Below are 272,418 nucleotides of genomic sequence, written 5' to 3' on the forward strand. Positions count from 1 at the left end.
TGCATCTTTTGCTATTGTTCTATTCTCAAGTAAGACAGACAGACACACACACTTTGAGACAGTGTCTCAATATATAGCCTAGTTTGACCTTGGGCTGATGATCCCCTGGCCTCAGCTTTCTTTAGGACTGGGATTACAATTGTGAACCACCACACTGTTAAGCTGATGAATTCTTCTTTACTCGTCTCTAATAGATATAATAACATCTTGCCTCTTTGAAATATGGCTTCCTACTTTCTACTGAGTGGAGAGTCTAAGACCAAGGTCTCTGGGACTGTGGACATGTCTTTGGAATCCTGGTAGTCAACGTTTAGAAGACAGTAGCACACATCTTATAGAAGGATATTTAACACTGAAATCAGAAGGGAAGAGGAGCCAGATTGTCCTCAAAACCACAGTTTTGCAATACCAAGATTAGAAATAGTGGCTTATTCTATAAGCTTTTCTTACTTAGGACGCCTTTTCAGACAAGTAAAATATTTTAATCTCAGAAAACCCATTATAATACTGTTTGCTCAGCAAAACTACTACAGTTTATATAGTATTAGCGGGCTTCTGGCAAAGGCAGCTCTTGGGAAGTTGGTGATTTGGAACGCCAGCCCGTATGGATACTCTTAGATCAGATGAAAACACAGGTGTGTTTTAAGGCGTGGCTTAGCCAACCTTAAAAATAGGATCTCGTCTGAAATCCGCACACTGTGTGCCTCGGTTTACACCTGAACCTGCCCACAGCTGACTCCGGCTTCCATCCTGGATGCAGAGGCAGGCACATTCCCTTCTTAAAGACTCATCTTCCTGTCCATCACCACAGACTCACTGGGAGTCTGTCAGCACAGTTTCCTCCTCATTCAAGGAGCCCCGGGCGCTCCTTTTCAATAAAGGCCGTTGGTCCTCCCCACACGTGCACTGGGCACAGAGTATTATTCTGAAAAGGCGCAGCAGGAACAACACAATAGATTCACAGATGGGTCAGGGGCTCGACTGAGCCAGAAGTTGGGCTGCACATTGGTCTTTGCCATCTTCTTAACTTACATTTCATTAATAACGATTGTTGTGTTTTATAAAAAAAGAAAAAGAAGCCAGGGATATGTTTGGTCGAGTATGGTGTTGGGGAAGGGGGTGCCTCTGGCAGGCCCGTGTTGAGGCATCCCTTTTTCCCCCCTCCCCCAGCCACACGGTAGAGAGTGTGTGTTAAAACACAGCATTGGCAAGTGGAGTAATGTCTCAGTTATCAGTGTGCTCCACCTTTTCACAGGCGTCACCTGAGACCATCAGCAAACACAGATACTTACATTATGATTCATAACAGTAGCACAATTATAGTTATGAAGAAGCAACAAAAATAATCTTATGGTGGGGGAAACAACATGAAGACCTGCATTAAACAGTCTCAGCACTGAAAAGACTGAGAACCACTAAGAGCTCTTCCAGTAGGTCCGGGTTCAGCACATACACACACACACACACACACACACACACACACACAGCTCACAATCACATGTAACCTCAGTTCCGGAACATCGGATGTCCTTTTCTGGCCTCCAGGCATACTTCATGAACGTGGTGCCGAGACATGCATACAGGATGCCGGCAAGCACCGTGCACAGTAGGGTAAAGAATCGGAAGGAAGTGTAGTCATCACTGATCAGTGTCCTAAGTTTACACAGGGCACAGTTGATTCTCCAGAAACAAACCAAACCAAACCAAGATCCTGGATGTTCGGTGCAGTGCCCAGGACCCCTCTTCACCAAAGCTCCGTGTTATTAACTTGCTCTTTACGAAGTTCAGATTTTTGCACAGCACTTTCTCTAGTATGTCCAATGCAAACACATCACTTTTAGGTGAGGAACTGGAGGCCTCTTAGGGGTGGTGGCTTGCTGAATGTCACAGGAGCCCTCAGTTGTAAAGCTGAGAGCAGAACTCCAGCCTTAACTTCTTAGGTCTTATTTTCTTAATTTCTGGGATACAGTCTCTGTACTTAAGTAAGGCAACTTTTGCCCATTCATAAGTTACCATGCAGTTTCCTTTTTTTGTTTTTTTTTTTTTTTTTTTTTTTTTTTGATGCAAAATAGAAAACAGGAAGATGAAAGTTTTACTGTTTTGCACTTGCAGAATTGCCCCAGTGGATTTGAGTTCCAGCTAGACATTGGCTAGCTTTCGTGAGGCAATGAGATTTGGTCATTTCCTCAGTGTGGGAGAGAAGCCAGATGCTCAGCTGACGGACGACTCAGTTATTTGGGTCTCCTGTTTGTAGAGAAGCAGCCCAGCAGGGCCTTGCACTGATGTCTGGTTAACAGCTCTGTTCAGACAGAAAAACACACTCCCCTGCCCCCCCCAAGATTCACAAGCTGTATCTCCTTCCACCAAAATAAATTGTCTCAGCATTTTTTAGGGGGTGGGGAAGAATGAGGATGGTTCTCAAAGCAGCTAATGTTTATACGGTGCATAGTCGGAGATAATTACACAATTATCAGAGGACCCGTCTTGCCTGCAAATCGTGTACTCACATGCACTCACACACGCAAGGGGCAGTAAGGGGTTTCAGGAAAGCAGGGGACTGATCTGAATCTCAAAAAGACCATGGTGCAGGCAGAGAGCGACGCTGGAGAATTCCCTGGCCTCCTTTCGGTGGTAAAGCAGCAGTACCAAGAACTTTAGCTGGTCCTGCAGTTCCCTGCCTCCCACTCAGGAAACCCTTCTAATAAGGGCAATACTCCCACTGCTTAATTAAATAAATGCCTTCTCGGAGCAGCTTCAGACCTGACAGATTGCTCCTTCCTCTGCTGGCTGTAGGGAACCTGGCTGCCTCCAGCTGACAAAAACTGGCTCTGAAACAGCAATGGGACCCTGAGGGGCTTTGGATACTGGGTAAGACTTGTTCAGGATGCCCAAGTACGGAACTGAGCACGAGGTGTGAGCTCAGAGCATGCCACCCTTGTGCTGGGTAATGTGTGTTGGGTAGTCTGTGTTAGGAGACAGACACATGGATCCAGTGCTCAAGTGTGTGCAATGCTTTCTAGTCTCTTCCAGGATTCACTATGTCTCCATTAGCAGCTCAGGAAGAAAAAGTGAGCCTGGGGTGGGGGTGTGTGGCAGGTTGGGGCTGAGACTTGTGTGCTCACACAACCGGCCTCCATGACTGGTTATCTTTGCAGGATGAAAACTGGGTCTCTTGTTGTCTTATCTGCAAAAGAGATGGTGGGAAAGAAAGATAAGATTTTGAAAGCACTTTTCCAGCCCTAACATTGGCTTGTTTTCCCGCTAAATTCTATTCCCCATTAACTGGATCATTTAAGTTGCCCCTCGCCCCAGCCAAATCCAGTGCATTTTAGAAGAATAAGGTGTCTGTGGTCCCATATCCTGCAGTAAGGAGTAGGATGTCCTGGCTTCTATAGGGATGTCGATTCAGGGAAGGCTAAACTGGACTGCAAGAAGCAGAGGTCTAAGTGCTACAACTCAGGCAATGCATTTCTTCTTTATGTGAAAGAGCATCCATTGCAGGAAATACAGAGCTGGCCCTGTGACATTATAAAACATTGTTCTGCACAGTAAGCCTCAAGCATACCTCCTAATTTAATATGGCTGCTGGGGTGCCAACCATTACATCTCTATTTTAGGAACAAGACACAAAACACCTCTTTTGACTGGAAAACATTCTTTCTCTGGGCACACTCCAGCTGCTAAGACAAAAGAGAAGCAGGGGAAGCCAGGCAGCTTAGCAGCTCAGTCACAGGGTGTGTAGGCTAGATTCCTTTGTTGAAGGTCACATCCCAGCCCTGTGCATCCTTCTTTGAGATGAAGATAGATGTCTGTTTCCCACACTGAGCCGAGGAGGGAAACTGAGGACCCCACAGACCACCTTCCCATGTGGAATTCACCAAAAATTTTACTGCAGATGCTGCTATGCAAAAGGCGGTATTTAAAAAAAAATTTATAAGTATTTTTCAATTTTTGTCTAGGAAATAAACTAATTGCTGTCTTCCCTAAAACATTCCCTAACTGTTTGTAATGGCTTTCTAGCTATAAATAAGTTGCAGTGCTTAGCAACCAGGAACAGAGGGGAGACATATAAAGCTCTTTGTTTTTAAAATAACAACCCTACCCAGGGCTTGCATTAGGTAAATGACCTCACTTCCTGGCACTGTATTTTTCTGTTGTTAAGAAATGCTGTATTTCTCATTGGTCTTTGTTTTTAAATCCTCTTAGTTTGTCTGCATAATCTAAATGGACTTTTAAAAAGCATGGATTTTAAGAAATTAGTTCATAGGAGAAATCCTATGTTGGTTAGGGTTCCTATGGCTGCAATGAAACACCATGACCAAAAAGCAAGTTGGGGAGGAAAGAGTTTATCCATACCCTTCCACATTGCTGTTCATCACCAAAGGAAGTCAGGACAGAAACTCAAGCAGGGCAGGAACCTGGAGGCAGGAGCTCTTGCAGAGGCCATGGAGGGACGCTGCTTACTGGGTTGTTCCCCATGACTCTCTTACAGAACTCAGGACCACCAGCCCAGGGATGGCACCACCCACAATGATCTGGGTCCTTCACCATTGATCACTGATTGAGAAAATGCTTTAGAGCTAGATCTTATGGAAACATTTCCTCAATTGATGCTCTTTCCTTTCTGATGACTCTAGCTTGTGCCAATTTGACACAAAGCCAGCCAGGACACCGTTTCTAAGCAGTTTAAAGCTAAAGTCAAAGATAGGGCTTTGGCTCAAACATTCAGAGTCGGGGTCATATTTACACAGATGCATACTTCCTACCCATAATGGTTCATTTTTGACTATGAACTTGATGAGGCTCCAATACCCAGATATTTGATCATATGAAAATCTAGTTGTGAGCAGAAGCAAACCTGAGTCGAAATCTCCAGCACCCATGTAAAAGCCAGATATAGCTGTAAGCCTAGCATTGGAGAACAGAGATCCTGAGAACTTTCTAGTCAGCCAACCTCATTGAAACAGTGAGCTTCCAGGTCAGGGGAAAAACCTGTCTTGAGGTGACTCTCTCTCTCTCTCTCTCTCTCTCTCTCTCTCTCTCTCTCTCACACACACACACACACACACACACACAGACACACACACACAGACACACACACAGACACACACGTGTGCACTAGTGCTGGGGAGTGCAGCTTCTCAGATGCTAGGTAAGTGTTCTTCTGCAAAGTTGAATACCAGTCTTTGGTTGTTTATCTATCTATCTATCTATCTATCTATCTATCTATCTATCTATCTATCTATCTGAATTTGACCTTTTAAAATTTGAATATGTATGTCTGTGTGGAGGTATGTCACGTGATTGCAGGTGTGCCAAGAGGCTCGAAGAGGGTATTAGATCCACTGTGGGAAGAGCTACAGGAGATTGGGAGCTGCTTGATGTGGCTGCCAAGGACTAGACTGAGCCGCTCTGCAAAGCAATACATGTGCCTAACCTCTGAGGCAGCAGTGCCCAATGTGTGTGTCAAACGACCCTTTCACAGGGGTGACCCAAAACCAGCAGAAAACATGGATATTTATATTGTGATTCACAATAGAAGTAAAATTATAGTTACGAAGTAGCAATAAAAATAATTTTATGGTGGGGGGCCACTACAACATGAGGTACTGTATTAAAGGGTTGTGCCATTTAGGGAGGTCGAGAACGGCTGCTCTAAGCCATCTTTTCCTAGCCCCAGTGTGGTCTTTTTAATAGAAGAGAGTAACATTTAAATTATTAATAAAGCAGAATTAGGCCGGTGGCCCATCTGTCACATCAGAGGGCCTTATCCCTTACAAGAAAAATACGTGTTAGCCGAAGATCAAAGAATTCCAACTTCAGGCTGTAATCAGATTCACCACAATATCAACTCTTAAGCAGGTATCTGGCCTACATCTCCACTCTGGAGAGTCTGAATCCATGGCTTCCTACAGTTAGCTGATTAATTGTAATATGTCATTCTTGTACACACACACACACACACACAAGTGTGCTCTTCAATCTTACAGATGCTTTGTTGAAAATGCATACTTATTGGGCTTCCTCAATATATTCTTCATATAGGCATATATCTGTATGCACATGTATATTATACTATATGCACAGGCCATATGCACATGTATATTATACCATGTACAGATTATGCACAGGCCATATCATAGTCCAATGTACTGAACCTCTCATTTCTGTACTCCATATGTCTACGAGTGACTGTCAATGGCTGTATGGCCAGGAGTGGTCAAAATGAGAGACTAAAATGGGATCATAGTCCCTAAGTTCTGTCCTCTCACAACCCTCATGGCTGCCATGTAATGTAAAACAGACCATGCTATGACTCTGTTTTAGGGACTAATGGTCTGGATAGTCATGACAAAAGCTGAAGGAACCCACTGTCAGAGGATTCCCACACTGTCAGAAAAGAGGAAACTGAGGCACACACACTGAGGAACATGCTGAAGGTCTCAGGTCGTGAGGAAGATGCAGAACCATAGAGGACTCCTTTATAGTTGACCCGGCACACACTATAATCATTACTGGGCTTTGATCCATTTGGGAAATTTAAAGCTCTCAGCTTTTAAAATGTAAAACAGGTTTTAAGAGTAACATTGCAAACTTTAGAACTTAAATATTTTCATAGTCTGAGGTAAATAGCAACACTTGTTACTTTGTGACAAGTCTGTGCTAGTAGTTACTTGCTTTGTTGCTGGGCCAAGATACCCTGAAAAAGACAATTTAAAGGAAGGAGGATACAGAGAAAGCATGGCAGCGGGTGTTGGGATTCTGTAAACCCCACCCCTCAGTTACCTAGCAACAGTCAGGTATACCCCACCCCTCAATTACCCAGCAGTAGCCAAGCTGCTCCACCCCAGTGACCTGACACTATAAAAGGAGCTGCTTGACCCTCCTCTGTCTCTTGGCCTCTCTTGCTCTTGTGCTCTTGCAGCCTTGCTCTCCCACCCTACCCCTCCTCTTCCCCCTCCACGTGCTCATGGCCGGCCTCTACTTGTCTATTCCTCTCTCTCTCCCTGACTCTACTACCCTCTTAACTCTCCCATGACCTGAATAAACTCTTTTCTCTACTATACTGTTGTGTGGCTGATCCCTCAGGGGGAAGGGATTCCCAACATGGGCCCCCCAGAGGCATCTCCCTTGCCCCCAGGCCTCGCCACACCTCCATGGGCCATATGCCCCCCACTCTCTTCATCCTTCCCCTAACATTGGATGTCATCTTCTAACAACAATGGTGCCCCGTGACTTTTCCTTTCAGTGACTTTTCCTCTCATTGGTGGCCCATCATCTTTTCCTTTCAGCAGGAGCTGGAGAAACCTGGTCAAGTCAGATCCACAGTCAGGAAGCAGAAAGACAGCAGGAAATAAGGACAAGCTATAAAAGCACAAAACCCACCCAACAGGACCCACTTCCTCCAATGACGATGTTCCACATCCTGAAATCACCACCTTACCTCATCACCAGACTTTAGGAATACAGTGTTCAAGCCTATGAGTCTTTAGGGGGGTATTTCACATTCAAGCCTTCATTACATTATATCTACAAACATAATGTACACACAGGTACACAGTTACAGACCACATCTCCTCCCAGCATCCTGTAGCTGGCATCTTCCCCATCAGTGCTGATCTCTCCTCTGGTCCATGAAAATACTCTTTTTCATGCTATCTCCTTGGTTTACAATGATCTTCTTTTTCTTTGTTCTTCTAGTCCTACAGTTCACATATTTGACACCTAGATCAAATGTTGCCTCCTATAGGACACATCTCTCTCCGTCTCGTGCTTTCCAGATTGGCCTCGAATTCACTTTATGGCTGCAGGTGACCTTGAATTTCTGAGATTCCTGCCTTGACCTCCTGTAGTGGGTTGAGTAAAAGTGGGCCCCACAGGGAGTGGCACTGTTAGGAGGTGTGGTCTTGTTGGAGGAAGTGCATCACTGTGGGGTGGGCTTTGAGGTCTCAGATGCTCAAGCCTAGGCCTAGTTTGGCATTTTCTTTCTGCTGCCGGCTGATCTGAATGTAGAACTCTCAGCTCCTTCTGCACCATGTCTGCTTGCACACTGCCATGATGATAAAGAACTAAGCCTCTGAACCTGTAAGCCAGCCCCAATGAAATGCTTTCCTTTATAAGAGTTGTTATGGTGTCTCTTCACAGCAATAGAAACCCTAACTAAGATACCTCCCAAGAGCTAGGATTACAGATGTGCCCACCATATTAGGTTTATGCAGTCCTGGAGATCTTTGCATGTTAAGTAAGCATCCTATGAACGTAGTTGCTTCCTTAGTCACAAGAAGCCTCTCTTGATTTCCTAACACTACTCCTTGGAGTCCTCCTATCTCTCTCCCCTCATTCCCTACCTCCAGAATCTCCCTCCATAGCACAAGCTGGCCTTGGGTTTGTAGCAATTCTCCTGCCTCTGAGCTTAGAGGTGTGAGCTACCTAACTCTCATAAATTCCCCAGAGCAAACAGTTCCAAACAAATCCAGCTCCAAATGATATACCTCAATCCCAGAAAGCACACAGAGGCATCAAGGAACTCAAGTAGAGCAGAAACCTGGAGGCAGGAGTTGGGGCAAACGACTGGGAAGGGTGCTGCTTACTTGCTTGCTCCCCATGGCTTGCTCAGCCTGCTTTCTTATAGAACCCAGGAGGACCAGCCCAGAGATGGCACCGCCCACAATGGGCTGGGCCCTCCCCCATCAATCACTAATTAAGCAAATGACCTAATGTCTTACCTGTAGCCACATCTCATAGAGACACTTTCTCAGTTGAGGTTCCTACCTCTCCAATGACTCTGGTTGTGTCAGGGTGACATAAAACTAGCCAGCACACCCGGAGATCACTTTCTTGGAGAATGATGGCATCCCGTTCCCCCAAATGACTCATATAGGAACTATGTGATAAAAGACATTAATACGCAGCCCTGCTTCCGCAAGCCAAATACTTCAAGTGGAAAGGGGCTTCACAGTTCCCCCAGAAAGAATAAGCTGAGTTCAAAGATTGGCCTTCTGCAAGGAAGTATGTCTCTACAGAGCTTGCCTAACTGTGTCAGGAACGGGACAATGGAGTGGTCCCAGGAATCTGGCACAGGTAACAAGTGGGACCAAAGTGTCTGCACCTTCCCATGTGCATAAAATACATTTTCTCCACTGCTCACCCTCCTAACTTAGTCTGACTCTTGTAAGCACGTGTGAGGAAGTAGGAGTAGGAGGGAGAGTGAGGAAAACACTCAGTGGGGTGGGCGGGGCGGGTATGAGAGAAACAGCAGGGGTGGGGGTGAAGGGTGGGGGTGGGGGTGGTATGGTATGAGAGAAACAAGAGGAGGTGGGGGATGGGTGTAAGGGAAACAAAAGGTGAGGGAAGAAAGAGAAATAGCAGAAGTGCTGAGGACAAACAGGAACATTCTGCAAGTGAGAGACAGCTTTGGGCCTCGCACAGCAAGAATCCCAGCACTTGGGAGGCAGAGGCTCGCTGCTCTCTGTGCTCTCTCGGAGCCACACTGTTCTACAAGTCAAGTTCTGGGCCAGCCAGGACTATCTACAAAACCCTGTCTCATAAAACAGAACAAAACAAAATAGGCCTAGCAGTTAAATAAGGTTTAAATGTACTGATTAATTAAACATAAGTAACTTAAGATATAAAGGTCTAGTTTTTAAAAATTAGATTTGAAAGGGAGTGTAGAAAAAATTAAAACCAGCAAAAACGAAAACAACTTATGAGTAGATATTTCAAGTTAAAATTAGCAGACGATATAAGCAGAATGAAATAAGTATTCAGATTTTTTTTTTTTTAAAACTGGGGGCTAGTAAAAGGAGAGCTGAAAACTTTGGAAGGGAAAGCTGTTAGATTAAAATGGAGCCGAAACCAAAGTGATAGAAAGTCGGAAAAAAGTAAGGTAAATGCAGTTTAAAAAGTGGAAGGAAGAAAAAAAACAAAACCAAAAACACCAACCCATGCGTGCATTTGTGGGTGTGTGCGTGGTAGGAGGAGGTTAATAAAAACAAAAACTTAAAACCAGAACCTCACCATCCTGGTCAGGCAAAGACGACTAAAAATGAGGAAGTTCTTTGGGCACCTACGATTTTCTCATTTAAAAGGGGGAAAAATAGTCTTTTGAGGTACTTGGCCAGGGTAGGAGTCTTATTCCCGAATGCACATGTGAACATTCAGTGGGGGTAAGTCAGAAAGAGGACTTCGCCTCTGAAGTTCATGGCCGCGGCGGACGGAAACAGACATCGGACAAACAACCACAAAAGCAAATCACTAACTGCAAGTTGTAGTAAGTTATCAAGAAAAAACCCTGGGGAGTGACTGTATTACTGGCTCTGAGGCCCCGAGTGAGTCAGGGATGCTCAAAGGCTGTGGGGGTAGGTGAGCATCAGGGAATCTTCTCTGCTAACAAATGGGTTCTGAGATCACAGCCCAGGAACCAAAGGAGACCAAGCAGAGACAGCCAGTGTGATCAAGCCTTAAAACAGGAAGGCTTTGGGCTGATATGAGGAACTAAAAGGTGACCAGATAGTGCTCAGGAGGGAGAAGTGAGATAAATGGTTGAAGAAAAGGGCGTGGGCGTGGCTTATCTCCCAAAGGCTCATGGGTTAGAAACTTGATCTCCAGGGAGATGGAGGTGGTGGGATTTACAGAAGCTGGGGACTAGCAGAAGGTAATCAAGTGACGGGTGTGTCTCTGTTCTCCCCGGTGACTGAAGACTAGTTGGCGCTCGTAGGAGTGAATTGGACGAATAAATTAGATATTAGCGTTCCATCATTGCGAGTCGAGGCCGCCTCATGTGTTTGGTCTCCTCTGTATGTGATCATTTACCTTTCTGCTTCTCTACTGTGCTGTGATTTAGTCAAAGTGGTCCTCACTATGTTCTAGCTGACTAGTCTTCCTGCTGGAAAAGTCGTAAGTCAAATAAACCTCTTTACTTATAAAGTAGCCAGCCACGGGTACTTTATTATAGCAACACAAAACTGACTAGAACGTCCAATGAAGAGGATTTTTGGTTTTTGTTTTGTTTCATTTTCATTTTTGTTTTTTTTTTTGTTTTTTTTTTTTTTTTTTTTTTTTGTCTTAACTCTAGAAATAATGGGAAACTATGTATGTGTTTACGTCATGACAACTATAAAGTGCTTAACCTACTCTCTGTTTACTTCAAGTTGGGAAAGGTAACATCTTCCTTGGACCATGTCTGTCTTGAGCATCATGACACAGTGAAGAATAACACGTTTTTTAAAGTTTTATTTTTAATTACGTATATGCATGTGTGTCTGCCTGTTGGGATGTGCCCATAACTGCTGGTGTCCACAGAGGCCAATAGAGAAGTTTGAGTCCCTTGGGACAGGCAATATAGGTTGTAAACCACACGATGTGGGTACTGGGGACCCAAGTTGGGTCCTTTGCAAATTACTGAGTCATCTTTCTAGCCCCAAGAATAACTGTTCAAATGGCTTAGTATCAAGTCACTTTGGTAGGATGTTAACTGAAGTGCACATATTCTGTGCTTCGCCGGGAAGCTATATTACTGCCTCAGTAGACTCTGCATTCTGTCCCGACTTCTCACGAGTAGGTATTGGATGCTCCCTTCAGGGCTTCTGCTTCCCCAGCCATATCAATTTGCCCCGTCAAGCATAGGTTACTCCTGGAAATTTTGGGAATCGCTGGTGAGAATCTAATGGATCCCATGGTACCAGCTGGATGTTTTGGCTAGTTATCTGTGATAACCAGCCGGTGGATGAGGAAAGAGACTTTAGTGTTTGCTTTTCTGTTTTACTGTATATACATAGGCCTTGGCCTTATTTCCTAAAGAACAAATATGCACAAAATGACAACTGCTTTTCCACCTATAATCTTTACAAGTCTGAGTTTAAAAAAAAAAATCTTACTGACACTTGGAGAGCTTCGTTCCAAGCAGCGGTGTGTGCCGTCTTCAGAACCTGGGGTAGACAGCTTCTTAGCTCCCCCAGGTTGTGTAGGACAAGGATTTCTTTAGCATTAACCACATAATCATTGGACTAAGAATCCTTCCCTCGGGTGTTTTTCTCTTCCCCCTTTAGTTTTAAAACTCAAAATGTGAAATGAAGACTTCCAGTTTTAAAAATATTTTTCAATTTTTTTTTCTTTAAGCGGTTTCACCCACAACTAAAATTTACCTGCGCTCAACAGAATTATCGCACTGTGCCTCTTGCGTTCTTCATCGATGCTTTCAAATTTAAATACAAGCAAAACGGGACTCAACGGATGTCAGAAAGGAAGGCAGTCTGATCTGGCTTCCTTATTTTCAAGTCACTATGCTGCGACCAATTCTTTTCGGCCTACCTTTTTCTAGCAGTTGGCTACTTTGCATACTTGGTGTTCTGAGGCACCAGAAATCCAACCTGCAATCCCACTCACGCTAGGCAAACACACTGCCCCTGAACTACACTCTCAGCTCACACTCCAGGTGTGTAAGTGTAGGACACACAGTGCTGCAGGGCTTGGGGACAAAGCACAGCTAAGACACACTCAAATAATTCCAAGCTCCCAGAGTCTGCCCCAACCGGGTACTTGACTGTGATTGCACATGGAGCTGTGGGAAGGAGGTGCAGATGGGAGGGCAGAGGGCAGGCAGCGTCTGGGCAACTGCGCTCCTCTAACCCTACAGGAAGTACAGTGCTTGCTAAATTGAAGCATTTGCACAATTACTTAAACAGTCTAAAACAGCCATCTTCAACCTGTGGGTTTCAACCCCTTTGGGACTGAGACGGTCTCACAGGAATCACTTAGGACTGTCATCACAGGTATTTACATTATGATTCTTAACAGTAACAAAATTACAAAATAGCAAAGGAGGTCATTTTTTGGTTGGGGAGTCAGGACGACATGAGGAACCGTATTAAAGGGTTGCAGCATTCGGAAGGTTGAGAACCACTGCTCTAAAACTTCAACCAACTAAATGTATGGGTGTGTGTAGGAAAAACAAACAAACAAACAAACAAACAAAACCCCGAAGATTATATTGCCAGCCCGGGGAGCTTGTGGTTTGAAAGTCTTTTCATACCTTTGCTCTGTTTCAAACCTGCTGACCTGAACTATGAACATTAATTATTGCTTCTTCTTGAAAATGCTCCCACTGTAGCCATAGAAACTGGTTTTCTTTGTTTTTATACCCCACCCCTTCTGTTTCTCTTATGACAAAAGGTCTCACTCACTCTTCATCCTAGACTAGCCTGTGCTGGAACTCCCTATGTAGCCCAGGCTGGCCTCTGACCTCCATCAATCCTCTCTCTTCATCCCCGGTGTGGAGACTATGATCAGAGCCACCATATCCAGTTTGATTTTTTTAATTTAATGACTGAATTGAGAGTTTCTGGGTTTTGAAATAGGAAAACATTTGTGATCAGCAGAACAGATTCAGGGAAGGCAGAGCTCTTGGTAACAACCAGAGTAAGCCTACTCCATTGGATGCTATAGGATGCTAGACCCAGATAAGAATAATGTCACCCGTCCCCCAGCTGATAATAGCATCTGTCCTCCTGCTTATATTTACAAAGTCCTTTACAAAGAGATTCTATTCTTCCAAATGGCTGCCTGAAATTTCTACAATAACCAGGGTGATATTCCTACAGTTGGGGTTTTAGTCATATTTTAAAAAAAGGCCAGACAAAGCTGGGAGTGTTTGTGCTGGGGTAAGGTTCCAAGGTAGAGCACCTGCCCAGTATTTATGAGGCCCTGAGTCTAATTCCTAGAACTGTGAACATACACACATACATACATACATACATACATACATACATGCAATGTGTGTAACAGGGCCCCAGACCTTAGCACAACTGACTCCATAATGGAAGAACCATTCAGGCTGTAAAACTCAGCATGTAGACAGTACCACCTGCCAAAATGAAAACAAAGACCTAATCCATCCAAGTCCATAGTTCTAGGAACGTCTCTAAATATGCTACCCTTTTTTTTTGGCTTCTGCAGTTACGCTTCTGGCTGATGGTTCTTGCTAAATGAGGTATGCCAAGTCAGAACATGGTTTGTGTGCTTAAAAACTCACCCTGAGAAAAGCTTCGGGCTATACCGGGATCCTGAACTGTGTAGTTACGGGCCAGCTAATAAAGACTTTCTGTTGGCTTAAAGCTGCGTCTACACAGCCTTCTCTGGTGGATATTCCACAATGATGTGCACTTTCATTAGGACACAGGAATGCAGTGGACACTGAAGATTACGGGATGAGGGGGACTAGGGACACAGAACATAACGAGAGTGTCAAAAGGGAAGCTGCCCAGGGGAAAGTGTTTCTTTCCTTCTTACTCTCCTTTTACTGAGGATCTCAAACTCACTAGTACACTAATTTTACAATGTCATGGGTCCAATGTGCTTTCATAGGAATCTCAGGTTACGTGTGTAACTGCGATGCTTTGATAACATTGTTTTTGGTCAATGGTGGGTTATACACACAGTGAGGGTACCCTCTGACGGCCTAAGCAGAACATGGTGGCACAGGTATGCCCAGCTCCTTGAGTTTTATTTAATTCCAGATACAGTCCAGTTAACAACCATGAATAGCCCTCACAGACCATCTGCAGAGATCAGAGGACAATGTGTAGGAGTTGTTTCTCCTTGTCTACCACGATGACCCCAGGCATTGAACTTAGGTCATCATCAGCCTTGAAAGAATGCACTTTTACCTAAAGTAAGGTATTCGAAGACATCAGATGGTGAACTAAAAATACTTCTATGTACTCTGTAGATTAAACACCTCTAGATTATTAACAAGATATTACATGCATGGTCTGAAGAGACGGTTTAGATCTCTGGATAATCTTCTAGAGGACCCATGTTCAATTCCTAGCGCCCATGCTCAAGCCTCACAACCACCTGTAACTCTAGCTTCAAGGGGCCCAGCATCCCTTCCTGGACTGTGTGGATTGTTGCACTCACGTGTGCATATGCCCACGCATAGACACACACCTATCTGTAATTTTAAAAAGAATAAAAACAAATCTTAACGTTTTAAAGTATACGACGGGGGAAGGAGAGGAGAACCCAGTGAGGCTGAGCTCAGCTTCCATGGACTTGCAGAATGTCACTCTCTTCCTGTCATGTTAGAGCAGGGATCAAAATTGAAGAAGCTTCCAACCAAGTGACATTGTCGAAGAATCTGCTCTGTGCATTGATATAAAAGCATGGCAAGGATTTCCTATTCGGGTGGATGGTAACTGTCACTAACTAATTTTACCAGCTCGTGAGAAATAGAAATTCTCTAGAATTTCCCAAAGAACCTTACGGTACTCACTCACTGAGAACTAACAGCCACGGCACGATAATCAATTTTGGGAGATAATTCTTATTAGCAGCACAAAAGAATGTGAAGTACTTCTACCTTCCCCCAAACCCTCTGAAGCCAGAGACTTTGAGCCATTACAGCCCCAGAAGACATTAGATGCAGTATAAGTGTGCAAACAAAACAGACTGTGGCTGTGACGGCCAATGAGGAAGCTGGGTCACAGTTTTAAGAGTCTTTACTCTAATCCTCCGGGAACTCCGTGCTTTGACTCATGAAAGGAACCAAAGCCAGTTAGCAACTGTGTGCTCTGAAGAAGCTAAAACACAGAGACATTAATGACTAATGGAGACAGAGGCCCATTTCCAACAAGGCAAAAACTCTTGGCCCAAGCCATGTGCTAGAATCCAGGGAAAGCACATGGAAGACCAGAAGAGGTTCTTCGTAAGAAGTTGTAGGAACAAAACAAACAAACAAAAAAAAAAAAGCTCACATTTAAATCATGAGAACGTAAACCACCGTGGGAAAAAGTGGAAAGAAAACGGTCTCTCCATTCCCACTTTAAAGCTTACAGTGAACTGTTCATAGATCCCTGGGTTTCCTGAAATTACAAGAGCAGTCCTTGCTGTCTGATGCTGTACAGAGCCAGGGTCCTAGTGTGCATTGCTAAACACCAGAGCCCAAAGCGACTTGAGGGTGGCAGGGTAGGGGTGGGGCAGACGGGTATCAACCCAGGAGGGAAGCCAAGGCAGGAACTTGGAAAAGAAGCCATGGAGAATCTCTGCTTATGGGCTTGTTCAGCTACCTCTTTTATACAACTCAGGCCCACCTGCCTAGGGACGGCACAGCCCAGAGCTGGCTAGGCCCTCTGACGTCACTTGACAATTAAGAAAATGCCCCCCCCCCCCATAGACTCAGCCACCAGCCAGTCCGATCTGGGTGATTCTTTAGTTGATTCTTTAGTCACTTTTCCAGGTGACTCTAGGTCTGTGTCAGCTATGTAACTGCCACAGCTAACAGAAGAAGGGGTGGAGAGATGGCACTTAGACAAAAGGCTCTATGAGACAGGTGAGGACACAAGTTCAGGCCCTGGGTACCCTTGTTAGCCAGCTAGTCCTGCTGATCCACGCAGATCCAGGCCCATGAAGAGCTCCTGTCTCAAAAGAGAGGGCAGAGAACATTAGAAGAAGATACCTGACACCCTCTGGCCTCCACACACAGGCAGACACAATGTGAACATATGCCCACAAATACACACACACACACACACACACACACACACACACACACACACACACGTACACACACACATATACACTCACACATACTCACATACATAGGTACACACAAACATACACTGGCATACACAAATATACATACTGACACACATACACACACTCACACACACACATACATATTCACACCCACACACTCACGTACACATACACTGTTACACACAAATACATACAGACAATCACATATTCACACTGATACAGATACACACAAACTTACACTGACACACTCACACAAACTCACACTGACACATTCAAACACATATACAGGTACACACGCTTACACTCATACGCACTCACATACACATACACTGGCACACAAAGATACACACACTGACACACATATATTCACACTGACACACACCAACACCTACATACTCACACATTTATACACCCTTACACAGGTATACACACACAGGTACACACACTCAAACTTCACACACACTCACATACACATACATTGGCACACAGATGCACACTCACACAAACTCACACCGTATACACCATATGTGTAATAAACACAAAGAGCTGGTGAATGATCTAAAACTTGTTCCCTTTTCTAGTACAGAGGGTCTCAACCTTCCTGATTCTGTGACCCTACAATACAGTTCCTCATGTTGCGACCCCACCATAAATTTTCCATTGCTACTTTATATTTGCAATTTTGTGACTGTTATGAATTGGAACGGAAATATCTGATATGAAGGATACCTGGGGGAGTCACTACCTACTGGAGAAGTTGTTAGTATTCAGGAAAGCTGGACAGAAACACTTTGTAGGTACATTATTGGGATATTTCCCTATGTTCACAGGAAGGGTAATAAATCAATTTTATCTCCATTCTTGTCAACAACACTAAGAAAAATGTTATGAGGCTCAATGAAGGCTTTTAGCTTAGTGTAATCTCAGCAAAAGTCTTTTAGCTTTAGGGAGAAGTATATTATCAATTAAAGATGCTACCTAAAAGCATATTCCAACCACTCACACCAACAGTTACATCCACAGACCATCCTGTCCCTCTCGAACCAGTCACAGATACTTTACATTGGGGCCATCTTTAGAGTCCATCTTTTTAGGACATTGGCCTCAAAAGGGGGAGAGAGTTATGAACACAGAAAAAAAAGCTGTTTCACATTCGTGGTGTATAGTTCTTTTTATTTTTTCCATTCATTTCTTTTAAATCTGGAACTTAATTCCCTGTGTGGAATTTTATTTCTAACGCAGAGAAAATAATCTAACAAGCTCAACCCTTGGTTCTCAGGCTCCATTTGGGCTTTGCTGTTGCTTTGAGACAGAGTTCAGGATGCAGATTTGTCTGGTCTAGACCTCACTATGTAGATCAGGCCAGCTTTGAACGAACAGAGATCTGCCTGCCCCTCCCTCCCAAATTCTGGAATTAAAGATATACAGTACTACCGCCAGCGCTAATTATATTCTTCGGATTTGCAGAGAAAGAAAGTGGAACTAGTTGCAGCTGCTATGAAAAGTGTAGCGGATGGTGGTGGGGTGGAAGGCTGGGCTGTGGGTTGAGCTGAAGCTGGAGGCTCTTGTTGTTCTTAGGCTACAGTTACTGCTGTCTCACCAACAGTCGCTCCTACCTGCCTCTCTGCCTTTTACCCCAAAGCAGTCAGTGGTAGCATTCACACAGGAAGCAGCTATTCAAAGATGTCACTGTTGCGAGGTCTCCCTTGAGCACGTTTTAGTCGTGTTTGAGGCAGTGTTCATCTCTAGAGATGTGCATCTGGGACAGATGTGCAGCCGGGACAGCCCTGATGTTCTGTCCTCAGCGCTAGTGTCCAGGCAACATCTGCTGTTCCCTTCAGTGATGCCACGGTGAAACTTGTTTTTAAATCAATAAATGATCGAAACAGATATATAACCAGGTAAGTGTCAGTAGGCATGCAGGTCTTAAAATAATACTTAGCATGTAGAACATCTACTAAATAGCTCATACTCTGCAGGACTGCAGTTCCCTTTGATGTGAACACGGGTACAGGACCGGCACCAGCAGTGGACGGGTTCAGCCATCCTGGTAGTTCAGAATTCTTTACTATTGTGACCCTGAACGATTTGTTAATGAGGATGGGGCAAACAGGTATGGCTCTCAACTTGCAATATCCCCATCCCCAGGTCTTGAGCCAATGGAGGAGACTCAGATACTGTGCCAGGCATGACTCTTAGCCAGACTCTCCAGTGGCCTCTACCTGGATAACTTTTCTTTACCAAGCCTTGGTTTTCTTCCATGCAGATAGAGTAAGGACAGTGCGTAGCTTCAGTGGCCCTTGTAAAATCAGATATGATATAAGCAGTGCTTTGGTGCACAGCCTTTAGCAGGGGGCTGGAAAGCATTTGCAGTCATTATGTACTTATATCTCACACAGAGTAACCGGCTCACCTCTCTCATGATTCAACACAAACGACCATGCTCTAGAACCTGGCAAGTTACAAGTCATGGTGACACATGATTCTTTAAGAAGATTACCTCTAAAGATGTCTCCATGGAAGTTGGATCTGTAGGTGCAGACACAAGTCCTTTGCTATCTGTCCCTATAGCTGTCACTTCTGTTCCCCCTTTTGTTTCACCAGGCTTTCTCGTCAACCTTGGTACCCACTGAATGCCACAGGTTCCACAGTTGCCTCTTGAGATACTTGATAGCATCGTGTGCTCGTTTTTTCACCTGCTGCCAAGCCGAAGAATAATCATCATCACCTCTCTGCTCTGTCCCGGCTTTGGCATTTATAATTATGAGGAAAGGCCTAGAGAAGCTTTGGGGTAAAGTCGTGATTTTAGAATATGTGAAGGTCAAGCTTGCTTGCGGGTGACAGAAAAACCTCTTCAGGTGGGTAGGATGGCCTGGCTAACAAAGCCTGGGCGAGGAACACAATCAGAGGCACAGTAACGGAGCTTGAGAAGCACCCTGTCCATAAGCTCTTGAAGGTATCCAACACTCCCAGCCACCCCACTGCCTCCTCCGCACAAGCTCCAGAACCTAGGTGAGGAGGAATTTTCAGAACCCAGATGATTCTGAGACAAACCATCACCTCCTACATCAGCTCTGACTTCAGGTCCCAAGAATAGCAAAATGATAGAGTCCTAGTATAATTTTGGACTTTAGAACTGCTGGCTGAACTTTCCTCCCAAAACTAAGTACTGTGTTGCTCTAAACAGTGCCCAGCTATCCAAGTTAGGACCAAAGTCCTCTTGATTGCTAGTTATGTGGCTCCAACTGGGGGAGAAGCAAAAGACATCAGTCCAAAGGGAAAAGGGACAAGGGACATATCACACTAAGGTTGTTTGAGAAAGACTCAAGGAATCGCATTATTTTATATTTACCTGAAACATACGTAATACATAAACACATTATATATAATGCATTATTATATCATCTATATTTACATATATGGAAGTTAAGCCACTTGGGCAGACTATGCTTCCCTCAAGAATCACAGACTAATAAAAAACTCAAGTACCAGGTATCTCCTTTTGAATGGTTGGCCAAGGTAGTTCAAGTGACTCCCTCCCAAATAATATTATATTATTATGTATTTACTTAATTTAGATTTTGATTGTCTCTCAGGGGTTGAGGGTGGGTCCCTATTGTTGAAGACACGGTACACTTGGGACATAGGACCCAGATCTGACCTGAAAGTCTCCTACCTGTAGTCTAGATTCCCTGGCTCCAAAAATTCTGAGCAAGCTGCCAAGTGAAGGAAGGAAACAGTCCTATTCAGCTACAACACATATAGACCATGACAATTACCAGCATGGCAAGAGATGCAGAAAGTCGTGAGAAGTGTCACTCACACGTCGATGGCAGCCAGCAGCTGTCTAATTGGACTTAAGGTCCACTCAACAGGGAGAAATCATTTCTGGGACTGGAAAACTACCCAGCTTCCTGGGGCCAGTGAGGTCATGGACTGTAGAAAATAACCGACTGGCATCACTTTGCTAGACTAGCATAAGCACTAACTACCTTCTACATCTCCTACTGACAGATAGGACATGGTTGCCATCTTATCAAAGAAGCCTTTCTTTCCAGCAAACAAAAACAGTCTCAGCGTTATGATTGCTGTGATGAAAGACCACACACCAAAGCAATTTGGGGGAGAAAAGGGTTTATCTGGCTTCCACACTGTGGTTATCACTAAGGGAAGTCAGGTCAGGAACACAAGCAGGGCTGGAACCTGAAGGCCGAAACTGATGCAGAGGCCATGGAGGAATGCTGCTTACTGGACTGCTCCCCATGGCTTGCTCAGCCTGCTTACTTTCTCCCTTCCTTTCTCCCTCTCTCCTTTCTTTCTTTATATTTAAATGTATTCTTCTCCCATACAATACATCTGCAGTTTCCTCTTCCTCCGTTCCTTCCAGCATCACATGCAACCCCATCTTTTCTCTCCCCCAGATGCACTTTTCCAATTCCCTTCAGAAAAGGGCAGGGTTATTTCCCAGGGATGTCAAGTACACATGGCATAACACATTACAATAAGACTCGACAAGGCTAGCTGAGGCAACCCAGTAGGAGGGAAAGGGCCCTAAGAGTAGTCATCCTGCTTTCTTGTAGAACCCAGGACCACCATCCCAGACATGGCACCATCCATCAATTAAGAAAAAGCCCTACAGGCTTGCCTACAGCCTGATCTTACGGATTTAGTTGATTTGAATGGAGCATTTAAATGATTTTAATTGAGACTTCCTCCTCTCAGATGACTTTAGCTTGTGTCAAGTTGACATAAAACTACCCAGCAGAGACTGTCTCAGAAATCTACTGCTGTAGGCAATGCAGGGATCAACAGGTCACCCAAGCCCAACAGCTATGTCTATGTTACAGCTTCTGCAACTATGGCAACTAAGAACCAGAATACTAGAAAATCTTCTGTGAAACAGTCTTTCAAATGGTTGCATAAACAAGACTTGGGCGATGTGGTCTCAATGAACACGTAAGGTGAAAGGGGAAATTTTCGTGGCCCCCAATCCTTAGACAACGAACTACGGCAATTAGTGACCGTTGGAAGATGAAGAATTAGCCTCTCCCTGGGATGAGTACCCTTATGGGTTGTCCAATGAAGGGTCCATAAACTTACGAACAACAAAAATGGGCTCAGTAGGCTATATATGTGGGCGCGCACACTAGAGACTTTCCACGGAGATCCCTGGCCCTGGCAGGTGCGCGGGTTCAGGCAAAGGGGAGAGAACTCAGGCGGCAGGGAGAGAACTCAGGCGGCAGGGAGAGAACTCAGGCGGCAGGGAGAGAACTCAGGCGGCAGGGAGAGCTCTCTCCGTCGCCTCCACTACTGGTGCTGCTCCACCGCTGCAGCTTCCGGCCAGGCTGAGCCAGCAGGAGGCTGACTAGTTGGCGAGGGGTGCAGGAGAGCTTCGGGAGAGCAGGTCTCTTCCACAAATGGCAGTGTTACAGCTCTTGCGACAGAAGGTCTCAGATGATGGAGTGATTCTTGCACACATTTTATTCCTTCTGAATAGGATTCTTCAGGGTCTGACAGCAGGCACTCCCTAGTGGCTTGGCTTGAGAGTTAGGGAATACCTCATCTCCGTGTGGGTGGGCATGGCCCTGTTTCTATGTGACTGATGGCTACAAACCTCTCTACAGGGGGCTGTGTAAGTGAGAGGACCCTGGCATCCTGGGAGTCAATGGGGTTTCAAACTTGATCTGGAGCCAGGATACCTTTTACAACCTGCTGCTCCCCATATGTGTGTGTGTGTGTGTGTGTGTGTGTGTGCGCGCACACACACACATCTATACAATAATAATTTAGAAAAAGAGGGATCGACTTGAGGGTGGGGTTGCTTATGGGAGAGTTGTTGTTAAATGACTGGGGCAAGGGAGGGGAAAGTAATGTTTTAGTTTAATTAAAAATGTGTTTTAAAACCGGCTGGATATGGGACACAGAAAACTAGATTTTTCTCCTCATTCAACCTAGACAGTGAATGTCATATGCCTCCCAGCTCCTTGTCTTCAGTTTTTAAAAAGAAGCTAGAAAACCAGCCTGGGGAAAGATGTTGATCTCTCCTTCTTCGGATAAATATAACATTTCTCATTTAAAGGACTTTTATATTTGCAATGAAATTTTTATTACTAAAGGTATCTAGCCCAGAAATATAGCTAGCTACTCCTAGGAACTTTTTGACAGCTGAAAGACTTTTATGTGTACAACCTTATAAATGAAGGCAAACGTTATTGATAACACATTTTACTTCCCCCCTTTCCACAATTCATCTCTGCCTCAGAACCCCAAATCTCTCGTCCTTTTTTTACCTAGGAACGATGTATAAACCGCACTACTCTGGCTTCTTCCGTGTATACTATACATTTGTGTGACTTGGTATGCAGAACTCTTGGTGGGAATGACATATACTTATGTCCTTCCCTTCAGCTCTCGGACTATCAAGACGATAACCCAAAGAAATTGGTACTTTCCCAGAAGTCTCATTCTGGGACAAAGAAAAACCTGGAGCTCTTGGGTCAGCCAGAGGAGAGGATTTGACTCTCAGGAAGAAATTTCAAAAGTTCAGATAACTTGTCCCTTCTTGCCCCCTATTTAAACCTAAATCTCAGGATGGACTGTGTATATGGGGTCACATGACCCCATAGTTCCTCATTTCAATGTGATGGTATCAAATGACCTCCTCCTCTCTCTTTTCTTACCATTGTTTATCTGTCTGATTGGCTCCGTAAGGGTGGGTGAAGATGGGTGTCCATGTTAGGCTGTGAGCACCTAGGTTCTGGCCCTAACAACCCCAGTACCTTGTACTTAATTAAAATTGCTTTTCTCCTATTGATCTGTCTTCTGCAAACACCAGTTCTTAGGCCAACCATAAAACCTAGAAGGGCAGAAGAAACCATTGTCTTCCCTTGCAGAACCATTCATCCCAGATCAAGAGACGAGCAGGGACAAGGTCCCAGTCTTTAAGTTTGGATTTTCGATTCTTATGTGAGACTGAGTATGTTAGGTTTCTAAAAATAAGACTGCCTCACAGCTAAGAGTAATTGACACTGAGAGCAGCTCTTTTTTTTTTTTTTTTTTTTTTTTTTTTTTTTTTTTTTTTTAAGTTTGGCTCCACTGGATAGAGTTTAAAGTGATGGAAAGAAACAAAAATAATGTTGGGATGGTGTTCTGCGGGCCCGTTTGCAGGGCTGTATGGTTACATAAGTGCAGAGCAGTGAGCGGCACCTTCCCTGAGAGAAGCCCTGAGCTAATTCTGTCTGCTGCATCCTCGGTCCCAGCTCCCAGGATAAAAATGTCTACCAGGAGAGGGTCTGAGACAGCCAGGGCCTGGAACTTGTCAGCTGGCAGGGTGCCAGGTGACTCAGAGCTGTGTAATGCTCTTGTGTCATCTCTGCGTGTGCTGTGGGAATGTGTGGTCTTGAAACTGGTGACCACCCTTCTCCAAAAAACAGCCCTCTGCCCCAAGCACTTATGGAGCCCCGTTGGTCAAAAAGGCTCGAAGCTCAGACACCAACGGTACCATTTGCTGGGCTCCTCTCAGGCAGGGGAAGGGATGAGTCTAAGAGAGGGGAAGGCCCACTGGAGTTTCTGACCAGGGAAGCACAGGGACTTCTCAGCCTTCCCCTCATCCCTCCATGATGTACTTGAAATCTCTTGAGGAACCCCAAAGCCACCATGCTCCATTTCTGAGAGAATCTAGTTTATTTCCTGGGTTCCTGCCTGCGTATTTTTTTTTTTTAGGCAAACACACACACACACACACACACACACACACACACACACACAAATCACACAAACATACCATATACCTGCACACACTACACACCATGCACACACATCATACACATCATACACATACCACACAAACATACCACATGTGTATAGAGAGAGCACACACACTACAATGCCACCAGTGGCCACCACGTTAAGGTCTCTTTGGGGGCTTTGTTTTGTTGCTGTTTGCTGACTCCACTAGTTAAATTTACAAGTAGGATTAGGATGACAGATTTCTTTTCTTCTTGTGACATTATGCAACCCCCCCACACACCCTCAAAGGAGCCTTTCCTCTTTTGATATGTTTTGTTCCCTAGCCCTGCTTCCGCTTAACCAAACGGAATTCTCAGGTATCAGACGCCTGTCTGCCCACTCGGTCCACCCAGTCTTCCTTCAACCCTCTATCTGTGATCTGATGGTTCATCCTAGTAGAGCTGACTGTGAAAATGCTGTGTGATGTCAGAAGTTTGAAAAGAAAGAACATGTTGATTTCTTTATGGATAGGTTGAGTAGCCTGCTTCATGCTCCAACTTCTTTGAGCAAAGTTTAGTTAGTCATCAACATGTTGGCATCTAACAAAAACTGAAGATAGCACCTCAGCCAGTCCCTCTTCATACCCTCCTGAAACGCCTCATGCTGTGCTCCACCATTCCCTTCTGTCAGGTGTCACTTGACTTCATGGAGAGGCCAGGGGAGAGCGTAGTTCACCCTTGTAATTTTAAGTTCTGTCCTCTTCATCTCCTGTTCCCCATTTTTTTTTCTTTCTCTTTCTCTTTTTACTCCTTACTTTCATGGTCGCCTCTCTCCCGGGTCTACCTATGTGCAAAGCCAAGAGGCACCGCATCCTGTTCCTCACAGGTCACCCCAGTGCCTCTGAGAAGGGCAAAGCTGACCTCAGAACAGTGACGAACTGGTCAATGAGAGAGGTAAGCCCTAAAAGGAACATGGCCATGTGACAGCTGTGCTGAGTTTCTGTGGCTGTGTTAGGACACCTGTGTGGCAGCTGGGCCACCTCTCCAGCCCCATAGCTCCCTTTTGACCTTAGGCTTAGGCAAGCCTAGAAAATGGAGGTCACGTTGCTGGGTTCAAGAAACTGCACGGTGGGTATGGACCTTAGAAAATACACGATGTTTATTAGAGATTCCAGGCCCTGAAGCTTGTCCCAGATTTAGGAAGATAGAAGTTCGTACTGGAAAGCACACCTGAGGTGTTGCAAACAGAAAGACGTGGGCACAGAGCACTCACCCGGCCGCCTCCTCTAGTAGCTCCAGGCTTCCCTGACATCCTCAAAGCAATGCCAACCCCAGAAAGCATCAGAGTTCTCAAGCTCCTGACTCCGTGTCCAGTTTAGATTTTCTGTCAATCAAAGACAATCCCTGAGGGGAAACTGTCACTTCCACTCAGACGAGTCCCCGCAAGAGTGCCAGCGTGACTGCTGGCACAGGGTCTTCCCCTCAGCCCTTGTGAAGTCTGAGAGCCCGGAGTTGGTACAGGAACCCGGATGCTGAGCTTGTTCCCGTTCTCCTCAGGCTTCCTCCTGCACAGTGTTAGTCTAAAATCTGCTAAGGAGCCTGAAGCAAACAAGATGAACTGGGGTGCAGCTGTGCTCTCTGCTCCCGAGTCTCAGACAAAAACACGCGGTAACCACAGGGAACCTCATTCGCCCTCTCAGGGAGGTTGCAGAAACCAAAACTTCCTGGTTCTGAGAGTCTCTTTAATGTCAGGGTGTTTTTTTGTTTGTTTGTTTTGTTTTTTGTTTTTTTTTCCTGTTTGTCTATTGTAGTTCTTTTAGGTCCTCAATATCCTGAATCTCCTACAGTTTTTATTTGCAAACCATGATGCTGTGAGTGATGCTGAAAGACGGGGTAAAGGTTAAAAAATGCGAGTTTATGATTTTTTTCCAGGGTTATTTGTGGCTTTAACATATTCTTTGAGGTATCGGAGTATAGCTCCCATAGTAGAGCACTTGCCTAGTGCACACAAGGCCCTGGGTACCACCCCACAAAAATGTGTATGCGCACACCACACACTTCTTTAATGTAAAACAAGATAGAAAAATAAATCAGGACCCGGTAGCACCTAGCTGTGATCCTAGTAATCAAAAGGCTGAAGAGACTGGCTGGTTTTGTGTCAACTTGACACAAGCTGGAGTTATCACAGAGAAAGGAGCCTCAGTTGAGGAAATGCCTCCATGAGATCCAGCTGGAAGGCATTTTCTCAACTAGTATCAAGGGGACAGGGCCCAGGCCATTGTGGGTGGTGCCATCCCTGGGCTGGTAGACCTGGGTTCTATAAGAAAGCAGGCTGAGCAAGCCAGTAAACAACATCCCTCCATGGCCTCTGCATCAGCTCCTGCTTCCTGACCTGCTTGAGTTCCAGTCCTGACTTCCTCTGGTGATGAGCAGCAATGTGGAAGTGTAAGCTGAATAAACCCTTTCCTCCCCAACTTGCTTCTTGGTCATGATATTTTGTGCAGGAATAGAAACCCTGACTAAGACAGAAGAAGACTGAGAGTCTGAGGTCTGCCCTAAGCTCCAAGGTGAGATGCTACCGAAAATCAACAAGACCATATAAAACTGGTGTATCATGGGTGTGTGATCACTGTCTCCCAGGGTGGGTAGGTGACATTTGTAACAGTATCTCTCCAAACTCCCTAAATAGTCCGATTTTCTCCAGGGAGAAGATAGTTTTCATAATACCAAGACATTTGTCAACTCTCTGGGCACCAGGTGCACACATTGCAATGTATTCGTGATGCTAGTGACCCAGAGGTCATTCAAGCCCCACAGGCTAACTGCTCAGTCCCATGGAGTTGTCTCACACTTGTACTTTTACAGATCAGCACATGCACCTCTGAGCAGTGTGCTATAAACTGGAGAGACCCCCCTCCCTCCTATTAAATAATTTTCCATAATTATTTGTGGAATCGATTATTAGGTCTACTGGCATATTATAAGAAACATAATAGCCAGCCAAGGTAGCACATGACTTTAATCCCAGCACTCAGGAGGCGGAAGTAGGAGGATCTCCGTGAGTTTAAGGCCAGCCTTGTCTACCAGGCAGGGCTGTGTAGTGAGACCCCATTTCAAAAACACAAACAAACCAAAGGACATAATAAAGGGTGCAGATGAATAACTATATCAAGAAGTTCACTGAAGGAAGGTTTAGAAAGAATCTGAGAATAGTGGCTTCTGTTCTTTTGGAGTTAGGGTTCCTTCCCCTCTTGGCAGGTGCCTGTGACCAGCAACCTAGCCATCTGGACCCACTTTTCCCATAGTTTTTATGACATCATCACCACACAGGCTTTGTTATTCTCCAGTCTCTATCATCTCCCCAAAGGGCAGGGCAGGCACCTGACTGAAGATTCCAAGCCGCTCCAAATCCTTCTGGTAGACCTCTGGCATCCTGAAGCTATTAAAGAATCCACCAAGAGTCACTTCATCAGAACAAAAGATGCTCCTACCACCCCAGGGAGTCCCAAGGAATCCAGGAGCTTTGAAATCAGGAATCGGAGGTAGAAACCAAATATTAGAACACAGGATGATCCCCGCATCTTCATCACTCAGGAAATAAAAGCATTTTAAGGGGTGCTTTTTTAGAGACTGAGACCAAACATATATACATAAAACACATGTACGTGCAATAGCTATATTATAATCAGTTGTACAGTATCATGTATCTACATATACTGATATCAAGCCCTTGTGTTATGAATCTAAATGGGGTTCTGTTGTCCATTCTTCGCAGTTCTCCTGGTTTTCCCTAATGCCACATCACCCTGAAGCAGCAAGAGGAAATTATGTAAAAGAATTTCACAGAGTTTTCCTGACAGAGTTGCTTTGAGTTTCTGTTGTCTGCGCTGATTATCTTAAATGCAATACCTGACCTACTTTATTTTTTATGTCTTGGTTTTTAAAGATTCCAGTCACGAAACAGCCTCCTCCCCCACCTCCTTCCTACTCGGTCATTTTCGTAATGGATTTGTGGAAGTCACCATGGAAGCTTTTGTAAGAGACTTGGGGTTGGGCTGAGCTGTCAGAGAGAGCTTTAGGGTGTGGAGGTGGCTTCAAACACCTGGGCCAGCAGCTTCCACAGCCACTGTACTCAGAAAAGGAAGCCACCAGTGTGGAAGAGAGAGGCTGCTTACTGTGGGCAACTCCTAAGATCAAATGCAAGCAGTGAGGAAAGGGATTGATGCACAGGAAGATGGAGTCTTCCAGAAACAGCCAACGATTACTCAGAAGCACGGAACAGAAACAGAAGAGTATAAAACACAGATGACACAGGAGCAAGGAAAGCAGAACTCTGGATTAGCAAGTCACAATCTGACCCTAGGGTGGCAGATCTCTCAAGAGTCAAGGGGACAGAAGATTCAAGAATAGCTGTTTGGAGCTGAACAGAAACAAAACTGAATCTCCATAATAAACAAGCTGGCTTGATTCTTACCTACTTTAGTCCCAATACTTATTTCCTAACAATTATCTATAGACTTGGTATTTTGTTTTATGATATTTTATTTTATAGTTTTGGTAACAGGGTTTCACACTATAGCCTAGGTTGGCCAAGAATTCATTATGTAACTCCGGTTGGCCTTAGATTCAAGGCATCCTCCTGCATCAGAGTTCCAGATGCTAAGATGACAGGAATTTAGCCCCACCCCTTGTGTAAAACTGCTGAGTTAAAACAGCAGGAATTGGTAGGTTGGGTGGTGCAAATTTGTAATCTGAGTACACAGGAGACAAGGAGAACTCAAGTTCTAGGTCAGTTTAGACTACAGCAAGATCCTCTTCAACAAAGCCAAAAAAATAAAATCAAACAGCCTTAAATTTATTCCTTCACAGTTACAGAATCCAGGACTCCAAAATGAATTTTACTAAAAATCATCTCCAGGCAGAACTGTCTCTGCAGACTCTAGGGAGACTGTTCTTCCCTGCCCTTGCTTTGATGACACTTGGCATCTGTGTCTTGTGGTCACATCACCCCAACTTCTACCTTCTTAGCCGCATCATTTCTCTTCTGTGTCCTCTCTCATGTGTGTTAAGTCTCCTTCTGTACCCCTCATAAAATATACACAAATGCCTTTAGGGTTCATATGTATAATCCAATGTAATGTACTTATCTCAAAATCCTTAATATTACCACAGTATCAAAGTGGCTTTGTTACAGTATTGGTTGCTGTTGTGGCTTGGATGTGCTCCCTTCCCAGGTTGTGGGTTAATGGAGGAAGGAGCTCTCACAAAGCATCTGGGATGGCCCAGGGTGTGTCCTCTGAATATTCACTTGCCTTCTGACTTTTCCCCATGGCATGATAACATGTGACCCTGGGGCTGCCATCATACTGGTGGATTCTATGGCCTCTAGAACTTAGCACATAAACATCTTTCCTCTTAATAATTTTTGAGACAGGGTCTTACTGTGTAGTCCCTGGTAGCCTGGAACTTACTATGTAGACAAGGCTGGCCTCAAACTCAGAGAGATCTGCCTGCCTTGGCCTCCTGAGTTCTGAGATTAAAGGTACATACAACCACCCCCAGCTCCATAAATTATTTACCTTTATAAATACTCAGCCTTTTCTGTGATGGCTGGGACAACAATATAACACAGCACACATAAGTGTTAGAGATTAAGATGTGGAGGAGGCCATTTTTTATTCTCCCTGAACTTTATACAACATGGAGAGCCGCAGACTCAACCTTCCCAGTGGTTCTTGAGCAAGCCACTGTAGCAGCGGAGCAGTAGAGGAAGTGAAGGCCCTGTTGTCCTTTGTCGTATCTTTCTCTTTTCTGTTCCCTTCCATTTCTCCTTCTCTCCTCAAACCTTCCTTCTCTTCCTTTCTTCTTTCTCACCTCTCCTCCTCTTCCTTTTTCTCCTCTCTTTTCCCCTTCCCTCTTTCCCTCCTTCCTCTTTCCCTTCCCCTCCAACCCCTTTTTCTCTTTCCTTCTCTTTTCTTAAAACAAGGTATTGCTGAGTTGTAAGAGTAACTTGTATTCACCAGATGTAATAGTCAGCTCAGAGACTTACTGCTGAATAAACTCACTCTTTCTAGATCTTTCTCAACTCTGGCTAGCAAGTTCAACTCAGTCATTCTGACTCAAACTCCTCTCCAAACTGACTGACACAACCTGGTTTCTCTTAGCTTCTGACTGAATTGCTCTGCTTGGTCTCAAACTAATTCTGGCTATCTGTTCTAATCTCCTGGCTCTCTTTCATTCTCTGGCTCCTTCTGTCTTCATCTGTGCTTAGCTTGTTTTCTTTGCAACCTATTTCTGTAAAACTCTCCCAGTAAAATAAAACTTACACACACACACACACACACACACACACACACACACACACACATTCTTGCTTGCTTGCTGCCTTAGCCTCTTTTTTCTGTATTGTTCTCATGAGAGTTGGGTGTATCTTATTCGTGACTGTCAAATCTTTATCTGATTCATCACTTTGTCTACTCCTCAATAAGATGTTATTTTCAAACACAGCTGCTTCCTTTAGGATTGAAGGTGTATACTAAGGGCATTTCTGCATCCCAGCTGGATCATATAGACCTAGAAGGTCTTTGGATATGATCTCTGTGCATTCCAGCATGAGTTTGTACTTTCTGCCTTAGTTTTCAAGGACTATAACAGGTGAGAGATACCATTGCTAGTTTTTGGTTTTGTTTGTTTGTTTGTTGAGTATGGAAACCAAAGGCCAATATTTGATGACTTCCTTAGTCACTTTCTACCTTCTGTTATTTTCCTTGTGAGACAGGGTCTTCATTGGATCTGGAGTACTGATTTTGCTAGACTGGTTTTCCAGCAAGCTCCTGTCTCCACCTCCTCAGTGATGAAATGACACACATTGTTTTTACATGGGTAATAGCGATCAAACTAGGGTCCTCACAGTGATCAAGCTGAGCCACATCTCCAAATGTTCTCCTCCTCTTTCTCCTCCTCCTTCTTTCTTCTGTGTTTTTGAGTGAGGGTCTTGCTTTGTAGTCAGGTTGGTACCAAATTCATGACAATCCCCTTGCTAAGTCCTCCTAAGAGCTGAGATTATGGGCATGTACATTCCTGGTTGTAGTGCTTCATCTCATGCTTCAGACTGGCTTCCTAGACTGAATTGGGCTAATCTGTTCTTTAATGTGTGTTGTCTTAGAGTCTTACTGCTGTGAACAGACACCATGACCAAGTCAAGTCTTATAAAAGCCAACATTTAATTAGTGCTGGCTTACAGGTTCAGATGTCCAGTCCAGTATCATCAAGGCAATAACATGGAAGCATCCAGGCAGGCATGGTACAGGAGGGGCTGAGAATTCTTCATCTTCATCTGAAGGCTACTAGTAGAAGATTGACTTCCAGGCAACTAGGGTAAGTCCACACTCACAGTGACATACCTACTCTAACAGGACCATACTGCTGAATACTGCCCCGCCCTGGGCCAAGCATATACAAACCATCACATGTATCTTAGTTGTTTTTTTTTTTTTTATTATGATATAACACCATAACCAAAAAGTTGGAGAAGAAAAAGTTTATTTCATATTATAGCTTGTAGTCCATCATGGAAGGAAGGAAAAGTAGAAACTCAAGGCCGGAATCTGGAGGCAGGAATTATGCAAAGGCTCTTCCTCAACTGAGGAAATACCTCCATGAGATTCAGCTATAAGACATTTTCTCAATTAGTGATCAATGCGGCAGGGCCCAGATTAATGTGGGTGGTTTCATCCCTCCACTGGTGGGCCTGAGTTCTGTAAGAAAGCAGACTGAGCAAGTCATGAGGAGCAAACCAGTAAGCAGCACCCCTCTGTGGCCTCTGCATCAGCTCCTGCCTTCAGGTTCCTGCCCTGATTGAGGTCCCATCCTGACTTCTTCCAATAATAGAGTATGATCTGCATGTGGAAGCTAAATAAATCCTTTCCTCTCCACCTTGTTTGTTTTTTAGTCATGATGCTTTGTCCCAGTAATAAAAATCCTAACTAAGATAAGCATATCAAAGCAAGACAAAACAAAACAAACAAAAAAAGCAAACAAACACCCTAGTTCTTTGAGGGTGGTAAACTCCTGGATCATAGCATTTCAGAAGCTAAAGCAGGAAATCATGGATTAGAGGTCAGCCTGGTCTATCTAGAAGGTTTCAGACCTTCAGGGATATCAATCAATCAATGAATCAACCAATCACTCAATCAATCCTTAGACACAGAAGTGCTTACTACAGTCTTTGTCCTTTTTGGGTGTTTTGGGAGACATAGGAACACAGTTTTTTGGGTTTTTTTTTGTTTGTTTGTTTTGTTTTGTTTTGTTTTGTTTTTTTTTTTTTTTTGTTTTTTTGTTTCGTTTGGTTTTTAATTCCTGAACCTTCATTTTTCATTTGGAACAGTAGATGATGACAGATTTGTGTGTGTGTATGTGTGTGTATGTGTGTGTGTGTGTGTTTGTGTGTGTGTGTGTGTGTAATTCACTGAACCCTAAACTCCAACTGGGCATATTGCATATTTTTGGTTAAATATTTATGATATCAGTATGCTTGTATGTGTGTGTGAGAGAGAGAGACAGAGATAGTGTGTATGATGTATGTGCATGTTTGCATACACATCTACGACAGTGTGTAGATGTCGGAGGACATCTCCCTTGATGGAGGAGATTTTCTGTTGTTTCTTCTGGGACCACAGGCATTCAAACAACACACCCAGTTTTTGGGCTCCGGGGATGAACCCAGGGCTTCATATGCTGCTAGGTAAACACTCTTCCAACTCTCCATACCCAGCCAAGAAAAATGCACTAAAGATACGTATGTGCATGAGTCTCACACACACACACACACACACACACACACACACACACACACACACACGCCAGCAAGAATGACACCAGGAACAAGAGACTGTCAAGGCATGTAAGCATGGCTCTCTCCTGATAACCTCAGAACCTGAAGCCACCCATTGTCTTTTCCTCCCAAAGGCACGGCTTTTCTTGACTCGGATTCCTCTGGAACTATTCCTGCAGCTTAAGCCAAGACGCTGGCTGTATCTAAATAGAAGTCTCTGGACTCCTCAGGCTGTCCTTGGCTGTTGAGGGGCCTGTGTCATGCACCGTATGGTAGACAGATAGTTAGCTGTATCCGTGGCCTTTTCCTATTTGCTTCTCTGAATACCACCCTCTTTATGTTGTGACGATTGAATGTCTCCACCTAGTATCACCCAGTAGGAGGATGGGGGTTGGCAAAAGTACTCCCTGTCTGAACACACCCCTACTCAATGGAAGACACCCCATCACCCCCTCCTCTCTGTTGAGGCAGGATCTTGTTTTGAAGACCAGGCTGGTTTCCCTCTTGCCTCAGCCTCCCAGAGAGCCTGGGATGACACACTGCGCCACCATGCCTGGAAGAAGAGCTATTTCTAAATCTGGGACAAGAGTCCCCTGGCAGGATGAGGAGCAGGAAAGCCAGCTCCCAGCCAAATGCCCTAAAAATCGTTTCATCAGAGGCTGTCCACCCCTAAGGATTCCCACACAGTCTGCGGTCGTGAATCTCTGCTTCAGAGAAGCCCTTGATTTTGATGGTTTTGCTCTCTTTATTTTAGGTATTTCTTACTTCTTTACTAGAAACACTTGAAAAGCTCTTACTGTATTGATGTAGAGAGAAGAGCATTAATAGATGTATTGTTGGAATTCAGCAGGACCATTAACCGAGGTGGAGGCAGATGGGAACCCAAGGGAAGATCACAGAATAGGGCCCTGAGCACTCCATACTCAGACCAGCAGCTGGAGTCCAGCTAGAAAGTGCTTAGCAATGCGTCTAAATTTTCTGTTTGCTCATATATGGGTTCTTTAAGACAAAGCATGTATTTAGTGTGTGTGCATGCATGCATGCATGCACATGTATGTGCATGTGTCCACATGTCACAATGTACATGCGGTATCAGGGAACTCGTGGAAACAGTTCTCTCCCTCTCCCTTCATTTCTGGGTTTTTAATTCAAGTTGTCAGAGGGGTTTAGGAGGAATCATTGGATATTTTTATAAACTTAATTATATTTGCTTCTGCCTTGCAGGAGCTCCAGAATTCTCCATAGGAAGCCCATTCCTTTCACTTTCCCCCTTTGAGAAACGTGTGAGGAAACCAAACAATAGCTTAGCAACTAAATATAAGCTTAAAAAATCTGCAAAGCATGGAACTGTCTCTTTCTCAATAAAGCACGTGTACCTCGTGAACTCCCGCAGCAGCCAACTTGAGGGGAGAGAAGAAAATTGTTCTTTTATAATCGATGCTTAAAATATTTGGATGAAAGCACTTTGTGTTCGCTAACCATTCACATTTGACTACCTAGTAGAGCTGGGTTTCTCCTCCTCCCGTCTCTTCCCAGGATGGGGGTCTAGGGAAGGGGCAGCTTGTTCCTTAGTGGTACTGGAAGAAAGGTGGGGCTGAGGTGCTGCTAAGCTGGTGTGCTGTGTGTGTGTCCTGTGCTCCTGTGACACAGTCCACCCCATCCTTTTGGTGTGGCAGGTTGGTACCCACTGGGATGTGAGAGGATGTTGAATCTGCTCATCCGTGCATCCTGCTCGCAGTGGCCGTAAAGCCTATAGTTGCATTCTTTTAGCTTGGTCAACATGGCCTTCCTGACCCCGTGACCTGGCTCAGGCTCACCTCCTTTGCTGGTTGTGACACATTCAATGAGAAATTTGGCCACTAATTCCATCTTTTCTCCATCTTACCTTGAGGCCCCCCCATAGAATCTTCTCCATCTTACCTTGAGCCCTCCCCACTGACAGAATCTTCTCCATCTTACCTTGAGCCCTCCCCACTGATAGAATCTTCTCCATCTTACCTTGAGCCCCCCCCATAGAATCTTCTCCATCTTACCTTGAGCCCTCCCCACTGATAGAATCTTCTCCATCTTACCTTGACCCCCCCATAGAATCTTCTCCATCTTACCTTAAGCCCCTCCCCCATGATAGAATCTTCTCCATCTTACCTTGAGCCCCTCCCCCATGATAGAATCTTCTCCATCTTACCTTGAGCCCCTCCCCCATGATAGAATCTTCTCCATCTTACCTTGGGCCCCCCCATTCAATCTTCTCCTTCTTACCTTGACCCCCACATAGAATCTTCTCCATCTTACCTTGAGCCACCCCCCCCATAGAATCTTCTCCATCTTACCTTGAACCCCTCCCCCTGATAGAATCTCTTTGCCTCCTACCCTACAGTGACATCACACAGGAAGGTTTCAATCTCAGCGTATTCCATTTCCGTATCCCCTAGGGACATTTTGGGATTGTTAGACTCATCAGAGGATTTAAGTCCCCAGAAGGATAAGAGGCACTTTCTGATTTTCTTTGGATTATTTTGAGTTGATTATTCTATGGCCACTATACTTCTTGAATAATAAATAATAAAGAATATAATTCTTTACTAGTAAGGCTGAAGCATTGAATCGCCCCTTGTTCTGCGGGCTGCAAAGTGGATCTTACATTTCCAGATACAGAGACAAGCTCTCCATTCAGCTCCGCTCTTCTAAGTGACCAGGGAAATTATCAATGAGCAGTATATATTTTGAAAATAATCCCCCATCCCGATTTTCAAATATCAAAAAGGGGGGGCCTGATATATCCAATAACCCACGCTGTATCCAGACAGGCTGTCTCCGTACCTGGTCGTTCTATTCGGAAATCACAGGCAGGACAAGTGTAACACGTTCTTAAGGGTTCCAGAACTTTCATAATAGCACTTATCCAGGAACATTGGCTTCAGCTTCAGGTTACCAGCAGCATTAGCCCCGAGCAAGAAGGGACAGCCCTGGAGTTTTGAAGGCCAGGCGTTGCCTTCTCTTATCTAACCCCCACAGTGTAATAGAAGGCTGTTTTCCAGATAGGCAAGACCATCCCTGTTGACTGGATCTTCTGGAGAGCATGTGGCAGCTTTTACCCAACCTTTCACCTCCATGATTTTTGCTTTGTTACTTGCTCACTGAAGGAATACTTTTTTTTTTTCTCCTTGACTATACCCAGTGACACCTAGCTTTCCGTCTTTCTCACTTTCTCCGTTTGTCTTTCTCACTAAGTATCATCATTTCTAGCTGTTAGTTTAAAGTGAGAAATGTGTGATCACTCCTCTTAGCTGGAACACTTCAGAACCGCGTGTCTCTGAGAATAGAGAGGCCTAAGGGCAGGGGAGAGAGAGGTGGGAGGGTCAGGGTGGAACAGTCGGAACACACATAGCATTTAGTTTAGTGATTAAGTTGCATCCTGTATGGCTTGAGTGTGTGCCCTTCTGAAATTCAAGTGGTCAATGCTGAGTCCTTTAAGGGGTGATGAGGTCTTGAAGGTTCCTCCCCTCGTTAACAAGGCTGGACCCTTTAAAGGAGGATCTTTCCTAAGACTGTGGAAACAGCTGCCATGTTGGAAGGGGAAGTGGAGCCTGCCCCAGACACTGAACCTGCTGCTACCTTGATCTTAAATGTTCTTGCCTCCAGACCTCTGAGAAAATTAATTCTCCATGCATTAACTAGTCTAGTATTTTGTAATGATGCTGACAGACTCAAACAAAGGTCTAACAACATTCCCCACCCACAAGAGATCCATGGAAGACCTCATCACTAAGTCCCCTTAGTACATAGAAACACAAGAGAGTGGCCATGTTAGCCACTAAATGTTAGTTACACACCCTTAACAACCGGAGGATGGATAGGGGCAAGGTTATTGTTCTTGGGTTAAGGAAGAAGAACCTGGAGGAGAAAAACAGGACCAGTTTTTGCATGCCTATAAAGGAAAACAAAAATCAAAGCAAAAAAAAAAAAAAAAAAAAAAAAAAAAAAAAAAAAAAAAACAAACTGGTAGAAACTACCTTCTATTTTGAATTAGCCAAAGCAAGTTGCATGGTCATACTTAACTTCCAGATGGGACAGGATGACCACATGTGATGTCTACAACCCCCCTCTCTAGCAGGGAGGCTGGGGGGAAAGCAGGTTTATATGGTTTGATGTGTCTGATCATAGTGCATTGCTTAGGGCTGGGCACGAGGCAGCCTGGGACACAAGCAGGATTCTGCATTGGCAACAGAGTCAAAAAAGACACTAGGTTTGTCTTGAGTGTGCATAGAGAAGTAGGTGACAGATGGCTCGGCCTGGTCTTCCACTTTCGGTGGAATGCGTGTGGGATGAGTGTGCAAGAAGGAAAGAGAAAATCAAGAAGAGAAAGGGGGGTGGAGACAGAGATCAAGGGAGATCAAGGGAGAAGGGAAGAACTCTGAGTCTGACTTTGAGCCCTCCCAGAGCTTCTCAGAGAAGGCAGACTTAGTGTTTACATGGAGGTGTCAGAGACAAAAGGGAAAGAATGTTTTAAGGAGGTGTGAAAAGCACCGCATTCTGGGTGGTCTGATTAGGGCAGAACTGACAATGATCTTGTCAAGTTGTTCTTGGGGTTGGGTTGGGGAATTCTTCAAGCTTGGACTAGAACATTCTGATCCAGCCTCCACACCCTGAGCGCAGGAGAGTCATCTCTGTTCTCCTCTGCTTTCTTCTGACTTTGCCAGAGCGGTTCAAAGGTTCTCCTCCCCTTTCAGTTAAAGTTAAATCCAAAATAAATCCTTTGTCACTTGTAGCGAGGTGGAGGATTAAGTTCTAGAAAAAGTCTCAGTCATTTCAATAGGCTTCTTCCGGGGTGGGGGTGCGGCTCAGCTGAGAAAGCACTTAGCGGGTGAAGAGAGCGCCTAGCTTCACGTGAGTCAGCGAGGCGGTGCATCACATGATCTCATCATTCCAGGAAGACTGGGGAGTTTGAGTCATCCTCAGCTATGCAGTGAATTCAAGGCCAGCCTGGGCTACATAAGAACAGAGAGGGGGAAGGGAAAGAGGGGGAAAATGAGGGAGGGGGATGGAGAAGAGAGAGAGAGAGCACGCGCGAATGCTCTTAGCTATGTCTGGTTCAGGAGCAACTTCTGTTTGCCTTCAGTCCCTTCCCTCTAAGATCATTTTTGTTTCTGTGCTCATGTGCAAACGGCCTCCTCTGTGCTCCCGCCTAACAGCTACGGGTTTTCACACCTAAGGAGATGCTCTTGACGTATGTAATTAATCTCCTCCATTCTAGTGTGTTTCTTTTGCGACGTCATGCTCACCTACGGCCCAGCCAACTCCGACTGAACCCATTTGCTCAGCTCCGCGATTCCTACCATGTCCATTTTTCTCCTTCACACAGAAGTCTCAGATTCACCTTTTACCTCTTCCCTGATGTCCCTTCCATCCCAGTACCTCCAAGTGAATCAGATGATGACTCACCACGATTCTTAGGTCTTGAGTAAACCTTGGTGCCTGACCCTACTTCCTCTCTAACCATCCTTGGGACTCAGTCTAGTTCCTATTCTTCCTTCCTATGGATGACTCAGTCTTACCTATTTCTACACTGATCCAAGAGTCTGGAGATTATGAGAATGACCGTGGTCCTGGGTCAACTGTGTGTGAGACTCTGCACTAAGTGCTCTCTGTAGAAGATTGCATTTACTCTTTCCAAGAAATCCGTACTGAAGGTATAAAGCCAGGGACAACACTGGGGCACTTCCTTTATGCTTTGGGAAGTCTCTAACTATGCCAGGCTCCACACCTTGTATCTTGTATCGTCACAACATTCCTACAAAAACTATCTGGATGCTCTCATCACTACCTTGGAGAGGAGGTGACTGGGGACGAAGGGAGTTAGGCAGTTTATGAAGCAGTCATCTTGTCTTCAGCCTGCTTGCTCTCCTACTTTGAGATCTTCGTTCTGTTTACGTCCATTATCCAAACACATAACCACAAAATGCCTAAATATTAGCTTCTTCTGGGTTACAAGTGTAGCCCCGCTCACCTTTCATCTCTGCCCCTTGCCTGCCCTACTTGTCTCTACCATGCATTCCAGTAGCTGACAGGCCCTCTGTCTTACTTAGTGGGATGGACGCTTATTTTCTTGTTATTTTGCAGAACTGGAGCTTGACCCCAGGGCCTCCTTCATTCTAAGTGATTGTGTTACCTCTGAGCTACACTGAGAATGTACATGTGGATCTACCAGGATCTACTTATTAGATTGGTATACTAGGGAGTGTACAGTCTCTGGAAAAAGAAAGACAACAAAAGCCTGTTCCCTAGTCACCACAAATGCTCCCATAATTGATGACGTATCTCTCCCTTGTATCTGGGAAATCCATTCATTCAGGGTTAGCGAGGGGAAGCAGAATCAAACGGAACTTATGCTGACAGCATAGGTGTTTGCTATAGCCAAGCACGCCCTGCTGTGTGTGACTCTCTACTCTGTGTTGTGCAGAGATGTTTACAGCCAATGCCATTCCCCTGCCCCAACCAAGGGACCCAGAATGGGTGCAGAGGACCAAATGGGATGCATACTCTGCAGGTAACACAAACCCAAAGCTTGGGTAGTCAAGAACTAGTATTTCAGGACAACAGAGAGAGAGAGAGAGAGAGAGAGAGAGAGAGAGAGAGAGACAGAGACAGAGAGACAGAGACAGAGAGACAGAGAGACAGAGAGACACAGAGAGAAACACAACAGTTTCATTACTAGAATTAAATTTGCGAAAATGTTTCAGAGAGAACCTTTCCATCCCAAATATTTCCGCACCACCAGGAAGCAGTTTATCCTGTCCATAGTCAGACCTATCTGCTTTCAAAACATTTGACTGATAAAACTATAATAACGTAGAGTAACTTAACTAAAAAACTACCAGAAGCCCAGAACCCCGGCTGTCAGCCTGACTGCCTCTGCATGATGGGATTATCTGACTGAGCACTCCCCTTGACACCCCAGTAACTGTAGAAGATAAATATGTAGAGGGAGTGGGGAAATGATGGAGTGCTTACTGTGGCATGCTCAAAGCCCTGGGTCCCCTCCCAGGGCCACCGGAATCAGCCATCCTTGGTACACAGCTGTGATCCCAGCGCTCAGGGTGCAGGAGCAGGAGTTTCATAAATCCAAGCTCATTTTTGGATACCTAGCAAGTTGAAAGCTAGCCTGGGCTACATAAGACAAACAAACAAGCAAAAAAGCCACACCTATTGAAAACATTCTTTGAATTAGATGTATTTGAGCTAATTCTTTATGTAGCATTAGATAACTATTTACCTTTCACTCATAATTCTGCCCCCTCGGGGACACATGACGAAGGCCAATTTCAACATTCTTGAAAATTACACAATTGTTTTTGATAACTTATCTGATTTTTTTTTTTAAAGGGACTGGTGCTAGTGCCAGCACTTGCTTACAAACCTGTTTTTTTTTTTTTTTAAATCAGTTGCATACACACTCAAGTACACCCATATACATACATGAACACACACAAACACACACACATACACACAAATTAGAGACTTGAGGGATGACTCAGCACTTAAGAACACGTGCTACTCTTCCTGAGAACCTGGGTTCAATTCCCAGCACCCAAATAACAGCTCACAACCATCTGCAACTCCAGTAGCAGGGGAATCTGACACCCTCACACCAATGCACATAAAATAAATTAAATAAATACTTAAAAAACATAAATGACACAAGCTGGTGCTGTGTCTCAGTTGGTAGAGTTCTGGCAGGAAGCTTTAGGTTGGATTCCTCATATCATATAATCCAAGTATGGTGGTTCGAACTTGTAACACCAGGCAGAGGCAGGAAGATAGAGATCAAGGTCATGTTCAGGCATATGGCCACTCTAAAGCCTGGAGACCCTGTCTTTAAAACAAACAAATAAACAAACCTATGTCCACGCTATAGTGCTCTTCCTATGAATCCCATCTGTCTCAGCTGTGTCTTGCTTTAGTTAACAGTCTCAGTGGATGGACACCAACAAGCCACAGGACTGGCTTCTCTTCCAGTAGGTCACACCTTTTCTCTTAGCTGTAGGACACTATGACTTCTGAAGACCTTCAAGTTACTAAACCTTTATTTTAATTCAAAAGTTAAAACAGAATTCATGGGTTTTAGGAAGTAATGTTGATGGAGCTCTTGCAATGCTTCCTAACAGTTAAGTGTCCAATAAATCATTATTTATACAAGCATACAGACCGACCTCCTATTAAGCATATAAATAAATACCTGATAAGATATAGCCACAATACATTTAGATTCATGGCAAATTTCAAATTCATGATAACTACAATAACTTCTAAGGACTCTCTTACAGCATTTCTTTCCAAATAGAGCAGAATTAGAAACAGAGTCTAGCCTGAGCTACTTTAGACCTTGTCTCAAAAAAACATTCATAAACTTAATCTCGTTTAAAAGCTTTTCTGAAACCTGGTTCTTGCTGTGCACGCCTGTGGTCTTCCCAGCTACTCAAGAGCCTGAGGCAGACAAATTGTGGAATTCAGGGCCAGGCTGAGCAGCTTGGAGACCTTGTCTCTTAAAGACCTGCTTCCTGATGCATCAGAGAAAAGTCATCACATAGTAAGAAGTGACTTAAAACCCCAGGAGGACAGAGGTGTATTTTGCTGTGTCACTGTGCTGTTGGGCAAACACATCGGATTGAAACTTACAACTGCCCAACTGCTCCTGCAGAACACCAGGAACACACGTCTGTAAAGGGACTGGCCTCAGAGAAAATGGCTGACCAGTTCCCAGGTGTCAAGGTGTCTCGAACTTTCTGTCGAGTCTTCAGCTCCCTTTCCAGGAGAGGGTTACTCTTTCAGGGGGGAAGAGCTTAGGCAAAACCAGACTCCCTTTCTGGAATTCCCCAGCCTCTGGCTACGTCAGAACCAGAGACATTTTAGTTTAAACACTTCTGGCAACTGGCCTCCAGAGAGGATGAGTGTACTGACAGACTGACAGACTCACAGACATTTTTCAACTTTTAACTAAGAAGGAAACAGGGAGGAAAGGGAAGTACGAAGTCGAGAGGCTTTTCTCAAATGTTAGCTGCTGGAGAACATCTGTTTTCTTCAACGGAGAATATCACCGATCTCCAGGGCAGACCTCATACTCAGGAGAGGCTGGACAAAATGAAATTCACTCCAAGGCTTTTAAGAGAAGAAAGAACATAAAGTTGTGTGGGTATGGATGTCGGGAAGGATCTGGGAGGAGTTGGGGAAGGAAAACGAAAATATAGTTATTCCCATCCCCAAAATCATTCACAATCTCATCTCTCAGGGCTTCTCATCTCTCAGGTCTTACCTGCTCTGTAGAGTCCGCTTCTGATGAAGACCTCCGACCCCACACTGAACTGGGACCCTGTTTATGACAGGGAAACCCCACTTCTCCCATTGTCTCACAACTGAGTGGGGCTCAGCTGAGCAGTTCTTGGAGGCTTTCTTGGGCTCACTACTAAGTTAGTTCCCATTTTGGCTAAGAGGTGCCTCATGAGGGAGTAGACTTGTATAAATATTTTCCCCTGGGAGATGTCATGGTGGCTTCGTTTTGTCACATTATCTTGAACAGCTTACCTACCTGCTCTGGACCTCTACTAGGTTTTCCATAATTCTTTCTCTCACTCATACCCAAGAAGTCCACACGTACCCCCAGTGATAACTCTACCACTCCACTGACCTTTACAGAAAATGTCTTTTTATACATTTTGTAAATGTACTCATTCCTTCCTTTCTTTTTTCATCCTTTCTAAGATATCTACTATCCAAACTTTAAATCCCCCCTCCCCGCCAACATACACAAACTGTCCTGGTCAAGATTACCAATTGCTTTTGCATTGTTAAGTCCACAAACCAATTCCTAGTCCTTGCCTTCCCTAACCTCTGAACATGTGATACAGGTCACTCTCTCCTTCTTAAACCCGCTCCATTACCTGGCTTCCCCCATTCCATCCCATTAGATTCTCCCTCTAGTTCTCTACAGGCATCTCTGGTCTTTCTTAAGGTCAAAGTCTTCCAGAATTGTCCTGTTCTTTCTTTTCTGTCTTCTCCCCTCCCTGGCTCTCCTACCTTTTTGTTGGCTGTCTTGGTCTAAGACTCAAAGTGAGTCTTAACTACCGGGAGACCCACCCAAGTGAGACACAAGAACAGAGTGCGATGCAAACGCAAGGGGTTTATTTTTCCAGCAGGTCAGGGTTGACCCTCAATCAGCCCCTCATGGCAAGAGACTAGAAGGTGACCCCAAATGGCTATAACAAGAAGTTTTTATACAACAGTTTAAACATTTTTGAATAAGCATATTAACCTTTGAGTCTATTGGCTAGCAAGCATGGGAAAATTATGACATGCATACACATGCATACAAACTCTGTCTGGGACCAGAGGGTCATGTGACTATCAGTCAGTACATTTTGCAGTTTTTCAAGAATGTTTCTGAAACTGTGTGTGAAGAATGGAACTTGGCCTAGTCTTGACCTGAGGCGGTGGGTATAAGGCTGGTGAAAGCTCCTAGGGTCCTTTATTGGCAATGTCATCAGGCATTTGGTTTTAAGTAGTACTGTATACTAACAATTCACAAGTTCACCCCTAGTCTGAACCTCTATCCCAGACCTAGACCCACTTCATTTGCAGCCTATCAGATATTTTTTATGGCTCTTGGATCTGTATAAAGCTGATGCACCAAATTGTTGCAAAAAATTGCTTTAAAATGACCTAAAAGAAGACAAATTTATTATCTTGTAACTCTAGAGCTCAAAAGTTCAAATGATATCACTGGGATGATTCAAGAGGTATGAGCAGAACTGTACTCCTTTCCTGAAGGTCTAGGAGAAAATTTTATTTTCCCTTGTCCAGCTTGTGGAGGCAGCCTGCATTTGTCCAAATGTGGTTCCTTCCATCCTCAAAGCCAGCAATAGCTGGTTGAGTCTTTCTTGAATCACCAGCTCCTCTATAGCTTTATCCTCCACTTTAAAAGCTTGTGACTAGACAGGTAAATATCTGAATTTTAAGTTAAGTTACTACCTTGTTTTCCTTTTGCCATGGAATGGGCCTTGGGAAAGCTCCTATGAGGAGCTACCAATCTAACAGATACGTTCATGTCAAACACACCGTATCAGAACCAGATCCCTGAGCTAACTAAGCCCACCACTCCTCCCCAAGTCTACCCTAACCTTCGTACTGCTGACCTCTGTGGGGCGCTGCCTGCACATTCTCCATTACAAGATGGCGCTGACATCCTGCTGGAATTAGCAGTAAACAAGTCATGTGCGCACGCGCTGGGTAACTTTCCACTCCTTGAGCTCTGCCTCTCCCGTGGCGTCATAGGGCCTGATGAGTTTCAACCAATCAGGGGGCTCCACATCCAAGGCGAGGACTGATCCCTTTATAAGGGGATGGGCTAGATAGTTGGGGTCTTCGTCTTCACGTGTTGCAAGCTTATGCTCTGCCTCTCGAGACCATTAAAGCTTTACCGCAGAAGAATCCTATTTCGTGTGCCGCGTCGTTCTTGCTGGCGAGACGGTTGCGCGGGACAGACCTCGCCCTTCTGTCTACTTAGTCCACCAGCCTTACCACCCCCACTTCCCATCTCACATCTAATTGACCTTTCAGGATGCCATTAAACTCCGGTTGCTACCATAGTCCTATCTTCCCTACCACTCTCTCAGGTTGTTAACAGCCTCTTAGGTTGTAATCCTTCCCTACCCCTCTCTGGTTTCTGCCAGAGCCCAACAGAAATGAGAGGAATGAGTAGAGAGAGTCTGGAGGACTTGCAGGGAAGGAGGCTGCTCCCTGTATGTTCTGTACTGTTGGTTGTGTGACTTTATTAATCGAGGCTCAGTGCTTTGGCAAGATTATTTTTATTTTTTGTTTTACTTATTTATTTTGAGACAGGGCTTCTCCATGTAGTCCTGGCTGGCCTGGAACTCACTCAGTAGACCAGAATAGTCTTAAACTCGAAGCGATCCTCCTACCTCTGCCTTCCAAGTGCTGGACTGAAGGCATGTGCCACCCCTACCCCGAATTACTTCAGTATAATAAGCAGACATATGATTCGGAAAGAGAATCTCTTGAACCTTGCCTTGGCTTTCCCACATTCTAAGAGGAGATCTCTCTCTCAGGTTCCCTTTTCTGACTAAAGAAACTTCTTGCAAAAGAGTTTCCTTAAAGCTCCTTTCTAGGAATTTATCGAATAACTAAAAAAAGAAAAGAAAGAAGAAAAAATCAGCCATCGAAATCATCACCATATCCCAACCATATCCCAACAGACTTTATATCTGTTCATCCGAGGGCAGCTTAGAGAAATTGCCCAAACAGCATAAGACAAGCTTTGTGTACGGTGACATTCATGCCACCACTGTATGCCTTTGAGCTTATGGGAAGTTCTAAAACTAATTTCCTGCCTCTCAAATTTCTCTACATTAAGTGACTGTGTATCAAAACGCCCTCAGTCCTTTTATTCCATCTCTGTAAAGGGTACTGGATCATCAGTCTTCTCTGACAATACCTACCATGCACATCAAAGAGTTTATATGCTTTTCTCTCCTCTCTGTCTGTCTCTCGTCATTTCAGTGACCTTTTGTAGGGTGAAGGGCAAGATCTGCTGCCTCTTAATTTCCTGTTTGTCCAAATTCACAGGATAAAAGTAGGACAGCAAAAGTGAACCCTGATATAAAGTTTAGGCTTCAGGCAGCAAGGATGGCTTAGAGTAGGCTCTCTGACCATAACAAATATCTCAACCGAGGAGAGAGTATTGATTGTTGGGGTAGAGGGAGCTATGCCTGTGTGTAAACATTTATGGGAACTGTCTGCACCTTTCTTTCTAATGCGCTCTAAAGAAAGATTATTGTTGCGCTCAAGACATGGCTCAGTGGTTAAGAGCACCGACTGCTCTTCCAGAGGTCCTGAGTTCAATTCCCAGCAACCACATGGTGGCTCACAACCATCTGTAATGAGATCTAGCGCTCTCTTCTGACCATACATAATAAATAAATAAGTCTTTAAAAAGGAAAAGAAAGATAATTGTGTTGTTATTGTATTGTTTTGTGATATTCTCCCACTATAGCCCAATATGCCCTAGAAGTCACTGTGCAGTCCAGGCTGGCTTCAGAGTCATGGCAACTGTCTTGCCTCAACTTCTGGGGTGCTGGGATTACAGATGTGAGTGAAAAATATAACAACACTCCCTTCCTGAGACGCCTCAGCTCCATAAGAGTAGCTTTTGCCAAGTCCACCGTCTCTACCCATCCTCCCTCACTTCTGATTTTTCCTGTGTCACCTTCTACACTAGCCTTACTCTACCCGCATGGCCTTTCTGCTTTCTCTAGAGCATACCAGAATCCCCCCAAACCAAGACTCTTGGCTGTGTACTTTCTTTTGTAGGCATGTTTTGTTGTTGTTGTTGTTTTATTTGTTTGGGTTTTTTTTTTGTTTGTTTTTGCCAGATATTTGCTTGGGTTTGCGGCTTTCCCTGTCAATCATCCTTCTACCTAGATACAAGAACTCCCTTGGAGCCACCCACTCTCCCCCCTCACTCCACTTCATCATTCTAAAATTCTGTCATTTACATATTTTGATTGTTTATTTTTCTGTCTCCGGGAAATCAGAATATGCTATGCCAAAATATTCCCCTTTGGCATATGGATTATTTTGAGAACCAAAGGCACAGGAGTCTGAAAACAGAGCAGACTTTTTCATTTCATGTGGGAGATTTACATCTAGGAAGGAAACCTCCATTTATGAAGTTGTCTTTGCAGCAAGAGGGGGAAAAATGCCTGTCAGTCACAAAAGCTCCTTGTCAACGGGGAAATCATGTCAACAGAGATTACAGCTGGGTTATTTATAAAGCAAAATGGAGCTTTTGTTCCCGGTTTTGGAGGCTGGGAAGTTAGTAGGAACACAGTAGGATCAGGGGCACCTAATACGTGGCCAAGGGCATCAGCTAAGGTGATGTTTCCTCCAGCTTGAAGACGGTCCATCCTGGAGAAGGTTCCCAACACTCAGAAAGTTTTCAGAACTTAGAAGACTGGAGAAGGTCACAAAAGATTTGAGATCTGTGGAGCTCTCTCCCCAGGGTTAAATAAGCAGTGAAGAGTTGCTGAAAGGACAAGAACTTGTCGGTAAGCTGAATGCAAGATGCAGAGAACTCCAGGGACAGCCTTGTTGAGTCCTCAGCTATGCTGGGGGGAGGGAGTTAGGGGATGTTTTCCAATAATGCTACTGCCGGACTCTCTCAAGCTTCTGCAAGTAATTCTTAGCCATATTGCTGTAACCTCAATAACCCTCAATAATGGTTCCTGTCTTAATTGCTGTGATAAATCACTATGACCAAAAACCAACTTGGGGAGGAAAGGGTTTATTTGGCTTGTACTTCCAGATCATAATCCATCACTAGAGGAAGTCAGGACAGGAGGTCAAACGTGGATTGAACCTGCTTGAGGCAGGAGCTGATGCAGAGGCCATAGAAGGATGCTGCTTACTGCTTGTTCCCCATGGCTTGCTCAGCCTGCTTTCTTATGGAACCCAGGACCACCAGCCCAGGGGTGGTACCACCCACAAAGGGCTGGGCCCTCCCTCACTGATCACTGATTGAGGAAATGCCTTACAGCTGGATCTCATGGAGGCATTTCCCCAACTGAGGCTTCCTTCTTCTCTGATGACTCTTGTGATATTGTTGTGTGACTTTTCCTAGGGAGACATGAACAAATGTTTTTTTCACTCCAAATGGGTCATTGACAACAAGACAAATAAACAATCCGCAAGTCTAGCTTAGTGAACTGCACTGGCTGGTTTTGTGTCACTTGACAACAATATCACAAGAGAAGACAGCAAGCATGTGAGCTCTAGTGGCTCGGCCTATGTTTATAATGCCACTAATATGCCCACTGGGGCTCCACCCTCATGACCCATCTGGGTAGGCTTTCTAACTCACTCTTTTTAACTCTCCCACCAATGGGGTTATAGCTCCTGTGGTGCTTATTGTGATAAGGAAGGTGCTGTTGAATTGCTATGAGCTAAGTTGTGTCCCCTTGAAATTTATGTGCTTAAATCTTCGTCACGTCACCATCACCGGCAGCTCAGAATGGGACTGTCTTTGAAGAAAGGATCTTTAACCCCTGCAAAGCACTAAATGCATGTTTACTATTCTCTCAAGTCACATTGCTTGTTCTTCCTGTAAGGTCAATGAGAGGACAGACGGAAAGACAGACAAGGGAGTGAGCATCATTAACAGCACAGGCTTTATTTGGTGTCCTGGCTGGTTTAATATTAATTTGACACAAGCAGAGTCATCAGAGAGAAAGGAGCCTCAATTGAGAATAATGCCTCCATGACACCTGGCTGTGAGCAAGCCTGTAGGGCATTTTTAAAATTTGTTATTGAAAGGGGGAGGGCCCAGCCCATTGTGGTCCTGGGTTCTATAAGAAAGCAGGCGGAGCAAGCCATGGGGAGCAAGCCAGTAAGTAACACCCTTCCATGGCTTCTGCATCAGCTCCTGTCTCCAGTTTCTTAACCCTGTTGAGTTTTTGTCCTAACTTGCTTTGATGAGCAAAGTGTATGATGAAGTATAAGGTGAATAAACCCTTTTCTCCTCAGGTTGCTTTTGATCACTGTGTTTCATACAGTAATAGTAACCCTACAATATTTGGGAAAGACCTGGAGAGGAGGGGCAGTTCTAGTGTAAGAGCTCAGAGTTCTCTTGCAGGAAGACTCAGAGTGTTCCTCCTGGGAATGTATTACTGTTCTACTGTTACTCCTTAAAGCTTATAGCAAACAGAATCCCAGAAATCCCAGGAAACGTAGGTTCATTTTCACCATCAAGGACAAAAGAGAATAAGAATTAGCCTCAGTGGGAGCAAATGTCTGACATACATTGTAGAAATGGCAGCTTCTTCTCCAAAGACAGGAGAAATGCACCTCTCTGTGGCTGTGGGGTCAGCCTTGCTTTCTCTCTAAGGCATGGGGAGCCTCCAGGAAGTTTTGTAATGAATAGGGTCAAAGGGGACTGCTGGCTATTGATTAAAAATCCAGTCACTTCAGAAATCATTCTAGCACACCCGACTCTTCCCAGGAATAGGGGGAAGGGAGTAGGAGCTGAAAACGTCTTTTTATTCTGGCCTACGGTGGGCTGTCGCTAGGGGTAGCTATGGAAATAGCTGGTGAATTAAAGGAAGTCAGCCTGTCCCATGGCCAGCCATTACTGAGGATTGATAGGTGGGGGTAAGAATCTGCAAAGCACAGTTGCTTTACTTCTGGGAACTGTTCAGCCAAAATGAAGGGGCTGCCCATGGAGTGCCCGTGGCTAACATTTCCTGTCACTGGGAATAGTGTGTTAGGAAACCCAAAACAAAAAGTCTCGAATGAGATTGAGAAGTACAAGGACATGCATTGAGGATAGGAAATGAAAGCATGCAGATGTTTGCATTTTTATACCGGATTAAAATCAAACACTGTTTTCTACTGAGCTCCAGAAATATGCTGAAGTCCAGAATATACTAGAATGTTTCCTTTCGGTATACTTGTATGCAGTTTCTTTTCCCCTTCTCTTTTTCTCTCTATGGTGCTGAAGATTGAACCCCGGGTCTCATGCAAGCACACTACCCCTGAGTAATGTTCTTAACCCTCCCACCCCCCCACCCCCTCCGATGCACAGATCTTATCCTGGAGGCTGCAACCCAGCAGGCTCTGGTCTGCTCGGAACTAACACAAAGGGCAGAAGAGATTAGCTAAATCCTCCTGGCTGCCTTGTTTCCACATAGCTTTGTCAATTAGTTCCTGGGATTGGAGCAGGGACTGCTGAGTCCAGAGATGCTCTATTCTTTACCAGTTCAAACACTGGCACAGGCAGACCTCACTGATCCTATTTCCAAATGTCAAGCTCCAATGTTCAGAATATTTGAAGCTGTACAAACATCCTGCCTAAGCAGAGGAAAAACTCAGGCTTTTCCTCCTGGGGATGTATTAGTCTTATGCTATCTTTCTTTAAAGCCTATAGCAAACAGAATCCCAGAAATTCCGTAGGTCCATTTTCACCAGTGAGGACAGAAGAGAATAAAGAATTGTTATCTGGAAGTTTAGCATCAATGGGAACAAACTTCTAACTTGCACATTAGAAATGGCAGCGTCGGGCTGGAGAGATGGCTCAGTGGTTAAGAGCACTGACTGCTCTTCCAGAGGTCCTGAGTTCAATTCCCAGCAACCACATGGTGGCTCACAACCATCTGTAATGGGATTTGATACCCTCTTCCGGTGTGTCTGAAGGTGACAGTGTACTCACATAAAATAAATAAATCTAAGAAAAAAGAAAAAGTAAAAGAAGAAAGAAAGAAAGAAAGAAAGAAAGAAAGAAAGAAAGAAAGAAAGAAAGAAAGAAAGAAATGGCAGTGTCTTCTCCCAAGACAAACGCACCTAACTCTCTGTGGCTGTGGGGTCAGCCTTGCTTCCTCTTTAAGACATGGGGAGCCTCCAGGAAGTTTTGTAATGAACAGGGTTAAAGGGGACTGCTGGATACTGATTAAAAACCTAGTCACTTCAGAGATCATTTAGCACACCTGACTCTAAGTACACACTTTCTCACCCGTTTCTGAAGGTTGCTTTGTTTGCCAAGTTATACAGATAATTTGCAAAGACATAGGTTTTAGCCAGTGGGATAAATGAGGCTGGAAGAGTAGCTACTTCTCTGTTGAAACTGTCTTTATCTCAAGCTGGCCTTGAGCTCAGGACTGGGAAGTCCCCTGGTTTGTTTACTTACCTATTGTTCCTTTTCTTTCTCGTTTTGTTTTGTTTTTTCAAGACAGGGTTTCTTTAGTCTTGGCAGTCCTGGAACTTGCTCTATAGACCAGGCTGACCTTGAACTCAGAGATCTTCCTGCCTCTGCTTCCCCAGTGCTGGGATTCAAGGTGAGCACCACTTCAATCTGGTCATCTTTTGCTTTTTTTTTTTAGACAAGGTCTCACTATGTAGTTCTGGGTAGCCTGGAACTTACCACATAGACCAGGCTGGCCTCAGTCTTATAGAGATCTGAACTTCCTCCGCCTACGTAGTTCTGGGTAGCCTGGAACTTACCACATAGACCAGGCTGGCCTCAGTCTTATAGAGATCTGAACTTCCTCCGCCTCCCATGTAAACTGGAAAGAATACAAATGTTACCACAGAGGAGAAAAGTAGACAAAAGTATATCAGACATCATCTAAGCCTTGGCCACCCAGAAGACTCTTCCAAAAATTCAGTTGTGGTCTTGAGAGGGGGAAAGGAAGAAGATCTGGAAAAGAAAACTCAGAATTTGGAAATTAAAGAAAAGGCGTTTTAGAATGACCAAGTTGCAGACAATATGACTAAATATACATGTAATTAAGAGAAACTGAAGTTTCAGATTTCAACCCATTTCTTAACTCATCTTCCTTGTCTTCTTCCTCCTGCTGCTGTTGAGACAGGGTCTTATTATATAGTCCAGGCTGGCCAGCTAATTCACAATCCCTCTGCCTCAGCTTCATTTATCTTAAGATTATTGGTGTGTATCACCACACACAGATCTTAAGCATCTGGGGACAATGACTATACACACAGTTAACACAAGTTCTGGGTCTATAAACCAGCTACTGGCGCAACCAGGCTTGCCTGACATGGTAGGTGCTATGCTGGGAGCCTACCACATTTTCTCACAGAGATATTCCAGAGGAATAAGGAGCTAGAGGAGACTGGTTAAATGTTTTATTTACTTCTTTATTTGTGTTCTTATCCACTCTGGTTTGTGCCAAAGTCTGTTAACTGCTAAGAACCATATCAACTGCCCCGCTTCTTGTTGGGTTTGCTGAGTGGGTGGGTTGTTGGGGACTGGGGCTGAACAGCATGTTTTCCTGAGGCCCCCTGACAGTGCCTGTCTCAGAGTATCGCTCTTTCTTTTTTTTTACTAGTTTCCCCAAAACTTCTGCAAATAATGTCTTTCCAGCTACTTAATTGAAACGTACCATTTCCTTCTATGACACCATGATACATAAGTTCAGAAGCAAAATAGAATAACAACTTCTCATAGCCAGATATGGTGACATATGACTGTAATCCTAGCACCCCGGGGACAGACAGGTGGATCTCTGGGACTGAGACTCACCTGGTCTACAGAGGTCTTTCTGTTCCTTATTATTATCTTCTTAATATCTATTATTAGTGAGACCCTTTGTCTCAAAAAACTAATGCCCTTCCCACCCCCGAAAAAGGATAACAATGTCTCAGAGGCGCTTTTGCCTTTGATCTCACATTAACATCTGTCAGACAGAGAGTTCTCTGTGTAGTTTGTGCTCACACTAAGCTAGACCTTCATTATGTCTTGATTCAATCTCATTTGTAATGGTGATGTGGGTTTTGGTTTGTTTGTTTGTTTGCTTGTTTGTTTGTTTTGAAGATTTCACTGTGATGCACCCAGTGGCAGGTGGGCGCTGTGTCTGAAGACTATGTGGCACTCTATTGAGCAAAACCTGTTTGCTTATCTTGCCCGAGTTTGCTATCTTGTGGTTGCTGTGATTTAAAAGAAATAGGAAGGGAGAGGGAGCAGTTGACAGTACGTCGACAGAGCAGGGGACAGAAACCTTGGCTCTGCAGAGAACATGAGGCCTCTTTGCCTGCAAAGGCCAGTCCTCTAATCAGAGATGGGGTCAGCCCCTGGCTGAGCTGCTCAGCGGGATGAGAAAGGATGTCTACCAGCAAGCTCAGCTAGCCAATGTGTGTACAGCTTTGATCTTCCAACCGCACCGAGATTTTTAAAACGTGGTTTCCATGTGTTAGTGGGACGGGGTGTGCAACACAGTGAGAAAAAAATGAGGAGGAGCACCCATGCTTAGTTCAAACACGTCACCAGCCTTTTCCACTGGTGCACACGTCTACTCCGAGTTGCTCTTAGCAACATCAGTGGATGTCACCCACAGAGGGCTTCTTGAGTTCTGGAAGGAAGAATTGAGCAGAGAAAACGACCTGAACAAGATGTAGTTCCCAGGGAGAGTGGTCCGCCAAAGTAGAGGGAACGCTCAGTGTCCTGTGTGCACAGGTTTTATCCTATGCACTGTAGGTTCTCTGGGTCATTTACATAGTGTAGGCTTGTCTACGCATGCTCTGTCTGTCACAAGTAATCCTACACATGGTTTCATGCATGGGCAGATGTTAGCATCTCACTATTTTCTTGAAAATCCACAAAGCGATTTTTAGTATTACCTACATTTTGAAGTTCCTCTGGGCCTGGACCAGTGGCCAGATTCAGTTGGCCTGAGGATGAAGGTGGGACCTAACCTTCATCTGTGCCAGCTTGTTCTTTTTGTAGGATGCTTTCCAGATTTTACACTCGGACTCATAGCCTCTTGCCTTATTAAGAATAGTGATCATATCCGTGTGCTTGATATTGATTGTTAAATAATAATTTATTATATAGTTGATTATCTTCTCTAAGCAGAGAGTTATATAGGTACTGTGGAAATACAAGAACAGGATTTTCTGTAGTAATATAAATATTATATTTGTATTCCAGGAAGATAGCACCTAGCACATTGAGACCTAACTAAGGCAACCAAGAAACTAATTTTTAAAGTGTTACTTGATGCTAATATATTACTATTCAGTGTTAATTAACATGCCAGCATTCATATTTAAATTGCTGATAGCTACTGGACCTACTCTTACACAGAGTTCTAGAAGAACAGGTCCTCTTCTTCTACAAGAATACAACCACCAGAGTGATGGCATCATACAAAAGGGGTCCCAGCCCCCATTGGGAGAGCAATCACAAACTGTGACATACAGCTTAAGTCACACCAATCACATCTATATGTTGCTGTCATCCTATAGACAACCTGAATGATAAGGGGTCATTGAAAGGAACATGTCATAGTTGGAGCTGGTTGACAGCTCAGAGAGGTTTAGTCTATTGTCATCATTGTGGGAAACATGGTGGCATGCAGGCAGATGTGATGCTGGACAGGTAGCTCAGAGTTCTACCTCTGGGTTGGCAGCCAGAAGAAAAAGACTGTTTCTGGGCCTGGCTTGAGCATCTGAAACTCAAAGCCCACCCCCAGTGACACACTTCCTCTAGTGAGGCCACACCTACTCCAACAAGGCCACATCTAATAGTGCCACTATCTATGGGCCTATCAGGTCAGATACAGATTCATGGGAGCAGTTGGTAAGAGAGGCAGCTGGTTTGTGCTCCACCTGGTAAAAGGGTGGGACACAAGGGAAGCAAATATGGATTCTTAGCCCTGATTGGTAGCATGAAATGTCACTCATGACTAATGTGAGTACTGGGTGGAATAGTGAGCTAATGGGAAGAAAATAGACCAAGGGGAGAAGGAGGGCCTTCTGTAACTTTATTCATTTCCTTAAATATGCTTCTACATAATTGGGGTCAGCCAACGAGTTTGTTGGTTTGTGGGCCTGTTCGCATCATGGGTAAATAGTTAGGCCAATAGTTAAAATGCATACTGCCATTTAATATTTAAAGTAGCTCGACCTATCTGTACACACACACACACACACACACACACACACACACACACACACACACACACACACACCATTGCTGCCAAGCTGCCAAACACCATTTTTAGGATACTGCCTTTGAAACTACCTGAGGTAAAAAAAAACTTCTTCTAATCTGTCATGAACACATGTTTTGTAAAATTCAACCAAAGTGTGATTCTAGAGAAATGAAAAGAAATGAAAGATTTAGGCCAGGTTCTCTATTCTTAGATTCAATACAAAACAGTAGTGTCATGCTGCTTTGAGACGTTCTGCAGCTCAGACTCCAGCTTTATTTCCCTGTATACTGGTAATGAGTAGGTGCCTGTCTGTCTGTCTGTCTGTCTGTTTCTCTCTTTCTGTGTATATGTCTGTGTCTGTTTCTCTCTCTCTCTCTCTCTCTCTCTCTCTCTCTCTCTCTCTCTCTGTCTGTGTGTGTGTGTGTGTGTGTGTCTGTCTGTATTTTTCTCTCTGTGTCTCTCCTCTTCTCCCCTCCACTTCCATCTCCTCCCTTCTTGTCCTCTCCTAAGGGTTGAACCCTAGGCCTCAGCAGGCACGCTGGGCAGGTGTACCACCAGCGAGCACCACACAGCATTATCTGTTGGACGGTAAGTAGCACTGCTTAGATACATAAAGCATGCATCAACTGGAGTATTATATGTCTTATTTGACCTTCATCTGTCCACTCACTTATAGCTTGAAAATAAAGGTAGTCATTTTGCATTAATGATCTTTAAGGAAATAGAATTTTGTTTGGGAAGGCATTAAATTTTCTTATGTAATATTCATGTGTAAAGGAGAGCCCCCACCGCCATGAAGACATAACAGTATTAATCTCTCATACCTAACACACACCTAAAGGGTCCCAGCCAGGGAAGGGCAGCGTCAGGAACAGTCACACACTGTGGCATACAGCTTAAATCACACCAAACACAGCTACATGTTGCTATCACCCAGTTAGCCATCTGAATAGTAAGAGGTCGTTGTATGGAAGACTTGCTGAGAAAACGTTTTTGGGATGGTTTCCAGAGGCAGGAGCAGAGCAGGCGAAATGAAGGGGAAGCAGGCTTTTGATGGGTTTCCTCATGAAGAACATTCAGTTTGCTCCTGAATGGGATCTTGTAAGACAGGTGCAACCTAGGCTTGCAGTACAGCTTGTTGTCCTGTCAAATGCTGAGCGGTCAATAGGTGGCCAGTCTTTCACAAACACTCCTGTTCACACTGAAAATCCAAGCTGGCTGAGAGGCAAGGAAATCCACCTTTAAAACCGCGAGGCTCTATAAATGTGTAAAAGTTTAGATTGTTTTCATTAAAGGCTCATAAACGAGACCTCCTTAAAGTTTTATTTACTTCAAACTTTAGCTCATTTGAATTTCCCCTTCTTGCGGTAAGTTTTAGGAGAGAGGTAAAACCCGCAGCAGATGCTTACAGGAGGAAAGGCAGATGCCATGTGGGAACAGCTTAGGAAAACGCTGTGAGCCAAAGCTGGAGAGCTGGTAGCATTAACTCTCCCCTTCTCCCTGGGACTCAGAGGAAATTACACTTTACGTGGTGGGATGCTTCTATGCTTTAACATTTTCTTCTTCTACCACAGTCAGATTTGACCTTCAAAATATCTGAGACAACCACTTTCTTTTCCCCTTTTCTTTTTCTTTTATTCCTTTTCTTAAACTTTGTATTGGTCCTTTGTGAACTCCACATTGTACATCCCAATCCTTCTCACCTCTTTCCTCTCGTACCCACCCTCCACCCTTGCAACCTCCCTACCAATAGGGGGAAAATATCATTGTGGAGGTTGTTGTGTGTCACAGCGTGTCCCACACACAGCACACGCCTTTGTCCACACTTCTTTGCTTGCAAATGTTCATTGCAGTGACTCTGGTCTGTTTCTGACCTCTGGCTTCTGCTACACCGTCAGCACTGGAACCTCACTGGGACTCCCCACAGATAGCCTGTTGTTGCCCTGTGTCATGGGGACCCTGTAGTTTTGGATCTGTATCCAGCAGTTCATGGGTGGATGTTGGGGTGAGCAAAGCCAAAGCCCTGGATCTGGGCTTGACAAGCATCTGAGCTGATCAGCCCCTGTTTCTCCTGCTCTCCTGTCCTTGAAGTCACCTCACCAGTGACCCCCTCAACCAGGGCCAGCTCTACCCTGCTGCCCAGGTGAGGTGCAGAACATGAGAGGTGTGGCCAGTCCTCCCACTCTCAGAACCCCAAGGCCAGCTCTCCTGCCTGCCATGGATGTCAAGGGATGGGGACAGGGAGGAAGGCGTTTCTCCCTGTCTGTACCAGGACAACACGGTACAACAGGCAAACTCTCCCACACTCATGCCCTTGGGGCTGGCTTACCAGCCACCTCCTAGGTCTGGCTTTTCTAAGGCAATGGGGAAACTTGAAACCTAAACTATATGTTAGATTACTTTATTGTGTCACATGAGACTCCTTTGGGGGTGAAGATGGTTTTAACACAGGATGTCCTTGTTTTTAGGAAATGCTTCATATGGTACTTGTCAGGGGGAAGTCACATTGCAACATATGTTAAAAAGGGTTCAGCCTTAAAAAGGTACACATCGACAGAAAGTCACTGTGAAGGATGTTGACAATTGGTGTAACTAAGAACAGGTTACATGTGCAGGCGGAGGTACATAGACTATAACCTGATATTTTACGTTACAAGACCTTGCTATTTATTGATGATTGATTTATTTGTAGTTCTGGAGTATCCATTTCTACTGCAGTCGATATCGGACCTCCAAAGGCACACTGGGCACGGACCAGGTGTTGGTATCAGGAACTGCTTTCGCCTCCAGCAGGGATGTCACCTGCATCTGTTGCCATGGCAATGGCCATACATTCTCTGCATACATTTGGTTCAGCTCCCACCTTCACCTGGGAGCAGCTACATCACAATTTAAATAAAAGGCAGACCCTCCTGTCCCCCACCTCCTCTTTCTCTCTTGTCTCCCTCTTGTCTCCGCCATCCCCAATAAACCTCTTCCTTGTGGAACCGTATTGGCCGGCTGAGGTTTGTCCAGATGCAAGCCTCGATTTATCACGGCACTGGGGATTGGAGCCTAACCCTTGGCTTTCTGAGTTGGTTGCACTGGCTCCTACACACACTGTATCTCCCTTGCCCAAACTCCCCAGTTCATGTGCTGTTGATGCTGGAATGTCACTGGCTATTTGCATGTCCCTGACTCATGTTATCTCCTTGCTAGCGTAGATAGCGACTGAACGGGGTGGTTCTGAGACCATCAGGCTCCTGCTATGACATCTAGCTGCAGCAGGGATGACATATAATGGGAGCAAGGACATTCCTAGTAAAAATGTAATTTAGTATGCCCATATGGAAAACAGTACAGAGGGCTCTCAAAATTTTAAAGTAGATTTGCCATATGATCTAGCAATTCCACTATTGCTATATACTATATATGTATATATACTACATATATATATACACCATATGTGTATACACACATACACACACACATACACACACACACACACACATACTCATTGAACATCCTATGGCACACTGTTCATATTGACAATGCATCAGTTAAAAATAGAGTTTTAAAAGGTGGCACTGGATCCCAAACTGAGAGTACCCCAGAGCAGTGGAAACTTTCTGCGAGGTCCCTCATCTGTCTCAAAGTGTCTGTGGAACACACTCCATCAAGAAGGATGTCTTTGGGTATCAATAGAAAACACAGTGGAAAGATTAGGATTGATTGACACCAGCACCCAGGCAAACTGGGTTGGGGGCCGTTGCTTTCCCCCATCCTTCTCTCGGGTAATGAGTGAACTTAAACTTCTAAGTCTCACAGGTTGTTGAACCAACCCTCACTTACCATCCTTGTAATGTTTTCCCTGCTGGTACAGATTCGTTTTTTTCCTACTAATCTGTCTGCCTGACAGATCCTTTCATTAGGTTAGGTCACCAAACCTTCAGTAGATTAAAGGGGAATCCCTTTTACTCCTTTCCCACCAATCTAAACGAAGAGGGGAAGACGTTATCCTGTAGACAGTCCAGAGCTTTCTATTCTTGGTCATGCATTTGCCTTTCAGCCTTCAGGGGAAATGGGGAAGCTCCAATTTTGCCGAGAGAACATCTGAAGAGGCCATTGAATATGAGCCGATTAAGATAGCCCTCTTGTCGGCCTTTGGTCCAGGGAGGGCACGTTTTCCCAATGTAGGGAATGCCAAGGCACTGAGGTGGAGAGGGTGATTGGGAGCTAGTGCACCTTTGTGAAGACAAGTACAGAGGGAGGAGGGTGGGAGTGGGGTGGGCGAAGGGGATAACATTTCAAATGTAAATACAGAGAGTATCTAATAAAAAAATTAATAAAAAGATAGCTCTCTTACCATCTCAGACAGGGATTGAGTTCATTGTGGTTCTAAATGCTTGCTGGGAGCTGGATGCTGTATTCTGTCATGCTATGGTTAGTCAACTCTGGTTCCTGAAGCTACAGGAAATGATCATCTTAGTCTCAGATGCCAGACAACTGCAGAAAGGACGGCACAGATTGGCTCCCTGTTTAAGAATTACAATTGGTAAAGTGCTTGCCTAGCATGCACAAGTCCTGGTTTGATTCTCGTACCACATAAACATGGTGTGGTGGTGCATTCCTGAAGTCCCAGCACTTGAAGGATGCCGCCAAAGGATCCAGAGTTCCAGGCCATTCCAGTTACATGGTGAGCTTAGGGTTTGCCTTGGCTACTTGAGACCCAGTATAAACTATGGGAGGTAAAAAATGGCTTTGAGAATTTTTTTAATTTTAAAATCTTTTCTCTGAAGGTAAGCTCATCTTAGAGTGTATTGAGAAGAGAGAGAGAGAGAGAGAGAGAGAGAGAGAGAGAGAGAGAGAGAGAGAGAGAGAGAGAGACTGAGAGACTGAGAGAGTTTGAGATTTTTAGTGGAAGAGAGAGAGAGAGAGAAAGAGACAGAGAGAGACAGAGAGACAGAGAGAAACAGAGACAACAGAGATTTAATGCAAGCACCCTAAATTACATGACATGAATTTAGTGTCATGTGGAAGGCAGAGGACAACTGTTGGGACTGGTTCTTGTCTTCTGCCATATTTCGTTCTTCTGCCGTTGCCTTCTCCAATCTCCTCATTAGAGTTTCTGCATTACAGATTCACACCAGCTCATCCTGGTTTTTATGTGGTATGATGGTTTATATATGTTCAGTCCAGGGAGTGGCACTCTTAGATGTGGCCCTGTTGGAGTAGGTGTGTCACTGTGGGTGTGGGCTTTAAGACCCCCATCCTAGCTTCCCAAAATTCAGTAGCCTTCAGATGAAGATGTAGAACTCTCAGCTCCTCCTGCACCATGCCTGCCTGGATGCTGCCATGCTTCTGCCTTGATGATAATAGACTGAACCTCTGCACCTGTAAGCCAGGCCCAGTTAAATGTTGACCCTTATAAGAGTTGCCTTGATCATGGTGTCTGTTCACAGCTGTAAAACCCTAACAAAGACATGTGGGTTAAAGGGGGTGGAACTCAGGTTATGAGACTTCCACAACACAAGCTTTTTATCTGCTTGAACCATCTCCCTGCCCCTCATTTTGAAATCTTCTGTTTCTGACAATTTCCTTGCTATTAGAGACTTGTGATTCTTCTGCTTCTGTATGCCAAGTGCTGGGATTGTGGGCATGAGCCCATCCTTACATGTCTGTGGATAATCTGCCAATGAAATGTGGAGGCACAGAGAGTAGAGACTGGGAAGATATTCCTCTGGCACCAGAACCTGGGGACCGAGCTCAAAGGTTTTCTCTGCCCTCATTTGGCCTTCACTGAACAGAGCAAGGAAGGCCAACTTCAGTTTGTAAGAGCAACAGGACAGCTCAATGCTGCTTTCGGGAGGATAACTTACTTCAGGAGGGCATTCCCACAAGGGTTTGGAATAAGGGGATTTTCAGTATTTATACAACCCTCAGCTCCACTTTAAGGAAGGAGAGGAGGGAGGTCTCTGTTTCACTTCGTCTGCTCATCCATATCAAATACCCCAGGAAAGACACACAAAGACTCCAAGCTTGATCGCTCTGTAGAGCAATGCCAGGCAAAAGAACTCCTTGGAGCTGCAGGCAACACCAAACCAGGCCAGGTACCACAGCCACAAACCATGTCCAAGGCTGTTTTCCACAGCGTCTGCCTGCACGGCCCCGGCCCCGGGGACTCCTAGTTGCTGTACTTGGCACATGGCTGGAGCAACATCTCACAGAGCAATGCCAGCCATGGAGACAGGGTGGATGTATCATCGTTCCTTGTTCTGCATTTCTGCCCCGATAGCTCGTGAAATGTAAATTTCGTGAAATTTAGAATTCAAGGTCACAGATGAGCCCGATCCTGGTTAGTTCATTTTGACTGTCTTATATGGGTAAAGTACTCAAAGCTTTTTATATAAAGTGAAAAGTTACCCCAGCCCAGAACCTTTATGTCGGATTTAAGGTTTCAAGCGTTGAGACTTTATTATGAATAAGGCTTATACACATAAAGTGAAATCGATCCTTAACCACCTTGAAACAAAAATATGAATGAATAACAAGAAACACTCGCAGTGAGGTGTGACTGTGTCCCCCTCAAATTGCCCCGGGATCCTATGCCCTGTTTAGTACTATATCTGATAGGAATTTTAAATTACCGCTTTCTTCAATCTGTCATTTCTCAAACAGGATTTAACTTAACAAAATAGTATGTGCTCCCATACTATATACTGCGAAATGAAACGGTGTGGCTGGTCTTTCCCTGGCTGGCTGACCTGTGCATCCTTGTTACAGAGAAGAAGCAGCATTTATAAATGGACCCACAGCATTTATAATTTTTTTTCAAGGCATTATTTTTGGTAAGCATTTTATTATGTCTGTGTTTCCACAATCAATAGAGAGTCTTCATTTAATATTTCTTATGTTTTATGGACCAGATATCTCCAGTCTACCTCTCTCTCTCTCTCTCTCTCTCTCTCTCTCTCTCTCTCTCTCTCTCAAGATTGTTTTTATAACCTGAACAAAGTGTTGCCTGTGAATCCGTCTACTAATTTAATGGCCTGCTATATGTGACGGCATTATGAATTATTGACTGGTCCCCATATCAGGAAGCATGATCTTTCTTTGAAAAAAGCTGGAGGTTTACAAAAGCATGTCAGCAGACAGAGTGTGCCTGGCAGAATGTGTGTAGCTGTTAGGAAGAGTGGGGGAGGCACACTCTCTTGGGAAGACGCACAGGATAAAGCACAAAGAACATCAAAGAACCTTGATTTTGTTTAGATTGTCTAGGTATGGACACACACATGCATATACTAGCTGTGCACGGGAGACCCCAGGCACATAACAAGCACAGAGAGGAAATCCAACCGAAAGCCAATAAACCAAATGCTAATTGACCTGGCAGGGTTACCATATAGGATCGGAAAGCTGCAGAATTTTAGTTTAATGCTTCTGTGGGGTTTGATTGAGACTTGCCATTCTAACATAAAATGATGAAACATTAAACTGAAAAAAGATGACACACCTTTCTTGCTTCAGACTTGCCTTTCTTGGTGCTAAGTGTTAAAATAACACCTTCCAAACACCCCTTCTCTCTCCTCTCCCTCGGTATGCCCTGGAGCCTCAAGTGCCAAGCTAATGCCTCACTCTTGTGACAAATGATGAACCAATTCACACATCCATGTGAATAATTTGTGTTATCCCAGCCTTTACTCCTCCCAGAGAGCTTAGAGCATCCTGAAGGGCTATGGACTAGATGTTGGCTCTAGGAGCTTCTGCTACCTTTCTGATTAGACACTGCCGGTGACCCAGGAGCAACCCTGGGGACAGAGGACTCCCTGAAGGCCATCACTCCCAGACACTTTGTCTTAGTGTCCTATACAAGGGCATATGTACAGGGTAAGGCACTGAAACATCCCATAACCCATTCACCCACGCACCCACTCTCCCCCACCCCAAGCTCTTACAAGGTCACACTGGTCCTTTTACTCTCCGTGAAGGACTAGATGAGCGGCTGGAAAAAGGATATCCTGGAGTTCAGAGGTCAGGCAGTTCACATCTGCCCAGTTAACTCCAGCTGCAAAAAAGCTGACTCCCACTTATGGCTTCCTCGGGCACCAGTACATTCATACACGTCACATACTTAAAAATAAAACCAAACTAAAAGCATTTTTTCCCTGTTTCTCCCTGCCTGCTATACTAACTTGCTGGATATGCCTAAATACCCATGGTTACTAACAAATCTTTCTCCATGTGAGCTGGATTAGCCAACCATAAGTACATGCTTCCTCTCTATTAATGAATATCTCTCTTGGGGCAGGATACCTGATTAGGCATTTAAGAGGGCTTGCTATTCTTCTGGAAACCCTGGGTTTGATTCCCAGCACACATATCAGGTGATTAACAGATACCTGTGCCTCTAGCTCCAGAGAATCTGTTGTCCTCTTCTGGTGTATGTGGGCATCCCTCCAACACACACACACACACACACACACACACACACACACGCACACAGTATCTACATACACTCACACATACATGTATGCATACATACATACATGCACATTGTCTGAGGAATCAAAACTTACCCACTGACTGTACTGGCTAGTTTTGTGTCAACTTGACACGAGCTGAAATTATCACAGAGAAAGAAGTCTCTATTGAGGAAATGCCTCCATGAGATCCAACTGTAAGGCATTTTCTCAACTAGTGATCAAGGGGGGAGGGTCCAGCCCATTGTGGCTGGTGCCATCCCTGGGCTGGTAGACCTGGGTTCTATAAGAAAGCAAGCTGAGCAAGCCAGGGGGAGCAAGCCAGTAAGTAACATCCCTCCATGGCCTCTGCATCAGCTCCTGCTTCCTCACCTGCTTGAGTTTCAGTCCTGACTTCCTTTGGTGATGAACAGCGATATAGAAGTGTAAACTGAATAAACCCTTTGCTCCCCAACTTACTTTTTGGTCATAATGTTTGTGCAGGAATAGAAACGCTGACTAAGACACCCACCCCTGCTGAAAGCCCCTCAGCTTCCTGACCCAAGCACTCCTACCTTCCCAGAGGACAGAGGCAGCTATTACAATGTGACTTGTTTTCTTCCTTGTTATCAGTGTGTAAGAACCAGTTTTTCACTTCCCCACCATTTGGCACAGACACTGCAGGGACTGCCTCCTTTCTTGGCAATTCCTTTATTTTCTCTAGTTCTCAAAATACTGGATTTTTTCCTCCAGTAGAAAAACAAAAGATGTTTCCAAAGAGAGAAATAAAGGCCTACGAGAAAGATGTAGGTTGTTGGTAATGCCCTCCCTCCAATTTAAATATTTTAAAATCATATTTATGTGCTTTATCTAAAAAGTAACTAGTATTCTTTAAGGCCACTCTGTCCAGAAAAAATGTAGAATGATCCACTTATAGCTTAATAATAATTATTATAGAGGCCTGCCTGCTTCTACCTTTAGTGCTGAGACAAAAGGCTTGGACCACCATGCTCTGCCCTAGCAATCTTTCAGTAGTCACTGGGCATGTTGATGTGTGAGACTGTAACAGCTCAGGGCTACAGAGAAAGGGCCCAGAGAGTTTTAACCCAGATTCCTCAAACATGAGGGCAGGAGAAAGGAGTTGGCTACCTCTCCTCTCCTTACCTAGCACCATGAAACCAGTTCCCATAAGAATTTATTGCCCTGACAATGATCAGGTTTCACTCCTTGTTTGACCTTCTATAAGGTCACCCCCACTCCCACCTTGCAGTCCCTGAGTATGAAGACTCTGGCCACCTCCCCAGGGCATGAATACCATCCCCCTACCACACCAAATAAAACAGTTCTCTGAAGCTGCTCCTGGGTGTGTTTATTGCCCAGAGCACTGAGACCCCACGCTGTACTCACCCAGTCTAGCTCAGAGCACAAAGGGTCTGGCTCTCCCAAGTGGGAAGCAGACACGGGCTGGCAATTGATTCCAATAATCTCAGAACTCAAGAGAATGAGGCAGGAAGACTGTGAAGATGACTGCCCTCAACAGAGCAAGACTCCCTACCTCAAAAACTCAAAAATTAACAACAAAAATATGGTAAAAAGTAAATAATAACTAACATTTAATTGTATCGAATTATGCTGTCTCTTTTAATGACTCTAGTGTGAAACTCCATGTCCTCTTCACAATGGAGTATGAAAGACATAAGCAGGAAAGTTGTAACGTCACAGCCAGTCATCGAAGTTGAGGTAGATATTGACACACTGTGGTGAGGTAGCAACCGCAACGGCCCCAGGGACTTCACCATTGTCCCTCTGACATCTTCTATAACACAGAATGGAGGCTAGTCGTACTGTGTGTCGCCTTAACTCTTACACATCCAGGCAGAAAGAAGCAATAAGAGACACCCAGAGTTCTGGGCATGTCATAGATGATGATTCTTTATTTCCACCCTAAGAAAAGATGCTCTCACAGCGTTCATCCTTAGCTGTCATGGAAACACAATGAAAACTGAACTGGAACCAGGCATGGTGGTACAAGCCTGTAAGCCAAGCCTTGGAGGCTGAGGCAGGAAGGTCTTGAGTTCAAGTCCAGCTGGCGATGTGACTCAGTAGCAGAATGCTTGTCTGGGAGTCGAATGCTTGTGTGATCAACATACACAAGGCACCGGGCTCAACCCCAGGAACACAAGGAGTAAGAGCTGCCCTGAGAGCCCACCATGCAGTCAGAAAGGTCATCATCGAGTAAACAAAGTCTGCAAATGCTGATGGGTACATTCAGAACAGAGAACCACCAACTAAACAGAGGACCACAATACTGATAAGGACCTGTGGAAAGAGGAACCCAAATTGACTTCGGGGTGGGGGATATTAACCCAGTCCAGCCACTGTGGAAATCAGTGTGAAGGTTGGGGGGGGGGCTAAAAAACTAAAAGTACAACTACCTTATGGTCTAGCTCCACCACTCCTGTGCGTGTGCCTAGAGGAGAGGATCTGACCCGCCCAGCCATGGTTACTGCTGTGCTATTCACAGCAGCCAAGACACGGAACCTTTGTCAACAGATGGAAAAGCGAAGACAATGTGACATCTATATAATTTGTATATTATATATGCATGCATTTCAATAGAGTCTCATTCTATTCAATTATTATTATTATTATTATTATTATTATTCAGGCACAAGAAAAATTAATTACACTGTTTATAGAAAATGAGTGGAATCACGTGAAACTAAAGAAGGCAAACAGCACATTTTATCTTCTGTAGAGGGTGGGGAACCAGAGGTGGTATTGGGAAATAAAGTCAAAATATTTGCACATTCTCCCTCACATGCAGGGTACACCCTCACTCCATCCACCCACACACTGTGCATGTAATATACAGGCAGAAGGAAGGGATCCAGGGGGTAGAGGAGGAGTAGGGAAAAGTGAGGCAGGGCTGAAAATGACGGCAGTTACAATGATATACATGTATGAGGACAGTTACAGTGATATACATGTATGAGGACAGTTACAATGATATACATGTATGAGGACAGTTACAATGATATACGTGTATGAGGACAGTTACAATGATATGCATGTATGAGGACAGTTACAATGATATACATGTATGATGACAGTTACAATGATATACATGTATGATGACAGCTACAGTGATATACATGTATGAGGACAGCTACAGTGATACACATGTATGAGGACAGTTACAATGATATACGTGTATGAGGACAGTTACAATGATATACATGTATGAGGACAGTTACAATGATATACCAGTATGATGACAGTTACAATGATATACATGTATGAGGACAGTTACAATGATATACGTGTATGAGGACAGCTACAGTGATACACATGTATGAGGACAGTTACAATGATATACGTGTATGAGGACAGTTACAATGATATACGTGTATGAGGACAGTTACAATGATATACGTGTATGAGGACAGTTACAATGATATACGTGTATGAGGACAGTTACAATGATACACATGTATGAGGACAGTTACAATGATATATGTGTATGAGGACAGCTACAGTGATACACATGTATGAGGACAGTTACAATGATATACGTGTATGAGGACAGTTACAATGATATACGTGTATGAGGACAGTTACAATGATATACATGTATGAGGACAGTTATAATGATATACATGTATGACGGCAGTTACAGTGACATACATGTATGATGACAGCTACAATGATATACATGTATGAGGACAGTTACAATGACATACATGCATGATGACAGCTACAATGATATACATGTATGAGGACAGTTACAATGATATACGTGTATGAGGACAGTTACAATGATATACATGTATGAGGACAGTTACAATGATATACATGTATGAGGAAAGTTACAATGATATACAAGTATGAGGACAGTTACAATGATATACATGTATGATGACAGTTACAGTGATATACATGTATGAGGACAGTTACAATGATATACATGTATGAGGACAGTTACAATGATATACATGTATGAGGACAGTTACAATGATATACATGTATGATGACAGTTACAATGATATACATGTATGACGACAGCTACAGTGATATACATGTATGATGACAGCTACAATGATATACGTGTATGAGGACAGTTACAATGATATACGTGTATGAGGACAGTTACAATGATATACGTGTATGAGGACAGTTACAATGATATACATGTATGAGGACAGTTACAATGATATACGTGTATGAGGACAGTTACAATGATATACGTGTATGAGGACAGTTACAATGATATACATGTATGAGGACAGTTACAATGATATACGTGTATGAGGACAGTTACAATGATATACGTGTATGAGGACAGTTACAATGATATACGTGTATGAGGACAGTTACAATGATATACGTGTATGAGGACAGTTACAATGATATACATGTATGAGGACAGTTACAATGATATACATGTATGATGACAGTTACAATGATATACATGTATGAGGACAGTTACAATGATATACATGTATGAGGACAGTTACAATGATATAGGTGTATGAGCACAGTTATAATGATATACATGTATGATGACAGCTACAATGACATACATGTATGAGGACAGTTACAATGATATACATGTATGACGGCGGTGTAGTGAGGTCCATCATTGTGTAGGCTGTCTCAGTAGGTCAGCAGAAAAGGACAGACACCCTGGATGGAGGAAGGTGAGTGAGATGCCGCTGTAATTTTTCTGGACCTTGGGAAGTGACAGTTTTCGAGAGTGCTCACAGAAAATAACTTTGTACACAAATCAGGTGTCTTAGCAGCATTCAAGAAACTCATACCTTTAATCCCAGAGTGCTCGAGGCAGAGGCAGGCAGATCTCTGGATTCCAGACTAGCCTGGTCTAAAAATCGAGCTGTAGAGAAATCCCTTCTTAAAAAAAAAAAAAAAAAAAAAAAAAAACAGACAAAGAAAGAAGGCAGGGAGGGAGGGATGAAGGAAGAGAAGAAAGGAAGGAAGGGGAAAGAAAGAAAGGAAGGAGGGGAGGGAGGAATAAAGGACGGGAAGAAAGGAAGAAAGAAAGGGAGAAAGGAAGGAAAGAAAGAAAGGAAGGGAAAAGGATTGTGTGGTACCAGAGAGGAGAGCACATTTTCTGTCTCCCAAGCGGAGGCCGCATAGTCACAATCACACAGTCACAGGACTTTGGGGGCTTATGCAGCTCATTTAGATTTAGAAAAATAATAAAGGGGCACGGGAAAAGTTGGGTGTCTAGGAACGCGTGTTGGGGTAGATGCTGTAGACTAAAGTCATAATGAACTGTGTGGGAAGATCTGGTTGGCTGCAGTAGGTGACTGACTTGTGTAAGCCCACATAGCAGAGCAGCGCTCCTCCCTCCACTGTAGGATGGTTGGTTTCTGTGAGTTGCTTGAGCAAAAACAAGGACACTGCCGTGTAAAACAAGGAATAGACCGCATTGGGATGCTTCAGGTTACCTTCTTGTACAAACTGAAGCAAAAGGCATCTCCTTGTGCTGGCTCAGACTGACTGGGACTCTCTTAGGGTTGACTGCTAGGCATCTTCTGCTTGTGGGAAAACTGGTTGTGAGGATTCACCTCGATTGTTAGTTGGACAGAATCTGGAGTCACCAAGGAGATAAATCTCCAGGAATCTAGTGAGGGATGAAGAAAGATCCAACCTAAACGTCGGTGGTACCATGGGATCCCAGGCAGCATACAAGGAGAATGGGCGCTGAACACCAGCAACAATCTGACTGTTGATGCAATGTGACCAGCAGCCAGCCAGCTCATGGCCCCATAACTTCCCACCGTGATCTAATGTACCTTCAGACTTTTAGATAAAGTAAACCCTTTCTTCCTTAAGTTGCCGTTCAATTATGGCGCTTGCTGCTGTGAAAAAATGCCAGGCGAAAGCAGCTTGGGGAGAGAATCGTTCATTTGGTTTACACCGCAGGTCCCAATCCATCCCAGAGGGAAGTGGGCGGGAGTTCCGGCGAGGACCGAAACAGCCATCCAATCATGAAAGTGTGTTGCAGGAAGAATTCCTTTCTGATTCTGCTCAGCTAGCTTCCTTATACAACCCAAGGCCACCAACCCAAGGACAGCACGACATCCTTGTCCTCCATCCTCGTCTCTGTCTGTGAAGATGCAAAAAGAAAGTAACCATCTATAAGTCTAGAGGAATCTTCTCCAGAAACGGTCCGTGACCCTCCTGACCTGGTACATAAGAGCCTTGGGGCCTTTTTTTTTTTTTTTAAACCACCTGGTCCGTGGCCTTTTGCTATGGCATCCCGAGCCCACAGACTCACAAGTCAAATGTATTACTACTTTTGCAGTAAAATTATGTTTAGACTAAGTACGCTAAAGACAACAAATGCTATTCTTATGTATAATAGGTCGCTTAAAATGTAGTTAAGTATAGATTTTAAAATACCCTAGTGTGTTTTATTCTATGTACTATGATTGAATTAAAGTTGAAGGGTCTTTCTCCTCAGCTGTTGTGCATGCAAATACACTAAACAAATTTCCTTGCATAGCAGAACTTGTCTGTTACGTCAGCTCTCAGTCACAGATGGCCAGCCAGTTATGCACCAGGGGAAGAGACACTGACGTCCCCGACAAATGGTCTCTTATCCTCAAAGCGGGTAACTGGGAATCTACCTAACATGTCAAATCTCCCTCCCTAGACAGACAACTTCCTTTCCATGTACTCATGACAATATCAGGAGAGCAGACCTGATCTCTCTTTCTTAGAGAGGTCTGCACCACAGGCTGTATCCTAACTCCAGGAGTGCTTGGCCCATTGTAGTCACAATTGATGCTTCAGTGAGGGAGTGAACAGAGACCTACACCAGGAATATCAATAGACGCTTTGCCATTGACGTTATAAATAGTTCCACAATGAATGCTTACCTAAGACAACACCAAACAAACGTATCAAAACCTGAGTTGCTTCACCGTTAGCAGGGATGCTTTGATTACAGGATGTACTTCATGATGACTAATTCAGTGGGTAGATGTTATAGGTTGAATGTTATATGATTTGTCATGTAGTGGCTACTTGCTTGGCCCAACATGTTGTGCAATGATTATGTATATACACATCAAAGGTATTTGATTGGTTTTGTTTTTATGAGAAAAATCCAACCTAGCAAGTTGTGCTGACTGGTCTTTAGTCCATCTGACACACAAACTTGAGTCGTCTGAAAGGAGGGACTCTCACTTGACAAGATGCCTCCATGAGATCCAGCTCTAAGGCATTTCTCCAATTAGTGATCAATGGGAGAGGCACCCAGCCCATGGTGGGTGGTGCCTTCTCTGAGCTGGTGGTCTGAGATTCTACAAGAAAGCAGGCTGAGCAAGCCAGGGGTAGAAATCCAGTAAGTAGCATTCCTCTACAGCCTCGGCATCAGCTCCTGCCTCCGAGTTCCTACCCTGCCTGAGTTCCTGTCCTGACTTCCGTCAGTGTTGAACGGCAGCATGGAAGTGTACACTGAATGAACCTTCTCCTCCCCGGCTTGCTTTTTGATCCTGGCGTTTCATCACAGCAATAGAAACCCTGACTAAGACACACACACTAACTGCTCTCACTTTCTGGTCTTTATTGTATTTTATAATTTGCTTCAGATCAATAATCGGTGGCATTTGCTCACCTGCATTTAATTAACACGTGGTTAGGATGTGTATTATTTGCTCTTGACAATGTTTTCCATACGTTCTTGATCTTCGTTGCACTGAACATCTCCCATGACTCACCGCTCACTTTTGAAGTCACACATCCTGTTTGGACTCTGATGTTCTACTCTGCATTACGACAGATGTCACAACCCATGACCTGTGTTCTATGATAATGTCACCCAAATGCATGGTTGATCGAAACAGACACTCCCCCTTCACTGTTCTGTGCAGGTTCAGCATGAATACATTTTAGGATATATTTGACTCCAGATTTTAAAATAATAAACACACGGACACAAAGTGGGCACATGGCAGGCATGATAGCAATGGGCAGCAACACTGAGTCAGGACAGCAGGGACAGCAGGGACAACAGGGACAGCAGGGACAGCAGGGACAGCAGGGACAGCAGGGACAGCAGGGACAGCAGTTGAGACTGCTTTTACCACACGAGAGCTCTGTCCTCACCATAAGAAAAGGCTCCTGATTTTGGTGCCTTGGGGATTTTGTAATTCCTGGGAATGGATTATGGACCTGTACCTGCCTCCTGATGAAATGTCACATGTTTTGAAATGTGCTTGTTCTTGTTTGAATAACTATTAAGACACAGTGTTCTCTGCAGGGAGAGCTCTTCCTGCCCCCCACTTTTGTTGCATGTGGGACATTAATAAGATGACAATGATCTCATCCTCCTGGCTTGACTTCCTTGGCTGAGGCTCCAGAGAAGTGGTAGTGAGAGGCTCCAGATGCACTAGGCAGAGCTGGCTGGCGGGCTTGCCCAGGCCCTCAGAGCTCTCAGTCCTCTTCCGAGACCTACACACTCGGAAGGAATCTGCCTCTACTAATTTCACGCTCTACAAAGCTTTCTTCTCCCTTTTCCCTCCAGGTTCTCCCTTTCACTTCTGTGAATTACCTTTCTCATTTGAGCAAAGACCCAGCATAAATACATAAAGTAAGAAAGGCTTATTTGGTCTCATGGTTCCAGAGTTTTTTAGTTCTCCACAGTCCATTGGTGCTGAGCCTGTTGTGAAGGGGAATGAAATAGCAGCAGGGGTGCTCAGCAGAGGAGGGTGCTCACCACAAGCCTGCCCGGTCAGAAACAAGACAGCAGCAGAAAGGGTCTGGGGTAAGACACAAACCCAGGGTTCATTTTCACTGATTTATTTCTTCCATCCAGTACCCACTGCCTAAAGTAGTTCTACTGGCTTGGAGCAAGCATTCAGCTTACAGGAAGGCAATGCCATGACAAATATTCTTTCTTAGTCTATTGAATCTATTTCATCTTTCAGGAAGACAGGAAGATGGACAGACTGATGGCCAAGAGACTCCAAATACCCAAGTTCTGTTTTGAAACAAAACATGTACAGAAAACCATTTGGGGCGAAGAAGTATTTTCTCTTTAGATGGGTTTTGAAATAACCGGCAGTGGGCCATATAAACTTGAATGTATTTGTCCAGACTAGACTTGGCTCATAGGCCTTCATCCATAGCTCAGCATCCAGAAGCCTGCAGCCCAGCCATAGGAGGTGGAGAAGGAAGAAGCTGGGTCTGTCTCCTTGCCAACAGCATCTTTTAAGTTTTGTCCTATTTATTATCAGCCCTATTATGCGGCGGGTTTCATATCCATCCTCATCTAATCTGACTTGGGGGGGCATGAAAAGTACCCAAAGAGTCAGCCTCAGCAGAACATCTCCCCACAAACTATTAATCATGCGGAGCCTTCCAAAAGAGCAGGATCTCCAGAAACCTGCCTGAGGGGGTCATTCTGCTTTTGACAGAAAAGCAAACCATACAGGAGAGTCAAACTCTGTGTCCCTCATGGTGACCCGTGGATGTTGTATGAAGCACTGTATGAAGATGTATGAAGATGGAGTATAGGACTGTACTGGCTGGTTTTGTGTCAACTTGACACAAGCTGAAGTATCACAGAGAAAGGAGCCTCCCTTGAGGAAATGCCTCCATGAGATTCAGCTGGAAGGCATTTTCTCAACTAGTGATCAAGGGGGGAGTGGTGGCAGCCCATTGTGGGTGGTGCCATCCCTGGGCTGGTAGATCTGGGTTATAAGAAAGGAAGCAATCCAGGGGAAGCAAGCCAGTAAGTAACACCCCTCCGTGGCCTCTGCATCAGCTCCTGCTTCCTGACCTGCTTGAGTCCCAGTCCTGACTTCCTTTGGTGATGAACAGCAATGTGGAAGTGTAAGCTGAATAAACCCTTTCCTCCCCAACTTGCTTTTCCGTCATGATGTTTTTTTTGTACAAGAATAGAAACCCTGACTAAGACAAGGACCCATCTTCTAATCGGGAGCATCCCCTCTCATAGAATATAGGACAAAGAACAGTGCTCAAAAGACTGGGGACAGAGCTTCCTGGTAGAATTCTTGCTTGGGAATACAAAGCCCTGGCTTCAATCCCCAGCGCTGTAAGAACCATGCCTAGGCAGAATCAGCTGCAAACATGGTTGCTCAAACCTCTTTGACCTTCTGTGTCAGGGAAGGTAAATCTCCTCAGCTTGGGAAGCAAATTAAAGAGGGCAACGACATAGGAATCCGAAGAGCTCAGCAGGCCCTCTGTGGTAGAGGTCACCCCTAAAGTACTTTCCTCATCCTGTTCTCCCAATTAGAATCTTGGCCCGATGCACTGGCCTGTTTGAGCTTCTTCCGGAAGCATCTAGACCTGAGATCTGATTGCCCTGCGTGTTAGCTCATCCGCACTGATGGCAGTCCACCAGGCCCTGTCACCGCTGTCAAGCAGCATCCTTTGGCCCAGATTTGTCCCAGCCATTTCACTTGTGCCTGGATCTGTCTGGGGGAAAGGTCATTGATATCTGGCAAAATCCAGGCTTACTCTCAAGTCTTACCGGAAACTCCACTTCTAACATAAAAAAAAAAAAAAACTCATTTCTTAATTAACTGGACTTCTACCTCTGGTGAGCTAGTGGCACTCTCTTATTAATTATCATATGCTAAGTAGTCTGAAGCAGCACCCCACTGTAGTTAATACAGACGCTACTTTGGGCATAGTGTAAGTAAAGGCTTAATACTCCCATAAATTACAAGTTCAAGGGAGGAACAATTTAATTTAGTCTCTACCTAGAAGCCAAGGGACTGCTAAGATCTTGTCCAAGCCTGGTTTGATGTCATTAATTTGAGGAAACAGTCATAAAGAGGTGTGTGATAAAATGCTCCAGCTTACATAACTAATAAAGCTAGCCTTTGAACTTCAGACACCTTATACAACAGCGCCTCACCACAGCCCCACTTTACCAAGGCCATAAGGACTTCTGGGACCAAGCTGCACACCCCTTGCAGGGATCATTCTTGGTCAGGATTGTTTTACTCTAGCCAAACAAGCCCCCTTGTTAATCCTTGACGAATCTCAGCATACCCTTCCTTCAGGGCACCTGAAACCCTCGTCCACACAAGCCTCTGCCTCTAAATAGCCTCAAGTTCCCCCTTGAAATCTAATCAAATATCACCTCAATGAAGCATCCTTTTCCTTTCTCTACGCATCATGGTCCTCTCCACCTTCAGTCTTTCCTTCTGGATTATATCTTCTCATGGAACTTACTAAATGTTCCGTTGTTAACGATCTTTGTGTTTCCTACAGATAAGCTGGACTCCCATGTTTGCCGCTCTTACCAGCTCCCAGAATAGGCCAAACGCATAGTAAGCACTTAATAAACTCCCGCAGAAAGCCAGGAAGCAAGGCAAGAGGTTGATTAAGTCACTAAGATTGTGATGTTGGTTGTCTGGTCAGCAAACCACCACCCTGTGGGATTTTCACAACATTCTTACCTGTAACTCCCAAGATTTGCTGTGTCATTTCTGGAATTAGCTAGGAATCCTAGCTCTAGCATTCTAATTGCCTGACAGTTGCTTATGTATCTATTACAGCATTTATTGCCAGCATACAGGACACACACACACACATAAACGCACACATACACACATATAAACACACACACACATAAACGCACACATACACACATATAAACACACACACATAAACACACACATACACACATATAAACACACACACATAAACACACACATACACACATATAAACACACACACACATAAACACACACATACACACATATAAACACACACATAAACACACACATACACACATATAAACACACACACACATAAACACACACATACACACACTTTAACACACACATAAATACACACACATACATACACATGCACACACACAGGGGTGGGGTAGGGCAAGAGAAAATAAATAAATGTAAAAAAAAATTAGGAACAAAAACAACCAACAAAACAAGCAATTGGCCAGACTCTAAGCTATATGCTTCCCCTGGTTATCTCATTAGAGTGCTACAGTGATTCTTAAGAGAAGGTATATGCTGTGTTTACATGTTGTGAGCCTTGGGGGATTAGTAAGCCACAATTAAATATTTTCCTTTATAAGAGTTATAATGTTCATGGTGTCTGTGATGGTTTGCATATGCTCAGCCAAGGGAGTGGCTCTGTTAGAAGGTGTGGCCTTGTTGAAGGAAGTGTGTCACTCTGGGGGTGAGCTTGGAGATCTTCCTAGCTGCCTGAGGATGTCCAGTCTGTTCCTGGCTTCTTTTGGATGAAGATGTAGAACTCTCAGCTCCTCCTGCACCATGCCTGCCTGGATGCTGCCATGCTCCTGCTTTGATGACAATGGAATGAATCTCTGAACCTGTAATCCAGCCCCAATTAAATGTTGTCCTTTATAAGACTTGCCTTGGTCATGGTGTTTGTTCACAGCAGTAACATCCAAACTAAGACAGTGTCTCTTCATAGCAACAAAACTCTAAGATATTCCCAGTACTTGGAAACATGTTCTACCTGGGACCTCCAGTGACCACATGTGGCAGAGACTCAAAAGCACTACCCACCACGAACCCACAGCCACCACACACTCCCAAGAATCCCATCCAGCAGAGACAAAACCAGAGAACAACACCTAAACTCACAACCACCCCAGACCTAGATGCCTAGACAGCAGTGCAAAGTCACAATCACTAACACTGAAGATAATATACCTCCACCAGAATCCAGTAATAACATTCTGCTATACTCATAGTTCAGTGCCTTGACCAGCCATCAGTGGACAAGCTTCTTCCTGCAGGAGATGGGAACAAATACAGAAATCCTCAACTGGACAATGGGCAGAAAATGAGAGTCCTTGGAACACTCAGCCCTAAATCTTCACCAAATCTCTTCCCATGGGGCCCACAGAACTGTGGAAGAGGAGACAGAAAGATTGTAAAAGTCACTGAGAATGAAGACATCAAGGAAAGTACCTGCCAAGAGAAAACAGGACTGATGTGTGTCTGAACTCAGACAGAGGCAGCGTGTGCATGACCTGCCCATGCTCAAGATGGGCCCAGTCCTGACAGGGGACAGGCTCCCACCAGCTTCTACCCCTCACCAAGAAGCTATTTCCAACTGACAACCACTTGCAAAGAACAAAGGTAATTTCTCCAGGGGAGTCCCACTGAGCATACACACCACAGTTAAGGTCAGTCCCCATGCCCAACAGTAGACGCCCAGCACAAAATGAACCCAGTGGTGTTTTTGGAGGGTTCTGTCTGATAATGCTTTATCTGGGCTTCCTACCACCACCCCAGCAGGTTTTGTCCCCCTTAGATATATTATGCTTTCTAATTTTGTGGGTTATTTTATTTTTTTGCAGTTCACGTGTGTGCGAGTGTGTGTGGGTCTGCATCAATATGTGCACCTTGCACTTTTTTTTTTTACTTTTTTTTTTTTTTTTTTTTTTTTTTTTTTTTGCTGTTTGTTTTCTCCAACTCTGTTAGTTGTTGTTGCTGTTTTTTGTGTTGTTGTCGGCACGTTTTCTAATGAGAAAGAAGAAGGTTGTGAATTTCGGTGAGTAGGGAAGTAGGGAGGATCCAGAAAAAGCTGAGAGACGGAAACGGTGATCAGAATATACTGTACCAAAAAAAAGCTATTTTCAACGAAAATTAAAATTGTTAAAACAAGAAAAGTCAACAGAAGACACAGACACGAATTTCACAAGAGGTCGCCAAAATGGTGAAATTTGCATATGTATTTAAATCCGGAAAGTGCGAAGAGCTCTCAATTAACATCCCAAGGTTTAAAAGTTCAGAAGAGTCGTGGCATCTGGATGAAGGGTATATGACAGAAATCATCAAGAACCATCCTGCTCAAGTACCCAGAAGTCAAGTTCCAGTTCAGATGTGGAGCTAAGGTTTGAAGCGTGCAGTGCTAACAGTCTGAGCGCACGTAAAGGAACAGGAAGGCTTGCAAGAGGTTGTGGGGGACCTGTGTCCCGGGGATGCACACGCTTAGGTTCAGGCTTCTTCTTAGTGACTGGGCTGGTGGCATTCTTGATGGTAGGCGGAACAGAGATCAATAGGAAGAAGTCTCTGCAAGTCTCCCAAAGTGACTCCTTCTTAACGACAAATAAGGCATTGGCAGTGAAAAAAGCTCAAGGTCGTACTGTGAGCGTTCAAAGAAAATCGATCAAAAGGAAACGCCTCTGTGTGCCATCGCTCCACTCCTCCCCCCACCCGCGTGGAGCAGCAGCTCCTGCCCTGGGCTTATACACTGCCAATCACTCGACTTCCAGACAGCCCTTCTCGTTCAGGCCCCTAAAATCGAGGCTTCTCTCCAGCCCGGATTGCCCCCCATTTTCCTCTTGTGCGTTTCCTTTGGTCTTCTGTGAGCTCACTCCTAGGGGTCTTTCATCTGCAGACACTCCTGAGCAGGTGTTTCTGCTCATTTATGCGAGACCCGGAGCTGCCCCTTCAAACGGCTTCAGCGCTGGGCTTCACAAAAGAACAAAAGCCCTGTCTGGGTTAGTTCTACCGTCATTGTCCACATACTGAAGAGGCGGAGACTCTGGGAGCTGTTCGGTCCACAGGCTACAGGTCTTGGCAGTCTAATCCGGTGCTAAAAGCCTGAAGGATTCTTTGAGTTGCTGGTGTTCACTCCACATTGGAAGACCAACCACACGGCTCCAGTGTCCTTGAATGAGGAGAAAGGCGGCAGCCGCAACAGAGTAGATGTATGCACCAGCCAGGGGTTAAAGAGGGCAGGCAATAGCAGTATGGCTTCTGCCTTGGGCCTCTTTATGTGTGAGCTTCTTGAGGACAAGGTGCTGTCCGCTTTGGGGCAGGGTCTTCATCACCTCAGTTAAGTCTTCCAGGAAACACCCTCTCAGACCTGCCAGAGGCATGCCTCTTAAACTGTACCAACTAAGCTGACCATCTGGCATGGCAGCTTCCTTCCCTAACATTCTGCTAAGGCAAGGGATTGGTTCCCAACCTTCCTAATGCTGCGACCCTATAACACAGCACCTCGTCTTGTGACTTCCCCAAGCACAAAATAATTTTTTTGGCTACTTCACAACTGTAATTTTGCTACTGTTAGGAATTGTACGTAAATCTCTGTTATGCAGAGATCATCTGAGACTGGCTGTCTTTACCGAGCTGTAACACATGGAAAAAGAGTTTTCTCTCCTGACCCACTTACCCCTGGATCTTGGACTCGCTTGCTGTCTAGGCTCATGCCACCACTTCTGCTGCTAATGTTGACACTGCCACTGTAGGTGATGGGAGACCCAGGACCCCAGCTGCCTGTCCCTCACAGGCTGCCTAAACTTCTTTGCTTCTCTTCTAAGATCTATAATACTCCTAGTATTCCCAGACTGACTGGAGCCCCATGGAACCTGTTTTGCCCTCCTCAGTCTAGTTTGGCATACAGAGGTGTCTTAGTTGGGGTTTTACTGCTGTGAACAGACACCATGACCAAGGCAAGTCTTATAAATGACAACATTTAATTGGGGCTGGCTTACAGGTTCAGTGACTCAGTCCATTATCATCAGGGTGGGAACATGGCAGCATCTAGGCAGGCATGGTGCAGGAGGAGCTGAGAGTTCTACATCTTCCAAAGGAAGCCAGGAACAAACTGAGCATCCTCAGGCTGCTAGAAGGAGGGTCTCCAAGTCCACCCCCAGAGTGACAGACACACTTCCTCCAACAAGGCTACACCTTCTAATAGTGCCACTGCCTGGGCCAAGCATATGAAAACCATCACAAGAGGCTTCTGATGTTCCAGAGGGAAGCAGGCAGACTCGAGAAGACAATCAAGATGCAAATCTGATAGAATTTTTTTCTTCTTAAAGATCCTTCAGTATGTAGGAAAGCAAATACAAATTCCTTGGCTTGGTATATAATTTATAATCTGGAGCTCTCTTGCTTATTTTAATCTCCCCCTTCACAATACCAAACTCTGTGTTGAAACCACACGATTACAAATTCCAACATCCTCAGTGCTCCCAGTACTCCTCCCACTCTTGCTGTGTCAGTCAGCTTTCTGTGACATTAAAAAATAACTTACAAATGAAAGTCACCCTGTCCCCTCCCTTTCTCCCTTTGCTAGTCCCTTGCGTTGTCCCGGGTCTCTTGTATGTCACCTATGATTCATGTGGACTTATGCATCTATGTAGAATCTATGATCCCATAAATGATGAAAGCACATACCTGTCTCTTTCTCTTTAAAACCGCTATAAATCACAATGTATTTGTCAGAGTTCAAAACTGGTGGAGGTTTAAATCCAGGACAAGTTGGCTTTATTGTTCTGGGCAACATCCTAGCTGTAGTGTGCGGGATAATAAAACAGGTCCTCCCATGGCCTAGGTGGTAAGAGAAAAGATTGTGGGCGGGGGGCAGACAGACACAGACAGGGGTTCACGCTTCCCTGCAAGTCCACAGCCTAAATAATATGAAAACCCTCAACTCTGCCCACCTCCCAAAGGCTTTACACCTTCCAGAGTCACCATACTGTCCTGTGGGGGGGGGTCACTGAAATTCCCTTTTTCAGTGACTATAATCATGACAAGTATATCATCTTCCACCCTAACCTAACACCCAGCCTCTTGTTCCCTGAGATAACGAGTCTGAGACTGAATTATTATGAATAATTGCCTAGGCCATAAGCTAGGGCTTGTTCTCTGACTTTTGAGTAACTCAGTTAACCTGTTTATTCTATTCTATGAGTGCCACATGGCCAGTCATCTTGGTTTTATGTGACCATGTTCCTCAGAGTTCCAGGGCCAATCTCCCTCCCAGAATCCTCTTCTATACTGGAACTTCTGTCCCCCTATTTCCTGCCTAAGCTCATAGGCCAACAGCCCTTTATTGACAGGTGAAGCTTCCACACATTGCACAAGAGATTCTCTCTGCAAGTGACCCTGCATGTCTATCAAGGCTTACTCACCGCCCTACCACAGCATCCACATCTGCTCCACTCTTCCAGAGAGAGGCAAAGGAAGAAGGCCCAGTAGAGCTTGAAAGCAGGGGTGGGGTAATAGTTGAGGCCAGATGATATTGGGAACCTAGAAGGCCTCAGGATGTTTTGTTCCAAAAGCATTAGGAAGTCACTAGATGAAACTTCCATCAGTTATGGTCCCCAATCCCCAAGCTGTCTGTCTACACGGCAGTGTTCCGGATCTGTGTCACTCTGAACACTCCCAGGTAACTTATAGGATATTCAGCTACCCTGTGGAAGAGGCCATGGGAGGGGGGTCAGTTGGAGAGAGACAATCCACAAGACCATATGGTCATAGGAAGAGACATGTCAACAGAAGCTTCTGTCTGTCCTTGGCATGGGGCCAGGCATGCAGTAGAACTATTTTGGTCCCATAACATCCATAGCTGCATGGTAGTTCTATGAGATTCCTACCCAGTGGATTGGGCCAAGCCAGCTCAGTCAGCCAACGCGTTCTCCAACAGCAAAGCTTGGATTAAAACGAAAGAGACAGACAATACTGTAGCATGATCCCCATCCATTTCTGAGGCTGAAAGGGTGGGTTTAATTCCTCTAGTCTGCTTTTATACCATTTTAGTTACATGCAAGTAATAATTAGGTCAGTTCTAGGTCAAGGGAACAAGCAAGAAAATGAACAAAGTCCGTGATCACTGTTTCTAAGGGCTTATCAATATCTGAGCCTACTTCTCTGTCCTAACACAAAGTCATGCTATTGCCTGAAGCCTACTTCTTTGCTCTAGCCTAAAATCAGATTCTTGCTTGAGCTCACTTCCCTGTCCTAGCCCAAAGTCAAATTTCTGCCTGTAGTAGCCCTCTTTCTTATCCTGGCCCAAAGTCAAATTCTTGGCAAGTGACCCCAAAAGCTCTCTACACTAAAATGCATACTGCTCTTACAGGGGCTCTGTAAGTTCTCAGCACCACATCAGATGGACCACAACCCTCTGTAATTCCAGCTCCAAGAGGATCTGAAACTTCTGCCCTCCGAGGGCACCTGCACTTATGAGCACATAAGTAGACACAGATGCATAATTTAAAAAAAAGAGAGAAGAAGAAGAGAAAGAATCTACCTGAGCCCAGTAAACCCATGGAATCATAAGAAAGGATGTTTGTGCCAAGCTAGTAAGTGAACTGGTAAGCAAACCCGGAGCCTGCGGCTGAGAGTGAGCCTTAGCATCAGGTTTCTTTCTATCAGAGTGCGTCAGGATGGATCAATGAATGTGCAGCAACTATCAGTGAGATTCATGTCCGGTGTGATAAAGCAGGATTCAGTGAAGACGGGTGGGCAGAGGGTGAAAAAAGATCACATCCAGCAAGGTGTCACGTGCACACTTGATCTAGACAAGCCTTCTTCCCTCTCATCCAATCAAGAATAGTAAAGGTGCACAACTTCAGTGTGACCTCTATCCAAAGCTGAGGGTGGGAAGAGAAGGCAGACGTCCAGCTGGCTAGAAAAGGGGAGGCCAGGAAGCCAATCTGATTAGATGCTGCAGCAGAAATGGCTGCAGCTGATTACCAGCGAGCCCTCTGAACTTCTGGTCAAGGACACAGATTCATCCCAGCTCATTTGGCCCTACGCCACAGCCACGGATCAAACCTTTAACCGTAGCCAGCTGTCCAAATTGGATGTCCTCCACTAGCCTTGACAAAGCTAGAACAAGACACAATGTCCAATTCACGGCTTTTTTCATTTCCTTCTTCAGAAAAATGCTCTTCGGAGTGAGCCCATCTGTAGCTGCAGCAGCATCTGAACAACAGCAGGACTCCAATAGTCATGACTGTCTCCGTGCTTCCTCTCTCACAGCATCCTTAGTTTGGTCCTCTACGTAAACTCCCTATTTTTGTTAATAAGACCGGTTGTTTCTCCCCATCCCCTGGGTTTAAGACGGCGGCATTATTTCACCTTTTCAACTGTGTTTCTTAGACCCATCTTAAAGACTTCTTTAAGCCTTGGTTTTATTGAGTGTGTGTGTGTGTGTGTGTGTGTGTGTGTGTGCGCGCGCGCGCGCGCGTGTATGTGTGACAGAATCCCACAATGTAAGTCAGGCTGCTATCAGACCCACAACCCTCCTGTGTCAGCCTCCTTAGTGTTAGGAGTATAGGTATGTACTTCACCTCCTCTTTTAAATTGCTATTCATGTTTTTAGTTAGCATACAAAGTACTTGTTTGCATCATGAAGACTCCAAACGTACGTATCACACGCAAACCTCGCTCCTATCCACCCCTAATCTTCACTACTGGAACACTTCTCAGTGTGGCCCCGAATTCCCATTTCCAAAGCCCAGGCTTGGATAGGCATAACTTTCTTATACAGAGCTCCAGTGCTTCTTAATGGCTAGGGCAGCTTCCAGGTTGTTTGTTCATTTTGGTTTTCTCCAGCCTGAGCTTCATCTCCCTGCAATGATAATTTTTGAGAAAAAAAAAAGTCCTAATAATGTTATTTTCCAGCTCACAACCTACTCTAATTTCTCTTCTGCAAGAGGCTTGCAGTCAGTCTCAAGACTGCAACGTGAGAAAACTGGGGTGTTTCGTGGCTCCTCTGGTAAACTAAGAGCACGAATCCCGCTGGAGGCATTTCCTACTGTCCTAGCCGCTTCATTAACTCCACAAATCTAGGGCCAGTCTTTCAAAGCTTTCTATGCTTTCCATGACGAAGTCTCAACCTGGAGCTTCCGGTGTCACCGTGTAGCCAGCATGACGTGCGATGGCACTGGCGCGGTGACTCTCCTGCCGGAAGTCAGGGAGACCGTCATCAAGATTCACAGCCGCCTTTTCCTGCCAGGCTCAGCACACCCTAGGGACCATCCTCATCACAGCCCTGCAGAGAGCGACTAGAGACTGTGTAATTTAACATATTCATTAACACCAGTTTGTCCCTGTGAGCGGGCTTATAGCCCGAGGAAGTCGGCACTGTACCAGCATGCCATGCGGACCAAAGTCCTCCCTCCGGCTTTCTAAACAAACCCCCAGGTCATGCCCTCCTCTGGCACTCAGTCAGCCACCCCACAAGCTACAGGGTCAGGCATGTCTGGTGAGCAGTTCTTTCTCTAGAATCAGTGGATTCTCATCCTGGTAGGTCGTTCAAGAGATACCTAGATAAGAGTCCATCTCAGTTAAAACGCAATTCGTGGACAATCCCCACGGTGGTTTGACTGAGAACTCTCTCCCACAGGTCAGGTATTCTAACCGTGGCTCCCTGGTCCGTGGTGCTCTTTGGGTAGGTTTGTTTAGGTAGTGCGGTCTTGCTGGAGGAAGTGCATCGCTGTGGGTAGGCTTTGAGATTGTGTAACCTTGCTTCAGCTCATCCTCTCTGCCCTGCGCTTTTATCTTTTATCTTCCCCACTCCAGCCACCATGCCTCCCTGCCAGAATGGTCTTTTATCCCTCTGGGATCTTAAGGCAGAACAAACTCTTGCTCCCATAAGTCACTTTTGGTTGTGGTGCCTCACACATGCCGTTTCTAGCAACAGAACGGAACTAAGGTAACTAATACATCCCCTCTCCCCACACAGGAGAGCAAAGTCAAATGCTGGTCCTTCCAGCACACCTTCCCTTACTCCTCCAGCTTTAGGTTAACTCATGTGTAGCCTCACTAGTTCCCAGCATCCTGGGTTTTGTGGGTCATTTGCCAGTATCTAGTAACCAGCTCAGGTCCCCAGAAGCATCCAGTTGGCTCAGCAGTGTGAGAAGTGTGTGGGAGATGTGGCTGTGTCATATGATATAACAGGCACGGTAGGTGGTAAGATTCCTCAGAGACACCTCATTCCACTTTGGAGACGCTGCTTCCGTGACTTGGGATCAACTTCATTTTTTTTCTCACTGAATCAGAGTCGGAGGCAGCGGTTTTCCTCGTTGTTTGGCAAGACTTTTATTCTCTTCTTTAAAAAAAAAAAATCAAACGTATATATTTTTTTATCCTTACAGGAGAAAGTTAGACGGCTGTTAACAGTATTTCAGGCACTAACTCAGAACCTCAGGGGTAAGGATGAGGAAAGAGCCACTTATTTGATGAACTGCTCAATGAAGTCAGCTGGTCCTCCTTTCTGATCCTTTGAGGGGTCCTCAGCCTGGTGCCTTCAGCAGTGGTCATCATGCCTGTTTGGTGTGGGCATGATGTCCTAGTGGAGACCTGACTGTAACAACATTGAATATGACAGAGGAGGGCTGCTTGGTACATTATTCTAAACGCTTCCCTGGTTTTAAATTCAAGTTAACATGCTTCGTGCAAACCTGTGGGGTGATGGGGTTACTAGGCAACCATAGCTAGAGATGCAACAGGTATGAGACACACAGCATGCTATTCAGCATTGATGTGCTAGAGCTGGGAGCCCAGACCTCACAGATACCCACAGTCTTCAACCACTGAGCATCATTTTCCAGGTAATAATTCCTGGTATTCGGGCCCAGTGAGGAGTAAAGGCACTTGCTGCCTAAGTCTGACCTCACAGGCGCCCATTTTATTCCCAGTAGTAATGATAGTAAATAAATCTAAAAGAATCCATCTTATTTGTTTTGCTATATGTATTTGGTTTTGTTCAGAAGTAAACTCTGCTAACGACTACATATATGTGTCCCTCTCATCTATCATGAATTGGTATATCAGGCACACAAACTCACAAAGAATTAGCTACACGTTAAGACATGGAATGAGATGAGGTTCATGCCAAGAACCATTCCCAAAGGCTCTTTTCTGGGGGGATGCGGCTAATGTCATCTACACAAAAGGCCAAGGGAACAACTCACTCATAAAAGTACCTCCCAACAAAAAAGAGGGAATCTGTGTCTGCTTCTGTCTTTACTAACATCAGAGATACTGAAATGAATGTTGGCAACTGTGGTGGCTTTGCGCACTTCTAGAACCATCTATAATTCAATGTGCATGTTCATCATTGAGAATTCTCAGCTGTGACTGTAGCTTTGCCCTCCCCTTGGCTCAAGGCCTGTACACACCCTCCCAACCTCACAATGTCTTAGATTGGCTATCTAAGAGATACACCACAAACCTGCTGAGCGATATCCTTCTAAACCTCAAGGACGACCAAGCACATGGAGCTGTCATTGATGAGAACTCATGAAGAATTTTTTTAAACAATAATTTTAGTTTTTAACGGTCATCTTCTTTCAGTTTAATTGAAAAGGTCCCTTTCAGAGAAGACTATTTCATGTCAGTTTCCACCATGATACAACCATAATAAGTCTTTGTCTCGTTAGCCATTTGGCAACTCTGTTCATGAAAAATCCATCCGGATGAGCCATGCCTGAAAGTAACTGCCCAGCTGAGAATCTGTAGGCTATGGTGAAAGCAAATGTCTGGGTAAGAGTAACAGAGACATATGATATTTAAAGTCTGCAAATGGTGACCTCAACACTGGTTCTCAACCTGTGGGTCGCTACCCCCCCAAAAGTGTTGGGAAACCCAGATATTTACATTATGATTTATAACAGTAGCAGTTATGAAGTAGCAATGAAAATAATCTATGGTTGGGGGTCACTGCTGTATTAAAGGGTCCCAGTATTAGGGAAGGTGAGAATCACTGCTCTAGGAGATATGTTGGAAAACTGACAAAATTATATCTCTTCTAATGATTGTAGGGATTTTAACTTCTGTGTTGTTAAGACGTCATGAAAATGGGGTGATATTGGAGGAGTTGAGAGAGAGGAAAGATTGGGATCAAAATATGTTGTATGAAAAATCACACACACACACACACACACACACAAAACCCACACCAAACCAAACTCCCAAAGATCAGATCATATTAAGAAATACAAATAACCAGTAAAAGCTTTTTTTTTTAATCACAAGATACCATAAAGAAATCATTAGAAAAAAAAAAAATCCTAGGAAGTGGTCACCTTTGCCATCAAGGTGTTTGTTGCAAGGCATCAGTAGTCAATCTCTACACAATCATGGGGTCTCTTTGCAAGGCATTAGTAGTCGATCTCTTGCTACCTCTAATTTTTAAAACTTTTTATCGGATATTTTATGTATTTACATTTCAAATGTTATCCCCTTCCCCCTCTCCCACTCTCCTTCCCCTCCCCCTGCTTTTGTGAAGATGTTCTCACTCCCACCCACCCACTCCCACCTCAACATTCTGCTACATTCTGGCATTCTGCTACACTGGGGAATAAGCCTCCACAGGACCAAGGGCTTCTCCTACTATTGATGCCAGACAATACCATCCTTCTGCTACATATGCAGCTGAAGGCATGAGTACTCTTTGATTAGTGGTTTAGTCCCTTGGAACTCTCGTTGGTTGATATTGTTCTTCTTATGGGGTTACAAACCTTTTCAGCTCCTTCAGTCTTTTTTCTAACTTCCCCATTAGGATCCCTGTGCTCAGTCCAATGGTTAGCTGCAAGCATTCTCATCTGAATCAGTAAGGCTTTGGCACAGCCTCTCAGGAGGCATCCATATCAGGCTCCTACCAGTAAGCACTTCTTGGCATCAGTAATAGTGACTGGGTTTGGTGGCTGCATGTGGGATGGATGCCCAGGTGGAGCAGTCTCTGACCTTTACTTCAGTCCCTACTCCTCCATTTGTCCCTGTATTTCCTCCCATGAGTATTTTGTTCCTCCTTCTAAGAAGGACTGAGGCATCCTCATTTTGGTCTTCCTTCATAAGATCTGTGAATTGTTTCTTGGGTATTCCAAGCTTTTGGGCTAATATCTACTTATCAGTGAGTGTATACCATGTGTGTTCTTTTAACTGGGTTACCTCACATAGGATGATATTTTCTAGTTCCATCCATTTGCCTAAAAATTTCATGAAGTCCTTGTTTTTAATAGCTGAGTAGTACTCTATTATGTAAGTGTGCCACATTTTCTGTATTCATTCATCTGTGGAAGGACATCTGGGTTCTTTACAGCTTCTGGCTATTATAAATAAGGCTGCTATAAACATAGTGGAGCATGTGTCCTTGTTGTATGTTGGAGAATCTTTTGGGTGTATGCTCAGGAATGGTATAGCTGGGTCCTCGGGTAGTACTATGTCCAATTTTCTGAGGAACCTCCAGACTGATTTCCAGAGTTGTTTTACCAGCTTGCAATTCCATCAACAATGGAGGACTGTTCCTATTTCTCCACATCCTTGCCAGCATCTGCTATTACCTGAGTTTTTATCTTAGCCATTCTGACTTGTGTGAGCTGAACTCTCAGGGTTGTTTGGATTTGCATTTCCCTGATGACTAAGGATGTTGAACATTTCTTTAGGTGCTTCTCAGCAATTTGATATTTCTCAGTTGAGAATTCCTTGTTTAGCTCTGTACCTCATTTTTAATAGGATTATTTGGTTCTCTGGAGTCTAACTTCTTGAGTTCTTTGTATATATTAGATATTAGCCCTCTATCGGATGTAGGATTGGTAAAGATCTTTTCCAAATCTGTTGGTTGCTATTTTGTCCTATTGACAGTGTCCTTTGTCTTACAGAAGCTTTGCAATTTCATGAGGTCCCATTTGTCGATTCTTGATCTTAGAGCATAGGCCATTGGTGTTCTGTTCAGGAAAAATTTCCCTGTGCCTATGTGTTTGAAACTCTTCCCTACTTTCTGTTCTATTAGTTTCAGTGTATTTGATTTTATGTGGAGATCTTTGATTCACTTGGACTTGAGCTTTGTACAAGGAGATAAGAATGGGTCGATTTACATTCTTCTACATGCTGACTGCCAGTTGAACCAGCACCATTTGTTGAAAATGCTGTCTTTTATCCAGTGGATAGTTTTAGCTCCTTTGTCAAAGATCAAGTGACTATAGGTGTGTGTGTTCATTTCTGGGTCTTGAATTCTATTCAGTTGATCTACCTGCCTGTCTCTGTACCAATACCATTCAGTTTTTATCACCATTGATCTGTAATACAGCTTGAGGTCAGGGATGGTGATTCCCCAAGTTCTTTTTTTGTTGAGAATAGTTTTCCCTATCTTGGCTTTTTCTGTTATTCCAAATGAATTTTACCTCTAATTTTCTTAAAGTCACCCTTTATGTTCCTCTTCATTCAGTTTATTCCTCAGCAGATACTTAGGTTTCTTCTTTCCTGATGAATATGAAGTTAGAATACATCTCCTGTGACCCATCTTTGTCCTCTCCCTGCTAAAGATTGCTGTAAACGGCATGCCAGGCTACGGGCTATGTGACACTCTCTGAGTTATTTTGAATTTGGGGCTGTAAATAAATCATAAATGTTCCACGTGGCTTCTGAATTATTCATTTGCTTGTGCTTTCTATAGAATGCTATGAATCCAAAATCAGATCTACTCTACCACCCTTGGGCGTAGGGGGCAGGGGTTCAGATCACTCCAATAACTAGTTAGTGAGCCCTAGAGAAGGAATTTTTGTTTTTTTTCCCACATCCACGTAACTGTTAATATCTGGCAGAAGTAGCAGACTTCCCTTTACCTACCAGTGACACAGAAAACACATGGAGCTAAAGACAGGGCCCAAGGTATATATGCAGCAGAAAGGACAGCATTTCCTGACATCAAAGGGAGGAGAGGCCTTTGGTCCAGTGAAGGCTTGTTTTCCTGGTGTAGGGAAATGCCAAGGTGCTGAGGTGGGAGAGGGAGCACCTTCATGAAAGCAATGGAATGGGGAGAGGGGAGTGGATTGTGGGAAAGGGATAGCATCTGAAATGTAAATGCAGAGAATTTCCAATAAAAAATTTTGGGGGAAAAAGATACAAGTCACAATGTCATGGGGTGCTCCAATAGAAATGGAGAAACAATGCTTTCTCATTGTGTGCTTGCCCCATCTTCAGTCCTGAACCCCAATTTCTGGCTGTCTAATAGGGTTTAGCCTCTTCCACAACCAAGGCTGCATCCAACTTACTAAATGCATCAAATCTCCAAAGCTTCATTCAGAACTTGGTTGTTTGGAACAGATCTATCATACCTTTTCCCAAGGAAATAGCTAAGGAATTCCGTCGGCAGTGAGCCACAGACTGCAAAGTCACAGAGTGCCCAAAATTGGGCCAACTGACAATCTGGAAAGCGGCCAGAGAGAGACACATACTTCCCTCTCAGGTGGGCTGCAGTGTGGAGCAGATGAGCAGCTTTAGTGCTTCCCTCTGTTGGGAATCTCCCTTCCTTAGGCCACCCCCACTAGCTTCTTAACAGCTGGTCCAGGAGTTGGAAGAGTGGGAGCCCAGGAGAGGGCCAGGGTAGATTGTGTGCCCATGTGGGGTACTTGGCCATTTATTCCAGAGGTCTGTGGAGTCAGACTCCTGCTTTCTGTGTGCTTTCTGTGTACTTGTTTGGAACAAGGCAGTCTATTCAGTTCTTAGAAACACTGGTTCTCAACCTTCCTAATGCTGTGATCCCTTAATACCCTTCCTCCTGTGGTAGCAATCACCATTCATAAAGTTATTTTTATTGCTACTTCCTAACTGTAGTTTTGCTACTGTTATGAATAGTAATATAAATATCTGATATGCAGAATATCTGATATATTATCCCTGTGAAAGGTCACTCAACCCTCAAAGGGAATCACAAATCATGGGTTGAAACCCACTGATTTAAAAGACTTACTTTATGTGTATGAGTATTTCCTGCATGTGTGTATGTGTGCTACACACATACCTGTGAGGGTCTTGGATTCTCACCATTGAAATGGTGCTACAGAGAACTTAAACCACCATCTGGGTGCTGAGAATCGAACCCAGGTCCTCTGGAGAAGCAGTAAAAGTTTTTAAACACTGAGCATCTCTCCAGCCCTCCATTAGATTCCTGTAAGGTCTCAAATGCCTACACTGGAATCCCCACACCATCATTTCACCCTCCGGGCAGTCCCCTGAGACATTCAGAATGAGTGACGTTTCCCCTGTTGTCTGGGATCTAGTGACATCAAATTTTTACATTAGAGTTAATCTCCCTTCTGATGCCCTGGAAACAGAACCTCTGCTCCGGGGGCATTTCCTAATACGTCTTGCTGTCTGAGAAGAAGGAAACGCTGACTCAAGACTACAGATCTCTCTCTTCTTTCTGCTATGGAGACACTTTCTTTTCTTATGGATTTGGTAAGAGAACAATGAGGAGAATGCCTCCCAGTCAACCCCAGTCATATGTTGCCTGGAAGTAAGACTGTAGGGTAAGAAAGCCAGAACCATGAGGTTGTGTGAGAGCGGGACAGAAAGCACTGAAGCTACTCAGGCCAGATACCTTGGAGTGACAGAAACTGCCAGGTTTAGACAGAAAAGGAAGGGAAGTAGAAAGAACAGAGCTCCTAGAATACCTGGCATTAGTGCATGTGTGCTTACACACTCACACATACACACTCTCACACACACTCACACACATATACACACTCACACACATACACACACACACACACACACACGCTCACACACAGATACACACACACTTGCACATCCACACATACACTCATACACACATACACACTTGCACACAGGTGTACGATTCAGGACTTTGAGACAAGTATCTTTGTCTCTTTGGAAAACAAAGAGATAAGATAAAAACACACACCTGGTCTCCTGGATCCCAACCTTGGGATGCTCCAAGGTTTGCTGTGTCTTTCTTTTCTGAACCTGTCTGTCTGTCTCCCTCTGGTAACCAGCCAGCAAGGAGTGACATCTGGAAAGGTCCAGCAGAAAAAGAATTATTGAGATAAAGGGACCACATGTAATAGAGAATATCACAGAACTCCTCAAGTGGGGACCAAAAGGAGCTCTTGAGTTTTGTACTGAAAATATCCAAGTTAGAGAGTCCCCATTTATCTGGAGTTTCTCTTTCCAGGTTCAGTTTCCCATGTTCAACCATAAGCCATTTTGCTTGTCAGATCATCTGGCAAAGTCTCACAATCCCTGATTTTATATAGCAGTAACCTCACTAGCAATCACTGTGATACTGTCAATTTAGAAACAAGGGGCAGGCATTTTCCTTTAGGGAGAATAAAGGAAACGTATTAAGTAGAGAAAAAAAAAATCCTTCATGTGGATATTTCTAAACTTTACAGTAAAAACAAATCTGTCTTTGAAATTGTGGAAAAGGAAAAAAATCTGTGCTAGTTTTTCTATGTGTACTTTAAACTATAAAAGCGACCGTTGCAATATATAAAACAGTTAAAATGGTAGAGACATTATATTGGTGTGCCCACTGAGTTAGCTTCACTGTGTCTGTACAGAATGTCTGACAACTAAAGACAGGAAAGACTTATTTTGCTCTCCAATTCAAACGCTTCCATCCTTCATGGTGAAGAGGGTACCACAGAGTCACCATTAGGCACACAGGAAGTACAGTGGTACAGTAACAGGAAGTGCTGGTGCAGGAACAGGAAGCAGTGGTACAAAACCAGAAAGGGAGGTGGCACAGTACCAGGAAGTACTGGTACAGGAACAGGAAGCATCCAGTAAGGCAGGATAGACAGACAGAGGTGGTTAGGAGGACATCATGTTATTCTAGCATGTGTAATGATATTTCCTGTGACAGATGCAGATATAGAAATAATATTACTTTTATATGCAGATGTCCAAATAAGGACATTAACATAACAGTGAATCGTGCTTAATGCCTAAGTAGAATGATCTTTCTACTCCGTCACTTGTAAACCTACAGTTTTCTAGAAATCTTTTCAGAAACCCAGTTTACAGTAAAGGTCACACCTTACCTGCCTTGTATAACGTATGACTCAAAGTTTTATCTTATCAGTTTATACTCCTGACAATCCTCACTGGGCACTTTCTAACCTCAAGAGAAAAATAGTGGGGAAAGGTTCTTAGCAGTTCATTGAGATGTAACCAGACAGTCAAAACTATTCCTAGGCCCATCAGTGAGCTACTTGTCAACAGCTGTACATTGAGAAGTCCACCTTTTCTTTGAGAGTATTTCTTGTTATTGGCCCATCAGGCTGCTGGTGGCACTTCTGGGCAGTGTTTTGCTATACCACCAACATTATGACAAAATATTCTCCAAGGATGTGGACCTAGTGGCCTTCTTCCTCCAATCAGGCCCCACTTTTCACAGTTTAACACCTCCTAGGTTTTTTCAAAGATTAAATCCATCAACAGGTCGAACCATTCATCATGTCAGAGCCCTCAAGACTCAATCCCTTTTAGAAACATCTTTGCAGAAACACCCAGAGTGTGCTTTGATAACCTTCTAGGCATTTTCAATCCAATCAAGATTAACCTGGCACGTGTGTGTGTGTGTGTGTGTGTGTGTGTGTGTGTGTGTGTGTAAACACAGAGCTCAGAGGTTTCCACAGTTGGGATTCTCGGCATGCATTGCTTGCAAATTCATTCAGCACTTGTGGTGCATGCTTTTAATCCCACTATTCAGGAGGCAGAGGCAGGCCAGACTATTGAGTTCAAGGCCACCTTGGTCTACAGTGTGAGTTCTAGGACAGACAGCTGCACGTAGAAGCCCTGTTTCAAAACAAAACAGTAACAAAGGTAAAGCAAATTCATTCTGGCCAGACTGTGACTGACTTGGAGAGATAGACTTGAGAGATAAATTGCAAAGTTTTCCTGAACATGGAAATTTCAGTTTTTTTTTTTTTTTTTTTTTTTTTTTTTTGGTTCACTGAACAAAACCATGGTCTCAATGAGTAGGAAGAGGAATTATCCAATGTACGCAGGACATATGTCACAGAACACAATGAAGGGGTCTGTAAGGGGACAGGAATGTGGCCTCCAGAGAGTCCACAAACATTCCTCACAAGAAAAATTGCACCAGCTTTTGGTCTTTTTCCAGGAGAGAAGATGTTCCAGAGCCAAGAGAGATGTTGAAACATCACATTCTCTTCAAGCCCTGTCACCCCTCTTCCCCTCTACCCTTTGCTCCAAACGTGCAGGAAGCAGTGGAGTCCGGCGGGACAGAAACAGAAGGTGGAGAGGGGCTGGCCCTGGGAGGAGGGGAGAAGACATTCTTAATTAGGGAACTGAAAGCTGGATCTTAAATCTGTCTAGATTTCCCAATAACTATAAATAAAACTGTTTTGCTATCTGAGGTGATGGGTGAAGCAGAGGAGCTGGCAGAGATGAAATCAGAAGATAAGAGGGAAGAGAAGCCAGAGAGGTTGAAACAGTGGAGGAAGAAAGCCAAAGAATCCTCCTCAGGGCCGCCATGATTAAGGCTGTGACCTTGGCAGTATGTGCACACTGCAAGGGAGGGGACACCAGTAGGGCCATTGCTGTCATGAGGCGACTTAGACAAGCCTGGGGCTCAGGGAAAGACACCCTTAAGCTGTGCTCTAGACTTCTCCATCTCCATCCCACTAAATTAACATTCTCCTCGATGGCTCCTGTCTCACTGCTTCCCCAAGCTTTGCTCTCTTGCTCTACTCCATTTCTAGGTAGGTGGGGTTTTGTTTGTTTGTTTTCTTATATTCTTCAAGTAACTGAAAAGCATTACCAGGTAGAGGTTTCTCCTCAACCCTTCTCAAAAGAAATAAATCAGCCAAGAAACACAAGTAAAGCTGAGATTAATTTACTCAAAGTGACAGGACATTCCAGAAACAGCTAGGAGTGAGCAGGAACTCAAACAGGGCAGAATCCTGGAGGCAGAAGCTCATGGAGAGGCCATGGAGGGGTGCTGCTTACTGGCTTGCTCAGCCTGCTTTCTTCTAGAACCTAGGACTACCAGCCCAGGAATGACACCACCCACAATGGGCTGGGCCCTCCCAAATCAGTCACTACTTGAGAAACTGCCTTACAGGCTTGCCTACAGCCCAATTTTATGGAGGCATTTTCTTAATTGGGGTTTCCTCCTCTCAGATGACTTTAGCTTGGGTCCAGTTGATATGAAAACTAGCCAGCGCATGTACCTTACGTCATGCTTACTGCCACTCAGCCACTCCATAGCTCCTACTGTTCTGATTTGCACTTTCTGGATCATGACGGGTTTATCACTAAGGAGAGTTCTGGTTTTTTTCTTCATGCCTTATATCTTCTGAAAATTAAAATTTTAACCAATTGTCTCTTAAGTAAAGCTCATCATCTATAACCACTGGTGTTACTAACTTGTATTGATAGTGTTTAAGGCAGTTTGTATACATTTAATTTGATATTAGGATATTCAATTAAGGAACATAGTGTGTGGATTCTATTATTAAAATAACCTCCATGGGCTATTAAATTCTAGGTTGGGTCTACAAGGCCCTTGCTAACACGGTGGGCTCATAAGTAGTTTAGAGTTTCTATTGTGCTTCTTTTAAGGATTTGATCTTTTGCTCTAAAGTTTAATGTAGTGGGGAAGATAAAACTAAAGAGGTACTTAGAGACCTACTAAGCACTAGACTAAATACTCACTGCTGTGAGAAATCAGAAGCTTGTGTGACAGATACAGTCAGACTCTCTTGAAGTTTACAGGAGATGGAGTCTCCTCTTTAGCCAACCGAAGGGAGATCATGGGCCTTCAAGGGTTAAATAAGACTGTACTTTATCCCAGAGTAGGAGGAAAAAGAGGCAACCAGGAGAGCAAACCCTCACAGTGCCTCAGTTCCTTAAAAACAAAAAAGGCCCTACATCTGTGCCTTTAATTATAGACTTAGAGGATAAAATCTGAAACATCATGTGATTTAAGTTTCTTCTTCTCCAGCTTCATTTCTAGCCACCTCCACCCCCAAACTCTACACTGCATTTCCAGAGCTACCAAGGGAAGAACATTTCTCAGATGCTGCTCCATCCATCAAGTTTCTTGAGACCAAACCTTAAAACAGTATCTTGGTTCAACCCTGGTTTGTCATCCAAAGAGACCCAGACTCTCCAAGTCTAGAGTTTCCACATTATGTTTATAAATGCAAATAAGATTGTCACTCCTCTGCTTAAGTTGTAGGTAGATAGATGATACATACACATCTATAAATAGGTTAGATGATGAATAGATGTATATCCTCCCTTTTCCTTCTATAAGAAATTCCTATTCTTTCATTTGAATGGATTTTCTTTAGGAAGCACATTATGTTATCTCTTTGGAGAGATTCTCTGTATCTCTCTCTCTCTCTCTCTCTCTCTCTCACACACACACACACACACACACTCACACACACACACACACACACACACACACACACACACACGAGAGGGAGGAAGGGAGAGAGAGAGAGAGATTGAGAGAATGAAATTTGCCCCTATTGTGTTTTACCAATAAGCAATGTGTAGAATTCCTCATAGGGATTATTTTCAGATTTTTATTTATATATTTGTCTATTCATTCATGTAGGTGTGTGTGTGTGTGTGTGTGTGTGTGTGTGTGTGTGTGTGTGTGTAGATCAGAGAACAGCCAAGCACATAAGGGCTCATTAGCAATCTGCTTCTCCTACTTCCCAGCCACGGAAGATGGGTTAGTTTCTCTTCTCTCTGTCTGTTACATCATCTTCCTTTTTCACTGAACTTCACCGTGTGCCTGCCAGAGCTGGTTATGAAACCCATCTGGAATTCTCTCCTGTGGCTGGAATTCTAAGAACTCTCTTACTTATTGCTCGAGCCCTGTGGTCCCGGTTAACATACATTCTGTGTTGCAAAACAGTCAATTACCTCTCCGGGATAGGTTTGTTTTCAGAAGTGTCTCAGGTGTGTCAGAGCCCACAGCCTTAAAGACCCATCTTGATATCTGATACCTTGACCTCACACACTCATTGATCCAGTGTTCACAAAGGATTTAGGACTGGTTTTTTTATGTATGTGGGATGCTAGGAAGCATCCCAGAGCCTCACATAGCTAGGAGTATCGGTAAGGTTCTTTAAAAGAACAGACCCCATAGAGCACACACATGGATTTACTAGATTGGCTTATAGGCTGTGGTCTGGACAATTTACAATGCCTGTCTCCCAACAGGAAGACTAAGAATCCTGTTGTGGTTTAGCCACAGAACTGGTGTCTAAGAAGTTCCAGGGTGGTGCTAGAGGACTGTTGGTCTTCATTTTACACCCGAGACCCAAAGAAGCAGGCTCTAAAACAAGGCTGGAAATCCTCAAGCAAACTTCAGTGAGAATGAAGCCAAGCAGGTGAAGAGCAAAAACGTCCTTCTTCTGTGTCCTTTTATATGGGATGCTGCCAGATGTGGCCCAGATTTAGGCTGGGTCTTCCCACCTCAAAGGCTTTAATCAAGAGAATCCCTCTTAAGACTTTTGCCCAGCTGCTTGGGTTTCAGGAGACTCCACATGTCGTCAGGTTGACAACCAAGATCGACCATTATGCTAGGCAACTGCTGTTCCTCTTGAGTGATTTTTGTGAAGGACATCCAAAAATTGATACTTTAGCTACTATACTGATAGTAGCTAAATTTTATCCTAATTTCCCAGAGAATTTTTTATAAAAGGGGGTGGGTTAAAAAGGCAGTCATCTGTGAGCACAGTAAGTCCAAGTACCCTCCCACATCCTGAGGTACCTCTTGACCTCCAACAAGCTGAGAACTGAAGGTTAGATCCCAGCTCAGAAGACGCAGCAGATCCTACTGACAGCTTGTCTACACTGAATCTGTCAAGCTCCTGTTACACCAAGTGTCAGGTTTTTGAAGGATGCTCTGCAGCTGAGGTGTTTCGGGGGAAAGTTTCTGGCAGCTGAGTATAGGGGGTTAGAGCAGGTACACCCTAGAGCCAAGGAATTCAGCAGGCCCGATGGATGCCCTTGATCAGAAGGTCATGCTCTAAGTTAGCTTCCTGTCCTATAACAAAGCATCTGACATCCTATGCTCAGGAGGAGAAAACTGGGTTGGCACTCAACCTTGGAGATTGTAGTCTATGACTATAATCTATAACAAAGCAGCAGATCATGGCAGAGGCATGCACAGGAACGGAACAGCTTACCACATTCCTGGAAAGGAAAAGGCAGGAGAGGGGCCATGGTCAAGTCACCCCCTCACCCGAGGATCTCCTGTGTGTGCTTAAAGACTTCCCTACCTCTCTAAAGTGCCTCTGATGCCTAAACCTTGGAAAATGTTTAAGACCTAAGTTATAGCCCTAGACTCTGTTGGAGAAGAGACAGCTAGCTGATCTGAGTGACCTCTCGGCCCAAGAAAGGCAAAGGCTCTTTCAAAGTATGCAGGCTAAGGGCCAGGTCTCAGGGAGCAATGTCAGGTCAAAACTCAATCCTTTTCCCAGATTAATGAGGTGAGAACAGGACCGACAGCCACATAAGCCTGTTATATCTAATGACTGTGTCCGACAGATTTAGACTGGGAAACACGGCAACCCCCTTGTCCCGTCTAGTATGTCTTTACGGAACTACAGAGATGTCTGAGCGATGCTCATGGTGTCCTGAGTTAAGAAGGCAGAAATAAGGCGTTCAGATGAGGAAGTCACCAGCAAAACCAGCAAAGCATGTAATCAATGCACATGAAGATGGAAAACAGACACAGCCTCTGCAATTTCAAGTGACACGATATGAGGCTCAGATGGGAGTGAGGAAGAAGACTGAGGGAAGACACAGTATGAACTAACGAATCTGCAGTTACCAGAACCCACCCCGAAGACGTGCAGAAACATTAGTGCCCCACAGTGCAGCTGGTGGTCATGGGATCCATAAATGGAAACTCAGAAAGAATGCCCACTAAGTTGTTGTTTTATAAAAACAGAAATCCCAGTCATTCCATGAAGATTTCGGCGCCCGATGCTGAGGTGAAAACCTGCTACCTCAGAAAGCCAGAGAAAGCACCAGCTGACCTCCCCACTCTACCGACGTGCCAGAGGGAAAAACCCCTTCTCCTCCACATGTTTTAAATACCCTTCGACTCAGTGACCCTCCTCATGTTCACTCCCTGTCGCTGGTTGCTTGCTCTGTCTCTTGACCTAGGGTTGACTTTATTGAGCTCCTAGACTGAAGGTATGTGTTAGGGCAGAGTCACACTGCAAGAACTTGTTTACAATAAACCGAAAGCTCTTGAGTTGAAGGTGTGAGCTAGGGCTTGAGCCACACAAGGTTTTTCCAGTTTACAATCTTGGGATTCACAAAGCAATCAAATATCCTTCGACACTAAGTGGCTTCGTGAGTATGTTCTTCTTGATGTCTTTTTGAACTGAATACTGGCAGCTGGAGGGAGGAGGAGAGAACATTCTAGCATTCGTTTTAGATGCCATTAACTGTCGAGCAGGGGAAGCACTTCAGCTGGACAGAAAGCAACAGGATGGATTCTGCACGTGTGCTAGAGGAAGACCCTAGACTCTTCTGGATAAGAGGGCCTGTGGGAAATTCCAGCCCATTAAGTAGATGTGCTGTCATGCCGGGCGTGAGCAGCAGGAGTTATCCATGGGGTCACAATCCTATGTCCTCTCAGAGGAGCCATTGATGTGTGAATTGATTATATGAGACCCCGAGTTACCTTCTTATATTCCTGGAAAATTTTAGGTCCATGTTTTCTAACTCTGTCTCCATGACTCTCATGATTCTCAAATATACAGAGTGGTGGCCTTTCTTATAGCCTGGCTTTTAGATTTCACCAATGCCTTCACTTCCAATGACCTTGGCTTTCACTGAGACACAAGTGTAGGCCTTACTAGGAGGACCCGTTTAATCCTGGTAACATTGGTGGGGAGGAGGGAGGAAGACCTTAAGAGAGGAGAGATATGAACAGGGAAAAAGGAATTTTAGATAAGGAGAGACAAAGCAGGGTAGAACAGAAGTGAGGACAGAAAATAAGGATGTTTAAAAAGGCCATACAGAAATCTAATAAATATATTTATGTATATATTTACATAAATGTTTATAATATCACATAAGAGAGACAGACAGACATACACACACACACAGAGAGAAGGGGGGGAGAAAACTTATTTGAAACTACCCTACACAGGTAATAATGCTCCTCTAAGAAGCCACTGATTGGCGTCTTAAAAGCCCAGTGACAGTAGAAAGGTAACTCCTGGCCTGCGCCTAGAGCTGTCCCTGTGCCAGAGCTCTCTGTACTCAGACCCCGCTGGGAAAAAGCTGGTCCTCCGGGAGTGCTGACATATTTGAAAGCACAGGTGAGACCAGCAATTCTGGTCAAATTCCCGGCCCTAGAAGAACCCGCACGAAGCCCTCAGGACATAGGAATGGAGAAGCAGTTTGGGACAGGATCCTTCCAGTTTTTGTCTATGCCTTGTGCTGACCCTGTGCCATACCTCTCTGTACCCAGACCCTGCGGGAAGGAGCTGGTTCTCCAGTAGTGCTGATACACACACAGAATTACAGGAGGGTCAAGCCACTGTCAGAATCAGCAAGACCAGCTAACACTAGAGATAAGCAGATGGTAAGAGGCAACTGCAAGAACCTAAGAAACAGAAACTATGGCCACTTGGCATAATCAGAACCCAGTTCCCTTACCACAGCAAGTCTTGGATACCCCACGACACCAGAAAAGCAAAATTCTGATTTAAAATCACAACTCAGGATGATGTTATAGGACTTTGAGAAGGTCAGAAATAACCCCCTTAAAGAAATAGAGGACAACACGGTTAAAGAGGTAGAAGTCCTTAGAGAGGAAACACAAAGCACAAAAATCCCTCAGAGAGTTACAGGAAAACACAACCAAACAGGTGAAGGAATTGAACAAAACAATTCAGGATCTAAAAATGAAAATGGAGACAATAAAGAAACCACAAAGGGAAATAACCCTGGAGGTAGAAAACCTAGGAAAGAGATCAGGAGTCATAGACACAAGCATCACCAACAGGATACAATAGAAGAGAGAATCTCAGGTGCAGAAGATACCATTGAAAACATTGACACAACAGTCAACAATTGCCAAATGCAAAAATCTCCTATCCCAAAACATACAGGAAATCCAGGACACAATGAGAAGATCAAACCTTAGGATAGCAGGCATAGAAGAGAGTGAAAACAGCAAACTTACAGGGCCAGTAAATATCTTCAACAAAATTATAGAAGCAAACTTCCCTAAGCTAAAGAGATGCCCATCAACATACAAGAAGCCTACAGAACTCCAAATTTATTCGACCAGAAAAGAAATTTCTCAAGTCACATAATAGTCAGAATACTAAATGTACAAAGCAGAGAAAGAATATTAAAAGCAGTAAGGGGAAAATGTCAAGTAACATATAAAAACAGACCTATCAGAATTACACCAGACTTTCCAACAGAGACTCTGAAAGCTAGAAGATCCTGGGCAGATGTCAAACAGACCCTAAGGGAACACAAATACCAGACCAGAGGAAGCAACATGCCTGATACTATAAATCTGGCCAAGAATCCATGTTTGGGGACCTAATAGTTCCTAAGGGTGAACCCAATATTATTTCCTGTTAAAAGGACCTAGCCTCATTCTTTCTAAACATGAATTTCTATACCTACAGATTAATGACGCTCTCAGACCTCATCATAGGAGTTTCATCTTACAATGAATGGTCATTAATGCTAAAACTCACAACTGATCAGTGTGCAGGAAGTCTGTGTAAGGGCTCAGCAGCTAGTGGAATGTCTGTATTGCACTCATCACACTCAAAGGCTCAAGAGACATTTCAGTAAAGGGGTAGAGGAAGATCGTTAGAGTCAAAGGTCGTGAAAAACTAGAGGGAAACTGAGTCTTCAGAAAATCATGAGAGCAGGCACTGCTGCTCTCATGACCACAACAGCTGTGAGTAGCTGTGTATGACCTGTATAAAGATCAAGCCAGCCAGTATCCTGTCATGGAAGAAGATAGGCCCACAAGTCCCACCAGTAACTGAGAAGAGAGTCGCCTTTCTTTACGGGTGTGTCTGGGAGGTCAACCCATGCTCTAGTAGATGAGTATATGATCAGCATAAATGGAACTCAGTGAGTTCTTACAAAGTAAAGAAAGGAGACACAACGTTGGGAGAGGTTGGGGAGGTGGGGTTGGATCTGGGAGATTAGGGCGTAGAGCTGGAGGCAAGTATGATGAAATGATGTGTGTAAGACATAAACGATTACACTGTTCTTCTGCCTCAAGCCCTACAGTGATATGTCACCTTCACCAGAATCCAATTCACCTACTTGGCCATGGCGGCACAGACACATTTCTGATTCTTTCTGGCACCACTGCCTTCTGCTTCCCAGTTCTCGGACTCCTGTCATCATCGGGGCAGGATTGACCATTGCTGGCCCGACACCTGAGGCATCCATCATCCCTCAAAATTCCCTTCAAGTCTCTGCTCAAACCTGATTTCTTAGAAATGTTTCCTCTTTTCACAGTAGACAAAATGGCAGCCTTATCCCAGGGAGGAAGGCCAGGGGTCCTGCAGAAGGAGGAGACAGTAAGGTGGCCCCCAAGCCATTCTCAGGTAGGAACATCATCTAGCAGGGCCTATCAATGCCTAGTTAGAAGCTGTGTTTCCTGGTCATGGGTGACCAAGTGACCATAACAGTGTGAGCAGGTGACTTAGGGACCAAGCTTCCTTTTGGAGGAGGTTGGAAGGAGATTTCTCTGTGTCTACCGTGCCACTTTTGACTTTGAATTTTCTGAATATGACTGACCCAGAAACAAAATAAAACTTTAAAGCGCAGGCCTGTCACACACACAGAGAGAGAAAGCTCTTGAAATAGTAATAAGGCCCTTCACGGGAGAAATGCAAACTGCGTGGGAAAGGAGAGCTCTGAGAGCTGGCGTGGCAAATCAGCCGGCCGGTGACGGTACAAAGGGATGTGGCCAAGAAAGAGAATACTCTATTAGTTCTACCTGCCTGAAAAGTTTTCCTTCTTTGTGGAAATGTGAGCATCCTTGCCCAGCAGGCTACAGAGAAAAGAGGGCGAGGGGAGGGGCAGCCAGCTGTGCAGTGTCTGTTTCCTTGGGAAATTTTCACAGCCCTGTGCTTGGCTCCTCAGCAGACTATTCTAACAGATTTTTCCAGCATACTGAAGGACCCTCTAGGGAACTCCTGGAACCAAGCTTGTGGAGGTGGCCAATTAATTGCAAAGATTGTCCCAGGAATGAGGCTGTTCCAAACCTAGATGGCCAGCCTTTCCTTTATTGGTAAATCTGTATGGAGAGTCAATATGCTTTGTCAGGAAGCATGGGATCAGACTAGGATAACTCAGCGCACTACACTGTTTTCTAGGCTGCTCTTGCTCCAGTGCCCCAAGGACAGACTGGCCCTCCTATCTGACTGTACCTGGGTCTTAGGAGATCGTGCTCTGCTCGCCGGTAGTTTAAACATCATGGGATGCTCACAGATCCAAGTTTTATAATTTTAGTTCAGACTCATTTTCTGAATTTACAGCATATGTATCTAGATCTACCAAATGCACAGAGGATGGTCCCGGAATAGTACTAAGAATGCTGACTGAAAAAGATCCAAACAACGCATGGAAGAGCAGACTGCATCACTCTGGGAAATGACCCTTTCCTTCCCCGAGTTGCTTTTGGCCAGATCTTTTTTTTTTTTTTTTTTTTAAAGATATGTTTATTGTATGTATATGAGTACACTGTAGCTGTCAGACACACCAGAAGAGGGCATCAGATCTCATTACAGATGGTTGTGAGCCACCATGTGGTTGCTGGGATTTGAACTCAGGACCTCTGGAAGAGCAGTCAGCGCTCTTAACCACTGAGCCATCTCTCCAGCCCTTGGCCAGATCTTTTATTATAGCAACAGAAAAGTAATAATGGCACACACAAAAGGTTAAAAAAAAGTACAGTGAATGTGAAATATTGCCAATTAGCATTAACCAGTTTTATTCACATATATACATGCAACCACAAACACAAAAACATGTTGGTGAACCATCTCAAAGCAAGCTGTAGACACATTTTTTTTTTTCCCTCCTAAAATTGCAACACCTTTGTCTCATAAGCAAGGATCTTCCTCTACGTGGCTGTTGGGAAATGCAAATCAAATTATGTAATTCCTTTGCTAAAAATTCTCCAAAGGTTTCCCTTCACACAGAATTAAGGAAGAGAGGGATTTAGGTAATGCAGGTGTTAGGATTGTGGGAGTGCTTGCAGAGGACAAGGTACTGAAGAGGCTCATGTAACAGGAGCAGCACACAGTAGGGAGCAAATGCAAGGACACAGGCCTGTGCTGCCCATCTATTTCTAGCAAAGCATTCTGGGTTCACTAAGAGGAAACCAACTGGCAGGACAGAGAGAAAGTCTATGAAGGAAATTTGGGGAGTCATAAATTTTTTTGTATCTTGATTATGATGGATATAAAACTGGGTGTATTTGAGCACTATATAACAAAGGAGCTGTGCTTTGTTATTATGTAAATTATTCGTAAATTATGTGTCAATAAGTTGGACATTTAAACATATCCTTTTTGTGTTAGCTAACTTGTCTGGATTTCCTTTCTGTTTCTGTGATTAAAATACCCTGACAAAGATGTTTGGCTTACAGTTCTAGGTTACTGCCCATTATTTTCAGGAAATTAAGTCTGGAACTCAACAGCTGGTCACATCACATTCGCACTCTAGATCAGAGAGAAGTGAATACACTCACATTACCTGTTTCCTGATCATCTAGTTTTCCACTGTTCCACATAATTCTGGACCTTCTGCCTAGGGAATGGTGCTGCCCACAATGGGCTGTTTTTCCTACATTAATGAACAATAAAGAGAGCCACCTACAGGCAACCCCACAGACCAACCTGATAATTAAAATGTACTTTATTGAAACTTTCTTCCCACATGATTCTAAGTTGTGTCAAGTTAACATTTAAAACTATCACATCAGCTTTCTGTTAGTTCAACAGAATACCTGAGATAAGCATTTAAAAGCATGGAAAGTTCATTTTGGCTCACAGTGTTGGAGATTTCAGTCTGAGGTCAGTAGGTCTTGTTATTCTTCAGTCTGTGGAATGTTGACCCATCACAAAAAAAACATAAAGCGGGTGAAGTTGAGTGCCTTGTATAGCTGGGAGCAAACAAAAGAGAGGAAAGAAGCTGGACTTTACTCTTCCTTTTGAGCAAATGATCCCAATGATATAAAAACTCCCACCTAGACCTCACTTCACTGAAAAGCTCCACAACCTCTCAATAGCATCTAGTTAGGGACTAATTCTAACCCAAACATTAGCATTTTTCATACAGAAATTTTAGTGCCAATGCTCAGTAATATTAATTTTTTGTTTTTGGCTTTGGTTTTTTAATCCAAACTATATTGATTCCTAATATATCAAAACAAATACAGGAATGAAATTTAACTCATATAGTGATTTATCTATAGTTAGGCCCTAAGATATGATGCTGTACTGGTGAAGATCTCATCTTCAGTCAAGAGCTGATCCAGCAAGCTTCCGTTAGTTCAAGAATGATGTTGTTGGTGGACTTAAAGAATGGAGTTTCTCTGCATAGCCCTGGCTGTTCTGGAACTCCCCCTGTAGACCAGGCTGGCCTCTAACTCAGAAATTCACCTGCCTCTGTGGGTGCCTGCCTGCATTGCACTTGGTTTTCAACAGTCAAGCTCTTCAGAATGTCAGCGTCAGATGCTGTTTATGAAAATGAAATATGGAGGGAGGCTAGCAAGGTTTCGTGAATAAAGCCACCTGCATCAAAACCTGAGGACCTGAGTTCAATTCCCCAGGACCTTCATGGTGGAAGAGGAGAACTCAGAGTTGTTCTTTAACCTCCACCAGTGCACTTCAGCACATGTGTACACGCACGTGTGCACCCACCCCACACACAATCCATTCATCCATCCATCCATCCATCCATCCATCCATCCATCCATCCATCCATCCATCCATGAGATGCAGTAAAGACTTTAAAAGAAGATGAAATTGACAGTACTCCATCGAGCAATCATTCCACAGCCCATCTATTTGTTACAAAGCATTGTGGGTAAACAGCAGATGACAGCAGGTGCACACAACACAATGGACAACTCTTACAAACAGAAAGTTCCAGATTCAGAAGAGCACAATTTAACCTATCGGATATGTAAAACCTGGGAAAACTACTTACTATTGTGTTTGCTGCAGAGGAGCTGGGAGTTGGCAGCCGAAGGAGGCCATGGCAGGATTTCTTGGTGTGAGCGGTATGTTTAGAGCCAGAAAGTGGTTGCACAAATGCCTTTTGTACCACTTGTTGAGCTAAGAGGGTCACTGTTGCCAGTCACGTCTGCTGATATCCAAGGGTTTTTTATTCCTTTGTCAGCACCAGTATGTTTTAGCTGGTCCACAGAAGAAACTCAAACATATATCCCTTTTATTCTATATCCCATGCCTCTTATTGTCTAAGGTGCAGAATTTTAATTTAGTGTCAAAGTGTATAGGGCCGTGTGCTTCTGTGTGTGGGTGTACATGCATGGGTATGTATGTGGAGGCCAGAGGCTGGAGTCAGATGATGTTTCCCAAGGATCATCTGCCGTGTTCTGTAGTCAGGATCTCTTCTTGGTGGGACCTGGGGTTCACTGATTAGCTATGGCTGACTGGCCAGCAAGCCCCAGGGATCTGGCTGTCCCTGCCTCCCCAGTGCTGGGATCACAAGCACCCCCCATACACACACACACACAAACACATACACACACAAACACACACAAAAACACACACATATAAACACACAAACAAACATACAAACACACACACACACACTATGCCTAGCTTCTACATGGGCTCAGTGGATTAAATTTGTGCCTTCACACTTGTGTGGCAAACTCTTCACCAACTGAGTCACTTCCCCCTTGGGTTTTTTCATGTTGCTTTGTTGTTAAAACCGAAATGTTAGGGCTCATCTGAACTGTAAACACAGCAGGTTTCCGGGTCAAGATGTTCAAAATGGCTAACAGTGTATCTCCTCCCAAGATCCCTTCAAATGACAGAAATAACTTAGAATAATAACTCAGAAGCACCGGGAACACAACAAAGATTAGAAAAAGGCTTCAAAAAATTGAAGATGTTGAAGAACTGGGACTAAAGGAGGGTTGGGTTAGCTGAGAGAGCTCAGGAATCCTGGTGAGGCATAAGCCCTGAGTTTTAAATTGGGTCTACTGTTTCTTGTTGAGTTCTTTGTATGTTTGTGGTAGAAGTCTTTTATGAGACATTTGCTTTGTATATATTTTGTCTGTTACTTGCCTTTGATTCCGCACAGTGTTTAAGTTAATCTTAAACCCAATGTATCCATTGTTTGACATGGATTTTGCCTACACAGATTTTCACCCATAGCTTCTATGAGAAGTTTTATAGTATTTTATAGTGTTGCATGTCATATTTTTGTCTATGATTTAATTCAAATAATCTTTGGGATATCTACTAATATTTTTTCAAAGACTTTAAAACCTTTTACAGTCTGTGTTTGGGTGTGTCTGTGTATGAGTTATAGGCAAGTGAGTCCTGGTGTCTGTGAAGGCCAGGGGCCTCTGATCTACTCAGAACTGGAGTAGCAGGTGGTTGGTGAGCCACCCAGTGTCAATGCTGAGAACTGAACTCAGACCCTCTGCAAGAGCAGCGCATGCTCTACCTCCTGAGGTTGTCGCCCCATCTGTATTTAAGGAAGAAAGAGCAGAAGGGGGAGCAGTGAGTTTCTGCCCTCCAGGCATAGTGTGAGCATCAGGACATAAATCCTCAGGATTTATAATGCACTGTATATTTCATAAGCTCTTTCCTAAGTTAATTATCCAATTAATCTCTAAGGATAATGATCCAATGACTTCTTTCAAAAACTATCATGATTTATTAACATTACAAAGCTGATGGAGATCCGGTCTGGGTCTCTGCAGGGCAACTAGAACCAAATTCCAGTCCCCTCAAGGTCTCTTTACTGAAAAGCAATTGACCCCAAACTCACCCCACAGGTGGAACCCACAGAAGTGACACTGGAGTTTGAGTGTCTCCCTGTGTGAGGGACGACAGCCTTGAGATTGTTGTGTAAACCTCAGCAGTAGTGTTCTGCCTCTGCTGGCTCACTTCTTTATGTGTGTGGGGGTTGGTGGCTACTCTTGTGCGACAGTATGCATGTGGATGCCAGAGGGCTTGCCTTCCACCACATAGGTTCTGGGATGAGACTTATGCCACCAACAATTGTGGCAAGTACCTTTGCCCATGGAGCCAGAAGAGAGCATCTGATCTTATTATAGATGGTTGTGAGCCACCATGTGGTTGCTGGGAATTGAACTCATGACCTCTGGAAGAGCAGCCAAAGGTAAGGTGATCCTGAAGATGAATGAATCAACATATTGTAAAGGGCTTAACCTAGATCTAAGCACATGGCACATGCCATTGTCTTAGTCTGTGTTCTATCACTGTGAGGAGACATCCGTGACCAAGGCAATTCTTGTAAAGGAAACATTTCATTAGGGCTGGCTTACAGTTTCAGAGCTTTAGTCCATTATCATCATGGTAGGAGAAAGGGAGAGCACGCAGGCAGACATGGTGCTGAAGAAGAAGCTGTAAGTTCTACATCTAGATCCACAGGCAGCGGGAAGTTAATGCCACATTAGGCCTAGGTTGAGCAAATGAAACGTTCAAGCCTACCCCCACAGTGACACACTTCCTCCAATAAGGCCACCCTCCTAATAGTGCCACTTTCTATGGACCAAGAGTAGAAGCATATGAATCTATGAGGGCCATTCCTATTGAAACCACCACACCTAGTAAGTTATGCACATGACCCATAGAGGACTTAGGTATTTTGTTAGGATGAAAGAGAGGACATGTTTCATAACCTAATTATGGTTCTCTTTTCCTTCTTTTTGCTATTCTCTGTCTCAATATTTTTGTTACCCTCCCTCCCTTGCTCCCTCCCTTCCTCCCTCCCTTCTTTCCTTTCTCTTCCACACTTTTATCAACTCCTCGGTTTTTCCTCATCCTGTGCAACTGTGACAGAGCCCATAATTGGCTCGCTTGTCTTATGCATTGCAGAGAGCCAGGGCTGCTCAAATGGAGAGAACTCCTGACCATGGGGTGCCTAGCCTCAATCAAGACAGTTACAACACAACCCCTACTCTAAAGGCTCAGGAAGCATGGTAGAATAGGGGGCAGAAAGATTGTAAGAGCCAAGGGACAGGACATCTGCTATGAGATGCTTTCTTCTGAGAGAGAGGAGGGAAGGTGAAGAAAAAGGGGAGGTTGTAGGTCAGAGAGAAGGGGGTGGGTTTTGGAAGAGTTGTGAGGCTGAGTCAGGGAGTTTGGTCAAGACTGAATGAAATTCTCAAAGAAGTAATAAAATATATATTCACACATGTATGTGCATGAGAAAGAGAGGCAGAGAGAGAGAGAGATTGATTACCACCTGTGAGGTAATCTGAGTCTCTTTTTATCCTCAAATATCATTTAAAAAAATAAATGAGGGCCTATGAAATCTACACACTCTGCGCATTTTACATCATTTATATTTATTAGTCACTTTCATAATTAAATACCTTTTCAGACAACTCTTAACTCAGTCTTTCTTGAATAAGTGACCATTTCCAAACTCTGGGGTTCCCCCTTCCCCCATTCGCCCTTTCTTTTGGGGTTGGACTAAGCTGCCAGAGAATAAGGCCGTGAAAGGGCAATCTTAAAAACAACAGCAACAACTATCCGACTCCAAAAGGATGTGGAAGGTTGCAGCTTCCTCCCTGTGCACTGAGGAAACCAGCCTCAAGCTCTGCCTCGAGAGAGGCCCCAAAGGAAAGTCAGTGGTAGCATCCTTCAGGAAGACTAAGCTGACCTCTGCTACCAGGGGTTGGGTGAAGAATGTCCCTCCGGAAGCCCATGAGTTGGCTTGGCCTTCAGTGCTCATAGGCAGGGCCTTTAAACTGCAAGGAGGTCATGGGAACTTCAGGACTTGGCATCGTTGGGTTAGTCCCTGGAAGGGTATATTTCGTCTCCGATATTTTTATTATCCCTTGCTCCCCCTCCCTCCCCTTCTCTCTCCCTCTAAATCCCTTCCTACCTCCATGAATGTGAGCAGCTTTGCCCCATGATGGTTTCCCTGCCCCATGATATCCCACACCACAGGCCCAGAAACGATGGAGCCAGTTACCATGAAACTGTAAACCAATAAGAACCTTCTTTTTGGCCAGTTTTACCCGATACTTTATTACAGTCACAGGAACGAAAGCACACTGGCAAGGCAGAACTAGCCTCTTTCAGAGTGGGCGTGTCCTACCTTCACTGGACAGCATTCACCTGCATTTTTAAAAATCACCAACGGCCCTCTACATGATAACTTGGCTTTCTACAAATCTTTGAGCTAGCCAAGGATCATGAAAGCCAATGATGTCTATGGAGGCCTATAACGCTAGAAGAATACTTGCTCCAGAGTCTTTGCCACATGCTCAATTTCTAAAGCTTGATCCCTACATAGGACCCAAAGACTGCCCTCAATCTGTGGGAGAGTTGAATAACTGAATTTGAGAACATGTCTTCCAAATATGGAATTATAAGTTAACCCCCCCCCCCCCACATCTCATGTGCAGAAAATGTCTACAGCTAATGATGCTAGAAGATGGTGGGAAGTTTAGGAGGTGGGGCTGGGTTGGAAGAATTTTTTGTGCTTCACACTTAAAAGGCTGTACTGGGACCCTGGCTCCCACATTGCTGCTGTGGGTTAGGCAGGTTTGATCCCACCACGATGTTGAGCTTTGCCACAGGCAAAAACCTAACCACCCAACCAAATACCTATCAGGTGACTAAAGGCTCTAGCCACAAATCATAGCAGGATGAGCCTTTCCCGTTAAGGTAATTATGTTAGGTATTTATTTGGTCACCGTGGTGCAAACTGAACGGACTACCACAGATGTAAAGCTAAAAACATCCTTCTGCTCCCAAAAAGCCTTCCGATCTACTCCACGAACACTTTGACAATAACCATGCGGGTTTCTAGCTCTCTTCGTAGGATTGGCTGTCAGGTCAGCCAGGGATCAAAGAAAACTGTCATAAGCGTGTGGAACTCCCTTCAGATGCTTGTGCTATCTGAGGATCTACTGTCTCTGCAGGAGGGAACAAGGTTTACAGACTCACAGGCAGGTGAAACATCTGGATTAAGTCTTGGAGCTGAAATAGGTTGTGACAATACCCATGCACACAGCACTCCAGGTCTCTGGCCACACTGGCCTCCTGGACAGTCCATACTTTTACTTAGATGCTCCCCCACCCCCTGTGACTTCCGGCATCAAGAAACTCGATGTACACCGGTTCCTAGGGAAGAATCCGGGAAATCAAAATGGCACAGGGTGGATGTCCTAGTTCAAAGGAAAACAGACAAAATGCTTCAGGAGTGTGTGGAGGGCAGAATCCCCGTGGTGGTTGGGTAGGAGGTGAAATGAGAGCTCTACAGGCAGATCACGTATGTAAGGGGTAAAGAACATCACAGCCGTCCTCATTTACTTTCTCTGCTTTACTGAAGTCGGTAGAGTGTTCAGAGCGACAGCGCTGAGTTTATGTTTTCATTTTCCCTTTCAGGCATAAAGCAAAGTCCAGTGGGTTTTGTGGTTTCTATCCCAGTGACTCAAGGCCTTTGCTGTTGTTTTGTTATGTTGAGAAAGTGTCTATGAAGCTCGGGGTCTAGAATGCTAATCTCATGTTGTTATTGATATACTTGAATTTTGAAAAAAAATTACTTGACTTCTATGCCATATATTTGTAGCATTCCTCTCTATCATATCTCCTGGTCTCATCAACCTCTCAGTCAGTCTCTGGATGGTCCCTTTTTCTCTCTCCAGCTATTGGCAATTTATAATGGAAAAATGGCACCATTTTTCTCGGACAATTCCCTACCAATTCATTAAGTTCGGCTCAAAGCATTTGAAATAACCAGTGCCACACACCACAGAAGATGGTTTAAAGTAATGCATGCTTCTTCTTAGGAAAGTCTTGAGGAGCTGTAGGCTGGATGCTCAGGGGCTGCTGCCTCTAAAGAGAACAATTACTACTCTCATGACTATGTAGAAGCCCATGGGTAGGTGGCACACAGAAACAAAAGCTATGGAGGCCCATTGACCAAATCAAGAATTTCAGATAAAGCGTTAGTCCACAAGGGACAGTTAGGCGGTTCAGGCAATTGGGAAAGTGAAAGACTGTTTCTAGTGAGGGCTGTTTCCTCTCCGATAGACAATCTTCCTAATCCACACTCTGATCAGAATAAAAAGTTTCAGAGATCTCCATGTTGGGAAAAGGATACAAGGAAGATGTCTGGATTAGAAAAATCACGTATCCCTCAGTACTGTAAACATGTCTGTCCCTTCAAAGAATGTAAAACTCAAGTTAGTTAAACAGTCACTAAGAAGCCAGTCCAAGGGCTAAAGGGATTAAAACAGTAAATGGTCCTGTACAGGACCTGAGTTCAAATTCAGTTTCCAGGACGCACATTAGTCATTGTCATTGTGTGATCGAGTTACCAGTTGCCTACAACCCAACCTCTTTCTCCAGAGAAATCCTATTGATGCCTTTGGTTTCCACAGGAATCAACACACACACACCTTACAGATACACATATAGTTAATTAAAAATAAAAAATAATCTTAAAAATATCCAGTCCCTGGAGCTGCCATGAGACTCCCAACAGAGGAGAGTATGTCGCTGGTGTGCTGAGGGCGTTTCTAGAAACCGGAAGGGTAGTGTTATCTGAAGTCTGGGGAGCTGATACCATAGCAGCTTCTGAACTAATGGTGCAAGCCATTTGTACTTAAATTGTTTTCATTAAATATATTTCACATCCACACACCCCCAAGATTCCTAAAGCAAACACATCTTGGAAAAAAAGTAAGTATTGGAAAAAGTTGACTAAGTATAAAGCCAGACGGCTAGTGGTTTTGCTATTTCAAAAATTTATAATTTTTCATAAGCCACAGCAGAGATCTTTTGCTGGAATAAAGGTGTAACTGACATATCCAAGTGGCCCCAGAAGGCAGAGATAAGACAGTTGGTTTCCCTCTCACACAGGTCTTGAGTGTATAGTCCAGGGGGTTCGAATCCAAGTTCTACCCCTCCTTCCTGTGCCTTTAGCCCCCCAGGGTGCTGTCCTTGACTGTGGTCAAACCTCAGCTACAGACGGGTTCACATTCCCATTTGCAGGTAAGATGGAATGAAAACCATGTTTTCCCCTTCGCCAGCAAACAATGGCATGTATCCCTCTTGGGAGAGAATGAGCAATTCCGAGCGTGCTTCAATTGCATTCATCCATCCCATTCCTTTCGGCTTGACACATGAAATCCGGTGACATTTCTTTCCTGTATTGCATGAGTAAATAGCTCTTTTGGCTGAAGCAGCTCAAAGATGTTCAATTATTTAACGGCTGTTGGTTTGGAGATAAAAATGGCTCGTGCTGGCTCGAGAAAACATAAGGGTGAAAAAGGTTCCTGGAGGATGTGTGCTTGTGGGAGGTAGGCTTACATGAGACTTCAAAAAAGCTGAGCTGAGGAGGCACATTTGTCTCCTTTTCCTTCCTGTGGCACAACAGCCTGTGTTCCCCAGCAGCTCGCTGCCTCCATGTATCCAGTCCACGCACACTTAAAATGTGACATCGGTAATCGTGCCCTTGAGCAGTGAGGCCTGAGTTCTCTTCCCACGTTGGCTCACCCTGTGACTCTGCACAGAGACGTCTAAATGAGCTCAGCCAGCCCGAGACCCAAGAGGAACAAGATACTTCACCAAGTACCCAGGTTATTTATCATGCAGCACAAGAAAGTAGGAAAAGAATCTTGATTTGAAACTGTCTCAACATCTCCCATTGTCTGAATTCATTATCTCAGGTCCTTCTGGCAACTTGGATCTTACTACAGGTCCCTTGTGGAATCTAATTTCAGTTACAAAAAAAAATGATATTCTTGCTAGGCAGTGGTAGCATTTGCCTTTAATCCCAGCACTTGGGAGGCAGAGGCAGGTAGATCTCTGTGAACTCAAGGCCAGCCTGGACTACAGAGTGAGTCCCAGGATAGTGGAGTCACATAGAGAAACCCTGTCTCGAAAATCTCCCCCGGGGGTGGGGGGACTCTATTTGAGCCAAGGCTGTAAAGACCCCAGTTTTAACTCTGTCAAGACTACTCTTTGTTTACCATAGGTACTAACCTATGAGGGATAAAGCTTTAATTTTATACAGAGCAGCTCTACATCTTTCTGTTCTCCACCCTTCCTCCCTCCCTCCACATGCCTGGTTTCTTTCTCAGTTGGTCTCATGTCTCCCAGACTGGCCTTGAACTCCTGACCCTTTAGCCTTCACCCTTCTAGTGCTAGGCTTTCAGGCTCGTGCTGCCACACCTACGTGTGCTCTGTTCTTCACTTTCTGTCCTCCTGAGATTTTTTTTTTTTTTTTTTTTTTGGTCTGTGGAAACTTTTAAGAAAAATTATGACACCAAGAGACTTCCTATGAGCACCATGTAATTCATTCAACAGATACGCCCCTAGTACACTTACTGTAAAGTTATTTATGCGAACTGGAACACAAGGTGCCAAGCTTTCAAAGACAAACTCACAGTTTACAGAAGTCTAACTACTGCAAGACTGCAGAGTATTTGAAGCAACAAAAGAGAAAAATGAAGCAAAAACAACTCTACAGCCAACTAAAAATGGACAGAAAGCCATACAGTGATTTGATGTAAGTCACTCATCTATAAATTGAGATCATTTTCCCAATTTCTAAAAACTTAAATAATACATTATATGGCAGAAACCTTTAAGAGGGCACTATAGGTAATATAAAAATCTGGGACCACTGTGGGCTTGTGTGGGGCATGATACACACAGGTTTGAATGTACCTGTGTGTGTGTGCGTGGGGGTTGCTCAAGTACAAATGCACATACAGAGGCGAGGGAGGGGGAGCGGATCAAATTTTGGATGTATTTCCTCTATTGCTCTCCAGTTATTTTGATAGGGTGTCTCACTGAACCTGGAGCAATCAATAGACTGGACTGGCTGGCACGAAAGCTCCAGGGATCTGCCTGTCTGCACCCCGACCTCCACGCCCAGATGCAGGAGCAGAGGCATGCTGCTAAGGCTGGCTTTTAGGTAGGTATTGGAGACTGAGACCCGGGTTCCTCATGGCTGTGCAGAGGAACCATTCCCAGAGCTTCCTCAGTCCCCTACAGTTCACAAACACTTTACTAGTTAGAAGGTTTTCAAATATAAAGATGTTTCTGTTTTACTTCTAAATCTGGTCAGAAACCAATGTCATTACCCATTAACTTTGCAGCAAGTGCATGAAGCAATAGCAGACTTAATGTCTAGTCTGGTGTTGGTGCATGAGTATGTGCATACGTGTGAATGAACTGGAAGCATGTATTTAGGGGAATGGGTTGAGGTAATGCTAGTTAACAAGCACATTTAAACACTGAGTAAACGAAATATTATTTTGGGTGTTACAATTACTTACTAAACGAAGACACTGTCCTTAACTATGACTAGATGCACAATAAAGTGACAGGGAAACACTTGTCACCTACACCAGAAATAACCGTCCAATTATTTGTTGCTGCTGAAATCTGGCCATGCACTGAAACTAAGAAAAACTAGCAACTTCGTGAAATCCTTACAAGATTTAGGAGCCAGGAGAATATGAAAAGAGCAAATTCGCCATCTTTTCTGGCATTAATTTCTAATTATAAAAGGTGAAGTCACAATAAACAGTCCAATTTTTGAACAGGTATTCAAAGGTGCAGATTTTAGAATTGTTTATTGTGTGTGTGTGTGTGTGTGTGTGTGTGCATAGTGCCACAGTGTACATGTGGAGCCCAGAGAACAGCTCTGTGGAGTGGGTTCTCTCCTTCCAATTCAGGTTGCCAGGCTGGTGTAGCAAGTGGTTTACTTGCTGAACCATCTTCCCAGGCTCAGACCAGTTGTTTTCAATAGAAACAGAAATAAACCAAATGACACCTCAAAGGGAAATTAATCCATATGCTTTTATAAAGAAAACTTGACTTTAATTTACTGTTTTACATATTTAGCCAACAGAAAAGGTTCAAGTCAGGAGACTACATGACTCCATGACACACAGAAAGTTCAGGGACGTGGGGAAAGATACAGAAACGGGAAATATAAGAGACAAGTTCCCTTAGACATAGACTAGCACAGCCCGAGAGAGGAAGGAGACATACTTATCCAGGTTTTGTTCCAGAGCTGGTATGTGCTTCTGAATCATCTGGTGAACTCAGTGTACTTAAGGACTGGACTGGCTTCAACGTCAGCCAGAAAGAAAGCTGTTTGAATATTTAGCTTGAGTTGGATACGTTTTTTCCTAACATTTAGTGTTTGTCTGTGATGGATGTGTAGAACAGAGGACACTTCTCAGGAGCTCATCCTGTCCTTCCACCCCGAGTGCTGACCACAGGGAGTCAGGTTTGGCATTAAATGCCTTTGCCCACTGAGCTATCTCCCTGACCCCAGACTGAAAGTTCAAGTGACAAAACAAAAAACAAAAACAAAAAAAAAAAAACAAAACTGAGTGTTAAAGTTCGTCTTCTGATTCCTGGTCGCCGGTTTTCTGAGGCTGTCTCTTGATGTTGATTATTAAATCAATGGTTAATATTTTCATCAAACACTGAAGAACCGAAGTTAGTAATTGGTACTTAGCAGCTATGGACTCGAAGCCTGACTGACCACTTCCCATCGGTTGCCTGGTTTGCAGTGCATGGAGAGACCGCATGTATACGCGTGGGAAACTGTCCTTTCCCTTCTTAGGCTTATAAAGGATCTTGGGGATACCTAGAAGAGCATCAGCTATTAACATGCTGACGGCAGTTTCATCTGATTGTCGGCATTGTTTGGCATAGTTGAGAAGGTAGTAATGCATCAAAATCTCAAAATTTCCACCCACGGGCAGAACACAGCCTGCTGGCACAGCTGATAAACGATGAAGGGAAGGACAGGTATCTAGTGACTGGTCTATCACTGGCAATGTATACCCCTTCCCCGGATTATCTGTGACCTGTAGATGTTCGAAAGAAATTTCTGTTCTAGTGTCTTCTGGTGTAGGATTCCCAGTGGGATTATTCTCAATGAATAGTTCACAGTTACCCATTTTCCCGCCTTTTCCTGGAGACAAGCACTTCAGTATTTCATCTGTTTGGGATGGACCAATTGGTGTGTCTTTGTGTGCTGACCACGGCTTATGTGTTACCGATTCTGTATCTGAAGCCGCCAAACTTGAATCTACTTCTACGTGTGTTTGAGTTTCCAATTTACTTTTGTTCTTTGCTCCTATGTCCTGATACTCAACAGTTTCTGGTGAGCGATTACCCTCCCTGCTATTGTCATAAGCAAGAGTACTTGGGTTACACTGGTCTTTGGTTTGAATAATGTAATTTAGATCAAGGTCACTAAGTAGCTGCCGGAGCATCTTAAATGCTCCGTGAAAAGCATTTTCATGCTGTTGAACAAGACCCAGAACTGGTCCACAAAGGACTATACAGTGAGGTATAAATGCACATGTGCTAATCAAGCCAAGATGAACATACCTTTTGGACCTAAGGATGAGGGGTTTACAATATTTCACCAGGGTACTATCCGAAATTTCACACTGTGAAGCAAGCTCTGGAAGGACACAAGGGGAGAGACCAGTGATCCTCTGGACAAGAGAAACTTCTTCCGCTGACAAACACTCCACCACCGATATGCTGTTTAGTCTTGCACAAAAAATAACTAGATCTGGTTGCTTCACACTAGACAGGAGCAGTTTTACATTCTGACTTCGAAAGTGGTTCATTATTGTTTTTGTCCTGTCCATGATCCAGCTCTGAGATGCCTGAAACTGTGTTTCTGAATTGAGAACGAACTCTGAGCTAGACGATGAAAACAGAGGCTGGAGGATTTCCGTCACTATCACCATCCTAATTCCACCATCTGCTGGACAGTACACAGAAAAGTCTCTGGGAAGCACAAGGCCATCCACAATTCTAGAATCTGAAACCGGAAGGCCTGTGACGCCAACATTCAACTCTACAAAACAGTTGTCCAACAACTCGAATACTTCAACCCCACTCTCACAAGCCATACACTTGAAAACGTAGTCACACATCAACTGTGAAATGAATCTGTGGTTGTTTCTTCCCACTCTTCCACAAAAATATGCTTCCAAAAGCAGCTCCAGAGAGCGCCTGCACAGTGTTCTTCCTTCAGCAGATGAAGAAAAGACAGACAGGTAGTGCCTGCTCAAATATTGGTCCACAATACAACCTAGCGTTTGTGTCTGAAACCTTAGCAGAGCCTGAGAAATAGATTTCCACTGACAACAGTTTTTCCAATGCCTTTCATGGCTCTGAATACTTTCAGAAGTGAATAAATCTTTTTCTCCGACTGCGTGTAGTCCTCTGAGTAAGTGGCAAAGAAAAATAATAAATGTTTTAGCACCATCTCCTGTTTTTTTAAGGTGACTGGAAACACAAGCCACTATCATCCTGTATAGGAAGGGAGAAAAATAACTCAGATTTTCTGTGTTCGTGCCAAGTTAAACCCATATTATCATAGCTACAGACATACAGCCTCACCTTTTTTATTTCAACGACTTTATTCTAAGATACCAGGAATGGGAAAAGAGTGAAAAGTGTTCTAGGTAGGTGATGAGGTTTGGGGCCCAGGTAGTTTGGACAGCGCTCAAACTCAACGTCTAAACTAGTTCTATCCAGTATTAAGAGCGTTTTCTCCAGGTCCATGGCCTCAGGACCGGATGGGAGGTTGAGGGGGATGCGCGCCTAGCGGACTGCAAGTGAAGCGAGGTACCTGGCTAAGGGATGCTCTAAGTGCAGCGCCTCCAAGAGGCAGCCTCCATCCCGGCTAAGCAGCACCTCGCCGGTGGGCTTCGTACACAACACCTGACCGCCGTCGGGCCCCAAGCAGCGGATCGCGATGTTTTCCAGCACCTCAGCCACCCGCAGCGCCGCCATCACGGACCCCTGAGACGCCATGGATCCAGAACCACCGGAAACACTTTCCTTAGGAAGGCGGGAACGGAAAAGGCGGGGAGAAAGGCGGGATGCCGGAGCACGGCGAGCGTGGATTAGCCACACTGTCGCTAGGCGGAAGAGCCCAAGGCCCTGCGGTGAGGTGGAGCCCGCCAGCCGTGGGCGGAGACTCCAGTGGGCTTTGGGTGTCCCTGCTTTCCTAGCTCACGCCCCGCGGGCGACCCTGGCCTCTGCACCGCTAGCTCTATGCTATGGCCCCCCTACTCGGGCCTTCTCTAGTGCCCCTGCCTTATCGTTTGCTCTCCTTGCCTTCCGCAAACGGCTTTAAGATGCAGGATAGACACGGAGAGCTTGGAGATCGCCATTTCTAGGCTTGTGCCTTCCACTGGGGTATGCTACCTTGTCTGCTCAGGTATGGAAGAAACCCCACCTAGTTTAACCACTTTAACAGAAGTTGATGTTTGCCCTTTATTTACATCGATGATCAATCGTACGATTCAGCACATTAACCTCGTGTACTGCACACAATCCCAAAGCAGAAATGTTTCATATGTTAAAACAGAGGCTTCAGAGAGCGTGAGCTGGATTCATAGTTAACGTCAGTCACCCGTTAAATCCAGGGATCATCTGTGGTCCCTGCTTTCCTCATCTTAAAAAAAAAAACAAACAAACTGGAGCCACACACACACATTCAGGTTTCGAGATGGATACACTAGAAAGTTTTTTGTACCGTTTCTAACCCGAAGTACAGTCAAGTATCTGTCATCTGCTCAGAAAATTCTTATGGTGGTTATCACTCGTGGGCTGTTATACAAGAAATGAATGTAGAACATACCTGTCAATGTTAGCAGGAAAGTGATCTTGTATTTATAAACACCAACTGTCCTCATTCCACATTGCCATTATTACTAGAAGTAGCAAGTGGAGTCTGAGGGGCAAGTTTGATTAGGGAGAAAGGAAGACAAAGTTAAGAGCAAAACTCCTGGGCTTATCTGAGGTTTACTCAAGAACTCGACATGGGCTCCTCAGTAATAAATGGCTGAAGGGAAAGAGCATTTCAGGGTCTAATCCTGGTTGCATCCATCACTGGACGTTATCCTTAGACTGAAACAGTGGGTTATTTCAAATATTTAAACAGTGCTATCAAGGTTCTACTGAAGTGCACTGTGTAGTCATGGTTCAGAAGGCTTTTACCTGAAAAAGGAAGACTGCCTGTATTCTTACTGTGTAGTTTTGGGATCATTTAGATATGCTGAGCCTCATTTTTAATGTATGAAATATGTATAATTTCGACTTATTTTTTTAAAAAAAAGAATATAAAGTACCAAGTAAAACATACATTAGGGATTCTGTCAAAATCCCTATCAAGCCTGTACTCATTTTTCACACACACACACACACACACACACACACACACTAAAAAATAAGGATTAATTTAGTACATTATGAATTAATATATCAAGTCACTGGATCACAGATTGCTCTTTTAAAAAAGTTTATTTCGAATGCCTACTTGTAGAAGTTAACATAATTTTACAGGTCATTAGAAAAATTCTTTTCTCTCTGCAAACGTAACAGGTTAGGAACAATAGATTAGAAATGTTTACATTACAAAACCACCTGTGACTATCTATACATTTACTATGCACCGTAAGAGAATTCAACAGTGTGCTATATTTACACTGCAAGTAACGACACACTTATAGCCTATCATACAAAACTGACCAGTGCTAGTGCTTGACTTTATAAACCCATTAACTGAAGTATTTAAAATTAAATGTACATTTAACATGCTAAAAGTGGAAACAAATTCAACTGAAGTTCTGTGGCTCATTATTCAAATGGTTCATGGCATCTTTTCAAATAAAGAATTTCAATTTTATGGTATTAAAATATTTTTATAAATAAAGAGGCTGATTTTTCTAAATACTTCATAAAGTATAGTCACATTCATTTTTGTCAAGGTTTTCCTGTGGCTCTCACTAAATATGTTAATCTTCTTAATAAGACACTGGTCCTGTACAATGTTAACAGTCCATCTTCAATTAAAAACTGTAACAAAATAGTACTTTAATTGTAACAAAAATGGAATATACTAAACCCACACTATACATAACAAAAACCAAATTATACAGTGGTGGCAGGTTATACATTTTAAAGAATCTCTTTTTCTATTTAGCCAAATAAGAAAGAAGTTGAAATGTAAACTTATTGAATTATGAAAGGTTCCTCCCACCGCGTCAAATTGGAAAATTTGATATAAACACGAGTATTTTCTTTATTTATATTTAACATAATTTAAAATAGTCTAGAGTCCCATATATGGCTCATGCCATCATTCCTGTCATACGACAAAAAAGCAAAATAAAACTATTTACTGCTGACTAGAAATGCTAAACACTGAAAAAAGATGAAGTTTTATACATCTGTTTTTTAAAATTTTGATGAAGATATTCTTCAAAAAGTTAAAACTGCCTTCCACAAAATCCTGTGAATATGGCACAAGTTGACACCCAAAACAGTGTGAATTCCATCAAAAAGGCACTGTTTACAATACTCAGAACAACCGGCAAGTTTACCTCATAGATGTCTGAGTATGAGATATTTGAAGTAGTCGACTAGACAAACCCTTAGAAAAGTACAGCATTACTGTTACATATTCTTCAGCTGTGTAAAAGGAAATAAGGTGCCACAGACAAATCAGTGACCCTTTTATGACAAGTAAACTAGAAACACTATGAACACATCATGGTTCTGTAACACAAAATAACAAAAATATTTCCTTAAAGGCACAAAAGCATGAAATATTAAATGAGGATTGTATCTCACAAGGCCGACTTTTCAATGGAATGCAGTTGTCAGCTGAGCTGTGATGAAGATTACCACTTCCTCTTCCTAAGTCATACTAACGAGCAGTAGCGCTAGGAATCAGAGATGAAATACCTATTGCTGGAGCACACTAACACTTTATATGCCTATTACTATCTTTTCTTAGCCAGCAAATGGTGAACAACTAAAAACATTTAACAACAGTGTCAATAATTGTGATTATCTACATTTTTATGTGAGAAAATGAAGTTTTGGATAGATGAAAAAAACTGGTCATAGTCACAAACCCTAGAAACCACGCTGAGTTTTCAGCAAGTTTGGAACAGTGAGTCACACACACACATGAATCCACTGATGAAGAAAGATAACCCTTAGATCAGATTGTTCGAGGTCAGTCTGCCTAAAGTGGTTCAATTCTATGTTGTTTAAAGGACTTACATATGAATCCACCAATTCCTGAGTTTTGTGTTCAGTTCACAGAAAGAAACTTATACAACTAAAAGCCTCAGAGAAGCATTTGATTGAACATAAGCTTTTAGTGCATAAGAAACAGTCACCTGTTCACTACTTTCTGACTCCTTGGTAAGGATGCATGAACATAAGCTCTAAAGTGAATTAAAAATTACCTTTCCAGTCCTGGATATCAATACAAATGAAGCACTGTTCAGATCACAAACGACACAAAGGATGAACAAAGAGTCCTAAGGCATGTCACCAACAATTCAACATTTCAGGGTTTAACAATAAAATGACTTTTAGTGATCAACCAATCAAGTTATATATAATATAAATTAATAGTAATTTAAAATCATATAAAGATCAAGTTGTACAATATTTACAAAATATCACATCAATGAATAGGCAGTTGAGCATAATATTGGTAGAAGAATATGAATATAAATATATTGACAGATATGAAATATAACCCAAAACTCCATAATGAAATACTGGATACAGGTACATTTTGTTGATGTTAAAAGTTTAAAATATTTTCATATGAAACAGCACTGTTTTGCTAACACCACATTGGAAATGGCTTTTCATAGGAACCTAAGGATGCTTGTTCATTAGAAGAGATGTTCAGTTTAGAGAGGCGGCTGCCATCTCCCAGCAAGTTGGCTGGCTTTACCCGCATCTCAGTCTTAGTTGAAGGCAGCTGCAGCCAAACCAACAGCTCTCTCTTAGTTGTCACTTAATAAACCCTTCTAAAACCTGTAGTTTCAAGAATCTACATTTTTGACGTTTCAAAACTTAGCTACCTTTTAAGGAAGTGCTTTTGACAATAATAAATATTTATGTAAAAACACAATATTAAACTGAATAAATAGGCAGAACCTCTTAGGAACAGAATTTGTCTGAGCCGGAACAGAAAGACTCGCACAGAACTGTGGCTTGCCGTAGGATGATGGAAGGAGATGATAAACTTCACAATGTGATATTCTCCAATGCTCAACTTATTGCACATTTAAACAAACTGATTTCAATGTCTTAAAATAAAGGCCACTGCAGTGTTTTCCTACCACCTTTTGACTTTTGAAGTAAGATATTACATTCTTCTATTTACTCCTTGACACTCATGTCTAAATGAAAGCTAAAAAGTTTCTCATAAAGAAACCACCAAACCATCAGGATTTCACATGACCAATATAAACACCTCTGACTATTCCTTTTTCAGCAAGTGCTGAAGGTGGGACTGTAACATACAGATCCATGTAGCTGCTTACCAGTCTTTAATAGTGATATATATACATATATATATATAACTACGTAATACATATAACTATGTATTCACCTATATCTGTAACATTAAATGCTAGGGGTTAGAAAATCTTGTGTAAATTGTTACAAATTTTTCTACTTGTCCCTTACAATATATTAATTCTGATCACCCACATATTTTTCTTGGTGTATCTAAGAAGACAAACTGAGCTAGATAACTTGGAGATGGTTTTAGCAGTATAATGTATTGAATTACTCGTAATATGTCTACTATCTATCATTTTCCCACTGTAATTCTCTAGAGAAAGTTATAAGCCGGTCTTCTGAAGACAATAGTTGACCATAGATGTAGTTGTAGGAGTGACGGCATCTTGTTATGAACACTGGTATCAGAGTACTTCACAGCACACTGCAAAACACAGGAACTGCTGCCAGGGAAGAGCTCTTGTATACACATGTGGGTTTACTATACTCGCATGTAAGCACAGTCTCATAAAAGTGTTCTGGCACTTAACACACAGCCGATTGTAATAACCAAACACAGTAGCTCTTGTTTCAGGTTAAGGATAAAAGATGTGAAAAGTAGGCAGACATTTCTACATTTATCTCCTAGTTTTGTTTGTTTGATTCAGAAATATTGTGATGCTTTAATAAAGGGCAAACCAATTTGAACATTGGTCCCAGGTGACATCTAATCTTTCTAGTTCATTGATTCAACTGTTGAGAACTTCTATTTAAATATAAAGTTTATTATGACTTGAAGCAAAATCAGAAGGAAGATGACGAAGTAGTCTTTCTGTTGCAGAAAATAATCCGTGGTAGGTGTACTTGAAAGTAAATGATTTCGAAGAGCCATAATATTTCTGCAAAATAAGCAACAACACATTTTATAATTACTTTTTAGAAATTTTATCATAAAACATCATTATTATACTTTGCTATTTTACTGTTACAAGGTGTCCAGTTACATCACCTAAAGTAGCCAGCTCCATCAACTGCCGCCCTAAACAAGACCTGACACTGGCTCCCAGGACTCAGGCTGGGATGCTCTAAGTGCACTGAATCAAGCAGAACTTCATGATACTAAATCAAACAAAGGTGTCAGCGTTTAATGATCCAGAAATAGTTCTTCTATTTTTAATATAATATATACTGTATGAATAAAGTTTTATGTAACATAAGTTATAGAAATATAAATAATATATAATAAAATATAATTTTATCTTTTCTATTACAAGGGTGGTTTTAAGAAGAGCATTTGCTCTTTAGCTGGCTATGTTTCTTTTATCTTTAATTGTGAGACAAGAGCAGAGTAAAAATTCCAAATTCTTCAGGAAAAAAAATAATGGAACAGATTTTTTTTTAACACTGTCAAACTGAAGAATATTCAAGAGCCTTTTTTATTCTATGAATTGTGAATTTAGTCATGGAATATACTTATAGCATCTTCAAAAGGAGCTGATGAGTGAATCACCATGACTTTTTTCTTTTTTGGAAATGTGCTATGAAAGAAAGAAGGCAAAAGCAACCAAGTAGGCTTTATACTTAGTGTATAATGTGAACACTATTTTAAAACCTGCTAATACTCAGGATGCACATGTCATCCTGTGTGTTCTGAAGAAGCCAGCAGTCCAGTGGGACCAACAGCACATACAACAGCAACTTGGAGCTCAGAAGGAAGATCGATGCAAAGTCAGGTAGGCTCATGTACAGAGCAGGTAAATTAAATAATCAGAAATGTTACCAAAAAAGTGACATTTGAAAGTAATCTAACAGATTTTCTGTCTGTCTTTTTTGAGACAGTGCCCCATCTTCACACCTCACAACCCCCTGGAATGCTCTATATAGACCAGGCAGAGATTTGCTGGCCCGTGCCTCCTGAGTGCTGTGAGAAAGTCATAGTGGCTTAATAATAAACATGGAAACGCTCACATAGCTCGTCTATGTAATGGACACGAACTTCTTCCCTGCAGGCCCACGTTAGGGTTAGTAACTGTCAGGTGCTAGATATGGACTGCTCTGTGTCTCAGGGTGATATTCTGCTATGCATGTATTTCAGTTATTTTAAGAAGTGGCACATTACAATCGCATGTTAGCCACACACAGGGGACGGCAGGAGCCGGTCTGTCAACATCCTCCACAGCCCCAGCCACATTCCGAGCATGCCATTAGCAGTGGAACATTCTACCTCAGAGAGAAAACCCTCATGACTCCATCTTCCCCTAGTAGTTCAGTGTGGGAGGAATTTTAAAGCCTGAGAATTCAGGCAATAGAGGCGGAGTTATGAGAATGTGGTGTGTGCATGATTTCCTGTAAGAGGCGGAGTTATGAGAATGTGGTGTGTGCATGATTTCCTGTAAGAGGCGGAGTTATGAGAATGTGGTGTGTGCATGATTTCCTGTAAGAGGTCTTCACTCCTATGGGCTCCTAGCCACGGGCAGAATCTTTTACCTTTTAATTTCTTCCTGTGTTTGCTTTATAGACTCAATGGAACTCTGGATGTCGCCCAGGTCGATACCCTTCTTTCTTCGTGTACTTGGTTTTACAGACTGAGCTAAAAGACATTTAGAGTGAAGCTGTAGTCATAATCTTTAGTTTGTAATGACTTGTGTAATAACAGTTTTTCTTGCCATTGGTTTGGATGGCTCACAGACTAATAAAATAAATATAATATTCTGCATTTAAAAGTACTAAACATGTCAAATCAAAGCTAGAATAGAGTAGTTAGAAATTAATTTGTGTAATCAGTTTTTTTCTTCTTTTTTTTAAAAAAAGATTTATTTATTATATAAAGTACACTGTAGCTGTCTTCAGACACACCAGAAGAGGGCATCTGATCCCATTACTGATAGCTGTGAGCCACCATGTGGTTGCTGGGATCCGAACTCAGGACCTCTGGAAGAGCAATCTTAACTGCTGAGCCATTTCTCTAGCCCCAGTTTTATTTTCTTAATTTACTATAAAACAAGCAGAAAATGCCCCACTTAGCATCTGCATTGACGGGGCTGAAGAGGCGGCTCAGTGGTTGGAGCACTGGCTGTTCACCGCCCAGCACCCACATGACAGCTCACAGCTGTCTAACTTCATTTCCAAGGGACCAAAACCCTCACAGACATACATGCAGGCGAAACAGCAATGCATACGAAACAAAAATGAGTGTCTAGAAATATGAATTACTTTGGGAAGACATCACTGTCTCCCCTGGCCCGCTGGCCCAGATCTGAAGAAGGCAGCACTGTTGACACTCAGTGCCCCCCAGCTGTGTGCACATCTTCTAACTAAGGATCACAGGACTGCCCCAGCTCCACAGTTGTAAGGCACCATGCGGTCAATACATATGAGCAGACACACTACAGATAATACAGTGGCACTGATAAGAGAGGCAATTAGAGAGCTAGAAATACCTGTACCCAACACATCCACACGGCCAGCCTCCAGGCTCCCTGACCTTGCACGGGCTAACTACTCCCAAGTCTCCTCTGTTGTACAGTGGCACTGTAGCATTCTCTTTCTGCCATCACCCACCCCATTCTCCAAGCCTAGGGTAGCAGGCCACTGGAGAATCTAGAAACTCCTCAGAACCTTCCCTCATCTGGACTGAGCTCCCTTCCTTGTAAGGCCGTCTTTACGCACCATCTCAGGGCTTCACTCACTACTGCCCCCTCGTGTCACCTCTGCAAGCAAACCAGGCTCCCAGCTTACTGCAAACTCAGACACTGTGTTTAAAGTACATTAAAAACATTTTTTTTTTTCAGTTTCCTACAATGTCAAAGGTGTTACTTTAATCCCTTCTGAATTGTTTCTCAATAGTTGAAGACAGTTCACACTGTATCTGACTTGGTGAAGGCACCATTTAATCTAGTTGTCCATGAGTTTCCCATATTTATATTCTCATTTTTTTTCAGTGACTTCCAAATACTACTAGCTTATTTAGGAACAAGACACTCTTTTGAAACATAAAGTGACTCAAAACTTAAGACTATGCCTTCTGAACTCAATCATCAGCATTTCACCAAAATGCAGAGGCGCTGTTCCTGCAGTGTATGGCTTAGCTGCAGGCTTTCCCTCTCTCCACCCGTTCCTTTACCTTAGTGACTCTGAGCTGATTGCTCATCCATAATCCAATCAGTACTCACACCAATTCCTCACAGAAACTCCTGCATCCTCCAGTGAATGTGAGATCCACTTACATATACCTAACAGCAGAGTAAAAGATTTCCTTGAACATGACCCCCAGTGACCATTCTCCCATAAACGACTTTACCTTCACTTCCAGATGAATCCTGGATGTCAGGTTCTGGGGAAGAATAACCTTTTGCCACTTTCTTTTGTTGCCTTGTTGGTTTATGTTTCATTTTTGGAACACTAACCTGAAAAAGGCATATTTCTTATGTGACTTTACACTATACCCTGGACTCAGCCTGTGCCCATGCATGCACAACTGGCAGAACCACCCACAATGCAATGCTTGGGAATGAATGCACAAGCAATCGAATGACATTTAACAAGATACGCTGCAGTTAGCAACCAACTTTCTTCGCTGATTTTAAGTGGGTACTAAGACAAAAAAGGAAGATGTTTACAAAGTAACTTCCCTCCCATCCCTAACCTGTACACACACAGCTGCTCCTTCCTTCACTGAATGCATGCTGCCAGTTTGTCATGCAGAAAGCAGTTCAACTGAAACTATACTTTTTGCAGCACACCTAACCTTACTAAAAACATCTATGTGCAAGCACAAGATTCAGATGTGGATAAAACACTAGCTGGGAATAATTAATTATAAAGTAGTAATTAATAGGTTTGAAATTGTGGTCACCAGTCCTAAACTTAAAAACCAAAATCAAGACAAGAAATGAGTCATGATGACTGTTTTCTATGAATTTTATAACCTTAGCTCTCATTTTATATTCTAAGTCACATTTTGTATATTGTAAGGCAGGTAGATTTATCTCAGTACCATTTGTTTAAGAGACTAGTCTTTTTCCAAGGAGTGAGAGAAATCATTGATAAAAATAATTTTGAAACTGCTTTTGAAAATGTATTTTATTTTATTTATTTATTTTTTGTGTCTCTACAATACAATTAGGGGCTGGGGAGATGGCTTAGGGGTTAAGAACACTGTTTGCTCATCCAGAGGTTCTGAGTTCAATCCCAAGCAAGCACACGGTGGCTCAGATAGTGTGATCTGATGCCCTCTGCTGGCATGAGATGTGCATGCAGCTAGAACACTCATATACATAAAATAAATGAATGTAGCGAAAAATGTCTAAAAAACCTGGCATATTTTATTTTTATGTGTATGAGTTTTTGCCTAAGGAGGCCAGAAGCAGGCGCAGACCCCTCTGGAACTACAGCTATAGATGTTGGTGTTGCCGTGTGGGTGCTGGAATAAAACCCAGGTCCTCTGGAAGAAGGGTGAATGTTCTTAATGCTAAGGTACTTTTATGGGTTTACATCTGGATTCAGTTCTAGTCCAGTGGCCTATATGTCAAGTTTATCTTTACATCAAAATGAGTGCTTTTGGTTACTGACGTTGGAAACTATGACGTCCAACTTTGTTCTAAAACAAAACAAAACAAAACAAAAAGATTGTTTTAGCTATGCAGGGCCCTCAAAAGTCTATAACACTTGGAGGATCAGCCTTCCTGTTTCTACAGACTTTTCTGGAGTAGTGCTGCGTTATAATAATAAAAGCTCTTCCAGGGCAAGAAAAAGGCATCTTTTCATTTCCTGTTGTCTTATCAATGTTCTCGCTGTGTGAGCCTTCCACATCTTCGTTCTGTTTATTACTGAGAATTTCGCTCTTCTGGATGCTGTTATAAACTGAACTGCCTTCTTAATTTCCTTTTGAAATTCCTCATGGCATAGAAATACAAATGTTTTCTATTATCTATCAAACATTACATGACAAGTTCTTTCTTGCTGCCTTAAGGCTCTTGTTTTTTTGTTTTGTTTTGCTTTGTGGCTTTCAACAATCTGAGCTTATCTTATTGAAGACTGTTGAACTTCTTCAATTTATAGATTCCTGTCATTAAACCTGGGAGTATAGCAGCCTTTCTCAAGCATAGTTCACCATTTCTGTCTTTGGTCTCTTTGGGGACTCCATAAATCATACGAGCCACCAGAGGTGTCCCAGTGGGTCTCTGAGGCTCTGTTCACGTTTTCATCCACTTGTTCCTTCTCTTCTCAAACTGGATCATGTGAAATGTTCTCACTTACGTGAGTCTGCCTTGTACCTACTTGAATCTATTGGTAGACTCCTCTAGTGAGTTCCCCATTGCTGTACCTTTCAGCTCTTTATTGTGTTTGGTTCCTTTGTAAAACATCTTATAATTGACAAACTCAGGAATGAGTACATCCACAAGGTGTGTGCATATGCCGTCTACTTCTGCTGGAACACAGACCTCCCAAGACTGGTTGTGAGGCACAGGAAGATGTGAGGCACACCCCTGCCGTGCTCTGAAGCCTTTTCTTGCTCCTTTCATTTGGAGAGCTCTGGTAGTTTTAGTTTTGTTTTTTTTTTAAATGTTTCTTTGGGGTGAGCTGTCTGTTATATCATTTTACTTTGCTACAATTTTAAAATTTAACCTAACCAAGGATACTAAAAGTTTAGTAAATTGATAAGCCTATCAGATCTAGCCACTTTGATGTTACATACCATTGGAGTGCGATGTTTCACTTTGGTCTGGATAACTCCATCTTTTTCAAACTGTATCATATCATTAAGTGGGTCCCATGGTCGAGTACTAAATTTAAAAAAAAATAAGAAAGAAATTAAATAGCTATAGAACTTAGTTTCTTTTTAAGCTCCATTAAGTAATTATAAATTCTGTCCTAGTTTTAAGATTTTCTGTACCACAGCAACAGTATACTCATGTACAAAATAAATAAATATCTTAAAAAAAGATTTTTCTATATCAAATCTTCTGATTCTTAGCTTATTTGGAAGTATACTATCCTAAAGAATAAAATAATACTAGAACATCAACCTTAAAATCTCACACTAAGGACCCAGGGATAATGGTACCCTACAATCTCAGCACTGGCAAGACCTAGGTATATCTCTGCGCTCATCCTGGATAGAGTTCCAGACAGCCAGAGCTATCTCAAAAATACAAAAGAAATGAATAAACAAAAATAAGACAAAATTTCACTTTATGGGCTGAAGAGGTAACTTAGTGGTTAAGAGAAGTTACTGCTCTTGCAGAGAACCTGAGTTTGGTTTCCCAGCACCCACCTAGTGGCTTGCAAGCACCCACAGCTCCAGTTCTGGGACTTAATACCTCGTCTGACATCACGGACTCCTATATGCACATGGCACACATCAACTCACAAAGGCTCATACAATACACATAAAGATTTAAATCTATAAAACTAAAATTTCACACTAATTCACAGGTTGATAATATATACTAGACATATAAAGGCAATATGTTATATTTTTTTAAATAAACGTTTAAATTACTTACTCTGAAAACTTATAGTGCCATTCTCCTGTGAGTGCGTCAAGTTCAAATAACTTACAAACCCACTCCTCATTTTTTGTTTTCCGATCTCTGGCAGCTTGCCTTTGAGCTTCTTCCAAAACATACTTTTCTTGAGTAGCTTCTGTTTGGTCTTTGGCATTTATAGCTTTTGTCACTCGTTGCCAGAGTCTAAAATACATGTAAAAAATAATATTTTAGGAAAGCAACCAGAAAATGGAATATATACAGATTTTTATTTTTTGTTGAGAGCAAATACTGCTCATGTGGATTTTGACAATGTTTATGCTCATATGCTTAGAAATGAGTCAAGAAATGAAAACCCAATGCCTTGAATCGGAGACACTGAGCTAATAGTATGATTACACGATTATGCAACTCAAAATACTCCTTAATTTTCACAAAATTAGCTAAAAATGGTGTACTTACTTCTCTGATTCAAAATCATCCTGTTCTTCAAATTTTACAGTATGCCTGATTAATCTCCATTGTTTAATGTCAGGAGTTGGATTCCAGAAAATGTCTGAGTTATCAGTCTTTTTGTCATTAATGAAAACTTCACTATCCTATATTTAAAGGAATTAAACATTCATAGTCATTTTTATTTAGAAGAGGATCATACAGCATAGTAATACACTAATGAATTCTTTCTGCTGAGGAATTCTACTAAAAATATCCTAAAACAAATGTAACTAGTACATTTCTCAAAATCCCAAATTCTCCCCATTTGTATAAAAAACAGGTTGGCTGCACAGAAAGTTCAAAAGATTTTATGTTTTACTTAACAAATTTCAAATATTACAGGCAAAGCCTCAAGATCTGCATCTGAATTGTCAAAGAGTACAGTGTTTGCAGTGTGTGAGGTGTTGTGCACGATGTAGAAAATCCAATTACTGAAAAACATGATCTTTCTTATAAGAACTGAACGAAGTCTTAGACTCTTTATGGTTTTAGAACAAAATGTGGTGTTGTCAAGATGTGGTGGCACACGCCTTTAATCCCAGCACCCAGGAGGCAGAGGCAGGCAGGTCTTTGAGTTTCATACCAGCCAGAGCTACAGAGTGAAACCCTGTCTCAAAATAAAATAAAAGGACAGAGATGGCGTTACCAATATTCCAAATAATATTCAGATAGGAAGTCAATTAAAACATTTTGCAGGGACCAGGGAGATAGATAGCTGTATGGGTAAAGGCATTTGCCACCAAGCCTGAGACCCATATAAAAGGAAAGAACTAACCATGCACGCATGCAGGCACACAGGCTGAATTTAAAAAGCCATTTTTAGAAGTTATGTAGCCATTGGCTGAGTCCTTAAAAATCTAGCTTCATTTTTTTCACGTTTTTTTTTTTTTTTTTGGTGCTTATTATAATACAGAATAGCATATACTGAGTGAAAATACATCTGAGAACAGCACAATCCATTTCAGTCACTTATAAATATGAATCTGGGTTGCAGAGAAGTAAATCAAAGCTGTGGTTGTTATATACTACTGTACCTTCCCATTGTACAGAAAAACACCCCTAAGTGGAAAGTGCTGTCCAGCCAGAGGCCCAGGGCGCAGCTCTCAGCTCAGTGCTTACTTGATGCTAACTGTCCAGATGCTCTGTGCCTCACTCTCCTCCCTCCTCTGAAACATGTGGCTCGGCTGGCAAAGGTGCCACAGATCCTGATGACCTGAGCCTGATCTCTGGAACCCTCACTGTAGAATCAGAGTGCTGACTCATGTAGGCTTACACGTGTGTCATACATATGTACAGACACATCCACATACTCACACACAGATGCTCACACACTCTCTCACACACACAAAGTAAGTGACATGAAACACATGAATGGGTATCTACTAAGTATTAATAAGCACTGATAAAGAGTTATATTCTTAATAGTGAATATAACAAGCCCATATAAATGATAGCTACTTCTATTCACTTAAAAGTCTTACAAGCAAAACATAATACAAAACAAAGTGCTACTGGCAACAGAACAGTACCAAATTTATTTAACTAGTGTTACTTTTACAATAAGACTGCCCGTTTTCTGTTAGATAAAATTATTTTTATAATGCTAACATGTAAAAAATACTTACCCAATGACCTTCCAGAGTAGCTAGGACTTCTTTTCCCAATTTAAGTTTCCCTGATATTTGATTAACATAATCACTACTCCCAAGAAATGGCTTTAAAAAAAAAGTATTGAGCATTTTAGTTACATTTACATACATTGTAGACATCCACATTGAAAGTAAAAACAGTGAAAATGATTCAAATTTAAGTTAGAGACTTTTAAGAAAGATAAATTTTAATTATGATTGTGTAAAATACAGCTGAAACAGACGCTGAGTCATTTGTAAGTAGTTTAGAAAGATCCTGCACATATAAAGACCAACAACCACGAAGTCTGCAGGGCTGTTCTTGCCAAACTCCAGAACTGAACCCTGTCAATATGGCAACACCTTAAGAAAAACACCTCAAAACCTGAGGGAGTCAAAATTAAAACGAAACCTTCCCAAAAAGTAAAATTAGAGGAAAACTACAATATTGCCTCAAGTGTTTCCTCAGAGAGTTTTGATACTTGGACACTTCAGGACATCAGCATTGTCTAAGAGCATCTCTGATGGTCCAGCTGGTATCACCACACATGTGGAAACAGGCAAAGCGTCATCTAACACTTAGGAGTTCCTTTTCAATAGAAAAGAGAGTCCAGTCACTGAGATATCAGCATGGAAGCAGTTAACAACTATCACTATAGCTCCTATTTTTATTGAAAACACAGTGTACTAGATTATAACTGGCACTGTGAAAAGGATTCAAAATTCCCTTTTGTTGACAGAATTTTCCAAAGGTGGCTTCAACAGTGCCTACTCATTTCTCTCCTGCCCCACACTCTTCTTCAATGAGATCTTGCCACCTCCTAAGAAGTGCAGTAAAAATCTCTCTTCCCCTGAGCTTGGGTGGGTGGATAACTCTTCAATACAAGCTATTTGAGCTGTTGTAAATGTGGCTTCTAAGTCCAGCGATGGACAGAAACTGAGTTCTCACCTTGCTACCATGACACTTGTGTTTGGAAACCTCATGCTGCTAAGGCCTCCAGCTACCTTAAAGCGGCCATGCTATCAAGAAGCTAAGTCCCATGGAAAGGCTACATGAATGGGTGCTCAGGGTAACAGTTGTGACCTTTCAAGCAGCAGATTCATAATGGGACAAGTCTTTAGAAGGTTCTGGTCTCAGCTAATTACTCATATTTTTCAAGACTTCCTGGAGCCCAACATTTTCTAAGAGACAAGCTATCTCTAATATGTCCCGTGCAAATTTTTGGCATATAAACATGATGAGCACATGGTTATCCGCAAGCATGTAAGTTCAAAGTAATTTTTACTCAGAAATTACTAATTAATTATAAAAATTACTAACATAAAACTGTCTCACTGGACACAACCAGAGCCTCATTCATATCTACCTTCTGGGTTTTGTAAAGCAATGTTTTAATTCACAGAGATACTTCAGTCACGTGTATTTCCTCTACAGCACCAAGTTTTATCATGAAAATTAACAAAAGGAATGGTAGCTTTAATGTTAATTTATCTCACGTTGAACCAAGACACTCACAGAGAATGCCCTCGGATGTATTTCTCTTTGACCTGACATAAATCATGTGTTTTATTTAGTTCTCCTTTCACAACTAAACCCTTTTCCTTCAGTATTTACAGCCAGCTTCCCTTAGTTAAGTAATACCACTGGAAGGAAAAGTGTCAGCTCAGGACCCCCAAGACCAATGTCCTAGCACAAAGGAGATTTGTTTTCCCCAGAGGGACAGAGGGCAGGGATGAGGGACAAAGACAGAAGACAGAGAAGAGGGGAAAGGAACATGGAGAAGGGGCCGGGGTATCTGTCTAAAAGTGGGACAAAGTATCTGTGCACAGAGGAAACGGATGTGGCACACAGGAAAATGGCAGTTTGTGAAGATAAAGTGGAAACCTGTGTCAGTACGAGGTGTTAATTTTAATTGGTCATGTTAATTAGATGATTCACAGGGGGCTTTTGATAGCTCGGCCTTGGTAGTCAGCCTCAGGAGGAGGATGTAGCCAATATGGGAACAGCCTTCAGTGGCTAGCTTTAGGAATACAATCTAAGGGTTCTTAGCAAGGCAGAAGGAATGGAGGGAGGGATGCGCAATGCCTGCCAGACCTTCTTTTACTGACCTTTAGTTTAAATTCAAGTGTGGCACTGTACCCAGTCTTCTGGCAGGTGATGCTGACGGTTCCACCTAGCTCCAGTGTCATTGTGCCATAAAGAATTCCTAAAGAGAAAATATAAAGGCTGAGGACAGAGAGACACTGACGTAAAAACAAGCAGTGCTCTGTGATTTTACTCTTTGTAGGAGAAACTCATGATCTAGAGGCATTCTGTCTCACTCAATAAAAACTGTAATACAGACATTAAAAAGTGCATTCATATTATGTTTAGTTGGCAACTTTACAGACTATTTAAAGTACAGAGGTAGGCCAATGGGATGGCATGTAAAAGCGCTTGCTGCCAAACCTTAGGTTCTGAGTTGTACTGATGAGACCCACAAGATAGAAGGAAAGATCCTACTCCTAAAGGTTTGACTCCAACCTCCAGATATACACAGTAAGTATTTAAACGTTTTTAACAACATAGGTTATCTTCAGTGCCCTCTGTGCTTTGTGGTAATTCATGGACATGTCCAGCTTGGGAGTAAGCTAGACAGAACTAGGCCCACTGTGCTGCTTCAATGCCCATACTGTTTAAAAAAAAAGTCCTTCTTCTGCAAAACATTTTCATCATGTGTTTTGCACTTTTGTGCTTTTTTTTATGATGATTTTGCTGTTGAAAACTGATCCAGTGCAATGCTGACATACTAGGGCATAGTGTTCTCGGGCACAACGTTATGATAAACCTTACAGCGGGATGTTTGCTAATGTTATTCAGGTGAGTTAAAGTGTTAGCTGTGTGCATGTATCAATAACTCAGCAATGTAAGGGACATTAAATAAAATGTCTCTAAATACAAGCATGCACACTACAAGCTTATGTGCTTATTAGATAAAAATACTGTAAGAGACTCCAAACACTGTAAACTCATTACTATCTCTAGAAACAATGGTTCAATATGTGCTGATTCCATGTTTGTTGTTACTTATAGAATATAATTGCTACAAATAACAAGAACCAATTTCAGATTAAGTTAAGTAAACAAACACAACCACAGAAAAATTCTGTGTCCCAAACCATTCTAAGTAACAGAAAGCTGAACAGGTTTGTTCAAGTGCATGTTTTATAGAATTAGGCAGCTGAGGTGGCCTTTGATAGGCAAATGGACAATATTAATTTCTGAAAGGAAACAGACAATGAAATGTTGTTTCTCATACTTATTTGGTCATGGAACTCCCCTTTTATAAAATAATGAACTAATGAGAAAACACGTTATCTTGATTCTTATTCATTTAAAATCGTAGGTATTTTATTTCACTCCTGTCTTGAGAACTGTATGCAAAGCTCTGAGCATCATCCAGACCTTTGCCGAATGTACATTAGGCACTGAGGCCCATCAGTGATCTCAATACTATGGAGTATGAGGCAGGAGGATCCTGACTTCAAGGGCAGCTTAACTACCATAGCAAGGCTATTGGTCAGAAACTGTCAAATAGAGTGAGGAAAACAATTTAAAGGACTTGCTATATTGAAAAATAGCAGATTAAACTTTATAAAGAATATTAGTGCAAGAATACATAAAATAACTTTTAAGGATTCTGAAATAGGTAGTTCCATTTAATTTTAAAATTTATAGAAGATAAATGGAAGGAAATTCCACTATTATAAATCAATCTCTTAAAAAAATAAATAAATCAATCTCTTAAGGTATGCATCACAAAAAAAGGTAATGACTTCACCATGGAAGTAGTCAGCAAGTAGCAATATACTCACATAACTAAGAGCCAAAGTTTTCAAACAAATATTTTTTAGTTTATCTCAAACTGGACAAATTCCAGCCACATACATTTACTTACAAACAAGTTCTAAGAAATACCTGCTACCCGAATGGAGAACAGTTACCTTTACAATGAGCGTATGGCATTGTCATTACGTAATCTTCACCTCTATTCAAGAAAGTTAACCGGGCTTCTCCCTCCAATATTGCAGATAATGAGTTTCCTAAAAAAAAAAAAAAAAAAAAAAAAAAAAGAAAAACATTAAATTTCACAAGATGAATTCAACCACATTCCTGCAGTAGAAATATTTAAAATATCTTAACTCAATACATGTGCCAAAGCATATGTTCAGCACCTTTTAACTAAAACATTACTTGATTCATATTCCCAATCTTATAAAATAAGATTTTCTTCTTTGCTTTTTTCTTAGTGTTTTTTTTTTTTTGAGACAGAGATTCTCTGTGTAGCCCTGGCTGTCCTAGAACTGACTCTGTAGACCAAGCGAGCTTCAAACTCAGAGATCCACCTCTGCCTCCCAAGTGCTGGGATTAAAGCCATTTACACATTTAGCCAGGACGTGCCCCCATCACCTGGCTAAAATCAGTATTTCCAGAAGGCATACTTGTTTAGTGAAGTTAAATGAAAAAATCCCATCATGACTGAGTCACAATATAGGTATGACTAGAAATGACAGAGCAATTCCCTCAAATACACTGGAACAAAGCCAAACAACCTGATGAGCTAAAGGCATGAAGGATATGGTAGCCACTGTGTCCTTCCTTAAGTGATGCTTTACATGTATGTGCTGACGTTAGATAAAATGTGCCTTTGTAAGAACTAAAAAGGATTCAATTAAAGATGGTGCTTAAATAACATAAATTACTTGCCAAAAAAAAAAAAACAAGTAAAATTAATTTATTTACAAATAAAAACATATTAGAAAACACTACATTTGGAGAAAGCACAGTTCCAGACAAGGGGATACTTACCATAAAACTTGGACTTAGCCAGGATGCTACCACTAAGGCAAAACCCGTCCTTTCGGTTACTGACATAAAAGGCAGATATTGGTGGGTGATGGGATACCTATTGAACACGGGAGTCACAGCATTAACAAAACAGGCTTGCTATTGTGCTAGTATCAAAAGTTCAAATCTAAGCATGAGTAAGAAGAACAGCTGATGAGCAACAGAGTGAATGCTAATCATTACAGTAACCAGATTTCTGTCTCTAAGGAAAAGTAGCCCCTGGCATTCACACCACAAGAAAAAAAGTTCTAGTCCAGGTGGAAATGATAATATTCTATTACTAAATTGAGATTATAATAAAGCTTCCAGAGGGGAGGGTTTTAGGTCCCTCCAACCCTGTCCCCACCCCTGCCAACAGCAGGTGCACAAAGCTCAGAGCAACCAGTCTCTGCTGTTAAACATGTAGGGAAGGAAGCACCACATGCTGAGGAACTAAATTCTCTTCTCAAACGCCATGGAAACCATGGAAACCAGTCCTCCAGCCCAGTCAAATGTAAGGAGAATTATAAACTGGTGGACGGCTTGACTGGCGCTGTGCAAGAGAGTCAAGCAATGACAGCAGCGGTCACCAGGGTGGTATTTAGTAGTGTCCCATACTAGAATGTTCAATGGGTATCAAACCTTACTAACAATAAGCTAAGTAACAGTGATTTACCACGTCAGCATTTCTCACAAAAATGTCTCAGCACCTTCCAGATCCTTTTTGTAACACGCACTTTTCATACCTGCTCAGCAATATAGAAAGTTTTGCTGTTTGTTCTGGGATGAATCCACAAACAACGGAAAGTCTCACCAAGTATAGGATTATACGGTTTCTTCAGTCCCTGTTTAAAAAAAACAACAAAAATTTTGAAATTTACGAATACAGGTTTAAGATTAAATTGTCTTGTCTAAAAGACCATCTTATAATGTTTCACAAGTAAATAAAATTTACATGAAATAAAATTACAACTTCAATCAGAATTCAGTCTAAATACAAACTTTGTAATTTCGTGGTAACTACTAATAAACAATCTTAAGATTATACATAATTTTTTTTAAAAAGAGAGAAAACTCAATATATAGACGAAAGGGCGATGGGGGTTGGAAAGTGATGAAACTGTGAGATTACACATGTGTAAACTCTCCACCAATAAGAAATAAAATTTTAAAGTAAGAAAGCAGCTATGTGAGATGCAGGACATTCTTGTATGTTGCCTCAGGAGAGCAGTGGTTGCCTTAACAACAGCCGAAGACTGCCTGACCCCGAGCCTATCTATCCATGTGCTGCAGGCGGAGTCTGGTGTATATTTTGGTCACTGAAAAGAGTGCTGCAATGAACATGAATGGCATGGAGCTTTTGAATAAAAAGCTGCCATTTTTGGTATTTACCCAGTATTGGGAATGCCAGATAACACAGTATTTGTATTATGTCAACATATCCTCCATCTTTTGGATCTTTTCAGATAGACCTAAAATTTGATTTGTCCAGGTACACACATATAGTTCATAATATTCTTAGAAATAAAAACTAAAATTCTGAATTTCCGTTTTGATGTTCTTTCCAGGAAATTCTACTGTGTATTATTAGTTCTCACTGCTTGACCAGCACAATGCAAATGTATACACTCTCCTAACCAAAGGAGAATGAAATCTACTTTATAAAACCACACTTCCCCGTGGACACAGTGATGTCGTATCATTAGGTTAGTGGTGGCGGTTTTGCTGGTGATACCTGTCCTTAAATGGCTACTTCATCTTTCCACTTAAAGCATTTTGAGTCTCATAATCTTTCCCACCACTGTGCCTTTAAGCTTATTTCTTACTCTTGTTTTCTGACTGTATTCCTGAGAACAGACAAAGAAACTGGAACATAAGGAGGCTGTGCTAACTCTGCCTCCACAGCACAAGAACACTTATCAGTCAGTCACAGACGGCAACTGTACTCAGGTGCTTTCTGTATGCTTTAGCGCCACCACAGCGGGTCAGTGAGATGCCTCAGCAGGGGAGGCACTTGCCTCCAACTCTGCTGACCTGTTTGATCTGCAAGTCTCACATGATGTAAAGAGAGAACTGGCCTCCACATGTACACCATGGTACCCGCATACACACACAACATATAAATGCAAATTCTCTTAAATGGAGGGTAAAGAAGCAAAATGTAAACATTACCTTTGGCTTCTTATAAAATCCAGACAAATACCATTTCACGACTTTCTTCAAGCGGAAATATGGATTTTCTTCCAGAGCAGCTCTAAAAGAAAAAATGCTAAATATAATAATTTTATACAATCGCAAATTCTTTCAGACTTTCTATCACTTATAGTTGGAAATGTAATTCATGTTAAAATAAACGGTAAACAAAATCATATAAATTAGCTTCTAGAACACTTCTTGGTTTTAGTAGGCCAAGGTCCATCGCTAGCATCTTCTGCAATGGCTTACAACTACCTGTAACTTCAACTCCAAAACATCCAAGCCCTCTTCTGGCCTCTGCAGGTATCTGTATTCACTTGCACATGCATGGCCCCCCCCCCACCCCTCCTACCTGCTATGACAAATAAACACATAATTAAAAAAAAATCTTTTTTTAACAACTTTATTTTAAGAAACAAAGATAAATGTACAGATTTTAAACATTTTTTTGCATAAAAGTATACAATACATTTTTGTCAGTACTTAGTTTTTTTGTTTTGCTTTTTTTCTTTTTTTTAAGGTTTGATAGTGTGATCAAAATCCTACTAGTTACAATGAGCATAAAGTACATGTAAAACAAGATGCAACCTGGAAATAGTCAAAGTTTTCTTGGTGTGTAAAGATTTTTTTTTTTTTTTACAATGAGCAAACAGTACATGTAATACAGGGTGCAACCCGGAATTTGTAAATGTGTTCTTGGTGGGTAAGGATTGAGCATGACTTTTTTTTGTTTTGTTTTGTTTTGTTTTCTTTTTTTCTTGGACTTCATACAGTCTGTGAGTTGTTTCTGGGGCAGTGCGAGCCTCTGGGGTTAGCATCCCACTATCAGTGACTATATATTATGTCTTTTCTTTTGTGACTGGGTTATCTCACTCAGGATGATATTCTCTAGATGCAGCCATTTTCTTAAGAATTTGGTTAAGTCATTGTTTCTGGTGGGTGAGTAGTATTCCATTGTGTAAATATACCACAATTTTTGTATCCATTCATCTACTGAAGGATATCTGGGTTCTTTCCAGCTTCTGGCTATTATAAATAGAGCTGCTATGAACATTGTGGTGCATATATCTTTGTTGTGTATTAAAGTGTCTCTGGGGTATATGCCCAGAAGTGGAATAGCTGGGTCTTCAGGTAGTACTATGTCCAATTTTCTGAGGTATCGCCAGACTGATTTCCAGAGTGGTTTTATTAGTTTACAACCCCACCAACAGTGGAGAAGTGTTCCTCTTTCTCCGCAACCTCTCCAGCATCTGTTGTCATCTGAGTTTTGGATCTTAGCCAATCTGACTGGTGTGAGGTGGAATCTCAGGGTTGTTTTGATTTGCATTTCCCTGATGGCTAAGGATGTTGAGCACTTACTTCTTCAGATGTTTCTCAGCCATTCGATATTCCTCAACTGAGAATGTTCTGTTTAGCTCTGTACCCCATTTTTTAATAGGGTTGTTTGATTCTCTGGTGTCTAGCTTTTTGAGTTCTTTGTATACCTTGGATATTAAGCCTTTATCTGATGTGGAGTTGGTAAAGATCTTTTCCCATTCTGTTTTGTTTTCTTGACAATGTCTTTAGCCTTACAAAAACTTTGCAATCTCATTAAGTCCCATTTGTTAATCTTTGACCTTAGAGCTTGAGCCATTGGTGTTTTGTTCAGAAAATTTTCTCCTGTGCCTATGTGTTCTAAGGTTTTCCCTACTTTCTCATCTAATAGTTTCAGTGTATCTGGTTTAATGTGGAGATCTTTGATCCACTTACACTTGAGCTTTGTACAAGGAGATAAGAAAGGGTCTTTTTTCATTCTTCTGCATGCTGAGTGCCAGTTGGACCAACACCATTTGTTGAATAGTCTGTCCTTTTTCCATTGAATGTTTATCGCTCCTTTGTCAAAAATCAGGTGACCATATACATGAGGGCTCATTTCTGGATCTTCTATTCTATTCCATTGATCCACATGCCTATTGTGTTTTCAGCACAATTGCCTTGTAATATAGCTTGAGGTCAGGGATAGTGATTCCCGCAGATGTTTTCTTGTTGTTGAGGATGGATTTTGCTATTCTAGGTCTTTTGTTGTTCCATATGAAATTGCACATTGATATTTCCAACTCGGTGAAGAACTGGGTTGGAATTTTGATGGGGATTGCATTGAATCTGTAGATTGCTTTTGGTAGGATGGCCATTTTTAAGATGTTGATCCTTCCAATCCATGAGCATAGGAGATCTTTCCATTTTCTGAGATCATCCTCAATTTCCTTCTTTAGAGGTTTGAAGTTCTTGTCATACAGGTCCTTCACTTGCTTAGTTAGAGTCAAACCAAGGTATTTCACAGTTTTGGTGGCGATTGTGAAGGGTACCTTTTCCCTAATTTCTTTCTCCACATGTTTGTCCTTTGAGTATAGGAAGGCTACTGATTTGTTTAAGTTAATTTTGTATCCAGCCACTTTGCTGAACTTGTTTATCAGCTGTAGGAGTTCTCTGGTGGAATTGTTGGGGTCACTTAAGTACACTATCATGTCATCTGCAAAGAGTGATGTTTTTATCTCTTCCTTTCTGCTTTGTATCCCCTTGATCTACTTTTGCTGTCTAATTGCTCCAGCCAGGACTTCCAGTACTATGTTGAATAGGTAGGGGGAGAGTAGGCAGCCTTATCGAGTCCCTGATTTTAGTGGGATTGCTTCAAGTTTCCCACCATTAAGTTTGATGTTGGCTGTTGGTTTGCTGTATATTGCTTTTATTATGTTTAGGTATGGACCTTGGATTCCTGTTCTTTCCAGGACTTTTAACATGAAGGGGTGTTGAATTTTGTCAAATGCTTTCTCAGCATCTAGTGAGATGACCATGTGATTTTGTTCTTTGAGTTTGTTTATATGGTGGATTACATTGATGGATTTCCTTATATTAAACCATCCCTGCATCCCAGGGATGAAGCCTACTTGGTCATGATAAATGATCGTTTTAATGTGTTCTTGGATTCTGTTTGCAAGGATTTTGTTGAGTATTTTTGCATCAATGTTCAAAAGTGAGATTGGTCTGAAGTTCTCTTTCCTCGTGTGGTTTAGGTATGAGGGTTATTGTAGCCTCAAAAAATGAGTTAGGTAGTATTCCATCTGATTCTATCTTGTGGAATAGTTTGGAGAGTATTGGTGTTATATCTGCAATAAATGTCTGATAAAATTCTGCACTGAACCCGTCTGGACCTGGGCTTTTTTTGGTTGGGAGGCTTTTGATGACTTCTTCTATTTCTTTAGGTGTTATGGGATTATTTAAATGGTTTACTTGGTCCTGGTTTAACTTTAGGATCTTGTATCTGTCTAGGAATTTGTCCATTTCTTCCAGATTTTCCAATTTTATGGAGTATAAGTTTTTGTAGTAGGATCTGATGATTTCTTGAATTTCCTCAGTTTCAGTTGTTATGTCTCCACTTTCCTTTCTGATTTTGTTAATTTGTATACTCTCTCTTTGCCCTCTAGTTAGTCTGGCTAGGGGTTTATTAATCTTGTTGATTTTCTCAAAGAACCAGCTCTTGGTTTTGTTGATTTTTTCAATGGTTCTTTTTGTTTCTATTTGGTCTATTTCTGCCCTAATTTTGATTATTTCTTGCCGTCTACTCTTCTTGGGTGTATCTGTTTCCTTTTGTTCTAGGGCTTTTAGCTGTGCTGTCAAGTTGCTGATGTATGCTCTCTCCAGTTTCTTTTTGGAAGCACTTAGGGCTATGAGTTTTCCTCTCAGAACTGCTTTCATTGCATCCCATAGGTTTGGGTATGTTGTGTTTTCATTTTCGTTGAATTCTAGAAAATCCTTAATTTCTTTCTTTATTTCTTCTTTGACCCTGCTATCGTTTAACAGAGCGTTGTTTAGTTTCCATGTGTATATGGGCTTTTAGTTGTCTTTGTTGTTGTTAAAGACCAGCCGTAGACCATGGTGATCTGAGAGGATGCATGGGAGTATTTCAATCTTCTTATATCGATTGAGGCTTGTTCTGTGTCCAATTATGTGGTCAATTTTCGAGAAGGTGCCATGGGGTGATGAGAAGAAGGTGTATTCTTTTACTTTAGAATGATATGTTCTGTAGATATCTATTAATTCCAGTTGGTTCAAAGTCTCTGCTAGTTTTACAGTGTCCTTGTTCAGTTTCTGTTTCCATGATCTGTCCATTGGTGAGAGTGGGGTATTAAAGTCTCCCACTATTATTGTGTGGGGTGAAATGTATTTTTTGAGCTTTAGTAGGGTTTCTTTTATGAATGTGGGTGCTTTTTTATTTGGAGCATATATGTTAAGAATTGAGAGTTCCTCCTGACAGATTTCCCTGGTAATGAGTAAAAAGTGTCCTTCCTTATCTTTTTTGATAACTTTTGGTTGGAAATTTACTTTATTCGATATTAGAATAGCCACTCCAGCTTGCTTCTTGGGGCTGTTTGCTTGGAAGTTTTTTTCCCACCCTTTTACTCTGAGATAGTGTCTGTCTTTGTCTCTGAGATGAGTTTCCTGTATGCAGCAAAATGCTGGATTTTCTTTATGTATCCAGTCTGATAGCCTATGTCTCTTTATTGGGGAGTTGAGTCAATTTATGTTAATAGATATCAAGGAATAGTTGTTTCTGTTTCCTGCTATTATTGCTTTTGTGGGTTGAGTTGTGTCTGTGTCTTTTTCTTCTTTTGGTTTTCTTGTTTAGGAGTTTTCTTGTTTTTACTAGGATGCATTTTCCCTCATTGTATAGGGTTTTCCACCTATAATTCGTTGTAGTGCTGGGTTTGTGGTCAGATATTGTGTAAATTTTGATTTGTCTTGAAATATCTTCATCTCTCCATCTACGGTGATTAATAGTTTTGCTGGGTATAGCAGCTGGGGCTGGCACTTGTGCTCTCTTAGGGTGTGCATGATGTCTGTCCAGGCTCTTCCAGCTTTCATAGTCTCTGTTGAGAAATCGGGTGTGATTCTGATTGGTCTGCCTTTATATGTTACCTGACCTTTTTCCCTTACTGCTTTTAGTATTCTTTCTTTGCTTTGGGCACTTGGTATTTTGACTATTATGTGTCCGGAGGTATTTCTTTTCTGGTCCAACCTATTTGGAGTTCTGAAGGCTTCTTTTATGCTCGTGGTCATCTCATTCTTGAGGGTAGGGAAGTTTTCTTCTACGATTTTGTTGAAGATATTTACTGTGCCTCTTAGTTGATACTCTTCTCCCTCTTCTATTCCTATTATCCTTAGGTTCGGTCTTCTCATTGTGTCCTGGATTTCCTGGACATTTTGGGTTAGGAGCTTTTTGTTTTTTGCATCTTCTCTGGCTGTTTTGTCTATGTTTACAATGTTGTCTTCTGCCCCCGAGATTCTCTCTTCCATCCCTTGTAGTCTATTGGAAATGCTTGCTTCTGTGGCTCCTGATTTCTTTTTTAGGTGTTCTACCTCTAGGGTTATCTCTTTTATTGTTTTCTTTATTGTGTCAATTTCTGTTTTAAATTCCCTCTTCCATTCCTTCATCTCTTTGGTTCTGTTTTCCTCTAGTTCTTTGAGTTCTTTGAGTGTTTTTCTTGTTTCCTCTTTAAAAGCTTCTGATTCTTTTTGCTTTTCCTCCTGTTCTTGTTTAAGTATCTCTATCAGCGTCTTGAGGTATGAGTTCAGGTCTGCGTCTTCTTTTTCTGGAGTGTTTGGCATTCCAATGTTTGCTGTTATGGGAGAGCTGGGTTCTGGTGTTGCCAGGTTGTCTTGGTTTCCTTGGGATATACTCTTTCGCTTTCCTCTTGCCATCTTGTTGTCAGTGATATGTTCTTGCCTTTCCCTTGTATCTGGTCTGTGTCCCTGGATCTCCACTGGTCCAGGTGGCAGATGGGCCGAGCCCTGTTCTGCGCCCCAGAATTGCCGGGTGGAAACAGAAGTTCCAATGTTGTGTTCCTTGTCCCTGGATCGGGCAGGGCAGGGGCGCACTTTCTGTTTGCACTCTGCAGAGATCTCTCTGCTCTCTGACTGCCTAGATCTCCTACTCACCAGTCTTTAAAACTTTAGGGAAAAAAAAATCTTTAAACAATCTTTAAAAAAATGTTTACCTTATCCTAGTTTTTCCTGATTCTTTGATGTACTACCCAGGGCACTGCTGAAATGTTTTTGGAAATTCCAAACCAAAGTTTCCAAATGGGGTTCTGTAGGACCCAGGATTAACTAGGACTTCTGTGGTTAACTGTGATTAGAAAATAAACACTCGCTGCTTTCTAGATGGGCCACTGCCATGCCTCCACAATATTAGGATTCTCTCGGGAACCATAGCCCCAAACAAAAACCACCCCCACACAACCCTTTCTTTCATAGAAACAAATAAATATAGGTTTTTGAGATTTGTGCATTCTGTGGTGCCTTGAAGCCCAATCAAAGGATTGTTTAAAGGTCTTCAGTCCCATGTCAGTGAAGGACCTTCCATCACTGTTCACTTGGTTGCATGCACTCTGAACAGCTGGTGCTAAGAGATTAACAGAGGAGAGAACAGGAGGCTGATGGGAGTCTTTCAGATCATTGGACCCTTATTTATGTAAAGGTAGTTTCATTCACAAGTACATCCTACAGTGGAGTCTGACTTTTGAGGATACACTGCAAGGTGACAGAGTCTAGATCTAGGTTGGTTGACAATCAAAATCGTTGAGGTTTTCTTCAGTAAAAATGCACCGATAGTTCTCCGAGTTTTAAAAGTTCCAGAGCCAAAGCAATAAGGAAGCCTATTTATTAGCAGCATAGGCAACTCAAGTGCACACTGCATCCGTTCTGCTTGGTTTCTCCACAGTAAACCCACTCACTCTTGCGGATCCTTCTGTAGTGGTGTGAGTAAGTTACAGGTTCTTTTTATTGGGGACGGGGATAAATCAGTCCACTACGTAACCCTTAAGGGCTAGGATCACAAATGTGTACCACCATGTGTGACATCAAGGTCCCTCTTTATTTCAGGAGAATTAATACTTCTATCTACTACATACCATGCAAAGCTTCCCCAGAACAAACCAATAATCTCTTGCGATGATAAAGTTTGGGATGTATCCAAAGTTAACTAGTGTAATATTTATTGAGTACAACTGAACGGATGGCTGACAACACACACGGTGCAACAGCGCCTGACACTCAGGTGCACAGCAGTGCGACGTGGGTGGCTGAGCATGGAACTGCCATTCCCAAAGGAGGAGCTCAGGGCCATTCTTCTCAGGTGTTCCCTACCTGGCTGTTGACACAGGGCCTCTCACTGGCCTTGCTGAGCCCAGGAATCCACCTTTTCCCACCTCCCTACTGCTGAGATTACAACTGCACGCCACCATGGCTGGCTTTTTGTTGCTTTCTTGAGATATTCTAACACCATACAGGGATTTTCTCTTTCCAGAAGACTCTACTTACTCAGACAGGAAATCTGCATGGTAGTAGTAATCGGAAAGTTTATCCAGGAATGAACGAGGCTCCAAAATAAAAGTCGGAAGAACCACCCTGGACAGATCCATGCCGGGACGGACTTGCTTGAGCAGAGTCCAGATAAGGCTCTTGTTTTCTTCAGACACAGTTTCTGTTTGAGAAGCCTCACCTGCCTATAACAAGCAATAGAGCATACTGAAAGACTGTATTTCTCTTTGACACAGACATACAGACAAGACAGTGAATGATAAAAACATGGCTCTCCAAGATTATTCTAGGTATTTTGGAAGTGTACAAAAACCACTAATAATTAGGTAATAAAATATAGTCTATAAAAGTAAACACAGGGCTTCAAGAAATATCAAACAACAGTATAAAAGGACTAAGTATTATTTTATTTGTTCAGTTAAATTTATTTTTCTATTGAAACAAGGCCTTGCTGTGTATTCCCAGACTGCTCTTGCTGTGTAGCCTAGGCTGCCTTTCTGCTTCATTCTCAAGTGCTGAGATTACAGGACTGTGCCACCATACCCAGCTTTGTGGTTCACTGCTTTACATACATTGACTTCTACGCACTGGTAATAGCAAGCAAGATTTAAATTTATGCTTGTTTGCAATTTACTTTATAGCTGGCAATGACATCAAGCAATATCCTGGCTCAAAAACAAACTTGAAAATGTAAACTCTAAGACCATACTGGCATTCAGATTTTTTTTTTTTTTTTGGTTGCTGATAAATGCAAATAAATTCCAAAATACACCTTTGAAAAAGCCATGTGATGCATAAATATTCTTTGGGGAAATCAATAGGCCAAGCGAATACTGTCGCTAATTTTGTGTAGGAGTGTTCTCAGCTTGTGAGTCTCTGACAGTAGGGCATTACCTCTCCCAGCTCTTCATGGCTCTGCTCCATGTAGGTGGTCTCTTTTAAAGGCTCCACGGGCTCAGGGTCGATGTACGAGTCGTCTTGCCTTTCCGACGTGTCCGTGTCGCTCTCTTCGCTTTTCCCCAGCACCTCATTGTCCGACTCATCGTGCTCCTGGTCGTTCTCCTTGTCAGATTTATCAGAGTACATGTCTTGGTCCTTAAAGTGCTGCCTTTCAACCTCACTGTCATTCAGCCTTAGCGGGAGGAAAACAAAGGAGGCTCAGAAGACAAATGCGTAACTGGGAAGAGCATGGCATTTACTAAAAACTTCCTATGTGCTATGCACAGTTCTAAAAGTGTTTTATTTAGTGCATTTAATCTTTGAAGTTTTCATGTTAGGCAACATTCTTTTACAGATCAGTAGACAAAGGCACTGAGACATTAAACGAAGCCTGCGATGGTGCCCACCTCCTGCCTCACAACCACATTCCTGGAGGCAGGGCCACTGCCATGTCTCGTCTGAAGAAAACCACTGAGTCAGGATCATAAAGTTCTCAGTCAGTGAATTTGACTTCCCACCGTGAAGAGCTCCAAAGCAACCCAAAATAACTGGTAAGCATACAATGGAGACATGCATTAAGCTGTGTTCAGCGTTCATCTGATAGGCTTAATTGGCAGGGGGTTTCCAGGGAACAACGGAAATAACAGTTTTGGTTTAAGGGAATAAATCTGTAGCCCCAAAATGAAGCTTTAAGTGACAAGAGGAGGATTTTGGTTTTTTTTTTTTCCCCTGTAAAGCTACAAAAAGAGGCCAGCACCTCCCCCAAAAATCTGTGTACTGCACTACAGTTTTGCCAGAGATGTTAGTATTATGTTAGCATTAACTACGGTGAATACTTCAAGAGGTAAAAACCACAAGCCAGATAAAGTTACCACTCAAAATGCTTCCATAGGACCTAGAAAGGCTCAGTGGTTAAAGAACTGATGATCTTTCAGATGACCCAGGTTCAATTCCCAGCACCCAAATCATATGTACCTCCTGTCCCAGGGGCCTGACGCCCTCTTCTAGCCTCTGAAGGCACTGTGGGAATATGTAACACAGACATGCATACAAACAGGCAAAACACACCCATACACACTAAAAAATAAACATAAAAATGCTTCACAAATGGCAGGCAAAATCCAGTGCCATTACAAAACATGCTCAGACCAGAACAGTAGAAGAGAAGAGTGGTCTTTGTTTTAATGTAAGACAACTTCATATGGGATACAATGCTCAAACTCATCTGGAATGGGATTCTAATGAAAGTAGAAATCATTCTTAATGGAAGGTACACAATGCACAAAAACAAAGGAGACACTCAGCTCACTTGTACCTGGAAAAAAGAACAACGTCACAGGCTAGAATAAAGTAAATAAAGCCCTATGCCTGATTTATAGCACAACCTAACTTTAGAGGCCTTAAGCCATGCTTTAATACTAAACACATTATTAAGATAGCAGAAATAATAGCCAATTTAATTAGCAGGATGGTCTCCAAAATCATTATCAAATTAGCAGCAGAAACTACTTACTGGAAGTTGTCACCACTGTGGAGATTGTTAGCGCGCAGTAACCCATACAGAGTCACATGTGTGCTATCTGACGAAATGCTCAGATCATGCTCCTTCCCTTCCCTCATCATTGTACGTTTAAGAAGACTAGAACATTTCAAAGCCAACTCCAAAGCATCCATCCAGCACCTTCCTAAAACACGGATTTAGAAGCCCGAAAATTAATGAAATTAGTATTTGTCTTTAACCCTCTTACCTTTAAATGTACTGTTTCTTTGACAAGCAAGCACTAGAAATAATTTAAATGTCAAAATCTGACAGGATTCTAATGCAATCTTGTTTTTTCTTTTTAATAAATGCTTTTTGAATAATACACATTTAAAAATCACTATAAATAAAAGACAACATGTATTATTTAAGCATATCAATTCTAAAACAATCTCTGAAACCTTAGAAGATTAACATACAGTTTCAAGGTATCATACAAGGTACATAAAACCCAGTGAAAGGCCGTGTTTCCTGACTGAATACTGTTTCACTGCTGACTGCATCCGTTCTGCCTCCACACAGACACTGTTGACTCACAGGCCTTGTGACATTCCACGTATGCTCTCATGCACAGATTCCAGTCACCGCAGCCCTCCTCAGGATCCCCCCCATTCTCTTCCCAACACTTGCGTCTACTCTCATATTGTTGTTCAGATTTCACATATCAAAGAAAGCATGTGATACTTGTCCTTGAGTCTTATTTTGCTTAACACAAGAATTTTAAGCCAAGAAAATACCTACAGAATGCTATCATTAACTACCAAGTCTGTCACCAGTAATAGCTTTCTTTTACAATTTCAAACTGTTATCAGTGGAATTATGAAATGTGTTCATATATTTAAGTGTGTTAATATTCATATATACTTATTTTAAGATCTAGCAAAAAAAAATGAACCAAGTAAAACATTTTCCTATTGAAGTCTGATGTTCATACTACACTTTTCTAGTAATTTAAGATCAGCACTGGAAGGCTGTAAGACTCCTTACAACAAGCTGATCTAGACCATACAGTGCAACAGTAAGGAACAAATCCAGTAGTTACAAAGCTTTTCCATTATGTTGCATGTGTGTGTGGTGTGGTTTGCTCTCTCCGTATTATTTGCCACGTGACTTATGTTTCTAGCTATAGAGGGGTGAGTGTGTGAGTGTGTGTGCAAGTTGTTTGTATTTTGCTTTCTTATGTAAAATATAACCAAACCAGTGCTATTTGTTCCACAAATGTTAACTTAAAAGGATGACAGCATATAGGCTGCACATCTCTCTTAAATGATAATGTATAATGAATTACTACAAAGAAATACTATTAAGTTCCCAAGGCATTAATGTGTCAGTGGAGAGTGGAAGAAAACCAGACAACCTGAGCTGCTAACACTGCCCGGTTAGATGTGTCCTTTCAGAGCTCTTGTCTGCAAAGCTAATGCGTTTAGTGTTCTACACAGTTTATGATTACAGGGTTTTGCTTCAACTGTCCTTTGAACACATGATTTCCTCCAAGGTTAACATAAAGTAAAATGCAAAATAATCCTTTAAAGATGAGAGCCAATCCATCAAAACGTATTTACCATCTGACTCTGAAGTAGCTCGGATAATTAGGTAACTGCTAGGTAAAGGCTGAGTTATGGATCCAACTGCTTCACCCTTTGGACCCTTCAAAGAAAGCAGGTGGAGCAGGTAAGTATTGTGACAGACCAACAACATAAAAACCAGTATTATTCTTGTCAGATATTGACCCACCAGGAACAAATAATAATTTAAAAACAAACAAGCTTTAATTACATCCTTAAGAATGCTAATGTTTAGTATTAATTTCTTTCCCAACAAATATTCCTCCTTAATAGAAAATGGAACAATAGCATTTATCACTTAAATATTACCTGTATATATTGCTCAAAATTAAGAAAGCCTAGTATCTAACATACTGACATAATTTTAACAAAATTTCTATCTTACAGGTTTTACTACATCAGAAATATTGATTCCTAAATGTTTTTAAAAAGTTACTGGAAATACAGTTAAAATTCACTAGATAAAGAGAAATGAACTATATATACCTTATAATCAATTACTCTTTTTTTAAAATACTGATAACAAAAAACTTGACTTTTTACAAGCTAAGATAGAAAATTGCTTCATAACTGTGGTTATCTGAAAACACACACACACACACACACACACACACACACACACGCACACACACACACATACACACACGGAACACTGCTGTGAGGTGGCCCCTAGAACTAAGGTACACTTGGACCTAGAATCAGACTGCCTAGATTTTAATATTGTCACTTACTAGAAAAACTACTAAAGTAGCCACTGTGGGGTTCAATCTTTATGTATTTAGGAGAAATCTGTATTCTTCGCCTAAGTATGAGGATGAAACAAACTCCATTCAAAATACCTCTGTGGGTTCAGTTCTTTCTTCCATCCACACATGTTGCTCATATAGTACAAAAATCTAGAATTTACCATACTAATACAATTTTAATGTTAACAAGAATTTTCATCCTATAGATCTTACTAGGTGAGAAATACTATGCTTCTAGAAGTATAAATTAGGTAGGTAGCTAGATATTTAGTTATAACTCACTAGTAAAAAAAAAATTGAATTCCAAAACAAAAATAACTCTGAAATCCTAAATTTATTACTTGATGCACCTAGACTACTGTGATTAAAAAGCCCATATCTCTTCCTAGGCAAATTAATATTGTCAGGTATATATTTGTCCTTTATTCATGATGAACCAATTAACTACCTAGACTAAAGCAATGATCCCACTGTGAAATCTTAAGGTTTGGTGATGTGGTTAATGTAAACAACATTGTCTATGGTTTGGAGAATTCCTTGATCATGAGTTTTCCTGTTTGCTTCTGCTTTCAGAGCATGCAGGGACCACACTAATACTTTTAGTTACAAAACAGTGGTGCTCTATCTTCAAAGAAAGAGCAAACAGGATGCTTCTGGTCCATGCATCCCAACTCACACTCTCATCACTACAGGGAAGGCCACACAAAGTGTAGGTCTCTGTTTTAGACAATCACTGTGATGAAACTGCACAAAGATGCCATCAACATTACACAACTTTACAGAGAACAAAGAACCACAATTAATAAAAATATAAACTTAATCTTCAGTGACAAAAGAGAAAAATAAGATGTAATATTATTGAGAAAATTTTTCAGAAAAAAAATGTTCTAGGTCTTAAAGGCAAGAGAAAGGATTTTTGGTAAAGCAACAATATTCTGAATTCTAGCCAAGGACTTACTTCTCCTCACTGTCACCTCTACCCTTACCTCAGCAAGTGCTCACATACCTTCACTGCCCAAATAGACTGCTCCAAAGGATGGAAAAGCTTGAAACAAAAGCCATCCTTTTTTGATGGACGTTCAATGATCTCACAAGCATTCAGAAGGACTGTTCCAACCCACTGACCATTTTTTTGTGTTTTATAGATCAGAAGCACCCCAGGTTTCAACACACACCACAGCTTGGTCCAGCTCTTTAGGGTACCACGAATCTACAGAAAGATAAGTTTATTTTAGAGACTGATAGCTGTTTCTCTTTCTCGACTATAGAATATCAGACTGAATAATGGCTACCAGGCTGTTTTAATCTAAAGTCATATTGCCCATGCATTTACACCGAATACATCTTTAATCTAAAGTCACATTGCCCATGCATTTACACCGAATACATCTTTAATCTAAAGTCACATTGCCCATGCATTTACACCGAATACATCTTTAATCTAAAGTCACATTGTCCATGCATTTATACTGAATACACCTTTAATCTAAAGTCACATTGCCCATGCATTTACACTGAATACACCTTTAATCTAAAGTCACATTGCCCATGCATTTACACTGAATGTCTTTAAGTCACAAGACTACTTCATGGCAATGCACTGCAGACAAATGTTAAGCTGACATGGCTCCTGATTCTAAGAAACTCAGGAATTTGTGGAACAGTAGACCAAAGTTTCAAATACATTAAATAGAATCCCTAACCTATGTGATCACTCAAGGGTCATTAAAATAAACTTCCACAGTACTGAAATTATTCTTTTTGTGGCAGTTGTTACAACTGTAATTTTTGTGAATAAATGACTATTCTTTTTTTTCACTTTGCTTTTCTGAATGTCTTTAGTACAACCAAGATTTCTCATAAATATTTGGTAAACAGTAGGAAGAAGGAAGAACCTCTACCTAGTCCCTAAATGTGCCCTGCTTAGAAAACCGTTCCCAGTCATTTCCTAAGGCGTGCTAAACAAATGCCTAGGAGAAAGTCTTTAAGTGTAGGCACATTACTTATTTTTATGAAATATTCCTCACCTTAAACTCTAATGCTGCCAATAATATCAAGTTTTTCTATCATTTCCTACATCTGCACTCATTAAGAATTGTTGCTAAGCAATTTACTGGCTAAACAATGCTGAAGAGGTTACCACTATGGTATAAATTGTTCAAATTACACTAGGAACTTTCTTCACATTTACTCATTAAATCTAAGTGAATTGTGAATGCACATTAATTACTAGGAGTGCCCTAGTAATCAAGATAGAGTATAGGAGACTCTGAAGCCAGAAATAAAAAGAGAAAAATTGTAAAAAAAAGATGTATGTGTGTGCACACACGCATATAAATGAGATGGTAAATTAAGAGAATCAAAGAAAAGACAGTTACTCTGATGTGTAATAGTCTTGCTGTTGGAGATGTGCCAGGAAAAACAAGGGTCAGCTGTCAGAAATGAAGGTTTAAAGGCAGCCACGGCATCAGGAGTGGTAGTGTGCACCTGCATCACCTGTGTGTGAGATGCTGAGGCCAGACGGCCATGTGCCCAAGGCTGGTCAGGGCTGCACAGAAATAACCTGCTTCAAAGTAACAGGGAGGGTTGGAGAAAGGAGGTACGGTCCATCCATTCTGAGGATGGTTGTGGACTTGCAGGGAATAAGTTTGACTCTGGAAAAGAAAACAAGTAGGATCCAGAGCTACTATGCTCTCAAGAAGAGATAAAGTAAGCTGAATTTATTGTCAGCACAGAACTGAAGAAGACCCTTGCAGTATTCGAACTGTGTGCACCCATGATGAAGGCTCTCGCTGTAAGGGGACTTGTTCTCGCTGTCTCTCGGAATGCCTCGGTAGTGGTTCTAACTCATAACTCTCTAAGTCAAGTTGAGACTCCCGCAGCTGTCCATGAGGTAAGAACAGGAGAAGACAGAGTGATGGTGAGCGGAGACAGGAGAGCAGTGTGGACCTGCACTCACTGCACAGCACTTTGCAAGCAAAACCTTTTGTAATCTGTTTGTCAAGACAAACAAAGGTTTCTCACTCTGTAGACCAGGCTGGCCTAGGTTAAAGGCATGCACCACCACTGCCTGGCTCAGGTACAACTTTTCTATCAGCTTGTCTGTATTTAATAATACTAATTCCAATCTGCAATAATACAGAATGATGAGTGGAATAATAAAATACTTTTATAATGAGTTATATTAAACAGCACCGTCTCACAATAGTCAAGATGCCTCAACAGAACTGCTGTTCCGATGTCCCTCCAGCTCCTTCTTGTGAAGACTGGCACAGAGAACATAAAAAGTTTCTCTCCCGCTAAGCATCTATTGTTTTGTCTCACACTTTCTTCTCCCCATGAGTAAATGCTCAGTGAGTTCAAACCCAAGCCCTGACCTTCAGCCAGTCGGCCATGACAATGACAGAGGGGTCTGTGATGGTGCTGAGTAGCTCCTTCGTGGCTCTCTTCTTCTCCTCACGGTAATTCTTCTTTTGTACCTGATGTAAGTGGAAACAAACAATACAAGAAACAATTTCTTATAGTCCCAGCATTTTCAGATAAAAACTAGACAGGAGTTTTTGACAAGGAGGTTAGAATCTGGTTTCCATGGTCACTACTCCAGCCCTCTGTATCCTTTTAAATCACTTCTATGCTTTCAGATGCACACAATCTATAGAAGTGCACAGCTTCTATGTTTTTAACACACAAACTCTCCCATCTGGTTTTCTCTTTGAGAGTTTCTATGCTTATCGTGTTCTTTTGGCTGTGGCACAGATTCCTGGCATAAGCAAACTTATGTGTTAACCCCGAGTGCATCAGCAAACTGTTATTACTCCAAACTCATATTGACCACATTACTTCATTTAATCACCACAATAAGCTTTCCAGGTAAAGCTATTATCAGCTTTATTTTATGTTCAAGGACACTGAGGCGGTGTCAGTAATGTGCCCTGAATCACACAGCTAGCAAAGTGTGAAACAAGATCCAGAGGCAGACCGTCTTCCAAAGCTGTGCTCGAAATCACTGGGTTGTTTTTCCCAGTGCACACTCTTACTGGAAGAAATCTTCGTAGCTACTAGCTTTTGACTATTACGAGCAATGCTGCAATTTCTCCCAAATGAAAATTGTACCTTTTTTCTTACTAAAATCCAAGACAGGAACTAAGAAACTATGAAAATCAACTTGTTCAAAATATTAGATGTTTTACTTTTATAGGTAAATTACTTTTTTTATTAAATAATAAGACAAAAATCTATTAAAGTTAAGTTTAAGTGAGATTATATACACAGAATAAAGTTTAACTATTATATTACTGCCTCTAACACCTAAGACTTATGGTCATTTTATTTTAGGAGGTCTTCACTTATTTTTATTTACTGTGTATGTGTTCTCACACCAGCATGTATGTCTGTGTATCCCATCAAAGTCCATGAAAGCAAGAGAAGCCAGCAGATCTTCTGGAGCTACAGAGGTTGCTAGCTGCCATGCAGGTATTGAACTAGGGTCCTCTAGAAGGGCAGCCAGTGCTGCTGAATAGGTTTACTAAGAGACTGCTGATGCAGATGCACACAGGACCTGCCATGGACCACAGGCGGATGTGATGGATGAGCAGGGAACAGTGCTAGTAGAGAACACGTGTTCTTTAAGCTCCAAGTTCTATTGCCATTCAGGAAGGTAGCCTCCACACTACACATTTCTTAAGAAAGAAGTTAGAAATCTGGACTTTCATTGTCTCAAAATTTAAGACATGATACAGGTCAAACAAAATATATATTCCTTGGGTCTGGAAATTACCAAACTAACTTAAGTGGATGCCAGAAATGACCACAGGCTGTTCCACATACAATGAGGTGCTCTCTCTGCCCTGTTAAAGCTGTGAAGAGATGCCTACTCCAGAGGCTGTGGCCTACAACAGCCTGCTCTGGGACAGTCCTCACGGCGGCATACAGACATGAACACTCTGCATGTGTGCTTGCCTGTCAGTCCTCCCGGATTCCTTCCTCTCCCTTTGGGAGGATACACATCAATTTTCCATATTGGCCCATATTCAAAAACACATGCAAAGCACAATGTCAAAGGGTCATCAGCTTTGCTGTAAGACCGTGGCTCCTAGTAAACACCTAGTAACATAAAGTCCCACCGACATGACCACCCAAATGTGAGCTGAACAAAGACAACACCAATGGGCATGCCAAAGTGGACAAGGAAAACCCCCACAAGGCCTCAACCCCAAACAAGGAACTATGTGCAACCGAGGAAAATCTGGGATAAGGAGAAGTAGACTTCATCACAGAAGAACACACCAACTGTCTATTCTGAGCCATGGTCAGTCTTGAAAACATACATACAAGTAACATTATACAGACTGAGTAGGTTATATTTAGGAATATATATACATGCATGCAATAACAATTAGCAAAGGAAGAGGTCACAGAGAGCATGAAGGGTTACATGGGAGGGTTTAGAGGGGAGAAAGGAGAGGGAGAAATCTAATTTATTAATATATAAATAAAGATTAAAAAGTAACTATAGAAACTAACCTTAAGAGACTCTTTCTTAGTGAGCTTACTTGAAGTTGAACTGTCCTTTTCTGAGCCATTATAAAGTTTAGATTCAGACTGAGATGAAAATAAGAAAATAATTAAAACTTACATTTATTTTACATACCACATAAAGCTTAACATTATCTTTCTTACACTCTTCCCATTTGCTGCTATGATTTAAACAAATGAGGATTTTAATACAAAGTTTTCCCCACATGGTATTTGTGTTTTCACATGCATGTATGCACTTTCAAAACTTAATCTGCAATGTGAATTTAATATTTCTAAATTTTACAGTGCATTTCTCAGGACTTTTCTTAGAAAATATACAATTGTCCAGTTATTCTTTGTATAAATATTGCCAAAGCAGTGTTAAAATGACAGTTGAAATATGCTACAAAAAGAGACCATGTAAGCTTTCTCAAACTGATATAAAGACCAGCCACTACCTCAGCTCCTCCACCTTCAAAATTCAGGCAAAGCCATGCCAATTGTGCACTTTAGCACGGGACTCCTAGGTCTATTTCTTTCCACCTGTCCAGGGTACTTAAACTGTGATTAAGACAAAACTAGTTAAGAGTTAATCTCCATAAAACTTGGAAAAATTGGACAACCCATGTTTCTGTATTCACTTTACATGTCAAAAAGAGGCTCAGAGAGGCCGATTTCTCAGACACAGTCCTTAACGTAGAGGTGAATGAAAACCAGCTCTCCTGATGCAGTGCCCACAGGCTTTCATCTGGGTACAAAGCATAGGTCTGAGAGCTATCTCTAAATCTTACAACAATATCAACATCTCAATGTTCTATAATTTTTCATTTCATTGTCAGACACAGAATAGCATACTAGCATTCTTAGTAATCCTCTGGGTATACATGGAACTTGATCAAAATGCTGGCTTCCAAATGTTGAACAGATTCACCTGCATATCACTAGCTTTAACCAAGGATCCTTCAATCAATTTTATGACCCATGGTGACAGTACCATAGTTATTCACTGGTGATAAAACAGCCAGTGTGCCAGCTGAAGAGAAGGAATGAGCTAAACATTTTTGATCAACCAACAAAGTGGAAATGTCATTGAAGCTTATTTATCTTGTTTATACTAAAAATACCTCTGGTGGTTGGCACAAGATATCTTTACATAAATAGCATAGATGAAGAAAAAAGGAATGAGTTAAACATTTTTGATCAACCAGCAAAATGAAAATGTCACTGAAGCTTATTTGTCTTGTTTATGCTAAAAATACCCCTGGTAGTTGGCGCAAAAAAAAAAAAAAAAGACCTTTATGTAAATGGGGCACAGTAGAGGTTATGATGTTGGCAGTAAATTGACAGGAAACAAGCCGAAATTATTTTCAATGCAGAAAATAGAGCTCAACTTGCTTAAACTTTTAAGTTGCTGACCTACGTGGCTTGAAATACCATATTAACTGTTCTCATGAAAATGGCATAAACTGTGATACCAAAACAATTTTTCATGATTACTCCTGCTATACAGCTGTTTCCAGATATCTATGAGGACTTAGCCCCAAAAGATGACACAGCTTCTGTCAGAGAAACGCAGTGCATTACAACGGTCACAGAACTCTACTTCCTACAAACAGGAGGAGCGCACTAGATAATACTGTCTAACGAAGATCACTCATGTTGTTTGTCAGCTTGAATGTTGATGAAATTAATGGCTGGTTCTACTCACAAAGGACCACAGTAAGCACTGTGCATGGCCACCTCACCTAAGGCTTGAAGCAACCCTGAGATAGCAGTAGCATCACCCTTTGCTAGTAAAAAAACTGTACCTACAGATTAAATAGACAGCAAACAGATAAACAGAATTTTGTACGGTTTTGGTAATCTCACTTTATTGCTTTATTGCTTTTGAAAGCTCTTCATACAGTATGGCAGTCAGAATCAAAGGTGGACGTTATCTTTATAAGTAAGAGACAATGTTTCCCCGACAACTCCAAGTGACAATATCTGGTTTGGCTATTATAGGGTTCCACTGTCATATGAGTCCCCAGGCAAGAAGCATGTCCTGGGAAATTGGTGAATGAGCTCAGATGCCTTGAGCAGCTCTGACAGTGCTGTGCAGTCTAGCTGTGACAGACCAGGAAGTCAGGAACCAAGCTCATGACCCAAACAGCACTGCCCAGCTTTACTTTGGTAATATGACCTCTTGCATGTTAAAAATACTGTATCATAGTAACGATGCTCTATCACTGAGCTGTCCTTACAACCTCCTTTTTTCCCCACTTTTAAATTTTGGAAAAGGGTTTTACTAAGCTGCCCAGGCTGGCTTACAATCCTCCTGCCTCAGTTTCCAAACTATCTGAAATTCCAGGCATGTCTCACCAGGCCTGACTCTGAATTCACATATTTTTAGCAGACCAAAACACATGAACCATCTTTGTTTCTTTGTTGAAGATATTTCATTACAGTAGGCTTTTATTTTCTTTGTAAGCACAACTGATCACCATGTTAATACTGACCACAAGGCCTTTAACAAAGTTTCTTGAATCTGTTAAGTGGCTTTAGAATGCTTAGCTGCCCCCACCCCTTCCCCACACTTAACTCTTATGGCCTTTCAGACCATGTGACTTTAAGAAGTTATTTCTCTCTTAAGTTTTAATGTCCTGGTTAGTAAAATATCTTAATTTTCTTCTAACTCACAGGGTTGTTTTGGAGGTTAAATGAGGTAACACACATAAAGTGTTTAACATAATAGTTGGTATATGCTCTGATTCAGGTTCCTAATTATATTCTAGATTGCAAATGTAGTCAAAATCTGCCTCTCAGAATAAGGCATTATATACCAAATTTCTTCCAAGATTTCCTTTAGAAACTATAAAACACTACATTTATATATCAAAAAAAAATTAAGAAGTTACTGTGGTTACAAAGATACTTTGGGTTGGAAAGTAATTTATTCAGGTAAGCGTTATTGTTTTTTAAAAACAAGTAGCAATAACTTATAAACGTATAGGTATATTTGCAGATGTTGGGAGATCGAGTTACAGGATCTTTATTAGAGAAGTCCCTTATCCTAGCAATAGGATGCCATTTATCTTACTATGCAAATTACTCAGACTGGCCATTCTTGTCATGAAGATAATTAAAACTTCATTTTGAAAATGTTGCTTTGGGGCTGGAGAGGTGCCCTGGCCTTTGAGAGCACTGACTGCTCTCCCAGAGAACCAGCGCTCAATACCAGCACCCACATGGTGGCTCACAGCTTGTCTGTAACTCCACCTGGGATCCAAAGCCCTCTTATGGCTTCTTTGGGCATCACACATGTGGTGTACAGATATACATGCAGGCAAAACACCTACACACATAAAAATAAAATAAAATTTAAAATTTGTTCCCCAAAATTACTTAAATAAGAATGAGTAGGTTATACATTACAATATTTAGAAACAAACTAGTTATTATAGTTCTCTTGAAAAATGGCAGAGTGAGTACAGTAGTATTAGTACCAGGAGCTTATCATCTTAAGAGTTCTTCACTATGGTTTTTGTTTGTGGTCCAGACTGCACTGTGATCCACTGCATTTGAGCTGTGTGAAATGGCAAGGAGACTGAACTCTGCAGTCCCGATGGACACTAATAACTGTACAGAAATGGGCCTTGTTACAACTGTGATTTTTGTATAAAGGAGCATTTGGTATGTTGACTTTAAAAATTAAATGGGTATTCATTCTACTAGTACTAGCTGCTAAGTAACTATGTGGTTGGTTCCCCCCACCAACATGCCTACATATACACATGTACCCGCACACATATGCCCAATAAATAAATGTGCTGTGAAACTTTCAACCTAAACATACACCTTAAGAGTTACAGATATTCTTAGAGTTAACTTATGTATAGAATGTACACAACAGGAATCAAAACATGCTATGTAATCCTTTCAACTATTCCTAAGAACAGGAGTAAAATACATGAGGTGGGATAAACAAAGCCTACTGCTATGGACAGCAGAGACTTCACTGGGTTAAGAAATAGGTTTCCAGGGCTAGGGAGATGGTTCAGTGGTTAGCAGCACCGACTGCTCTCCCAGGGGTCCTGAGTTCAATTCCCAGCAACCACATGGTGGCTCACAACCATCTGTAATGGGATCTGATGCCCTCTTCTGGTGTGTCTGAAGACAGCCACAGTGTACTTATATGTATTAAATAAATAAATGAATGAACGAATAAATGAATCAATCAATAAATAAATCTTTAACAAAAAGAAATAGGTTTCCTTTGAAACATTAAATTGATCCTAAAACCTTTTAAGAAGTTCTCATCACAGCTAGTAAATCTTATCAGAAAAAGGAAAAACTCCTTGATGAATCTATAGAGTGCTGCTGCATCACTACAGCGGTAGTACTCTAGGGCACTTTAAAAATGCTAACTTAGAATAACCATGTCCTATTTAATGATAGGATACTACTGCAAATATCTTTGTTCACCACCTGTTAAATGTGTATGTATGAAATCAAAGTTTTTGGTAGTGTCATGTGATGCAGACTCTGGTAGTGTTCTGCTGAAGGGAAGGGAACACATGGAGAGTAGACATACACTTAAAGGGCAGTGATGGGGCTAATGCATAGCTGGCTTCGCAACACTTCATTGGTCTCTCATCTTCGCTGATCTTTGCTTCGATGAAAGAGGCACCCCAGCTGGTTCTGCTGGATCATGTCAGCATTGCTGACTCATGTTTGGTATTCTGATACTACTGAACTAGACTGCTGGGATTCGACAAACAGAGGTTGGAATCGCCCCCAAAGAACTTCTAAACAGATCCACGTCCCCTTGTCCTACTTACCATCTTTTCTCCCCTACCTTTGGATGGGGGTAAGGGAATCAAAGTGTCTGGGAACCCTTATTAAAACTAGGTTTCAAAAAAATCTAAGCCTACATGTATATATTTTGACTGTCATATAAGTAAATTTAAAATACTTAAAAATAAAACATGAAGCCTGAAACATCTCAGAGTGGAGCTCTCAGATTTCAGTTTGAGAAGTTCTGCACAGCCCACATACCAAAACCAGTTACTATGAAGAGAACAATGGTTACCAATCAGCACATCCCAAGTACTCCACAGCGCCTCAGTCAGTCCAAGTATAGACCTTTATACTTTTCATATATACTACATGGTTTAAAAATACCAACATAAAAATTCCTATGAACGCCTACAGGATTTCAGTTCAGTGCTTTCATTTTAAATGTCAGAAAAATGTCCTATCACATACTGAGAACAACAGTACGCCTACCTTGCTCTTTGACATTGAAAGTGAAGAGTCATCTTTATTTTGAGAAATGTCTTCTTTTCCTCTTTCAAAACCTTTAGGGGGAAATGGCAATATTCAATTATTACAACCTTTGAATATACAGCCATTGATGTTAAAGAACAAACATGAGCCACTCAGTTTAGATATGCTTGCTATTTATTTGTGCTCAGAGTTCAAACTTCTATGGCTTACAGTCATCTCACTGCATTTCCTTCAAATTCAGAGAAGCCTTAGAATGCTCAGAGGGGTCTTGTTGAAGAGTGGAGGATGGATTGAGAGAACCAGAGGGGTCAAGGATACCATGGGAAGATCTACAGAGTCAACTAAACCACTAACCAAAGAGCATTCGAGGCTGGACCTATGCCCCTACACAGATGTAGCAGATGTGCGGTTTGGTCTCCATGTGGGTCCGCTAACAAGAGAAGCCGGGGCCGACTCTGACTCTGTTGCCTGCCTCTGGATCCCTTTCCCCTAGCTGGGCTGCCTTGTCTGGCCTCAGTGGGAGAGAATGAATATCAGTCCTCTTGTGACTTGATGTGCCAGGGTGAGTTGGTACCCGTGAAAGGCTTCCCCTTCTCTGAGGTGAATTGGAAGGGGTTACATACAGGGAGAGGGGCTACAATCGGGATGTAAAATGAATTTAATGAAAAGAACTAAAATGGAGCTAAACTAGATTTTATAGCTTTTTGTTTTAACTCGGGGAGATGGCTCAAGGGTTTAGAACACTTGCTATTCTCCCAAAGGACCTAAGAACTCTCTCAGGCAATTCTGGAATCTGTCAGCTCCCTTCTGGCCTCACACTTCGATCACATGTATACATTAATAACAAGAAAATTTAAAGAACAAAGTTAGGAAGGGGGTAGGTGGAGGAAGAAGGGGACGGATCTGGGAAGAGTTGGGGAGAACTGGAGGGTGAGTATGCATGCTCATATGACAGAACTATGTTGCATGCATTGTGAAATTCTCAAATAACAAAGAGAGAGGCAATGAAGAGTTCCCACGTCCACTTGAATGTTATTTTCTGTGCTACTGGAACAATTCACATGATATCATCCTCTTAGAGCTTTTAGCCAAGAAAGCTTGCTCTCTCTCTCTCTCTCTCTCTCTCTCTCTCTCTCTCTCCCCCTCTCTCCCTCCCTCTCCTTCCCTCCCCCTCTCTCTCCCTCACTTCCCCCCCTCTCTATTTTTAAGATAGACTCTGATGTGGCCAAGAAAGACCTTGAACTTCTGACTCCCTCTGCCCCCACTTTCTGAGTGCCAGCCGTACACAGGCTTGCACCACTTCAGCCAGTGTATCCAGTTATGGGGACACAGCCACCGCCATGTCCATGTGTTCTCTGCTAACCAAGATAAATAACCAGAACTCCAGTGAGCTCATTTCTGAACTGAAAGAACCATCCAAGCTAGCTTTTCTCTGTTACTGTCAACTAGGAAGATATTTCATAAGGTGATAGAGATGGGCGGGAAAATAAATCTGCAGTAAGTATACATCAAAGGAAGGGGAAAAGGTACAGGAGAGGTCATGGGGCAGGGAAGGAGAAAAAGGAAAGAAAAAATAAGAAAAGGAAGAGAAGAAAAGGAAGGGAAGGAAGAGGCAAAAGAACTCAACCAACCAATCCATCAGTTTGGGCGTAGGGGCATGTGCCTGCAGTACCAACTATTTGGAAGTCTGGGGCAGGAAGAATAGTTGCATCTAGCAGCTTGAGACCAGGAAAGGTAACACGGTGAGATGTCATCTTAAAGGGGGAAATACATATCTAATAATGTATTCATTGAAAGAATTAGATGAACATGTACATAAACAGTTGAGACAGAATTTTACATATAGTGTATACTAAGCTAATGTTGACCCTTACTTCTAAATAGTCTAAAACTGTGAACCTGCAATTCATGAACAAGGCTGGAAAAATTATGGTTATAAGCAATGGTTTTGTAGAAGCTCAGGTTCAGTTCCTCGCACCCACATAGTGGTTCCTAATCACTTGTAATTTGAGTTCCAGGAGATTCAACTCCCTCTTCTGGTCTCTGGGATATTAGGCACACACAAAGAATACATATATATGCAATGGCAAAAGGCAGACATTAAAAAAAAAAAAAAAAACCTAACAATAACAATGCTCCTCACTTGTAGGGCAGTTAGTGTTAGCTCTTCCCACACATCACAAAAATGAATCAACAATAGAACCAATGCCTGAAGAATTTCAAAATGATTTATAATTTAGTTATTTTATTGTTATGGGTTTATAATTTTAATTCTATTCTATATTATTAATTCTAATATTTTTACTAAATTAAGTCTGTAGTATGAAAATATTTCTCTAGAAAAAGTAACGATTACTCAGTTTGAATAATAGGGGTGGGGAGATTTTCATAAATGCAACATAGATTTTCAGATGAAAACTTACAAAAATTTGAAGCTTAAATATAAAATAAACTAGAAGTTACAAAATCAAACTTGAAACTTAAAAAATGTACTCAATGCAATAAATATACCCATAAGGAATTCTCAATACTAACGGCTAACATGGTTTCAAAGAACCTGTAAATACACTCATGGAAGAATACATGGTGTAAAAGATGTCAGTTTCCCCAGTGTTGTTTTAGGGTCAGCTCAATCTCTATCAGCCCACATACTATATTAAAGTGTCCAGTTCACTGTGTCATTCCTAAAGTACAGCAGCAATGAAAAGAAAGCTTTGAATTAAACTTTGTGTGTATGTGTGAATAAGTTTCCTGTCTGTGTGTCCCACAGCTGACATCAGTGCCTTTTCAATCACTCTACACGTTATCTTTTGAGATGAGGTCTCTCTCTGAACTTTCTCCATCTGGCTAGTTAGCCAGAAACCCCCAGCAAACATTGTCTCCACTTCTTAGCACTGGATTACAAGTCTGTTCTGCTGTACCTAGACTGTCCATGGGTGCTGAGGATCTGAACTCAGGTCCTCATGTTTTCAAAAAGTACCTTGCCAACTGAGCCCTAGCACTGCAGCAAACATTAAAAAGTGCACTTACAACGTCCTAAATGTTAGAAAACGGTATTCATGAACCTAGGTTATATATATATCAAACCAAATAAATGAACTCCATTTAACAGAGTATCATATTTTGAACTTGCAAATCATATTATCTTCATATCATAGTGTATGATTAACTTCAAATTATTTTTAATTTTATCTATAAATGGATGAGTTACATACTTTCTAAAATATGCAAATCTGGTCAAATTCCCAAAATGTCAACTAAAATTTTTAAAAAGTAGATGATCAACATAATACATTCAGAACATATAAAAAACACTTCTCTAAAAGCTCCAAAATAAAAAAATTCCCAAATTGCACACTGAGTTTCCAAGGGAAATTCCAAAGCAGTAATGCAAAGAATTGTTGCTAGTTTTATGCTAGATCATCTCATGAGAGTGGATAGATCTGAATTCCTAAAAAGGTACAAAATAAGCTATCTTAAAAAAAAAAAACTGCCATAAAAGTTTAATAATCAGGACCTTTTCTTCAAAATGTATGCCATGAAAGTTTATTTATTAGGACCTTCTGGGCTCTGTCAAAAGTAGTAGTGGTCAATTATGGTGGTACCTACCTTTAACCTCAGCACTTGGGGAACACAAGCTGGTGGATCTCTATGAGTTTGAGGACAACCTGGTTTACAGAGCAAGTTCTAGGTCAGCCAAGACAACCTAGTGAAACCCTGTCTGGGTCATTGCTTCCCACTATTTTTCAGAAAAGCTACTGTCTAGAGAGGAGCCACAGACTCAATTAGAGAAGTGTGACACTCCCAACAGCTGCTCCTAAAGAGGCAGAAGAGCGGAGAGAACAAGGAGTGGGATCCAGGCACTAGTGTTATCATTCAGTAGCTGTAGAGCTTGGACCAGAAGCTAAACCAGGGCTGCCTTTTTATACAGGGGAGAACACTGGAGAGTTGGAAGACAGTGCCATAGTACTCTCAAAATCAAAAACACGGATGCCTTTCCAAAATGTTCTCCTCAAAGCTAATACAAAAAAATCCCTAATGATAGTCCAACCAAAAATGATTTAGTCACATGTAACTTGGCACTTAAAATACCTATGGCAACCTTTTGTTTTAATGTTTTTCATATTTCCAACAGTCATAGGCTCACAATAATTCTGACTAGAACTCTTCTATCAGGTAATTATAAATCCATGTCAAGCTTTGTTTAGCTTCTAGTGACTTTAGTTTCTTGTCTAAATGAATTTATATTAGATAACTTCTTAGCAGAGTTTACTTCTACTAAACAAGTTCTGAGTAAATCAGCTTTCTAAAGAACAGGAATGCATTCCTGTTGACAAGATGCATTCCAGGAGCAAACTTGGCTTGTTAATCATCACTGTTTAGATATAACACAAAATGTTTTTTGTTGCTTTGGTCTTTTAAAAATTGCTTATATTTCTACAAAGGCAGGTTTAACTAACAGCCATCTACTAAGTAAATGTACACAAACGCTATGCTGAATATCCAAGAACTATAAGATCATACGGAAAAAAAATGACAAGAGTATCCAAAAGGAGTATGAGCAGGTAACAGCACTGGCCAGCCACTAATCATGACAGACTACGTGCGATTCCCAGGACCTATACATTGGAAAGAATTAAACCCTGCAAGCTGTTCTCTCACTTTGACATGAGCCCACAGGATGCTCACATACACATGTACACTAAATAATTGCAATTTTTAAAATTTTTACTACTTATCTGTGGGTATTTTGCTTGAATTTATATATGTGTGACACATGCAAACCTTGTACTCGTGGAGTCCAGCAGAGGGTGTGTGAACCTCTGAAACTGGAGGTACAGGCATTATAAGCCACCATGTGGGTCCTGGGAATAGAACATGCGTCCTCTGAAAGAGCAGTCAATGCTCTTAACCACTGAGCCGTCTCACTGGGCCTGAATAATTGTAATTTTTAAATTCAAGAAGTAAAACATGACTTTTAAAAGCGTGAAGTAAAGTTTAGAGTCTTTTATAGGCACTTTCTCTGCTAAGGGTTTCCCACAATTCTTAGGTAGAATTCTAGAAACAAGTACAATGGCCACAGCTATAAGTAAGAGCTGAGATTTATCGATACAATTAGATGCAAACTAAGCCAAGCATTCTGCATCACAATGTTATTATGAGCACACAGGCAAGGGCGGAGCTCTAGAATACAGCTCATTATCAGCAAAACAATGCGTTGCTTGGTAGAAGGGTGTGGGAGAGAAAGATAGAGATGGAAGCAGAAATAGATAAAAATGTCCTACAAAAATTAGAAATGAAAAAAATAACTTATGTGTAAGATAAAGTTATCTTTAAATATCACTGACGTAGAGTTAATTCTCCTCAAATGCTACTAGGTAAAAGCAAATGCATCTAAGAATTTTTCAGGACAATAAAATACCTCAAAAGACATCAGATGTCTATTTCTTTTTACCTTTAGCTTAAATACATAACGAAAAAGTCCTTTTTCTGGGATACCTGATTCTACTTGACTGATAGAACTGATACCCTGAAGAGCTTTTATCACAAAACATAGAAGAATCCTTACAGGAAAAACTGGGAGACACAGAAAATCATTTCCTCCTTTGACAAAATAAGCTCACAATGATGCCTTCAATTTTCTCAGTAAGTATATATCCGACTTTCGGACAGTAATTTTCTATTGTTTGCCAAGGTCATACTGACTGTTTCTTAATACTAAGCAGATCTGTGCTCTGAAGGTCACAAACAGCATGTGCTATTATACCTAGCAACGGCTTAAAAGAGCCAAGACAAATACAAACCAGGAACCAAGTCTCATTATATAAAAGCAAAGGCTGCACATAACAGTATTTAAAAGCGTCAGTAGTGTATTTTAAAGTCACTTCTGAATGAGGACACACTAGAATTTACACCTCTTAAGGACATAGACAAAGCATGACCGGAACCACACTATGTTAAGAAGACAATACAGATTAAATACTAGCCAAAGCTTATGCTACTTAGGTATAGCTTAGAACTAATGGTTTATATTTTTAAAAAGCACTGTTAGAAAAGAATCTGAAATTAGTGAATTTATAACAACTTATTCATGTTTAGGTATCTCTAAAGAATGCTTACTGTCATCATGGTTATTCACAAAGACCCAAAATGGTTAGGGGCAAATCAGAAACTACTTCAAATTCAAAAAATGTAAATGTCAAAATATAGATAGATAGATTTTAGTTAATATTAAAATGGTTAACCAAATATTTGTCACAATAAATTGTTTTCAAATAAATGTTCAAGTTGTCTACATATTATTGACCAATCATTTAATGCCTAAATGATAGCTTTAAAGTATCTAATTGCATTTAATAAATATTACACTGTATATAACATATAGTTTTCTTAGCAAAAATTAACTCCACATAAATAAGCCTAGCCCCCCCCCCAAAAAAAAGAAAAAAAAAGAAAAATACTTAAAATGAAAACTTTACTATGGTCAAGAATTAAAAGATTGTAAGATTAGCATGTATGTTAAACATGAATTATAATCGCTATTTTATAGAAATGGCTAATTATTCATGTTAAATGTCTGAGTTTCATCAGCTAAAACCTCTGTTCATACCATTTATTTACAGGAATATATATGTACTATATATCAAATTCAGAAATGTTTTGTCATCAAGGGTCACATATTTACTTCTACATTTAAATCAAAATGCACATAATAAAAAGAAAATCAAGATTCCGATTTTACTGACTCATTACTCTCAAGTTTTAGCTGAAGAGACTATTATAAGAAAATGAAAGCCCAGCTATAGAGAGGCAGTTACTGAAAACTAAGCTTTCACAACACAATTGTTCAAATGAAACATAACGTTATGATTTTAAAATCCCCGTTATTTTCATTAAGAAAATGTAAGAAATTAAGGCAAGAATGCAAGATTAAACACACAAACCTTGTAAAGAAGGAGAAAGTTCATTGTATCCTCCAAATGAAGCATTCCGGACAAGCTTTCGACCATCAATACGTGGAGGGAATAAAACAGACGAAACCCCAGTACATGAAGAAAATCTACGATGTTGTGAACTCTCTTCTTTCATGGTTTAGAAGGCCTATTTAATATATATGCTCACCCAGAAGGCTAATTAGCCCAATATGGCAAAGGCAGGCTTTTCTCTCACATCCAAATGTAGCAAACCAGCACAAACAAAGGACACACACTTAACAGCAAAGGAGGACCAGAGACTGTCAAATCAGCAATAAACAGATAGAGAGACTGACGGCAAAGGCACGGAGCCAGACAACTGGTTCCTTTTTAAAAAAAAAAAAAAAAAGAGTTGATTAAAGGGCTATTCCACTAATGCTTTACGTTTCTATCAAAGGAAAGATGCCCGGCACTGAAACGCTCGCTGCTTTAGAAAAACAAAGCAAGATCAATACTTAGCCATTCTCGATGAAGTAATAGGGTCCCTTCTTTTCTCAAAATGACAAGCCTTTCACCACATCTGTTATGTTTTTGTAGTATCTGGCCACATCTCCTTCCTCTCCCCACTCTTTTCAGCTTTTGGTTACTTCAAAAATAGATCTCAACATTATACTTTGTATCTTCCCTGAAGCGTCTAGATTTATATCTAATCTGCTGCTTGTCTTGGCCATGATTAAGAATTCATAAGGAAAGATATTCTTTCAAGTACAATTTTGATGGATCACAACTGCTAAAGCTGAGAGTTAATATGTAAGTTTTACTTCTAAGAGGAATGCAGGAGTCATTAAGACACCATTAATGTGAACCAATCAACACAGAAGATTAAGTAACCCATAAAAATGCTGCACACTCTAGCACACACTCCCTTGAAGCATTAGCTATTACAGTTCCTCTTCCTTATGTTTAAAATGTTCAAAATACATAATCAATCAATGACTTTTGCCCATTTAAAAAATAATTTGTTATTTTAAAAGTAATAACCTATATCATCTTCTTATGTCTAGCTTTTAAAATTCTCAAGAACTCTTCTCCTTTTACTAAATTACTTTTGCCTTACCCTCGCTTACTCCATTCAAGTTAAACTTGGTGGTTTATTGTTACAAGAATTTTGCCCTAAGATCAGTTTCTTTCTTACCATGCACACACTTTAAAGCCAAGTCTTGGTTCATATAAAATATCATTCCACATAACCTTAAGAGTATTTCTTCTTAAGAAAAAAAACCCAGTTTCTGATAGTGAGGGCGGTACATGCCTTTAATCCCAGCACTCCAGGGTCAGAAGCAGGTGGTCTACATAGGAAGTTCCAGACCAGCCAGGGCTACATAGAAAACAACCAAATTTCCTGTATAATGCTAGTCATCCCTCCCATCCCCCCTTGGATTAAGGCATTTCAAAATCATTATAAAATTAAGCTATGGTTAATCCCATTAAAGCTGTGGTGCTGTCATCTAAGGGCCTGTGTTTTTACCTTGTTTCACTCTTCCCATACCATAAAACGTAGATTACTAGTAATTGTAGACAAGCAGAAAATTATAACTAATTCATAGAGTTAGTGTTTGCCTTTTAAGGAATAAAGAAGATATTATCACAAAAGGCATTACCTCTTACAGTTAAGTAGGGCTTAAATTTAATGGTGTCTCTATTTCCTTACCTATAAAATACTAAGTGGAGCATCTATATTAATAGGATTATTGTGTAAAGACTACAAATGTTCCAGGTAAAAACATTAGAATGTGCTCTTTTCTAAAATTCAAGAAACACAAGAGGAAAGAAGTTGCTTTTGTTTTTTTTAAAACCATAGACAAGAACGGGAATACATCTGCAACACAAATTTGACAATGAACCCGAGGAGCACAAACACAGGCTCAGAGGAACAAAGCCATGTCACAATGTTAGTCTTCATACCAAAAAGTCCTGTTGCATACAATTCACAGTAGCAAATTACACTGGATTACCTGTCAAATGGACGAATCAATATTTTTAAATACTCATTAATAATACTGGAATCTCAAAGAGAATGGTGCCCCATTTAGAAATTCTAACCGTGCCAAACTCTCAACTATGCACATGAGAAAATACTAACAATGATTAAGATCCTATAGGTTTCAAAAGCCTACTTTTCATAGTTTTATTCAAAACCCTACTTTTCACTCATAGTTTTATTTACTTTTGTGTGTTTTTTAAAGAACCCTCAAATGTACCTCTTGTCAGTTTGGGTTCTAAAAACAGTAAGATTTGATACACCCAGTATCCAGCGCTCCTGTGAGTTCACTATCCCTCTATATCATCTCATATCAGACACTATGTGACCCCCACACTCCTCTCTCTGGTAGAATTGAGAAAACACTCATGTAAACAATTTCCTCCAGAGCTTACTTCTGTCCAGTATACCAAGAAGAAAAGACTGTACCAGCATATTTACTATATGAGAGAGAGAGAGAGAGAGAGAGAGAGAGAGAGAGAGAGAGAGAGAGAGAGAGAGAGAGAGAAGGTGGGTAAATCAACACTGTTTAGGATATAAAGAATCACCAAGTCAAACAGCTACTTTCACCAAAAGTCCTCTGCCGGGACATCATCTTTCACAAGGGGAGCTGCTTGGGTCACCTTCACCCAGGTTCTTCTGACCTGAAGCCTGTCCTAGTGTATATTAGTCTCTCTCCCTAGACCCACATTTATATTAAGTGACAATACCTCTAGTTATAGGAGTGTGTCCTACTTTTCATTTGATAGGCTACTGTAAGCTAACCAGTACAAACACTTCTGCTGGATTCCTGCTAACAGCAACAGCCCAGAACAACTATAAGCAATGCTGAGCTCCATGTTTTCCAGCACTCACTAATTACGACTAGTCCTTTACCACTGAGCATTTTATGACTGTAGCAGAGTAACTGACAAACAGAATTTAAAAGGAAAAAGAAGGATCTGGCCATGGTCTCAGAGGTTTTAGTTCACGTTTGCCTTGGCTAGCCCCATTGCTAAGGCATTCAGTGAGACAAAAAACCACAGTGGCAGCAACATTGTGATAAAACCTCACTTCACAGTTAGCCAAGGAGACAACAGGACCTAAGGACAAGATTGACCTTCTACTAGTCTATTCAGAAGCTAAGCTTTATCAAGGGCTTATTCTCCTGACGAAGTTAGACCCCCTGAGATCCAGTTACCTTGATAGCCCCAACACACACAAACCTTTGAGTTCATTTATATCCAAAACCATAGGATGACTCTTAGTAAGTTCTCAAAGAAATCAAGACCATACAACAAAAAAACTACAAGAGTTTTTGGCTTATCCTTCTCTTGTAATATTGGCCTTTCTTTTTACCCAAGAACTGAGGCTGTTTCTGTAAATTGAGTTACTACAGAATGAACTACAAGACAACTTTCTTATAAGTGAATGTGGACTAAAGTTGGTCTAATTTTGCAACAGAAAGTCAGTTGTCAGCCAAGATCATAAAGCTACTGAGCTCCAGCCAATTCCAGGCCATGCTCACATGAGGCGAAAAGCTATTGTGCACTGTGAGTTCTGTCTGTCAATATTCACTACCCCACACTGCAGAGCACAACTATTTGAACCTCAGTCCGGTATGGAACGCTGCTAATACATGAATTATCCTTGTTCAGATGAACTATTAAATTTATCTAAAGTTTTTCTTCAAACACTTACTTAGTCCTTCCAAATAAGTGTTTTAGATATGCACACAAGATAGTGTCATTATTATAAGTACAAGGCAAGAAGAGGCCATAGGTGACATAGGGCCAGCCGGTATGACAGTAAAAGCCTACTAGGAGCTACATCTAAAGACTTCTGAGCACTAGCAATGATCCCTTCTCATTATGCATTTACACAGAATAATTTATTGAACTTACAAATATTAATTTCCTTTTAACAAAAGCTATTCAATTGTTGCCTAATGCACAGAAAACACAGAAGCCACTATGATGAACAGAATTTAAATTATAATTTTATACTCGTTTGTTTGTTTGTGTGGGCAGGCAGGCAGCGGGGGACAAACCCATGGCATACTTGTAGAGGTCAAAGGACAATCTGCAGCAACTGGTTCTTTCTTTGCATAATATATGGGTCTTGGGGATCGGACAGAACTCTGACTGTCAGGTTTAGTTGGAAATACTTTTACTCAATAAGCCATTTCACTGGCATATTATTCATTGCAATAATTTTGCTATCCATTTATTAAAAATACACTGAAAATCTGGCTCTATATTCCTCAAAGAAGTGAAAATGACAGCAGCCAACTGAACTGAAGCCCAGTTACTACTCTCCCAGGTTTTCCAAACAAAAAAGATTAAATCCCAGCAGCAAGAACTAACTGGTAGAGGTAATATTTGACCACCCTTAAAGTATCTTAAGTTAAAAATATACTTTATACTTAAAACATTTTTCAAGAAAAATGTCCCTTGTTACTCTGACATTCCTCTTTCTACTTTGATTTAAAAAAAAAAAAAATTACTTAAAAGGTCTAGCAATACTAAGCCAGACCTCCCCTAATCTCTGCAAAGATGCTTAAAACAAAACTGGATTAGTCACTCGTAATTTTCAATAAATGCTTTCAAGCTATATTTAGTTTTCCTTGCAGACTCAGTGTTAAACATAGATATTATAACATTTGGCAAGAGAAATTTAAAAATATTCTATTCTTATATTCTTAATTTGCAAAATATGATGTTGACTTTCACTATGTCATGAAGCAACTTCCTAAACACAAGGAATTTCAATCCAGAAATAACCACATCAAAAGAAGTATTGGTAACTTCAGAATCCAATGCATTAAGGCCCCCAAACCTCAGAAGGCGGCATAGCCTGTAATTTAGACTATTTCTAACAAAACTCCTTATGGGTGGAAGCCAACACCAGGACTCAGAGGGTAGAGTTAAAAATGAGAAAAAGAGAAAATCAAAGTCCTCTTTTTGACAATACAATTCTCATGAGATACAATACATACACATTCAAGAACATATCTGTGTATTTATGGCCAATATAGGGTCAGAGTATGTTCAAAGTCTTACCAAGGGAGGAAGAATTGCTTCTGTTCATGGAAGAGAGTGACTTCTAGGTGTCTTTGTACCTGTAAACCCTTTACTAAAGGTTCTTGTGTCTGTCATCTGAGATGGTACCAGCTGCTCTTACCATAGCCACCTAGGGAATATGACGCAGCCTCGACAGTAGAAAGCAGCTGTGCAGAACCTCTCCTTTACCTCAGTTTTCTATTAGCTCTAGGTAGAGACATATTTTCAATTATGTCAGAACAAGGAGGGAACTGACTTTAGGCTTAAGAATATTTACTAAGGGTTAATAAAAATGCACTATCAGATAGTCTAAGTTAACGTGGGTAAATTACACAAAGGCTTTTGTTATATGATAATTCAACATTTAAGACTTAGTTTGAGCCACGTACATGCCTATAATCCCAGCACTCAGGAAGGTAAGGCAGGAGGATTATAAATTCAAGTCAGGCTGAGATGGAAAGGAAACCTGTATCTCAAACAAAAACAAAAAAAAAGTATGAAATGGACTGAAGTTTCAGCAAGAAACATAGGCTCTCAAAAAGCAAAGTATTAACAAACTAGCTTAAAAATAAAAATGCATAAAATAGTTTTTTACAACAAAGGTTAGCTACCAACCACACACAAGCCTGAATATAGATCCCGAGGGAGTGGGTACTCTCATGAGATGAGCTATGGTTTAGTCCCATGCTCCTTTGGCTCTCCTGTTCTTTAAAAACAACCAGACAAAGGGGAAAACAGGCTTAATTAGTCAGCATGTCTGCCTTTCCTGAACAACAAAGGTACACTAAGCCTAAACAGCAAGAGTGAAACACGTCTCACCCTCTCTGAGACTCTAACAGTACTAAACTCAAACTACCGGGATGTAAGCTGATTTTTAAAGCACTGGCTACTCTTTAAGTTCGATCCCTACCATCTATGTGGTGGCTCTGTGCTGTCTGTACACCCAGTTCCCCGCCTTCTGGCCTCTACAGCACCAGCCATACACAAGGTACATAGAAACACATGCAGACAAAATACCCTCACATAAATTTTCAAAAATTTTAATGGCATGATAAGCTAATGAGAAAAAAATGTGGAAAATGTACAGTTTTTGGAAGAAATGGAGCCACTGCTCTAATAGAACATGTAAGAACTAAAAATTATCCTGACAGATGTGGGTTGAGTAAGTCAGTCTCTGCAGATATTCTGATGAAAACCAGGAAAACCCCTGAAAATAGGAAGAAATTCTAGTTCAGAAAACAATTATGTTTTTAAGTAATTATGTCCTCTCTTAAGTTGATGAGTCAATTTACATAAAAAAGACACAGCTAGAAAACAGACCAATGAAACTAAATGAATTTACCAGATAATAAATAAAGGCTTATTAAACTTCTAACTTAACTCCCTTTACAAACCTGCATGTTGAGTTTGAATCTAAACTCTACTATAATAGCCACATAAAACCTCAAAAGTACTGATGCAGGATTTTGAAAGTAAAGACAGCAGTATCATTTAATAAGGTTCCATAGAAAAGTAAATATTTAAGCTGCATTTTCAAGCCAGGAAGGGAAGTGTACACCAGTGATTTCAGCACTTGGGAGGTTCCTAGGTAGGAAGGAGTTGAAGATCTTGCTTAGGAAGGGGGAGAGAAAGTGAGAAAGCAAGAGAGAGCAGGAGAGCAGTATCCTAACACTACAAAGTTGTCAAAGACGTGCACAGTATGTGTTTACTTATAAGTAGATGTTAGCCATAAAGTACACAATAACCACGCTACCATGCACAGACCTAAGTGACAGGGAGGAGTCAGGAGCGGATGCTTGAATCTCTCAGAAAGGGAAATGAAGTAGACATCGGGAGTAGGAGAATGAGTAAGTGGGGAGGGGAGCAGGGATGGGGATCAGGCATGGGGAGAGCTGGGGTGGGGGAGGACGAGAGGGCTGAGAGAAGGGGAAATTGGTGACCAGGCATTTCTGGGACAAGCCAGAGCATCTGGGACAGGGAAGCTCCTGGGAGGATATGGGGATGACCCTAACTGAGACTCCTAGCAGCAGGAGATATGGAGCCAGAAGTGGCCACTTCCTGTAGCCAGCCAGGTCTTCCAGTGGAGGAAGGGAAACACCAACCCACCCACAATACCTTCAGCCCAAATCTGTCCTGCCTACAAGATGTGCAGGGATAAAGATGGAGCAGAGATTGGGAGACTGGAGGTCCAGCCATGGGAGAAAGTCAACTCCTGACCAACACTGTTATGCTTACAGACAGGAGCCTTACCTAACAGCTGATGGCAGATGCAGACACCCATAGCCACACATCAGGCAGAGCTCAGGGAGTCATGTGGAAGAACTGGGGAAGAATTGCTGGCGCCGGAGGGATCAAGTAAACCGTAAGACCCTACAGAGTCAACTAACCTGGGCCCATCCGGGCTCAGAGGCTGAACCACCAACAAAAGAGCATGCATAGACTGGACCTAGGTCCCACACACATTTGTCACAGATGTGCAGCTTGGTCTCCATGTGGGTCCCCCAACAATTAGATTAGTGGCTGTCTCTGATTCTGTTGCCTGTCTCTGGATACCTTCTCCTTAGCTGGTTAACTTGTTTGGCCTCAGTGGGACTTGATGTGCCAGGGTGAGTTGGTGACAGAGAGGAAAAGCACCTCTCTCCTCCTCTTCAAAAAAGGGGAGAGAGTATGGGAGGTGGGTGGGGGAGTAGAGCCAGGGAGGCTGCGATCAGGAAGTAAAGTGAAGAAACAGATTTTTAATATGAAAAAAGCTTGGGGAAAATTACAAAGCTATCTACATTAAAATTAAAAACATCTGCTCTGTCAAGAAGATCATTAAGACACTAACGAGGCATGCCAAAACTGTAAGAAAATAAAATACGAAGCCATTAAAAGATGGCACAAATATATTAATTAGCTGTTAAAACTCAATTCTAATGTAAAAAGACATTTTTTTGTTTTTCGTTTGTTTTTTTTTCTAGACAGGTCTTCTCTCTGTGTAGCCCCAGATATTCTAGAACATACTCTATAGACCAGGCTGGCCTCAAAATCAGAGACCTACCTGCCTCTGCCTCCCAAGTGCTGGGATTATAAAAGCTTGCACCAGCACTGCCCAGCCTGAAAAGCCAAATTTGTATGTGGACCAAATAAGAACTGGCGTTCCCTAAAGCTGCACAGCAGGCACGGGATGCCCGGCATGCGTCAGTGGGAGATGCAAAGCCAAGCAAGCACATGAAGCCCCACCATACGGTCTCTACGCAGCCAGCAGGAGTGACACTTCAGCTCACAGGCTGCTAGCAGAAAGCAGAGGTGAGGACCTATACCCTCAGGACAGTGTACAGCTGTGACCCCAGCTCTCAGCAGGCAGAAGCTCAGGATCTGGACTACACGGGGAAGTCCCTGATCCCAACCTTCTCACCACCCTAAAAACAAGTTTGGCAGTCTTAGACCTTATAAAAATGTGAGGGATTAAAAACTGTATTTTTGTTTTAACTATTCAAACAACATGGATATATAATAGTGCTTAATTTCTCCATTATAATAATCAAGAGAGCTTAAAATCTAAACCAGATTATTACTACTGTAAGTAGACTGCACATCTTTAGCCTGCAAAAGGAATTCAACAACTATCTCTCTACAAATCATTGTATGCATGTAAAAGGATAATTAAAATCTAAAATCTAGATTAAAATTCTTTTCCAGATTAGAGTTGCTTTGTATACTGTGCAATGTTAGTCAGGAAAAAAAAATCACTCTTCCCAACTAATCAAGCTCATTTGTAAAAAGGAGGAGTGACTTATACATTATATATGCTCCTATAGGGATTCTATGAACTAAGCCATGTAAAAGCACTATAAGACGTAAGCATTAGTCACTATACTTTTGGAACTAACTCTTCTCACTCAGAAGCTGAAATGCTGGTTGTGAGCATCTGACAGATTGTGGAGTCCTGAGGTTTTCTAGATGTGCTCATCAGACTCATCAGACCGTAGCCTTTGCTTTTATGAGGGGTTGTTTATTTTATGTTGTCTTTGTTTCAGACAGGGTCTTACGAAGCCAAAGGCCTCATCCTCCTCCTTCCAGCTCCCAAGTGCTAGGATTACAGACATGCACCAATATGGCATAATCTAGTTGTTTTAAGTAAAAAAAAAAAAAAAAATAGTGTTAGGCATGGGCTTATCCACACTAGAAGAAACTCCTTTTTCTTTGCTCATATTTATTATGTCTGTGCATGATATATCGGGGGAGGGGATGCATGCAGACAAGAGGATACATTGATGGGACCAGTTCTCTTCTACCATTTTATGAATCTTGAGGCTCAAAGTCAGACTCCCAAATTTGCTCAGCAAGTACAATTTCACTAAGGCACTGGGCCAGCCAGCCTCATACTAAAAGAAATTCTAAATGAGCCTATCACCTTCAACCCAAGTGATCATTTTTGTCAAATAGTTATGACAACTGTTGGTATAATAATCATTATTATCTAACTCATAAAAATATGATGTGCTATAATGTTGTGTGAAAAGGGGTATGTGTGCGGGGGTACAGTACCCAAGGAAGCCAGAGGACAGCTGGATGAAAGATTTGAACTCAGGCCCTACACAAGAGCCAACCCTACTCCTAACCAGAGCTATCTCAAGCCTCTATTATCTCAAATTTGTTAAAACTAACACATAATGAATACCTAAAAACACCTAATTTACCCATATTAAAAAATTTACATTCAAAACAGCTAAAAAAGATAAAGATCTTTTCTTTTTAGAAAAAAATCATTGCTAAATGTTAAAACAATGTCAAAAGTAGAAAGGCAATATTGTTCAACTGGCTCAGCTTTATGTCAACTTACTACAAGCTAGAGTCATCAGAGAGGAGGGAGCCTCAGTTAAGAAAATGCCTCCTTAAGATTGGCCTGTAAGGGCCCAGCCCACTGTGAGTGACGCCGCCTCTGGGCTGGCAGTCCTGGGTTCTAGAAGAAAGCAATCCATGAGGAGCAAGCCACTCCTCCATGGCCTCTGGACCACCTCCTGCCTCCAGGTTCCTGCCCTTCCTCTCTTGTCCTCTTTGCTTTTGAGCTGTTATTAGGTCATCATAACAATAGTAACCCTAAAATTTCACACCATCATAGAATAACTGAAACCACCCAAAATATAAAAAACACAACAACAAATTCAAGTTTCTAAATCTTAAAAGCAAAAGCTTTCACTGCAGCTATGGAGTGCGGCTGAGGAACTGAGAACACACAATACAACTCTAGCTGATAAGGAAGTGCAGCCCACAGGCTTGTGGGAGTCTCTAATACCCTTTTATGGGGTATGAAAGGCCAAAGCCAGTTTCATAATACTACTAATATTAGTCACCAAATTCTCTGCTGCCATGTATTCATGGAAAAAGAATGAGTTTCATTTACAAATGTCATCAAAGAAGCAGTGAAAAAAAACTTAATCTTGAACCATTATACACAGATTTAAATATTCTCTGCAATAAAATGAGAAATGTATAAAACACTACTGTGTAGTAATTTTTAATATAAAATTTAAGGCAGAATTTTCTATTAAGACCAGTGAGTTTTAAAGCAGGAAGTATATAAATGGATTTCCAATTGCATTTTGCAGCCAGTGTTTAAGAGTACTATCCATCAAGTTTTGTTTGACTACACAGAATGCGTGACTTAGTATGTGTGTATATTTATGTGTCCAGATTTTATATATACTTCAAACCATCACATACATCACAGCACACTGACCATATAGGAACAGAAATAAAAATAGTCTTTTTATTAAGATAAACATTTAAGCCTTTTGAAAATACCAAAACTACAGTAAGGGAAAGAACACCTTTTTCAATAAAACTGTTATTCATGATCTAGAAATTCCAAATACTCAAATAGAGAAATCAGTATTAAAGTTAATACTGAAAACTAAATCCTAACACTTGTAACAACAAGAAGACAACTGAAAGATACTATAGTAGACAAAGTAGGCAGGCAAAGAAATCATCCAGCAGAGGTATGGGAGCTAAAGAATCAATAGTATAGAAACTAACTGGACTGGTCTTCCAGGAATGGGTGTGAAACAGTGGGTATGAGCGACTGGAAGTGGAGAGGGAATGGGCTGTGGGGCAGGGGTAAGAAGAATGGTTAACTCTGGGTACGGTGTATAAAAATGACTTCCCCTAGTTTTGAAGACAGGTAGACCATGTAGCCCAGCTTGGCCTAGAACTCAACATTCCTCTTACCTCTGCACCCTGTTAGAACTGTAAGAGTGTACTCCTGTGCCCAGCTACAGAAATAACTTTAAATGTTCTGTGACACAGCAGAAGAACCATGAATGACCATAACTAATTATGAATCTCAAAATAGGTAGTAGTGAAGATTTTGAAATTTTCAAATACAAAAGCACAGGAAATGATGTTAAGATTTTTTTTCATTGTTGTTAACATGTATTTATTACTTTAATTCAATAATAAAAATGTTCTAATTCCATAAAGCTAATTTATATTGCAGTTAACTTTCGTTGCAGATGCAATTCAGATAACCAGAACCTCTTTGAAAGTTTCAATATTTTTATTGTATATGTAAGGGGCTAGAAGATAGAACGGTGAACGAATCCCTGGCTCAGAGGAACCAAACACCGGCGAGGAAAGGAACCAGGAAAGGGAAGTGCGTTCATTCTGAGCCCACTGCAAATGGTCCAAACAAAATAAACAGCAACAAAAGTTGTATAAAGTCAGGTAGAAATGCACTGTCACAGCAAATGCCCCTGGAGACCTCTTACCCTGGCTGTGAAGGCTGGCGGGGCTGAGAGAAGGCTGCTGCAGATCTCTAGTTGGGGTTGGGTAAGCTTCTTTGCCTTGGCGCTGACTCATCTTCCCTGGAGTCAAATGCTGAGGCTCCTCACTGTTCGCTACAACAGCTCAAAGAAAGAAGAGAAAAGAAGTTACTACTGAAGTCATAGGTTTTATGGCACAATTAGTAACTTGGAATAAACTTAAAGTAACTTTTGATTATATTAATCTTGCCACTTTAATGACTTGGATGATCATTTTGTTTTTATATTCATCCAAGAGTAATGGACGGGTAAGATTCAGTCAAATATACACCCTGCAGATATTGTACCTATCCAACTGCTAAGCCCCCCCCCACCCCCGTGGGTAAGCATCTTTCACAGGGTTTATATTAACTCTTCAATATCTGCCAATACAACAAGCCATTTCAGAAGGAATAAAATGATCAAAAAGTATAAGGAAAGTTTTATTGATGATTGGAAAATACAAATTAGTAGCAAGAGAAAAAAAAATACTTTACATTCAACTGAATTTCTACTCTGGTTTCTAATTTTTGGATAGCAAGTAGGTAAAATTTTGGTTTCAAAGGCAGTGGAAGTGAGGTTCAGAGACAACCCTCTCCATGACTAAAGAGCAAATAACGCAGGCAAGAGTTACAACCACACCAAGTCTGTCTTGCTGGCAGGGCTGGAGAGATAGCTCAGCGGTTAGGAGCATGCATTGCTCTTGTTGGGGACTCTGCTTTAGTTCCTAGTTACTACATAACCACCTGTAATTCCAGTTCTATGAGATTACAGTGCTCTTTACAGATCTCTGAAGGCACCAAGACGGGCGTGTACTGCACAGGGATACCTGCAAACCACTGATACAGAAAAGTCTTTTTTAAAAATACCATGTTTAAAAAAAACCAAAAACAACCTTGCCACCCCAACTTTGTTTGTAGTGACCCAAGAAGATATGAAGAGAAATGGAGAATGTAAGCAGTGGGGGATGGGGTGAGTCACCCATGGTCCCAGAACTTCCACAGACTTTCATGTCTCATACTTGTGGACAGTTTAGTTTCACAGTAAAAATTCATGACTTGGTCTCTACTTGTCAGTTTAACTAGAACACCTCATTGATATTTTTATCATTTTATCTTGTTTTTGTTTAAATATGATACACTGTCACTGTCGTCAGACACACCATAAAATGGCATAGGATCTTATTACAGATGGTTGTGAGCCACCATGTGCTTGCTGGGAACTGAACTCTGAACCTTTGGAACAGCAGTCAGTGCTCTTAACTGCTCAGCCATCTCTCCAGCCCCATCATTTTATCTTTTAAAAAAGCAAATGGTTTTAGATATTTCCTATCATCCTAAAGTTTTCAAAATTATATTTCAGGTCCTTATACTTCAAAACCAACATGCTAAACACTGGCATTGATCATCAAGAAAGGGTATAATAAAAATATGTACTCCCAAAGTAAAATTATCAAACCAAAGCAAAAATTAAAGGCCTGTGGACAAGTAGCTAAATTTACTTCTCCAGTTACATTATCTCCCCGACTAAATCTCCACATCGTCTCCAGGCCATGCTCGCTGCTCCAGGTCCCAGGCAGTGCAGGTGTGTCTAGAGCACAGCGTCCGCTCTCCCATCCCACTTCAAGACAAACAGAGATGGTTTGCGACTGTCCTTTCTCTCACACTTACATCCAGGGACCATTCCATCTTTAGACTTTTGTCTCAAACTTTTGTCTGGAATAGCATTTCATATAGAATGCTATGGCTTCTCCTCACTTGCATGACTCCTACACCCTGGGCCCACTATCACTACCTTTCTGCCAGCCCACTGTGTCAGAGGTTCATCAGATACTTCTGTGCACTTCCACTGTGTGGAGTTTATTTTCACACAAAGACCTAAGTCATTACCATTTAGTTGGAAAATCAGATGCACAGCAAATGCTTTCCATCTTATTATACAGAGCCTGCTGCCACAAGCCTGTCTCTCAGCTATTGAGAAGGCTGGTAAAAGAAAACCTCTAAGTTCTATGCCAGCCCAGGCTATGAAGTGTTGAAGTTCAAGGCCTACCTTAGCAACTTAGTGAGGCTGCTTCAGAAAGTCACTACAGCTTGAATGTAGTTACGGTTTTAGCCTAGTGCAGGGCCCCTGGGTTTAATCCGTAGGAAAGGAAGAAAGGAAGAGAGGGAAAAGAAGAGATAAAGAGAGCAAGACAGAGAGAGAGAGAGAGAGAGAGAGAGAGAGAGAGAGAGAGAGAGAGAGAGAGAGAGAGCAAGAGCAAGAGCAAATTTTCTCTTAAATCCACTTCCACAAGAGCAAAGGGGTCTGGCATTTTTTCTCTTGGCTTCTCCAATATGGACCACCTTGGTATTCTACCAGAATGCCATTTTATAATTCCCTGAACCTGTTTTATTTCTTTTTAAATCTCTCTCTTCTCTCCCCCACAATGTGTGTCATATCTGCATGTGTATGCCACATGTGTGTGGAGGCCAGAAGAGGGTGTTAAAACTCCTCTAAAGCTAGAGTTATGGTTCCATGTGAGCCAGCCAGTGTGGGTACTGGGAACAGAACTCAGGCCCTCTGGAAGAACTGCACTCTCTGTTTTAACTGCTAAGCCATCTCTCCAGCCCCTTGGGGCCTGTTTTCTTGCTCCTATCTAGAATACATGGGCCCAGATTTTCACATGCTGTATCCTCTTGCTTGCTGTCTGTTTTCAAATGCTACCTGTTTTGGAAAAGTCCTTTGGTTTCTTCATGGTGCTTTCTCATCAACAGGCTCTTGGTTTTAACTCAGCAACCTCTGATATAATTCATCAACCTCTATGTGTTAGTGCCCACCCATCTCAAGCTACTGTCTGTCACACGGCTTCCACAGCAGCTTGTGTCACTACCTGAAATATGTAACAACTCCTCTTCTCTACTACACTCAAATATCATGAGTGCAAGGCTTTTGTCTGCCTCATTTCCCCATAAATACTTAATTCTGATCTGCTCTTCCTGATGTATTGAAGGCACTGCTTCCTGTTACACAGGTATGTGATAAAATTTTACTTAAGAGTCAGTCAGACTAGGTTTATATTTTTATGAAGGTTCTCTATCATGAAGAATACATTTTGGCTCTTCCAGCTACTAAGTGTGACTTGTTTGATAGATTTTTAAAAAACTATCTCTGAGATTTATAATTAATAACAGGACTGTACAGAAAACTAACTTACTAAATAACAAAGAGCCCCTTCATAGGTGTAGGGCAGATGCACAATGGGGAAGACTAGGTTAGCTGTCTGTTAGGCAGACAGACAGACAGACAGAGTCCATTCCTTCCCATAACACAGGAGGAATAATCACATAATCACATGAAATTAAGGAAACAAATGAAAATACAAAACGGAACAACTTTTAAAACATAATCAAATCTCTGTAGACTTGGAGCAGGCCATGATCCCTACAGGAAGATGTGGCAGCAGCACAGAAAGGAAAGTGGTTCCCAGGACCACCAGACCACTGCACATTCAAACTGTGACTTTGGTCATCAGATGACCGCACAACGAACCTGAATTTCTTCACTCAACAGGAGAATATACTCAGAGCCATATAGTTTTAATAGTCTGTATCAAAGTGTTTAAAACCTATAGCTCCTATACACCAGTTAAAAAGACCTACAGCAACACAGAACTAGGAGGAAGAACTGAGCAGTACTGCAGCAGAACATGCAAATATCCAATAAGTACATGGAAAATATTCTGTCTGCTTAATGATCAGAGACACCGGGTCACAGTCATCAGAACTGAATAAAATGAATAAGCTTGAGAATATCAGATAAAGAAGATGGGGTCATCAAGATCTCTTGCACACTGTTGGAATATAAACTGATACTAGCACTCTGGAAGGCAATTTGGAGCTAGCACATACTTGATGAATGTAACACAATTTTGCTCTTATCCCTAGAAAAACTCTTATATGTGCATACTAAGAGACAAGGACAAAAACTTTCATATAACGCTTTTCAGAAAACAAATACAACAAAACAAAAACTAGAAAACCTCAAACAGCTTAAGTACTCACCAATTAAAAATAAAACAAAGGGGGTTGAGACGCCCTGGAGAGATGGCTCAGTAGTTATGAGCACTAGCTCTCCTCAGAGGCCCAGACTTTAGATTCTCCATGCCCACGTAACAACTACAACCTTCTATAACTCCAGTTCCAGGGCTGCAATACCCTCAGCTAACCTCTGCTGCCACTAGGTACAAAGCACGCACACTCGTGAGAACAGCACAATAATAACGCTAAAGTTAAACAAAGTCAAATTATCCGGGTGCGCTGTACGTCAGTGATCCCAGTACTTGGAGGGCAAAGGCAAGAAGATCTCCGCTAGTCAAGAGCAGCCTACTCCTCACAGCAGGTTCTAGCCAGTTCTACACAGTAAGACTCTGTCTCATAAGAACAAGATGATAAGAGGAGTTAATAAACTATGGTAGTAGCATCAGCTACTTATATACTATATATACTATAGTATATGGTGTCTAGTTCCAGATTGAACAGCATGGATGAGTCACAGAAATATAACATCAACTACAAAAAGCAAGTTCCCAACAGATTACATACACTCCGGTGCAGTCCTTTAAAAACAGCGTTGTCAGGGCACCTGCCTAGCATGAGAGGGGTGCCCTGGATTTAATCTTTAGAATCAGAAAAAATGGGTAAGAAAAATGGGCAAAACTCAGTAGTAAAGGCACTCGCCACCAAATGTGATGAAACGAGTTTAGGACCCACATAGTAGAACAGGAGAACTGATACACACAAATTGTCCTCTGACCTCCAAAAACATGCTGTAACCACATGGGTGCTAGCACACACACACACACACACACACACACACACACACACACACTGAGATACATATGTAATTTAAAATTTTTTTAATTTGAAAATAATGTATCCTTTTTTAAGCAAAAAAAAAAAAAAAAATAAGAGATTTAAAAAATTACAAGACAGTTTTCATACCTGGTAGGGAAAAGGAGGACCACAGCATGTTTAGACACAGGCATGCGTTTTAAGTAACTCCATTACATTCATAGGGAATCTGTTCACCTCTTTCCATCCCAGTGTTTATGTGCTTCTTGGAGACATGGTCTCCAAACACAACCCAAACTGGAGAGGCCTCATACAGTCCTGCCAGTCTGTCTCCCTGATGCTGGAATGACAGGCCTGTGTCTTTATACCCAGCTCTCAAGTAACCTCTTTTATCAGAGTGCTTCACAGTAAGACAGAGGCCATCTTCCTGTGTGTTTTGTCTCAATTAGTTCACAAACATTTCTCTTCATAACACAAATCATTCAGTGCCCTGCAGAAAGTATAACAGGAGAGTATCTCAACAGGGGCCTAGTAACTTCCATGACTTTGTTTCTGTGTGTATCCACTGGCACAACTGATAAATATCTGCTAAATAACCCAAAAGGTACTTGGCAAAGGAATCATTGTGGCAACATAGTTTCTTAACAAGTGCCAATGGTGGCACTACAGTGCCCCCTGCTGGCTCCACTCAGTGCACGTAGCTACTGTGCAGCTCCTACTTAACAGCAAGCCACTGATGTAACTAATAGTACAGTTACGGTGTCAGGTCCTCAGCAACTCAGCAAAACTTTGAAGGAGTTTTCAAATTCTGGCATTTTCCATTCTGCTGTATGGAAGCTAAAATAAGATATCTAAGTAATCTGCATGTCAGCCTCACTGCCCTGAAGATTTGAGTCTTTTATAAAATTAAAGTAGTGGTAAGATTTAGTAATAGCTGTAGAGAACTTTAAGATTTAAAAGTATTCTTAGAATAATAAAAATGTATAAAGAGATTTATGTTCTGTTTTTATGTTTTGTACTATCTGATAATATTGCGTGGAATATGCAACATATTTTAAACTGCTGTGATTTTAAAAAGTAGTGTATTACTTTAAATTAGCTTTTTAAGAAAATTAAATAAGTATTTGAGAGAAAAAACTAACATAGACCAAAGACTTCATATACTTACTACCTTTTACTAAGACATGTTAGTTATGAAAATATGGCTGTCATTATGAAATTATGTAGCCATATTCATGCCAACAGTTACCCTCTCTTTAGAACAACAACAAAAACCCTCATTATGAAGAACTTTTGCCCATTTTCTTCACCATTCCCTTTCTTTGAACCCCCCAGAAATGAGTCCCAGAGCAGAGATGGCCTGCAATAGTGAGGTGACTAATATATATAAATACAAACTTCTAAATCAGTTTCCTATGTGTGATTCAATAAAGATCAAAACCTCTGTTCACTTTATAATGGAATAAAATTTTAATTGCTTTGTTAGACCTAAATTCGACCAGCAATGCTTTGCTCTCACCTTTTAGTATTAGCAATAGTGGTACTTAGTGGACTATGCTTCCAGGACAGTTAAGTTAAAGCTACCGGCTTAATATGTAGAATCAGCATTTTATTAACTGATCTCAGACGTTCCTTTCGGTTCAATGATGCTATGACTTCTAATGTAACAACTGCTCCTCTCACTGCATGAACTGAAACAATCTGAAATGACATGTTTTATTTGTTGTGCTTATAAAAAAAAACCAAAACAAACAAAAAACCAAAAACAAAACAGCCACCACAATGTCCCTCTCATCCAGAAAACAAAACCAAACCCAGCAAAATCTGTTACAGTAAATTGAATATTATTTTATCTTAAAGGATAATCTTCTAGACCTCTAAAATAAAACATTTTCATAAAAAGCTCCAAGATACAAACAAAAATGACAACCCAATTATTATATTAAGATTCTAGAAATAAAAACTTTCTCAGTTTCATGAGGCAGTAAATAAGTTCCTTAAACAATCTCTTTACACCTGTGTTTATACAAGGGTCTTGGAAGTAGGAGGTCTTACTACATATTAACCTCTAACTTACTGGTTCTCAGCCTTCCTAATGCTTCCAAAATACAGCTCCTCGTGCTGTGGTGACACTGGCCATAAAATTATTTCATTGCTACCTCATAACTGTAATCTTGCTACTGCCATGAATCAATTGTTCTGTGAGTCTTGTTCTTCGATGGCTGGAAGGGTGGTTTGACCCCACAGAGTCTCCACCCACAGGGTGAAAGCCACTGCTCTGGATGACTGTGATTTAAGTACAGACTGTGGCTCAAACAGACAGTGGCAGCAGATGAACAGTGGTCAGTGAACATTTCTACAATCAAAACTGAAATATTATTTTTCATTTGTAAGTAATACCAAATACCCTGTTCTCAAAACATGACATTCCAACTTTAGCTACTTACTTGATGGCCCAAGGACATCTTTGCTATCACCAAGAAGCTTTTAATGCAGAGGAATTGAGCAGCAAACAAACACAATCCAAACCAGGGAGAAGCAAACACCGGACGGAAGCAGCAGTGAGACAAAAGGACAAAGGAACAGTGTTAGTCTGTGATAAGGAAGCACAGGTACATTAGTTCCAATCATCATACTTTATAAGACATTCCCTCTATGTACAAAAAAAAAAAAAAAAAAGAAAGAAAGAAAGAAAAAAGAAAAGAAAAGAAAACCCAAACCCTTGTCTTAGGTGATACCTAATATTTGTTTAAACTTGGGGAAGCGAAGCTATGACGAGAAAACGAAATCACCAAAGTACCTTGCTTTACAGTTACTCAAACCAGAAGTCCTATCTGATAAGTTCAAGATAAGCAGCGGTAGAGACCATTTAGAAATGTAAGCTCACTGAAAGTTACTTACCCTTTAGATTTAAAGCTTTAAAAGTACCAACCCTCAATCACTACTAAGCATTAGTTATGCACACCATGAGAGCATTCTATAGAGAGTGAGTCTTAGACTATTATAAGATTACATTAGAATATTACAAGCAAGAAGCAGGTTCTATAAAGACATCAATAAAATAGATCCTTTTTTAGCCTGATGGAAAAAATAAAAAGGGAAATAGTTGTTGTCTCACAAATAACCCCAGGATAAGTTTTAAGTCAGACATAAATTACAGCTTCTAATCCCTAAGGAAGGCAAAAGACAAATTCCATGCTGCCCACCCAAAACACCCTCACAAAGTATCCAGGGCTGACTTCAAACCCACAGTCCACCTCCTGCAACCTCCTAGATTCTACCAGGCCAAGCAGAAGAGTTCTTTAATGAAGAATTTAAAACTGACAACAGAAAAAAAGCTGCAGGCTTCGATCTAGAAACTCTTTTAACCAACAGCATCACTCGGGCTCCCTTAGTAGGTACACAGCTCTCAGGTATCCTGCACCTCACAGACCAAAGCTAAAATAGTCTCTCACACAGCTCACACACAGCTCTGCTGACATAGTGCTCAGGTCTGTATGACAAACAGTAAACGTGAGGGAGAAGATGAAAGGGTGAAAGAGTAAAGTGTTTGTGCATCAGGAATGGAGAGATGCTCCGCTACAGTGAGCACATGCTGCTCTTCCAGCAGACCTGCATGTGGTCACTGCACCCACATGGGCAGACAGTATTCACAACCACCTGCAACTCCAGCTCCAGAGACTCCACTTTTGCACTCACACACGCACATACCCGCAAAAGACACACAAATAAGCACATAATTTAAAATTAAAAATAAACCCTAGAAGTTAAAAAGGCAGAAGTACTTGTGACGACTATCTAAAACAGTGGTCCTTATTCCCTGGTAAGCATCCTTTCTCCTCCAGAGTATGCACAACCTCTGAATTTCCTTTTGTTAGTTTTGCTTTGAGTGCAGGAGGTATATAGGCTTGGTTTTAACGTGTTGTCAGGCTGTTCTGAAACCTGATCCTCCTGCCTCAGCTCCTGGACTACAAGCACGCACCACCATGCCTGGCTCACTACTCAGGAAGGGAAGATGGCAAAAGGGTGGCAACCTCCTCGGAGACTGGGTCCTGTTCTCAGTGCTCTCTCACACCGAGGCAAACGTCTACCGTAGCCCTCCATAAGGCAGCCTTGCAGGGAGGCCCACTAAGTACACAATGAGGCGAGGGATGGAATAAGCTTGAAGAGGGTCTCTCCTGTCCAATCAATCATGTTTTCAGTGCACACATCAACAGAATCCCTCCCTAGTCTTAGCTGCAGCCTCCTGACTGGAGCCACATGATAATCTACTCTTACATTCCTGACTCCCAAAATTTGAAATAAATGCTCATTGTTTAATATGACTTAATTCTGGTATCATAATACAATATAAAATACAGTATACAAAAATATATAAATAAGTAGCATGTGTGAGGTAGGTTTATGACCTGAGGCCTTGGTCACTGATGACTGGCACATGCCCTGACACATATGTTCCATAGTATAAAGGAACAATTGCAAGAAAATCAAATTAGAATAGACAACAAATCTAAGACTCAGGCAGAAGCACCATGAAAACACAGCATGGCTTCAGAGACATTTCCCAGATGACATGGATGGGAGGCTGATGAAGCATCCTTTCACCCAGGAGTGAAGCCAATGGGAAGCTGGTTACAAGTGAGCATCTTCTTGTAAAGTAATTGACATCACTAAGTGGACCACAAACTAGTTTTTTATGCTTAAATTTTTAGAATACAGTACCATGTTGTATAATATATAAAAACTGTGAAAAATCTAATGTAGAATAACTCTACACAAGTATCTTATACATTTTAAAATATAAGCTAGGCATTCTTTTGTTTTAGCTAAAGTACTAAAATACTACTCACATCTCAAAGAATCTAGAAACTTCTCTGTCTTTAGAGAATGACCATTAAGATAAAACATTTTTAAAAGATTTATTTATTTAATGTATGATTATACTGCCACTGTCTTCACACCAGAAGAGGGCATCAGATCTCATTACAGATGGTTGTACGCCACCATGTGGTTGCTGGGAATTGAACTCAGGACCTCTGGAAGAGCAGCCAGTGCTCTTAACCACTGAGCCATCTCTCAAGCCCAACATTTTCTTTTTTAATTCAATAAATATTCAAACTGATCTCAGTAATTTGTTATAGAAATAAATCTAATTTGATAGAATGCAGCTTAAAAAGAAACAACTAGAAATTTTTATTTAGGAATTTGTGTGCTACAAAGCATTTTCATTGGAAGCACTAAATATTTACAAGATTATTTAAGTCATTAGTCTATGAGTATCATAAAAAGTGTTATATGGGAACTGTGATCTAATTTTATATCTAAATGTATGCTACCCATCTGTGAGTATTCCACATAAAGGACAAAGTAGAAGTTGATCACAAACCCTTTAACCTAGGAACTCCTATACCTCAACAAACCAGAATGGTATAGAATTGATTCCATGACACGGGTCTATGTGCAAAAACTTTACATACACTTTCTTCCCTGTATAAGCAGTGCCTTAACTTAGGCAAAGCACAGAGAGCTTATCCAGCAAGAACACAGCTAGTGGCTCCTCTTCCCCAGTACAGCTAGCAGCTCAAAAATTCTCAAAAGCCCTCCTATGGCAGGTGGCTCCCAGAACCCACATTTAGGAGGATTACACAAAGCATCTCAGGGTATTCTGTTCACTATCTTTGGCTCCGAGAATAAGAATCTTCAGTGATGAATATATAATGCACCAGGAACGGTATGTTCTTAGAACAGGAGTCACTCTATCCTTAGCTTGAGTTTCTCATATTCTTGAATCTTCTGCAAAAATGTGCACATTTTATACTTGAATTTTATAGCAAAGATTTGAAAGGAATCTTTTTTTTCCCCTGGGAACTAGAGCTTATCACTATTGAGTAGATAGCAGGCTTTGGCCCTTTAGGTACTCATTCCACTTACAACATTTAATGTAAGACAAATACAAACACACTTAGGAAAGATGGTTATACTTAGAAGGCAGCGTTTTACTTATTGTATTTTTGCATAGTATTTAATGATGGCACACTACTATGCATTACTTTTATAGAGGAATAAGAAATGGAAACAAAATTTTTAATTGATCTTTCTACCTACACTTGAAGTAGATATTTCCCACTGCACTTTGTACAATGTCATTATATAAAACATCTACTTCCAACTTAAAATCATAGAAAAACACAATGTCCGCATCTTAAATGCACGATCATACATTATTCACTGTCTCTTGAACTTCAGCAACTTCTGAATAGTGTATGATCTTAAAAAAGTTTTTTGCCAGGAGCAATTTTATGTCAAATTCCTGAGGTTTGAAATTAAAGAACACCCAGAGTTTACAAAAGAGTTAAGAAGTGAAACAATATCCTATAAAGTAACATTTAGAGGAAGGCAGGGATGTTCAAGAGTACTTTCCCACTAGGAACTAAATCCTTCTGCTTTCCCTTTTAAATCCTGTGTCTTCAGGAAATTACAACCTGTCAAGCTATAAAGTTCTCTCTGGAATGTTCTGGAAGGAGTCTGGTATGATTTATGTTCTATCAACATTTTTCTATAAAGGGCTTTACTGGTGTTTCCTGAGGTACTAAAGTAGCCGTCTTACTGCCCTGTGTGTCCTCTCAGTGAGTGAGTGATCAGAGCAGCCTCCAGCCCTCCAGTTACTCAGATAACTTCCAAGTCTCTTCTGCAGATATAGCTTATCTCTTAAAACACTTCTACCCACTTTTGGTAATTAACTTCTTGTTCTAAAATTCTGTTAGGAAAGTAAGACTTTAAGATTTATTTAGAAAGCTTTTTTTTTCTAAAAAATAAAATATTTATTGCTCTCTCAGAAACCAGATTTTTCCCCATTTATCTATCTTTTCTCCTACTTACTCAGACAGACCCCCTTATCCCCTACTTCTAATCGTCATTAAGTTCAATTATTCTTCTCTGCTACAACAACGCCTCGCAATCCAGGCTTTTTAAAAACTTACACTAGCTGCATGCCATGTGTCAAGGCTGGCACACCCTTCAGAAGCTGCATCCACACTGACTCTCATGCCACTCAGTTATGCTAAATGCTGAGATTCAAACAGTGGTAAAACATGCCTCCTACTGCAACAGCCAGCACAACACAATTAAGAATTGTATTCACCGTCACTAAAGTGAGTTATATCTTCACTATTCAATTTTAATTATTCTTCAAAACAGCCCAATCAACTCCAAACAACTTAACTTTATCATTTCTGGAGCTACTGTGAAATTTAATAGCAGTTTGTTTAAGTATACTGTGTGGATTCCTTCAAAGCATGACAACACAAAGAACCGAGCTGGAGAGTACTCAACCTGAGATAATTTCCGAAATGATCACGTTGACTGTGTTATTCCTCCCCTCAAAAACATCTGATACACTATTCTTTACAAAATATACCTCAGACTCTGGTACTTAAAACCTACAATTCAGGTAAATTGTTCATCCCACAGATATGTTTTGCTCTCCCATAAGAAAGCCTAAAACACCACTTAATTTTTTTGACTGACAGAACTGATTATGCATAGTGATTTGTCATATGTGCTACCTCCTACCCCCACCCACCCCCACCCCAAGCTTTCTTTTTGCTTAGCTCCCCAACATTTTGAAAATCCTCTGGTCTTAGTGGCAATATAACTATACATAATTCATTTATAACAGACTTATAAAACCAATTCTGTTACTAAAGTCGAATCTGGAATTATGCATCCCATCTGACCCTCAGAGTATTTTTCCTTACTGCTCAGTGTATGAGCATGCTATCCTGTGTGTATTGCCACTGCATAACTTCTGTTAACATCAGACAGGACTGTGACAGAGCCCGGAATTCCACCTCTTCCTTCAAACGCCAGCCCTGCACCTAGCATTTATAGGCCAACTCAACAGACCCACAAGTTCCAAGAACATTGTCACTCTGGTCAGAAAACAACCCTTATAACCAGGTTTGGTTCTGCAAGTCTGAAATCACAGCTACTTAGGAGCCTGAGGCAGGAGGATTACAAATCCAAGGCCTGCCTAGGCTATATAGAATGAGTACAAGGCCAGCCTAAGGAACCTAAGCAGACCCAGATCTTACCTCAATGTACAGAGTGTACAGAAATGGGCAGGGCACTCTCCACCAGAGAGAGATCAGGGATATGGGATAAGAGAAGATGGGCAAGTCCTGAAGATTCTGCTCAAAAGCTGCTTCTCCGGAAGACTCTGTATGCACCCCTCCTCCTCCTCCTCTTCCTCCTCTTCCTCCACCTCCCCCAGTCTGCCACACCCTCCCTTCCTCTCACGCTTTAGAACATACTTTTGTCTCTCACCATTCAGACATCACTCCACTGCACTGAGAACTGGGTTTTTTCACTGCTGCATTCTCTGTTGCTGTTCACATGCTTACCTGCAGCCTGATCTTAGGGAGGTGTGTTCTCAATTAAGGTTCCCTCCTCTCACATGACTCTAGCTTCTGTCCAGCTGATATAAAACTAGCCAGCACATCTAATACGACACACAATGAATGAATATAAGATATGTATACCAGGCAGCCACAACACAGATACTGCCTCAACCCTACAAACATTCTCAGCTGTCATCACAACATAGTCAGATTTCCTTCCACTATTAGTCTTGCTACCGAATGCATTTGTTAACGTATGCTCATCTTTGGTAATGGAGCATAAGTGCTAGTCCTTCTGTATTGGTAGTCTCTTGTCATAAGTAAACCCACCTTCTTCATCACAGTAATTAAACAGAGAGAAGCTCAAAAACTAATCAATATGATGTTTTACTTGTAACTAATGTCATTCAAATGCTGGGGCAACAGAAAGAAAACTGTGGTCATAAAGCAAAAGAAATGTCTTAACTGCCCATGAAAGAATTAAACCTACAAACCTAGCCTTTGACTTCATTAAATATTTTCCTCTAAATATGACTCAGTCAACCAGTTAACCTGGCAAGGTTATGGAAACAATACAACCAAGACCACTTATCATATCATAATCACACCAGGTGAGATATGAGAACCAGATATATTAGAAATGCAGGTTAGTAAATATTTCAGTTGCTCTTACAATATAAGCTTAACCCTAGGATTAGTTCAAACCATTTTAATTTTCAGTGTGAAAGAACTTAGTTTATTTGGAATTTCATCTGGAAAACTATATGCAGTTTACACAGATACATGAATTCTATGTTTGAGGAAGTGAGACAGGGAATGAGTCAGGACCAAGATGTGAATGAAGACATAATAACAAATTTCTCCTCAGCTTCTAGAAGTCTACCCTCTTTCTAAAACTCACAGCATAAAAATCCTGGCAAAGGATACTGAATATTATAAAGCCATAGAAAAGATTGCTAATGCTATGAAAATATTGATTTCTGTGACTCACAAATCTACCACAGACAAAAAAGTAATTACTTGTTCTTCAGGTCTCAGAAACCATGTAGTGCCCAGTATCATCATGAACCTCAGACACAAAGACACAATTAGCTACCAGAGAATCAAACTCTAGGAAGTGGTCCTGTATGTGCATTTATATTAGATACTGAATACAACATACTTTAAAGGGATGGCTAAAAGAGTAGGGGTACTATAGACAAAAAATATGTCTTTTGCATACAATGACAAGAAAAACAGAGTTAGAATATCGGTACTTCTAATCTCAGCATTATTCTTTGCCTGGCTAAGGGACTTACTCAAATGGCCTTTGCGAGCCTTGGTTCTCAACAAATAAGAAACAACTTGCAAGCTTCCTACTTGAAGCCTTCAAAACTGGATCGTGAGCCAGATTTGGTTCATACCTATAGTCTCAACCCAGGAGAGGTTGATGCAAGATTCATCATCATCATCTCTCTCTGTCTCTGTCTGTCTCTGTCTCTGTCTCTGTCTCTCTCTCTCTCTCTCTCTCTCTCTCTCTCTCTCTCTCTCTCTCTCTCTCTCTCCCTACCTACATATGTAGGTAGGTCTACATTGAATATTAACATGAAATTATGTAATTCTGAGGAGACATTAGCTTTTAACTGTATTTTACTTTGTTAAGATTTATTTTCTTTTATGTATTATGGGAACATACAATGTGTGTGGAGCACACTCCACAGCAAATAGGTGGAAGGCAGGGAATTACATGCCTGAGTCAGGTTTTTCCCGACTCTGCGTTCTGGAGATCAAATTCAGGCTGTCAGGCACGGTGGCAAGTGCCCTTACTCAGTGAGCCATCTCACCACATACCTGGCAAATTTTATTACCATACTATTCAAACCTTGAACAGTATCAAACTCTGACAATAAGAATGTGTTTTTTAAAAAATGGAATGTTTAGTACCTGTCCAACAGGAAATAGCATTTTCCCCGCTTGGGAACTCAATGAGAAATCACTGTTATTAACATGATTTTCATAATTTAAAAAACATACACAGAATATAAAGCCTGTCTTTCAAATTATCTACACCTTAAAAAAAGTTTCTCTTTAGCAGTCTCAGTGTCAGTCTTTCGCCAACAGACACAAAAACTGGAGTTATCTGGGAATCTCAATTGAGAAAAGGCCTCTTCCATGAGATCTAGCCGTAAGACATTTCTTAATTAATGATTAATGGGAAAGGGCCCTGGGGTTGGGGATTTAACTCAATGGTAGAATGCTTGCCTAGCAAGCTCAAGGCCCTGGGTTCAGTCCTCAGCTCTGAATTAAAAAAAAAAAAAAAAAAGGAGTAACTGGTAGAGGGCCCAGCACATTGTGGGCAATGCAGCTGATAGTCCTGGGTCCTACAAGAAAGCAAGCCATGGGGAGCAAGGCAGTAAGCAGCACGCCTCCATGGCCCCCACATCAGCTCCTGTCTCCAGATCCTGCCCTGTTTGAGCTCCTGTTGACTTCCTGTGATGATGAACAATGGTGGAAGTATGAGTCAAATATACCCTTTCCTCCCCAACCTGCTTTTTGGTCACGGTGTTTTGTCACAACAATAGAAACCCTAAGACACTTAGTAAAGTTTTTAAATAGCAGAAAAACTAATAGTCTGGAAGACAAATACATCACAAAATGTAATCGGTTAATTGCCTTGTTTAAGGCCATTGTAGTCACCCTCTAAGCCCTCACTCTCTGAGCTAGCTGAGTTAACAGATACAGGCAATGGTCAGTGACTCCTACTTCCACTGGAAAAACAACACTGCGCTCTCCTGGTGGTGACGCACAAAGCCATCTATAAAGAACACTGAAATCTACACGTAAGCAATCCTCTACCAATTCTGATTCAAGAAACTGGGCCTGGGAAGCAAGTTTTAAAATAGCCATGTTTTTCTTTCATGGGTGAAGTGCTTGCTAGAAGGCATAAGAGCCAGCGTTCAATTCCCCAGCACCCATGTAAAGGCTAAGCACAGCAGCACACATCCACAATTCCAGTGCCTGGTCATGGCAGCAGGGATCCTAATGACCTGCTAGCTGCCAGTCTAACCCAAATGGTAAACTCCAGGTTCAGTGAAAGGTGGCTGCCAGTCTAACCCAAATGGTAAACTCCAGGTGCAGTGAAAGGTGGAGAGCCAGGGCTCCGCATGCTTCCGAGTCCTCACTCTCAGATCATTTCACACCACTCTCATTCAGCCACTCAATAAAAAATTAAAGGGTTATCTGCATATCAAGTTCAAAAATTCTTGTTTTGGCTCCGATCTGTAAATCTGGTCTTTACCTACTGTGGCAACCATTTTCCACATCAACACTACTCATTTCCAACCTAGTATATTCAATTCTTACTTTCAACTTTATCACCCAAATCTCTGGTGATCCTGGCCTCCAACTTCATTCTGAAATGTTCTCCTGCTTGTTTTCAATCAAGTAAACCCTCCCTACTCCTGCTAGTCACAATTCATATTCTCTAAAAGGTTTTCCAGGTTAGAAAGATGGCTCAGTGGTTATGAGAACGAGCTGCTCTTTCGGAAGACCTAGGCTAAATTTCTAACCCCCCCCCACCCCCCCGCCAGCAACAGTCTTTAACTCCAGTTCCAGGAGATCTGTTGCTCTCCTCAGGCCTCCACAGCACCAGGCATGTATGTAGGCAAAACACCTATACACATAAAGAAAAACTAAAAACATAAAGCCTTTACAACTATCCAATATATAAAAATAGATTTCACCGACTTCTTCTCTTATTGATCTTTAGAGAGAATTCTTTTAAGTCAAAGTCATACTAAAAAGAAAATAGTAGCTTTTGTTATCTAATTAATATTTATAATGTGTGCAACATTGTAATAAGCAATATAAAGACCTTATTTCTTATTAATGCTCAAAATCACTCTGGAAGACAGATGTTACAATTACCATTACATAATTCATACAGAAACTGTAGCCATGGAAATTTTTATTCATTACCCACATCACACCAAAGCAGAGCTTTTTCCTTTTTCTTATGACAGGGTCTCACTAGCTAAATCTGCCCTCAAATCCATGATTCTCCTGCACTAGCCTCCTGAGCACGGAGATTACAGGATTACACCAACACAGCCAGCTCAGCTCAGATTCCAGCTAAAGATCTTCAGATCCAAAGTCTCATCCACCTCTTCCGTGTGTCAGCTGGGGCAGGGCATCAAGTCCAAAGGTGCTATTTTGTAGTTTATATTGAAATTATTAGTATTAGTCTCTACAATAAACTGTAATATATCACAGAAAAAGTAATTAATAGGAACAAAACAGTTTCCCCTACTTTTTCTAACACCTTTGTTCCAACATCTCGAGGAACAGAATTTAGAAACTTTAAAGGAAAAAAAAAAATCACTGAGGTTTTATTCATACAGACTCTGGTACAGAAGTTAATACTAATAATGTTTTATTTACTTTACTAAATTTCCTTTCTGATGCTGTAATAAAATACTCTGAACAAGGACAATTTAAAAAGAAAAGGGTTTATCTGGCTTACATTTTTACTGTCTGTTACTAAGAGAAGTCCAGAAAATAACTCATTCACAGAGAGAAAACACTGCTAACAAAGCTTCTATCAATCAATAGTTAATAGGATCATTCAAATATAAGAGTTAAAATGATTACTCTGGAGCAAAGCCATTTTTATAATGACATATCATCTACCTAATCTATGCCCATGACAGGTTTTGTTTTTCAATTATAGGATAGTATATACTTTACTGCTATCCACATTCAATTTAATTTCAGAATCTAATTCAGGAAGGATCCTTTATTAAACTGTCAAATTTCTATATACTATACAGTGCACTTGCTTTTAATTATTGATTAGCTTAAATGTTTCATTCACTCTCCTTGCTCAGAGCTGCACATGACTTGAAATTTACAGGTATTTAAAGTCCTCTTGGTTTTTATTAAGAGACAAAAGAAGTTTGAAAAGCAAATACAAACTATTACGTCAGACTATCTAGACAATCTGGCTGGGAAGAGATAGAGATGGATATGAAGTAGAAATACTAGAAATATGACAGGGCTCTGTTCCAACAAGTTTCAAACAGTCTGAAATTCTCATAACAACATGGGAGTTTAAGTATTATCTTAAAGCACTTTAAGTAAATTGCTTTTACAAGGCATGTGGCACTTGCCCTCAATTCCAGCAGTTGGGAGGTGGAGGAGTCAGAGCGTTAGGAACTCAGATCAGAGCCTGGTCTACCAAAGTGAGTTCACAGCCTGCCAGGGCTACATAGTGAGATTCTGTCTCCAAAAGGAAGACAAACCCAACCAACCAAATAAACAAACTTTGCTTTCAAAGAGCTTTTTGGAATGAAGCTTTGGCTTCTGTCAAGCACTCTTCAGCTGTAGATAACGTGTCCATATTCACTGGTGTTACATTACTCACCGAAGATCTGTCAGGTTCTCCATCTGCCAAACCTGCCTCCATAGTGGATGATAGGCTTATGCTTTTCCTCCCATTAATGTTCAGCCATCCTATAAGTCTGGAATCCCTAGGGGGAAAAAAGTATTATGTATTAGGTAAGTAGAAAATAAACTATTAATTACAGTAGAAGGGGGAAGTCATTTTATGCTAAGATTACTGAAAAATTCAACAACAAAATGGATTTTGACAGAAGTTTCTTTTTGGTTTTTGTTTGTTTGTTTGTTTTAAGAATTAATCTGTAGAGATGGCTCAGTGTTTAAGAGCACTTGTTGCTCTTTCAGAGGACCTGAGTTCAATTTTCAATACCCACATGGCAGCCAACATCTATGACTCCAGTTACAGAGGATCCGACACCATACACATAAAATGACCATAAAATCTTTTTAAAGAAAAAGAGAAGTATCCCAAGCAGGAAAGAAATACCCAGAAGCAGGTGTGAGCCAATGCAGCCATCCAGCATCAGGAAGCAGAACAACGAGGCAGCATGAGACTCTGCCTCAAGAAAACAGAACCAAAAGGGTCTCTCATGCTGAACTGTAACAGTTCTGTCCATGCCAGTGGAGTAACTAGTTTATTTCCTGAATCATTTACAGATTAGAACTGGAAAGACTTAGGCATCCCTTCAAAAGAATACTATATATACAAATATAAAAAAATCTTCTATACAAATATAAAATGTGTAGACTAATGCCAAATCAGACAATAACATCATGTTATTAAAAATTAAAGACAAAGAAAGGGAAGTGGATGGGCTGGAGCTGGTGTTGAACTTGGTGATATAGGAAATAGTTGATAAGATAGGATGTGATGTGTACACAGACATTTTACATGAAATCTTACACTGGTAAGAAACCAAGAAGTTCAGAGATCCAACATTCACCTAATAATGAATCTATCATTGCTCCTGGGCAAATATCCAAATGCACCCTACCCCCAAGGACATGCACTCTACTATGTTCATAACAGCTTTATTCATACTAGCCAGAAACTGGAAACAACCCAAATGCCCCTCAAGCAAAGAATGGATACAGAAACTGTGGTTCATTTACAGCCATTAAAAACGAGGGCATCATGAATGTTACAATATATGGATGGAACTAGAAAATATCATCTTGAGTGAGGTGACCCAGACCCAAAAGACATCATGGTATGGACTCACTGATGAGTGGTTATTAGCTATAAAGTACAGAGTACCCATAGGCCCAAAGAACATAAACGAGAAGGAAGGCCCAAGCAAAGATGCTTGAATCCCACTTAGAAGGGGAAACAAAATATTCATAGGAGGTTGAAGAAGGGAGAGGTTTGAGGGTGGAGGGAAACAGGAAGGTAGAATCAGGTGCAGGGAAAGACAGGAGAGAGGCCTAGAAGGCCAGGAACGTGAATGGAAATCTGTAGCTGTAGAGGGGTTGGGGGCGGGGATAGGAAGTCCCAGAGACTTGGGATAAGGAAGGCTCCCAGGAATCAACACAGGTGACCTTAGCTGTGGAGACATGGAACCTGAGGAGGCCACTTTCTGTAGTAACGCAGGACCCCCAATTTGTCCTGTCTAAAAGAAGTGCAAGGATGGAGCAGAGACCGAAGGAAAGGCCAGACAATAACCGTCCCAATTTGGGACCCATCCCATGGGCAAACATCAAGCCCTGACATTATTAATGATGCTCTGTTATGTTTGCAGACAGGAGCCTAGCACAGCTGTCCTCTGAGAGGTTCTACTCAGCAACTGAACCAAACAGACCACAGATTCTCCCAGCCAAACATTGGACGAAGATCAGAGACATGTATGGAAGAGTTGGAGGAAAGACTGAAGGCCCTGAAGTAGATAAGAAGACCAACAGAGTCAACAAACCTGAATCCCTGAGAACTCTCAGAATCTGAGCCACCAATCAAAGAACATACATGGGCTAGAATGAGGCCCTTTGCACATATGTAGACGACAGGCTCAGTCTTCACGGCTTCTCTATCTGGCCTCAGTAGGAGAAGATGCCCCTAATCCTGCAGAGACTTGATGTGCCAGGGTTAGGGGATACTGGGCATAAGGAGGCATCCTCTGAGGAAAAGGGGGAATGAGGGAAGGAACTCTGTGAGGGGAAAGGCCAGGGCAGAAGGTAGCATTTGGAATGTTAATTACTAATTTTAAAAGCAACAGAAGAAACCTTCTGCATTGGAAGAGTAAAGGTCTACATAATGAGAACCCTTTGAAGGCAGACAGATTTATCAATGCCTAAGCAAATCTGTGCAGTTTCATACTAAATCCCTGCACATTCCAAGTGCTACCACGCAGACAGATGAGCAATTAAAAAAAAAATCATTAGGTGACTTATTCTCACTTAACTTAGTAGAGTAGGTGTAATTACCTATTCCTTTTTCTAAATGATTTTTCAAACATCTAGAGAACAGCATAAAATAAATAATGCTGACACCGACCTTTTTGTTCTTAATCACTGGCTCCAAATGCAAGTAATACCTTCACTATAAATGTTTTATTGTCCCAAAGAGGGAGGTAGAAAGATGAAAGCTATGTTGAAGTGAGTTATGTAAGCCTTAGAAGTTCCAAAATCCCTTCTTCCTTACTCTGGCTAAAAGTGTGTTTCTTCTTTCCAATATAATTTTCACTTAGAGCAATAAAGAAGACTCGTGCATAAAGCACTTGACGCAAAGCATGAATACCTGAACTCCACACTCAGCAAAAACTACCATGGTAGTACGTGCATGAAATCCTACAACTAGGAAGAAGGAGATAGGGCTTCTCTGAGACTCACTGACTAGCCAACTGAGCAAAGTCAATGAGCTCCAAGTTCAGTGAGAGAACCTGCCTCAAAAAAAAAAAAAAAAAAAAAAAAAAAAAGGTACAGCAAAAATTGAGGAAGCTACTCAATGTCAATCTCCAGCCTATGCACACAAATGCACAAATATGCATACATATGCAAGAAGATAACACATACAAAGTGCACAAAAAACTTTATGTAACTGAACCTCATATGCTTAAACTTTTATTTCTAGGGGTAGGGAGAGCATGTCATTAAACCACAGCACATAATCTAGGAATGATCTTTATAGCTTTTAAAAGTTTATAAAGAAAAAGTAGAAGTGGTGAACAGGAAAACAAAAATAACCCAAGACACTATGTAGATCACAAAGTCTAAAGTACTAACTAGCTTCGGCATTGATGATAGCTGGGTGTCATATGAATGTTTTAACAAAGGGTGACCTCAAGAGTGGAGACTTTAGTGATCAAATGGATAGTCTCCCATTCTGTCATATCACGAAGTCTTTCCCTAGGCATTCCTGAGGAAACATGTTCATGAATATGGCTTTCTACTCTTCAGTTATCCAGGCAGCAATCATTTCTGGAGCATGGCTCACCAAGAATTTATCCATACATATTCTGAAAAAGACACCTCCTATATGTTAGGATGCATACCTCTAGAGGTACTAGTTCCAAAGGAAAGAATGATGCATTCTGAGGACACAATCATAATCTCACTTGACTAGAGGTTGAAAGTACAACACAGCAACGCTAGGACACCAGTGCCTGTGAGACAACTGACTCCAGTGACTACAAAGGCACCGCACTGGTGTTCCACAGGACGTAAGAGAGGCTATGTCTGACATGTAGGAAAACACTTAGTAATCGCTTCACATTACCATTTCAATCCAAATGCCACAACCAGACAAGATGCTTACAGAGGGTAAACAATATAAAATGGATATACTAGAAAATATAAATATATGTGTGTTGTGTCTACATAAATTACAGAAAACTATAATTTCTTAATTTGAATATGTCCATGTATAAATCAAGTAAGTTTGGTTTATTTTTCTTTTATTGGCTTGTCATGTAAGATATACTGACGTCACATTATATTTAAAGTCATTGTTGAGAGTTGTACCAAGGTCAGATGGAAGTATGACCTTGTTATTGCCTTTGGGATCAAGCATTTTATTAATTTACTGTAGAGAGAATATCTTGTGTATTGTATGGATGCATCTGTTAATTAAAAACCTACTGCCTATAGGAAAGGGTAGAAGGTAGGACAGGAGAAGGGACAGAAAGAATTCTGGGTTAGAGCCAGGAACAGTCCTGGGAAGATGTAACAAGACAGACTCATGGTTCCTGAGCATAGATAGCCAGCCATGTGCAGAATATAGATTTGGATAAATAGGTTAGTTTAAGTTATGATCTCGTTAGAGAAGAGCCTAGCTATATGTCCAGGGTATTTGTAAACATATTTTGAGTCTGAGTCTTATTTTAGGAACACAGAACTGGGAGGTAAACCCAAAAATAACTTCAACAATTAGGACCCAAGCTTACAGCCTGAAAAAGCCCAGATGAACGCCAAGGGGAGATGGAGGGTGGGGGGTCAGACTAGCTGAACAAAAGAGCTGGTCTCTTTAAAAAAATAAAAATGAGTAAGTGGTACTTTACAACTTATTAAAAAGAAGGCCCCTGGTTATAAGAAAGCTGCCTTTAGGCAGAATAGAGGCCTGTAAATAGCAGGTAGCAAGCAGGAATGCAGGCCAACCTGCTGTGGGCCCACAGAACTAAGGCCTAAAGCTGTGGCTCAAGCAGCAACCTGACAGCAAAGGCATTGAGTAGCCCTGCTGAGAGAGCAACAAGGCAGAGGGCTGGGGAGAAACATAAAAGCCTCAACCCATGCCGCTACCTTTAAGGAATGGCCAAAGGCCAGAGGCTCCGCCTAGCCAAGCATGACGTGGCACAGGGAAGGCAAGAGCCCCACTGCTGAGAGCTGGGACAGCGGGATGGCCTGGGAGCTCCCACAGAACAATGTAATCAGGGCTGGGACTCCCTGCTGATAGATACTACCTATTACAAACAGTCTAAAATTTAAAACGTTACAGCTTTTCCTTAAAGATACTATGTAGGTTTTGCTTAATAATAAGTAGGAATGTCCTTAGTAATTTAAAAAATAAATACATATCAATCTTAAATTTATATAAAGAGAATGGGGAATACAGGTATATTTATCCACATAAGTTATGATTATAATTTCAATTTGAAGGATAATGCTTTTTCTGTTGCCAAAAAGCATTTTACTCCAGAAAAGATTTATTCTGGTAGTCAATTAAAAATTCATATTTAGGGTTGGGGCAGGGTTGTTTGCTTTTAGCTTTCCAGAAGAGAAGCATCCAACTAAGGAATCCAGAGATTCCTGGACAAGAGACACATCTAAAGAAAAATGGTGAATCATTAAGAGAAGATATTCCAAGAAAAAGAATAAACTAGTGACATATAAAAATAATGCTATTAAGCATATTAACCATATTGCATATTAACTATCAGCTTGGCAATACAGAATACAAATGCATTTGTCAAGAGGAGATAAATCAAGCACACATGTCATAGAGACAATGTGATAGTTTTCAATATGCCTGAGGCACTAAGATGAAAAGGAATTTAAAGTTGAAAACATGGAAGAATTTTAAAAGAGAAAAAAGAAAGAACAAATAAATGCACATAAAAATAAATCTCCAAAAAAGAAATAAAAATTGACATATTTTCAGGGGTACATAGATACTAAAGACTATGTTCATAATCAGCAGAAAGCCACTATAAGTGAACTTCATCCCATTCCCAAAGAGGTGGGGTAAGGAAATTTTGGTCATTCAATACATGTTAGATGTTTGTTATCCTTCAGAGGGAGATAGTTCTACATACTTGTAAGCCACACAAGGTCTTGGATGGGGAAGAAATGATACAGGGAGCTTAGACTTAAAATTTTCTCTTTTTCCTTTCCTTTTCTCTATACTTCTTTTTTTGTTAGGTAAGAGAAAGGGAGTTGAAAAGAAAAGGGGGGGGGTATAGAAATGTCAGAATATTAGACAAATAGCAGTAGAATCTACTCTTAAAGCAAATAAATTTTTTAGTCATAATCTTATACTGGTAGAGCTCTTTGTATTTTAATGCTAAATTTGAGGTTATATTTTGTTACATGGGTACAAAATTTTGCATACTGATACAAAATTAAGGTTATTTTGATACATTGGTATAAGTTGTTATATACTGATACAAATTTAAGGTTATGTTTGTACATATAATGTATATGTTTTCAATGTTTATTTGAGGTATTATATTTATATAATTCTTAAAGATGCAATATAAAGTTCTAGTTCTTTTGAGATCTGCTATTTCATACTGTTGGGGATGATAAAAATACTGTTGGGGGTGATAAAAATACTGTTGGGGGTGATAAAAATGCAAGTTATGTCTGACAATTCAGATATACTACAGATAGGTAGACTTCAAAAACCTCAAGAGATCCACAGAAAGTGGCATTTAAAATTGTTTCATTATTAAAATATCTTTTTGACTATGATACAGATCTGCTCCTGACAGAACCCAATTCTACTTCAAGGAAGATGATGAATATCAATAACTTCCATAAGAAATTACTTCAATTATGGCAAGCTAGCCACTGGGTAAAGAAAATGCCCATGCTTCAACCTCAGACAAAGTGCTGTTTAGACAAACACAGAAAAGTCAACTGCCAAACTCTGCCAAGACAGGATAAACAAGTCCTTCATAATTCCTGCTTCACAAAAATTCTGTCAGATATACTGAGCCAGAAGCCTAAAGATGAATGCTCTACCATTATAGAGACAATTCTAGGAAAAACTGTTCAAGTAGTCAACCTTGTCTGTCTTTTATATAATCTTGGAAGCTTCTTACCTACACTTCCTACTTACTCAGGTAATAAGTATTCCTTCTCAGGTCTCTGATGAGTTTGAGATCTGGATAGTTACAGTCTTACAATTAAGTTGAGTTATCTAGGATAAAGATATTTTTAGGTTGGTAATCCAAGTTAGGATAAAATTTGAGTCAGATACAAAGCTTTGAATACAATAAGATAGAATAGATAATAGAAAATTTTCCTTTATTGTAAAATACTATGGATGGGGCATTGTAAACATACATTATAGTTTTCAAAATTGTTAATTGTATTCAATTTATATTTAAAAGAAAAAAAAGTCTTTATTGGACTAAAAGGGGGGAACTGTAGAGAGAATGTCTTGTGTATTGTATGGATGCATCATCTGTCAATTTAAAAACCTAAGCCTATGGCCTACAGCAAGGGTAGAAGGTAGGACATCCAGGAAACAGAAAAAATTCTAAGATAGAGCCTAGCATGGGAGATTTGCCCAGGAAGATGTGACAAGACAGGTGCATAGTACCCGAGCACAGATAACAGCATATGGCAGAATGTAGATTAGAATAATTGGTTATTTTAAGTTATGATCTAGTCAGAGATGACCTAGCTATGTGGCAAAGATATTTGTAAACATATTTTGAGTCTGAATCTTATTTTGGGGATCATGGGGCTAGGAAATAATAGAACCAAGTTAACTAGGGCTGTGTGATGGATATTCTTGGTTGTCAACGTGAGTTGACTAATTTAATTAAATCTCAAATGGCTGGGCACATCTGTGAAGAATTAGGTTTCATCTACCATGGGAAGACCCACTTTTAATCCAAATCTGAGGAGAAAAACTCCACCTTTAATCTGAGCCAGACTCTCTGCAGACAGCCTAAAAAACATGGAAGAAGACATCTTGTTCTCTTTCTTTGGTTGCTGTCACTCTCACTGGCAAGTCCATTCCCTCACTGGCATTAGAGCCTACATCTTTAATAAAATCCATACACACACACACACATGTATGCATATATACATATTTGTGTGTGTGTCTAAGGGGGAGACTCATTCTTTAATTCTGTTCCTCTAGAGAACCCTGTTGCAGTAAATATTTGAAGACTGACTTATCCCTTTATCAGTCCCCTCGGTCTCACTCTGCAGACGCCACTCTAGTATGGAGCGGAACACACGGAGTCTGTCACACAGTCCAAAAACCATACTCTGTGCACGGTCCCTTTCCAGGCCAGTTCACTCAGCCCACCCTGCTGTTTCTGCCCCAGGTGGATACAGCCCCCCAGCGTTTTCTTTTCTCCACCACCAGGCACAAACATCACTATAAGGCCTGATAGCTTTTCATGCAGGTTTATATATTAAATTCTCAATCCACAAACCCAGTATGCAGTGAGATTAAGTCCAATGGACAAAAATACAAACTGCTCTTCTATAAGAGATAAAGGACTTATAGAAACCCTTAAGAATATTCATATTTACCTATGGCCAATTATGGCCACCAGGATCTAAGTCTGCTTTCTCCAGCTCCATCTTGATTTCCCTCTTCTCTCTGCTCCTCTTCCATTTTCCTACCTTTTCTCTGCCTACCTCTCCAATCATGTATCACCTTAAATCAATCTACAGAACCCTGACTAATACAAGCTTTCATAACAAACTATCACAGACTGGAGGCTTACACAGCAAGACTGGAAATCCCAGGACAAGGTGTAAGGAGGTGGGATGCCCAGGCCTCTTCTCTTCGCTTGCAGTCAGCCATCTTCTCTCTGTGCTTTCCTATCTTTTGTATATATCTGGAAACATTCTTATTATAGAACATTAGAAACTCTTAGTTAGCACCAACTCTAATAACCTCATTTTACCTTTAACATTTTGTTCTTTTAAATTTTACTTCATCATCATCATTATTATATGTACTAATATGATGGAGGGATGCATAGGCTATGGTGTGCATATGGAGGTCAGAGCACATCTTATAAATGGTTTCTCTCCTTCCGTGTGGAGTCCAGGGCAAAGTTGGACATAGGGCTTACATGTATTCAAGCACTTTTACCCACTGAGCCATCTCAGTAACCCTTCACTTTACCTGTTTAAAGACCCTGTGTCTCCAAATACAGACACATTTTGAAATACTGAACGTTAGAATTTCATGCTGAACTAGTGTAAGGTAGAAGTCAGTCCACAGCAAATATGATTTACACAAACATGTATGGGTGCCAAGATGATTTTATACAACTTGGCTATACTACAATCTCGATATTTTGTCATGTACAAGTCTAGATGTTGCCGAGAAGGTATTTTTCAGATATGATTAACATTTAAACTCTCAAAGTAAAATGTGTTAATTTCTACAATGTGCAGAACTTAGCCAATTGGTTAAAGGCTATTATTTAATTAATTAGTATTAATAAAGATTGACATTCTCTAAAAAGAAGCAATTCTGCTTCTTGATTTCCTTTCATTCAAGACTCCAGTACCAACTCCTTAGGTTTCCAATGTGCCTTGCATATTTCATAAATACACTCCTCACCATCACAATGAGCCAGTTCCTCTAAATTGGTGGAGTAAGTGGGCTTCGTCTAACCAGCTGGAGCCTTGGAGAGAAACTAAGGTCCTCTAAATAAGAAGAAAGTCTGCATTGTAAATTTTAAAGGTTTTTTAAAAATTATTATTATTATTGTTTTTAGGTGTGTGATGTTAGCATAGGATGACCTTGAACTTTGATTCTGTGATCTTCACTCCCCACATGGGGAGATTATGAGCATGCACTATCAGACTCTGTTTAATGAAGTGCTGGGACTCAAACTCAAAGCATTCTGTATGCTAGGCAAACACTCTACTGAGCTATTCCAGACTTTATTTCTAAGCCTCTATAATCACATTAACCAATTCTCAAAGTCAGTCATGTGATACCCTACCCCACTCCCTTTTACACACGCGCGCGCGCGCGCACACACACACACACACACACACACACACACACACACACGCACGCACACACGCACGCACAATTGGTTATTATATTTTTCTGTAGCACTCTTAAGTCCAAAAATATGTAGGCATATGTAGTGGTCTAAATGAGATTCTCAGGCATCTGCATTCTTGGTGTCTAGTTTGGTGAGATTGTTTGGGTTGGTCTCGGAGGTATGGCCTTGCTGAAGGAAGTATGTTTTGAGGTTTCAAAAGCCAACACTATTCCCAATGTGCTCTTTCTATTCCTTGTATTCCGTTCAAGATGTGAGCTCTCAGCTCTTAGCTCTTCCTGCTACCATGTTTGGTGCTTACTGCCATACTTCCCCACCATAACAGAGTCTTATCCTTTCTGGAACTATAAGCCCAAAATAAATCTTTCTATAAGTTGCTTTGGTTATGGTCTTTTATGACAGCAATAGAAAGTAACTAATGTGGCATACATTCGTGTTACCTACATGGGCACAAGAAGGATGATACACCATCATTTGTCCTCAGTACCTTCTGCTTTCTTCTGCATCATAGAAGCTAAAGGCATGGGCAACACTTTGTAAACATCTTTGTCTCTGAGATGCTGAATTATTTGCAATGAGACAATGTAATATTGTACAATGCATTTGGAATGTTCAAAGGAGACAGAAACCAATCCATTTTTCATCTGGCCATAGTAAATATCGACTTTAAAAAACCATGAGGTTTCGAAGTGATTACCAAATGATTCCCTGTCAGCTACCCATTTGGCACTGTCAGACAACTACAGTTATCACTAGTGACAAAATCAAAGGGCATAAACTCATCATCTGTTTTCACATCTCTAGTTTTCCCAATAAATTTAATCAGCATCTAATTCCTCATTTTCATTTTCTTTTGCTTTATCTGCAGAGATTTGTTTTCCTCAAAAGTCATCTAACCTGATAATCTTTAAATAGTCGTCAGTGCTAAAGAGAAAAGTCAGGCAGGGAAGAGCACGGGAGTGAGGGGGGAGGATGGAAGACCTCAGAGATGATTCAGTCAAAATCCCGGTAATGGGGAGACGAGCCACACAAAGGAGCAGGAACAGCCGGCACGTTCTCAGAGCAGCGAGGGATTACTGTGGTAAGGTGGGCAAGAAAGAGGATGGTAAGCAGTGATACCCGAAGGGCGGCTAACTTCTGAACCAGTCTGGCAGGACAAGCAGGACTTTACCCTGAACAAGACAGAGGGTTACTGCGGAAAATAACTTCTGTGGGCTCACTCTAGCTGCCAGCTCTGAACAGTGACAAACAAGTACCTACATGAGACATGATGGTGGCATGCACCAGAAAGGCAGCAGACATGGTAGATGGTGTCAAACTTTTATGTTCTCTGACTAGATAGTCAAATTATTATTGATGAGCCATATATAAACTACAAGTAGGTTGGAAAAACCTGCCAAGGGTTTTTGCCTTAAGCAGCTAAAACTAAAAAATTAAGTTACCACTAACAGATACTCAGTATATCGTGGGACGATTTGGGAAGAACGTAAGTGAATACGAGCTTGTCTCCAGGTGGACACTCATGAGACAGCACTTAGACCTCTCAATGGAGGAGGTATCAAGGAAGCAGCTGAAGACAGGAGAGATGGCTCAGCTGTTAAGTGCAACGTTGCTCTTGCAAAGGATCTAGATTCATTTTCCACTACCTACAGAGTAGATGACAACCATCTGAAACTTCAGTTCTAGAAGATTCAACACCTACCTCCAGGCATGCATATGGGACATAGACATACATTAAGGAAGACATTCATACAAATAAAAAAAATCTTCAAATTAAAAAAAAAAGGCAAAAGAAGCAGTTGAATATGGCTCTGAGGCAAGTCAATCTAGAAATCTAAAGTGAGAGTCTGCATGTATAACAAATGAAATTTGAAGTAGATGAGATCTTCTTGGGAAATGAGTTGCAAGCTCAGTTCAGGGCCATATGCCACTTATGTTTGTTTTTTAAAGATTTATTTATTTTATATATATGAGTACACTGTAGTTGTCTTTAGACACACCAGAAGAGGGTGTCATTTCTCATTACAGATGGTTGAGAGCCATCACTGGTTGCTGGAAATTGAACTCAGGACCTCTGGAAGAGCACTGAGTGCTCTTAACCGCTGAGCCATCTCTCCAGCCCCATTACTTATGTTTTGAAGGATCAATGTTTATCTTCTTAAAAATTTTCCTTTTTAGCATTCAACTTGAAGAATTTTCTATTATTACTCTTTACAAAGATAAACTCACTCTACAGAAAAAGGATACATACTCACAAAATAAAAATCTTAGCATGTAAAATTAATAAAGGGAACAGGAAAAGGAAAGCCTAAAATTAAGACTATGTGCCTTAAACTCAAAATTGAAAACAAAGTTGAGAAGCACTGCTAATAGCAAAGCTCCTGAAGGGAGAAGGTGGCTGAGCAGCCCTGGTTATGGGGTCATCATCCACCCTGGTTATAGGTGCCAATCATCCACCCTGGTTATAGGTGCCAATCATCCACCCTGGTTATAGGTGCCAATCATCCACCCTGGTTATGGGTCATCATCCACCCTGGTTATGGGGTCATCATCCACCCTGGTTATGGCTGCCATGCATGAAGCTGGACCCCAGATAGGAGCAAAGCAATGTAAGCTGAGTACCAGTTTCCATCTGTCTCTGAGTCCTAACTATTTATGCAGCTTGACCCTGTGCCCAAGTTTCCTACCATAATAAACTATACTCTGGAGCCTTGAGCCAAAATACACACTTCCTCCCCTCACTTGCATTTGTTGGCTGTTTTGTTACAACACCTGGAAAAGTAACACACAGAGAGGCTTAAAATATTTGTGCACTCATTTCATAATCTCTTAGAGTAAAAAGTTAGACATTTATATAATCCTAAATCTGCAGAAACGGAAGTATATTTTTTAATTGAAAACAAGCTAATAATCCTAAGTCTAAGAAAATGGAAGTGTATTTTTTTATATTGAAAACAAGCTTAATGGTAGTAGGTTCTAAAACACAGGCTTGAGGAAAAGTGTCTCCTCTTATTCATCAGCTCTTCAGAGTGCCACAAGACTTAATAACTTAAGTCTCACTTCTCAAGGTTGCCAAGTAAAGCTAAAGTTGTATGTTAATTTCAACATAATCACTAGTTGAATTCAAAGTTTTAAAAAGCACCATGCTCTTTCTTTTGATATCACAGAGATATGGGGGAGAGAAGCATGTACTGAGCAAGGCTCATTCCATTTGTCCATCCACTATCACAGGACACACACACACACACACACACATAGTTTGGAATGACACAGGCTCATGTATTTGAACACCTGATGCTACTGTTGAAGGGGACTGACTGCAGCACCTTTGGAAGCTGGCACAAGCCAGAGAAATGAGCCCTGGGCCATGGGTGATGGCTAAGGTGGCAAATCTCTGAGTTTTAGAGTGGTTTGGGTTTACATAGTGAGACCCTGTCTCAAAGACAGGATCTAGCACAATATGCATCCATTCATCATAAATCCTTTTAGCTAAGTACAAAGAGAGGTAGCAGTAACCTTTCAGTCTAACAACCTGCAACAAACATCACATAGTGAATGCTTCCCGTTCAGAGCACTCTAGGGAAAGTTGAGGTGGAAAAAAATTATATTTACAAGTAAAGGCTAGTTGAAGTCTTTGGAGTTCTTGAAGTTTTGTTTTGTTTTTTATTTTTTTTCTTTTAAATCTCTGCTGCATATATACAGTGTCACCACCATTTCCATCCAACCTCTCATAGGGATCCTAACTAGTGTTATAAGAAAACCAAATTTACATTCTAGGAACCGAAAGGACAGAAAATATATTTCAAGATAATGTGACTGCGTACATAAGAATATACAAATTGGTAGAATTAACAATTGTGTATGACTAATCTCAATCATCAACTTGATTGGAGTGAGAGATATCTAGGAGCTTAATTAAGCACATGGCTAACTGGTCTGAAACTCTATGAGAACACTTTCAAAGATGAGCATGCCCATAATGGCTCTGACAAAATGCAATGGTGTAATCCTTTGGATCAATTTTTAAAGTCAGACTACTTGTAAATACTGGAACAATGAAGGATGGGACCTAGGGAGGAAGCAGGTCAGGACATCTTTGAAGGGCTTCTTTTGGCCTAGACTCCTGTCTGCTTGATGGCTGCTGCGGACTGACACTCCACTTTCCTCATATGCCCTCTCCATCCAACGTCTGGGGCCCAAACCAATCCACTGAGCTGACTATGGACTGAACTATGAACCAAACAATCTTCCCTTTTAAGGTGTCCTCTGAGGCGTTTGTAATTGAGATCAAGGTTAACACAGTACAGTTAGCAAAAGTATTTATAAAGAAAATCGACTTCATTTCTACATATCAACAACTTTATGAAAATGATTCAATTTGTAATTGAATATATATCACATACTTAGAAAATAAACTTAATATAAATAGGAAAGACTTCTACAATGCATACAAAGTTGCAAAATGTCACAAAAGAAATAAAGAAACTCTAAACAAATAAGAATATACCAATTCCTGGCCTAGAATGCCTTGATACTTTTAAAGTGTTAAATCTCAGGCTGGAGAGATGGCTTGGCAGTAAAAAGCACACACTGCTGTTACAGATGCTCCAAATCAGTCCAAAGTATCCGTGCAGGGTAGGGGTTCTCAACAGCTCTAGGGGAGTCTGACCCCACTGGTCTCCTGGGGCACCTCCAGTCGTCAGCACATATCCATATGCAGACACACACAGAGACATATTCATAATTAAAAATTAAACTGAATGTATTAAAATTCTTTCCAACTAATTTATATATTCAAAATTACAACCAACTGGCTGGCAGACTTTTTTTTAATACTAATTTTATAAATGGTATGTAAATTCAAATGGGAACAGAGAACCAGAGTTCACTCTGAACAGATTTTTTTTTTCTTTTTTAAGGAAAGTAACAGACAGGAGGAATGCAGGCCATGGTAGTACACACCTTTAATCTTAGCACTGAGGAGCCAGAGGCTGGCTGTTCTCTTTGAGTTCTAGGCCAGCCAGAACTAGACAGGGAGATCCTATTTAAAAAATAAGCAAAAAACAAAGAATCATTCAGTCATCTGTATCTCAGTGACAGGGTACTTGCCGGTCATTTGTGAGATTCTTGATTTAATCCCTAATAGTTAAAAAGAATAAGTGAACAGGATTTTAAGTCTTTTTATAAGATTCAAATTCTAAATTTCTAACAAAATCACGTTTACAAAAATGTGGCCCACCAACGCTAACACAACACACAGTGAGTGTTCTGGCTAGTCTTGTGTCAATTTGACACACACAGGAGTCATCAGAGAGGAGGAAGCCTCACTGAGAAAAAAAATCTTTAAGATCCAGCTGTAAGGCGTTTTCTTAATTAATGATTGATGGGAACTGCCATCCCTGGGCGGTGGTCCTGGGTTCTGCAAGAAAGCAAGCTGAGCAAGTCATCTGGAGCAAACCAGTGAGCAGAACCCTCCATTGCCTCTGCATCAGCTCCTGCCAGGCTCCAGCCCTGAGTTTCTGCCCTCATTACTTTTGATTATCAAAGTTTTATGTATCTGAGAGAAATAAACTGTTTTCTCCCTATTTGCTTTGGTCATGGTATCTCATCACAGCAATAGAAACCCTAACTAGGACAATGACATTTTGGGAGTTTAACAGCATTCTTTTTTAAAAAAAGAAAAACAAGAACAAACAAAAAACTTTCTATTGATTTGTCTCAGTTTCACAACATGAACTCCAATCCCACGCTACCTTGCTAGCTCACCCAATCTGAAGCTGGTAAGAGGCAGGGGCGGCCCCCCTGTTCTCATGTCCTCAGTCAGGGCAGGCTCATCTGTGCCTTGACCACCAGGGCCAGCTCCACTGTGCTGCCCAGGTGAGGTGCAGCCAGTGGGGGGTGGAGCCAGCTCTCCTGCTCTCCTGACTGCAGGGCCAGCTCACCCACCTCCTACCGGCAGGAGGGGTGGGGGGCATCTCTCACCCACTCCACCCCACAGTAGATGAAGGGTGAAGCCAGCTCACCAGTGCTTCCACTTCATCGAGGTCAGCGCTATTGTGCTGCCCAGCAAGGGGACAGGGCCAGCACAGTGCCTTAGGCAGCAATCTAGACCAGAGGCTTTTGGTGGTAACATGAGCTTAGGACATTAACAAAGACCCCAAGCGCAATAGGACCACAGACCCAGACATTCCCTGCCCCACTGGCAGCCAATGCAGCACACCCTCACATCCTCAAGGCTGCCTGCCACTAGAGACCTTTAGAGGATGCAGTGATTTGAATATGTGTGGGCCAGGAAATGGCCTTGTTGGAGTAGGTGTGGCCTCATTGGAGGAAATTCGTCACTGTGGGGGTGGGCTTTGAGACCCTTCTCCTAGCTGCCTGGAAGACCACCTTCTCCTGGTTGCCTTCGAGGATGTAGAATTCAGCTCCTCCAGGGCCATGCCTTTCCTGGATGCTGTCCTGTTCCCACCTTGATGATAATGGACTGAACTTCTGAACCTATATGCCAGCCCCAACTAAATGTTGTCCTTATAAGAGTTGCCTTGGTCGTGGCATTAGTAAACCCTAACTAAGACAGTGGTTAACTCAGGCCACAGACATGAACATAGGACCATGGACCAAGACTTGGCCCTTGGTGGCAGCCCAGGCCAGAACCTCACAATGGCCTCCTATCTGCTTGTTCCTCACCACCATCAAGTCTCAAGTTCCACCTTTCTCCACAACACATGGACCTCTCAGCCTTGTTTTCTCTCTCATTCTCCATCACGTGTTCATGTGTTGTAGTGGTTGGTACCTGAGGTAGCAGCTTGGGTATCTGTCTGTCTGCTGGATGCCTCAGGCTGGCCCTGGCAGCATTCTCATATTAGTGGCTGTTGTGAATGCATCTATACGAATAACTTCTTAAGTATGATTACTTTAGATTTACTTTTATTTTTTTAATATTCTCTCTCATGTATGATGTGATGTGATATGCGTGTGTGCATGTGTGCTTTGAGTGCAGGTACCTGGAGGACCAGAGAGGGACATTTGATTCCCAAGAGCTGAAATTACACAGGCTGTGAGTCACCCAACATGACTGCTGGAAACAAAGCTCTGCTCTTCTGGAAAAGTGGCAGGTGCTCTTAACTGATAAACTATGTCTCCAGCCCCAAGTATGATCTCTTTAAACTGCAACTAAGTTGTTAAATAGAAGACCTCATGGTCTTCACAGACTTGTTTGACTTTGCTCTCACTGACATTGGTGCTGGCAAAGGAATCCATACCCTCTGCAAAAAGAATATGCACCTCCTAACTGCTGAGCCATTTTTCCAGTCCCCAAAAGGCTACAACTGAAAAATAATAAAATAAGTAAAAGTAGAATCGTTACGCAGGAAACAAGAGTAGGTGAGACTCCTGAATATAAACTGCACTAAATGCCTTTCTAAATTTGTTTTTATGTGTGAATGTTTACCCAAATGTGTATCTGTATTGCACATGTGTGGGCCTGGTGGCCATGGAAGCCAGGAGAGAACACTGGATCCCCTCAGACAGGCAGCTGTAGCCACCATGCAGGTGCCTGGAACTGAGCGAGTCCTTTGCAAGATCAACAAGTGCTCTATATTGCTCAGCCATCTCTCTAGCTCCTCCACTGAATGCTTTAAAAGACAAGATTTTTCTTTAAAACCACAAAATTAACAGAAACAGACTTTCATTATCACCTCAAAGCCTAGTAGAACTCTGAGTTCCCAGTGTTATATAAACCCTTTAATGTTCTTCCTATTCCCCAGTTGTAATAAAATGGTCTTGGAGGTTTTTTCTGATTTCCCTAGTGTGCACTACACAGCTCTAATGAAGCTTCCCTGTGTCATCTTCTCCTTCCTGTCACTCTAGACATCACAGCTTCAGCTGCCATCACAGGCTGATTATTCCCAGTCCTACTCAACTGCCTTCTCAGCAACTCTCTCCTGAAGGACTCATCTTAAACCCACTGTGCAGCTTTCTCACACTAGAGCTCTCATTTTTTCCTCTGCGATCCTTCCCCTTCTACCAGTACTCTAAAGAGGCAAGGGTCCCTGGTGTTTTCAGTTCTGTACCATCCAGTATTTTTCAGAACTATAAATCCTAGCTTGTCCTAGCTTGTCTCTCAAAATTATGTAAAAGTCTCCCTCGACAGTCTTCCCATTACATCTCTTCATGATCTAGCTTTGTACTTGTTCTACAGAACCTGTTATGATCCACTTCCATAGTGGATGATGTAAGAGCCTGCTCTACTCTTCGTGTTCCTATGCCTGCCTGTTGTTCAAACTTTGCCCAAGCATCTCCTCTCCTTGGAGAAAGGTCTATGATAGAAAGGTTTCCACCACTGAGCTATACCCCAGGTCCCAGATTTCACATTTAAATTCTGTATTTCTGATACACGACTTGAGTTACTTCAGCCCCAAACCACAGATCTTCTTAAAAATTAGCAAGCTAGTAAGATGTGATGACATATGCCTTTAACCCAGCACATGAGCGGCAGGAACATGTGATCCCTTCTAGTACAGAATCAGCCCAGTCTAAAACAGCAAGTTCCAGGCTAGTCAGGGCCACATAGTGTGACCATCTCAAAATAAAGAAAACAAAACAAAAAAAACTACAACACTGGCTGTTCTTCTTGAGGGCCTGGATTTGATTTCCAGCACACATATAGTGGCTCCCAACTATCTGTAACTCTGGTTCCAGGGAATCTGATGCCCTCCACTGACCTCTATGGACACTATAGTGATGCACAAACATTGTAGGCAAAACACTTGTGTGTAGGATGATGTCATTATACAACAAGGCGGGTGAAACCTATCATTGGATGAGAAGAAAGGGTAGGAGGGGTAATGTCTAGGAAGGAGAGAGGAGGAATAAAGAAGAATCAAGACGGAGACGGCAGAGGAGGATGGTTCAGTTCAAGGTGAACTAGAACACTTATGCTGCCATTTAAAAAGTACTTTAGCTATCCTTGCCATTCTTCAGTAATGCATCATTGTGACTTTTCTGCACATCTCTTTGATGTCTAGTAGAGCTGAGTCTCTTGCTCAAACTAGCCATATATATCTTTTAGGGCTACTGGAAGAGCTGTCTACATTATGGTGATAGCTTCATGGGTGTCTACAACTACAAAACTGCAAACTGTTATTTTCTTTTATTTATTTATTTTTATTGGATATTCTCTATATTTACATTTCAGATGTTATTCCCTTTCCCCCAATCCCATCACTCCTCCCCCTCCTACTGCCCCCATGAAGGTGCTCCTTCTCCCAACCACCCTCTCCCACCTCAGCACCACCGCATTCCCCTACACTGGGAAAATGAGCCTTCACTGGACCAAAGGCCTCTCCACCCACTGATGCCAGACAATGCTATCCTCTGCTGCATATGCACCTGGGGCCATGGGTCTCTCCATGAGAACTCACTGGTTGGTGTTTTAGTCTGCCGGGGCTGTGGTGGGTTTGGTTCAAACTGCTATTTTCAATGGGTACCTTTTTTTTTTAATTTCATGCACACCATACCTGGGGCTTTAAGTTGTATTTTAACATATGAGAACAATTACAGAGGGGGTGGGGAGGCAAGACTATGCTATCCCAAGCAACGCTGCTGCAGATCCTGTATATACTAAGTCCAACACTTGGAAGGCTGAGACAGGAGCATCATCATGATCTTGAGGCCACCCTCAAGTGAGATTCTGTCTTAATACACACACACACACACACACACACACACACACACACACTTTTAAAATGATAGGAGAATGTTCAAATTTTAGAACAGCTAAACCTAAGAGTATGCCTTAAGAAATACATGTGGTAAATGACAAAGTGCATGCATGTGCTCTGTTGTCCTATCTGTAAAATGAAAGTCACAGAACAGCTGTGACCATTAGATGGGACAGGTAATCATGGGTACTGGCAACTCACAGCATTAAATCGTGAGTCTGTGTTAAGGTAAAGCAAAGACAGTGAGAGTTACATGGAGAAAATGAAGAGGGCTTTCTAGAGGAAATAATTTTGGATGCAAGTTTTGAAAAGAGTAAAAAGAAGGGAGGGCCTGGCAGGTGGAGGGTCAGGCAGCTGGAGGGTCAGGCAGGTGGAGGGTCAGGCAGCTGGAGGGTCAGGCAGGTGTAGGGTCAGGCAGGTGGAGGTTCAGGCAGCTGGAGGTTCAGGCAGGTGGAGGGTCAGGTAGCTGGAGGGTCAGGCAGCTGGAGGGTCAGGCAGGTGGAGGGTCAGGCAGCTGGAGGGTCAGGCAGGTGGAGAGTCAGGCAGCTGGGGAGGGTCAGGCAGGTGGAGGGTCAGGCAGCTGGGGAGGGTCAGGCAGCTGGAGGGTCAGGCAGCTGGAGGGTCAGGCAGGTGGAGGAACTGGCGCTGTGGAGAAGCACAGAGGCGGAAAGGAGCAGTCGTGAGGAGATGGCAGAATTAGTGTGCCTATAACATCAAGTCCATATATGGGAGAAAAAATCAGAGTGTCTTTCCATTTAAATTTCACAGTATCATACAGAATTGTAGCTTCTTCATCTAGGAGATGCAATGTTATATATAAGACAGAGTGAACTGAGAGAGAGTTCTTCCTGTTGAAAAACAATGTGAATATCCATATCCACCAGTTTCACTCTCTTGGAATGCAGCCATAGCCCTTCTCTAAAGCAAAAATAATGATTTCACTATAATAATAGACCCACGGCATATGGACCTGCTGTGCATCTGTCACCGTGTGCTACAGAACTTTGAAAGCCTTTACAGTTTTTCAGAATCTCATTTCAGTTCCTTTGGAAATCAAGATGTGAAGACTCTTGAAAACTATTTAGCATGGTGTCACGTGCTTGTAGTCCCAGCACTGAGGCAAAGGATCAGGAAACTACGGCTGCAGATTCCTTTTCTTACAGAGAGAACTCAAGGACTAGGCTACAGGAGACCCTGTGTATAAATAAGTAAAAATTAAAAACTAAATAAATGATCTCATGACATTACAATGTATTTTAAGAAACCTAATCTGAACATTGTCATGATTCTGTGTGTATGTTGTGTGTATGTATGTATAAAAATTTCTGAGACAGCATTAATATGCATCCCACACTGGCTTTAAACTTCTCATGTAGCTCAAGCTGGCCTGGATTTCTCAGGATCCACCTGCCTTGGCAACCCAAGAGCTGGGATTACAAGTGTTGAGTAAAATAAAAGTTAAAAAAAAAAAAAAAACCAAAACCAGAAAGAAAAACATTCTAATTTTGAAGAATTGTATATATTATTTCACTTTAATAATCTTACTTCTTAGAAAGGACAGCTAAAATACCTAGTCAAAATTTTGAGCCATTTCATTCTCAGCCAAAGAATGATGTGTGCTGAGAAAACAAGACACACAGTGAGTGAGAAATGAAATTTGAAAGATCAATAATGTTGACCTTCAACCAAAACAGGGGAGCTAGTGCAGAAGCAAAGCTACAAGATTAAGTCGCTGCCTGGCTGGTTTTATGACAATCTGACACGGGCTAAAGTCATCTGAGGGAAGGAGCATCCACTGAGAAGATGCCTTCAGAAGATGAGGAAGTTCACACACCATTTTCTAAATTAGTGTTTGGTGGGGCGGGGCCCAGCCCATGGTGGGTAGTGAGATCCCTGGGCTGGCTGTTTCTATTAGAAAGACTTAGAAAGCCGGCTGAGCAAGCCATGAGGAGCAAGCCTAATCAGCAGCGCTCCTCTGTGGTCTCTATATCAGCTCCTACCTCAAGGTTTCTCGGCTTGAGTTCCTGCCCTCACTGCTTTTGAAGATAAACTGTTAACAGGGAACTGTGAGAAGAAACAAAACCTTTATTCCCGATTTGCTTTTGGTCGTGGTGTTTCAACAAAGCAATAGTAACACCTTTTGGTGAAAGGATGTAGAAAACAAAGGTTTTATCAGATCCATCTCTAATAGCCACACCCAGTTAAGGGCCTCAGCAAGTGCAGAGCAGAGGGAGAAGCCTTAAAGAATGTTGCTTTCTCCCTCCTGGACTACGTATTTACTTTTACATACACACACACCTGAACTACATATTTACACATACACATTGTGTGTGATATTGTATAGAAGCAAACATGATTTCCCCTTTATGTTTTTCATGATAGAATTCTAAGGTATAAAATGTTTTTTAAAGAATTTATCACCCTTAAGAAACATAAATTACTTCTTTAAGTTTAGCAAGTTATACTATGTATGCATAATCCCAGTCTTTGGCGATATTTGCTGGTGAGATTTTAAGGGGCTAAGGTTGCCAGTGAGACAGCTACCTACCTGCTGCTTGGTTTAATGACCTAACTTCAATCCCTGGTACCCACATGGCAGTCAAATCAAACAAACAACTACTCAAATTGTCCTGTGAGACAACTGTCCTATGCATGCCCTACACCCCTACACATTAAATAAATAAATAAATAAATAAATAAATAAGTAAATAATATAAATTTTAAAATTTAAAACAGAGGTTAATACTGCTACAGACAGTATTTTTAAACCAATGCCTTCAAGAATGATTAATATAGGATGGGCGATGCTATACTGCAATTGTCTTTAAGGCTTTATTACAGAGCTGGGAATTTTGCATGGAACATTTACATACCTCTAACTGTGAGGATGAGTTTAACAACTTAAAAAGGAATTAAGAAACTCTTACACTGGAGAGGTGGCTCAGCAGCGAAGAGCACCAACTGCTCTTCCAGGGGTCCTGAGTTCAATTCCCAGCAACCACATGGTGGCTCACAACCATTTGTAATGGGATCTGATGCCCTCTTCTGGTGTGTCTGAAGACAGCAACAGTGTACTCACATATATAAAAATAAATAAATCTTTAAAAAGAAAAACTTACAAGAAATACCAAAAGCAGCTATAAATGAGTAGAAGAGAAAAATACTCCGAATTTCTAGTTTAGAGTAAAAAACATATTTTGTATTCATCCTAGAAACATGATACTCATGGGTGGAGACATGGCTCAGAAGTTAAGAGAACTTACGGCTCTTCAGAGATCCTGAGTTCAATATCTAACAGCTACAAGGTGGCTCATAACCATTTATGATGAAATCTGGTGCCCTCTTTTGGTGTGCAGGCATAAATGCATGCAGAACAGTATATTAAAAATAAATCTTTTTTTTTTTTAAAGGAAGAAACATGCTACTCAACAGCCAGGAGTATTCAAAGAAGGAATATATGCAGATATAAATTTTAAAAAATCTTTTCAATCCCATACAATGTATTTTGCTCATCTTCACCTTTCACCAACTACTCCCAGATTACTTCCCACCTCCCCAGCCTGAGTGACCCACCCTGTCCAGTTTGTGTTTCCTGTTTACTAAGAGGTGTAGGACTATCAGCTGAAGTATAATGTGCTTACCAGGGTCCCATCCTTAAAGAAAACTGACTCTCCCTCTCCTAGACCTTAGCATGTGTCCACAGCTCCTTGGATAAACACGCAAGCTCAGGAACCCCTTCCCCTTCCATGCTAGAACACTGGCTGGCTTGTCAGCCGCTCCTATAGGCATTGTTTCCCCAGTTATCATTATCTACGCAGGAAAGTATACGGGAGGAGGTGCTGAATTGAAATTAGGAACTAGGTTTACAAAGGCTGAAGATGTAAAGCTCACAGGCAGAGTGCTTGCCTGGCCTCCACAAGGCCTTGTGTTCATCTCTAGCACAAAGCAAACAACCAGAAAGAACAACGAAGGATACATAGCATGGTGGGGAGCAAAGAGCACATAGAAAAGGAAGAAAAGGCAAAAATAACTGGGCCTGTGAGCTGGCTCAGTGGATAAAGGCATTTGCTGCCAACCGTAACCCAGGGCCCACATGGTAGAAGAAAACCAACTCCTGCAAGGTATCCTCTGATCTCCACATGTGCACACACACACATAAACGTGCAGGGAAAACTGAAAACTGATTAAAAATTTAAGAGCAGACAAAGATGAAAAACTACAAGGAAATAAGAGTCAACAATTTAGGATACAAAAGGCAAGAAACCAAAGCCTACCTTTTGTTTGCTTCAGTTTTTAAGAGTCTCATGTAATCCAGGCTGACTTTAGCCGCCTTATACAGCCAAGCATGAACTTAAACTCCTGATCCCCCTGCCGACACAATGCTAAGACTATATTATGTATCCCACCCTCAGCCCCAAAGTTATGTTTTAATAAGCATATAATATTTAATGATAATAATAAACTAGTAACGGTAATTCAAATATAATACCTTCCTCCAACAATTCGTAGAGCTAAGACTGCCTTTCCCAAGCTGAGACTCACCAACAAGCTTGCCACACAGTGTTAAGGAGCCGTCGGAGTGGAGAAGCCGAGGCTTTCTACAGTGGCGCTCAGGCCTGAACCCCATCCAGCTTCTCCAAGGCACTCGCTATAAGATGACCTCATTCTCAAAACAAAACATTCCCAACACCCCCAAAAAATGTGGTCTAAATTTTCAATCAAAAATAAAGTGCATTGCTATAATTCCAACATCTGGGAGGTAGAGACAGAGGACCAGCCTAGACAATATAAAGAATTCAAAGCCAGCCTGGGCTAAATGAGACAGTATCCAAAATAATGTTCCCTGCCCCAAGTGACACACACACACACACACACACACAAACACACAAATACAACCGCTATAAAAGCAGCAGATCCACCTACTGGTTACAGGAGGAAATAAGAAATGATGGGTTTGAATCTGGTTTCTGACATCCACTGTGCCCCTACTCCTCTCTGACATTTTTAACTTGCCAAGAGTTCATCCCGTTAAGTGTGGGATGAACAGCTGGATTGAGATAATCATTTTCTATATATAATGCAACGACCTGCCTACCCTTTAAAACCCCAGCATTTCTCCGTAGCATTTTAAAGCTCTTAGGAAACTTCAAATCAGCCTTTCAACACCATATATTTTACAGATGAAGGAAGACTACATCTTCTGCCCAAATCGTCGAGCAGGAGGCCAGGTCCTAACTCTTCAGTACCCAGCTAATGCCTTAAAACAAAACTCAATATGAGCACTTCCTAACAGAACTGACTGGTGGGAAAACTGAAAAACTAGCATTCTAACACAGCTCCAGCTCTGCCTCTAAAATATCCCGCCTACAAACATGTGCATACATTGCTGTGTTCTCAGAGAGAATGGAGGAAACAGAAAAAGAGGAAGACTAACTGGAACTCTTAACGCCATTTCAGACAGAGTCTGGTGGCTAAAGAGCCAGTCTCCACAGCACTGGACTCTGCCCTGAGTGCATGTTGGCATATAACAGTTTTGTTCCTTGACTAAATTAGCAAAACTTGGTGGTCACACTACTGCACACCACTCATCCCAGCACTCAGAAGGCACAGGCAGGCAGATCCTGTAGCCTGGTACCCTGTTTCAGAAAATAAATTAATTAAATTTTAAATAAGTGTATGTATACATGTGCATGTGCACACATGGGCAGTAAAACTAAAAAATCTGGGTAAAAACCAAAAAATAGCTAATGTTCATATTCTTTTCACCCCTCTTCATCCTTCCTCTCCTCCCCCTCTCCGTCACACACACAAACTCACCTTCTCGTGGTCCCAAGGATACTTTATAAACTGGCTTTAATTGCTCTTCATGTTAAATGTGGTAACGTTAGGGAGGCTAAGGCCGGAGAATTGCTTTGCTCAAGGTTAGCCTGAGAATCAGAGTGAGACCATCTCAAGAGCAAAATAAAATGAGTAATTTTTAAAAGTGGCTTTTCCTGATGACTTTAACAACCTCAGTGAGTGTGAGCCATACCTGTAATCCACATCCACATGCCGGAGCCTGAACAGGAGCATCAGGAGTTCATAGCCTGGGATACAAGAGATCCTGTTTTGTTTTGCTTTGTTTTCTTTTGGTGATTGTTTTAAAAGAAAGCATAGCCTTTATAAGAACTATTCTGACACATTAGAATAATTAAAGAAGGGGTTGAATTATAAGATATATTTAAACATGTTCCATAATTATTCAACTGTTTTGTTTTGAGACAGGGTCTCATGTAGCTGATGGTGATCTTTAATTCCTGATCTTCCTGCTTCCATCATCCTAGTGTGGGAGAGTACAGGCCTGTACCGCTATAGCATATTTGTTAAACTGGCTTTACTCGTGTTTTTTTTTTTTTTTAAATAATGTTTTATTGATTTAAAATTTTTAAAGGCTTATTTATTTAATGTACATGTATACACTGTCACTGTCTTCAGACACACCAGAATAGGGTACCGGATCCCATTACAGATGGCTGTGAGCCACCATGTGATTGCTGGGAATTGAACTCAGGACCTCTGGAAAAGCAGCCAGTGATCTTAACCGCTGAGCCATCTCTCCAACCCTTTACTCGTGTTTAAAGGAACACTTTTGGCAGGCCACACATCCTTACCTGAATCGCCTGTGTACCTTTAAATATTTTTATACCAAATCTGGAAGGCTGGTGAAGACGAAGAACAAGCTCAGTTCAGAATTAGTAGGCACAATAGTGAAATAGTATTATACACTATTGTCTTATTCTGTTTTCTGATTCCATTACAAAATGTCTACAACTGAGTCATTAAAGGAGAGTTACTTTGGGTAGTCCAAGGTCAGGTAACTATGCGTGGTAAAAGTGGAGAGCTGCCTCACCAGCGGTAGTATAGGGCAGGTGGGCATGCGCAGAGGGAAGTGGGGAGGGCAGCTTTTAACCAGCCACTGAGGAGAATAAATCTGCTTCCCTTGGAAAGATATTAATCACTTCTAACAGTCTCTTAAGCGTCCCATCTCACAAACATAACCACATTTCAACATGCATCTTGGAAGCAGCAAACTATACTCAAACCACAACCCTTAACATCAGACTCTTACAGTGAGTGCTAAGTCTTCAAAGTTATTTACTCTTTGTTGTCATGGTTCAAAGATAAGAGGCACCTTAAATGAGAAAATTATGTTTTCTTCCAACTTCCTTCTAATGCATGGGAAAGTGGTACCCATCCTTCCACACAAACACCATTTATTACCAAATCTCTAATGCTCATTTTGCCTCTCTATTCTTTAGACACTTCCCTGACCTTCTAGAGTTCACTGTGTGGCCCAGAGGCTGCCCTGAACTGTCAATATGCTGGCCTCCGCCTTCGAGTGCTGGGATTACATGAATGTGACCACTTTCTTGGCTATCTTTACTTTCTTCTCTTTTAAACTACTGTCTTCATACAGATATTTCTGTCCTAGTCACCAGCCTACTACTTGTATTAAAAAATAAAATAAAATCATATATCAAGAGCTGGAGAGATGGCTCAGTGGTTAAGAGCACTGATTGCTCCTCCAGAGGTCCTGAGTTCAATTCCCAGCAACCACATGATGGCTCACAAACCATCTATAATAGTATCTAATACCCTCTTCTGGCATGCAGGTGTACATGCACATAGAACACTCATAAGCATAAATAAATAATAATTTTAAAAGTACATCAAAGCCAAGCATGGTGGTACACACCTTTAATCCCATCACTTGGGAAACAGAGGCAGGAGGAGCTGTGAGTATGATACTAGCCTGGTCTACAGATGGAGTTCCAAGATAACTAGGGCTATACAGAAAAACTGTCTTGGGGGGAAAAAATTTAAAAGCCTACAGCAAAAAATTTAAATCTTTCTTTAAAAGACTTACTTTTATTTCTAATTATTTGTGTGTGCAGGTCAGAAAGGCCAGAAAGGGGTTTGGATCATCTGGAACTGAAGTTACAGGCTGGAAACTATACTCAGTTCCTATGGAAGAACAGAGTACTTTTAGCTTCTGGGACCCAAGTTTAAAATCTTTAAGATGAATCAGAATCACTTTTAAGTTTCTGACTCTCAAGGTCTTCAAAAGAAGCAAGGACTTGAATTTCATCTTGGTGCTGAGATCAAATATAACCTTGCCCATGTTAAGTGGTTTCCTATTTCACTACACTCTTAGCCCACTCCCCACTTCTTGCTTTTACTTATTTACTCTAGCAGAGGGGAACACAAATGTGGAAGGGTCAAGGACAACTTGCAAGAGTTGGTTCTCTCCTTCCACCCTATCAGAGCAGGGATTGCACAAGGCCTTTAAAGCATGCTAAGAGGAACTATGTAGGCTGGTTCCCCATGCATGTCTATCAAGAGACCTGGAGGATATTGATCTAACTGTGGTAACCTTAGAAAGGACCTTTGGAAGGCACTGGAATGTTTTGACTATTGAGAAGATGGGGGTTCCAAACAGAGAGGAATTGATTTGTCTGACCAATCTGATCTAGCCTAAGCTAGAGATGGAAGAGCCAAGCTGACTGGTTGAGGGTGGAAGATTACTTTTCTGGCCACAAAGATTCGCATGGGGCTGGAGAGGTGGCTCAGCAGTTAAGAGCACTGACTGTTCTTCCAGAGGTCCTGAGTTCAATTCCCAACAACCACATGGTGGCTCACAACCATCTGTAATGGAATCTGGTGTGGCTGAAGTGTATTCATATACATAAAATAAATAAATAAATCTTTAAAAAAAAAAAAAAGATTCTCATGTGGCTAACCAGGTCCTCAGTGCACATTGTCAGGATAAGCAGAACCTCTTAGGGCTTACGAGGGAGAGATGAGCCCCACCCAGGCTTCAGATGTGGTATCGATTCTTCCTAGAGGAAAGAAGCAAGTGGCGGCAGCCCCTCCTGTATTTGGTAGCAACTAGAGGAACCCTATCCAGGACTACTGTTGGATGGTTGTAATGTCTATGAGAATGCTGGTGTGGCTGAACTCGTAGCCCCTGGAGTTATGAGGGGCTTTGAATGATCTAGGCAGTTGTGCGGACTAGGAATAATCTATGCAGCTTCCTCAGACTCTCCCTGAATGCAGCTTCAATCTGCTCTTGACAAGTCCAGAGGCAACTTCAGTGTCTATGATCCCTGTTGAAAACTCTATGAACTTGTTCCCAGATGCACAACAAGCATCCAGGCCTTGCACTGCAGCCAACTGCAATCATGGATGACTAATACATGGCAAAGGTGTCATCAGTAGTACAGTAGCCCATCAGTAGTGGGCCAAACAGGCCTGGGTGTGCTTTCTGACCAAGGTCTGTCAGTCACGGGACAGTCTTGTAGAAACAGGACCAGGAAATCAGATGCAACTGCAGCAGGTCCTATTTAAGCTGCCTTCCCCAAACCCCATAACTCCCACACTTTACAACTGACAGGGAGACACTGCTTGATTTGTGTAGATGTGTGGTCTTGTACAGCTTGGAGGACACCAGCAGGAGAATTATACCAATGAGCTGTAACTGTGGTAGGGATGCAGGGCAGGCAGGAAGCAATCCAGATAGCTCATGACAGGGGGAAGGCCTCCCCTTATAGCACTGTTCCTCACACACCTCCAGTATCAGTGTGCCAGCATCTCCCACACGTGTATCCTTATCTCTGGATGTTCACGCCAGAGTATGAAATGCAGGGTATGTAAGCTCCTCCAGGCACAGCAAGCTACAGGATATGCTGGTCCCTGAACAGATACACATCCATAGACAGCCAAGGGCCTAACTAGCCTGGAGGGCCAGGAAGGCCCTAGCAACATAGCAGCTCCATACCAAGGCAGTTCACGAGTAGAACATAAATGGGCTTGTGAACCCAAGAACTCTTAAGACAGTAATCACAACTCTTAAGCTGGGCTTGGCACTACACATCTCTAATACCAAACAAGTCAGAGGCAAAGGTTCAAGTTAGCCAGGGATAAGGTACACATTTTTAAACACAACACTTTGGAGGCAGAGGCAGTTTCCTGGGCAAGCTGGTCTACATATCAAATTCTAGACCACCTAGGGCTACATGGGAACACCCTGTCACCCTCCCACCACCTACCCAAAAAAGTCAAAGTCATCCCTGACTACATGTAAAGTCTGAGAGCAGCCTGTCTACTGGACTACATGATATGCTTTGGTGCCTAGGAGTTAGGGGTCAGAAGGCGAACAGAACTCTTGTTAAAATTCTTACATGGTCTCATGCCTCTGATCATCCAATCCTTTCCCCCAATATTATCTCTCTGCTATCTACTCTTTTTATACATTTTTCCTCAGGTACAGTGAATTCTTTCAGTTGCTAGCAAAGACCAAGATGTTCTGCCAGAAATACTTTTTCCCCTTCAGTTCATGTCAGCGTCTTTGGATCCCTTCATCCCAATGTTAGCAAATCCTTATGGCAACCTATATTCCTTCCTATTAGTAATGTCCACAGTGGAAATTACAAAGTCAAGAGGAGAAAGGACTGCAGTAGTTTAGTGCTTGCCTGTGCCACAGGATGGGCAACAATAGTTCCTGGCCATCCTGACTCAGAGAAACAAATCACTATCTTAAAAAGTAACAAATAAATTGATAAAAACAGATATAAAACAAAAATAGAAAGGCACTATAGACATTTTTATTATCTTTTAATCCTTAGAAATGAGGATACATCGTTAAACTCAACCATTTGGGAAAATGACACCTTCCAAAGATAGAATGACATCACAGATTCCTCTGTAATCATGTCTGTTTATTATTATTACCTGAACTTACTGCACTACTGACATTCAAATGCCATGCAGTTAGGAATAATATAACCTATAAATCTAAGGGGGTTGTTGTCTGGGTTTTATTAACTTTTGAAATAGGGTTTGAGCCAGCTAAAGATAACCTGCCACCTGCTGTACTGCCACAGATGACTTGAAGCTTCTCATCTTCTTCCCTCTGCCACCTTCCACGGGCACACATATGCAGTGCTGAGGACTAAACAGGGTTTCCGGCATGCCAGGCAAGCACTCTACCAACTCAGCTGCAACCCCAACCTACATTATAGCTAAAGTTCTTAAGATAAAATTAAATTTAGATGTAAGACTGCATTAGGGAGTGCACTCGGATTGGGTAGCTGCTTGGATTTATACTGAGCCACAGACAATCAAACTTATGTAACTAGTTATATTTAACCAATAATTATCATGCAAACTTCTGCAAACTGTTCTGTAAAATCTGACAATTTTTAAAATGGAAAGAATTCATTCACTAACTTATTTCTCCAAAATGTAGTGCCAAATCAGCACAGCATCAACCTAAACAGGAAACATAACTAACAATGCAATTAATCTCAGGTTATAATTTTAACTAATATGGCAGAATGTATATCCATTAAGCCAGGCATGGGAACACATCTCAGCACCTAGGAGGTAGAGACAGGAGAACCAGGATTTCAAGGCCATACAAGGAGTCTGAGACCAGCCAGGAGTACATGGGACCCTGCTCACAAGACAAGACAAAACAAAAAATCACATCCATGCAGAGTAGCTAAATTTTTGTTGTTTTGTTTTCTGAGATAGGGTTTTATGTAACCAGGCTGGCCTCAGTGACTCCTGACACTCCTCTCTACTCCTGAAGGCAGGCAGGAAGCACCATGCCCAGCCAGACTTTTCAGTTCTGGAGACTATTTAAGCTGCCAGTACACTGGGGTATTTTGAAACTACTCTTTTCTCATCACCTAGTAAGTGACACAAGAATGTTTTCTTAAGAATGTTTTCTTCCTCTACTCACTGTTTATGTTTAAGTAAATCTGACAATTATCATTTTATTTCATAAGAAATAATGGTTTGGTTCAAAATAAGATTTTTTTTTCCCCAAACATCAAGCTAATTCCAAAAAGATGTAATTTACCACACAGAATATATGTTAAAAATAATGAGGTCAAAGGCACTAAAATAAAATTGGAATAAAATCTGGGCACGGTGGCATATGTATGCAGCTCTGTTCTTGGGAGGTAGTGGTCAGGCTTGGCTATTAGCAAGTTCAACGCCAGCCTGGACTATATAGGACCATATGTTGGGGGAGGGGAAACAGGAGTTCTCTCGATAATTTTTAGGACAATGTTATTACTAAAATGAATACAAGATAACTTTGGACTCACTGATCACCTTCTACACATTAGTTCTGGTTTATCAATTTAAAAGCTGGTCAAATTTGCACTTTGGGCACAAGCCATAGACAGGTCTGATATATGACTTCTAGTTTTCCCAAGTGTCATGCTGAAACACATGTAAAACAAATCTATTACAAGCTATAGATTAAGAGATGGAACAATTTTTAAGATTAAAATTCAACAGTCTAATATCACAGCATGGTTAAGAAAAGGTGTGTGGCAAAATAAATAGAGAATGGCCACAGAATAAAATAGATCAAGGCTCAACTCCTCACTTGACTCACTAGCAGCTACGTGACCAAACACTTCACTTAAACATGGAGTCTATAAAAACTGAAGTAATTCCACTTGTTTTGACACTATCATTTATTCTAGAATTCTTATAAGGCTCATGCTGTATCCAACATTTCCTGATATGGATTCTAATCTCTAATATCTTCCTCAAAAAAAAAAAAAAAAATCTTAAAAGCCATTCATTCCCAATGTGCTTCCTTACTAAGACTTGGAGCAACGAAGTGGTTTGTCAAGGTCACACCTATCTACCTAAAAAGATAAACACTTCTGACAGGATTTTATTTGCCTGTCTGTTCAAATGCACTGTTTCCTAGTGTATTTGAAATACTAGGCTCCTGGGCTTAACACAGAGGTCTAAAGAGTAACTCCAGTCTTCCTCGAGGGCTGTGCTCACCGTTATGTCGCTATAAACTCATGCTATTTAGTTCTATATGTTAAATGTTTAAATGTTTTAAGGGATATATATTTTTTAAATTATAGTTAAAAATCCACCTGATTCTACATATTTATTATGCTTTCTTGAATGTTTTTTAAGAAACTATTAACCTTGTTTTGACTTGAACTAGAAAAGACAAATGTGCCTCTCATTCATTAAGTATGGCCCACAGTTACAATAAACGTAATGAGCTACCCAGTTTCCCACAAGCACAAATTCATATCCATACTTAAGATGAAAATCTATTAATAATCACAGCTTAAAAGACAAGATCTAATCTTATTTAAAAGGAGTCTTATAAAATTTCATCACTGATATTCTATCCCAAAAAAATAATTCCTTCAGATTTAATGAATATTTAGAATGACTTTTTAACTTGGCCATAAAAGAAAAGTGTGTAGTTGAATACCTGCCTAACTCTGGTCTTGATATTCCTTGGTTTTAGTTCCAGGTATAAATGACTACAACCAAAATACTCATTATTTTTAATTTGTAACATAAGTAAACAAGATACTTAATTATACTTCCATATGACAACTCAAAAAATGTCTCTGAAAAACCAACACAACTTTTACAATTAAAATTAAGAATAGCTACCAAAAATAAGCAATGATGGAGATGAGTTACTGGAAATCTATTCCTAAAAGAAACTGTGATCAATCTCAAGGTTAGAGAAAATTTAGTGACTCTCTTCATTGTATTACTATTCTGTGTGTAGCTTGGGGAGCAGGGCGGCACGTGGCAGTATATTATCAGAGGACAACTTTCAGGAGTGATGAGTCTGTCCTAGGGATCAAACTCATGCAGTCAGACTTTCACAGTGCACTCTTTTATTCACTGGGCCATTTCCTCTGCCCTTGGGAATATTTTGGCAAGAATGTATCTTCTACATCTAGTTAAAATCACAAAATGATTAATTTCAGTTGAAAAGTTTGAAGCAACTACTTTCATGAGTTACAACATTCTACAAAATAACCAGTAAGTAATACCTACTAGTTAACATACTGGGTATATAAAGCAACCAAGCTCTTAAGTCTATGTTCAAAGCAGTTTTTCCTCAGAAATGACAAGTCTATTTGGTTTTGGTGATCCTGGGGATTAAACCCGGAACTTCACATGTGCTTTGCAACCATTCAACCCACTGTGCTTAAGTGTGGTGTTTGTTTGTTTGCTTGTTTGTTTGTTTAGTTTGGGTTTAGTTTTGTTTTTTTTTTTTCTTTCTTTAATTCAGATTATTTTTTTCTCTAAAGAGAAAATGAAAGTTAGGCAGGAATACTGACACCAAGAAAAACTGTCATTTAAAAGGCCTACAGCCCCAGAAGCTAGTTATCTCCCATTTAACCTAAAACAAAGCCAGCTAAAGGACAGAGTCTACTGCTCTGATCTCCAATGTTCCATCATCCATAACTCCTGCTCAAAGGAAAAACCTAACACTGAGCGGAGGGGGGAAGGACACCCAGCCTCAGCAATCTCTAGGTCAACCAACAATCACCACCTCTAATGGAAAACTAAGCATGAAGAAGAATAATTACAAAAACAAAAAACAAAAACTGACCAAGAGGGATAGTTGGGGATGCTATTACAATATAAGTAGAAAACAAAACTTGTTGATTAACCTGGGGTTTGGGGCAGGGGAGATGCTAAGCATAAAGGCAAAAGGGAGACTCGATAAATGTCTAAAGACAGACCAGAATCACAAGTATCAAAGTAAACATAAGACAAGCAAAATCCTTCTAAGAAAATCCTACAAGCAAGGAGGGAAATAAAGACAGAGCATCAGCAAGGATGCAGTAGAGAAGCATTTTAGAAAGCTAGAAAATGCCTATAATTCCGACTGTAATGGCAACTGTATATAACATTGCACCTTTCTGAGGATACAGTGGTTTCAAAACACAAGTCTATAGCCAAGCTCTCCCAGGCAAAAGGCGGGATAGAGAGCTGGATATGGGATGTGCCACCAAAACAACCGCCCTTTAATGTAAACTGATTTGCCCAGGTAAAAGATCTTGGCACCTGGGTGCCTGTTAGCTAGAAACTTGCAGACAATGTCTCAATAGAGTGCCTGTTGCTATCTGTGAGAGGGGGAAAGGCTGTGAATTGTGCCCATGGCCAAAGCAGCAGCTAGATTCTAACATTATATTCTTACAAAAAGTTTACAGTCAGTCATCCTCGACCGTAAAGTGAATTCAAGGACAGTGTGGGCTACATGATTCCCTGTCTCAGAAAGAATAGAAGCAAGCTGAGGACTTGGGAAAGAGCACTTTCGAACAAGCACGTGGATCCCTAGCACCCTAAAAAGCCAGATGGCACAGCCTGTAATCCCAGGGTTGAGGGGCCCTAGAACCAGAAGACTGAGACAGGAAGATCGCTGGAGACTGCTAGCAGGCCAGCCTAACATGAAAAAGAGCAAATTCAGTGAGACCCTGTCTCAAGGGCATAAACTGAAGAGCAATAGATCAGGACTTGCAACACGAGTCCTCTAGACAAGGGGAGACACACACACACACACACACACACACACACACACACACACACACACCTGAGAATGTATTGCTTCTACAAGACTATAGGGGCAAAAGAAAGTTACGTAAAGAGTTTTAAAGTGAGTCTGGAATGCTGACTCATTCCTAACTCAAAACAAAAGAAAGGTATAGAAAGAGAGCTAAAAAGCAAACTGTCTAAGTAGAGGCTGACCACTCAGACTGAAAGCACAGAACAGGTAATGGATGGGAGTAAGGAGGCAGTGTAGGGAAGAACAGGGCAGAGACATAGAGTTGGAAGAGGGGACAAGTAAAATAAGGGAAACAGGAAATCCTACCCAAATCTTTTTAAAACTTCAATAATCAGAACCTTGGTATTATCAACTTTTTTCTTTTAAATAACTCAGGGGCTACATAATAAAATTTACAGAAAAGGAATCATAATCTATGCATACTACCTGACCCAACCTTAAATAATATTTACAAAGTCATAGTAGCAACATTACTTGCTTTTATCATTTATAAACAACCTCGGGACATAAAGCAGAGCTTGAGTTACATAGCAGAAAATGTGTTTATATAGGAAATACAAAGTACCCATAATTAGGAGGAGAAATAAAAAAAAAAATTAAAAATTCAATGTCTTCATTTGGGCTCAGCTAACTGGTAGCTTTCTTACTGTTTGGAGGAAACTTAAAATATGAAATTGATAGAACTAAGAATGGGTCAAGTTCAACAAAAGTTAGACATGGTGATACATAAACAAAAGGATCACATCACATCCAAGGCCAGCCTAGACTACACAGTGAGCTCCAGACCAGACATAGCTAACAGTGAGATCTTGTCTCAAAATGATAAGATTTTAAAATCCAACAGAAACTATGATCTTTACAAAAACGGATTTTCTTCACTCCACATACAGAAATAACCTCCCATGAACCCTCATCTATTCCCTAATAGAAGAAAAAGCTCTTTAACTAAAAATAGTGATTCTCTATAGTTTAAAATGCCTTTTCTATAGGTTCACTCAGTCTTTAAGGTAGTGTTTCTACTACCCCAGGGGACATTTAGCAATGTCTTGAAACATTTTCTAGCTGTTACAATTACAAGAAATATTCCTGGAATCTAGTGGGCACAGGGATGAGGTAACTTAGTCTCTAACACACAGGAACTCATAACCAGAAATTTACCCAGCTGAAATACTGTGTGCTAAGTTGGGAAATTCTGCTTAAGAAAACTCTTCTAGTTTTAGTTTTTCTCTCTTCCTAGTTTTTGTTTGGTTGTTTGGTTGGTTGTTTTTTTTTTTTTTATGATTTTTTTATTTTCTGTATATGAGTACTCTGTAATTCTCTTCAGACACACCAGAAGAGGGCATCAAATCCTATTACAGATGGTTGTGAGCCACCATGTGGTGGCTGGGAATTGAACTCAGGACCTCTGGAAGAGAAGTCAGTGTACTTAACAGCTGAGTCATCTCTCCAGCTCTCTTCCTAGTTCTTATAGTAATGTCTGCACACAAGTCAAAACTTTCATGGGCATGGATACTATCAGCATTCATCTAAATACAGACTCAAGGACTATCCTCTGCATCCTCACAGGCATCTCAGGTTTGCCACTGGCCCTCAGAGTCCACAGTATATGCTCTGTGTATGATGTATCAGCAACATCTCAGCATCCCCTACCTCAGCTACCATTCTTACAGAAATTCTTAGAATCTCAAATACTTCATCTACTCAACAGCTTACAGCTGGGACACCATTAGCAGCTTAACTCCAAATTTTCAGTAGTTTCAGACAAAATTACAGTCCGTTGTGGCATGTTCCTGTTTAGTGCACACCTTTCTTCCATCTGGAACCTGTTTGTTTACTTAGAGAGCAGGTGTCTGTTCATGTGGAGTGGGGATGGGGTGCCGACATATAGGTGTGTACAAGTAGAAGTGTGTGTGCAGGTGACCATGAACATACTTTTGTGTGGAGGCCAGAGAATAACCTTAAGTATTATTCCTCATGCACTGTCACCTAGTTTTTCGGAGACAGTCTATTTGAGCCCTGGATCTTCCTGATTAGGTGACACTAGCTGACCAGTGAGCCCAGGCATTCACCTGTAATCAACCTCGGGTCCTCATGCTGCACAAGCATGAACTAGTAGCTACCTAAGCAGGAGGACCTTGCAAGCACTGTACCAACTGAGCTATCTCCCTAACCCCCTGCCCCTAATTTATGGACTCTAGAGTCTTTAAAACTATGTCTACTACACCATAAGACCTCCAGCCTTCAGACTTGACTCTACAACTGGAAGAAAAGGTAAAGAAAAAACACCCACTCTCCATCATTTCAATCCAGCAGTGACAGCACAGCACATCCACCACACCTGATGACAGGGAGGACGGAAGACTGGCAAGCAGTGAACTGCACCTGTTCGTCCTACCGCTCTCTGGTATGCCTCATCCTTCCTGACAGCAGCCTTGGAACAAGCTAGCTAGCTCTTACTGCTAATTTCTGTTTATTTCAGTTTCTAGCAACGAATTCCTACATCTCTTTTTTCGAAGAAAGAACTGTGAGAAACCCACACGGCTCCATGCCTGGCCTCTCTACACACTTTCTCTTTCAGCCTGTCAATTCAGCCTGCATATGCATTTTCTTCCCCTGTGGCCACCCCTGGTCAGCCAGAGACAATAAGTAGTTCTCAACTCACAGTCTGGCATCAAGCCAGTGCTACTCTGTGTCTTTACATGTCTAAAATGCTGGTGATAAGAGAATCCATTACTGCCAATATTTATCCCCACCTAGTACAAAAGCCACACTACCGTGCACAGTGCTATTTTTCTTGGCTTCTAAACTGTTCATCTTCAATAGTAGAACAGCCACAAGACACTGAAGTATACACTTAGCACACCTGGCTTCTTCCAGTTCTCACTTGAACAATGTATCTGTGTCCTCTGTCACCAGCTTCGAACCTCACCCTTCTGCTCAACATACTGTGTCAGCTCCTCTCTCCCAGAGGGGCGGCACTCCCACTAGAGATTCGTAACTTAGAAAGGCCTTGCTTTCTTTGTAAGAAAGTATGAAATCTGAGGAACTACTGCTCACATCTCTTGGCTGCATGTAAAAAGGTAGACAGAGTCCACGTTCACAGTCCCAATGCTGGGAAAGAAGAATGCAGCTCACACCTGAGGCTCACTGACCAGCAAGTCAGTCTAGCCTACTCAGCAAGCACTACACTAGCATGTATGCACAAATACATACAAACATACCTGTATACACACACACACACAGAGAGAGAGAGAGAGAGAGAGAGAGAGAGAGAGAGAGAGAGAGAGAGAGAGGAGGGAGGGAGAGGGAGGGAGAGGGAGGGAGAGGGAGGGAGGGAGAGGGAGACTCATCCACATCACTAAAAATTGAGAATACTTTTAGTAAATGTTATACTAATTTGAAAACTCCTTGGGTTTTTGTTTGTCTGTTTCAAAATCAATGGACAGAAAGTATGATGATAACGATAATTTCTTTTAAAATACACTCTAGGGGCTGGCGTGATGGCTCAGCAGTTATAATAGCACTTGCTGCTCTTTCAGGATCCAAGTTTGGGTCACAGCACCCATATGAGGTAACTCACCCCAGCCTTCTAGATCAACGGGACTGATGCCCTCTTCTGGTCTCCAAGGGCACCTATACTCATGTGCATGAACCTACACACTGACACTCATATACACTTAATTAAACAATTTTTAAAATTTTTACAAGAAAGAAAATCCTGAAGAGTCAGGGTTTCTGCCATTCTTGGTTAAAATAGAAGACTGTGGTAAGCAGCCTTTCAATCCTTTCAAAACTCCAAGTTTATCTCGAACATTTTATATGCATCAGAGAGCTGCATGGAGCGTGAAAACTACAAAGAACTCACAAGGAAGAATGAAGCTGTGAGAGTCATACAGAATAGGTACTGGAGCTTCACAGTTCCGAGGAATCCACTGTTCCTTGTAATCTTGACAAGGGACAGCAATACAATTCAATTTTCTGACAGATTCACTTCTGTCAGAAAAACTACCTTTGAGGCATGAACGGACACTCCTGTAATAACCAGAGCAGACTGGAGGATCAGGAATTCAGTGTCAAATCTGACTACACAGAGAATTTAAGGGGAGACAGACAGACAGAAAAAGCACAAACTGAATCTAAAAAGATATTACCATGAGACAACTAGGTAAGGCAAGTAAATATGAGAACTCAGGAGAAATGGCCTAGGTAGTTCACTAATAGTTCAGTGATAGAGCACTTACCTAGTATATGCAAGGCTTCAATTCAAATTACTGTTACATGAACCAAAATAGTATTTAAAGATCTGGATGCAAAGAAAATAGCTCACATACTTTTATAACAGTTGAAACTTCTCCACATGTTAAATATTGAGGTAGGCAGTTTAAAACACATGTAATTGCATTCTCCAAACCACCACATAAGGGAAGGATAGTGTCCCACTCTACAAATGAGAAAGCCAAGGCCACTAACTTGCTGAAGGACACATTACTTATTTAAGATATGCCCAAATCTTTTTAACTGTAATATCGCCTTTCCTAAAAACTAAAGTACTCTGTATTTTCACTTTGGTTTTTCAAGACAGTTTCTCTGTATGGCCCTGACTATCCAGGAATTCCATTCGTAGGAGGCTGGACTTGAACTTAGGCTTTTGAGTGCTGGGATTAAAGCTTGTGCCACTGAGCCTGACAATATTTTCATTTTTTTTTTTAACAAAACATGCAATTTTTTTTTATCTTGGGGAAGATAAACACTGGAATAGGAGAAGAAACGTTCTTCCTAATGTGACAAAAGATAAAAACAACTGTGCTGACTTTGTGTAACATTTGTTTTGTTGGCTGAAACTTGATTGATAAACTACATCCATTCCCACCTCAATTTTTACCTTTTTTTCTTTTCTTCTTTATTCTTGCCTTGAACTCAGATGCACCTGCCTCTGACTCCAAGTGCTGGGTGGAATAAAGACTAAACTACCACCACTTCTCTCTAAAGATGCTCAGGCTGCTCTCTTTTTTGCATTTATTCATTAAGTTATAGCGGATGGCTCACAGAGGCTGTGTATGGTGATCAGAGGACAACTTAAAGGAGCTGGCAGTCTCCTCCCACCAGGGATCAAACTCAAAACGCCAGGTCATGAGGCTCGGTGGCAAAGCCACCCTGTCAGCATGTTCAGGCTAATCTTGAAGTCACTCTACAGATCAAGTTGGCTCTGACCTTGTGATCCCCTTGTCTCAGACTCCCAGATAGCTGGGTTACAGGCCTGTATCACCAGGTCTAATTTTGGTTTATTCTGTCTTACACACGCTCTGAATATACCAGGTTACCTTCAAACACACGACCTCCACCAAAGCCTACCATAAAAACCCCTTCTCCAAGAAGGTTCCCAGATTAAACAGCTTCTTCCCTTCATCATTTGACTACCTGTATCTACTTTGAGTGGGACTACCACATCCTCCACTTCTCCCGTCATGTGGGTGGGACTACAGGTTTGTTTTCCATACAATGTAGATGGCTGCTATTTTAGAGAGTTTTCACTGACTGGTAAGCAAAATGCATTACTGCTATTGTGGGGAGTGTACCTCACCTAGAGCTGTAACACAAGTAAACTCAGAAGTATGAGCTCCATAGGACTTCTTCCTTACAAGGTGTCAGATTCACAATGAGTTCCAAGGAAAAAACTCCCTGACTGTCTTCTAGAGTTCACCTGAGTACTCACTTCTGTGAGAGTATGCAGTACAGATTAAGGTAAAAGGATAAACCTAAAACCTCTGTTAGTACATACTGCTGGAAAATCTGCACATAGCTCACTTATTTATCTAGGGTCCCATGCACTGGAAGCCTACTTCAACCACAGTGCTGCAGTTAAGTCCTACTTCAACCACAGTGCTGCAGTTAAGTCCTCACCACCTCCTTGGACATTTACATTCAACCGTTCTCCTGGGGGATTTTGTTGTTGTGTTGTGTTTTTGAGACAGGATCTCAAGGCTCTCTGTAAACTCAAGGTAAACTCTGTGAACTCATTCATGTCCCAAGAACAGGATCACCAGCAAACATCCCACCCAGCACCTCAGGAGCTCTAGGCTGTACTTACAGCTCATTTATAGACCATATTTATAAGAATAAGGTATGATCTTATCTTATACTTCTGGCTACCTGGCATCCCAAGATTACTGTTATTCATAGTTTTTTGACTGTCTGGCATGTCAAGATTATTGTTACTCATGTTTACAACTTTGGATATAAGAATATCAAAGCACAATACTTCGGGTATTGCTGTAAGGGTAAGTTTTCAAAAATCATATTACAAAACACCTAAATATCAATTGTCTAAGTTATCTATCGTTCATGGGCTAGTAATTATCCAAACCAGGTTAAAACACACTAAAGCCACTCAATGTTTAGTTAAAATCTTGCAATTTGTCCTTTAAAAACAAAGATCTTTGTGTAATGGCACATTCTATAAATCATAATTGTACCACTTTTTTCAAAGTAAGCTGAAAGAAAATGTCCTTTCAAAAGGTTGCATAGATATCTCCTAAGTATATTTTTAACTCTCAATTAAAAAATGAATTCAGAAGAAAAAAACATTTTACCAAGTATCTAAATCCTATGAATGTGTTAAGAAACATTTCCCAGTTCCAAAAATGTAACAAAAGCCAGGCACAGTAGAATACATGTGGCAGTCAGGAGGCTGAGGCAGGAGGATTTTGCAAGTTCCAAGGCCAGCCTTAGCTACATAATGAATACTATCCCCAGCTAGGTAACACAACAAAACAAAAGCAAGCAAATAAAAATTACAATCCTAAATTAAAAGAGCATTCACACAAACCAGACATTCGGGAATGATCACAGGTCAATGCAAGAAGCAAACCATGTCCAGTTTTAATTAAACAAGCATTTCTAGGCACCTCTCTTGATCTTTGTGGCTCAAACTGTTCACATGGAATTTGACCGCAACAACTTAATCTCCATAATTAAAGAGCTTTAGGAAGGTCTTAAATTTCATCTATCCCCTTTGCTAACTAACACTTTGAACAAACACTGCAGTCATTCTTGCTACCAATAGAAAGAGTAACACGATAGAAATTAGTTGGACTTTATTAATAGAGTACATTTTAAACTGCATGGCCTTTTGCTTTCTTTTCCAACCTGTTTTTATAAAACTAGCATTTTAATAATCTCACTGCAGAACAGGTTCTAGCAAGCATAGCGACTGATCCCAAGCCTCAAATTTAGATGAAACCCCAGGGGAAGAGAAAGCGAAACAAGCAGTTTGCCTATACCTCAATTGTTCTTTGGAGTCCTTCAAGAGGCAAAATCAACTGTTTTAAATGGTTATCTTGAAAGACCTTTTGTTGCACTAATTTGGGGCTGCACTAACTTGAAGCTGTTAACGATAAAATTACTTTTAAGAAAACCCTGCTATACCCACGGTATTCTAATACTATTGTTACTGAAGTGTTCCAGCAGCAAAAAGGCAAAAACTTCATTAAGTTATTGAAAGCAGATATGCTATCATCAGATAAGTTTCCCCATCTGTTTAGAGAGGAACCAAGTTACTTCTTATTTCAGACCGCATTTAGTTAAAATGAAATTAGGTTATGTTTCACAACGCAGATGTCGCTCACAAAGAAGTGTTAAATGACTTTAGTGAATGGAAAATCTGCATCTACTGTTGCTTCGCATCAGCCGGTCTTGAGTGGGTTGTTCAATGAAGCAAAAGCATGCTCCATATGAAACTCCCTGGAACCTGATTACACTCTCCACGGCGTAGCAGCAAACAAAACGTAAAAGTGCAGCGAAGACACCGCCTTTTCTCCAGTGTGGCAAGAAGGCCACCGGGAGCTGAGGTTTAAGGAACACCCGCGACAGTCTCTGCAAAGGCGGGTGCGGTCTGCCGGCGAGCGGCACACTACCTCTTCAGGGGCTGTCACAGGAAAACCCCAAGTCTTGCCTTAACCGCCCCGAGCGACAAAGCGCCAGGTCTTCACCCGCTGCGCGGGGGCTTCCGGCGAGCCCCGGCGTCGCCCTGTCAAACTTCGGGAGGGGCAGACACTCGGGACCCAGAACGGCGAGTCGCCCCCATCCCAGGTCCCCGCTGGGCTTTGTAACGCTGCAGACGCACCTACCGCGGGCCCCAAAAACACGCCACCCCCGCCAGCCCTGCCAATCTCCCTCTCTAAAAGGGACAAAAGGCAGGAGAGGAAGTCGCTGCGCGGGGTGCCCAGGAGTGCCCACAGCCCGAGCTCGGAACGTGGGACTGAGGGACTACAGTCACCCCAAAGGCACGACTCCGCTGCTCCCCCAACGCAGCACGGAGCGCCACTCACCGATGCAGAGCCCCAGAGGAGGCGGCCCGCAGAGAGCAGGCTTCCGCGGGATCACAGCGACGCCGGAGTCCGGGGCCCTAGTGTCCGCTGGGAGCCCCCAACTTCTCTCGGTCGCGGTCGCCGGCGGTAACTGCGAGCCAGCTCCGACGGAGGGCACAGTCTAGCCGCGGTGGGGGCTCGGCCGGGAGCGGCGAGCGAACTCCGGCCCCTCCGCCCGCGGGCCAGGGCGGAACCCCCCTTCCTTTCCCTCCCGCTACCGCTCTCGGCGACGGCCGAGTCGAACGCCGCTGCCGCCCCGGCTGCCGCTGCCGCTGGCGCTGGCGCTGGCGCTGCCGCTACCACCGCCGCCCAGCTGGGAGCGCGTCGCAGCAGAATGCTGTCATCCACCCTGACGCCGCCTTTCTGGGCGCCGCGAGCCGCCACGAGCCTTCACATCCCAAGGCCCGCCCCTCCCGCAGCCCCGCCCCAAGCCCAGGGCCCGGGCCACGCCCTCTTCCCGTCACGTGACGCCGCAAGGAGGCGGCCCCGGCTGACTCCCGCTGGGCGGGCGAGCGGAGGCAGCTCGCAGGCAGCTCGTTGAGGTTCCGAGGTGTCACCTCGCCTCCGCGCCCTCGAGGCTCCCCACTTCAGGAAGCCCCGCGGTCGAGGGCCGGCTGCCCGCAGGTCCCCTGAGGTGAGGCCTTGTGGAAGGTGGGCCCCGGCCGCCGGCCCGATCCACACCCAGCCCAAGCGGCCCAGAGGAGGCTGCAGGTCGGAGTTCCGGCTTGGGAAGCAGGCAGGAGCGCCTGCCGGTTTCCAACACGTTCACTGTGGCGGCTCGTTTGCTGTTGGCCTCACAGGAGGTTTGAAATGTAGCTTTCGGTCATGCTGGGATGAAAATAGCCTAGCCGGCTTCCCCCACCCCCTTTTATTTTTTATTCCTAGTCATGTTCAGAATCTTCGGTGCCAGCTTTTACAGTCATTAAGTTTTACAGTGAGGTTGGTGACAGTTTGAGCAACGTGGCAATTTGATAGTACCTCTCGATTTAAAAACCAAGCCTAATTTAACTCTTCGTTTTGTTTTTTAGTACCTCAACTCTTAGCTTCTTTTTTTTTTTTTAAGCATGACCCCAGGAACCCCTCCCTATCCTGTTGAGAGGAATGGGGAATCTCTGGAAGAAAGCCAGTTACAGCACAGAAGAGAGAAAAGCTACTTAACAATACAGAAAGGACTGAGCTGCCTCCAACAAGGCGGTTTTCTGTGATAAAAATTCAATTCCTTATTCGATTATCCTTCTACTCCGGAACCAAGATTTTCTTTTTAACTTAACACGATTTCCATTACATTTCTTGACAGGAAATCAGATGACATTCGGATCCTCAGGATACTTAAATAGGCCACAGGATTCTGCCTGTTACTGATGTAATTCATAGCGGCTCTAAAAAACTGCAGACGTAGCCATTATGTTGCCCACGGAAAGAGCAACTTACTGCTCAGTTAAATTACGCCAGGTCACTGATCTTGAAGACACATCTTGAAGCAGTTACATTAACATTTGAAAAACAATTAGATTTTATCGTGAAGGGCTGCTCCAATAAGGGAATCTTTCTGACACATTCTTCTGTTTAAGAAACCTAAGAAATTATATTTGTATTTCACATAAACATAAGGGAAGTTTATTGGTTTTCTTGCTTGTTTGTTTTAGTTTTGGGTTTTTTGAGACAGTGTTTCTCTGTGTAACCCTAGATGTCTTGAAACTTGCTCTGTAGATCAGGCTGGCCTCAAACTCACAGAGTAGATCTGCCTGGCTCTACATCCTGAATGCTGAGGCTGTGCAAGGCAGGAAACTTATAAGATGATGGTAACATTCCAGTTTATCAGCAGACTGAAACTTGTCACTTATCTGAAGCAAGGTGTTTTTTTCCTGACTAACAAAAGCCAATTTCACTTTTTAATGAATTAGTTTTAATGGACTATAATCTAAAAGATAAGAATACGTAACATCTAAACCAAGCAAAATTTAGTTTGTGGGAGGCTGGGGAGATGAGCTCAGCAGTTAAGAGTACTTGTTGTTCTTGAAAATCCTGGTTTCTCTTCCCAGCACCCACGTGGTGGCTGGTGGTTCCAGGGATTCCCACCTCATCTGACCACCTCAGGGCATGTACATGCAAGCAAAACACACAAACACATAAAATCTTTTTTAAAGGTTACTTTGTAACTAGCTGGCCATAGTAGCCCATCTCTGTAGAGTTCAAGGCCAGACATTTTTTCTACATAGCAAGTTCCAGGACCACATAGACTCCTAGAGAGACCCTATATTTAAAAATAAATAATCAGGATTAAAAAAAATGTGGCCCCTGTTTGTTATTTAAATTGTATTTCTTACTGTGACCTGCAGCCAAATATATTTAAAATATTTGTTCTTAAAATATTAGATAACAAGAAAAATATACCTTCTTGGATGTTTGGCTGTTTCCTTTGCTTTTACTCTGAGAATTGAAACCAAAGATTGCAACAAAGGAGCCAAATTGCTTTGCATAATTTTCTTCTGCCTCAGCCCCATTTTCTTCAATTGGCCTTTGAAAAATCTGGCTGTTTGTGCAGTGGAAAACCGGGTCTGAGAAATGAGACCTACATTAGAGACGTAGCTAATTAGATATGTGTCTAGATAAATTGCTCTGCCTTGCCAGTTCTGATAAGAGCGAGGCTTTGGACTACATACTCATTACGGAGTGGTAGCTTTTTTCCTCTAGTAGATGGTGCTCCCGTGAGAAACAAGCCGTCAGTATACTAAGGATTATACAGATTCCTGACAGACTAGCTGTAACTTTTTAGCCTCAGTTTAAAATAAAAGGTTTGGGAGGTGGAGCAGGAGGCTCTTAAGGGTTTAGTCACACAGTGGCTAGACTGAAGACCTGTGAGTTTGGTCACTGGGACCTACAAGGGGAGAGCCAACTTCAAGTTGTCTTACACCAACATCCATACACACGTGTGCACATATATAATAAATAAATGTGGGTTTTTAAAATTAAGGGTAGAGATGTGAATTAGTGATTAAGATCACTCATTGCTCTTCCTGAGAACCAGAATCCAGTTCCCAGCACCAATATTGGATAGCTCACGATCGCCTACAGCTCCAAAAGATGTCTGGACTCCATGGGTACCTGTACGCACAAACTCATAGCTGAAAATGAAATCTTTTTAAAATTGAATGCAAGTAATTGAAAGTAAAGAGGCTGTTGGAAAACAAATGTTAAGGAACTCTTTCAAGCACTTCTATATCTCAATGCTAATATTTGTCATGAGTAATTAGTGGTTCTGACATATATCACAGCTGACCAGAATAAATTTCAGTCCCTAACCAAACAAGGCACAGCCTTGTAATTGTAGCTACTCTGAAGGCTGAGGCAGGAGGATTGAATGTTCAAATCCAGCCCTGTCTAGGATATAGTTTCTGCCAGCTTGACACAAACCCAGACATACCTGCAAAAAGAGAGGCTCAGTTAAGGAATTGCTTCCATCAAATTGGCCAATGGACTATGACGAATTTTCTAGATTGCTAATTGATGAAGGAGGGCCCAGCCTACTGCAGAAGTCGATATACCTAATCAGATGGTCTTGGGTTGTGTAGGAAAGTAGATGAATGTATGCCTGAAGGAGAAGCTAGTATGCAGCGAAGAAACTGGTCTTCCATGGGCTCTGCTGCAGCTCCTGTTGACTTCCAGGAACATGAGGTATTGCTGATATTAACCTGACCATGTTGTTTTTAGGAAGATTGTATAAGGATTTTGGAACTTTGGGTTAAAAATCATTGGTGAGTGCTCAGAGCTTGTTAAACTGTTGTGGGAGCCTAGAAGGTAAAAATGTGGAGAGGGGCACAGCACAATGGAGGCCTGGCTGGTGACATCTCAGGGCCGTTCATGTCATAGTTTTTGCTTTGGTTTGGTGGTTTTATTGTTGTTCTTTTGTTGTTTGTTTGTTTAGTTTTTGCTTTTTGTTGTTGTTGCTTTGGGAGTGGGTGTTGTTTTTTAAAAACAGAGTTTCTATGTAGCTTTGACTGTCCTGGAACTCACTCTGTAGACCAGATTGGCCTCGAACTCAGATCCATTTGCCTCTGCCTCCCAAGTTTTGATTAAAGGTATGTTCCAGCACCACTCAACTCTTGTCATATTTTGAATTAAGAATCTGTGAACATAAAACCTTGACCATGATAACTGATGCTGTAATATTAACTGAGGCTGGAAAAAAAATCACCTGTGGCCAATATAGGGAAGCTCAGAGCTGGCTGAAGATAGTCAAGAGCATGTTCTCAGTGCACAGAAGATAGATTTGTCCCTGAGGAACAGAGGGCAGGGAAAAGAGACAGAGTGGGATAAAGGACTGCTTCTGGATAGAGAAAACACAGGCGTGGCCCATAAGCAAATGGCAGTTTTTAAAGATAAAGGAGGAAACCCCATATTATGATGAGATGTTTAGTTTTGATTGGGCATGTTAATTAGGTGATCCAACTGGAACTTTGGTAGTCAACCACAGAAGGAGGGATAGATTAAATAAAGGAATAGACTTTGGGGGCTAGCTTTAGGAGTGCAATCTAACAATTTTTAGCAAGGCAGAGGGAACTGGGGAGAAAGGCCAGGCCTGCCAGATCCATGTCTGCCAAGCCAGAAGTGGCTAGAGTCCCTTTAACCAATCTCATTCAGGTGAAATCTTCAGGGAAGTGTTTCCTTCAGGACCATCACACCCTGCTCCACAGGGACCAAGGATGCAACTCAAGCTGGCTGCTAAATTTAAAAGCATATCTCCTGGTCAGTATTGGCTTCATCAGCATGGAAGTTGCAGACTGAAGGGTCATGGAGAGCATCTGAGAACTGGCACTGTGAGAGAGGCTAAGAAAGGCCATTGGTGGAGGTGAAGCCTCAGTTACAGGGAAAGCCCTAGGTCTGAAGGAGTTGTGCAGAAAAGCTGAAGCTCTATATCACGTTACACAGTAATACACACATACACAAAAATAAAAATAATCTCATTTAAAAACACATTTTAACCACGAAATAGTGCTTTGTATTTTGCATTTGTTTTTATTAAAACAGTTTTAGATTGATGTATTTTCATGCATATGAGTATTTTATGTGCACATTGTGTGTGTGTGTGTGTGTGTGTGTGTGTGTGTGTGAATGTGTACCACGTGCATGCCTGATGCCCTTGAGGGTCAGAAGAGGGCATCAGATCCCCTGGAACTGGAGATAAAGATGGTTGTGAGGCACCATGTGGGTGCTGAGAATCAAACCTAGGTCCTCTGCAAGAACAGCTAGTGCTCTTAATCACTGAGCCATGTCTCCAGACCTCCTACATTTGTTGTTTCTTTAATCTCTTCTTGAACAGGCAAAAAGATATGTACTGTTTAACACTGGAACTTGGAATTTTTATCATTTACTGGGGAAGGTAAGATAATATCCAACATGCTTAACACCAAGATGTTAGAGATGCCGGAGCCATGGGATTTCTGCTGAGGAAAGCTGCTAACAGGAAGCAGAACAAGCCCCAGGCAAAGAATTGTGTTGCAGTCAACAAAGCTGAAAGGAGTTGGGCATCAGACATAAAGATGCAGTGTTTGAAGTGTACCTAGCTGATTTTTTAGTCTTGCTTTGATCTAGTATTTCCACACTGACATTTTTGGAATGGTAATGTAGGTCCTATGATGTTGGAAGTATATGATCTATTTTTTTTATTTTGATTCTAAAGGGGATTACAGTTGAGAGATTGCATGAATCTCAAAAGAAACTTTGAGCTTTGGACTTTGAAATGCTGTTGAGACTGTGATGTACTATGGGGACTTCTGAAGTTGGACTAAATGCATTTTACATTATGTTATGGCTATAAGCCTATGGGGCCAGGGAGTAGACTGTGATGGTTTGAATAGGTTTTGCCCCTATGAACTCATGTGTCTGAATGTTTGGCCCACAGATTATGACACTATTAGGAGGTGTGGTCTTGTTGGAGTGAGTGTGGCCTTGTTGGAGGAAGTGTACCACTGTGGGGTGAGCTTTGTGGGCTGCTAGCTCTCAAGCTCTACCCAGTGAAGGGACCCTCCTCCTGGCCGCCTTCAAATCAAGATGTAGAACTCTCAGCTCCTCTAGCACCATGTCTGCCTGCAGGCTGCTATACTCCCTGCCATGCTGATAATGAACTGAACCTCTGAAACTGTAAGCCAGCTCCAATTAAATGTTTTCCTTTATAGATTTGTCTTGGTTGCCATGTCTCTTCACAGCAGTAAATCCCTAAGACATCCTCAGAATTAATGCACCTGACATTTTGAGCTCTGAGACTTTTAGCCTTATAATTTCTTTACAAGTGACTAAATTCACGGAAATTAAAGCACCGGGTATTTTGATATCAGAGACCTCTAGCTATCACTTGTCGTATGGTATTGGCGTGATGCTCGTGAGAGCCAATATTAATTTTTTCTCTTATCTATTGGTGCTGCTTGTGCCTTTAACGGTCTAATAACTCTTAGGTTCTGTATTAGAATTCTCCAACACCAAGGTCTCTTTCACCATTTGTCTGGCAACAGGGTCTGATTCCAGTTTGTTTACAGATGAAACCAGTCTCTGTTGGAGATTTGTGAAGACTTCTCCAGAGCCTTGTATTATCTTAGTAAATGATGTGGATCTTTCCCCAGGCTCCTCAACTTCATCACAAGCTCTTAAGGCCACCAAATAGCATTGTTCTACAAGACAGGACTCCTCCTCCTCTGTCTGAAGTGGGAGTCTGGAAACTTCTTCCCCAATGGCGATGGCAGCAGCTGTTTCTTCTAGGGTGGTTATATTCAATGGCAGAACCCCCCACTTCTTTTTGGGTACAGCTATTCAATTATCTCTTTGGGTTCATACTTGAGCTTTGATCCATCTAGCTCTCTGTTTCATAATTTCACTTTCTGAAAGCTGCAGGTGTCTTTCACTTGCGAACAGTTTCCGCTCAGTATCGGGGTGGCTGGCTCTCAGAAACTGTCTTTGGTCTCTGTGTGGACAGTTCGCTTCTTGCACCTTCATTTTCTTTATTTGGTTGATCAAGCTTTTGCTGAAGTAAGTCTGCCTAATAGGTGCTGCCGAGGGGCTGGCTGGCATGGAAGGCTGAGATTCCATTCTTTCATGCAAGATCTTAAATTTCTCCAGATAAGTACGGTCTCACTAATTTCACCTAAAAGGTATTTTATGTCATCATTTTTCTGTTCCAACATGGCAGACAACTGTTCTTGCTGCTCAGATTCAGTTTGAGATTCCCCTCGTCCTCGGCAGTGTAGACAGTTGTAACTTCGTGTTGCTCATCTGCTCTCTGGTGAAGTGAATGCATTTTGCTTCTTGGGTGACTGATTCTTGACTTTCGTCAAGCTGGGCTGGCGTTCCTCTGCTGCCTTTCGATCCTCCGCCTTTGCGAACACAGAGCTTGCTGTTGGAATCCAAGGCCTGAAGTTCATGACCCAACTGCGCTTGAAGGTCTTGACTTTCCATTCAGGCTTTCTCCAGGGCATTATAACGAGATACCGCTTCCTTCTCCTGCTCCTTTTTTCTTCATTAAACCGATCTGTCCGGTGCAGTAGGGAGTACTGGAACATTCTAGTTGCTCTTGTTTGCCCGACAGCTCGTTTACTTCTTCACACCTTCTGCTTCAGTTAGCTCCGTCTGAAGAGCCAGCATCTCCGCAGGCGCGAGATGGAGCGCACGGTGCTCGGAATTAGCTGGAGTTCTTCTGACCCATGAGAGAGAAGTTCCTGCTGGTGATCTAGCTTCTGCTTCAGTTGTTTGTCACTAAGCTCATCTAATTCCACTTTCAGATTTTCTGACTTATTTCTCGGGTCATTCACTTCCTGCCTGTGGCTTCCGTGTGGCTGCATTTCTAATTGCTCCAGCTGCATTTTCTGATGTTTCACGGTGTCACATTCACGGCTCAGACTGTCCAACAACGTTCGACTCTTGAGCTCAGCTTCTCTCGGTTATGATTTTCAGTTGCCTCTATCTCTTCGTGATATTTATCTGATTGGTTGTGCCTTCCGGTTTGCCTCTGCAATAGCTCTAAGGCGTACTGTGCAGCTGTACTGCACAACTCTCTGTCATCCTTTTTCACGCTCTGAGCTTGTTTCAGAGAGCCGTGATACCTGCCTCCGTGTTTTCTGTTTTCAACCAACTGCTGTGACGCAGCCTCTTATCCCACACCTGGGATCAAACCAAAAACATATCCACTTAACATAACTGGGGTTAAAGAAAACAAAACTCTCACTGTAGACCCTCAGTGGCACCTCCTTTAACTGCTATTTGGTAACCCTATTCGAGCCTAGATATGCAGGACATTTCTCTCTTTGTCTCTCTGTCTGTCTCTGTCTCTCCCTCTCTCTCCCTCCCTCTGTATTCTGTGGGTTGTTTTGCTTATCTTTCTTCAACATTATGAGTCAAATGACTTTTTTTTCTTCTCTTAAACCTTTTACTTTGAGACATCATGGCAAACTTAGAGATACACCTGGAGAACACACAATCACTGAATGGACACAGCACAGAAGCATCCATGCCTACAGCTAATGCTGGAGCTGGAGTTGAGTTTGACATGATTCAGGGGCTGGAGGGTGAACTAGTATTCCTCTCCTTCTTCCTCACCCTCGCCTTCCACAGAATCCACAATGACCTTCTCATAATCCTTCTCTAGGGCAGCCATGTCCTCACAGGCCTCAGAACTCCCCCTCCTCCATGTTCTCACCCACATACCAGTGCATAAAGGCACACTTGACATACATCAGATCAAACTTGTGATCTAGGCGAGCCCAGGCCTCAGCAATGGCTGTGGTGTTGCTCGGCATGCACACAGCTCTCTGGACCTTGGCCAGGTCACCACCGGGTACCACAGTGGGAGGCTGGTAATTAATGCCAACCTTGAAGCCAGTGGGACACCGGTCTACAACCTGGATGCTGTGCTTGGTCTTGATGGTGGCAATGGCAGCATTGACATCTTTGGGGACCACATCACCATGGTACAGCAAGCAGCAAGCCATGTATTTACCATGGCGAGGGTAACATTTCACCATCTGGTTGGCTGGCTCAAAGCAGACATTGGTGATCTCTGCTACAGAAAGCTGCTCATGGTAGGCTTTCTCAGCAGAGATGACAGGGCCATAAGTGGCCAGAGGGAAGTCAGATCAACATTCAGGGTCCCATCAAATCTGAGGGAAGCAGTGATGAAAGACACAATCTGGCTAATAAGGCAGTTAAGATTAGTGTAGGTTAGGCACTCAATGTCAAGGTTTATATGACAGATAAAGAAGGCACAATCAGAGTGCTCCAGGGTGGTGTGGGTGGTGAGGATGGAATTGTAGGGCTCAACTAGAGCAGTGGAAACTTTGGGGAGGGGCTGGATAAATGGAGAATTCCAGCTTGGACTTCTTTCCGTAATCAATAGAGAGCTGCTCCATCAGCGGGGAGGTGAACTCAGAGCCAATTCCCCCACCAAAGCTGTGGAAAACCAAGAAGCCCTGGAGACCGTGCACTGGTCAGCCAGCTTGCAAATTCTGTCCAAGACAAGGTCAGTGATCTTGTTGCCAATGGTGTAGTGGTCACAGACAGTTATTGGCAGCATCTTCCTTGCCTGGGCTCAATTCTGTTGGCCATCTACTACTGTGCATACAGCCAGCCCTTAAGAGTAGTTTGTTTCCCAAGTGAACTGGATTCTTTGGAGGAAACTAGATTTACATTTTCAAGTGGTTATCAGAGATTGTTTCTGTTTGGTTATGAAGGCATGTGCCAAGTTCTCTCCGCTCTAAGACCACATCTGGTCCAGACCTGGGTAAACCCTGTGTGTGCCACCTCAGTCTCTGTGAGTTCATATTTAAATTGGCCATGTTGGTCTGACGTTGGATTTTTTGGTTTGTTTGTTTGGTTTTTGGTGTCCTCCATCTCCTCTGGCTCTTACACTCTTCCTCTCTCTTCTTTCGAGGGGTTCCCTGAGCACTGAGGGGAGAAGTTTCACACCTATTTAGGTTTGAGGGTTCTAGAGTCACTCTGCATAGTGTCTGGCTGTGGGTCTCTGTATTTGTTACCATCTGCTGCAGGAAGACACTTCTCTGATGATAGCAGAACAAGACGCTGACCTATATGTATAGCAGAATGCCACTAGGAGTCATTCTATTGCTATGTTTATTGTTGCTGCTGCTGCTGCTGTTTTAGAACAGTAGTAGTATTTGATTTTACTCTAGGTCTCCGGAACTATCTTGTCTCAGGATCTTGGTCTCCTAAGCAGTGTCAGGTATGGGTTCCAGCTCATGGAATGGGTCTTAAGTCAAACCAGATATTGGTTGGTTACTCCCACAGACTTTGTGCCACCATTGGAATAGCATATCCTGCAGGCAGAACATCACTGTAGATCAGCAGGGTTGTGGCTGGGTTAGTGTTTGTGTGTGTCCTTTGCTAACATGCAGAGTGGCTTCCTATACCAAAGACACCAGAACATAGAGGTAAAGGTTCTAAGTAGGCACCAGCCCCACTTCTCCACATTCATTGAGTTGTGTAGGTGTTATCATTATCAATAGTAGTTAACCATCAGTTTGTGGGGGGAAAAAAACCTATGGTCTTGGCAACAGTTTGGGTTGTTTGGGAATTAGATATAACTCAATCCCAGCAGTAGAAACTTTATTTGATGAAGATATGTTCAGCTGTGGATTTGTCTTTCCCATTATTTAGCAATTTCATGTATATAGCCTACTTAAATGAATATATTTTAGGAAGCGTCTACTGAATTGGGTTTTCATACTATACTTCAAATAGCCCTTAATTTTAGCCATCCATCCCTGCATTCCCTTCTTCCATCTCACTCCTTCCTTCTCTCCTCTACTTGGTCCTGTTCTAGTCTCCACCCAGCCCCAGACCATCTATAACCATTCTATTTCTGCTTCCTAGGAAGCTCCTCCTCCCCTCAGTCCCTGACTCAATGGCTAACCTCTGTGCTTCTGTGGATTTCAGCTTGCACACAGTTTGTTAGGCATTTGTACTGAAGGAATATTGACTGTTTTAAGTTAGTTTTGTATCCAGCTACATTATTGAAAGTGTTTATCAGCTGTGGGGGTTTCCTAGCTAATAGCCACATAAAAGCAAATGCATACCATATTTCTCTTTCTGAATCTGGATTAACTTGGGATGATTTTTTTTCTTTCTGGTTCCATCCATTTGCTTGCAAATTTGATGATTTTATATATTTTAACAGCTGAGTCATGCTCTATTGTGTAAATGTATATTTTCTTTGTCCATTCTTCTATTAAAGAACATCTAGAACATCTCTCTAGGTTGTTTCCAATATCCAAATGTTCTGAATAGAGCAGTAATGAGTGTGGTTGAGCAAGTGTCTCTGAGATAGGGATGAAGCATCCTTTTTGTATGTGCCCAAAAATAAGATGGCTGGTCTTCAAGTAGATTGAGTTCCATCTTCCGGAGGAACTGCCACATGGCTATCCATAAGAGTATTTGCACTCCCACCAATGGATCGGTGTTCCCCTTGCTCCTCATCTTCACCAGCATGAGCTATCACTTGTTTATTGATCTTATTAGCCATTCTGACTGGTGTAAGATGAAATCTCAAAGTAATTTTGATTTGCATTTCCCTGATGACTAGGGATATTGAACATTTAAAACATTTCTCAGACATTTGGGTTTTCCTCTGTTGAGAATTCCCTGCATAGAAATTCTGTACCTGGGTTATTGTTTTCTTGATGCCTACCTTTTTGAGGTCTTTATAATATTTGGATATTAGGCCTCTATTGGATGGTGCCCATTGTCTTACAGAAGCCTTTCAGTTTCATGAGGTCCCTTTATTAACTGTTGATCTTGGTGCCTGAGCTAATGGCATTCTGTTCAGGAAGTCTTCTCCTCTGCCAGTTTGTTCAGGGCTGTTCCTCATATTCTTATCTATCAGGATCAATGTATCTGGTTTAACACTGAATGGTTTGATCCATTTGGGGTTGGGTTTTGTGCAAACTGGTAAGTATGAACCTTTTTAGATTCTTCTGTATGCAGCTATCCACTTTGGCCAGTACCATTTGTTAAAGATGTTACCTTTCTTTCTAAGTATATTTCTGGCTTCCTTATCAAAACTCAGGTGTCCATAGGTAGATTTGTGTCTGAGTCTTCAACTCAGTTTCATTGATCAACGTGTCAGTCTTACTGAGCCAATACCATACTATATTTATCACTGTGGCTCTGGAATTCAACTTGAAATCAGGATGGTGATACAGCAACTCTTTGTTATTCAGGGTTGTTTTATCTATCCTAGGTTTTTTTCTGTTTTCAGATGAATCTAAAGATTGTCCTTTCAAGATCTGTGAAGAATTGTTTTTGGAACGTTGACAGCAACTGCATTTAATCTGTAGACTGCTTTTTGGTAACGTGGCCAATTTCAGTAGATTCATCCTACTGACCAATGAGCATGGAAGATCTTTCCATCTTCTGAGAGCTTTTTCAGTGTCTTTCTTCAGTGGCTTAAAGTTCTTGCTTGGATAGAGTCACCCCAAGATATTATTATCTAGGATGTTTATTTCTGATTTCTTTCTCAGTTTGTTAGTCATTTGTATATAGGAGGACTACTGATTGTTTTTAGTTAATTTTGTATCCAGCTACTTTATTGGAAGTATTTATCAGCTGTGGGAGTTTCCCAGTGAAATATTTAGGCTCACGACTGTAGACTATCACATCATCTGCAAATGATTATACTTTGACTCTTTCCTTTCCAATGTGTGTCCCCTGGTATCTTTCAGTTGCCTTACTGTTTCTAGTCCAAGACCTCAAGTTCTATATCAAATAGATATGGAGAAAGTTAACAGCATTGTCTTGTTCCTGATGTTAGAGGTGTTGCTTTGAGTTTCTCTCCATTTAAGTTGATGTTGGCTATGGGCTTGCTGTAAATTGCACTTACTGTGTTCAGATAAGTCCCTGGTATCCCTAATCTCTTCAGGAATTTTTATCATGAAGGTGTGTTGAATTTTGTCAAAGCCCTTTTCTGCATCCAATGAGATGGTCATGTGTTTTTTTTTTTTTCCTTTCAGACTGTGTATATGGTAGATTAAATTTATCGATTTATGTATATTGAATGATCCCTACAACTCTGGGATGAAGCCTCCTTGGTCATGGTGGATGATCTTTTTGATACTGTCTTCAATTTAGTTTGCAAGTATTTTATTATTTTTGCATCTCTATTCATTAGGAAAATTGGTCTGCAATTCTTTTTCTTTGCTAGGTCTTTATGTCATTTAGGTATCAGGGTAACTGGTCTCATAAAATGAATCAGGCAATGTTCCTTCTGTTTCTACTTTGTGGCATAATTTGCAAAGTATTAGCATTAGCTCTTCTTTGAAAGTCTGATAGAATTCTGGAATTCTGGCTCTGCACTTTTTTGGTTGGGAGACATTTAATAACTGCTTGTGGATTGCTGTCTATATGCAGGTGAAGGCAGACACAAGATAAGGAAAGAGCCTGTGATTGAGCAGTGGAAAGGAAGGGGGGCTGAGAATTTTAGAGGCAGAGTGTACAGAGAGACAGAGGAAGGGAAGGAGAGAAGGAAATGAGAAGGAACCTACAGGAGAGGAAGAGGAGCCAGAACCACACAGTCCTGGGACCCATAAGTATCAGGGATTTTTTAGATAGATGATTAAATCTTAAGTAGGATGTGTTCGTCCCATCTAGGTATGTAGCTTGTGTTTATATCAATTGAGGCTTGAGTTTAATGTGTGGGCGTTTTGTGGGTTGAGAATTTACTAATATAAATCCGACTGATAAATTACAAGCCTCTAGAGTTTTGGCTTTACTGGGTTGCAGGGGTTTGTGGCAGCTGACAGAGGACGTGGCTGTTGTGAGCTGAGAGCCTGCCAGGCTGAGACCAGGCCAGTCAGCCCACTAGTGCCTTGTGTGGGATTGCCATTTTTATATCTCACACAACTGCTTCTGTTTCACTAGCGGTTATAAGTTCGTTTAAATTGCTTATGACTTAACTTTATTAAGTGGCATATGTTGAGAAGATTATTCATTTTGTTTAGATTTTCCAGTTTCATAAAGTATGGATTTTTTAAAGTATGTCCGAATGGTTCTCTGGCTTTCCTTGATGTCTGTTGACATGCTCCTCTTTCCTGTTTCTAGTTTTGTTAATTCGGATGTTTTCTCTGTGTCTGTTCATTAGTTTGAATAAGGATTTGTTGATCTTATTTAGTCAAAAAACCAACTCTGTTTCATTGATATTTTGTAATTTATTTTGTTTCTATTTTATTGATTTCAGCCTTTAGTTATTTCTCTCTTTTTTAAAAAGATTTATTTATCTATTTATTTATTTATTTGCTTATTTATTTATTTATTTATTGTGAGTACACTGTAGCTGTTTTCAGACACACCAGAAGAGGGCATCTGATCCTATTACAGATGGTTGTGAGCCACCATGTGGTTGCTGGGAATTGAACTCAGGACCTCTGGAAGAGCAGTCAGTGCTCTTAACCACTGAACCGTCTCTCCAGCTCCAAGTTGGATTATTATTTCTTGCCATCTTGTGTGATTTCTTCTATTTGTTCTAGAGCTTTCATGTGTGTTCTTATTAGAATGTGTTCTCTCCTATTCTTTCTTAATGTAGGCGCTTAGTGTTATAAACTTGCCTCAGAACCGCCTTCATTATGCCCCAAAGGTTTGGGTGTGTTGTGCATTCATTTTCATTCCATTCTAGAAAGTCTTTAATTTCTTTGTTTCTGTCTTGACCCAGTTTTTATTCAGTAGAGAGTTGTACAGTTTCCATGACTTTGTGAGCTTCTGTTGTTATCCAACTTTAATCCATGGTGGTCAGCCAGGGTGCAGAGTGCTGTCTCACTTTTCTTGTATCTGTTGAGATTTGATTTGTGTCCAAGTATGTGATAAATTTTGGAGAAAGTTCCATGAGGTACTAAGAAGATATATTACATTGTGTTTGGGTAAAATGTTCTGTAAATACCTATTAGGTCTATTTGTTTTATAATGACAGTTGGCCCCAGCATTTCTCTTTTTGTCTGGATGACTTGTCCGTTAGTGAGAGTGGGATATTGGAGTCTTCCGCTATTGTTGTGTGAGGGTCAGTATGTGATCAAGCTGTAGTAGTGTTTGTTTTATGAACTTGTTTGCCCTTGTATCTGCTGCATAGATGTTAAAATCGAAATGTCCTCTTAGTGAGGATGCCGTGCCCTTCCCTGTCTTTTCTGATTAGTTCTGGTTTGAAGTCTGTTTTGTCAGATACTAAAAGATATTGGGGTTGACACTTAGGAATGGGGATGGGGGACTGAGTCCATGAGAGAAGAAACCAAGGTGTCCCACTAGGATCTGCTTAGACCCCTGGGAACTGAGGCAGAGAATGAGAGGCCACAGCAGGTAGTCTGCTACAGAGCTGGAGAGGGGACTAGGAGATTGGATTTGGGAACGAGGAGGGAGAGGGAAGATCTGAAGCTCACCCACCTCCTTGGAGATGCAGCTACTGACTTGAAACAAGAGTAAAACAAGAGTGATTGTTGCAAATCACAGAGATTTTAAGACATAAGCAAACTGTTTAAAGTGAGTCCACAAATTAGTGACTTCAAGGCTAAGTGTACTATAGAATAATAATATTTAAGCATCTGTTTAATGATATAAAGTAATCTACAAACTACTCAGCCAAATTGTAAACACTCATATAAAGCCTATGTTTGAAAGGTGGTCTCTCTGGGTATGGTTTCATATGCCTGTAATGCTAGCCTGACTCAGGAGGGTCATGAGTTCAAGACCAGCTTCATCTACACAAATAGCTCAAAGTTAGTGTGGGCTACCTAGGACCTTGTCTCAAGAAAACAGAAGCAAAGAGAAACTGGATAAGTTTGTGTGCCCATGATAGGGTGAGCTTCTTCAGCAAAGACAACAGTACCTATAAAGCCAGGCATGCTGATGCCTCCCTGTAATCATAACACTTGAAAACCTGAGTCGGGAGGATTTAAAGCACATGACCAGCCCCTGCTACACAGTGAATCCTAGGATAACTTGAACTTATAATGCAACCCTGTCTTAGGAAACTAAACAAACCCAGTATGTGATTTTAGTCAGGGTTTCTATTCCTGCACAAAACATCATGACCAAAAAGGAAGTTGGGGAGGAAAGGGTTTATTCAGCTTACACTTCCACATTGCTGTTCATCACCAGAGGAAGTCAGGACAAAAACTCACACAGGGTAGGAACTTGAAAGCAGGAGTAGATACAGAGGCCATGGATGGATGTTACTTACTGGCTTGCTTCCCCTGGCTTGCTCAGCCTGCTTTCTTAAAGAACCCAAGACTACCAGCCCAGGGATGGCACCACCCACAATAGCCCTCCCCACCCCTCACCCTTGATCACTAATTGAGAAAATACTGGACAGTTGGAGGCATTTCCTCAAGGGAGGCTCCTTTCTCTGTGATAATTCCAGCTTGTGTCAAGTTGACACAAAACTAGCGACTACAGTGACCTTTCAATTAATTTACATTGTTCAAAAGATTTAGACACTTGAATATTTTGGTGCAATTATTTGATCTAAACTTCTTTTTAGTAAGGAAGATTTTAAAAGGGGCTGTGAGGTTCACTATATAGGTTCCTAAGCTGTGAAATAAAAACACAGGTCAAAAAAAAAGTTCAAAGGAATACTCACCATTCATTCATGGGTCATTTGGAAGTGAAGACAATTTTTGCTTATAAACATGGTTCAGAATCTTTTTGAGATTTCTCTCAGAAAAGCCATTATAGCCTTTTGTGAGCAGTTGAGAAATTCTTGGCAAGATACTCAAAGAGATTGCTGGGTAAGTCCTTTCTCTTCTATAACCCCTTAATTTCCCCTGTATGTCAATCTGACCTAACAATGAGCTTTGCTTTCCATGTGGCCTTACAGGAGCTAAACACCAGAGCTGCAGTACCCAGGATTAGTCGTGTGAAGATATGTTAAAAATAAACCTCTCTTTGCCAGTGCTCTTCTCCTCTGGAGTCTACAAATAAGACAATAAGTAAATAACCTTAAACCCTCGCACCCAGTGAACAGAAGGAAGGCATAGTCATAGCTGAGAATTTAGAGCCACAGTCCCAATTTTCACCCAAGTACCCAGATTATCCAAGAGAAGCTTAAGCTAATAATTATTGATTTTGACTGAGTTCTCAGACACCTTCAAAGCAAACAGCAGTCCTCTCTGAAGGAATCTATCCTCATCTGAAGCCTCAAAACATAATGTCAAGGAGCTAGAAAGATGGCTTAACAGTTAAGAGCACTGGCTGTTCTTCCAGAGGTCCTGAGTTCAATTCCCAGCCACCACATGGTGGCTCACAACCATTTGTAATGGGATCTGATGCCCTCTTCTGGTGTGTTTGAAGACAGTGACTCATTTACATAAAATAAATAAAATTAAGAAAGAAAGAAACAAATAAATAATATCAATAAAACTCTGAGAAAAAATAACCTGCTTACATCTTAAAGATTTATTTATCATATGAGTACACTGTCTTCAGTGTACTCATGCCTAGAAGGCATTTTCTTAAACAGTGATTGATGGGGAGGGCCCAAGCCATTGTAGGTGGGAGAACCCTTGTGCTGGTGGTTCTTGGTTCTATAAGAAAGCAGGCTAATTGACCAGTGCAGAGTCGGATGCTTGGATGCTCACAGCCAACCATCAAACTGAGCATGGGGACCCCAATGGAGGAGTCAGGACAAGGACTGAAAGAGCTGAAGAGGTTTGCAACCCCATAGGAAGAACAACAGTATCAACTAACCAGACCCCCAAAGCTCCCAGGGACTAAACCACCAACCAAAGAGCACACATGGGGGGACCCATGGCTCCAGCTGCAGATGTAACAGAAGATTGCTTTATCTGGCATCAATGGGAGGGGAGGCCCTCAGTCTGATGAAGGCTCGATGTCCCAGTGTAGGGGAAGGCTAGGGCAGTGAGGCAGGAGTATGTAGGTGGGTGGGTGGGTGAGCACCCTCATTGAATCAGGGAGGAGGGGAGATGGGATAGGGGGGTTGTGGAGGGGAAACCTAGAAGGAGAATAGCATTTGAAATGTAAATGGGGAGGTCTGGTTGTGTGGGAGGGGGAAGCATCCTTGTGGAGGAGGAGGAGGTGTGAGGTCAGAGGATGAACTGGGAGGGGGATAAAATCTAGAGTGTAAGAAGATTAAATAAAAAAATCTTAAATGTAAATACATAAAATAACCAAGGAAGGAAGGAAGGAAGGAAGGAAGCAGGCTGAGCAAATCATGATGAGCTAGCCAATAACCAGAATTTGTCTAAACTGTCTGGCCATTGACCTGAGACTTCAGCGCTAGAGGATCCATTACCTCTGGCTTCTGAGGGCGTCTGCCGTCATATGTGTGCATCTACACACACACACACACACATGTACACTGTGGGCAGACACACACACACATCATACTCAGATGGGTGAAAAAAGTTTTTTTTTAATTAAAAACAAAAAAAGCCATCTTTGTCACTATATGAAATATGTATGACAGAGAACCTAAGTGACAATTGAAGACGTTGTGAGGTTTAAAATAAATCTAATTATGGCTTTGGAAGAAAAGCAAAAAGACAATAAGCAGAAGCAATTTTTGACAAGATAATGGCTGAGAACTTTCCAGAACTGATGATAGATGCCAACCCACAGACTTAGGAAGCTCTCCAAATCCTGAACAATTTGAAGAACAATAAATCTGCACTTAGAGCCACCAGAGTGAAGCTGCGGAATACCAAGACCAAAGGGAACCCTTTAAAGTGGCAAAGAAAAGTTTCAGCAGCAACAATAGAAACCAGAAGACTGTGGATGTGCCCAATTGGCTTAAAAAAATAAAACCTGGATGGGTGTTGTGAAGCGTGCCTGATATCCCAGGATTCAGTGACAGGGGCACAGAGGCAGGAGGATTTGCAAGGTGGAGGCCAACCTGGGCAACATAGTGAGTTTGAGGCCAGCCTGTGATTATAGTGGCACCTCCCACAAAACAAAAACCTGTCAGGCGTAGTTCTAAGGCACACGTTGAAAAGCTCTTTCGAGAATGAGGCTGGCTGGGTGTGATGGCAGAGGTCTGTAATCCCAATGATTTGAGACACCAGGACAGGAAATTTTAAAGTCAAGACCCTCGTGCGACATAATGAGTTCAAGGTCAACCTGGGCAACTTAGTTAAAAACTGTTTCTAAATAATAATAGTAGTAGTGGTAGTAGTAGTAGAAATAAAGAGCTTTGAATGTGGCTCGGTAGTAGGGCACTAGACTAAAAGTAGAGTAGCAAAGCCTCTATTGACAAGACAAAAAGCCTCATTTGCAAAAATAAAAAATTTTCAAAAAAAAATTTTCAAAAAAGCAAAGGCAGCATATGCAGCAAAAGTCAATTATAATGGGCATTAAAGGAAGATGTGAAGAAGTTAGTTTTTTGAGTTAGAGAACAAATTCAAATGAAAGAATGGCAGGCCTGAGAACTGGGAACAAAAAGCGCCTGTTACACGTGGCAGGTGTTTCAGAAAGTTGGGGTTGGAGAAATGGCTCAGTGGGTAAGAGCACTAGCTGCCCTTCCAAAGTACCTGCTTTTCCTTTCTGGCACCGAAGTGCTGGTTCACAGCCATCTGTAAATCCAGTCCCAGGAGATCAAACACCCTTTTCTAGCCTCTGAGCATTCCAGACACACATGGTACTTGTACTGACTGGTTTTGTGTCAACTTGACACAAGCTGGGATTATCACAGAGAAAAAAGTCTCCATTGAGGAAATGCCTCCATGAGATCCAGCTGTAAGGCATTTTCTCAACTAGTGATCAAGGGGGGAGAGCCCAGCCCATTGTGGGTGGTGCTATCCCTGGGCTGGTAGACCTGGGTTCTATAAGAAAGCAGGCTGAGCAAGCCATGGGAAGCAAGCCAGTAAGTAACATCCCTCCATGGCCTCTGTATCAGCTCCTGCTTCCTGACCTGCTTGAGTTCCAGTCCTGACTTCCTCTGGTGATGAACAGCAATGTGGAAGTGTGAGCTGAATAAACCCTTTCCTCCCCAACTTGACTTCTTGGTCATGATGCTTGTGCAGGAATAGAAACTCTAAGACAGTACCCATATTTATATGCAGGCAGAACAATTATTCATATAAATAAATATAAATATTTTAAAAACTTTACAGAAATTTATTTTTTAAGTATTTTGAGATAAGCTCTTATTGTATATTATTTAGACTGGACTGTCTTTGAACTCACAGAGATCCACCTACCTCTGTGTATGCTACCATACCCCAAACTCAGCTTTATAGATTTAGATATAGATGATATAGGTATAGATAAAGATATAGATATGTTAGTGGCTGTTTATAAATGTTTGTTACAGTTTTCCTATTAGCCCAGCCAGCTCCCAAATAACTGAGAGTAAATTATTATATTTACTTAACAAGCTTTAAGGGCACAACAACTAAGCAGTATTACTCTATTTTAATCCTCTAATCTGCCTACTTCCCAGTCAAAATGACAATGACACTTGCCTTCTAGTACTAATGCAGCTCTCTAGACTCCAGGTGTCTTCTCGAGGTGCCTCCTGAACTCCTTCCCAATGGTGAATCCCCACTTCCTCTTTCTGCTTCCCACCCTTTCCTGACTGGGAGGAAGTCCATCCCTATTCTCTCCTCCACTCAGTCGTTGGCTGATAACAGCTTCTTTATTGACCAACCAGGGAATAATTGGGGAGCAATGGTTTGAGAGATGGGGCACCAAAAATCAGCATTTGAATAATACAAAGGTAATCTTTACATAATGTATAATAACATTATGTCTACAGGGGTAGGTGGGTGGGTGGATGGATGGATGGATGGATGGATGGATGGATGGATGGATGGATGGATGGATGGATAGATAGATAGATAGGTAGGTAGGTAGATAGGTAGATAGGTAGGTAGGTAGGTAGTATTATCTGTATTAGTATTAGTCAGGGTTCTCTAGAATCACAGAACTTATGGATAGTCTCTATATGGTAAGAGACTTTGTTGGTGACTTACAGTCGGTAGTCCAACACCCCAACAATGGTCAGCAGCAGCTGTGAATGGAAGTCCAAGGATCTAGCAGTTGCTCAGTCCCACAAGGCAAGCAGGCAAAGAGAGTGAGCCTTCCCTCTTCCAATGTCCTTCTGTAGGTCTCCAGCAGAAGGCGTGTACCACCACATCTGGATCTGAGACTTGCTTTGTCCCAGATGACCTTGAGCTCAGAGATCTCCTTGCCTTAGTGTCCTAAGATGCATAGCCACTATGCCTCAAGATCTCAAGATAGATAGGCAAGCAGGCAGACAGGCAGTCATTATGGCCTTACACTCACCATGCAGTTGAGAGAGACCTTGAACTTCTTTCTGGTCCTCTGGTCTCCTGAGAGAGCTGATATTACAGGCACTTATACCACGCTGAGGACTGAACCCAAAGCTTCATACTCACCGAGCAAGCAATGTCTCAGAGACATCTAATTCCCACCCACAACATCTGCAAAAACTCTAAAAAGCATCTAGAATTAGTTTAGCAACCATTTAAAAAAGAATAACATAATGTTGAAGAAATGTTTGATAACAGAACTATATCTAATCAGATTCCATTGCCTACCTATTGTCAAGCCGACCTCACCCAGCTAGTCTGCACTCGTGCTATCTGCATTTTTTCTACCTAGCATGTGCCTCCAAACGTGAAAATGCTATGCACAGCTACTTGTTTTCTTTCTCCTCTATGAGGGGCAAAATTACATTAATATTCTCTAGGTGTTCTCTTTTGAATAACTGTGCTACTCCAACATTTTAAGTGTTTTCCTTCCTAATGACATTCTTGTTTTAAATTTGCACAGGGTACCGGTGGAGACGATTTATTATACAGTCAGTAATTAGTATATATTTAGGAGCTGATGCCATAAAACTATACAAATCAGAATTACATGATTTCCACATAAGCATTAAGGACTCCTACCATAGAAGTCTAAAAATGAAAGTTCATCATAACAAATTACATAATTATGCATTCACAGTTTCAGAACAATTAAGTCCTATTGAAAAGCCCTGCCTACTCTATCAACCCACACTGCCTATTCAAAATTAGGTGCTATGAGTTTTAACAGCTTACCTAAAAATAGCTAGAAATCGAGGTTCTAGATACAAGGATTGACTCCGGGTTTTTAATTCAACTCATAAAATACCCTAAACCCAAATTCTAAAGTGGATAAGAAGCCAAGTGTGGTTGCTCCTGTCTTTCACCCCAGCTCTCTGGATACTGATTCAGGAGGGTCACCTAAAGTTCAAGGTCAACCTCAGCTACAGAACAAGTGGAGGCCAGCCAAGGCTACAAAGTCAGACTCCAGCTCAAAAGAGCAAAACAAATAAGGATCCATTACCCCCAGATTATTATGTAGATGACACAGCCATTCCCTGTGGGCAAATGTGTTTCCTTTCAGTTCTAGGGTGGCCTGTGAAAAATCAATTTATCACAAATACGATTAAATATTAGAATATCTCAAAAACAACAAAATACAGATATCATAACTCCTATATTTCCAAATCCGTGATTAACTCTAGCACAGAGAAATTATACTTTGCATTTTTTGAAGGCCTCACTCTGACACCCTGACTGCCTGCCACTCACTTTGTAGACTAGTCTGGCCTCAAATACACAGAGAGAGATTCATCCCCCAGCCTCTGCCTTCCAAGTGCTAAGATCAAAGGTATGCACCAGGCACCCTAAAGTTCTTTAGATTTTATTTTTATTTTATGCACAGATGTTCTGCCTGAATGCGTGTCTGCGCACCACATGTGTGCTGTGCCTATAGAAGCCAGGAGAGAGGAGATGAGTCAATTATCTGGAGCTAGAGATGTGGATGGTTGTGTGCTATCATACAGATGCTGGGCTTCAAATCCAGGCCCTCTGGAAGAGCAGCCAGTGTTCTTAACTGCTGAGCCATCTCTCCAGCCTTACCTTCTTTTTCTTTCTTCTTTTTTTTTTTTAATCAAAGCCCTACTTTTCTCCCCCTGTATTTCACATAGAGTTTTTCAACCTTTGCCTAGTTCTCAATACATTGTTCATAAAACCGGATCTATAATTTATCTTCAGAACATCCAAATGACTTTTATTTCTTTCTTTTTGTTTGGCCCGGTTTGATCTTGATTTTTGAGGCTGGTGACTCAGGTAGCAAGGATGACCTCGGACTTCTGACCCTCATGCCTTCTTTTTTTTCAGAGAGCTAAGACTATTGACATGTTTCACCAAATACCATTGGTTTATTCAGGATTGACAAGCATGCCCAAGGCATTGTGTTTGTGAAGCAAGCATCCTACTGATTGAGCCATGTTCCTAGCTCCTCTATCCTTAATACAAATCAAGATGAACATAGCACTTATATTCTAGTCTGTGACTACCTATTGTACTTCAGGCAGTTTCATCTAATCTGTGTTTGTACAAATGTAGTAGCTTCCTGAGAAGTCTCACTTTTATAAGCCATTTCAAATACCATTCTCTCAACTTAATAAGTTATAATTTTTATGAGCGCTAGCCTCACTCTAGTCATGTGCAACTACCAAACATCTGTAATTCGTTCTTCCCTTGTTCTTAAATAAGTAAGGAGCCTTGACTCTTCGAACTACAAGACTTTCAAAGCTCATTTCATGTATGCTGTTGTCGGAGAGTGAAGGGGCCATGTACGCTTGCAAAATTACCAGTGGGCAGCCATCTGTCCACATCTTCTGGTGACAAGCCCTACTTAGATGCCCTCCACCAGGTCTTCTATCCCATTCCTCAGGGGTGACAAGGTAGTGAAAGACAGCTTTTATTAGATTTTGTTTATTTGGAGGTGGGATGATACTGCGCATGTGTGGAGACCTAGGGACACCTTGGGGGATTAGGTCTCTCCTTCCAACATGTGGGACCCAGGGGTCAAGCCAGGGTCAAGCACATTGACCCAGTGCAGCATCTCACTGGCCTGAGAAAGAGAACTTTATGTTTCAATAAAGTCCCTTGAGCGTGTGTCAAAATGCATTCATTTGTTCTGGACTCTTCCCTCTCTGCTTTCAGTCAATTTCTATGGGAGACCTACTTTTGCCTGTAAATCTCACGTGCACAGCTTTAATTAGATTCCCCACTCCAGTCCCACAGAATCCTTTCTGGAAATAGACAATGGTTAATAACTACCCTATTTAAAACTCTATCCTTCCTTTGTTCTCTTCCTGGTTCTCTATTTGTTTTGTTTTCATGTGGCCATGCATGTGCCTGCTTGAGTTTGTGTTCGTCTTGTACATGCGGGTGCCTGTGGAGGTCAGAGAGCTGACTATCTTCTGGAACTAGAGTCATAAGTAGTTTGTGGGTCACCTGGTGTTGATACTAGGAACTGAACTTCTTTCTAGAGTAGTAACCACTCAACTCATGAGCCACCTCTCCAGGTCCTGTTTTGTGTTTTGTTTTGCTTTGCTTTGCTGTGCTATGTTTTGTTTTTAAGACTGGTTCGTGTAACTCAGGCTAACTTCAAACTCACTTTGTGGCTGAGGATAACCTTGAGATCCTAATACTCTTACCTCCAGCATCACGAGTGCTGAAATTGCAGGTGTGGTCCACCATCCCGGGCTCAAAACTTAGCTTTTGAACATCAGCTTCTTTCTACAGATCACAAACTCCATGGACACCATCTTTGTTGGGGTTTTACTGCAGTGAACAGACACCATGACCAAAGCAACTCTTATAAGAATAACATTTAACTGGAGCTGGCTTACAGGTTCAGAGGTTCAGTCCATTATCATCAAGGTGGGAACATGGCAGCATCCAGGAAGGCTTGGTGCAGGAGTTCTACATCTTCATCTGAAAGGCTGTTAGCAGAATACTGGCTTCCAGGCAACTAGGTCCACACCTCCTCCAAGGCCACACCTTTTCCAACAAGGCCGTAGCTTTTAATAGTGCCACTCCTTAAACCAAGCATATACAAACCAACACAGACACTTAGTGGTCTTAAACTAATTTCACTTTCACAATTAGCCAAATCTTTGTAGACATCATTTGCATCTAAACTGCTATCTTTACTTTCTTAATTACTTTGCTTTTTTAAATTATTAAACCATATCATTTGAAACTATCTAAATTAAGGGCAGGAAAAATTCTAGAGCAAAATGACCTTTATTAATTGCAAGTAAGACAGGTACAGATAAATCCCAATCCTTGGGAGATAAAAACAGAAAGATTACTTCAGTGTGGTGATGATACAGTTGCAGGTTTCTTTGTTGAGACAGGGTCTCATGTAGCCCAGGGTAGCCTCACACTCATTAAGTGGCAGGTGATAATCTGGTCTACATAGCAAATTCCAGGCCAGCTTTTGCTACATAATAAGACTCTATCTGGAAAAGAGAAAAGACAGAAAATACTAGAGGGCTGGAAACATTTCCATTGGCAGAAAACTTATATAACATTGGAGTGTTTGCTCTCCAGTACCCCTATACCAGGCGAGGGGTACACACCTGTAATCCCAGCACTTGAGGAAGAGAAAAAGGACTTATTGCCATGATTGAAGTAGATTCATCAGACCTGTTTACTAAACGCAATGTATGGAGTTTTATTAGATTTAGATTCAACCAAACTGCTTTTTGGTCGTGAACGGGTAGCTCGTTCCTGTAGTCCTAGCACTTAGAGGACTGAGCTAGAGGATCACCTGCAGTTTGAGGCCATGTTGAGTTACACAGTGAGTTGTGAGCTGGTGCTATCCTATAATTCCAGCACTCAGCCAGTGGAGGCAGGATGATCAAAAAGTATTCAGTGAGTTTAAGAGGCTGGGGTACCTGAGACACTGTCTCAAAACCACAGCAGCAAAGCAGAGGGAGGAGAAAGGCACTGGAATAAGCAGAGAAGTTGTAATTGTTTAGGAATTGGATGACGTCAGGGAATTACTTAGCCACCAGTATGGTGATGACCCGTGGTTGCCTGTAGCCCAGGGTAGCCTCACACTTACTAAGTGGCTGAAGCTGAATTTGAACTCCTGATCCTCCTGCCTCTATTTCCCCTCTGCTAGCTTGAAAAGCTCCATCCTTCCTTTGTTCCCAGATTTTCCTTTCCGTCCCTACTCACCCATCATTCCCCATTCTCTCTCCCTCTCCCCCTCTCTCCCTCTCTCTCCCTCTCTCTCCCTCTCTCCCTCTCTCTCTCTCTCTCTCCCTCCCTCCCTCTCTCTCCCTCTTTCTCTCACATATGTTTTGTTATTGTTGTTGTTGTTGTTGTTTCGTGGAATAAACTATAATTAATGCATATTATTTTTAACCCTTAACCAAATATAAGACTATAAAAACCATCCTCTCATCGCCATATCTAATTTTAGAAAGAGTGCAAGCATTGCAGAAGAACTCCGGCGCTTGAACACGCTCACATGTTCTGGGGTATATAAGGCAATTATACACACACCACGCACGCCAGAGTTGTGAAGACCCAGATGTACAGACCCTTTGTTCACATGGTTTGGCTGCAAATAGAGTTTGAACAGACTCCAAATGCACAGCTGTCAAATTCATAAAACGTAGCAAAATAACATCAAGTGGAAGCTTCGACTTCTTGGGCAGCTACTGTTGTTTGAAGCAGGGAAAGCATCCAGTTAATGTTTTATTTTTCCAGTGCTAATATTTGACAAGAACTGTGCACTTTGATTTTATGCATAGATGACCCTGTTGTATAATACTAACCAACTCTGCAGTTGTTAGAAGTTGGTGTTATCAGATCCAGAGAAAATCTTTTAAACATTTTTTTTCAATCACTATAATGAAGTTCGTTAAGAAAATGATAGTTTTTGTTTAGTGTCCCCTATGTAACCCATGCTGGCAGCCCATATTCTCCATGCTCCTGCCTCAGACTTCCAGATGAGGTCTGTGATTATTGTCAATGTGCTACCACATTTAGATAAGACATGGCCGATGGACTGGCATGCTCTATTGGAAAGGAGTTGAAATCCCAGAGAAAAGTCAAACGTATCTATAAGTTGTTGTGTTATGCGGGTAAAGGCAGGCACAAGATAAAACGAAGCCTGTCATTGGACAAGAAGGAAGGGTAGGTGGGAACAAAGTCTTAGAGGAAGAGAGGGAAGCCAGAGGAGGAGGCAATGTGGAGGAAGACGCAGATGATCCTCTTTGCGAGTCTCTGCATAGTTACAGGTTGTTATGAATAGTTTATACGGGATGGATTTGTACAGCGTGGCTTGTGCTGTCTAGATGGGAAAATTATATCATTTGGCTCTGAGTTTATTGACTGGTCGTTTTGTGGAGTGTAAATTTACTGAGTAAATCTAAGATAAAGCCATTGATAAATTACAAGTTTCTGGAGTTTTGAATTTCTGAGGCTGGTTGGAGTGTGGGTAGAGTTCGTGGCTAGCAGAGAGGCAGCCGGGAGACAGACTAACCAGAGGGCGACAGCCTATGAGATAAATATATGTTAGTTATATTCGGCCCTACGGTGCCGGAAGTAACGCCACGGAGCAGCATGGCGAGGTGCCACACTGGAACTGCTCTCAGACCGCCCAGGTCAAAGAGTACCCGGGGACAGCGTGGAGCAGTGACGCTTTGGAACTGGTCGCCACGATTTTTTAATATTTACCGCAATACACCTCTTGGTTCTAACCCAGCTCCTCCCACTTGGTCACTATGTCACCTCGCGCAGATGTCTTTCTCAAAGGGAAAATCTAAGTTTTGTTTTGTTTTAAATACCGACTTCATAATCTGTGGAGAGCTTTTGGGGTCGCTTGGCAAGAGTTTGACATTGGGCCAGGACAAGAAAGTAGGGCTACTCAAGGCAGAAATTTGACTTAGGGCTAGGACAGGGAAGTGAGCTCAGGCAGGAATCTGATTTTTGGCTAGAGCAAAGAAGTAGGCTTCAGGCAAGAGTATGACTTTGGCTTAGGATAGGAAGTAGGCTCAGATAATCCTGGTCATCTTTACAAGCCCTCCTTAGAAATAGTGATTATGGGATTTTGTTTATGGCCCTGCTTGTTCCTTGTTTGTGTTCATTGTCTGGCTTGTTCCCTTAACCTAGCGCTGACCTTATTACTACTTGCATGTAATTAAAATGGTATAAAAGCAGATGTGAAGAGTTAAACCTGCCTTTCAGTCTCAGAACTGGGTGGGGGTCATGGTGCAGTTTTGTATAATCATCTCTTTCTTTCTTTTTTTCTAATTTTAATGACGAAAACAAAAATATACCGAAAAACGAAGGAAGACTAAGAATTGAATGAATGAATGAATGAATGAATGAATGAAACAAGGCACTAGCAAATGGGCACACATTCCTCTTTTATGGATTAGAAGAGTTACTATTGTTGAAATATCTACCCCACATAAATTGATCTATGAGTCAATGTCTTCCATATCAAAGACAAGAAGAAAGAAGGGAAAGGAGGGGGATCAAGAGAGCAGGAGGCGAGGAAGGAGAGGTGGGAAGTTCAGACACCGTCAGAACAATAAAGGTCTGGCCAACACAGAGTTTTTATTTCTTCCTTCCTCCCTGGCTTCCTCCCCGGTTTTCCTTTGGTACTGAGAATTGAACACAAGACTTCATGAATAAATAGTAGGTGAGGACCTTCCACGGAGTTTATCCCCAGGCCTCATTGTTGGAGTTTTCGTTTAACCTTATAAATATCCCACGTGTTATCCCAGCACATTATCCCAAGCTTTAAGAAGCGTTTGGAACACCAAACAGACTGGAAGAGAAAACAAAACCACAGTGCCTAACACACCATGTTGAAATGTAGTATTTGAGATCTTTGTCTTCTGTTAGACTACGTCACAGGCTTGGATTTTTAAATTTCTGTATCCCATTTTCTCAGAACAGTATTTTACACGTAACATCGTACTCAATATTTGTTAGTGTTGTGTTGCTGGATGCACCTTGGAGATCAATGTCTCTTGAGTAAAAATTAGGGCAGAGGAGTTGGGAAAGACTGTCGATAGGAGATAGTGGTAAGTCATTTTCCTAGACACTTACATCTTTTACATAGTCATCTGCGTGTGCCTTACTAGGCAAGCATTACTTATGTACCCAGTAGTATTTAAACTTTTAAGCAGGAGTGGGAGAAATGGCTCCGCAGGTAAGAGCATTTATTGCTTTTGCAGAGGACCCTGGTTTGAGTCCCAGCACCACGTGCTGTCTCACGACCATTTGTAACTTTAGTGTCAGGACTCTTCTGACCTCTCTGGACATGTATGAGCCATGCAGTCACGTAAGCAAAAGCACACATACACATAGAAATAAGTAAACACACAAAATAAAAGTAAGCTAAATTCCTAAGTTGTAGCGTGTCATAAGAATCTATCTTATATACAGGAAAAACATAACCAGAGCATAAAAGAAATCTCAAAAATATTACAGTTATCTCAGCATGTTGGGGATGCTGTAAAATATATCATCCATTTGGGTCAGGTGGTTGAATAGGTTTGGTGACAGTAATTTATCTCTGGACAGCTCTGAAAGCTGGAAGGTCCAAGGTCAAGTCACATCCCACAGGGCCCACCTCCTCATAGACAGCTGTCTTCCCATGTGGAGTTGGGGTATCTCTTGTGCCTCTTTTATAAGGGTGCCAATATCATTTATGAGGTCTCCAGCTATGTGGCCCAGTCACATCCCAAAGGCATACTTCCTAATGTTAATCACCATTTTGTGGTATGTGTAAGGGTGAGTGTTTCAGTATACAAGTGGGGAGGGGGCATAAACGTATCGTAACAGCAGTGATTCACCATTGGTGTTAAGGCAAGCTACCTGCTCTCCCTACAACTCCCATACCTGGCTCCTCAAATAAGAGGGTTTTTATTAATAGTTAGGGGAGAAGATAAGACCCAGCCCATTTCTGTTGTCTGTTTCAATTTTTCCTATCTATAATAAATTGTGGGGTTTTTTTCTGTGTTTTTCATTACACATAATAAGAGATCTGGGCCTAGTCTTGGCATATAATGTTAATCTCAAAGATGTGAGGATGTGAGATATGAAAAAGGCCACCAACCCAAATCATCATAGCCAAATTAATTAAAATAAACAAAGCAAGCTTTTTAATTCTGTACTTGGGCTGCCTCCTTCTAAGTCATGGTTTAAGAGGTCAGACCTTATC

General features: G+C 41.8%; 2 protein-coding genes and 1 pseudogene across 3 annotated transcripts; all 3 read right to left on the reverse strand.

The window, feature by feature from the left end:
- Positions 1–114,771: 114,771 nt before the first annotated feature.
- Positions 114,772–117,677, reverse strand: BBS10 (Bardet-Biedl syndrome 10; the record flags this gene model as incomplete). Its single annotated transcript, XM_080935196.1, has 2 exons — positions 114,772–117,170; positions 117,493–117,677. 2 exons carry the CDS (start codon positions 117,675–117,677, stop codon positions 115,223–115,225), a joined length of 2,133 nt encoding a protein of 710 aa, XP_080791322.1. The 3' UTR covers positions 114,772–115,222.
- A 1,484-nt stretch (positions 117,678–119,161) lies between these two features.
- OSBPL8 (oxysterol binding protein like 8) lies at positions 119,162–242,681 on the reverse strand. The gene is made up of 23 exons (XM_080935724.1): positions 242,344–242,681; positions 199,204–199,309; positions 180,542–180,679; positions 161,794–161,864; positions 156,532–156,609; positions 154,386–154,487; positions 152,015–152,218; positions 150,260–150,344; positions 148,671–148,842; positions 147,113–147,350; positions 146,219–146,403; positions 138,839–138,920; positions 137,413–137,511; positions 136,649–136,745; positions 135,784–135,882; positions 133,909–134,006; positions 131,797–131,886; positions 130,139–130,275; positions 129,695–129,880; positions 128,884–128,971; positions 126,487–126,592; positions 124,674–124,776; positions 119,162–123,085 (listed from the first exon to the last, which is right to left on the reverse strand). The coding sequence occupies exons 3-23, from the start codon at positions 180,630–180,632 to the stop codon at positions 122,953–122,955; spliced, it is 2,544 nt and encodes an 847-aa protein (XP_080791850.1). The 5' UTR covers positions 180,633–180,679; positions 199,204–199,309; positions 242,344–242,681; the 3' UTR covers positions 119,162–122,952.
- An 8,258-nt stretch (positions 242,682–250,939) lies between these two features.
- On the reverse strand, positions 250,940–251,942 carry LOC308435353 (tubulin alpha-1B chain-like; annotated as a pseudogene). Its single transcript has one exon. The product of its transcript is annotated as a tubulin alpha-1B chain-like (transcript).
- Between the last annotated feature and the right edge of the window lie 20,476 nt (positions 251,943–272,418).

This window comes from Micromys minutus (genome assembly GCF_963924665.1).
Source record: "Micromys minutus genome assembly, chromosome: 22".
Classification (NCBI taxonomy): Eukaryota; Metazoa; Chordata; class Mammalia; order Rodentia; family Muridae; genus Micromys; species Micromys minutus.

Bases quoted from the DNA above. Each gene is read 5' to 3' on its own strand.
- OSBPL8 (XM_080935724.1), bottom strand. From the start codon at position 180,632: ATGAGTCAGCGCCAAGGCAAAGAAGCTTACCCAACCCCAACTAGAGAT. The intron at 146,404-147,112 runs GTAATGCCCTAC...TGCTTGTTATAG, and splicing joins GCCATGAAGAGCTGGGAGAG to GCAGGTGAGGCTTCTCAAAC. The intron at 128,972-129,694 runs GTAAGTAATTTA...TTTTAAATTTAG, and splicing joins TGGCACTATAAGTTTTCAGA to TACTCGACCATGGGACCCAC.